This window comes from Passer domesticus, chromosome 18 (assembly GCF_036417665.1).
Source record: "Passer domesticus isolate bPasDom1 chromosome 18, bPasDom1.hap1, whole genome shotgun sequence".
Lineage (NCBI taxonomy): Eukaryota > Metazoa > Chordata > Aves > Passeriformes > Passeridae > Passer > Passer domesticus.
In genome coordinates this window covers 2,815,476-3,096,364 of record NC_087491.1, presented here as the reverse complement: position 1 = coordinate 3,096,364, position 280,889 = coordinate 2,815,476, and the positions used below count along the sequence as shown (strand labels likewise).

The window sequence follows — 280,889 nt, the reverse complement described above, 5'->3', positions numbered from 1 at the left end:
GGAAAAATCACACATAGTGTACCCATTGTTTTGTACTCCTTTTCCTTTATTTCATATGAAAAAGAGAAAAAAGATTGATTGAGCTGAAATTTGAAGCCAATCTCAGGGGATTAGTTTCATATTCACTTAGTTTCCTGTAAAGCTTCTGCATTTATAGTTATTTTTAAAGAAAAACTAAACTGAAGGTTGAAAGCCATTAGCAATAACTCACTTGGATTTTAACTCATTCTGATGTTTACTTATTTTGATTTTAATGCACTCTGATATTCTTATGCCATTTGCTGGCACATTTCCATGTATTCAAGGAGCTGAATTGTTCTGATTTGCCAGTCTGGAGCAGGAAGGAATTCAGAGCACCAGACCCACTGAGGAGCCAAATTCCTTAAGATTGAATTGAATTTATTATCTATTGATAAAGGTTTGGTTTAACCCCTTCAGGAGGATTGCCTTCATCCAACCTGGCCAAAATGCCTCCAAATTCACCCCAGAGCTTCTTGATGGCCATAAAATCTGAGGCATGACGAGCAGGGATATTTTTCAATAGCCTGGAGGTGCTGAGCAGGTTCCACCCCGCAGGTGCTGATGCCCTGCGTGATGGGGGCTGTGTGTGACCATCTCTGCTTCTCCCCTGTCCAGGAGCTGCTTTCTAGAGCCTGCAGATCCATTTGGAGAGCAAAGTCTCCAGAGGTGCTGTCTCCAGCAGGGATGCTCGGAACAAGGGATAATTATAATAATAATAAAAATAATAAGAGTGTGGCTAATTCAGGCTGTGGGGGCTCAGCAGCTCCAGCAGGAGCAGGGAGGGTGGGTTTTGTCCAGCACCACCACCCCAGAGCACACAGAGCCAGAGGGATTCCTGGAAGTGCAAGCCCTGAGCACAGGGAAGCCGTGGGGATGAGGGAACAGCCGTGGGCTCTTCCCTCCCCTACACAAAACACACCAGGAAGCTCCTGGAGCATCCCCATCCAAAATCCCCTGATTTCCTGACAGAGAGGGTTAAACTCAAGCCTTAAAGGCAGCCAGGCTTCCCTGGACACATCCTCATTTTCTCCTTGCAATGTCCTTTAATCTTCATGCCTGTGGAAGTTACTCTTCTCCTGTAACCAAATAAAAACCTCTCACCAAAAGCTGTGAGTGCACTTCTGGCAGGGAGCAGCTTCCTCCAGGCTGGGCTTCCCCTCACAGGAATGGCACTGGCAGCAGATTCCCCAGGAGAATGGCCAGGTTTGACCCTCAGCAGCATTTCTCTCAGAATTCACGGGCTGGCTCTGGGGTGCTCTTGTGACATCCCCTGTGAGTCACAGATCCTCAGATGGCAGGGGAGGAGTGGCAGCACGTGAGAGAACCCAGGAAGGAACAGCAAAGGTGATGAGAGCTTGGAAATCATGACGTCTGAAGAGATGTTCAAAGAATGGGGTTCCTGTAGTCTAAAAAAGTAGAAAATCAGCTGTTTCTCATGGCTGCTTTGGAATGATTTTTAGGAAAAAAACACTGCACTGTCTTTAGGATATCAGGATGGTTTGGGGTTGGGCTGGATCCTGCGGAGGAGCTGTAAAATCTCTTTTACTGAAATATCAGGGCATGGGGGAGCAGTGCACAGCAATTCTCAGGGCACAGCAGGGCACCCTTATCAAAACTTGCTGAGAGGAGACCAGAATGCAACACCCAACATCAATCAGGAATGAACAGCAGGGCTGTTAAAACACAAATTCTGCCAATCTAACTTGATGGGTTTTATTTTGCTGTGTGGCTGAATTATTTCAGTTCCATGGCTTTTTGCTGGGAAAATGAATATTTTCTAAGAATTTTATAGTGTGGGCCAGAACACAAAATGTTCAAGATAAGGTTTCTCTGCTGTGGAATAACATGATAAACTGAGGAAGAGTGACAAAGCCCAGCTTTGGAGGGATTTGCTCCTGCAGGAGGAGTGAAAGCACCAATTGCAGTGGAACACTTTAAGGAATGCAGCAGTTCCACGGGGCAGATTCTGCCCCCAAATGTGACTCCAAGCACGAGCAGTGAAGTCAGTTGCACAGTCAGAGTTTTGCAGCTCTGCATCATCAGCCTCCCACAGACAGGAGAGAATGGGAGTGAGAACTGCTCTCCTAAAATATTGTTTAAATGATCTGCTGTGAAATTCTGCTCTCAGGCTTTGGCAGCAGACCTGGACCTGGATGTGGCACTGGTGACATCACCAATGTCACCAATGGGGACATCCCAGCTGGAAAAGACAGTCAGGGTCCCTGGGGTGCAAGATTCACAAGAGATACCAGGTACTGCAGGCAGGAGATGCTTGAAATGTTTAATTTCTGACTCCTTCCTGCCCCTTGCAGGGTCAGGATGTCACAGCCTCTGTCACACCTACTGCTGCTGCTGGTTTTGCAAAACTGCATTCAAGAGCTGTGTTGGACTGTGCGGGCTGAAGACAAACCACAAGCTTTCAACCAGCCTGCAGATTTTCCAGCCCTGCTCTATTGAATTGAGTCTGTCTAAAAAGGGATGTAAGTTGTCCTCCTCCAGGCAGCAGCAGCTCAGGACACACAGGAACCCTCTGGAGGTATGGGGGTATCTCCCAGGGTTTGGTCTGAGATAATTTCTGCAGTCAGAGGCTCCAGCAGGTGAAACTTGAAAGGTTTGCACTTTTGTGTGGACATCATCCTCAGTTTCACCTTGCTCTGTCCCTTTGGCACAAGTAACAGATGTTCAGATTATCGTGAGGGAGGCTGAAGCTCATTGGAGAGTCTGTACCAATCCCATCAACTTAACTAAAACCATAAAACGGTGCCTTTTGAGGCAGGGTCAAGTCAGGATACAACAAAGCCCACTGAGAGCAGGGGTTACCCTGTGCTGGGCACAGACAAGGTGCTTTACCTCGGAGATGGGAGCTTCATTCACCTGGAACAACACTGGGTGAGCCCTGCTGCAGCCTTCTGCTGGCACAGAGGGCAAACCCTGCCTGCCTCTGTCTCAGAGCCCTCCTGCTCCTGCTCTCAACACAAAACACTTGACATTGCCACTTCACAGGAGAAACCTGAGTAATCTGGAATAGCTCCAGTTCAGAGCATGAGCATCCAACCTCAGACCAGCTGGGAGTTCTGGCCAGATGGGTGGAGGAGCTCCTGAGGGTCCTGTTCAGCCTGAGAGCAGAACCACAGAGGTGGAGCCAAGGGAAAGACACAATTACTGAGAGTAATTAATTTTGGGGACACTGAGGGTGTTCCCTGCTGCTGGGGAGGACACCTGCCATCAGATATCCCAGCTGTGGTGCCAGTGTCTGGCTGCATGGCTGAGCAGGTCAGAAAGGGAAATTCCTGCCCTGCCCCGTGACCAGCCCTGCCTGTCACCTTTTAATTCAAGGCAGTTTTGCCCTTCAGTCCCTTTAAGATCCATGGAAAATGTGCAGTGGTTGATGATTAGGAACTTGCTCCAATGCAGTGTTTGTACCATGGATTTGTGTCAATGGCTTAAAGAACTGCACCTGTGCCTAGCACCTGCTGTGAACTTCAGGTGGGTATGTTGGATGGACCTTGGTCTAATCCATTCATGTTTGAAATTATCCATCCTCACCTTTTCCCTGCTGCCATCCCATTTTTCTGCCTGTAATGGGCCTTCAGTCCATAAGATTCCTCTCAGGGCTGAAGATGAAGAATTATCAGCAAACATTTTGTTCTTTCTATCTAAAATTTCCCTTTTAGAGATGATCACCTTCATCATAATTGTAGTAGGGTGTAATGCCAAACAAAATGAAATGGAGTTGGAAGAACCTCTGGTGCCTCTGACCTGCATGAGCTGTGGAAAGCAAGGTCACAGTGGCCTTCAGGTGGACAGAGACACCAGAAGGGCTTTTTGGAGCATCTCCAGCCCATCTGAGCAATCCCTGTGTTTGAGCCCAGCAGAGCTCAGGACTCTGCTCTGGCTGAGCCTCCTTTAGGAGGAGTTGGAGCACCTGGAGATGGTAAATCCTCTGTCCTTCCACCAAAATGTTCAGCAGCAGCCCCTGCAGAGCACTGGGCTGGCACAGGACTTGGGGATGGTTCAGATTTCTCCCAGCCTTGCTGGGAGCTGTGCCCCAGCAGGATCCCTGTCACAGGGTCTGGATAATCCAGCAGGAATGTGGGCAGAGCTCAGGCCTGATGCCAGCCCCGAGCTGGCACTGCCCAGGTGGCACTGCCCACACAGCCCAGGGAATGCTGCTCACCCTGAAACTCACTGAGAGCAAAGCTCTTCTTTTACTGAATTGGCAACATTAGGGAAAAATCCCAAATATTTCATTAACCTCATGGCAGTAACAAAGAATAAGCCATGAAGATCCTGCAGCTGCACCCCATTACCTTCAACCTCCCTCACCCTGGGCCCTGGGGAAGATTTGATCATTTCATGGGCACTGTGGCTCATCCTTATCAGCATCACAAACTCCCTCTTATCACTGATCCCGTGTGAGCAGACCCTGCCCTGCTCCCTGCACACCCCACAGTGCCCCTCTAGCACACAGCCAGATTTGTTGCCAACCCAAAGAACTGAAGTGTGCAGAATAAAGTGCAAACTGCAGAGCCAGGCAGAGCAGTGGTGGCTGCAAGGGTGGCTGAGTGCTTTTCTTCTCCTCTGAAGTGCTGTCAGTTCAAATCCAGGCTGGAATCTCAAATAAAACAAACTTGTTTTTCCTGCCTGGAAACTTCCCAGGACTTCCAAGTGATCTAGTGTCACACTGCCAGCAGAACTGGGCAAAGGATTTATCTCACAACTTTTGTTTCTTCTTTTTTTTTCCCTCTTGCAATATCTGTGGGTAGTTCAGGATATTGTTTGATCTGATTTCTTTGATGAGATGATGGCAGGGCTTTTTTCCACTTCATGATCACTCCACCAGGAAAATCAGACTTTTCCTCACTGGGGGCTGTGGTGCAGCTTCTGTTCCTGTGCAGTTTCTTGTCACCCTTCCAGGCTGCACGAGGAGCCCCCAGAAGTTCCCCAGGTACCTCTGTGCAGGGAAAGATGTGCAGAACTCCAGGTGCTCAAAGCAGAAGAAGCAATTGCTTGGCTGAGCCAGCTCCATCCCATTTTCTCTGCAGGATGGTGTGTCCCTAAGCCAGAGGAGGGGGCTGGTGGATGTGTGTAAGCTCCAGGGCTGGGGTGATGTCCCAGAGAAATGTTGTTTGCCAGCCTGGAGTGTGAGTCCCTCCCTCAGGCTGGGAGAGGCTGAATCCACAGCTCAAGGTGCCCCAAGAGCCACCCCCAGTGTGAAACACCAGGGCTGAAATCTTCTCATGCTCCAGATTTGTACAGTCCCACTGAAATATCTCACAGAATCCCAGAAAGAGTCATGCCTTGAATTGGGAGTGACCTTAAAGATCATCCAACTCCTTCAAACTCATCCAGGATATCTTCCAGAAGAAGGTTTGAGGAACTGAGATCAGCTTGATGGCCTTGGAATAGGTATTCCAGAGACCTGGGAGTGGCCACAACTCCAGAAGAGCTGATGTGTGGAATCAAAAGACACCTGAGGACTTTAAGTGTACATGAACATCAAATTCACCTACAAGGAGGGGGCAAACAGTGCAGCAGCTGGAGCTTGAGTCCTGCTCAGAAAGGGTCAGGCTTTAGAAAAAAACAGAGAGAAAGAAATATTAAAGGTGTGGTGGGAAACGGGATTCTGTGCAATAAGGAAGTTGCCTTACAAATAATTCAATCTGCTCTTTAAATGCTTGGTGTATCAGGCAGCAAGATGCAGCAGAATGTTTGAGAAATAGATTGCATTGAGGAAAAAATCCTATAGTGCTGATAAGTGGCAGACAGCTCAAGAAAATTCACTAAACAAAGCCAGGCAAGTGGGCCAGCAATAAATGTAATCCAGGTGAGCAGGCTGGAGGTAGAAAGCAACAATAACTGCAGGCAGCCATGCCTAAATGTGCTGACAGTTCCCATTATGAGACTCAGTTCTCACTTTTTGATAACTTTGCTACTTTAATTCACTTGGGCTGCAGCGCTCCCAGCCAAGGGCTGCTCCAGACTGGGTTTGAAAAATTGCTGCTGTGGATCAGAGCTGGGGGTAAAGTCTCTTGGAATTTATTAGATAAGAATGACTCCACATCCTTTTTCTCCACAATGCTTTAAAAATCAGGAAATTCATTGACACTATGCTAAAAGGGAAGTGAGGCTCTGAAGGGAAGCACCAGAGGATGTGGAAGTGGCAGCAGGGAGCTTGTCCTGCTCTGTTGATGCTTTGGCTGGAAAACCCCAGTGTTCCAGCCAGGCAGAGCCCTGCTGTGGTGTCACTGCCATGAGTGGAGACTTCACAATGCCACACAGCACCAGATTTTCCATTTTAGCCTGGGAGACAGAAGATCTGTATAAATATGCCTCTCCCAGTACATCTTCATTTGCAATATTTATTGCTCTTTGTGCAAAGGCTCAGCAGTGGGGACAATCTCCTGATTCAGGTTTGTTATGGCTCCTTCAGCTGCATCCACAAATGGGTTTTGGTACCTAAATATCTCTTAAGTTGTTGAAATTAAACCCACAGGTTCCCCTGACATTTCTTAATGCTCCATTTAGAGTCATCTTCTCTTGGAGGGACCTGGACCTTCTGTGCTTTATGGACTGACCCTTCCCAAGTCCTGGCCTTACAGGGCTCTTCCTCTCTCTGCTCCCACACCTGAGTGGGATCTGCTCCTGCCCTAAACCTGAGTTCAACTCTCTGGGTCAGATCCAGAGGCTCAGACCTTTCCCAGCTCTGCCAAGAGATGACCAGGAGACCCTGGACGCAAGAGGAGAGAGAAACAGAGTTTTTTGTGCCTGGAAGGTGCCCTGATGAGGACAGGCCAGTGTGGACTGCACAAGACACTCACTGGGCAGCAAGAAAAGAGCCTGAGGTGCTTTGGCTCCAGCTCCACGGCTTTGGCCCCTGCCAGGGATCAGGGACAGCCCAGGCAGGAGGGGGAAGCTCCCTTCCTGCTCTGGCAGGGCTGGGTGGTCTGCAGAGCTCCTTTCAGCCTCAGGGACTGAGGCACCTCACAATGCTCTCATACTCTTGTTCTCTGGAGACCCCTTGTTCTCTGCCCCTCACCCAGGAGTGAAGGATGAGATCCTGTATTTCACACAGGAAATCCTGAAGCCTCAAAATCTGACTTGCTATGAAAAGTGCATGCTGGTGTTAGATGATAGGATTCTGGGCTAATATGAGCCAGATTTGACTTTGGGTGAGTCCTTGGAGCAGAATTCTGTGATGCTCAGAAAGACTTAAATCCCAGGCTGCCCTTGCTGGGATTTTCAGCTTCTCCTTTTCACACAGTCCCACAGTGCAGGGCTGGGTGGGGGTAATGGAGAAGACTTTTATTTCCCCCAGTTTGTCCAATATTTGGGCATTATTTGTGACAGGATGTGACTCTTTAGAACCCTGTTGAGCTGCCTGCCAGTGCTCTCAGCTGCAGAAAAGCTCCAGCCCTGCTGCTCCATGGAGATCACCTTAACCTGGTGTGTATCCTCAGCTGAAGTTTCAGTGCACAATTCTCTCAAACAAGTTCAGTCTGTTTTTCTGAAGGCTCCTGACCTCCAAAGGCAGGTGAGACACTTCCCAAGCAGTGATGTCCATTAGAAAGGAGAAATTGCCCTGCTAAAATTAAGATGCTGATTTCCCTCTGCAAGCAGGCTAAAGCCATGTTCCTATATCCACGTGTCCCTGAATTCCTGGGAATTTGCAGCAGCAGTGCTGAGGTTCCTTCTGACTTGGTGGTGCAGCTGAGACACTTCCCAAGCTGTGATGCCCATTAGAAGAGCATCAGGCTGGTCCCTGGAGTTGGAGCTGGGCTGCAAAGCAGCCCCCCAGTCACACCAGCAGTGCCTGAGAGCTGCTTCTCCCTCCAAGGGTGCTCTCAGTCAGAAGGAACCTCAGCAGTGCTGCTGCAAATTCCCAGGAATTCAGGGACACATGTGGATGTAGGCACATGGCTTTGGCCTGCTTGCAGAGGGAAATCAGCACCTTAATTCTAGCAGGGCAATTATCCTCCCACAGGTTCCACGGCTCACACGAGCACTTGTTTGCAGCACGGTTTCTGTTTTATCTCCCGCTGCATTTCTGGAAAAGCAGGGACACTAAAAAGCTTCCGTAGGCAGGGATGTGAGTGGGAGCTGTACTGGTAAAATTATACCGGTGGTGTAATTATCCTGATCAATTTTCCATATAAAAGAGACTTCAGAAGAACTCATTTGTTTAACTATGTAAGCCTCAGCCTTTACTCCAGTGGCATCTCTGTTCACCAATCAACATAATGAACATAGGCAATTAAGGTGCACCAGAAACCTGGTTACATTTCCTAAAGGCATTTCCCAATGTCCAAATGCTTGATTTGCAAAATTAATGAGCTGCTGAAGTCCCATGGTATAAATCAGCACATCTCGACTGACTTCAGATGAGATCCCCTCATCCAGCTGAAGGTTGGGTCCTTTGTTAGCCATGGGCTGCTCTGGGAAGCAGAATGATGGTTATTTTCAATATTTGCAGTTTGATCCTGGAAGTTAATTTGGACAGTGTACCCAGTGATTTAATTAAATAGCAGCCTGGGCACGAGCACTCATACAAAGGGGAAAAAAAGGCTTTTTCCTGTGGGCTGAGTTGTGCCTAGTGAGGTGCCCCACTGTGATGGGCAGACTTGCAGCCCCTCATTCCATCCAGGCAAATTTCTTCCCAGCAAAGTGGGTACAAAGTGATGTGCCCCCCCACCCCAGACGCCGGGGAGCAGCAGAGCCCCTGTGAGCAGTGGGATTCTGTGGCTGTGGCACCTTTGCCATTTGCTGGGTGAGTCCCATGGAAGCGCAGCAAAGATTCTGCTCCTCGATTGCTCAGCAGCAGAAAGTGAAGGGATGTCAGGTCCTCTGCTCACAACTGTGTTGGCTGATGCTGCCCTCAGGGGGTGAGACTCCTCCTCAAACCTCTCAAGTGTTTGTGGCTGATTTGAGTGGAAGTGATTTGCTCTAAACCCTCTCTGTATTTAGTGGGTTCTGCATCAAAGGACTGGCCCTGCTCCTCCAAGGGACCTGATTTCCATTCTCTTATCAGCGTTTGAGGCCAGAAAATTGTCAGGAGGAGAAGTGCAAGGGCAGTGCCAGGGGCATCCTGAGTCCCCACAGCTCCATCACTCTGCCCTCAGGGACCCGTCCTTACCCCCACACTCAGATCTGGGAGCAGCAGGAATTTGTAGGGAAAGAGAGGAGTTTGGGATCTGAATCTGTCCACAGCTGCTGGCTGCATCCTCCCCCAGGACTGTGGCATCACTCAGACTCATGTTGAGGCCAGGGCAGGTTTATGTGGGATATTAGGAAATATTTTTTCATGGAAATGATGGTCAGGCTGCCCAGGGAAGGGTGGAGTCACCATCCCTGGAGGGATTAAAAAGAGATGGATGTGGCACCTGGGGACATGTGGTGGCCTTGGCAGTGCTGGGGGAATGGTTGGACCTTTGAGACCTCTTCCAGCCTGAATGATTCCATGATTCTGTGATTTTTGGCTGCCTCTTTCCTTGCTTGCTTATCCTCATGGACAAGGCTCCAGGTTACCCTGCACTGATCAAACATGAAAAGCAGGGCCTGAGACAAAACTTGCTGAATTTTTGAGGCAGGAGTTTTGGTCAATTAAAGCAGCTGTACAGAAATGCTAAAGGAGATGTGTCATTTTAAATGGATGAGGAATTCTGGCCTTGCCATGGCCCTGACTCTGGGTAACTGCTGAGGTGTTGGGCCTGGGCCTTATCAGAAAGGGGATCCCAGTTCTGCCTGAGCTCCTGCCCTGGAATGGAATGGAATGGAATGGAATGGAATGGAATGGAATGGAATAGAATAGAATAGAATAGAATAGAATAGAATAGAATAGAATAGAATAGAATAGAATAGAATAGAATAGAATAGAATAGAACAGAACAGCTGCTGGATGTGGACCAGCAACCCTGAGGTTCTTGCTAGAGCTGGATCCATCTAGGCTTGAGCTCTGCACTTCAGGAAAAACACGGGGCCGTTGGCAGTGAGTGCTGGAGGTGAGTGCAAGCCAAGAGAGCTGTGGGTTGTTTAAGATACAGTAGAGAAATTGGCGCTGAGAGCAACCTCAGAGAGGTCTTGTGCAGCCTCTGGGGCAGGCAGGATGAGAAATGGGGCTGGGTTTGCCTCAGGGATGTTTGGATTGGGTGCTGGGAAAGCCTCCCCAAGCATCACCAAGCACACCAGCTGCTTGAGAGAGGCTGATCAGCACCTTTGTCCTACAGAAATAAAAAAACTGAGTTTCACACAGACCTGGCCAGAGGAGAGAGGTGGATGAGGTGGGTCTGGGAGGACACAGTGACCTTCTGGCTGGAACTGGGAAGCTCTTGGTTGTTTGCCACAGCACTTTGACAGGAATTCTGTGTTCCTTCTCTGTGCAGAATCACTGACACATTTTCATGTCTTGACATGAGGAGAGTAAATGGCCTCAAGTTATGCCAGGGGAGGTTTAGATTGGATTTTAGGAAAAATTTCTTCATGGAAAAAGTTGGCACAGGCTGCCAGGGCAGTGGAGGAGTCACCATCCCTGCAAGTGGTCAAAGAACGTGGAGATGTGGCACTTGAGGATGTGGTTAGTGGTGAACTTGGTGGTGCTGATGGTTGCACTCGATCATCCTGAAAGTCTTCCCCAACCTTAATTATCCTGTGTGGCTCAAGTTCAGCTCTCTATGGTCTCCACCAGCAGAAAAAATCTGGGAGATCACCTCAGAGCTCTGTCCAGCAGCAGAAATGAAAGTAAAGCCCAGAAAATTGGCAGCACTTTCACAGCAGGGGCTGTAAAGAAGGGCAGGAATAATGCAAGGAGTAAGGGCACAGCTGTTGGCCCACGGTGAAAATACATCTGAGTGACTCCAGGAGACACTGAACCACAGCTTGGCAGAAACACAGAGATTATTGTAGAATTCTACACATTTCCAGAGAAAGTTGCATCTTTTGCAGAGCATAGGCAGACCAAGCAGAATATCCTTCACAGCACAAGGACATGGGAGTATTTCAGATGCAGAACCTGAAGCATTTTTGATGACCCATTCTTTACTCACATTCATTATTTAGGTCTGACTGCTTCAGAAACCTGATGGTTTCTCCTTATTTTTAAAGACAGATGCTGATGCTGAGCTGCAAGTTTTTAATCTGCTCTTTACATTGAGCTGCCCTCTGTCTCTCCTCCTAAAGGGAGCTCTGAAATACAGTGAGACAAATGCAGAGCCCTTGTTCTGGTTCTGTTCCGAGGGCTGCAGAGGCAAAAGGGCTTCATCACTGATGAACTGGTGCATGAGTCCTGTCTTTATCTCACATCTGAACCAGGCTTATCTTTGTATCACCACTGCTCTGAGGAAAGGGAACTGCTGGAATGATCCATCTCAGCACTGGATAACCCAAAAACCGAGCTGGTGCTGCCCTGCTGGGAGGGGTCACCTCCCATCTCGGGGGGTTCCAGCTGCTGCTGCCCCTGTGTCCCCATCTGTGCAGAGCAGGCTGGAAACAGCTCGGAGAGTCCCCTCCTCTGCCCCCGCCCCACTCCCTCTCTCCAGAGCCAACCCCATCCTCTCTCCTCAAACTGCATCATCAAATGTCTCGAGTGTGAAATGCCATCGTGCCTGACATCGCACATTCCTCACATTCCTGGCTTCTCCTTGCTTGAATTTCCCTTTGTAGCCCTGCTACACTGAAAGCAATGCTGGTTCTAATTCACTTTTAAATACCTCCACGCCATCCCATCCATCTGTGTCCCTTGAATCCTACTGTACTGTTTGCCCTGGGCTGCCAAAATGCCCTTTTGAACTCAAAGGCAGAGAAAAGAGGGACATTGGATTTTGGAGCCACTTCCTTGCCAGTTCCAGCAAGTCAGAATAAAACAGAGCAGCAGAGCAGCCACTGAGGACAAAAGCCTTTGATATGATTTTATCAGAAATACTTGTGCCAATGAGGAGAGGAAAGGGGCAGAAACTTCAAGGTGAGAATCAGTATCAGCAGGGTCTGAGCTTCCTTTGAGGCCTTTCCGTTTGCCACATGAAAGCTTCTCCCTCTCCCATCCTTCCTGGGCTCCCTGGGACATTTCAGTCTGGCTGCAGGTGATGGTCTCAGAGCAAAGTTTCTCTTTCTGGAGAGGCTGCTGTTGAAATCTCCTGAACTGCCTCCTCTGCCCACTCAGTGCCCTTCAATTCAGCTTCAAAAGTAATTTCCCTCCTCAGCATTTTTCCTTATATATAGAAATCTTTACCCAAATGTTAAAAATGCGTTTGCTGTGGCTCAGGAGATGTGCCTGGCACTGAGGGCTCTCCGGACAAAGACACTGTAATGAGGACCTAATTAAGTGAAAGCTGCCATGGGAAATCAGGGTGGACAGGAATTTTCTGCTGGATGTCAGACTCTAGCAGCTCTGAGTGAATTGGGCAGGAGGGCAGAGCTGGAGGAAAAGGTGGCACTCCAGAAACAAAGGGATTTGTGATCACCCATAAGCAGAAATTCTGAGAAACCTGCAGAGCAGGGGTTGTTGGAGGGGACTCCTCTCCTGGTGTGAGGCAAACCAAGAAATGCTAAGGCTGGCACCACAACCCTCACCAAACCTGGCCCAGGGCTGTGGAGCTTTCCCAGATTTGTTGTTTCTGTGTGTGGCACTTTGTGCTTGGATTCCACATCTGCTCCTTCCCTGGGAGTGGAGATCTCCGACCTGTGGAGAGCAGGAGATTGTTGGACTTCACCAAAAGAGGTCCCAGCCCCCAGGTCCAGAGAGGCCCAGCCCAGGTTCCTGTGGTGTGGATCCAGAGGTGAAGGTGGCTCCACTGCATTCTCACACAGCTCAGGGACATTGTCCTACCCATTCCCACACCTTTCATTTTCCAAAGCCTGAAGGGGCTCCAGGAGAGCTGGAGAGGGACTGGGGACAAGGCATGGAGGGACAGGACACAGGGAATGGCTCCCACTGCCAGAGGGCAGGGATGGATGGGATATTGGGAATTAGGAATTGTTCCCTGGGAGGGTGGGCAGGCCCTGGCACAGGGTGCCCAGAGCAGCTGTGGCTGCCCCTGGATCCCTGGCAGTGCCCAAGGCCAGGCTGGACAGGGCTGGGAGCAGCCTGGGACAGTGGAAGGTGTCCCATGGCAGGGCATGAAATGAGATGGGCTTTAATGTCCCTTCCAGCCCAAGCCAGTCTGGGATTCTGTAACTGAGAAGGAGCAGAGTGCAAGGATTTGTTTATTATTTAAAGGGATTTCAGTATATGAAGTCCATCTTCTATTTTCCTCTTTATTTTTGGTGTATTTCTTCAAGATAAATCATTACAGATGTGGGGTTTTTTTCCTTAGCATTTCACAGGAGAGCCTGCAATGATTTTGAGTGAAGTAGCTTCAGCCCCAGCTTGGACTTAGATTTGAAACAGGGCCCTCAGGTCCTTCCCCCAGGGGTCACGGGGGCTCAGGTCTGTGGCTTTGTTGGGAGAATTAAAATTAAGAAGTGACAGCAGTGGTTGTGTCTTGTTCTGAACTTTGCTTCTGGAGACTTCAGTCTCCTTTAAAGGCAGTGGTTTCTGTTATCAGGGAGGTCCTGGAGTCCTTGATCCTGCAGTTTGGAATTTAGGGAGCACACAGAGGAGCCACCTGGCCTCGCACCTGCACAGAGCCTGACCCCAGTGTGCCCAGCACAAACTGTCTCCCTTTGCCATGAATGGAGGAATGTTTCTCCACCTTTTAATCATGAAGAACAATCTAGATTGAGAAAAAAGACAATAAATTATCCACAGAGAATTTTCTGCAGCGTGTCCACATGATTTTAATTTTCAACCAAACCAATGTGAAGTGTTTAATGCTCACTTCCAGTTTTTATTTTCTTGTAGGGTTTTTCTCCTTCACTTGCCAAGTCTGGGATTCACAGGGCTTTTCCCTACACCCTTTTCACAAGAACTTTGCAGAATATTGTCCATAAATTCTCAGAGCTGTGAAATTTTCAAAGCCTGAAAGAAATAGCATTGGCCACTTTGACCCACATAAAAAGAAATGTTTAGTGACAGAGAGACTGGCTGGGGGGAAGAACAGCTGATTTTTTTTTTCTTTTTACAAAAATAACATTTCCTCTTGTTCTATCTGAAGGTTTAGTGCCCAGCTGAATTTATTTACACACAGAACAACATTTTCAGCATTGCTCTCTCTTTGTGAGCACTCCTCTTCCATTCCCTGGCTGTCTCACCTATTGAGCTGCTTCTAAATGGCCCAGAGGATATTTGTGGTTGCACAGGACTTGACTTTTTAATATAAAATTGAAATAGAGGCAGCAGAAAAAGCAAAACCAAAGCACTACCAAAAAAATTCAACAAATTTATTTCAGCAGATTTATTTCCCTTTGCACCTTTCAATGGCCAAGGAGTTGTTGTGTGAATGCCACCCTACAGGATATATCCCTATTTTCTATTGGGGTTTTCAGGAATAGAACTACAGGAATACCCCTGGAGCTAGATCATGCCTTAGAAACAGGTTTTGGTTTGGTTTTTTTTTTTTTTTTTAATATTTTCTCCTGACTAGGTAACAGCAATTCTGAACATTTTGAATTGAAGTGAGGCAGAGCCTGTCAGCTTCCCAAAAGGAACATGAGTATTTCTAAAGAGCTTCTAAAGGAGGTTGCAGGATGTTAATTGCCTATGGAAACTGTAAAATGAGAACTAAAATACCAAAGGTTGCCAGGTCCCCTTCAGTCATTTTTTTCCCCAGAATTCAGGCTGCAGCTCAGACTTGTTCTAAAGGTAAAAGGCTTTTTCTTCCATACCTGCAGATGCAGGATGAGACTTGTCCCTGTCTTTTGCTCGCAGACAGGTCAGCAAACACCATCTCCATCTCCAGAATCTGGGTGAGACTGACATTCTCCTGCACTCATTTCTGACGTGCAACCTTTACAGGCTTCAGCAGGGCAAGAAATTAGAATGAACACATTAAAACCTGTGAAATAAGAAGCATGAGCTAAATCAGTGGAAATCTGAGCATTCCCTTCTATCTGCCTACTCCAGCCAGCATCTGAGAGACCAAGTCCTGCCCCACTGGAACCATTCCAACCCCCTTGGTAGTAGAGGTGTAATTCATCCCTGCCTCTTGAGCTTCTGCTGCAGGAAATTGGGAGATTGATGATGATTATTTGTGTCAGCACTGGGATGGTCACACCAACCACGGCACAACGATGTCCCCAGCTGGGCTGGGTGCCTCCATTCATCCCTCACCATGAGGCACCTTGGAGAACACAAACCATCAGCCTCTGCTGGCCCTGAGCTGTGCAGACACTCCCAGGTGTGCAGGAGCACAGAGCTGCTCCCAGCCCCTCTGCCCCTTCTGCATTTGGCCCCTCCAGAGCTTTGGTGTGCCCTGAGTTTCTCCAAGAGCCGGGGCCATGTGGGACTCCTGGGGTGCCCACTGAGGAGCAGCACAGCATCATTTAGAGCTGCTCTTGCTGTGTCAGAAGTAGCTGGGTGTGAGATGAGCCCTAAGGATGCCGCAGGGCAGGAGCAGAGTGGGGTCTGAGGGGTGGGATGACACTGAAGGTCCCTCCGACCCAAACCAGTCTGGAATTCTGTGAACCCCCAAACCAGGAGCTGTCACCCCATGGCCACTTTCCCTCTGCTGCTGGCATGGCTGAAGATGCCCAAAGCCCCCAGATTTTGTGATTAATTGTTGCCCCACAGGAATCAGCCGTGGCTGGCCTGTCCTGCCAACCCCAAATGCTCTTTGCCCTCCCGTTTGCCTCTTTCCCATCTGAGTCCTCAGCAGCTGTGCTGTCTAATTCTTACCACTCTTGGAAAATAGATTAATACACAAAATAACATCATGAGCAGCAGGGATCTGATAAACTCAATTGGCTCAATGACTGCTGGCAGTGTTTTCCCTAAATCAGAAATCATTCTGGGAGGGACGGGATGAAAGGAAGAGTGCAGCTCAGTGTGTGAGGCCTGTGTGTGTGCAAATGTGTGTGTGTGTGTGTATAAGCACTTGCGGGTGTTTTTTTAAATCAGCTCAGCATGCAAATATATATTTCTGCTGAAATGTTGTTCAAACAGCCAAAGCAGAAACAGATGTATTGAAAATATAAATACAGGGCTTAATAAATATTTTATCATCAAATATTTCAAAAATGTCATCTTTAAAAACATGAAAATTCAGCCTCAGGAGGACCAAAATATTTAATCACTCTCAAGAAATTCTTAAATCTCTTTCCATCAGATTCCATCTAAAGAGAAGAATGAATTTCCAGGTGCTGTGAGCTATATTTATTTTAATCAAAATCACTCAGTTAAAGGAGATAAAATAATCAGTGAGGTCATTATTAAGTGAGATAACAACTTCTGAATGAATGCTCTCATTAATCTAATTATAAAATGGAATGGTATCTTGCTAATCAGGCTGTTAACTGCACCCCTGGAAGTGTGAGGCTGTAATCACAGTTGTGTGAGCAGGACAGGGCTGCAGGGAATGAGGAGGAATCACAGCCCAGACCCTCCTGGCACAGCTGAGGCAGGGACCTGACAGGGAATGGGTCCTGCAGCTCATCCCCATGGTGCTGAGGGCATTAAATACTGTCTGAATGGTCCCTCTGCTTCACCTGTGCTGTTCCCTGCCCTTGGACACTGTCTTAGGCTGGAAATGGGGCTGTGTATTCCATTGCCATCTGTCAGAGCTGGGGCAGTTCTCCTCTGCTCATGGGGCAGTTTTTTCTTTCTCTCTCCCACAGCCAATCCTCCCTCCAGCAGATCTCTGCTGTCCATGGCCACTGAGTGTCCCTGCAGGGCTGATCAAATTCCAGCATCCCATGGGGAGATGCTCCGCCCAGGCCAGGAGCCAAGCATTCCTACCTGGATACAATCTGAGCCTGGAACAGCACAGCAGCCTTTGCCCACTGCATTCCCAGAGGAGCAGCTTTCTCCTGCCCTGCATTCCCAGAGGGAGAGCAGGCCCATCTCCAGCAGCCCTGGAGCGCCAGAGGAAAACTCCCCCCTTGTGCAGGATCCCTGCTCCAGCAGAAGCACAGCTGGCACTGCAGGAGGGCTGAGCCCCCATGGGATGGGACTGTGCCACCACCCTGACCCACAGGGTTCTGACTCTGGCAGTATTGTTTTGTTTGTATTACTGCCTTTTAATTTAAATTTTCCTAGTGAAGAACTGTTATTCCTACTCCCATATCTTTGCCTGAGAGCCCTTTAATTTCAAAATTATAATAATTCAGAGGGAGGGGGTTTGCATTTTCTATTGTAAGGGAGGCTCCTTCCTTCCTTAGCAGACACCTGTCTGTTCAAACCCACACAGACACGAAGCAGGACTCCCTGAGCATTCCCAAACAGCTCCAGCAAGGTTCATTCTGCTCTGCAGCAAGGGGTTTAGAGCTGAGGGTGTTGAGAAAGGCGCTGAGTTTTGGAGGAAGGATGTTCAGCTGGGCACAGGGCTGAGGAGGATCTGAGAGGGCTCTTGGGCTGCATTTTTCAAAACCTGCTCTGGGATTCACAGCCAGGGATCTTGTCAGCCCAACTGAACCTGGATACACCTTTAGGGTCAGAAATACCTGGGCTGACATAATGAATTCAAAGACACATCTGGAGAGAGTGCAGAGGAGGCCACAGTGATGCTCCAGGGCTGGAGCCCCTCTGCTCTGGAGCCAGGCTGGCAGAGCTGGGGGTGCTCACCTGGAGAGGAGAAGGCTCCAGGGAGAGCTCAGAGCCCCTGCCAGGGCCTGAAGGGGCTCCAGGAGAGCTGGAGAGGGACTGGGGACAAGAGATGGAGGGACAGGACACAGGGAATGGCTCCCATTGCCACATGGCAGGGATGGATGGGATATTGGGAATTAGGAATTGTTCCCTGGGAGGGTGGGCAGGCCCTGGCACAGGGTGCCCAGAGCAGCTGTGGCTGCCCCTGGATCCCTGGCAGTGCCCAAGGCCAGGCTGGACAGGGCTTGGAGCAGCCTGGGACATTGGGAGGTGTCCCTGCCATGGCAGGGGGGGCACTGGATGGGCTTTAAGGTCCCCTCTAACCCAAACCAGGCTGTGATTCTCTGAGCACCCTGGGCCTGCTCAGATCCTCCATTACCCCAACACCCCCTGATTTCATTTTATGGCATCTTCCTATTTCCTGTGTATGTTCTGCATTGATTTCTCTTTGTGGGGAGTTCCATCATCCAGGTGATCTCTCACCTTGACCTGTCTTCACCAGGGGTATCCAGACCCCCCCTCCCAGGTCTGAGCCAGATCCTCCTTTTCTGTCACTGAGCAAACAGCCCAAGGGGCCTGGGCAGCTCCTGGCAGCAGCAGCTTCCTCAGCTGCTCTGAGCTGTGTCCTGCAGGTCTCACCCCATTTCCTGCACCATTTTCTTCCCTCAGCTGGTGGTTGCTGGTGATTTACCAATGTCAGTGTTCCTGCTCCGTGGAACAGCAGGAGAGGATGGGCCCTGAGCTGTGGTGCCTCTGAGGCTGCTCTGAGTGAGGAAAGAATTCTCCCTCTCTAAGTGATGCCAGGTGAACGAGGAATGCCTGCCTGGTTTAAAATGTGTACTAACAAATCCATGCATGGCAGCTTGATGAAAAGCTAAAATGACACATCCCTGAGTGAGCTTTCCAAACAGCGTCACGGGATTTTAAATATTTGAGTAGAAAGATAACGTTGCACAAATTGTATAAAATGTGGCTGTACCACTGCACCAGCTCTTCAAGGGGGAGCAAAGGTCTATTTCACACTCAGGTGTTTTCATAAACCCCACACAGACCTTTCTGCATTTTTAGTTCCTAAATTCCTCTGCATAGTGACATAGTAATTTATTTCCTTAAAGGGGGGGGGAAAAAAGAGAAAAAATATTTTTCTCCTACTTATTAACACCTGGTAAGAATTTTCACAGCTATTAATAAACCCAGAGTACTTTATTTCACTTGAGCAGATCCAGGAGCCAAGTGATGTCCTACCAGACATGTTTTGAAATTTCCAGTAAATGCACTAAAAATATTTTGCCACAAATAATAAGGAAACTGCAGTTCATTGCAACACTCAATTTCCTGTTGTCTGTATAAATGTTCTACAGGCAGGAGCATTCAGATTTTGAAATATGGAATAAATTTAAGTTTAAATGAAGTAAGAATAGTTACTGTTGGAGAAAAAACCCTTCTTCCACAAAATTTCAGGTCAGCTCCCCTGGATTATGTAAAGACAGTTCTCAGAAAAGTGAAGCATGCTTTTGTGTTTATTTTAGGGCAAACTTCTCTAGAGGGTGGTGCAATGAAGGATGGATTTGCTGAGTGACTTGGAGAATTCTGGTGAGCATTTGGGTGTCCCATGGCTGAGTGAACAGAGCAAGCAGCCAGTGTTGCCCTCAGTGGCAGTGCCCTGGTGCACACCCCTCTCTGATACTGGAGCCACTGTGCCCCAGGCAGGTTCAGAGACATCAAAGCTGCACTTGAGGAACACTGGGTGCATTTGAACATTGAAATTCAAGATACCACACCCTGGACTGGGAGCAGTGGCTGAGGTATAAACCTGATTGCCCAAATCAGTGCTGATATAGAGAATGTTAAGTGCAGGTTTGTCTCACCAAAATGTGCCCCAGGCCTTGCTGAAAGCTTGAATGGAGGTCCAAAATCCAAACTGATTTCATCTGGCCTGTTGAGGGAATAGACTTGCAGGTGGTGTGGATTCTTATTTAGAATATCTGGAGATGGTTTTACTCTCACTGCAGTCATCTGCTCCTGGGGAACTGGGTCCATTTGTGTCTTAGTGCAGAACACAACAACCAAGGGTGGAATTGTCCTCACCTTGAACGAGCTGGGCCATCTCACTCAAAGCAACCTGACACAAATTACCCCAAGATGCCACACAAATGTGATGCTGAGGCTGAACACGTCACACACGAGTCCAAGAGGCCTCAGAAGGAGTTGCATAGGCTTGGTGGGCTCCTCATCATCCTTTAGCCAGTGTTTGTGTGACTGCTGGAGTGACCCAAGAGCACCTGCAGTGGCACAGCTTCCCCTCCCTGACACAGACAGGATGGTTTTGGTGCATTTTTCATCACATCCCTTGAGTTCCTCTACATTGCAGCACTTGTTTGAAGGAAACCACGGATTTGGGATAAAGCAGACTCCTTCAGGAGCCAACTCAGCCTCCCCAGATGTTTCATTGAGGTCTAAACTGAGGAAGGCAAAATCCAAAGCTGTTTCAATGGTGAGGGGGGAGCATCTTGTGGAGGAGCAGCCAGCACGAGGCCTCCCTGCACCATGGCACCCAGCTCCATGAGCAGAGGAGCAGCAGGGATGTGAACCCCTGGGCACCAAGGAACCAGCTCTACTCACCCGTGACACCACAAAAAAGTGCCACTTCCCTGTGCAAGGTGGTGACAGCCCCTGGTGCCCATGTGCCAGACCCTGAACTGGGTTGTCCAGGGGCAGGGAGTGTCCCCAGTGAAACCCCATCCTCCACCCTGGCTTATCCCCTTCCCCACACCCCTGTCCTGCCCAAAACACCTGCTCTGGTGGATCCCAGCCCCCTCAGTGCTCCTGGACTCCCCTGCCCCATGTCCAGTGCAGCCCCCTTGCCCCAGGCCCCAGGAGATGTCCCCTGCCTGTCCTGCCCTCCCAGAGCACCGGCAGCAGTCCCTGGGACCCGCATCATCCTCATCCTCATCCTCATCCTCATCCTCATCCTCATCCTCATCCTCATCCCATCCCAGCTCTGGCCCTGCTCTCTGGAGAGAACTGGGCTGTGCTGCAGGGACTGGGGACACTGGGCTGGGGCAGAGATGCAGTCAGCAATGGGCAGGCTCTGGAATGCTCTCCATGGGAGGAATTCTGCCCTGGAAAGGCACCAAGGGCAAATCCTGGGGGTGTGTGCTGCCCTCAGCCCGGCTGCCTCTCTGCACTGGGGGTGTGCCTGCTACATGAAGGGGGAAGCCCTTAAGATAAAGAAGCAAATCCACCATTATTAAACATTCCCTTCCACCCTTTACCAAATCACATAATACCGATACTCCCCCTATTTCGCCTCGGGAAAGGCACGATGGGTTAAAATTAACAGCAATTCTGTATTCATTGCAAGCTCCTAATTAACCAGGCTGGGCCGTGCTGCTCCAGCCAGATAATTCCCCAATATTTAGCCATTAGTTCTCTCCAATTTGGCCTGCTGCTGCTGCTGCTGCTGGCAAGTTGTGCCTCATAAACAATTACGCTGAGTGCCAGCTGTCCCCACAGAGCGCGGCTGCCGCCGCCTCGTCAGGCCCGCTCCGCCCGAGCCGGGGAGACAGTTTGACATTTGACATCCCGGTGTGGATAAAGGGGAGGGTCAGCCACAATCCCACTGAGGAGTTTTAATTGCAGCAGCCTCGTGGGCTGAGCCCCAGCACAGCTTTTCCCTGACAAGCCGCTGTTTGCTGCTCCAAGGAGACCCATCCAGGCCCTGCCAGCCTCTGCTTCCACTGGATTTGCACAGGAGGAGCCTTTGGAGGCTGTGGTCTGGACAGAGACAGGGAAGAGGATCAGTGTAAAGTTGGTATTTTACACTGTGGAGAAAAAAAATAAAATTAAAATGCTGCAAGCAGGGCCTGGGCAGCCTTTCCAGCCATCCTGCGTGCCAGAGCGCTGGAGGAGCTGCTGGGGTTTGTCCTGCAGGACCATCAGAGGGGCATTTCATGGGCAGGATTTGTGCCCCAGGGTGGGATGTCCCCAGCCAGCCCCACGGGCACTGGGGCTGCAAGCAGAGTCTGGAGCCCCCTGTGTGGAGCTGCCCAGTGAGGCCCAGCAGGGATGGATGATCCCAGTCCAATTCCAGCAGCACCATGGACAGGTGGATTGTGCTGGGAGCCTGGGACTTGTCCCACAGCCAGCTCAGCCCAGGCTGGGATGCAAAGAAGTGCTGGGGTGGGTGGGATCCTCCCCTGTGCCCTCCCTCCTCTGGGACTGGGATCTCCATCAGCTCAGGATGCTGTGCTCAGGCACATTTCCCAGCCTGGGTGTGCAGTTGCAGATTGTGGGCGAGGTGGGCCAAGGAACTGCTTTCCTGTTTATTTTAAGGCAAACTTCACTCAAGGGTTGTGTATTACCAGAAGAAACTTTTATAGTTGAAAAGGTTTGATTCACATTAATGCAGAAGAAAGCAGTTGCCAGATGAAATTCGCTGGAAGAGAGTCTCATGGGATTCAGAAAAGAAGCAAAGAAATGTGCATGTTAATATAATATTCTTTCAGATTCCCACATAAAGCCTTGCATGTTTTTATGCTCGGTGCAGCAGCTTACTTTTATTTTAAAATAAACAAGTGCAGGTTTAATGGAAGAGCACTTGTTGACAGACACATTAATTTCTCATTGGAGAAACAGAGGAAAAGCACAGGTAAATTCCTGAGACAGGTGGGTTTCCAGATAAAAAGCTAATGATGCTCCTTGCTCCTCAGTTGCTGGTGTAAGGAGCTGAGAGGCAGCAGTTGAGGGGGTCCAAGCTGGCTCCAGGGCAAGCAGTGAGGTGGCACCAGTGGGTTCCAGATGTGGGGACACTGTGGGGGCACACAGGAAAAACCAACTCTGCCAGGTGGGGTTTGGCTGGGGCACTTTGCTGGGATTTTTAAGCAAGTTGAGAAGCAGAGGAACTTTTCTGCTCTGTTGGCACTGCTGAAATACTCCCCCACTGTCCACCCGCGTCCAAGGTCATCCTTCCAGCAAACACAAGTCAGGAACACTTGCCCCTAATCACCTTGCAATTTAGCCACTGTCACCAGGAAAAGTTGATAACATTATTTATTGTCCCATCTCAAATTTTCACAGAAGTTGGAGCTGAGGAGTCACCTGGGATGGAAAATAAAACTCCCCAAAAATTCTATTTCCAAATCTGTCAGGTTCAGCCTCTGGGCACCAGTGTTGCAAATATTTTGACATCTAAATATCACTTTGGTTAGCTGGGCTGGCTGCAGGGCAGTCCACAGCCTCATCCCTTGATAAAAGCTGGGGTTTTGGGGTTTTTAAGATGGGCAGAATCTCCCAAGGGGTCACTGACCATCACTTGATGCCACGGCCCTGAGGTCCTTCTGGTGGAATTCTTGGGGAACACCTCACCCAAAATGCTGCTCTGGACCATTAATTTCTGCAAAGGGGTGAGTTAATAGAACCCCTAGACAGCCTTGTGTCCAATAATTCAACATTTTCACCAGGAACCCTGAGTGCTTGCAAGATTTTGAAAAACAGTCAGGAAAAAAAAAAAAAAAGAAAAAGAAAAGAAAAAAAGAAAAAAAAAGAAAAAAACACCATTATTGGGGGGTTATCTGTGGGTTATTTTTTTACCCTGAGATTGTTTTCTCGCAGGCCCTCTGACACCCCTTACCCAATTCAGGAGCACTTTCACAGCTCCTGAGCAGGAGCAGTTCCTTCAGGCAGCAGGAGGATCAAGGAGAAGGAACTTGGAGAAAAGCATCAGATTCCAAGGGCTCAGGAGCCCAGGGCAGCTCCTGGCAATGAGGAGCAGCACTGCAGTGAACCAGCCACAGGATCTATCTGTGCCCTGTTTGTCTCTGTGAATATTATCTCCTTATTAAAAGAGGGAAAAATAATTAATTAACCAATTAATTAAACTTTCCTTGCTTTTTATTCCAGTCCAGCTTGCAATTTAAAACTGGCCTAGCAGTTAAGATAACAGTAATTAGGAAGGCAGCCAGGTGTACACTGGGATTTCCAGACGAACTTGGTGACTTGGAGAGGGAAAACATTAAACCAGAGACCCTGGGCTGCTTTATCTGAGCTATTCCATTCTCCTCAGGGCTCAAGCAGCTTTAAAGTAGCTGGGTCACTGCAGGAGGAGAGCAGAGAGGGGCCCACATCTGCAGGGACTCAGCAGAGCAGGAAACTCAGCTGAAAAATCCCCAGGTTCCAGGTGTGTCCCTCAATCCCAGGTGAGGGAATCCCCGGGAGATTTGTGCATCACCTGCACCCTCTTGGCCCCGACTGAGGTTCCCCCTCATGTCAGCTGCACAAGGGTGAATTTGACCCAGAACACTTTTCTTCTACACCTTGACCTTGGTCTGCAGCTGGAAAAATGAAGGATCCCTGTCCCCTCTCCCTCCCTGCCCATCGACAGTTCCAGAGTAGGTGAGAGCTCCAGCCGTGTCTGGTGATAATGATCCTGTGTCTCTCACAGCTCCACTGTGCTCAGAGCCTCCTCACTGATTAATGTCAAAATAACAATTTCTGGGCTTTTTGCATGCTTGGGAACTTTTCAGCATCACCCTACCATCAGGAGTTATTTTTTTACCCTTATATTTATGCACCATATTATGGTGACTTTAAAATTAAATGAAGATGGAGTTTAGGACATTGGACATTGCATAATATATTCACTCATCTGCATATTAGAGTTCAGAAAGCAACAAATGGTCATTTATTTTTATTACAGGAGGAGTTGACAGAACTGCTTTACGCTTCAGGTTCCTGACAGCTCCTTTTTAAAACATTGCTCTGAATCACTTAAAACCTTGCCAAGCCTTGAGCATTTTGTCAGAAACTTTCTGAGTTGAGTTGCTGCTTCAGATGGATGCTTTTATATCCACTTTTTGGAAACTGACTCTCAAATAGGCCTATCATTCCTTTGGATGCAGTTAAGGGAGATATATTGCTAAGCTAATGTTAAAAAGCTCTTAAAGTTCTTTTTGTTGAGTAGCTCTGATCCCTTCCCAGTTGGGAGCAGCAGTGGAAAGAGGGGAGGGCTGGCAGTGTGTGTGGGATATTGTTCCTGTGGACAACAGCCAGGCTTAAATGTCCTAAGGACCACAGGAAAAACCAATTCTGATTTATTGGAAGTTCATGAAGATGCAGCCGAACTGTTTGAAAGCCCAGCTGTGCTGTGGGTGCTGTCACAGGGCTGGGGTGGGGTCTTGTCCCTGTCCCCAAGGGCAGGGAATGGTGTGGGGCTGAGGATGGGCATCATTTCCCCACATCCCATCAGAAGGTGGGACCAGCAGGACCAGGGCAGCAGGGACACAGCTGGGCTGGGATTTTTCTGGGAGGATCAGTGTAGGGCTCTGCTGTGCAGGCTTGGTGTTCCTGGCACACCCAGGGCAGGAAAGACAGAAGTTTCCACTTGTGCTGCTTCCAAACACCCTTTCCCAAGGATGTTGGAGTAGGGACACGATTCTGCAGTCCCTGGTATCAGCAGGGCTCTGCTCCAGGCAGAAAATAGAGCCTGAAGCTGTCCCTGCTCACTGTAGGGGATTTGGGCCAGATGCCCTTTGATGGTCCCTTCCAACCCAAACTCTCCCATGATTCCATGATTTCTGTTGGAAGCTGCTGGTTCTGCTGAGTCTTCCCTGGTGGGTTGGAGTTGGGCTGGGCCATCCACTGCTCTTCCTCCAGCTTTGGGAATGAGGAAAGAGAAGCAAACCCCTGGAGGGTGCAGCCAGTGGCTTGTCACCCACTGCTGTCCTGCTGTCACCTTCCAAGATGGGCTGGATCCCCCCTGACCCCTGGGCTCAAAAGGAAAACATTTCCATGCAATGCCAAGGGGATGGAAGCAGCAAAGGGCTCCCTCAGAGTGAGGAGGCTCAAAAGGGGATGGTCTGGCTGGGTTGTGGGGGGCGTGGGAATCACTGGGATTGCTGCTAGAAGGTGATTTTGTCCTGCCAGGATCTCAGGGAATCAGGGAGCTGCTGGCAGGGCAGGGATGGGGACAGTGCTGGGATGGTGGCTGGACACCCAAACCATGCCTGCATGGCTCTGCTGGGGATGCTCTGCCCATGTTTCCTGCAGCCACGTACCTTTTTTATTTAAAAATGACAAAACCATTAATTAGAATTTTCTCTCTGAATTTGGCTCTGGAAAAAAAAATTAAAAATGTATAAGGCCCTGTGTAGTGCATATGTATATTTTATTGCTGCATAATTGGGATCTTCATTAGTTCCCTGGGTGGTGGAGTGACAGGCTTTTCATGTGCTGCAGACACTAATGCAGGGTGATACGGCTCTCTTTTCTTTTTTATTCTGAGATGCTCCTGCCCAAGCACACTCCAGGCTTCCTCAGAAGGACTCGTGTACCTTTTTGGGGAGCACTCTGGGCTGCAGCGTCACCAAAGCCGAGGCTCTGATTGCAGCAGGAGCCAGGGCGGGGGGGCCGTTTGGAGATGGAGAAAGTATTAATTATGTTAATCCCAAACCCCAGGGTATCACTGCTGCTGCTCTCAAACAAAATGTTACTTTTATCGAAATGACTAAAGTGGGAAAAGCACAATCCAATGTAGTTTAGCGCCGGAGAAGCCGAGCAGGGCAGGGCAGGGCCGGGCACAGGCGCTGCTCCCTGGCTCAGGGCCCGGGGATTTTCCCCTTCCCGGGGCGGCTGACCTGGGGCAGAGGGAGAGAGGACGGTGGAGGAACACCGGCAGCCCCACCCAGGCAGGCCCAGCCTTTCCCCCTTTTCTGCCAGAGCTCAAGACCCCGTTTTGTGATGAACCTGCCCAAGGGTTTCCCTGCAAGCTGCTGAGAGCTCTCAGGTTTCACACTGGGCCCTCTTGTCTTTCAGAGGTTGGCCACTGATAATTTCCCTGTTTCGAGGCAAAGAAAAATTCTTTGTGGCCCAGAAGTGCAGACGTTGGTGAAAAATTCACATCAGCCCCATGGGCATGTTGAATCATAGACTCACAGAAGGGTTTGGGTGGGAAGGGACATTAAGGCTCATCTTATCCCACCCCCACACCTCCCACTATCCCTGGTTGCTCCAAGCCCTTCCAGCCTGGTCCTGACAAAGCCAGCTTCCTAAGGCTGTCCAGCCTGGACTTTGAGCATCAAATCCTTGCGTGCAGCAGCATCTCCCTGCTTATCTGAGCATCTGCAGCTCTTCCTTCTCCCTTCTCACCAGTCTGCCTTGCCTCTGGCCCGGGCTCTGATCAGCTCAAATCTCTACAGAGCTCAGTTCTCACCTCCAAGCATAAAAATCATGATGGGTTTTGCAGCTGGGGAGGCCCAGGTGTGACATTCAGTGGGGTAAGGGCATTGTGAGAGGGTCTGGGCAGAGCCATGGCCTGTGAAGGGCACAGCTCTGCTCGTGTCCCATGTGTAGGGTCACCCCTACAGCTGAGGAGCTTCACCCAGCCCAGGCCAACAGGCACCTGAGAACCTCACAGACCATTCTCTGGGACAGGTTTAGTTGGCTCCAAGAGCCACAGATCACTAATTGCCGTGCAAGACTCTGACCCTTCATTATTTCAAGTGGGTTTGGGTTTGGTGGGTTCTGTGTCCTAATAAATCACATTTTTTAAAATTCTTTGTGACAAACTCTTAACATTAAAGTTACAATGGGTTTATGCAAGACAAAGTGTTCTCCTGAGCAGCCCTGACTGCTCCAGGGTCAAACAGCCTGGTAGGAGGAACTTCTGATGCAACAAACAGAGGGAGGAGTTAGGGGCAAAGCCAAGGGACTGCAGAACTGTCAGGGGCTGCTCCTGTCCTCAGAGCATGTGGCAGTGATGCTTGATCAGTGACTCCTGATCAGCTCATCAGAACATGGAGATACTGGGAACCCCCCTCCGCCATCCCATGGAATAAATTCATGTCACTGCTGAATCAGAGGTGGCACCAGCATGCATTTTAAAAAGTGCATTTTTTAATGCTAAAAAATTGTTGACAAATACGTGTCCCAGTTTTTGAAAAGGCTGATCATATTTTTAGTTCTTTGAACAGAATAAAGATGAGCTTTGCCTTTGCTGTGAGAGCTCCTAATCGACCACTGTCCACTACTGCAATTGGTACTTCTGTGAAACATCCAGCTGAGAATCCCTGCACTGGAGCAGTCACCAAACTCTCCTCAGGATGTGATAAGAATGGAAGAAGGGACCTCCTGAGCCACCCCCTCATCCCCTGTTCCTGCCAATGGTCACTGTGTGATGCCCAGAAGAAACAGGATGACCCTGGAGTGTCTTTTCCCTGAGGAGTCTCCCAGCTTCCAACAAAGTCTGGCTCCAGGATTTTTTGCTGAACAGTCCTCTACATTGCTGTGTTTCACACAAAATCATTCTCTTTTATAAACTGGTTTCCCTGCTTTTGGAACCCGTTTGTCCTTTTGGGCTCCATGACCTGCTCAGCCCCTGTGTTATGAAGGGTAATTGTGCATTCTCAGGGATCTTCCCTTTGCTGGCTTTAAACTTCTTGCCTTTTGATTTGAGATGTTCATTGCAGTGGTTTGTGTTTGGGAAAATAGGGAATAACTGCTCTCTACTCACTCCTCCTCTGTCACTCATGATTTTGTAGCTCTTTGTCCACCACAATCTTTCTGTTCCCTATGCAACCATCCAAGCTGAGGTGTGGAAGTTATTCCAAAGTTGTTTTAAATCCTTGGTTACCCTTCCTGCCCATCGCTAAAGCTCTTCTAGTTTGCAGATTTTTTTTTGTGGCAGTTTCAATAGGAATATATGTCAAGAATGTGCATGACACCCAAAATATGGTCATTCCATGGAGTTATAGATGCAGAAAGTTGTCTCCTGTTTGCTCCTGTTGTTTCTTTTTTTCCGACCCTTACCTTGGGCACTTCCAGGAGTTGTACTGACGTTCCCAAGAACTCTCCAGAACGAGGAAATCTTTCTACATCTCCATTTTATTGCTTTGTGCATCTTGAGATCATTCTTGGCATGGCAGGGCACAATTCCATGTATCATATGGACTCTTCCCAGTCCTCCAGAAAGGGCTGGACACACCCACAGCGACCAGCAGGAATCTCCCAGGTGCTGGGGAATCCATCACTGTGGTGGGACCTGGCTGGGAAAAGACAAAGCAGGAAAAGAGCAAGCCAGGATAACGCTGGAATTAGTGAATTCCTGAATTCCACCATCCAGAGAGGTTCCCTGGCACTGTTCAAACTTCTCTGGCTCCAGCATTACTCTTGAAACACAGAGGTTTTACTCCTGGAAATGTCCATGCCATGGAAGTGGCCATTACACCACACAAGGGACTTTCTTGTTATCTCATGACTGGGAAAACTTTATTTGAAAGCTTTTTTTGGATATCTAAATACTCAAAGCTACATCTTTTCTCCAGGATGTAGAATTGCTCTGTTGGTCAATTTTTGGTGAGATAACACCTTGTTCTGCCTTAGCCCTGCTGATTTTGTTCTTTATTATGGTGTCTCCCAGCTTTCCTTCTAAAAACCCAGGGTTCCCATTTCACAGCTTTCTGTATTTTTCCTTCAAGTCCTTTTAATAAATTGGCAAGAAATTCTCAACCTTCTAATTTCTCATGCATAGGTGATGTGACAGATTTCCCAGTGCAGTTAATAGACTGGAATTTCATTTTTTCATTCCTTTGCTGCTCTTTGGAAAATACCATCTGGTCTTGATGAATTTTTATTATTCAATTTTTAATTTCAAGCCTAAAATATAAAACAGTTCCTCATACTTATCCGTGGTAATGAAAATTCCCCATGTGGGAACATGACTAAATTCCTGTGTTTATTTAAATTTCCTGCTGTGCCCTTTCACAGTTCTCCCACTGAATCCTGATATTCCATAAGCTGTACCATGGCACAGAGTTACCTTCTAGTGCTTGGAAAAAAAAAAGGTTATCATTACTTTTAATATCTTTAGCAAGTTCTTTCTCAAGCACAATTTTGGCCCTTGGTAATGTGGGGTTACATTAACTTGCCAGAGTTATCCTTTGAGTTCGAGTTGCTTCTTTTATCCTTCTTTATAGCCATGGCCAGAATGACTTTTGCCCATTTAAAGCCTTCTAATAATGTTCCAGAACTTCTAATACAGTTTATTTCAAAAGTATCCCAACCACTTTCAATCATTTTACCCTTCTAGCCATTCCCTTTCAATTCCCTTTTAAGTTGTCTCCTTTTTTATTTTTTCTTTTTTTTTTTTGTAGTTTCCCTTTAAACTTTATCAGAGTGGTTTCTGCTCCCCCCACCACCTTTCCTGTGAGTATTGAACTTCAGTCTATTATGGTCACTCTTCTGTGGGGATGGGTTTTGAGGGTTCCCCTTGAACCAGGATTCCTGGACTGCTGCACACTAAATCAAAAGTAGCTTCTCCTCCTCCCTGCACTGGAAGCAGCAGCACTTTTGCTGTGTGAAAATGGAGTCCTGGCCCCTCAGCCCTTTGTAGCAGTCACCAATCACCCCGGGGGGAATCAGAGGCTACTTTTATTTTTGTGGTTTCAGCCCAGGGACCAACTAACACTGCTGAGTCTTTGCTGCCTCTGTCACCATCGTGGAGCTGTCCCTACCATGGGCCACGACACAGCCACCAGGCCTTTTCTTCCCTGAGAGGAAGGGGATGGAATCCATGAGATTTCCATCCACAGGAGCTAATGCTCACTGGCACAGTGAACTTCTTCACCCTGCTGACCTCTGGGATCTCCCGAGTGTCTCATCTCAGCTGCTGGCAGCTGCTCTGCTGTTACCACTGAATTCCACCCGGTGTAGGTGAGGGAGCTGGGAGACCAGCCCCAGCTGAGAGGGGTCCGCAGCTGTCCCTGAGTGTCCCTGGGTGTCCCCGTCTGTCCCTGAGTGTCCGTGGGTGTCCCTGTCTGTCCCTGTCTATCCCTGTCTGTCCCTGGGTGTCTCTGTGTGTCCCTGTCTGTCTGTCCCTGTCTATCCCTGTGTGTCCCTGGGTGTCTCTGTGTGTCCCTGTCTATCCTTGTCTGTCCCTGAGTGTCCCTGGGTGTCCCAGTCTGTCCCTGTCTGTCTGTCCCTGTCTGTCCCTGGGTGTCCCAGTCTGTCTCTGTCTGTCTGTCCCTGTCTATCCCTGTCTGTTCTCATCTGTCCCTGTCTGTCCCTGTCTGTCCCTGTCTGTCTGTCCCTGTCTGTCCTTGTCTGTCCCTGTCTGTCTGTCCCTGTCTATCCCTGTCTGTCCCTGGGTGTCCCTGGGTGTCCTTGTGTCTCTGTCTGTCTGTCCCTGTCTATCCCTGTCTGTTCTCATCTGTCCCTGTCTGTCCCTGTCTGTCTGTCCCAGTCTGTCCCTGTGTGCAGAGGTCAGGGCAGGCCCAGGCTCTGCCCCAGGCCCAGCCATGGCCCCAGAGCCACGGGCAGGGCTGAGCCCAGCAATTCCCCTGCCCGGGAGGCAGAACTGCTGCCCTGGGCAATGCCAGCCCTGAGCAGAGCCCAGGGAGGCTGTGGGCTCTCCTCCCTGGGGCCATTGCAGAGCTGTGAGCACACCCTGCTGTGCCCTGAGCTCTGGGATGGCCCTGCTGGAGCAGGGAGGTGACACCAGTGACCCGCTGTGGGCCCTTCCAACACAAACCCTGCTGTGGCTCTGTGATTCCCTGAAGTGATTCTGTCACTAATTCTGTGATTCTGTGACTGATTCTGTGATTCTGCAACTCTGTGATTCTGTGTCTGTGATTCTGTGACTGATTCTGTGATTCTGCAACTCTGTGATTCTGCAACTCTGTGATTCTGTGATTCTGTGACTGATTCTGTGATTCTGCAGCTCTGTGATTGTGTCTGTGATTCCGTGACTGACTCTGCAATTCTCCGCTTCTATGACTGATTCTGCAACTGATTCTGCAGCTCTGCAACTCTGATTCTGTGTCTGTGATTCTGTGACTCTGACTCTGTAATTCTCTGCTTCTGTGACTGTGATTCTGTGACCCTGATTCTGCAGCTCTGCAAGTCTGTGACTCTGTGGCTGTGGTTCTGTGACTCTGTGGCTGTGATTCTGTGATTCTGTGACTGTGACTCTGATTCTCTCTGCGTGTCCCACTGATTCCTGTCTCTGCCAGGTACCAACAAGACCTGTTCAGTCAATACTTTCTGTTAGAGTTGAGTCTACAGTTCAACTGTCTTAATTTTAAAATTATAAATTATAAATTCCAATAGCTACATGAAGTATTTGGTGTAGGATCAGCTATTTGGGGGATTTTAGGACATTCTTAAACAGCAAAGGTCTGTTTTGGCCCTCTGGGAACCTCTCATGGGCATGTTCCACCAATGGCAAATATTTACTCCATTCAGGTCCAAATCCTGATCCCACACACAGTTTTCTCTAATAAGTGCTTGGAGACTTCTACTTCAGCTGCATCACTTTGGAAGTTGTGCTGTTGAGATCTTACTACATCCCACCCTCGTTAGCAAATTAAGCTGTGTGTAAAACTCCTCTCCTGGTCCTCCTTGGGCCTTTGGTGCTCACTCAGACCATCCCCACTGACTTCACTCAGCACCAGGAGCCACCTTCTGAGTGTGAGAACAGAGCAGAAATCCAAATCTTACTGGAAAACAAAAAATTATTCTGCTTGGGTTGGATTTGTTAAAAACTCTTAGGAAAGAATGTGATGAATCAGAAATAATCCCCCCAGGTAAGTGGTGTAGCTTTCTCAAAGATTGCTTGAGAATTTGGGTGGCTTGCCAATATGTTTTTTCCAGCAAAAGAAAATTTAAAAATTGAGCCAAATCACTATAAAAAATTCTGCAGTGAACTATTTCTAACCATTTTGTGAGGATCAGAACCCTAACCAGCTTCACTAGGGAGAACACTATTCTAGTACCTCTACTTTTATATTTTTAACATCGGGAAATGGAATTTTGGCTTACCTGTATTAAATTCCCAAGGAATAGAAGGGATTAACCCTGGAGACCAAGTACCAGACATGAGTCTGTTCACAGGTGATCTGCTCCTGGTGCTGGAACCACGGGAGAATCAGATGCAGTGGAGAGGATGGAGGAACAGTATTCCCAGGGAAGTGGAGAATCTGGAAATAATGCCCTTGAAGTGATAAAGCACTAAATGTAAATGGAATATTTTTATCAGTGAAGATATATACAACAAAAAATGGTTTTAAACTTCCAAAGGGCAGGGTTAGATGGGATGCTGGGGAGAAATTCTTCCCTGTGAGAGGATGGGGAGGCCCTGACACAGGTTGCCCAGAGAAGCTGTGGGAGGGGATATATTTGTTCATCTTGTGAAGTTCAGGGAGAAATCCCAGTGAGAGGATCACCAAACATTGCTGGGTGGGAGAGCAGGAACCTCCCTGTGGGCCCTGACAGCAACATCTGCCAGTGCAGGGGAAGGTCTGAGCTGGAGAAGGGATGGAAAATGAGGGCAAAGGCATGGGAGAGCCCCTGTGCTCTGTGAGGGTGAACTGCATCACTCCAACTGAGGGCCTGGGCTGGCAGCTCCTCAGCCTCTCCAAGAAGCCCAAATGTGGTAATAAAATACCTTTCACTGGAAGAGGTCCCTTGACCCTTGGAACATTCAGGTGGGAAGGCAATTCTCCAGGGCAGTTTTCATCCAGGAGGAGCCATCAGTTTGTGGGGACCCATTCCTCACTCTGAGAAAGGGCTTTGCCCCTGCAAAAAGGCAAATCCTGGATGTTTGGTGTCCTCCAAAAGAGAAGCCTGGCCTGAACAGAAGCTCTCAGGAGACAGGGGACACTCAATTCCCTCAGGACTTGGTGTCAGGGTTTCATCACCTCCATTGTTAAAATCTTGGGGGTCATTTAGTCTGAATTTCTCCAGCTTCAGCTCCCAGCCATTAGTTCTTATTATGTCTTTCTCCATTACATCAAAGAGCCCTTTAGTACCTGGTATTTTCTTCCTGTGCAGGTACTTACAGCCTACTCAAGCCACCTCTCACTCTTCCTTTCCACAATCTAAACAGATTGTGCTTTTCAAAATCATTCACTTTAGGGCAATTTCTTCTGGCCTCAGATTATTTTTGGGGCTCTTTTCTGAACCTTCTGCTGTTCCTGTTCCCTTTTGCAAGCACAAACATCAGGCTGGCATCTCCTAATCCAGGTTTGATGTGAGCATTTCCATGTGGAGGGAAGAAATCTTCCTCTGCCTGTCCCTGTGTTAACAGAGCATTAACTCTTGGTGCACTGGCAGCTCACATTTGTTCACTTGCCCACAGTGGGCTTTAATCCATTTTAGCCCCACTGTTTTGCAGGAGGTCCTTTTTGCCTTTGGATGGATAAGCTTCACTTGGCTTCACGTCCATACCTGTGATCCCAGACTCAATTTGCTGCCTGGTCAGGGGCATTGCAAACACCTGCTGCTTCCCAAACCCACTGCCAGCTCCAGCACAAGGGGAAATCAGAATTGTTGGACAGCATCTAATTGCTGTGAAACCACATGGACCAACATCTGTTGGTTTTCTAGGTGTTCAGTCTGTGGTGGAACCATTACTTTGCACAGGACTATGCCAGACTCAGTCAGAAATAACTGATGTTAGCCCAGTACCCCAGCTTGAACATCAACAAGGATTAAAAGTTCACAACAGAGTATAAGAAATCTCCTCAGTCTTGTTTTAGGAGGCTGAAATATGATGTTAAAATTTTTTAGGAGGCTGAAATATGATGTCAAAATTTTTGGATCTCACAGATGTTGCTTAATATTTTCCTGCCATAACTAAGCACAGGAAAAAAATATATCTGTATGCCTTGACAAGCATTGGCACAGTGCCCTCTCGTGCTCTCCAGGTGCCCTTTTGCCATTCAAATGCACATTTGGTTTGGGTGTCTGCAAAGAAGAGCAGCCAACTGGAGACTTTCTGTGTGTATTTTATTAATTCCTTATTAATAAACCATGGCTGACAGGGCTGAGTGTGTGACAGAGTAAGGGTCATATGGGCAGGTGGTAGGGCTGAAACTATGAAATGTTCTGCTGGTTTTGTTCAATATTATAACAAATGGAGTAGATGGACAGGGTTTGGAGCAACCTGGGACAGTGGAAGGTGTCCCTGATCATGGCAGGGGTGGGACAGGATGAACTTTAAGGTTCCTTCCCACCCAAACCAGTCTGGGATTCCTGATTCTCAAGCCCTGGAACAGAAGATTTTCATGCAGTGCTGCCAGCTCAGAATCTGTTCAGGATTCTCTCTCTCTCTTAAAAAAAGAAGCGTCTGTATGAAAAGCATTTGTAATTATCATAGAGTGCAGAGTATTAGCACAGCTACAGCTACAGCTGTGTCACTTTGTAGTGCTAATGGTGCATGGTTGGGGTTGTGTTTGCCTGCAGTGACAGCACTAAGGAGCTCTGATACCTGGCAGCCCAGGTGCCAAGATCCAGCAGTATTTTACTACAAATATGGGGGAAACGAAACAGATTTGTGGCATGTAAATGTACACTGGTGGATTGGAGCACAACACAGTCCTTCCTCCTCGTGCCAGGAGTTGGGCCATGGGAGGAAATGGTGATTCCACATAGAACAGATCCAAATCACTGCAAAATAACACAGAATAACACAGCAGAGTGAGGAGTGTACTGACCATGATTACAAAAAAAGTGTGAATTATGCAGCAACACTGACATGAAACACCCACAGAAGTGGCTGAAGAAGAGAAGTATTCTCAGGAGGAGAATTGGATTGGAGGAGGAAAACAGACCCAGACTGACAAACTCTCAGCCCCAGGTGCCAAGCAATCCCACCAGCTCTGTGCTCCCCTTGGGTCAGGAGGGTGTGGGGACACCCCAATTCCCTTTTCCTGTTACTCTGCCTTCCCTCCACTTCTTCTCCCTCTTTGTCCTCCCACAGTGCTGTGCTGGGTCATCAGTCAGACCATGGAGAGGAGCCCACTGCTCACCTGGACACTGAGCTGGACTCTGACGAGTTCCTCAGGGATCTTCCATGGGATGCTGAGCTCCCATCCCACTGCTGGAAAGCTCTTAGAGTGGGATCTTCACAGGATGGTGACAGCAATTCTCCAGGGCAGTTTTCATCCAGGAGGAGCCATCAGCTTGTTGAGACCCATTCCTCACTCTGAGAAAGGGCTTTGCCCCTGCAAAAAGGCAAATCCTGAGGCAGATCTCTATGCCTCACTCCTGCTCTCCTGACAGAGCCTCAGGGGAAGGAGAAGAGGCTCCAAGGAACTCTGTGGAAGCTGCAGTAACTCAGCCTTTCCTGGTGACCTGCTGTGCCCAGGGATTTATCCAGCAATCAGTACTGGGATTCATCTTTCCATGTGCACCAAGCACCCTTGGGACTGACAGTTATGGGCTGAAGTAGAAAATTCAAACATTGCCCTAAGTGGGAGAGAGGCCACCAGCAAACAGGAGCTGCTGGACAGAGCTGGGGAGAATCAGCAGCTCCAGCTTGTCCCAGTCCCAGGCTGGGCAAACCCCCCCTAGGGCAGCTCAGGTGGCAGAAACCCCACGAGAACAGCCTGCAAGGAAATCTTGCTTGCATTTTTTGAGACTTCCTTTGCTTCTTTTAGCAACAAGGTAAAATCCTGGCAGCCCTGAGGGAGCTCCTCACACCCACCCCCGACCAGGCTGTGGCTGCTCTACCCCACCCATCCACTCTGCCAATAAGTGAGAAACATCAACCATGTCTTTTACAAGAGATTGGAGAGACTTGCTGGGACTTCGGCTGGATGTGACACAATTTTTCCACAACTTACAGACTTTCAGCCCAGCATTCAACTTGTTGCCACTTTCAGCCCATTTCTCCACTCCCAGCTGTGTGATGGGCAGGGAGTCACTATTTTCTCCTGGCACCCGATGCCACCCACCCTGTTTTTGTGGTGCTGTCTGAAACAACCCACCTGGAGGCAGAGACAGAGCCCAGGAAATATCAGTCCTGAAGACTTCCAGCTATGTGCAGGTACAAGGCTTGGAAACAGGTGTTGGAAGGGTCAGGGAGTGGAATCCTGATTGCACTCATGGGTGGTCCTACTTTTCCTGTTCTTTATGGACTCTAATATCAATATTTTGCTGATTTAGGGTGATAAAAAGCCACAATTTGTCCAAAAACAACAGAGAAAGGTGAAGAAAGCACCTGCTCTGGTCTGCTTTGTACTCTTTGGTGCCTCTAAGAAAACTCCCAAAAACACAACTGGGCATTTCCTCTGCACGTTTCCCTTCCCATCTCCCTGACAACTCCCTGGGCCATTGGCTGTGGCAAAGGAAGGGAGCACAGGACATTTGCCAATGATCTGGCTCTTTGATCCGAGGTGGTTCTGCCCTCTCATGCCCTCTGAGCCAGGGCCATCCCCCTGCACCTCACCTGCAAGGGCACCCTGAGCTCCTCTGCATTCCTGCTTCACGTGAGTTTTCCCTCCTTGAGCACAGGAAGGTGCTGAATGAAGATCCAGGTGAAAAGAGGTGGCCTGGCATTCTCTCCATCCTGCTGGAAAGGTTGTATTTTCAGTAGCAAATTAAGGAGACTGATTCATCTAATTCTTGTGGCATTTTCCAGCTGCTTTGTCACACAAGGTTACTCCTTTGGCACCCTCATGCTAAGCTTTTCTGAGACACTGCTGCCAGGAAATTCATTATTTAACGAGGGAGTTTCAAAGCAAGGGCCAGGGTTCCCTGTGCCATGGCCTCTGGAGGGTTTTCCAGCCAGCTGGTGACATTTTCCTCCTGCAGCTCCTGGGAAGAGCAGCAAAGGGAAGAACACCAGGCAGCTCTGCTGGGGTGGGCTGCCTGAACTGCCACAGCCTGCTCTGGGTTCCCAGATCCAGGGAGGACTGAAGGACTGGAGGTGCCCCATGGCAGCCTGGCATGGCCCATCCTCATGCTGGCACAGACCAGCAGCTCCTTGGAGCTCTCAGCTGGAGCCTGGTGGCCTCTGAATATGTTAAAGACAAACATCAAGCACAGGAGTCTCAAATATATCTTCTGAGGGGTCTAGAGAGGCTTGACCCTGCTCCAGGTCCCAGGGCAGGAGGAGGGGATGTGACACCATCCACACAATTTCCATTGCTGGAGGTGGGCACCTTGTCACATCTGAGGGTGTCCCAGACCCCGCAGTGTCCCCTCCTTGCTGATGGATTGTTTCAGGGGGCCCCCACTGACTCATTTGGCCTGTCTGTGGTCACACAAGTGACACCAGCACATCCTGTGGGAACTTCAAATGTGGCCAAACTCCCCTGGGACCCCCTGACCCACAGCCTGGTGGAGTCCCTGCAGGTTTTCCAAGCTTGCTGACCCCCATGTTCCATGACTCCTCAGCTTGTCCAGGGCACAGTGCAGCTGGGGCCAGCACCCCCCTCTCCTTTCTCCCTGAGCAGCCACAGCACCACAGTTCTGAGGGGCTGAGAAGGCCTTGTCCCCGTGGAACATCTGGATCCCAGTGGCAGCTGTTCGGTGCTGCCCACCAGGTGTCCCTGGAATTCTCCTGAAGAGAGGAGGCTGCTCAAGCTGAGCTGCTCCAGGCAGCTCCCCTTGGCCCTGCCCTGCTGTCTGCGTGTCACTGGACCCACACAGTGTCTGAGTGTTGTGCCATTGGGGGGTGGCCAGGGGGACACAGGCACCCGAGGTCAGGCCCTCACCCCCAAGTCCCATGGGGAATTTGGGGAGACAGAACACTGGAATCTGTGGAATGCATCTCCTCGCACCACAGACCTGGGCTTCAGCAGGAAGAAGCTAAAGCCCATTTGAAACAGGTGACTCTGACCACACCAAAAATGCCTTTGCCTTGGCCCAATTTATTCAGCTGCACCAGTTCAGCTCCCCATGGTGGCACCCACCTGAATCCTCCTAAGTGGGAATTTTTGTTCCTACAAATCCCAAAATCCCAGACTGGTTTGTGTTGGAAGGGACATTAAAGCCCATCCCACCCCCTGCCATGGGCAGGGACACCTCCCACTGTCCCAGGTTGCTCCAAGCCCCATCCAAGCTGGCCTTGGGCACTGCCAGGGATGCCCAGTGCTCCAGAGCAGAGGGAAATGAGGAAGGGCACACCCTCAGTGACCCTGAGGCAGCTGGGTGTCCTGTAAGTGCTCTGCAGTCGAAGACACTTTACCCTGAGCTGCAGAGTGCTGGTGTCACACATTGTGCTCTATAATTACAGTGTTTCCATTGCAAACTCAATTTTTAGGGGTTTATAACTTTTCTGAAGCGAGCGAGCAGCAATGACCTGTTTCTGCATTCCAAGCAGGTTTTAAGGTCATTATGTGAGCGTTAACTTTCTGCTACATTGTGTTGTAATGGAATGAGTCTTTCAGAGGAAAAGCATTCCACAGGATTGGCAAAAATGAGCATATTCATCTTAATTTTTGCATCTACTTAATTTCAGGAACTTTTATAATTAAATGTTTAGTTGCACTGGCAAATAGAAGAAGCAAATCTTTGCCATCATGAAAACAATTCCATTCCATCTGTGTGCTGTGTTGTGGAGGAATCAAAATAGCTTTACATGGAACTTGTCCTTAAAAAGCCAATTTTTCCATGCTGGAAGAGCAGATGGGTGTTATTTTTTCCATGTTCTTTCTCACAGGCTTTGGATCCTGCTCTCCAGCTGGTATCCACGGATCACTTGCTTGGGAACGTGCCCTTCCCCAGGGAATTGCACATTTTCCTGCACTGCTGCATGGAGTTCTGCGACAGCATCAGGAGTGGGATCTGCCACCCTGGAGTTCCAGCAGGGCTGTGGGAGGTGAGGCTGTGGGCAGTGCTGGCCAGGGGGACAAAGCAAAGCCCTGCTCCTCACAGGGACACCAGGATACGTGAAATCTTCTGCTTCCCACAGCTGAAGGACATGAGCCACCAAATGCATGACCCTTTCCCAGGCAACAAAATTGCCCAGGAGACCACAAACTGCACTGAGAAGGGTCTGGTTTACAGCCATTGCCTTTTTCCTAGAAGGAGACCATCACATTTTATAGGATTCCCACTGGGATCATTGCTCAGGTGCTTGGCTGCAGAGTAAATCAGAGTAAATCAGGGCAGTTGAGCTGAACTTGAGTTTCTCTCAGATATGTGATTCCACCTTGACTCACAGCCAGAATTTCCTTTAGGGAACCACCACTCTAGAGTGGGAAAAGTGGATTGTTCCCAGAGCTATGGATCTTGCAAGCTGCCTGCAACTGATGACCCTACAACTGGAAATAATTTCCTATTGGGAACATTTCCTATTCCTCTAGCAAAAATTTGAACAGGTGGGAGAGAAAGAGAATCGTTCAAAGGCTGGAAAACAGCATTATAATCCAAAACAGGCACTCAACCTTTTTTATCAGTCCAAAAGATGTAACTCGTGGATTTCAAGTTCTTCCATGGATTTCAACTTCTTTCATGGGCAGGGGAACTGGAATGGCAGGTGAGTCTTGGGCAGGCGTTTGTGTGCACTGAGGTCACAGTGGGGATTTGTAGGATGAGGGTTAGAGAATGGCTGGTGAGAATTAGGATTTTTTCAGTGGAAAGTTAGAGCAAAGCTATTTCTGAGCCCTTCAACCCACTGCCTCCCAGGCTTCATCCCCTGAGCACCTCTGCTTGTAGCAGTGGGACCTCGGGGTGTTATTGAACCAGGTGAGAAGTGATCTCCCCCCTGGAGAAGAGATCTCCTCACTCCTTGGGCAAATGGGAAAGGAGCAAAGAACTGACTTCAGGAGGCAGGGGCTGTGTCAGGCTGTCCTTCTGTAGAAGCTCCCTGGGAGCAGGGCAGAGCACAACCCCTCTTCAGACCTTTATCAGAGTTCACAGAGTTAACTGAAATACTCCTGCTCCTACAGCTTTAATTCATTCAGAGTTGCTCACAAGCTTCTGATAATAAGACCTAATTTATAATTAGGCTTTATCAGTAATCAGTTAATTTATAGAACCCTAATTCTCACGAAGGTATTTCAGAGGCTTTGCTTATTACAATGTGGAGTTAATGCCCATAGACAACCAAATCACAGTGATAGGAGGGAAACAAATTTCAAGGTAATCCTACTCTGTAACTGCTTGGGTTATTTACTTGGGGTTTCATGCAGTGGGTGGAACAGGCAGTAGCATTTCAGCCAGCAGCCAGGGACAAGGGGACTTCCTTCCCTCAGATGTGTCAGGGGTGGGGTGTCTGTTACAGGTAACCTCCCTGTGCACTGAGCCCGCTGTAATCTGCCAGGGATTCCCAGAGCTGGAGATGTGCTGGGAAATGAGTCCCACACGGGGGAAGGGGAGATGCCGATGGGGAGGGAGCCAGGGCTGAGTGGTGGGACTTCACCTCCAAGGCTGAATCAACAGCCACAGAGAAACCACAGAACACTCATCAGCCTCAGGTCTGACGGTTCCAACACTGCCAGTAAGAGTTCCCAAAAACTCCCAAACAGTGGGATATTTCTAGTGGAACTGAGTCCCTAAATGGATAGTCACTGTGCTCTTGTGCCTCCTTGGGATGCAAAGCCCGAACTGTTCCCCCTTTCCTGCAACCATGTCACCCTGCAAACCCATCTCCACCTTCCCACCACCTCTCCCTGCTTTCAGACCATTCCACAGTTCTGATTCCTGGTTTCTCACGCAGGCAGAACTTTGCTCTCCCATCGTTCCCTCCAAAGCCCAGAGGATAAATCCAGACAACTCCTCTCCATCCCCTTCTCTTCAAATCCTGTTACTGATAAGCAAGGCTTACTTGTAAGGGCAGCCTTGTGACATGGCTCTGGCCTGTTCCTTAGGCTAAGGAGAAGGGAACTGTGAGAGAGTGACTCAGCTAGGGGTACAGAGACATGAGAGATGTGAGACACGTGAGACATGTGAGACACGTGAGACATGTGAGACACGCTGTGACTGCTGCATGTGCACATTGTGGGGTATGGTGCTTGGTTGACCTGGGCTTGTGCCTTAGAACCATGTGAACAGGTAACCAGCTAACTGCTGAAAAAGGCTGGGTTTTTGGCAATGAGGAGCTCTCCTTTGCACTGCCTGGGGTCCCTGCATCGCTCGTTATTGCACCAAAATCCCATCGCTGTCCATTTCTTGTTTCTCTTCCAAAAGAAGCACAATCCACAAACACCCTTGCTGTGCCTGCTTTCAGAGAATTGGTAACTATTTTAAGCCTTAGCCCAGGCCCTGGTGAGCCTGGATTGCTGCCTTGCAGTGCAGAGCTCTCCTCGGTGGACTGTCATTCCTCCAGTCCTTAAGCCCTCAGAGAACTCCCAGTCAACCAGTTTCAATTAAATTTCAATTAACAGATCTGAGCAAAGTGTTCTCTGCCACGGCATCACCAGGAGGGCTGGATTAAAGCACAGAGACGAGCAGCTCACCCCAAGGCCCTTCACTTTGGGACTGTGAGGCCACGTGCAAAGCTCCAAAACCAGAGCTGTTCTGGTGCTGGCTGGGTCTGTGGCTGGCGTGAGGGCAGGGCTTTGGGAACAAGGAAGGAGTCCCCATCCCAACAGGGACCCCTGGCCTGCAGGAGTCCTGGGCCAGCAGCTGGGTGATGCTGTCCATAGGGCACAGCCCTGGGGCATGCAGAGCCATGGGCCAGATGTTCCAATCCATCCCTTCAGCTCCTGACTTCCCTTTGCTGTTGGATTGTGTGTCTCATTCACCATTTGTATTTGTTTTACCAAAACCTTGTGAAGGGAGCTTTGTTAAGTCCTTCCAGGTCCCAGCTGCAGCAGCTGTGTGTCACCACCCATTTCACCTCCCTTCCAAAGGCACCACTTTCCCCAATGTTCTCCCACCACATCGTCCCAGGGATGTTTCTGCTCTCTGCACATGCAGCAGCAGCTCAGATCTGTTCTCCAGCCCCTGCCTTTCCCTTGGAATTCCACCATCCTCACTCAGATCCCTCTCACTCCTCAGTCCACTCCTAGGATAGGTTTTCTTTGATCCCCAAACGTCTGAGCTGCCTTCTCCTGATGCCACATCAGCCAATTCTCCTTCCCTGTGATTGCAGAGGAGCTGCAGCCTGTTGTGCTTTAATTAAAGTGTATTAGCAGTGGTGTGTTATTGATTTACTGTACATTTGCATTAGCTGAGTACTTCACGCTCTTATCTGATGGGCAGAGCAGGGATACAGTGCATGGGGCCTCCCTGGTGAAACCTGAGCAGGAGAAGGAGCAGGCCCACCTGGGTGGATCTGCAAAGCTCTGGCTGCTTGGCAGTGGCTCCTGGAATTGCCAGATGCAAATCCAGATGATAAAGCATGAAACCTGAAAAGCAGTTTTATTCAGACTGGCAGAAATTCCCAACCCAAGTTTTTCACATTTTGTGTTTCTGTCTCTATTTCCTGGCTCACAGCACAGAAAGTGCTGTGGCCTGTGCCCCTTCTTTCAGGGTGGGAGCCACCCAGCTAGTAAAACACCCAGAAAATTGTGAGTTCATCCCGTCAGAGCAGGCTCATGGTGTGGGAGGTCAGACCTGGTGCTTCTGTGACCAGGGGAACACCCTTGAGGTGTGCAGGGAAACCTGGGGTTGTCCCCACCAAGGGAAAAAGGCAGTTCCTGTGCTCCAGTGGGTCCCTCCAGCAGCTCAGTGAGGCCAATCTTGGTACCACACCACAAAACAGAGCTCAGCACTCCCTCCTCCCACCCCACAGTCTTAGCAGTGGGGGGAACCTCAGGCAGTGTCTCCTCTTGCCTGGTAAAGGTGCCTCTCTCCTCCATCGTGTGCTGCACTCAGCAGGTTAAGGTTATGGGGCAAGGAGAGGACGGGGACACGGCAGAGAGAGGAAGGGGACAGGGCACATCTCAGAGAGCTCAGTGCAACACCCAGCATAGGTGGGACACGATGGACAAGAGAAAGTGGGGAAATGGCTCAGCCTGCTGCAGCTGCTGGTCACAGACAGGCAAGGGCATAGAGTCACAGAATCAGAATCATGGGATCATGGAGTCACGGAATTATAGAATCACAGTCATGGAATTATAGAATCAAAGAATCATAGAATCATGGAGTCATAGAACCATATAATCATAGAGACATAGACTCATAGAATCACAGAATCAAGGAATCATGGAATCACAGAGTTATGGAATTATAGAGTCACAGTCATGGAATCACAGAATCACAGAGTCATAGAACCATATAATTATAGAGACACAGAGTCATAGAATCACAGAATCAGAATCGTGGAATCAAGGAATCGTGGAATCATAGAGTCAGAGAGTCATGGAATTACAAAATCACAGAGTCATGGAATCAGAGAATCACAGAGACACAGAGAAATAGAATCGTAGAATCACAGAATCACAGTGTCATTAAGGTTGTAAAAGACCTCCCAGATCATTAAGTCTGAGCAAACACCCTCATCCCCAGTGGGGATCAGGGCACCAGGAGCCTGTGAAGGATCCCAGCTGACCAGATCCCAGTACCTGCACCAGGCTGCACTTCACAGCTTTTGCTTGGTGTTGTGACATCTGTCACACGAAGCCAGGCAGAAAGTCCTGACCCACACAGGATGAGTCTGGAGTGACTGCACAGCCGTGGCAGTGTGTGGTTGTGGCTGTTTGCCCAGCCCTGGGTGTTTGCACTGCCTGCCCCAATGGAGGAGCCCTGGCTGCTCCACAGGTCTGTGGCTCTGCTCTCCAGGGGTGGCTGGGCTGGACTCTACTCCTTGGGGGTCCATGCTGGGTTTCCAGTCCCACATGCCCTGAGCAGCTGCAGGGCTGAACCACCCTGTTCCCACTCTGCCTCAGCAGGGTCCCCTTGAGAGGAACAGCACAGTATCAGCTCCTGTGGGCCAGCTTCTCTGACTGGTATTGATGCAGCACCTGCACACAGAGATCTGAACTCTCCATCAGACCTGGTCCATCCCCTGGTGTCTTTTGGACACCTTGAGGATGGATGTGGCACCCCCAGGTGGCCCAGGGGCTGAGGCAGACACAGGGTTGCTGGTGCCACTTCACCCCAGCCCTGGGTCAGTGTTCCAGCCCAGATTTCAATGCCATTTCACCACGGCAGAGCCGAACAGAATCAGAGCTGGCGAAGCCCATTGCACTTCTACCAACAATATTTCACTGCTCATCAGTAGGTCAGGGAGAGCATTACTTCAAAATGCATCCCAGAAATAGCTGAGCCACCCACAGGACATAGCCCCACCTCCAGCAAGGCTGAACAAGACTTTTTGTGTCACAGGAGGGTTTGCACCTCCCAGCCCAGTGCCAGGGATGGACTGCTGGGGAAGGACCAGACTCATGGGCTGCAGTTTTAACAGCTCCTGAGGCTCTCCTGGAAGAGGAGCCAAACTCAGCCCATGTCTGCAGGAGTGCACAGCCCAGGGGCAGGGCTGAACCCCATGTCAGCCAAATGATGTCCTGTGCTGTGGTCCCAGCTGACTTTGAAAGTGAGGAAATGACCCTCCATTAAGCTCCTTACCCATGGCCATGATCCACATGTGCCTCAGCACAGGGAATTGGAGATCAGTCTCAAGGAAGGGTCCTAAAACCAGCCTGAGAACAGCCTCAGCTTGTCCATATTGAAGGTGTGGAGGGTTTATGGCAGTCAGACCCCAGGTAGATCCTCGGTGCACAGGTAGAGCCCAAGGTTTGGGCCAGCTTGGGCTGAGCACATCATTCCCCCACGGGAGAACTTGAATATCTGACAGCCTGAAATCTCCAGGGTTTCACACGCACCCTCTGCCTTGGGGGAACAATTTAGCAGCAGAAGTGAACCCCACCCTGCTGGAAAACCCCAGCACGCATTGGGAAGTCCCATAAACCAGGTTACCTGCAGCAAACCTGGTGGATCTGCCCCTGCAATGGCACCGTGGAGAGTCTGCTCTGCTCCCTCAGCTCCTGCCCACACACAGCCAGGGGCACACAGGAGGGTGGCCTCCAGCAGCATCCTGAGCTGCTGATTGCTCCTGGAGACATGGCTGAGGTCCTGGCCAGCTCTGTGCTCCCAGCAGGAAGGAGATGGGATGTGGGATTCAGCAAATACCTCTCCAGAGGCTGCCCAAGAAGCTGTGGCAGCCCCTGGATCCCTGGAAGTGTCCCAGACCAGGCTGGATGGGGCTTGGAGCACCCTGGGATAGTGGAAGGGGGTGGAGCTGGATGAGATTGAAGGTCCCTTCCAGCCTGCCACACAAATTCTGTGGGGCTAAACAAGCAGCAATCATCACCTTCCTGCCACCTCCAAAGCCACTCTGCTGCCCTCAGGCAGAATTTTGGAAATTGTAATATCTCCTGTGTTCCCAGCCAGGGCTTCCTCAGAGCTTGGGCATCCCATGCCTGTGGTCCCCTGATCGGTTTCTCCTCAAGCCAGGTCTTCTGAACTCTCAGAGAACTTATCGCATTTGAGATAGCCCAGCTACCCCAAATGGCATAAAATTAGCAGGATGGCTTCTGAGGCAGTGTTGGAAACAGAAAAAGGTTTAATAAAAGGCAAAAATAATACAGCTGTTACAGAGAAAAACTGAGCTAGGGGCAAGATGGTATTGCTCCTGTTAAAACACTCCACAAAAGTGATTATTTAGTTTTCTTCTTTTTCTAGTGAATTACCTAGGTGGGACCTCTTAGCCTCTGTCCAATCAGACAGCCTCAGGTCTGAGGTGAGGTCCAAAGGTCCTATGAGGTGTCTTTGTATCAAACTGGGAGAGAAACTTCTGGGCTTTTTGCCTTTTTAAGCAAAGAATAATTTAGTCACTCCATCAACAGGGGGCACATTCCTAGAGTCCCGTCTGTTTTCCTGCTCTCAGTTTTTGGCCTGTCAATGCAGTGTCCAGCCCTATGGTGTTTGCAGAGACACCAAGGGACTGCATTCAAATACTCAGACAGCTGTAAATAAACAGATCTTCAGGGTAATTCTAAAGAAAACTGAAACAAGACAGAGCTGCCCTATTTAATCTCAACGAGTTCTCAGCAAAAACGAATGTGAAGAGCACATTTCCATGTGGGGGTAGTTTCATCAGCTGACAGAGATGAGCTGAGTAACTCAGTCTGTTCTTCACTATGGATGTGGCAGCTATTTTAAATATTTGGGAGTTCAGAGTTATATGCTCCTGCACCATTGTTTAAATTGATTTGCAATGGTTCTTCATTGACCTTGCTGCAGGAAGCTCAAAGCAAATAAAAATGTCAGACCCTCATTAGAAGATCTAGAACAACATCAGCCAACCGTGAGCATCATCCACCCCAGCACCTGGAGCAAAGCTGGGTCTGCATCTACCTGAGATTGTCACTTCTCCTGTGTTCATTATTGGGGGTGTGGGGACATCACCACTCCCACACTGGAGTCCAGACTGCACCTCTTGTGCTTGCAGTGGACACAAACCCAGGACAAGCAGCCACTGTGGCACCCTGCTGGACCCTGGCTCTTCCCCTTCAGCCCACACTCATCGTTCTGTTTGTCACTGTGCTGTGAGAGCTCCACCCTGTGCTGCTTCATCCAGGGCTGATCTGCCCATGAATCCCTGCCTCAGCTGCCACCCTCCTTCCTCTGGCATTCCATCCAGAGATATTCCCGACCCGTTTTAAACCCTGCCTTTGTGGCCATGTGACACAAATGTTCCAGCTGAAGTGACTATTTCAGCCTCCACGAGAACACTCTGTCTTCACAAACTTGTACCTTTTCCCAAAATTCTCCTCTTGGAATGAATCTGCTCTATGGAAAGTTGGAGGGAAATCAATCTGGCCACATTTGCATTAGGAGAGAAGAGGAAAATCATACTATTTTCCTACCTTGGAAAAGCCCCCAAACCCCTACATTAGAGATCCTTTCCAACCTCAGTGCCTCTGGTTCTGTGACTCTTCACTCAATGCAAGGAGCTCCTCAATCCTGACACTCTGCATCCCATCCAACCCACTGCAGAGGAGCAGCAAAGGGGCAGTGATGGAGAGGAGGCAGAGCAGACGTGGGCTGAGCCTTGTGGCAGTGTTTGGTGGCCACCAAGGTGATCCACCACGAGAAGAAAAGAAACTGTTGAGCAGACAAACAAACCTTCACGGGCCCAGGTGGAGCAGCTTCCTTCCAGTTGCATATTCCCACAGCTGAACTCACCCACTGATCCTGGAATTGTCCAGAGGGTTCAAAGGACTAGAGGTTGTGCCTGGATGCACGCTAAGCATTTTCCCAGTAAACCAGATACAAACACAACAACCCCAGAGGTCAGAGGGGAGAAGCAGGGAGGGATTCAGAGCAGCTTCCAGTGATGGGCTGGGGTGTGTGGAGGTGGAGAGGGATTCAGAGGAACCCCCAAGGGAACAAAGCTCCAGCTGTCCCCCTCCATGGGTAACTTGGGATATAAACTATCACTGGTGTGCCCACACAACAGAGCTCATCTCTGAGTCTGTCACAGCAAAGTACAACTTTGCCCCAGCTAAAACCATTTCTAGTTGGCTAAAACCAAAGGAAACTTGGTCCCCTGTTTAATGAAAGGATCTGTTCAGAGGCTTTCATCACTCCCAGGGTTGTTGAGCCACGCAATGGTTTACGTGACTGGGTTTCATCAGCTCAACACAGTTCAAAACCTTCTGGGTTGGAAAAAAATGGTTCACAAAATGTGATGCTCCAGCAGAAGTAAACACAGACCTGCCAAATTACTGCAGCTTAATGAGTTCCCTCTCGTCAGCTGAGCTGGTCTTGTATATACCCTCTTTGAAGTCAAATGTACTCATGTAAGCACCCTAAGAGGCTTTAGGAAGGGATTCCTGTTTGGGCAAAGGTTCACAATGGCTGGTGCTTGCATTGTCAAGAATTAGGTGGTTGCTTTGCTAATATTTTCCTCCTGTCCTTGCCTCCAGTTGAGTCTCTGCTTCACTGCCTGGCTCCAAACAACATCCCTGAGCTTTTATCTGCAGGTGACAAACAGAGGCATACAAACTGGATTGGCAGGAACACAAAGAAAGCTTTCATCTCATCACTGCACGAGGCACTTACAGGAACTTCTCAAGGAAAAAAGAGATTATGCATCAACATTGTGAGCATAAAGACAATTTAAAAGGGATGTTAAGAAACTTCATGTCAGGAAAATATAGAACATCTGCAAACAGATGAGTATTCAGTAATAAGCTACGTCAATGATCTGGGAGGAAAGAGGCTGTTTTCTTGCAGTGACAAGCCCAGAGAACATCCCAAAGGGGATTTGAACAAGCTAAAGTGCTCCTTGTGGTCAGAAAACTCAGCTGGCTGCGTGCTGCATTGGGGTTGTTGGGCTGGGCCCTTTTCCCTCCTCCAAGCTCTTTGCTCCTGTCTCTGCCACATCTCACACCTGAGGCAGGTGTGCAGGTCTGACCCAAGGCTGGGACAGCGAATTGTCCTGGAAGGTTTCTGGACTTCTCACATACACAAACACACACACAATACTCAGTTTCATGGCAGTTTATGGTATTTTAGCTCCAGCTTTGGCAGGGGGTGACAGAAACAGCAGGACAGTTGCAGGCTGTCCTATGGTCCCTTCTAGGTGAGTGACTCTGTAGGAACACACAGAGCGACTGTGATTATTATAATAATCCAGAAGGACAGGAAAGACTCACCTACTAAAGAACAAGCTGGTTTAGCTGGTTATTAGTCCACTAATTAGTGGATAACTAATAGTAATGCATGTTTGCTCCCAGCTGTCAGCAAACACTGCCTGCACTTGGGCACTGAAGCCTCAGAGGTGCTGCATCCACCCGGGAAGCACTGAGCTGAATCCATGTGCCAGCACAAACACTGCCAGAGCTGCCAGGGTGACAGGGGCTCTGGGTTTCCCTGGCTGGCATCACCTTTCCAGGGTTCTGTGCTCTTGCCTCTGCCAGCTGGATGCAGCCTGGGAGCCAGCTGGATGCAGCATGGTGCCAGCTGGTGGGGCTGCTGCCTTCTCGGGATGTGGCTCCGACTGAGTTTGCTGCCTTTGGCACGAGCAGTTGGCAAAGAGATGGCTCAGAGGGTCACTGTGCTCCAGGGTGTCATCCCCTGGGGCATCCTGACACGAGCCATCCCCTCTGCCCAAGGCATTTTGCTGATATCTTCACTGAGCAAGTCCAAAAAGGCCTCCCTGGGGGACTCAGCCAACTGGCTGCTGCTTCTGCCATGTAATTTGTGATACACTTGTTCAAACACCTCCCTGCTCCTGCCCTGTGCCTGGATGCCAGCCTGGACAGGCTGTCCTGACCTTCTCCAGCTGCTGTCTCAACTCAGGGCAGCATCAGTGTCCTGACAAATGAGAACCTGGGCGGGCTGGTGGATTTGGACCTGTGCTGTGGGCAGTGTTCTACCTCTTGAGCTCAGTGCCAGCAGGTTGGCACTGGCACTGCTCCTCTGGGTTTAAGATGAAATCACTGAGGCCTCAGCACAATCTGGAGCCTGTACCACCAAATGTCCCTCTGCACTCCCAAGGAAGGCAATGAAGTCCAAGGAATGTACTCCTCTTTGAGAGTCCTGTTGGAAGTGGCAACTCAGGGCTCAGTCAGGTGCTCCTGCCAGGCACTGCCCCAGAGCTCTGCAGGGTGGACATCCACCACAGCACCCCAAAATCCACCCTGAAATCCAGGTGCTATTTCAAGCACTGCTTGTCATCAGGAGAGCTCTTGAGCAGTGCCTGCCCTGTTTCTGCAGTGACTCTGAGAGAAGGCCCTGCCACCTCCAGCCCTGTTTGTCTCTTCCACCGTGACACAGAGGGAAATGTGTTAGCTGGCTTTCCCTGCAGTGCATTTGGGAGTGATCCCAGTGCCCCTGCATCCAGCAGGGCTGGCTGATAAGCAGGAACAAGTAGCTGGGGAAGTGCCCGCATTTTTGCCTCTTTGGCCATTTGGAAATGGGCTTCCACTGTGCCAGGAGGACAGGGAGAGCTGCAGGAGCAGCGAGAGGGGGCCCCACAAACCAGCTGAGCACAGGCTGCTCCTGCACTCAGCAGAGTGCAATATTTCCACTGAAATGATTTAAACTTCAGTGGGCACGAAGGGTGTGAATTATCTGACTTGCAGCAGATGCCTGGTGCTGTTTTGAGCACCTGGATGTTTGGCAGGAGTTCCTCCCCAGCAACCCAACAGCAGCAAGGCTCCTCTGAGTGGCTGCATTTGGCACAGCCCGTGCAGGGACATGGACACAGTGTCTGCCACAGGCTGAGAGTCCCCTCCTCAGGCTGTCCCAGGCCCTGCTGGTGCTCCACCTGCCCACCACTGCCTGTCAAACCCAGCCATTTCCCCCCAGATCTGATTTTTATCTCAAGGGATGCCTTCCAACGAGGTCAGGTTACACAAAACCAATCTGCTCTGGGGCCAGGCTGGTTTGTGCCTTCCCAAGGCTCCCCAGGAAGGCAGGAGTTGTCCGTGTGTCCTGCCAGGGGTGGCTGTGGGGCACCAGATACCTGTCCCCACCCAGCTGAGATGGAGCTAGGTGCAGGGAGGAAGGGAAGGGTGCTCAGCACACAGTGATGGCAAAGCTGCACCTCCCTCCTCACATGGCACCTGTGCTGCTGGCCAGGGGTGAGCCCTGGGACACATCAAGATTCCTCTGGGGACCTAGGTAGGTAAAGGAGGAGGAGGAAGATATACAGAACACAGTACCCAGGAACATGTTTGTGCTGCATCTGTGAAGGGCTTTACTGACTCCTGCTCACCTGAGGAGCACCTTCTACAGGAGCACCTTCTACCTGCAAATCCCCTTGAAGCAAACTATTTATCTGTATGGGCACCCAGACAGCTGGAAAGCCTTTTATGGACCTGCTGGTCACTACCTCTGGACCACAGGCATCCAGTTTGGAAAAGTCATCTCTCTGCTTGGAGAAATTCCACCCCAAGATGGTTACACACACGTAGCACTGAATGCACACAGCTCTTTCCCCATGTTTATTCTTTGGGGCTCTTCCCGTCTAGCCTGAATGAGACAGGTAAATCACAGACTCATTTAGGTTGGAAGGGAGCTTTAAGGTCATCAAATCCAACTGTCAACCCAGCACTGCCATGGTCACACCTAACCCATGTCCCCAGGTGTCACATCCGCACATTTTCCAAACACATGCAGGGATGGTGACTCCAGCACTGCCCTGAGAAGCCTGTGCTAATACCTCAGCACCCATTAGTGAAGAAATTTTCCCTGATTTCCAACCTAAGCCTCCCCTGGTGCAACCTGAGGCCGTTTCCCCTTGTCCTGTCACTGGTTACTTGGAGAAGAGCCTGACTTCCCCTGACTGCCCCCTCCTGTCAGAGAGTGTGGGGAGTGAGAAAGTTCCCCTTTTATCCAGGCTGAGCCCCCCACCTCCTTCAGCTGTTCCTCATCAGTCTTAAGTACATGGTCCTTCCTGCCATCAACTGCCTTCGCCAGGTTTTGACTGAATTTCTCCTTAATGACCCCAGCTTTGTCATTTCGGGGATGTTCCGGCAATAAGATATGACAAGGTGTGAATTATAGGACAATAATTCATGCTTGGAGCAGTGTCAGGCACAAGGCTGGGAGCTGAGGGCTGTCCATGCAGTTCAGTGTGAATTATTGCACCATAATTCACGCCGTGAGGACACGCTAAGGGACTAACCAGAGACTATCTACACAAAAAATGGGTTAAAGCTCTTCATTTGATTCAGCTTGCTGGATTAGAGGGGACATTATACTCTCTGCGACATTCCTTTTGGTCCATCCCCACGTTTTGTCTGCTGGATTCAAATGAAAAAGAAAAGGCCCAGCTGGATGTGAAAAGGGTGAGGAGCATGGGGACTCCTCTCACTGGGAGCCACCAGCTGCAGACAGAGCAGTTGGCACCAACCTGCTCCTCCTCCCCCTTCCCTGCTTTAAACATCCCACATCTGATCCTAAAGCATCCAGGAACTCGGCACAAAGTAGGAATCCCTTTTCCTGCAGGGTGTCACACGAGGTGGCACCTGGGGCTGTCCCATGGAGCTGTGGGGAGCTTTGTCTGCTGCTGTGCCTGAGCACAACCTCCCCCTCCCACAGGCAGGGACACCCGACAGACTGAGCAAAGGGAAAAACGAGTTTCAGCAGCATAAGGGACAGCCCAAAACTGCCCCTGCCTGAGGTTGCTGGGCTGCTTCTGCCTTTTCACTGCCTTTAGTGGCCAGTCAGGTCCAGGGAAGAGCTCTGGAAAAGGCTTTGCCAAGCATTTTAAAGGCTGGGGTTGCAGTTTTCATGCAGGCGGTCCACAGAAAGTCACACTTGTGAAATCTTTAATATATTTTTTTTAATCTGAGAAAACAGCCCCCAGTGATAGTCATCCCTTCCTAGAAAGCTGCTACAGTTCAAAAATAAACCAGATGATTCTCCAGGGCTCTGTGGGAAGTGATCTGCCTCCAGGAGCCCCCCAAACGACTCTGTTTTGCAGTAAACATGATCCTGCCCCTGTTTTGGGGCTTCAAAGACAGATGCCCTAAAATCTCTTTCCAAGTTTTTTTTTTTTTTTTTTTGGTTGAACAAGGAGGCAAATCCTTACCCTGCATTAAGTACTTCTCTCCATGCAGGGGTGTCTCCAATGCCTTGTGTGTAGGGACAGACCTGGGAGAGCCCTGAGGAAGAGGAAGCTCCCTTCATCCCCACGCTGGCCAGGGACCAGGGCTGTGGGTGATTCAGGGGTGGCTGCTGACTGCAGTGAACCTAAGGCAAAAAATAATTTAAGGTTATCCAGAGCAAATTCCAAGTCATTATTCGGGCTTCAGTTGCTCAGTCAGTATAGATCTCATTTTGAAATGTCTCCAGGTTAATTGATTGCTGTTTCAGACAGCTATTGATTTTCAAATAATTATTCTAATTATTTGCCATCCAGCTAGTTTTCTCTCCCTCTCCTCAGGCAGTCTGAAAATATTTCCTTGCAGAGTCCCACACAAGAGCCTGATTTTTAGTGTTTCCATTGGAAGATGGGGAACTGAGGCAGCACAAGGCTGGAGGACACCCTGCCTCGTGCTCTGCCCCTGGGAGGGGCACGGGACCCTCCACAATGTCCAGCCCCTGCTGAGTTCAGGGCTGCCAGGGCACTCTGCAGACTGTCAGGGGTGACAGTTCATGGCAACCCTGCAGGATGGTCTCCACCAGCCTCGGGAGGAATCTGCTGGAATCTGGAGAGCCCAAAAGAGCTCAGCTGCTCCTCAGGGCTCCTGTGTCCTTGTCCACACTGACCCAGGAAGCTCCAGGTGAACCCCAGCCTTGAGGACTGCAGGAGGCACCAGCTCTGCTCCAGCCCTGCTGCTGACACCGAAGGACTCCCTGTGGAACTGAGCGCTACAGATTTATTCACCATTTCCCTTGCAATGCCATGTAAATGTGCCAAACAGGACCAGGAGCTCTTTCCCAGGATCTGCACAGATATAAGATGCCATCTGAAAAGACTGAATTCAGTCTATTTTCAGCCTAAAACCAACCAAGAGGAAATAAAATAGGGCAGAAATATAATGACAATGTTGATTTAAGAGTCAGTTGAATTCAATAAACTTGACTTTTTAAATCACCGGTTTTCATTACACTCCTCAAAATTCTGAATTACTCTAATTGATCAAAAATATTTCAAATATCTTTATAACTTAAAAAAAATGCATATGGGCTGGATGGGATTCCCAACATAATTCCAGTGGGGACACAATATCTGCTCACCTGGAATTGCACAGGCAGGGGAATGAATAAGCTGGACATCCTTAGGAAGAGCTGGAGGATGTTTGTAAAAATAAATTCAGGAGCTCATGAGTGTGTGAAGCAAGCTACAGAGGGACATAACGAGAAGGAATAGCTGGGATATCTCATCTGGCCATAAAGGACAGGACAGACATTGAGATGGAGGGCAGCCTGAGCAGGCTGGCAGGTAACACCAAGCTAAGGGTGCAGTGACACTCCTGAAGGATGGGACATCGCACAGAGGGACCTGGACAAGCTCAAGAGGTTTCCCATGGGAATGTTATGAGGTCTGATTAGACCAAGGGCAGGTGCTGCACCTGGCTCAGGGCAACCCCAGACATGAGCACAGCCAGAACTCCCTGGAAGCAGCTCTGGGAGCAGGACCTGGGGATTCCTGTGGGGGAAAGCTGGACCTGCTCTGGCTGTGTGTGCTGGCACCCAGAAGGCCAAACACATGCTGGGCTGATCCCCCAGATTCTGCCCCTGTGCTCAGGTGAGATCCCATCTGCAGAGCTGGGTCCCAGCACAGGAAGGACCTGGAGCTGCTGGAGAGATCCAGAGGAGGCACTAGAAATGCTCCAGGGGCTGGAGCCCCTCTGCTCTGGAGCCAGCCTGGGAGAGCTGAGGGTGTTCACCCGGAGAGGAGAAGGCTCCAGAGAGAGCTCAGAGCCCCTGCCAGGGCCTAAAGGGGGTTTGTGAAAAGGAGAGGGACTTTTTACATGAGCACATAGAAAATGGGGTGGCAGTTCTAAACAAAAATAGGAGAAACTTCGATGTTAAGGAGTAAACTTGTCCCTGTGAGGTGGGCAGGCCCTGGCCCTGTGGCCAAGGCCAGGCTGGATGAAACTTGGAGCAGCCTGGGCTGGTGGGAGTTGTTCCTGCCCATGGGATGAGAGGGAAGGGAAGGGAAGGGAAGGGAAGGGAAGGGAAGGGAAGGGAAGGGAAGGGAAGGGAAGGGAAGGGAAGGGAAGGGAAGGGAAGGGAAGGGAAGGGAAGGGAAGGGAAGGGAAGGGAAGGGAAGGGAAGGGAAGGGAAGGGAAGGGAAGGGAAGGGAAGGGAAGGGAAGGGAAGGGAAGGGAAGGGAAGGGAAGGGAAGGGAAGGGAAGGGAAGGGAAGGGAAGGGAAGGGAAGGGAAGGGAAGGGAAGGGAAGGGAAGGGAAGGGAAGGGAAGGGAAGGGAAGGGAAGGGAAGGGAAGGGAGCTTTCAGGTCCCTTCCATCCCATGAACAGAGATAAAGTGGCAATTCTCTCTATTTCCTGCATTTGTGCCACCACACCCTGAGCTGGGGGCACTGCCCATGGGGTGCCCAAAGAAACTCCTTTTCTGCAGGACATTGCTGTGGGAGGTGAATGCTGGAGACCTCCTGCAGGCAGTAATAAAACATCAGTGGCATCTCTAAAAATTATCTATGATAATTTTCTAACACAAAAGAGATGGCACCTAACGTGAGGTAATTCTATTTTAGATCTTATTATGATGGATAAAGATGAATTGATCACTGAACTAGAAATCGGTGGTTGCCTGGAGACCGGTGATCATGACCTGATTGCATTAATTATGGGATAATAAAAGACAGTCCCAACCAGTAACATATACCTGGTGCTTCTCCCTGGATCTGTGAGGCTGAATAAAGAGGTGAGGGAAACTCGCTGGGAAGAAAAATAAACATGTACATAAATGAGTGAAAAATAAAAAGTTCCCACTAAGAGTTCCCAACCTGGCTGAAAAGTTCTATTTGTGCCATAATTTTGGAAGAATGGTGTTTGATTTTGAGATCTCTCTAGGTGAAAATGAAAGCAGCAATTAGAAAAAGAAGCAGTGCATAAAGAATAGGTGGGGGGGAAAAGAGAAAAACTAGTAATCAGGATAATTTAACATTTCTGAGTGGTGGGAAATTGATAAGGGAAGCCAAATGCATTAAAGAAAAATCTGGCTGATGAGTTATAGGTACTAAGAGCTGTTATTATCAACAAGAAAAAGAACCCTAATTGTGGTCTCTGCTTTTACATGAAAAAGATGATAAAAATGATAAAATTAGATGGTAAAATTAATAACAGTGTCACCGACAGGATCCAAAAATGTCAGAGTGTCATTATCTTGGTCAAGCAGCTCATAAACTCCTCGGGGCATTGGAGGAAGCTTAAATTTAGAGAATCTACAAGAGACTTTTTCCTCTGAGGGCTTTGGGGCACTGCAGCAAATGGTCCATTGCATACTGCAAGGGCTTGCTGAAATGCAGCATTCCCCCCCTTCGGGCACGGGGCTGACCCAGGCCACAGACTGCCCTTGTTCTGAGCCTCTCCTCTGTCACTGCACTCGCAGTGTTTAAAAATAATGTCTTCAAAAATGATGGCCAATTGCCCTCCCTTACTCTGTGTAGATCTTATCTGGGGACAGCTGCTGGCTCACGGCCTGCTGCTGCTGCTGAACACTGGGGAAAAGCCATCAAAACCATGATTATTTTTAATCGAAACCTGAGATTATTTGTATAACCACCATTATGAGAAGAGTTGGACCCCTGGCAACCTCTGACACATTCATCCTTGCAGGCAGCAATGAAGGAGAGAACGGGATCAGCTCACGTGGTTGGAATGCAGGCTTTGTCTCCAAGTAGGATGGTCCCACTCCCAGTGATGCCACAGCTGTGTCACCAGCACCTCTGTGGCCATGTCCAAGTGTCACCTGAGCTTGGGAGGAGGTTTTGCACCCTGTACTTGCCCCCAGGATGCTGCAGCCATGGGCAGCAGCCTCGTCCCTGAGCTCCAAGCCCCAGGAGAGGACAGGTCAGCACCCAGGTGGGACAGTGACAGGGCTCAGAGCCTCTCCAGGTGATGGAATGCTGTTCCTACACAGACCTGGCACAACAGCCCCTGGAGCTTGCAAAGGCTTGTAATTATATTGTAAGCCCACAGCTGTGTCACTGTCCCACGATGGTGCTGCAAAATGGGTGAAGATGGATCCTGCAACCACAGCCAACCACAAAATCCCCTTTGAGTCAAAACTTTAGTTGTCTTACTTATTCATTTGCATTTTCACAGTATCAGGAGGTCCCCCTGGGGACCTTGGCACAAATTAGATGCTCCAGGTCTCAAAGAGCTGCTGGTGTCTCCAGCAAGTGGAAATGGAGGAAAGGCCCCTCTGCCCCAGCCTGGAGCCTTGCTCTGGGGCTGTCGTGATCCAAGTGCAGAACCTGGCATTTTGCCTTGTTGAACCTCTACAGTTGGTCTCATCCCATCCATCCAGCCTGTTCCGATCCTTCACAGCGTGGCAGGGGTGGGAAAGGCCCCATCCCTCAGGTGCTCTGGGCCCAGAGCCAAGGTGCCACACTCAGCATCCAGAGGGTGACCGAATCACAGAATCATGGAATGGTTTGGGTGACAAGGGACCTGAAAGACATCTTGTTCTACCGTCCTGCCATGGCAGGGACACCTCCCGCTGTTCCAGGGTGCTCCAAGCCCATCCAGCCTTGGAATCTTCCAGGGATCCAGGGACAGCCACAGCTGCTCTGGGCACCCTGTGCCAGGACCTGCCCACCCTCACAGAGAACAATTCCTAATTTCCAATACCCCATCCATCCCTGCCCACTGGCAGTGGGAGTCATTCCCTGTGTCCTGTCCCTGCATCCCTTGTCCCCAGTCCCTCTGCAGCTCTCCTGGAGCCCCTTTAAGCCCTGGCAGGGGCTCTGAGCCGTCTCCTCGGCCGGCGGAGCAGCCCAGGCAGGGTGAGCGGCTGGAGCCGAGCCGCAGCCCTCGATTCGTGCTGCAGCCCCTAGAGGGGGCCGGAGCCGCTCGGCGCTCGGGGGCTGCGGGCCCGGCCCGGCCCCGCCGGGGGCCGCGGGGGCTGAGGGGGCTGAGGAGCTGAGGGGGCTGAGAGGGCCGAGGGAGCAGCGAGGCTGAGGGGGCCGAGGGGGCTGAGGGGCCGCGGGGGCTGAGGGAGCTGAGGGGCTGAGGGGGCTGAGAGGGCCGAGGGAGCAGCAGGGCTGCGGGGCCGAGGGGCTGAGGGAGCAGCGAGGCCGAGGGGGCTGAGGGGCCGCGGAGCTGAGGGAGCATCGGGGCCGGGGCTCCGCGCTCCGCTCCGGCGAGGGCTTGCCTTGCTCTGGAATGCAAAATACAGCTTTCCAGAATGCCAGAAAGGTAATTTAAATGTTAAAACATTTGTGATTGCATAAATTGCACGTATTATTCCAATTGAATTGTAGTGGGATTAATCTGACCTTAATAGAATACTACTAATAATTTATATTATTATCTTTAATAATATTAATTCTACTTAATTTTTTTTCCATTTACTTTGTTCATTTAAGGGCAGCTCCACTGAGCTCTGGAGCATTTAGCTCGTGGTGTGCAGCAGTCACTTATCATTTGCACAAGTGGGGATTCCACCAGGCAATTTTCAGAGAAATAAAGATCATCTTTCAGTGAAAAGAACTTAAAAAAAATTACAGTATTAAATGAGTAGATATTAATGTGTCATATTTAGAATATAAAACAACCCATAATCTGTTCTGAAGTCTCTTCCACCTAAACATATACTTTTTTTTTTTCATTCTAGAGGGATCTTTTATTTTGCTGTTTAACTTATTAGGCACTACCATTCCAACTGTTAAAATAAAATTGTTAAGATCATAATGTCAGGGAAATAAAAACCTTGGCAGTATGATAGTGCCTTGTGAGCAAAGCATCACAGTTTGTCGGGGATGAATTGGAATTGCGCATTTCATTAGAATTTATATCACAAGCCAAGGAATGAAGCATTATTTCATTAAGTATCTTGAAATTTCACCAACCTAATGAAGCTGTCAAAATTCTATTAATAAAGCACTGGAAATATTTATTTGTTTGTTTGTAAGGATGCATTTGCTATTATTTAATGTTGTATTTGCAGTTTGTTAATTTATGAGCAGAGGCTCAGCGGCGCAGCGGGAGGAGAGTGCCGGGGGCTGCGAGAGGGGCTGGCAGCGAGGGGCTCCCGGTGGCCAAGGGGCTGCTCTGTCCCGGGGCCACCAGATCTGCTCCATGGGGAGAGAATGCGACACTCTTTACTGGAGCTCAGCACAGCTACACGCCACCACTCCATTTTAAAAGGCATTTTTAAATGTGCCCTTTCCGGCTTACTCAAATTTTACCTTTTTTTAATTCTCAGTTCATCTCTGAGGGGGTGCAAAGCTCAGTGAGAGCTGTGCTCTGCTGATGTTGAGTGAGAGCTCTGTTAGCTGCTGTTTGTAATTACCAGTGCCAGAGAAATCCCCAGTGTTACTGAGAGCCCTTCCGTGAGGATCCACGGTTTCCTGCCAGTTGCACAACTGGATTGGGCACAGCTCAAACCAACCCGAGGTGGGTCAGCAGCTGTGGCAGGATTACAAATGACAGCGTGTTACATTTTGGTCAGGCTCTTTGTCTTGCCTGAGCCCAGGGAAGTTTGCGGGGTAGTTTTGGGGTGATGCAGTCTGTGGTGGGGTGGCTCAAAGGGCTCTCCTGGCGTGTGTCTGGCAGGGACACATTACTCACACACAGGGAAGCTGGAAGTGCATGGTTTGTGAGTGCAAATAAAATTAATCACACCACTCAGTCATGTATTATTTAGGATATTCTGTTTGTGATGCTGACAAACAGCCAGGAAATCTTTCTCTTCTTCATCCTCCCGCCCCGTGGCCCACACGGGATGAACTAAAGGGGTTATAATGAATTTAAAAGACAAGTTTATGCTTGTTAGTCAACCCATGGCTTGTGGACCAGTTCTCCCATTTGTGTGGCTGCTTCCTGTTGCTCCAGAGCAGCTACAGCCCTCCCAAGCTCCTTGCTCCGTGAGGCTTCACCCCAGCAGAGCAGTGTGAGAGCCCCAGTGACACGGGACCATGAGGGCTGGAAGGGAGGCAAACCCTTATGGGAAACTGAAGGAAAACCCTGCAAACGAGCCTTGCTTAATAAACTTCCAGTTATGAAGTGTAATCTCGTAAGAGACCATTGTCAAATAAATTCTGCCAGTGAAATTTATATGTAAGATTTCCGTGAGTATTAATTACACAGGAAGGTTGCAGGGTCTGCATTACTCCGCTAATAGGATCTTCAGGAAAAAAAAAGACAGGTCTGCCACAATGTATTAGATTTGCTAAAGAACCAATTTTTAATTAGTTTGAACTGATAAGTTAATTAATGAATTTGCAAATACGTACCCAGGACATGTATTCCACACTCCACACTGGATGCTGGGATTTTGCAGGGAGTACTCTTTCACGAAGGGGTTGTGTGCCTGCCTGAAGTGCAGAATTCAGCAGAGCCATGCTATGGATCCCTAAATAGTGATTTCCATAATTACACAATTAAAGCAGAAAGACTCAATTTAAGGCATGCAAATATTCTTAATTCTGCTGTGCCATGCCACTGTAAAGAAGAGACAGATAAATCTGATTATGGGTCCAGAAAGCTACAATTCCTCTCTAATACTGAGCTGACAGTTGCCTGTTAAGGCAGAGCCGAGTCAAGATTTGCTCAGCAAACTGCCTGCACTTCTCCTAAGTACAACTTTAACTTCCCATTTCTTCCCTTTATACTGCTTAGCATGGGGATAACTGCAAATCACTTTAATCTAATTTACCCCAAAATAGTGATGATACATCTCTCAGTATAAACTACTTCTTAACATAACATCTCTCTAGGAGTATCAAAACCACATATGATTTTTCAATTAAAGCAGAAACTCAACCTTTTCTGTCTGAGGAATGCTTTGTTATCTTTTTCTAAGCTTACAGCACCTGATGTGTGGATAAAAAATCCGTCTTCTGGGGATTTTCAGCTAAATCTATTATTTAAATCCCATTTATTAAGGTTCTTTGCTTCTGTGTCGGAATTTTCTTGGACACCTTTTTCCTGGCAAACACAATTGTGGGCATGATGCACAGCCCGAGCTGTACCCAAGCACACAGCCCCGCCTCATGTGCCAGCCCAGAATGTCCCCGTGGCTTCTCAGCCAGGCTGGGACAGCACTCAGGGCCTTCTCCTCCCAGTGTTCTCCCTCAGTCCAGCGTGTATTCCTCAGATACATGAAAACAGAGCTGCCCAAGCTCTGCTAGCAGCTCCAGCATCCCAACATGTGCGGACCCTGGGAGGGCAGGGGAGCTCCGAGCATCCTCCTGCCATAAAGGCAGATGGCCCAACAAGTGCAGCTGGAACCCCCCCGGTGAACCCACAAGTGGGGATCTGCTGCCTTGCACCTCCAGGTAGAATCCCGGAATAGTTTGGCCTGGAAAGGACCTGAAAGCTCATCCTGTCCCACCCCTGCCACGGGCAGGGACAGTGGCTGCTCCAAGCCCTGTCAGCCTGGCCTTGGGCACTGCCAGGGATCCAGGGGCAGCCCCAGCTGCTCTGGGCACCCTGTGCCAGGGCCTGCCCACTTCCCACGGAACAATTCCTTCCCAATATCCCATCCATCCCTGCCCTCTGGCAGTGGGAAGCCATTCCCTATGTCCTGTCCCTCCATCCCTTGTCCCCAGTCCTTCTCTGGCTCTCCTGGGGCCCCTTTAGGCACTGGAAGATGCTCTAAGGTAAAGGCAGAGTAGATTCCAACACTGGGAGGTGGCCATTTCATTATTTGTTGGAGGTAGAAGGAAGCTCTTTGTTGTAGCAATAAATCTCTCCCTGTCAGCAGAAATGTGTTGTGTGGTCATTAAAGAGTGGGGAACAGGTATCTCATGGTTTGGGATTTTATTGCTTTGTAGTTTGCTCTGGACAGTGTCATGTTTATACAATCCTAATGCTTTTAAAACCGAAGTTTTCTTGTTTTATATAGGTAAAATACACACTCACATGCTTGTAAATTCTCCCACACCCTGGCATTTGCTCCTGAAATTCAGCTGCATCCTGAGCCCTGCACAGCTCCAGCCTCTTCACCAAGCACCCGGCTCAGGAGGAGCAAAGCCCCACCTGCATCCCAACTCACACCATCAGCTCCACAGTCAGAGACATGGGCTCTCCCTGGAATTTCCTCAGGACATGGCTTTATTGGCATCACCCAAACAACACCCATCCCAACGACTCAGCCACTGCAATTTCTGACAAGGCTTTGATGCAATAGAAGGACTTGTTAATCGGCATGCAGGGAGAAGCTTTGTATCTGAAACTGAGTGTTTTTGGAGCTCCTGTTGTCCACTGTTGGTTTTCAGAGCATTTAGTCCATTGCAGAGATCCCCAGTCCGTGCTGCAGCTCACACTGGTGCAGATCCTTTCAAGCTCTCAGGGTGCACACGGTCCCAGCAAACGAGGGGACGAAAGCAATCACAGCTGGAAAAGGAAGGAGCAGCTCAGTGCTGACAAGAACAAATACAATCCAACACTTCCTTTCTGTATAACCATTGGCAAACACTTCTGATGAGCTTTAATGCCTCAGAGCGAAGCAAACAGACGGTGACGGGGTCAGGAAGAGTGAAGTGGGGATTTATTTTTTTCTGCTGGTCTCACAAATATCTTTGCAGATAGCAGTGATTATAAATAGTCCTTTGGCCATTTCCTGACCGTGGTTTGCCGACTCTTTCTTATTTATAGCAGTGATGAGGAGTGTTCAGCGTTTTGCCCCAGCACGGGGTTCAACCTCAGTGTTTCAGGCACAGATTCCAAACTTCAGAGTGGGCACTGGAACAGAGGGTACCCCACATCCCTCAGGGATAACCTTTGGCCCAGATGACTGAATGCTGTGATGTATGAAGGAGATTGTGAGCTCTAGATTTACTTAGGAAGACTGCTACCAATAATTTCCTCCTCCAGACTACTGAGCACATATCCCACAGAGAGGCTCATCGCTGGAATCAGCACAAGTGCCTTATGCAGAATCCTCATCACCTCACTGGGCTTTACCTCCACTGTGTTGTATCTTTGTCCTCAGGTGAGCATTCAAAGAATCACGGAATCTCCTGAGCTGGAAGGGATCAAGGATCATCAATGCAACTCTTGTCCCTGCCCAGACCTCCCAACAACCCCACCCTGGGCATCCCTGGCAGCGCTGGCCAAAGGCTCCTGGAGCTCTGGCAGCCTCGGGGCCGTGCCCATTCCCTGGGGAGCCTGGGCAGTGCCAGCACCCTCTGGGGGAAGAGCCTTTTCCTAATACCCAACGTAAAGCTCCCCACTTTTCCAAAATGAAGTTAGCTGTGGACTGTAATGCCCTTCCAGGGGCTAAGTGACATCTCCCTCTGACTTGTTTGCCCAACAGCCTGTCCCTGCTACCACCATCCCTGACCCCACAGCTCGAGCAGAAGTCCAGGCTGCAGGAAGCAAACTCCAGGACACTCCATCACCTCGGGATGGATGCTGTGCAGGCTTTGACACTCACACAGAGTAGCAACTGTTAGTGCTGCCTGCCTCACAAACAACCCATGGGGAGTCCAGGAGAATACAGCACAGTAAAAGGTTCTCAAGCCTGCAGAACCAGCCCTTGTATGCATGTGCATTGTCATGATCTTTAATCATATTATCACTTAGGATTACTGCAGCCAGGACACCCTTACCAGCTCATGGGAGGTGGGTGTCCTACCAGGACAGCATTTCCAGTCTGAGATGACTACAGAGCTTGCCTGGGAAGGTGAAAGCATTGCTGCTGCTTCATCTTAAGGGTAGGAAAGGAGGGAGAAGTCACTGAGTTACCTCTGGCAAGCCCAGCGCCGTGCAGATACTGATGTTCCAGGAGGAATTCAACCTTTTCAGGCTGGGAATCCCACAGAGATGTGAGTACCACTGTCATCTCTGCCTGCGGACACCAGAAGCTGGAGTAAATGACTGACCTTTCTTGGAAAGTGTTCTGAAATGTGGTGTGGAGAGTTCCTGACTGCAATTGGCCTGTCATTAGCTGTTACCCAGGGAAGGTCTGAGGGTACTTCAAAATAAGGATGTGGGTTTTCAGGCTTTGGTCACTGATAATGAGGAAGTTTTGAGAGACAAAGCCAAAATTTGGTACCAGTCAGGACATAAGAGCCCATTGGATGCTACTGGAGTGGCAAGACTAAAACATCTGTCCCAAAGAGGTCTCCTCATCAGAAGGGACTTCAGCCTGAGTGACCTGATGGGTATCTCACTCTGCCAGGAATAAAACATGCTTGGAATTTCCCAGACCTAATCCATAGAAATTTCCTAATCAAGGATGTCTTGACTTGCAGAATTTCTGCACTGGACCTCACTCCATTGGAGGAGAGGGGGCTGTCCCTCAGGCAGGAGGGGTCACCAGTGATGGTGTTTTTTGTGTCTAAACAGCACAAAATCAGCAGCAGGAACACAGGCACATTCTAAGGGCCGGTTTCACAAAGTCAGGACCAACCAACAGCCAAATCCCTCAGGAGGGAGGCTTTGAACTCTGAGATCAGACCCAGAACTGGGAACTCTCCCCTGTGGACCCCAAACCCCTCCACTCAGAGCAATGTCTGTGCTTGCTGAGCAGACAAAGCAGACTGCAAAGCCATTGCAAAAACACGCATGACAGAGATCTGGTTGGGATCTCTGTGAGTTTCACAGGTGCCACCCCTTTTCTGCATCTATTCTGTCTCCATGACCAAAAGAAATGGGAGGTTTGGGCTGAGGAAGCTTGGAGAGCTCAAACATTGTCCTTCCAGAGGGAAGAGGGTCCGCAAAAGAAGGTGAAGGTATGATTTATTCACAGTTTGTGGAGGGCAGAAAGCTTTTCCATGTTACAAATGGATCAAATGGAAGCAAAACAGGGTCAGGCTCAAAGCGAGAAGGTGACGAATGGTTGGGCAATGGTTGGGCAATGGTTGGCCACACCATGAGCTGTGATGGGTTCTCCAGTGCTGAACATGCTTCAAAGCATCCAGGCATGGCTTGAAATGTGCCCTCAGCCATGAGCGACACAGTGGGGCAGGCAACTTTTACCTCCAGGCTGTGGCTTTTGGAGGGCTGCAAGCAGGTTTCCAAACACAAAGGTATGGTGAGAGTATATCCGAGCTTCTCCTCATTCTGCAAACTCCGTGTCAAAACCGCATTTTCCCCCAAACCCTCCTCAAACATTTGTCAAACACCAAATTCTGCTTTAGTCTGCTCCACGGGGGATTCCTTCTGGCTGCACTTCATGCCTGCGCTGGGGCTGAAACCTTGTGAGTGGTTTCTGCTTCTTGACTTCCCACATCCCTTCTAAGCTCACTCAGAAAACATCTTCCCTTGCCCAATGTCTCCACCAATTCCCCTGCCCCTTTGTTTTTATTTAGCTCTGTAATTACATTATCTGACCGTACAGTGATTTGGAATGAAATCTGCATAAAAGATATTAAGAAAAATAAATCTGTGTTTTGCAATATCTTTGAAGTTGTCTTTAGGCTGGGGAACAAGAGCAAAATCAGCATTTGGCTTCATACAAATCCTTGGTTTTGTGGAGCTCTTGGGAAAGAGAGTTTCATGGGCTGGGGCAGGAAAATTCACAAGTTCAGATTATTTTATTAATATTATTAATAACTATTTTTGGTACTGCTTCACAAGGAAGAAAACACCAGGTATGTATGAGATGTAATTATGTTTATAGTTAATGCTGTGTGCTTTCCAGGGGAAGAAAAGCACTGATTTTTTTTCCCTTTCTTTTTGGAGGAAATTAACAAAGTTTGCTGATGAAATTAACAAGGTTTGCTTGAGCAAACAAGAGCAGCGATGAGCGTTGTGAGCATATGGTGAGGAAAAGCTCTTGGTGGAGGGACAGGGTGTCAGGATGAGTTTTGTGTGGGGGTAGAGAAAGGCTTTCCCTGTTTTGTGTTGTGGCAAAACAACTCTCAAACACGTGGGGACCAAGAGCTGGGAGCTTCGAGGCTAAAAGGGCAAGGGGTGATTTCAGCCCTGGGTGTGCTGTGGGGGGAAGAAAGAGTTGGGGAAGAGGAGGCAGGCATGGTGTTGCCCAAGCTGTTCAGACAATCATGGAATCACAGACTTTCCTGACATGGAAGAAACCAACAAGGATCATTGAGTCCAGCCCCTGTCCCTGCCCAGACACCCCACCGACCCCAGCCTGGGCATCCCTGGCAGCGCTGTCCAAAGGCTCCTGGAGCTCTGGCAGCCTCGGGGCCGTGCCCATTCCCTGGGGAGCCTGGGCAGTGCCAGCACCCTCTGGGGGAAGAGCCTTTCCATGATCTCCAGCCTGACCCTGCCTGACACATCTCCAGCGGTTCCCTCGTGTCCCTTCTGGCGAGCCATCTGTCCCCTCTCACCCCGCGTCCCCTCGGATGCCGCTTCGTCCCTAGACCCTTCCCCACGTGCTCAGTGAGGGGTACGAGGCCTGGGGAAGCCGTGCGGGACCCGGGCTCTCCCCACAGCTCCCACCCGCCGGGCTCTCACCCCCTGCCCGGGCCGGGGCCACCGCGCAGCCCGGGGGCCTCTCCCCGAGCTGGGCCGGGGTCCGCAGCCCGCACCCCGCCACACACACACACCGCGGGACACCTCCCGGGGGGCGCCGCGGCGCGGAGCGGCCCCACGGCGCCGAGCGGTCCCGCTCGCGGCGGGCGGCGGGCGGCGGCCGGGCCGGGCCGGGCTGCGCGGTGCCCGGCGCGGGGGCGGAGGGCAGCGCGGGGCCGGCCGGGCGGGCGGCGGAGCTCCCGCGCCGGGCCAGACTCAGCCCCTTTCTCCCGGCGCCGCCGGCTGCGAGCGCGCTGCGGCTGGAGCTGCCCCCAGAGCGGCTCGTGATGGCGGCGGCGCGGGCTCGGCAGCGGGAGGCGCCCGCCCAGCCCTGCGCGCCGCGCCGCTAGCGGCAGCGCCCGTGCCCGCGGCGGCCGCCCCGGCCCATGCCCCGGGGGGAAGGGGGGCTGCAGCAGCCCGGCGAGCCGCCCACCCGCGCAGCGGGGGCATCGCCCCCACTCGCCGCTCCTGGGAGGGCGGAAAGGAGGCAGCGGCGGCGGCGGCGGCTTTGTGCGCGGCGGGCGGATCGCAGGCCGCGGCGGCGCGGGGCTCGCCTGCTCCCGCCCCAGCCCCATGAACCAGCCGGACGGCTCCGCTCCGGCGGCGGCGGCGGCAGCGCAGGTACGCGGCGGCCGGGCGGCGTGTCCCCGGGGGGAGGCGGAGGGAGCGGGGAGGAAGGGAACGGAAGGGAAGGGAAGGAGGGAGGGCGGCAGCCGCAGCCGCCCCGTCGCGGAGCCCCGGCGGCGCTTTGGCGCAGTGCGCGGGGGCAGCGCCGGCAGCGGCTCCTCCGACCCCGCGGTGCCGGAGCCCGCGGCCGCTCGGACCGGGCGGAAAACAAAGCGGAGCTCAGCAGCCATGTCGGGGACGAGCCGCCCCTCGGCCCGGCCCGGCCCCGCACCCCGGCCCGGCCCGGCCCGGCCCCGCCGCGCTCCGCGTCCCGCGCTCCTTCCCGCGCCTTTTTTTTATTCTTTTTATTTTCCTTTTATTTTCCTTTTTTTTCCCCCTTTTTTTTTCTTTTTTTCCTCCTTCTCTTAATTTTTCCTCCGGAACGTTTTGGTTTTTTTCCCCCCCATTTTTTTTTCCATTAAAACAACGCCACCTAGAGGAGACTATTTCGTAAATAAAAAAAAAAAATTAAAATTGAAAAAAAAAAAAAGGAAATATTCTGCTATTTCTAATTTTTTTCCCAGAAAGTTGGGGCGGGATCGCTTATGTTGGGGTTCCTCCGGCAGCCTCCCCAGATCCCCGCAAATTTCCTGTGTGTCCCTTTGGAGCCAAAGCCCAGCTCATGGAAATGAAAATTAAACAGGAATTTGAATGAATTCAGGTTTTTCTCCCCTCCACCCCCATTTTCTGGAGAAAAACGGAGCCTGGGAGCAGCAGTGTGCTGGGAAAGGAAAGTGAGTCAAGTTTTTGGTGGGCCCCCCCGGGTGAGCTGCAGGGAGGGATTAGTTTGGGAAAGTGGGAGAATTGCTGTTCCGGAGCAATTAGGAATTGGGCTTCATTGTAATTTTGAACTTGTGCAGCAAGCTCTGCCAAAACTCAAGGTTTATTTTTTTTCTTTTTGTTGCAGTGCTTAAAGTTATTTTGTTTGAAATTAGGAGATTTGCAGGAAAATGAAGAACCCAGAAAATTTGCTGTGGACACACCCAAAAATTTTTTTTTTTTTTTTTTTTGGTGATTTTGGATTTCATGCAAAACTGCTGTTAAACAATGAGGTTCTAAACACAGTCCAAGAAAACACAAGGACAAGCAAAATAAAGAGTAGAATGTCAGTTTTATTTTAGAATTTCTTGGCTTTTTGGATGGTTTCTCCTGGCATAATTAAAACAGTTTCCAGCATTTAATTTCCTACTTCTTTTGTAGAGAAGAAAATTTCCACAGTATGGTTTTTAGGTTTTTTTCCCCTGCTTTTTTTAAACACACTGTAATAACTCTATGTCCTATGGCTCACATAAATCTAATATTTACACAGGTTTATTATAAGGTCCGCCATGATATTATGAATATGCATAATTAACAATATTGTGAAAAAATAATTGCAGATTTTGTGATTTTCATTTTTTTTTCAAACTGAAGTGCTTTTAAAGGGCTCAGCCATGATATTTTTCACAATTTCAAAATCCTTTTTCTCCTTGACTGTTAAAGCCTTGCTGGAGTTTGAATTGAATTTTTTTTTTTCATTATTATTTTTGGTGGGGTTTTTCTTAATTGTTTTGTTTGTTTGTTTGTTTTAAATGCTGTCCTATCCCTATTATTTTGCTGTTACAGAGTGCCTGTGAGTTCTGGACTGTGCACACACTGGTTTATTATTGTAGGGTTGCCCTTGAATACTGGGGTCTTGGTATTGATCTTTTTAAAAATAAATAACAAAAGAGCACTGAAACATGCATTGTTTCAAGAAAAAAGCAATCTAGGAGAGCTACATGGCCTTTCCACCCAAAAGTGGGGGAGGGAGAGGAAGGGAAAGATTAGGTCAACATTGAGTTTTACCAACCTTGACACAGTATCCTCTCTAAAATGGGGACAAAATAGCAAGATGGCTGGCTCCACAGCTGCAGCAGTTTGGATTTTTTTTTTTCCTTTTTGGAAAAAAGCATTTTTAAATTTTAAATTCCAAAGTGAGTTTCTGGAGCTGCCAGGCACCCACCACCAAATGCTGAAATCTGGGTGCTGCACAAAATAAAATTAAATTTCAAACCAGAATAAATTTTTAATTTTGAATCTCAAATCCCTGAAAAGTTTTTTTTTTAAATTTTTTGTTTGTTTTGATTTTCTGTTCCCTGTAATTTGATATTTGCTGGAAATCAGAAAGGAGTGGCTGGTGAATTCAGGGTTTGGGGGCTGTTTTCACTTTTCTCCCCTTTATTTGTTTCATGTTTTGAGTTTTTCAAAGGGGGGGGAAATGGAAAAAATTTGCAAAGCAGCATAACTCTTGGGTGGAGGAAAAAATACTCCGAAATGTCAACTCCATATTTTTATTTTTGCATTTATTTGCCCCCAGCCCCCCCGAAAGGGACCCACCCTCTTCCTGAATCCCTTTTTTAGCAAATAATGGAGCGGGAGGCCGGTGCCAGCCCGGCAGTGGTGCAGTTAGAGCCGGGTGGCACATCTGGGTAAAAATTACACACAATGCTCCAAATTGGATTAAACAATCCTGGAGAATATTTTATTCATGGTTTCATCCAGGAAGCTGTAGCCTGGTGGCTTTGCCATATTCTTACCCTCCAAGAATTCCCTTCCTTGAGCTGCACCCCAGAACTTTTTCTACAATATCATTGTACCCCAAGAAACTGTTTAGCTGTAATTTTATTTTTTTTAAGGTTTCGTACATTTTTTTCTCATGTGAATCAGACCTTTTGATGCTGCTTTTCCTTTGCCCTGGCACACACCCGGAGATGTGGGGAGCATCCCTGTGGATTTGGGATTTGGGGGGGATGCACTGATGGGTGCTGCATTTTAATTAGGATTAATGACCAAGCCTCAGTTCTGGGGTCACAGTGCCAACTGTGGCAATGATGCCGTTCGAGTTTCTGCTGCAGCAGAGGGGTTGAAGCAGGGAGGCCTGGACTGGAGGTGTTCTCAGTGTGCTGGGGGTGCTGTGTGTGCTCTGCAGCGCTGGGGGCGAGGCCGTGTCCTCCTGCACGGGGATGCTGGGGGAGCTGCAACCTTTCCCATCTTTAACTCCCTGGGGAGCTGCAGCTTTCCAGCACCAGCTCCTGCTGCTGGGTTTGTAATGAGTCTGAATCTCACCTTTCTGCCTGTCCTTCCAGCACAAACCTGCTCCTGCCTGGAAAAGATTTCATAATTTTTCATTGCAGTCTGCCTTTAGGGGGATTTTTTTTTCCCTTTTTTTTTTTTTCTTCTGGAAAGTTGATCAATATTTTATCCTTTTCAAAATTGCTGTTGGCAGCCTGGAAGGGGAAGGGGAGGGAGGGAGCTCAGCTGAGTGATACCAACAGATTTCTTGTGACATAACTGAAATGTATTTTTAAAAAAGAAAAATTTCCAGGACCTCATTTTCAGTGACATATTTTCATCCCAGAATGAAAACAGACATAATATTATTAAAGTAGTAGATAATATTTATACAAATGCCATATAAAACCTTGGGAGGTTATTGCATGACTCCAGGATAATTTAAATATATATCTCTGCCATAATGCAATGCTGGGAATAGTTCAGTTCACGGGTGCAGTCACGTGGCCCCGGTGATGCACACTCAAGTTTGCAATTATGCAAGTGCAGGAGTGAAATTAGAGTGGAATTAGTGTTCTAAAAATTAGATTAATTTAATTTTAATTTTATTTTGCAGGGGAGAAGGTTGAAACCTGCTCTAAGAGTCATGCTGATACAGAGTCAGGATTTGTGCACAGTGTGCCCGGGCAGGCTCAGGCTGGAGCTCAGGGCAAGGCTCTTCCCCCAGAGGGTGCTGGCACTGCCCAGGCTCCCCAGGGAATGGGCACGGCCCCGAGGCTGCCAGAGCTCCAGGAGCCTTTGGCCAGCGCTGCCAGGGATGCCCAGGGTGGGGTTGTTGGGGGGTCTGGGCAGGGACAGGGCTGGGCTGGGTGATCCTGGTGGGTCCCTCCAGCTCAGGATATTCTGTAGATCAATAATTCTTTGGATGCTGTGCCTGGTCAAGGACTTCGACCTTCCCAGTGTGGCATGGCAGGACTCGGTCCGAGGTCCTGGATGCTTCTCCTGGTGCCCGTGGCACAGCCCCCGTGGCACAGCCCCATGGCACAGCCCCCGTGACACATCCCCGTGGCACAGCCCCCGTGGCACAGCCCCCATGGCACAGGTCCTGCAGGGCCACACTGGCTCCAGGTGCATGGCAATGTCAGGTGCCTGGCACTGCCCGTGGGGCCCCTGGTTGCCTCTGCCTGAGCATCCTCAGCTTGAGCATGGCTCACATTTCAGGAGTGGCCCAGGGGAGTGTGCCAGCCAGCCCAGGGTGCTGTGGGATGGGGCTGTGCAGGAAGTGTGGCACATCCCAAGGGTTTGCTGCATCCCCCATTCCCTGCAGGTGCTGCCCTGGGCTCTGTGCTTGCTCCAGTGCATGCTTGGATCCCTGCAGGCGGTATTTGTGTGCTGTAAAACAGACAAGGGTGGTCCTGCAGATGTGGGGAGCAACCCCAAAACATGAGTTTTGTCAGAGGTCTGCCAGACCAGGCACTATTTGTACATCATGTACCAAGTAGGGTGAGGGGAAGAGGTGCCTGGGCAGGGGCTGGCAGTGCTGCTGGAGGCTGTGCATATTCTTGGTAAGGGACATGGGAAATGGCCCCAGGAGATATTTATTTCTTGCAATTTCCACGTTTCTGTGCATCCAGCATTGTGCATATTTGGAATTTCACATTTACGGATTCCATTTGGCCATACCGTATTTTCTGGGGAAGAAGTTTCTAATTTTTAAAAGTCTTTTATGGATTAATTGCTAGTCATCTGCCTCCTTTTTGCTTTTGTTTGATTCTTTGAATGTCTCTTGATTATTTTGTACTATGTGATGCCAATTTAGTGGTTAACTAGTATGCAAACTACATCTGGACGTGTTGACTTTGCATTAACAATCATTGATTTGTCTGGAGCAAGGGAATAGAAATGAATGCTGCTGTTTACCATGGATAGTATATGAAAAATAACCATTTGCAATGTGCCTTTCATCAGGGGCATGGGGCTCTGGTGCAGCTTGTCACAGTGGCTCTGCCTCATCACGTGAGAGCTGAATTTTTAAACCATGGCACCAGGAAAAGGGACTGGGCAAGGCAGGGGCTCCTGCTGTGTGGGGAAGTTGCCCCGTGCATGGGAGTGCGGTAAAGTTGTAACAGAGAGGGAGTGGAAAAACATGAATAATAATAATAATAATGTGTAATACACAATATGTAACATATACACCACATGTATAGAGCTTTCCACTTGCGAACATAACCAAGAGGATGCAAAATTTAATAATCAGAAATAATAAGCAGAAGGTTGAGTTGATGGCGGCTTCAGCAACAGCTGAAGTTTCAGTTGATGGTGGCTTCAGCAAGAGTTTCTCCCCAAAAGCCGTGGCTGCAGCCATTTGGAGGGCTCTGGATGGAGCAGGGTTTGGTGCCTGGCTGTGGGGAAGCTGGGATGTGGCTGTGGCTGTTCAGGTGACCCTGGGACGTGGGAGGCATTGCTGCACACTCGTGTCTCCTCTGGAGGGGGAAAGGATGAGCAGATACTCTCTGCAGAAGAGATCTCTTCCCAAGATGCGCTGAAGACATCAGAGCTGCCTTGCACTCGCTCCTTGGTGTTCCAAGGCACAGTCACAGTGGTCCCTTGGTTGAGCTTTGATGTTCAGCCTTGAGTCCCTTGGATCCACTCATCCCTGGACCTTTTCTGCTGTCTCTTGCTGAGGGCTCTCACTGCTGCTGGGGTTGTGGTGGGATGTGATGCACAGTGTCAGTGTTGGTCACCCTGTGGGCTGGGCTCAGCAGTGAGTTTCTTTCCACACTAAAATTGCTTTGCTCATGCTGGAACATGCGTGTCAGACTCCAAATGGTGGACACAAGTCATCTCCTGAAATGTGGGGTTTGTACTCCAACACTACTGAGTGTGTAAATGCACAGGGAGATGCTGGGCAAGCTGCATGGTGGCCCTCTGAGTTACTTGGGTTTCACTTGTTGCATTCTCCCAAAGCAAGCAGTGGCAGAAAAAAGAGATTAAATGAAGAAAATTCTCCCCTGTGCTCACTGGAAGTGCAGAGAAGCTTTGTGCGTTTGGGCAAGGAGGCAGCACAGAGGGCATGAGCAGCGTGGCATTACACAGGTAGATTAGAATCCATCCCCTTAATTAAACCCCCTCTGTACCCATGGAGAAGAGTTCTTGTGGTGTGTGTTTTCCAGATTTTTGGCAGTTGAGTGGCAGTTAGCTCTGGTTCACTGACCGGGCTGCGAGGGCTTGTGCCAGCATGCTGGGAGCTCTTGCTCCAGCTGGGATGCTGCCCGGGGCAGCCTGGGGAGCAGAGGCAGGGTGGGGGGCACAGGGCATGTTCTGCTTGCCCTTGATGGGGTCAGACCAGCTGGACCCCCTGCCTGTGCCTCCCTCTGGGTGGCTGTCCCCGGGTGACTCTTGGCCGAGGCCAGGGCAGAGTCCCATCCTGCCAGGTGATGGAACTTGTGGTTTATGGAGCTGTGCTGCCTCTGGAGAAGCTGGAGGCCATGTGGCTCTTTTGGGGTGAAAGTACAGAGCCCTGGGTCAGCCTGGCATGGGGCTGTCCCCATGGGAAGGACCGAGGGTGACCAAACCTTGTGCTTTTTGGTGGTGGGAGCAGTGTTACCACACCAGTTCCTCTGCTAGAGCAGCTTTCCTTGGGAGTCCCTCCCTTCATTTCCCTCACCTGTATTTCCAAGGCACTCCAGTGTGTGTGCTTAGAAAGGTTTCTCTGCTGTGCTGTACCTGCAAAGATTTAATTATATAGGCAAGGCTTTCCTTGTTTGTGATTCCCAACACTCCTGCTTGTTTCATGTCTATATTTGGCTGGTGTAATGTGGAAAATAAGGCTGGAAGTGGAGAAGTAGAGACTGGAGAATTTGCCTGCACTGATAAGGGGCTGACAAAGGGAAACATGAATGTCAGAGTGTGGAGCAGAGAGGAGCTGCTGGAGCCTGGAGGAGCTGCCAGAGGTATTTGAGGGATCAATACCTGTGCTGTGTTTGTGCATGTGGATGTGCCTGGGACACTCCTGGATGCAGTGAGGTTCTCAGCTGGGTCTGGGATGCTGTGAGGGCTGTTGGGTCCATCCTGTGCCTGGGCCAGGAACACAGGAGCTCCATGGTGTTTTCTGCCCTGGTTTAGAGATCAGGGATGTTATCACACAAGGTTTGAAATCTCAGCAACTGACAGAGGTGAGAGCAGCCAGGTATGTCAGACCTCCCCACTGGCACTGAGCTGAGCCAGGCTGGATGGGCCAAATGTGCTCACATGCCAGTGCTAGGGTCCCAATGGCACCACTGTGTCTCCAGGCTCTTCAGGGTTTAATATTTGTTGTGATTTCATTTTACTAGATACACACAGGCAGCAGTAATCTTATGGAAGTTAATTTTTTGCTCTGCGTGGGTGTAGGTATCCCTTCCTGCCTGAAAATAGCAGCAGAAGTCAGTTTTCAGAAGTTGGGTGTGCTTGCGTTGAAGGGCCGTCATTTACTGCTTCCAGTGTGTTGAGAACAATTTTAGTGCAAGTATTTAATTGCTTTAGACCTATTTTTAGAAATATTAAACCTCAGTTTTCAGAACTGCAACCAAAGCCAGCAGCTCTGCTGGTGTGGGAGAGCCAGGAGGGGAACCTGGAGGAAAACCTGGAGCGACGTGGGCTGGCCCCACTGGGAGCAGGGCAGGGCGTGGGGTGCTGCAGAGCCTTTGGGGTGCACACTTGAAATCAAGTTGTCTCTATTTTGGTGAGATTTTTTTTTTTTTACTACTATTCTATTTACTTGGTTACACGAGGAGAGAATGAATGAATGAAACCCATTTCCAGCAGATCTGTACAATTTCTTGAGTTAAGTCTGCAGGCTGGTGGCTGTAGCTGGAGGCTGAGCTGGGAGCATCCAGAGAACAGTGTGCAGGCAGCCCCAGCAGGGCTCTGGCTCGAAACCCAAGAATAGCTCCTGCTTTTCTGGGTGTAAATCTGTCACTTGAGGTCTGATGTGCCTTACTCTGTGGGCTGCAAATCCTGAGCTTTCACTGGCGTTTGTGAGATATTTGTGATTTTGAGGGTGGGAAGAGAGTTGTAAGAAGGCAGGATAATTATTGGCTGGGAATAAAATACCTTTTTGAATTTGTGCATGCATTTTGGAAACCTCTGTGGGGAGGGACAGCTGGATTTGGATCAGGCTGATGGCAGAGGGGATCTGAAAATCCCCTTGGGAATTCAGCAGGACTTCTCTTTGCAGTCAGGGGATGCTGTTGAAGATGCTGAGGGGCAATGGCATGGACAGTGACACCAGGGGACAGGCTGGGACCTGGCCTTTGGTGGCCCTGGGCTTGGTGGGGGCTGGCAGGGCTGGAGTTGGACTTCACTGGGGAAGGTATCAATGAATGACCACCAGGAAGGTTGCCCTGGGGTGTGTCTTGATTTGGCTTCAGGGCATCTCTCTGCTCATGGTTAATACTACTGGGGTTACTACATATTAACTCCAAGAGAGGCATGGTTTTACTTTCTTATGTGCCTTTATTTTAGAGGCCTTTAAATTTGTCTGGTTGATGATAACAGTTGGAATTGGCATTTCTGCTCCATGGGGTTTGTTAGGACATGCCAGAGACACAGCCTGGCAGGGGACCTGCTGTGCCTGGAGCTGGGGAGGGCACTAGGTGAGAAATAAAAAATGTAAATGTACCCAGAGAGAGCATTCAGGTGGAGATACATCCAGAGAGCCCCACTGCATCCCGCGGGGTCTGGGAGCCCTGCTGCTGTGCTGCTCCTGGGGCTGCTGGCAAATGCCAGGGGATGTAGCAGAGTGCCCTGGAGCATTCACTGCAGAACAGCAGCCCAGAGGGTGCTGGCACTGCCCAGGCTCCCCAGGGAATGGGCACGGCCCCGAGGCTGCCAGAGCTCCAGGAGCCTTTGGCCAGCGCTGCCAGGGATGCCCAGGGTGGGGTTGGTGGGGGTCTGGGCAGGGACAGGGGCTGGACTCAATGATCCCTGTGGATTTTTTCCATCTGTGGGTATTCTCTGTGATCCACATGGATGGAATGGTGGTGTCCTTGGTAAATGAGGTCCCTTTTCCTGAAATCTTGCATGTATTTAAATTTTTGGTGGGGTTATTTTTGGTTTTTGGTTAGTCTTTTTTTTTTTTTCCCTGTGTAATCTGAGTTGGTTTAGTTGCCAGAAAGTAGATTTGCTGAGAGTGCTGAATTTGCTTTTGGTTCCTGATAAGGTGGAGGAGATAAGTCCCACGTTGTGGCTGTTTGTTTGTGTGAGTTTGGGAAATGTTTGTGCTTCCCTCCTTTGACAGGCAGCTCCTGGCCGTCCTCCTGCAGCATAAACACTGCTTGTGATTGGAGTTCATTATGTGAGATTTAAAATGTATAAAATGAAATGTTCCTGTCTGCTTTAAGCAGACATATGTCTACAGTTTGCAAATTAACCTAATTAAATATATATGTAGAAATTTATGATATTCAGCTCCTAGCACAAGGTATGCAATTAGCATCCTTGCCAGCAAGGAATTTTCCATTTCTGTCTTGAGTTTTCCTCATAGGAGATGTGGTTTGGGGTTTTTAAATTTTTTTTTATTTTTAATCTTCAATCTCTAATTTTTGTTCTGCTTTGGAATTCACTTAGGGACGAGTCCTGTGGGGATTTAGGCTTGTGGTTAAATTTCCCTACAAGCAGCTTTTTCTGAAGTCAGTGAAACATTCTCTAATTCCTGGGCTCCAGCCTGTCCCTTTGCCTCTGCAGGACAGGAGGAGTTTGTTTTGTTAGGAGAATATCATGAGCAAAATAGCATTCTGGAGGAAAAAATTGCATTTGAATATTTACATTTTTCAAGGCTCTTCCTTCCTCCCACCCAAAAATAGCAAAAAAAAAAAATTATCTGTCTCCCCTTGATTTATGGAATTTTCAAGTGTTTGGCCAATGTTGTTTCCAAAACACCCCATCCCTCTACCTGAGCTGTCTCTATGGCAGGAGGGCTCTCACACAAGAAGTACAAATCCATTAATACAACCTCTCAATTAGCAATATTCTGGCACCAGGAATACTACTTTTAGTTCCTTTTCTGCCAAAGTATTGGGTTGTTTTTTTTAATATTTAAAGTTTGATCACATTAGAATACTTTTCTATATAAATAATAATTTGGTCTATTTTGCATATCAATAGTTGACTCCATTTTCTTCACAAAAAGCCTTTTTTTCCCCATAAACATCCCCACTGTTCCAGCCCAGAAGGTACTCTTTATTAGCCAAACCAACCAAGTCATGACGTTCCCAGCTCAGCTATTTTAATGATCCCACAAACCCAAAAAAGCAGTAGGAAATTTTTCAGAAGCAAACTGCAGAAACTTTTTTTTTTTTGGGGGACATCATAAGTTTTCAACTTTCTGTCCAATTATTTTTGTTACATTTTTCCAAGCTTCACGCTGTAAACTCAAAGAATTTGGAATTGTTCTTTCTTCCTGGAGATTATTTAGGGGTGTCAGAGATGGCCCAGCGCTGTGTGGAAGAGCTGAGGGCTCAGCAAACGTGCTGCCTTCATTCCTAATTCCTGTGTAAGATCTATTGATAATTCTGCATGGGCAAGGTGAGATGTTGGATCATACCCATTTCCCCTCCTTGGGCACCTCCTGTATTTTCCTTTGTCTTTGCTGCTCTGCTGTGTTTCCCATCTCTCTGTTTCAAGGCAGAGGGAACTTTACTCTCATCTCTGTCCCTTTGCAGGAGCTCTCTGCTCTCCCACGTTGAGCTCCTTGGTGTCGCTGGCCCTCCCTGGCTGTTTTTGTGCCCTCTCCATTGCAGTGATCCTTTTCAAAGGCCATCAGTAGCTCTGATTCCCAGTTCTCCATCACCAGCTGTTGTGGGGTGACCAACTCCATGAATTAGAAGAGGATGCTGATGCAGGCTGGTTTGGGGGTTTCCTTGTGAGCCTGCAGCCTGGCCAGCTGTCCCATGCTCAGGTCCTTTGTGGCTCCAGCTGTGGGACACATGATTTACTGTCAGAGCTGCATTTTCCACTGCTTCAGGTGTTTCTTGCTCACCTCAGTGCTGTGCCCACTTTGGAGGCTCCTCAGATCTTGTCCCAGGATGTGCTGCAGCCCCTTGGGATGTGGATTTTCTGTAGCCTGGCATTACCCACCACCAAGGCAATCATTTGGATAATTGCAGCATCTGCAATTTATTTAGGCAAATAGGGGACTGAAAAATATTTGCTTTTGCTTGCTTGTGGGATTTATTTTTAGGGTTTAGCTTTGTGCTTTGGGAAGCAAAGCCGAGCCGTCCTGATGTCCCTTTTCCCTGAGGTGCTCTTTGGGGCTGTTCTGGCCACCCTGTCCATGGCACAGGAGTTTGCCTGGCTGGATCACCCTTCTTGCCCTTGTGTGCTCCCTGGTTTTGTTTTGCAGTCTGTGCAGGTGGATCACCAGGGGCTGTGGGTGAAGCTTTATGCACGGGCACATTTCTGTCCCCACACCCATAATGAGTCGCTGGTTCCATCAGAGGCTCTCAGCTGCTGCAGAGGTGCCCCTGTGCCTCCTGCCTGGCCTTGCTGGATGCTGATGGCTCATTTGGGCACCTCGGCGTGTGCAGGGGCTGCTTTCCCTGCGCTGTTCCCTCCCCAAGCCCCGCCCGGCGCTCGGAGCAGATGGCTGCGGGACCCCACTGTGATAATGAACTATTCCTGCCCTTTATTTTCCCTCTCTTAATCAGTGGTTAATCAATGAGGTGACTTCTTACTTCATCCTGTGCATGTGAAAGTGCTGTGAGTGCACTTGCCACAAGAGCTTTCGCAGAGCAAACTCTTCTGGAGGCCTTTGGAAGTTGGGGTGCACCACGCCCTGTTCTACCTGCAGCTGCCTCTGCCAGCAGGGCTCAGAACCCAGTGACTTATGGCTGCAGGACCCAGAGTGACTCCTGGTGTTCCTTTCTAATCCATGGGAACATTGACTTTTAGTTGTTCTGTTTTGGATTTTTTTAAATTACTATTTATAGTAATTTTTCTGCCACAAAAATGAAGAGTTCTGCAGTTCCTTGGAACCCTTTGAAAGAGTGGGGTCACATTCAGTGCTAGCTGGTTCATAGGTGGACAGCAGTGATTTTGGGGGTGCTGGGTGATTTTAATAGCTTAATGCCTTTCAGACTTTTGGCTGGATGCTGTTGGGCCCTGGAGATTTTTAGTTTTTTGCTGTTAATTTTGCTAGGCAGGACTGCAGCTTTTCTGGTGACCCCACAGTTTGAGGCAGATGCTCTGCTCATTCCTCATGAAGGAAGAGTCCAGGAAAGGAAGTGCTGAGCTCTGTCACAAGTGAGCTCCGGTGCAAAGAAGTTGAATTTTTATCCTGTGGTTTTATTTTCCTTTGGTGCTTGATTTATACCAGAATCTGGTAGATTTTTGGTGCTTGTGTGTTTGATTGTTAATTTAATTATGACTAATGGCCTTTTCCACTCTGCTGTTAAGCTGTGATTTTTGTTTAATAAACCCCCTTTGGTAGGTGATAATCATCTCCAAGTTTTCCACCTCACCTGCAAGGCCTTTTAGCTGCTCCATTAACACTCTTAACAAATTTTCCTGTTTATGGAATCACAGAATGGTTCCTCCTGTGAGGAAAAGCTGAGAGAATTGGGATTGTTCAGCCTGGAAAAGAGAAGGCTTTGGGGTGACATCGCTGTGCCCTTCCAGGGAGCCTGCAAGAAACATGAAGAGAGATTCTTTACAAGCCATGGAGGGACAGGCCACAGGGAATGGCCTCCACTGCCAGAGGGCAGGGATGGATGGGATATTGGGAATTAGGAATTGTTCCCTGGCAGGGTGGGCAGGCCCTGGCACAGGGTGCCCAGAGCAGCTGTGGCTGCCCCTGGATCCCTGGCAGTGCCCAAGGCCAGGTTGGAAAGGGTGGGAACAGCCTGGGACAGTGGAAGGTGTCCCTGGAATGGCAGGGGTGGCACTGGATGGGCTTTAGGGTCCCTCCCAAACCAGACCAGTCTGGGATTCCATGGTGTGCCATGTCTGGGGACACAGTGTGGGGACAGGAGTCCTGTGTGTGGGACCTTGAGCACCATTTCTGCATCAAACTGCCTTTCACATTTGCACATTCTCTATGGGATTATCTGAATTCTCCTCTGACTGAAATTGTGTTTCCTGCCTTGGCAGAGGCCTGCAGCCTCTCTGGTGTTCCTTGGCATTTTGAGCATCCCTCTGTGCTCTGCTTTTCTGGGATGGGCTCCCAGTCCATCAGGGTTCTCTGCTACCTTCTGTCATAATAATCTTGTTTCATTTATTGGGCTGCACTTTGGTTCTCTGTCAACACAGCTCCATCATTCCCATGTAATTTGGATATGGATTGCAATGTCTTGAGTCTTTTGTCTCCTACCTGAAATTTTATGAAGCTCTTCAGGGATACAGTACATTTATGACCTCATCAATAGAAAATGCTTCACTTACAATGATGTTCCTGTAACTTTGATTTTCTCAGGCTTTAGTTTAAATAGGTTTTATATGCTGGCATCTGTTTTCACTTTGGTTTTGACGGTGTCTGGCTTACTCAGAGGGGCTCCCTTTGGCTCAGGCCCTCCTCAGCTCCCACCCTGCAGCCTGGTTACAGGTGAGGCCTGATGAGATTTCGCAGAAAGGTCCTGAGTTTCACTTTCTGAGGCTCTGCTGTCCTCTGTGCCGTTTGCAGGCGTTTTTAGCAAAGTCTGGTCTCTGCCATGAAGAGAGAGCCATAGTCTGGGCTTAAAATTGGTCTCCATGTGGGGTGCAGCTGGTGTAGGGCAGGACCCTGAGCCCCCCTCTCCTGCCTCCCCTCCCTCTCTTGCAGCTTGAGCTCCTGTGAGCAGGGCAGCACCATGCTGGTGAGAATTAAAACAGAATAAAAGGGAAAAAAAGGAATATTAAGAGGAAGAGATGACAGTTATCCTTGAGTTAGAAGTTATCAAGTGCAGAAAATGGATAAAGGAAGTTAAAAACACAAGGGAAAAAAAAATCTGTGACTGTCAGTGCAAGGAACAGTAAGAAAGTATTTGTATTAGGAACAAAAGAAATTCTAATAATGGTTTGTGTAGACTTATCACGGCTGAGGAGAGGTAAAATGCATAATAAAGCAGAAAAACTAGACATGTTTAATAAATATTGCTGTTCCCTATTTGTAAGGAGGAGGAATGATCCACTCTCAGCCCATGTGCACAGGGGCTGCCAGGGCCAGCCCCAGCGGGGGCTGAGCAGGGCAGGGGTTTGGGGTTCCCAGCTGCTCCTTGGGGTGATGTTCCCTGGGCACCTCTGCTGGTCTGCCCCTTGGGCTCCTGCAGGATTTGGATACAGAGAAGATTGCAGAGCATTTGGTGGTGCTGCTTGTGCTGCCTCGGCCTGGCCAGGTGGGGACAGGAGCACAGGGGAGGAGTCCGTGGGAATGTCAGGCTGGGTTTGTCCTCCAGCAGAAGGGATGGAGGGAGTGTGTCCTGAGCTGGCCAAACGGCCGAGTTTGTGTCATTCCCAAAGAGCTGGAGTCAGTCAGGCTGCAGACAGGGTCTGGCATGGCCACAGGCATTGACAGTGGTGGTGCTGAGGAAGGAGGGACTGCAGCTGCCCACAGGGATTTGAGTCATGGAGTCATCTTCATGGGGTGAACTTTGATTTGGGGTTGGGCACCTAGAGGGATGGGGCTGCATCTGCTTTTGGTGTGGGGAGACAGGAGCAGAAGTGCCAAATCAGGCTTTGGGGTGGGAAAGGGACAAATGCTGGAGGGTGGCACTGGGCAGTGGCACTGAGTCTGGGAGTGGGGGAATGCCAACCACGGTTGTCAGAGCGAGGGGGCCGTGTGTGAACAGCTCTTCTCTCACCTGTGCTTTAATACATCACCCCCATTTTCAGTTCCCTCATTTCCTTCAGAGATGTTGAAAAGTTGGAGAAGACACAGAACATGTGAGTGGAGCGAAGCAGTTTGAGGATTTGAAGAAAATACTCATTCGTGTTTGTTGTTAAACATTTGGGGACGTGCACTGTATTTTGGGAAACTCTCTGCCAAAAAAAACCTCACTCGTTGATTTTTATCTTCATGGAGCCAGTTCTCCATGCGTTTAAAAAGCAGAAAATTAAAAAAGCAGGTAACAGACCCCTTGGTTTTAGCAAAGAAACAATACCTGGAAGCAGGATCCAAACACTGAGATGACAAAATGAAGACGCAAAAAACATTTCTAAAAGTAGGAGGTGGAAATTTTGAGCAGCAGGGCAGATTGGCTGTTAGAACAAACTGCCAAGGGGAGCTGTGGGTGCAGCATGCTGGGTGCTGGTGCTTGCTCTCTGTCTGTGCAATAAGTGCTTCAGGGTTCAGAGCAGTGAGCCAGGGCAGAGCTGTGCTATGGTGTAAAGAATGGCCATTCTGTGGCTTCACAAAAGATCCCACTTTCTGCCTCTGTTTTGGTGTCCTGTTTCCCAGTGTCTGAAAGCAGATGGTTGGGGAAGGATTGTAAGTAACAGAGGAAATATTGAGTCAGCTTCCCTTTAATTTACTCTCTAGGTTCCACCAAATGGACCCTAAATTATTCTCACTTCCAAACCCTACAGGATGCTCCAAACCCTCCAGACCATCACCCACACCCTGGTGCAAGTCCTTGCATGAAGTCAAAGTATTTCCAGGTGGCTTTCCCCCCCACTCAGAAGAGATATAACTGAAGAAATTAATATGTAATCTCCTGTGACATTGAGCACAAAAGGATATTTGTTTACTTTTTGAGGCAGGAAATGATAATGAATAAGGTAGTTAGGGAACACATGGGGCTCAGTCATTAAACAGTCTGCTTTATATTCCTAATGCAAAAGCAATGGGCTAAGCAGCAGAGAGAAGAGTGCTTAGAGCAATATAGAAGAATATGGATTTTTATGGAAGCACTTGTGGTCTAGAGGAGACTCCATTCCCTCTCCCGAGAGAAAACCTGCTGTTGAAAAGAGAACCTATTGTAGAAAACCTCTTGTAGACAAAATGGGAGATATTTACAAACTGCTGCAGAGATCAGAGAGGAAATTTCCCCTGGTTGACTCTGAAATCAGGCAAAAAAAAAGCAGCAACTGAGCTGAGGTGGCTGAGTGAAGATGTAAACAGTATTAGGAGCAGTAAGCAGTAGGCTTTTAAAAAGTATAAACAGTCTGGTAAGGAGGAGGATAGGAAGATCTATTAAAATAAGCAGAAGGCAGTTAAAAGGATAATTAGGAAGGCAAAAAGAAGTAGAGAAGATCTAATTGCTAAGAATATTTTGACTTCAAAGAGTTCTTTAGATACATTCAGAGCAGACAGAAGCTAGCAGAGGAAACTTGTCCACTGAAGGAATGCCAGGGATTGGAGGAGGAGATCTGGGAAGAGTGTTTGTGAATAAGCTGTTGGGTGCCTCTGGCTGGGGCTGTGGTCCAGGACCCAGCTTGTGTCCTGTGCTGGGAGCCCTGATCAGCAAAGGGAGCTGCAGAACCCTGGGGCACCTTCACGTTCTGGGGATGCTGGTTTTAAGCTAAGGTTTGTGCAGCTCACTGGGAGCCTTGAAGTCTTCGGTTGCATGGCAAAAAAGCCTTGTGCTGCACTCACCTGTGGGTGTTGGGGTGACCCTGTGCCACAGCCAGGCCTGAAGATTTTTCTGAGGACCTTCATGACTGCCAGGTTGGATAATAGCTCTCAGATGAAGATATCTTTTCCAGAAGAAGGTCTTTGATCAGTCACCACTTTTTTAACCAGAGCAGAGCATTGAGTGCTATGTCCAGTCATTTCTTGAACCTCCAGGGATGGGGACTCTACCACTTGCCTGGGCTGCCCATTCCTATGCTTGGCCACCCTTTCCATGATGGCATTTGTTCTGATGTCCATCCTGAGCCTCCCCTGGTGGAGCCTGAGCTGTTCCCTCTCCTTCTGTCCCTGTTCCCTGGAGCAGAGCTCGATCCCCCCGGCTGTCCCCTCCTGTCAGGAGCTGTGCAGAACCACAAGGTCCCCCCAGAGCCTCCTTTTCTCCAGGCTGAGCCCCTTCCCAGCTCCCTCAGCCTCTCCTGGGGCTCCAGCCCCTTCCCCAGCTCTGTTCCTTTCCCTGGACATGCTCCAGCCCCTCCATGTCCTTTTTGATGTGAGGAACCCAGAACTGGACACAGGACCTGTGGTGTGGCCTCAAGTGCAGAACACAGAGGGGCAAATCCCTCTCTGTGTTCAGCAGGAGCTAAATCAGAAGGAAGGATAATGCCACAACTAAAACACATTCTGGCTGGAAGTTCATGAGTCTTGTGCATAAAAACCTGGGGACAATTTATGCAGTTTCTCGCTAACCTCACCCGATTTAGATTTTCCTGCTTTGATCAGAGTTGCTTTTCTCAGCAAGCTGCCCTTGCAGAGAGCTGGAGTGTTAGGGACTCCTTTGTATATGTAATTAAAAGCAGTCTTGTATCTTGATATCCCACTGTGGTTAATGTTTCCTTTAGAAAAATGGGTTGACTTTAACAGGCTGGGAAAACTGGGGATTCTTCGGCTGGCTGATGCAGGGGCAGATGGGCTCCTCTCCACCTGCTTACCCTGGTTTAGAGAGTAGGATCAGCAATGCCAGCAGATCTTGTTTTGTTCTGGTTTTTGTGTTTGTACGGTTGGATTCTGTGTGTTCCCACGCCTGATCAGTTGTCACAGCCTGGAGCAGGGAGGTTTTCCCAGCAGTGGACACTTCTTGGTTCCACCAACATGCCTCATCGCTGTCTGCTCACAGACATTTCTGGAGCTTGCATCCCTCCCTGCTCTTCACCCAGCCACCACCACAGTGTGGATTTCAACAAGTTTGGGAGGAAATGAGCAGTGACCCAGCTGCTGCAGCGTGTGGCTGTGCAGGGCTGCTCCTGGGGAGCTGTGGTTGCACGGGCAGTGCCTCGCCAACGGGCCGGGTTCCGTGTCAGCGAGCGCCGCGTGCCTGCTGTCACATCCTCACTGGAAGCTGCAATTCCCCTGGCCGGGAATGCGACCAGACCCATTGTTCCTAGATTAGGACTTGTCCCTTGAAGCATCACACCAGTTGCACGGAGCGTTTCAGACCCACAGCCCTGCCTGTGTGTTCAGCTGGGGGCTGCCAGCTCCATCGGCTTGAATGAGGTGTCCAGCTGTGCCCAGCGTTGGTGCCACTCTCTGCACAGCCCCACACTCCGTGTCCTTATCTCAGAGAGGGCCTCCTGGTTGTTCATGCACAGCCCTTCCTTTTTTTGCAGGTAGTGAACTAGCAAGACCCTTCCTTGGCATGAAAGAGATTGTAGGGTGGGAGAGCAGCAGCCCCTGGATTCACACCTTGGGGCTCAGGCTCTGGTTAGCCTGGTTCCATGATGGCAGCAGGATGGTCTTTAAGCTGTTATGTTTCTGAGGCAGTAGAGAAATGTCTTAATTATTGAATACTTAAGTTTTCAAATGGGATTTGAGAGGTTTCGTACTGAATGTCATTAGCCCAGATAAGGAGTTACAGTCTTAGGAGTGAAAAAGCTCCTTGTATAGAGAAGGAGCTTGGAAGTGACATTGGGCAAGTTCCAACAGGTCCAGGTGGATGTTTTCCATGTGCCCATGCTGTTTTTATATTAAACCTCTTTATTTTCACCTGCATCAAGTGCTAATGAGAGCAGGGTGTCTGTGGGGCTGAATGGGAGGTAAAGCAAGACAAGTACACCCCATCTGTTGTTGTGCTTTGCTTTCCTCTTCCCTCAAATCTGATGTCCTCCAACTTTATATCTCATCCAACCAAATTATGATCAGAGGAAAATGGTAATTTGATTCAAGGGGAGAAAAGTTAAATTAAAGTCCAAAACCAGTGTGTGGGAGATATTTGTGCAAAAGTTGTGTAGATCTTGAGGAGAAGCTTTTGTCCTTCAGCAGGTTTAATTGGCAGCAAAAGAAGTTTTGTCTTGTACTAGAAAAGAAAAAGAAGTCTATGGAGTCCTGGAGCCACCAGTCCAGACAAAGAGGAGATAAAAGCAGGAAGTCCTGGTGGAGGGAGGGATTTGCTGCTGAGGTGCTCCTGCACTGGGCTGTGCTGGTGCTGGAGCTGCTCTCAAATCCCAGCTTCTCTCTCCCCCTCCGCTGTGGTTGGGTGGCATCAGCTCAAATGTAAGTGAAGGGAAGGAAAGGGGTGGCTGAATTGCATCTCTTAATGAGCCTTTGGGACCATGGCAGGTGGGAACGGGATGCAGGACACTCTTGGGACTCATGACACTCAGGAGTCCTTGCTCTGGGACAGTGTGTCCCTGGAGCTCAGGTCCTGGCAGAGAGGTAGTTGTGCAGACCTGCTGCCTGCAGAAGTAGTGGTGGATGAGACCAGGATGTTCCCTAAGGTGTCCTCCATGAATTGTTCTGTCACTCCTCTGTTTTGTTGGAGAGAAATTTTCCAACAGTCCTGTCCTTCAGATTTAGTTTGTGGTGTTGCTGGTTTTGATTTGTCTCAGTTGCAGGATTTGTAGTGAAATGTTATTTCCAAAAATAAATTCTGTCCTTTGAACTTTGAGAAATTAATCCTTTTTCTTCACTTCCTTGAAAGGATCATTTGGAGTCTTTAAAGGCTGAGTAATGCAGTTTACAGTAAAATTCTCACTCCAGTGAGCCATCTCTGGTTGACCTGGTTGCATCAACTCTGACGAAAGCAAGAGCCACACCTGCGCTCAGGTGCGCTGCTGGACGTGATGTGCGCGGGTGCAACCGCCGCCAGCGCCACGCTGTGCCTGGCAGGGAGTGCTGACCGCCACCAGCAGCTGCTGCATCCCCCGAGATCCTCCTGCCATGCTCCTGGCCACGCTCTTGTGTCTCTTGGCACCCACCGGCAGCACCGTGGCTTTGGCCGGCGCTGCAGCCCCGTTCCGCGCTTGGCCGCGGCCGCCGGAGCACTGCAGATGTGGTGTCAGACTACCAGATCCAGCCCAGAGACTCCTTGGCTTGGCGTATACCTTTGTGGCTGCCTGCTGCCTGCACGTTCAGAGGCATCCAGGATTTCCTTTAAAAATAGCTGTGTGCTTTTTATGAGGAGGATTTTCCAAGCACAGTCTGGAGGCAGAGCTGCACGTTACAGTCTCGGGTTTGCCGGCAGCGTTACTGAATAACTGGAGGTGTGAACTCCCTCAGCCCTCGTTTGTTGGATGTTAACGACACTGCGAGTCATCCTGGGGAAGGGAGGAGTGGGTGGCAAGCAGAGCCTGAAAGATGGGAAAGGGAGCCTGGCCAAGAACATGCTGTTGCCAAAAGACCAAAGTGCTGGTGCTCTGCCTTCTGTCTGTGGTCATCTGCTGCCGATCTTACGGGCTCGTGTTTGCTGGAGCCTTCTCGGGGTTGATTTATGTCCCTAACCTTGGAAAAGCACATTAAAAAAATAAAAAAGGAGGGCTTTGTGCCAGGTTGGTGAGTAACTTGGCTTGTGGAGGGGAGCAGTGAGTGGGGAGCAGGAAGCAGAACGAGGAGCTGGATGGGTATGAGGAGGAAGGCAGCACACGGTACCATCAGACCACTGCAGCCACTCAGGGGCTCACCTCTCTTGTGGTGTAAGGGGATGGGGACTGTGGCATTAAAACCAGAGCACTGGAGTTCAGCAATGGTGTGGATGTGAAGGGAGAAGTTTCTTCAGCAGCTCTCCCTGCAGTGTGGTCAGCAGCTCATGTGGACATGGTTGAACTGCAGTAGGGCAGCTCGTGGGGTTGTCGTGACCTGGGGATGTTGCTGCAGCATCAGCTCCGTTCAGGGCTCAGCTCTGCTCCTCTCGTGCTCTAAGGCATGGTGTGATTCAAGCTCAGCACCAAATCTGGAGCTGTCATCCCTCTGTGCTCACATTAGCATCTGACTGTGCTTTCTGGCACAACTTGATGGCAGTGGCTCGTTGGCTTGTGTAGCATCAGCTCTTCAGCACTGCTGGCTGAGGTTGGGTCTGGTGGAGCTGGGCACTGTGAGTCACAGTGTCTAGCTTGGTTACAACCAGTTGAAGAATAAACCGTTCCCAGGGCTGCCAGAGCCATGGACAGGAGCAGGAGCTGGGTTCTGAGCCCTGGAGCAGAGCCACATCCCCCCAGCCATGCCCTGCCTCCACTGGGCTGGGACCAGACCCCACAGCAGCTCCCATCGTGGCTCTGAGCCCTGGAACAGAAACATCCCCGAGCAGTGCTCTCACCCTTCCAGCTGCTGCCAGGCCTCCCCTGAATTTTTGTATCTCAATAACTGTATTTAATGTCTGAAGACTTGGGGAGCTTCTGCCTTGCAGCTGGAGCCATACAGTGGCCATTGGAGCCCTTGCTTTCCAAGAAGCAGGTGGACCTTCCTCTTAGGAGGAAGCCAAATGGAGAATTCTGTTTTAGGATGTGCTACATAAAAGTATTTGTGTCCCATCTTACTGCTTCCCCCTACAGTGTGTGCAGGGGTCTTGTGCGAGGTCTGAGCTCCAGGGCAGTGCTAGAAGGCTCCTGAGAAGACACCTGGAAACCCTCAGGCTCGCTCCCTTTGCCCTTTCCAGCCTTCTGCCCTCTCCAGGAGCCTTTGCACCCTTTGGATGTTGGCTCTGAGTGATTGTTTGCTCACAGCTGTGGTTCTTGAGCAGCTCCCTCAGTGCCCAGCCAGTCTGGCTCACACGGAGCTGTGGGGTCCAGCAGGGGCTCGTGTTGGGCAGCCTGACCCCACAGGCAGGATCCCGGCACCCCTGCCTGGAGTGCCAGCACTGATCCAGAGCCTGTGGCATGAGGGGGCAGTGGTGTCTGTGGTCTGACCTGTCCTGTCCCAAGGGGCTGGAACAAGGGATGCACTGGGCAGCTCCCCCTCTTACGCTCCATTTCTTCAAAATGTGCAGAGGTTTCCCAAGGTGCGGCTCACAGGGGGTACAAAGGGTTGGTGACAGGAGATGGGGTGAAAGCAGCTCTCTGTTCCCAGTGGGGCAGGAGGCAGCTGTGCTGGAACGTGCCTTTGGTCAGCACACCACCTCAGGAAAAAGGGTAAAATCCCAGAATTAGGCAAATGTGCAGCTTCCCTGTGATACTCCTTTTCTTTATGTGAAACTTCTTGATCAGCAGTGACAATGGAGGGCAGCACCTAATTTCACCAGGGACCACCATCATTTCTGAGCAAACTCTGCTCTGTTTGCCGTGGTACTGTGGGGATGGCTGTGAATGAACCAGCTGGATTTTCTTTTACAGTGGGAATTTATGACAATGTGTTCTTAGCCTGGCAGAGTCTGGTCTGCCTTTCCTTCTCCCTGTTCATGGGACAGGGACTGCTGGCCCTGAGCACTGGATGCTTGAATTCTGAAATAAAGCACACTTGAATTTGATATCTCAGGGGTTTTTTTCTCATAAAATGTTGGTGGCCAGAGCTTCATGTGGCTGCTCCATTGCTATTGTATCTGATAGTTTATCGAGACAATTTGGGCCATTTAAATTTGCATGAGGAGTTTACCCTGTTACTGGGATTCTTTGGAGCTCAACTGAAAAATAAGTAAGTTGATATTAGTGGCTTAAAGTGCTACTATGTAAAAAATTGAATTGCCTTTTTGAAAGTAATTTCTTAAAAAGTTAAATAATTAAAAAAGTTAAAGAAACAATATGAATATTTAAGAAAACACATTTGGTACCTCTGTACCCCATTTCCCAAATAACAGTTACTTTAAGTTTCTGCCTGAAATGCCACTGCCATGTACTCCCCTGCCTCTGCCCCAGTCCTGGCACAAATCTTGGCACCAGGTCTGGTGGTGCTGGAATGAAGGAGTAGTGAAATGAAACTGGTGGATTTCCATCCTTCCTCACTACTCCCAGAGTAGTTTTGGGACAGGATGGCCAAGCCTGAAGGCTGTGGTAGGAACGGGTTCATGGCACAATTGTGGTTTCTGCTTATTTTGCCTTTTTAAACAATTCCTTCCCTTCCCTTTTTTCTGCTGCTGGTAACTTGCACTGAGCTGATGTTTTTCCTGTACGTAAAGGCCAGCTGAGATCAGGTTCGACCCCTTCCTGACACAGAGCGTGGATCTATTGGCTCGTTTTTATAATTCTACTCTGATTGGAGTGGTTTGCTTGATTTGAGTGGTTTCTGCCCATTCTCCCCCTCGGTGCTGCACATTTCCCCCTGCAGAGCTGTGAGAAGCTCCTTGGGAGGGGTTGCACCCACCCAGCCCCTCCTCCGAGCGTGGTCAGCACAGGGCATCCTCACCCATTTCAGCTTTGCTTTCTCTGGGAGGTTTAGTTTGGTCCCAGCTGCTCTTGGAAGTTTTTTACTGCTCGGTTTGTCCAAGTCACTGAAATTCAGCTGTTTTGCAAAGATCTGTGATGGTGTTTTCATGGTTGATAGTTTCATAGTGTGCGGGTGTGAGGGGGCAGAGGAGGGATGAGCCAGGGGAGCACGAGCCCCAGAGAGCCCCAGACCATCACTTCCCAGGGAGGTTTGGAGCCTGCTTTTTAGTTCTGCCCAGGAGAGGTTTGGCTCCCAGCCCCTGAAGATGGCCAAGTGTGTGTGGGAAGGAAGCGTTTCACACCTTTTAATGCAGTAATTAAAATGCCTTTGGGAGGGCTGAAGTGTCCATCCACAGTGTCAGGGCTCGGAGCAGCTCTGGGTGCCCCATGTCCCTGCCAGCTGGGAGAGCAAGAGCTGTGTGCATGTCCAGGGTGGTGCTGGAGGTCCTGCTGCTCCTGCAGCCGTGTCTGGGCTCAGGGAAGGTCACCTGAGGAGCTGGAGCCCGTCCCATCACTGAGCTCTTGGTGGTTCTGGGCTGGCCATGAGCAGGTCAGGCAGAATGTGTGGCTGCACATGCTGGCAGGTACTTCAGTAGCTAAAGCATTTTTTGGGGGGACATTACAGGTCCTCCTGCAGTGAGAAGAGTCTGAGAAACCCCCTGCCTGTATTTGCTCCTGCTCAACCCTGCATACACAGCAAGCTTGAGCTGGCTTTCACAGCTGGCCACTCTGCTTTAAGATGAGGATCCTGTATGAACACATCAGGCCTGGGGGCACCCGGTGGGATTTTCTGTGGACAAAAGGACCTTCAGCTTGTTGAATCCAGTGTGGGGCCTGGAGTTCTTACTTGGATTTTTTAATAAGTGTTCCTCTCTGGGCAAGCAGGAGGTGGTGTTGGTGTCCTGCTGCCTGAGCACCCATTCCATGGGTTCCCTGCTTGCCTGTTTCCATCTTTGGCACCACTTGAGGGATTTTGGGGCCGTGTCTCCCATAGGGTGGGGAATGCAAGCTGCCTTTGGCTGTTGTCTTCGCTGCTGGAGCCATGGAGAGTGTGGATGGACATGTCTTTGGAAGCAGCACTGCTGGTGGAGGAGCTTCCTTCATTTCATTTGTGCCAAGTCCCCCAGGTCAGCGTTGGGGTTTGATCGCTCTGTCAGCAGTTGCACTTGGTTTCCCTGGAGCGGTGCTGTGTGCTGCTGTGGCTGTGCTCAGGGCAGTGTGACAGGGCCCCCTGTGCTGTGTGTGCCTTGGGGACCTTCGGAAGGCCCTCCTGGAGGGGGACACTGTGTGTGTCATGTAGGGCCGAGCTGGTGTTGGTGCGGTGGGAGCAGGAGCTGCTGGATTCTCCTGTGTGAAAGGGCAGGGAGTATCCAGAGAGAGAGCTCCCCCAGGCCATCAAACTGCTTCCCTCAGAAACCCATGGGCCTCCTCCGTGCTGGGGGGAGGCAGCCCCAGTGCATCCCTGTGCTGCACCAGGACGGTCCCACTGCAGCCTCCAGCCCTGCTGGCCCAGGCTGGCTGTGACCCTGCCTGCCCATGAGGCATTAACAGCCTTGCCCCCAGCTGCGTGGGTGATGGCTGAGGCTGTTCCCGTGTTCTGGAGGAGCCTGTGCCTGCTCCTGCACTGCTGTGCTCGTGCTGCTGCTCTTGGGCTCCTGTTTGCCAGGCCTGGGGTGCAACTCATGCCTTTTGTAGCTAATCCACCTCTGGTTGTGCTCTTCTGCTCTCTCACAGGGGAGAAAGGGGCTCTTCTGATCTCAGACAGTCTCATCAAAGGGAATGATGCTCTCCTGTAGGCCAGCATTGGATGTTTTACTCTATCCAGGAGCACAGCTCACTGTGTGAGCCCCACAGAACCCTCATTTGAGGCCCTGGAGTCTCAGCTCTGGGCCTGCAGAGGCTGCAGGAATGGTGGTGGCACTTTCCTGGTGGGAATCAGGCTCTCATCCTCAATTAGTGCATGCCCTTTGTGTGCATCCTTTAGCCATCAACATGCAGAAGGATTTTTCCCATCTCCTCCTTGTGCTCAGGGCTGATAAATGAGAAGCTGGGAAAAGAAGCTTGTTTGGTTGATAAGGTGGACATCAGTCAAAGGACTTGGACTTGATTTTGGAGATCTCTTCCCACCTAAAAGATTCTGTGATCCTGTGCAGGGTGTGGTGGCTGTCCATGGGAACTGGCCTGGACAGCACCTGAACAGTGCCCAGTGGGGCAGGGGGTGCAGGCAGGGATGTGATGCAGACAGGGAATGTGATGCAGGCAGGACAGGAGGCATCCAGCTCCGAGCAGCTGCTGTTTATTTGGGAAAGGAAATCCTCCAGCTCGGGTCGTGCTCTTTAGGAGTGTGTCCTGTATGACTGGGGGAAACTGATGGAGAGGTTGGGCTTTTGTGGGCTGTGCCGTGAGTGGTTTGAAGCTGCACTTGAAGTTTTATTTGACTGGAAAGCATTTAGGAAGTGATTTTGAATCCATTTGGTTGATTCACTGCTATTCCTGCAGTAGGATGCAGAGCAGTGATTCTGTAATTAATTTAATTACATGCTTATTCAATCTTTCCTAAACTAGTAAAATTTCAGAATGCTTTTGAATTCAATGAAATGTGATTTTTCAGGGCCAGGAGGAAGGGAAGGCGGGGAAATTTCAAGTTCTGCTTTCTCCCTTGGTTGGTGTTCCAGCACTCTCTCCCCACCACTGTAGCGTTGGCGTTGGGCACCCCCAGCCTTATTTTGGTTATTTACCAAATTCCTGCCTCTGCTTGGTGCTTCCCTGCTGAAACGGAACCTTTGAAAGAAGGTTCACGAATAAAATCATAAAAAGCCTTTTCTTGTTCTTTCTCCCACCTCCTCTATCTTTGCTGGTACCTAATGTTCATTTCTCTCTGCTTTTATTGCCTTTGAATTTGGCCAAAACAATCTATTATGTAATTGGGCTAATGAGTTCCAACCCACTCTCCATCTTTCCCTCACAGCACAGCGAGCAGCTAATCTCTTCCCAGTTTACCTTTCTCCCCTTTTCAGTTGTTAATTTAAAAGTGTCATTTCCAAATATGCCACTCCTCCTCGCTAAGGCTCATTTTTATTTATTTTTAAACTCTGTAGAAGGCCTTGAATGAGTAACCGAATATCTCCTGGGCTCTGGAATTTAACAGTCTTTGCCCTTTGTTCAGCTGGGTCAATGCATGAATTCACAAGTTACTAAATTAAAAAGGAGAAAAAAAAGGAAAATGTCTGATTGCGGATTGGATTTAGATTTTTTTTCTCCCTGAAGAAATGAAATACAAAGAGGAACTAGTGTTTGCAAATAGTTTAGAAAGTAGCGATTTATTTTAAAATCTTGTACCAAGGCCAGTTTTTAAAACAGAGCCAAGCACTGAACTGTTTTGTTGTTTTTTTTTTTTCCCCAAAGGGAAAGTGGCCAAATACAACTTTTAATGAGCTCGAAAAGGTAAATCTCCTTACAGCATAAACACAGGTAGAGTGAACAAAGGCTTGATGGGCAGAGGTTATCGTTGGAGCACAAAATTACCACAATGTCAAGATGGTTTCCTCAATTTTTCATGTCTGAAGAAGATCCTGTCAGGCTGCTGCATTAGCAGTCAGTGTGAGGTGGCAGAGCCTGAGTGCACACAGGTCCTGTTCGTGGCAGCAGGAGCACCCTCCTGCCTGAACAGACCTGCTTGCAATTTTTTATCAGTGTGTCTTTATAAAAAATGTTGAAAAGAGTGAAGTTTCCATCAAAAAAAGAATGGAAGGCAGCAGTGCTGGCTGGTGGGGATGGGGCTGGTTGAGAGCAGCTGAGGGTTCATCTCTGCCTTGGGAGCCATTCCCTGGTGATGGGGTGATGGTGGTCAGGGCAGGAAAGCAGGTGCTGGGATTGCTCTGTCTCCTTGCTGCTCCTCACAAACCTCGGAATGCTTTTCCATGCCTTGGGATGCAGAGCTGCTGAGCAGAGCTTCCCTGGGAGGCAGGGAAGGAGCTTGAGCCCTGCCATTGCACAGGGTGGGCTCTGCAGTGCTGGGGATCTCCCCAGTGACTTATTTCCAAAGAACACTCCTGAAGCTCGGCAAGGGGCTCACAGCATTTGCATTTGGGATTTTGGGCAGGGGTCTCTTGACTGTGGCTTTTTTCTGGTCCTGCCGTGGCAGAGCTTTGTGCTGGGGCTTCCCGAGGGCTGGGGAGCCCCAGCAGGGCCTTCCTGCGCTGGGTCCTGCTCTGCAGCTTGGCAATATTTTCCAAATTCATGGCAGACACCTCCCACCCTCCTCCCCACGACCTTTGAGTCAGTTCTGAAGCATTCCTTCCTCTGCTCCAGCTGCTTCAGGAGATGACTTCCATGCTGCTGCCTCGTCCTCCTCCTCTTCCTCCTCATCCTCCTCCTCATCTTTCAGTGTTTTCAGGCTCTGAGGGGTGTGAGCAGGCTGCTGGTGGCAAGGGAACCTGCTGGCCTTAGTGCCTGGTGATGGTGTGAGTCCAGTGTGACTTGAGGACAAATGGGTTTGCCATGAGAGATGGTTCCACCTCAAATTTTAGCTTCTTTCTGTCTTGTGAAGCAATGGCAGTTGGTGTCTGGCAGTATGTGGCAAGAAGAGACTTAAAGTCTGGGTTCTTCTTAATTCTTCTTTGAGATGCATTTTAGTGTTTTAAAATTGGCAGCTGTTCCAAATGTGGGTGACTTTGGCCATTGTCTCCCTCAGCTTTGCCTTTGATAACTTTTTTGCATTCTAAATGATAAATGCAACTGGAGACCTTAAATGACCTTAATTTCCCCAAATTGGATGCTTCGTGCCCAGTGTGACAGACTCAGAGTTAAAATTAATATAAATTTTGTAAATCAGTAGACTGACCTTTTGGTGAACTGGAAAGAAATGTCAAATTTCTGTTTCCTCCCCCCCTCCTGTAATCAGCAGTCTGTAATGAATGAATTATTCCTAATTTCAAGATTGTAGCTCAAAAGGGCACTCAAATGGCTGAAATCCCACAAGAAAGACTGACCTTTTGGTTGTCTCTGATGAAAATTCAAGATTTTTCCTGAATTTAGCAGTCTGTAATGGACTGCATGAGATGTTACTGCAGCTCACAGGAGCAACTCCTCATTTATTTCCTTAATATATTTATATTAACACTGCATGATCCCCCAGAGCACCTTCAGTGCCTCGTAGGAGCATTCAAGGTGTAGTTAAGATGCGGTGCCAAGACTTCTCTACAGGTAACAAAGCAGCTATGAAATAAATAATTCCCCTCCTGCTCCAGGGGGAATTGATTATTTGTCATCCCCTGCATTTCCCTGGCTGCTCCAAGGCCCTGCTGCAGCTTTGGTGATGATGGAACAGGCAGGAAGGTCCACAGGACTTGGAGGTGTACAAGGAGCAATAAATGTGTTCCCCACAAGATACTGCCAATGACTGTGGATCTGATTTTGCTCAGGAGCTGCTGGACAGAGTTCTGGGTTTGGAAAAGCTGATTATCTGATGTGGATTAGCTCAGGGCCAGCACAGAATGGTTTAAATGCTTCTTGTTATGAGATTTTTTCATGGAATCATAGAATTATTGTGCCTCCAGCTCTGGGGTCCTCAGCACAAGACCTGGAGCTGCTGGAGCAAGTCCAGAGGAGGCCACAGGGATGCACCGGGGCTGGAGCCCTCTGCTCTGGAGCCAGGCTGGGAGAGCTGGGGGTGCTCACCTGGAGAGGAGAAGGCTCCAGGGAGAGCTCAGAGCCCCTGCCAGGGCCTGAAGGGGGCTTGTAAAAAGGAGGGAGAGGGACTTTTCATATGGACAGAACACGGGGGAATATTTTTAAACTGCCAGAGGGCAGGGATGGATGGTATATTGGGAATTAGGAATTGTTCCCTGGCAGGGTGGGCAGGCCCTGGCACAGGGTTCCCAGAGCAGCTGTGGCTGCCCCTGGATCCCTGGCAGTGCCCAAGGCCAGGCTGGACATTGGGGTTTGGAGCAGCCTGGGACAGTGGGAGGTGTCCCTGCCCATGGCAGGGATGGCACTGGATGGGCTTTGAGGTCCCTTGTCACCCAGTCCAGCCTGGGGTTCCATGGTGAACAGACAAGGAATCGCACGTGCTTGGCATCCTTAGCTTGTTCCTGTGCCTATGCCCCTAAAGGGGCTTCCTTTTAGATACAGGAACATGTTTTGTAATAGATAATGAGTGGACAAATTCTGGAGAGAAGTTTCATAAAAGTCCCTGGTGTTGTGAAAGGCTCAGCCCTGCTGGGCCCCTGCATTTCAGCCCCTGCAGGGCTGGCTGGCAGCGCTGGGTGCCCTGGGCCACCCGAGCCCTCCAGGCTGCAGGGAGCAGCTGGAATGTGCGCCAGGGACAGTCATGGTTGGCCATCACCCACCCTTTTAGAGATGCAGTTTTATTTGGGGAAAAGCCAACACTCAAGTGCTCTGGACTCCTTCCTTACCTTGCTGGCAGAGACGGAGGTTCCTAAAACCAAATGATACAACACATCTATCCTATAAATGTCTCACTTGTGGCTCTTTCACAAATGAAACCAGGGTGAGATCACTTCTCCTTTTCATTGTCTGGTTCTCCTCCACACTGCAGCACAGTAAAATTTTGGAGGCTGCAATGTGAAAGCAATACTTAAACTTATACCCAGTTTTCCTTTTAATTTTATTAAATCATGACAGTATTTCTAGGAGAAATAGATTTTGAAATAGATTTTGCATATTGCACTGCCAGCTACTTTAAAATAATAAATGTCCAGTGTTAAACTCTTTGGCACTCTTTCTGAAGTGCCCAAATGCTGGATAGGGGTTAAACCCTGCTCTCCTGTTGGTGTGTTCAGCTCTTCTCTCAGACAATCAGGTCATGAGATGTTGAGCAAATGTTTTGCTCAGTGCAGTGCTATCACATTGGGCTTAAAAAAAAAAAGTAAATAAATAAAGGGCAGAAAGTTTCATGTCATTAAGTTGGTATTGTTAATTTAAAATGAAAAAAAAAATTAAAATTCCTAATTTTTGGCTTTTGGAGCCTACTGTAAGTTGTGGTACTTAATAGCACACTCCAGGGCTGAGGCTGCTCCACACCTTGGCTTGTGCTGGTGGCTCCCATCCAGCTGGGAATGGTCTCTGGAAGCTGAACGTTTGGTTCAGAAACATTGCTCAGCACGCTTCCCACACGTCCCCAGGATCTGGGAACAGTCAAGGGCGCCACAAAGTTTTGGGTTTGTTTTTCAAAATCCGTGCCCCTCTCACGGGGCCCACTGAGGAATCCCCCAGCTGTGCAGGGAGGTGGCAGAGCTGTGCAGGAGGCAGGGGGAGGATGTGCCTTCAGCCTGGTTCTGGGCTGAGGGTGACTTCAGCAGGCAGGGAGAGGCTGCACATCATCCCTGCAGCAGCACTGCCCAGCAGGGCTGCTCACCCACAGCCACTCAAGGGGCCTCATTGTGCTGCTGCTGAGAATCAGCTCATGCTCCTCATGATGCCCCCAGCCTGGTTGGGTGTGGGCAGGATTTATCATTTGTGTGCTCAGAAAGGTGTTTTGCTGGCTGTGCCCCGAGATCTACTTTGTGGTAGGGTTAGTGGGAATGGTGGTGTGTCTTGGTTTGACAAGACAGGTGTCTGCTGAGGAAGGCAGGAGCCTCCCTTGCAACAGAAAATGTAAACCCTCTCCCTCTGAATTATTATAATTTTGAAATTAAGGGGCTCTCAGGCAAAGGTATGGGAATAGGAATAACAGTTCTTTACTAGGAAAATTAAAAATATAAATGCAATAGTACAAATAAAGAAAACAACCCACTGCCAGAGTCAGAACATGCCCTGACCCCCTGTGTGTCAGGGTGGTGGCACAGTCCCATCCCATGGGGGCTCAGCCCTCCTGCAGTGCCAGCTGTGCTTCTGCTGGAGCAGGGATCCTGCACAAGGCTGGAGTTTTCCTCTGCAGCTCCAGGGCTGCTGGAGATGGGCCTGCTCTCCCTCTGGGAATGCAGGGCAGGAGAAAGCTGCTCCTCTGGGAATGCAGTGGGCAAAGGCTGCTGTGCTGTTCCAGGCTCAGATTGTATCCAGGTAGGAATGCTTGGCTCCTGCCCTGGGCGGAGCATCTCCCCATGGGATGCTGGAATTTGATCAGCCCTGCAGGGACACTCAGTGGCCATGGACAGCAGAGATCTGCTGGAGGGAGGATTGGCTGTGGGAGAGAGAAAGAAAAAACTGCCCCATGAACAGAGGAGAACTGCCCAGCTCTGACAGATGGTGACAGAACACACACCCAGCTACACCTTGCATCCTGAGACGTGGTGTTTGGTTGAAGGCTGGACTGGATGATTTTGGAGGTCTTTCCCAACCTTGATTCTGTGACTCCATGAATCTGGTTCTGTGCTCTCTCCAAGTTGCCTTCCAGTAGCTGCTCTGTTTGTTTTTGTGTGTGATGTGAGACACTTCAGCATTTGGCATGGGTTTGGTAGGAATGCTTGGAGTGTCTTCCATCCTGGCTGGTGTGAGAGCCTGGTCTTATCTTTTATGTTTATAGAATAGTAAAAAAGCACAACTGGAAAAATTAATGAAAGAAATTTCTGCCAACAGCAACAAAGCACAAAGACCTCTCTCCTGTGAACCTCCTTGGTGGCTCAGTGGAGGATGGGAGATGATTCTGAGGTGTTGCACTTAGGATGATGATGTTGCACTTTGGCTTTTCCTGGTTTTATACATTTTTCTAACCCTTCTATGGACCCATAGTCTGAGCCTGCTCCGCTTTCCTCATGTAGGCACTCTCAGACAGGACTGGACCAGCTGCTTTCCATTTTTGCAAGGGCTTGATCCTGCATGAGGCTGAGTGATAAACACAGGATTCAGGAGCCAGAGCATTTCACACTCAGTGGGTGAGGACTGATGGGTCTGGAGGCAGGCCAGGACTGCTGCCAGACAGCCTGAACCAGGCTTCTACCTGTGCCATGGAACAGTGATGGTGCTCCCTGTTCAGAGAAGGGCTCTTTTCTTCCAAGAACTGCTGGAACAGCCAGGGAGGTGTTCTTCATTCCACTGTGCTGGGCTGTGCAGCTCCTCGTGCCTTCCCTTGCTCTGCTCACAGCCCCTGGAGAGCATTGCTGGGGTCAGTTGAAGAGCCCAAGTCTCCTCTGTGTCCAGGAGGAGTAACAGGGGCTGATGTTGTGTCCACAGCTGGACCCAGCAGCTTTCATTCTGCACAGGATGTCTCCAGTCACCTCAGTCATGAGAGAAGGGTTGCTTATGGATTCAGTCATAGAATCCTAGATGGGTATGGGTTGGAAGAGACCTTAAAGCTCATCTCATTCCATTCCTCTGCCATGGACAGGGACACCTTTTATTATCCCAGGTGATCTTACAGGTCCAACCTTGCTGATTGTGTTCTATATTTTAACTTAAATACACAAAAATGCAACATGGAGTAAGTGCTTGACTCTGAAAATCAGTTTGTGGCCAAGATGTTGAAGAGTGAAGGTCTTGGGGCATTTTTAGTTGCCCTTCGAATTAGTTTTTTCCATTTGGTGTGTTCTACACTTCATTAAAAACCAAGTCAGTGCTCATTCAGACTGACCTAAACAAGTGACTGCCAGAATTGTAGCCCCTCAAAATTGTATTTAGCCATAGAGAATGGGAACTGTTAAGAGACTTCAGCAATGCCCATTTGGCTCAAAGCTGTGGAAGATGGCTGCAGGAAAGTAAATCTTGTATCCACCAAGCACAGGGGCATTGAGATTTAAGCTGTGCCCAGGTTTTATGGTTCCCCCACACTGCTTGAGGAGGGCAGTAGTTGCACTGGCTTTGCAAGGACATAGATTGGAGCCTCCAGAGCAGAAGCAGATCTGGCAGTTCAGAGGCCAGGCTGTGTGTGGTGTCCAGCACTGGAGCCTGGCACGTGCTGGGCTACCCAGCCACCTCTGCAAGTGCCACTGCCTGCTGGTGCTGCCAGGGCCTGGCACTGCTGCCCACAAGGGCTCGGAGCTGCTTTGTGTGGCTGGGCTGGAGCTGGGGAATCCCTGGAGTGCCTGCACAGCAAACCCACCTGACTGACTGCTGGAGTGGGCTGGGAACTGTCACTGCTGTCCCCAGAGGCTGCTGTGCCAGGGCTGGCAGTGGCATGGAGCCTGTGTGGGGCTGTTTGCAGAGCAGACCTCGGAGGGGAGCACAGGGGTGGGCTGGGGGACAGAGTCAGGTCTGGCAGAGAGGCCAGAAGAGGCTGCTGGGTCTTGGGTGTTGGGGTATTTTTGCCAAATCCCCTTCGGCAGGAGTAGGCAGCTGTGGCAGCTTTCTGATGGAGGGTTTGTTGTTGAATCTGTGTTTCTGCTCCCAGCAGATCCGTGTCCCAATGTGTCCCCTGCCCATGGGAACACTGCCATGTTCCCATGGGCAGGGGACACGCTGGGACATGCTGGGAATTGCAGCGTTTTCTGGGACAACACTCTGAATAGACCCCAGAGAGCAGTCCCTGGTTATTTGTTGCAGTCACACGTGTGTCAGTCTGTATAAACACTCCCTGGATAGTGGGAGCTCACTGCCTGGATCCCTCCATCCTGGAATAACCTTCTTAGCTTTGAAAAGCAATCAAATGACCCTGTTTTCCTTTAATCATAAGTGCACTGGCAATAAGTGGTTTGGAGAGCCCTTAACATTGTTCCTTTCACTGGCCAGGTTGTCTCTATCTGCTTTTTTATGTTTTGACTATCAGAAGAGTCTGGGGATGACCCTTGGTACTTAGATACCCTCTCCAAAACAAAGGAATGATTTTGTGAATAAAAAGCAATACTGAAATTCAAGACATAAGTGTCTGGTTCTCACAAAATCTTCATCTGTGGCTCTGAGCAGGTTATATGATCTGTCTTAGATTTTCCAGCTGAAGAAATGAAGAGAAATTACTTATCAGCTCGCAGGAAAATTGTCAGTATTAACTGGTTTGGGAGACAGCGTGATGTTTTAGACATTTTGGTTGGTGTTTCTCATAGCTTTGAGTGCTTACAGTGACTGAGGGGGGTTTACTTGAGCCTCTGGAGCCGTCTTGCCATAGAAGCTCTCATCCATTGCCTTGTCCTTCTCCCCTTTAGAGACAGAAAAACATCACCGTGTCAGCTTCAGGGTGGCTTTGTCCTGGTACACCTGAGTGGGGTTTTGTGCTGGAGATAAACAGTGGAGCATCAGGCAGTGCCCTTAGCAGAGTGCCAGGGGTTTTATGTGCCCAGAGATCACTTGCTGTGTCATTATAAAGGTGGCTGTTTCCAGGTCAGAGCTCAGGTACCCTGCAATAAACTCTCAACACCTGGAGTATTTTATCCCCAGTCTGTGGGTGAACTCCTTTGATGCTGCCAGGCTGCCATCTTTCTCAGATGGTGAATTCTCTTCCAAACTAGCAAAAAATTATGCTAACAGTAATAATAAAAAGTTGCTTCTCTTTTATGTTTTGAGCACTGACAATAGGCTTTGGAAAAGTCCGGTGTTCCTTGCCGAGGGGGTCGCCATGGCTACTGTCCATGCTGGGTTTAACAGCCCTGCTGGCTAATGCAGCACAAACAGATTTGGCTTTTCCTTCTGCCTGTAATGAATAGCAAACTGCTGTGTATTCATTAAGGGAAGCAACTTGCAGAGGTTAAGTGTTTGATTTCTGGAGCTGCTGTCGAGGGCAGTCATCAAAAATAAATTGGGCAGCCAAGGAGGAAAAGGGGTTTATAAGACATAAAGTGGGAAGAAAATAATTGCTGCCTCATTCCTTCTTTCTTTTCTTGGGTTTTGCAGCTGTAAATCAGGATCTCTGGGTCCAAGCTATGCAGATTTTTGTCAGATGTGATCAGATTTGCTGAAGAGTGAGCTTTGTTTTTTGACAGGAACCCATCTGACTAATTCAGCAAAAATAAACAGGCTCTTGGAGTGCAGTCACCCAGGCCAGGCAGCCCGGAGGAAATTGGGGCTGACCTCAGAGCCTGAGCAGCACCAGGGAGTCCTGACCATGCTCTGTCCACCTGTCCAGCCTGGAAGGGCTCCTCGTCATGCAGACCTGTCACAGCCTGTGAGGAGGGGTGGGCACGTGGCACATTTCTGCTCTGGGACGTGAGGAGCCTCTTCCTTTCGCATCCCGGGTGAATTTGTTGCACATAAAATGGAAACAGCACAAAATAAAGATGTCACTGGTGATTTCAGCACACTGAACAGCCTCCTCATCCTCAGGGATCACCTCTGGGCTCCTCTGTGGCCTCTCAGGGGCAGCAGGAGTGCCCCTCCTAGGTGTCACAAGTGCCTTCCAGCCCTTTCTCCAGGATAATGTCCTTCTGCTACTCGTTAGTTTGGGCTTTGGTTATTTCCTACTTACACAGTTTGGCTGCTTAAAAATGCATCCTGTTTAAATGAATGCAGCACACCCATCGATCCAGATGGCATTGTATTAGTGACCTGTCCTCTTTAATTATGTGCAACTAATTTTTAATTTTATGTTCTCTACAAACATGACTGTGAATGATTTTCTAGCTGCTTGTAAATCAGTGATAGATATTGAATCCTTTCAGGGACTGCTTTCTCTTGGAAGAAATTAGGATTCTCTCATTACAGTTGGTTTTCAAAATTTATCAGATAGCTGTTTTTTAATCCACTTACTATGTGTTTACATTGATTTCTGTTTTAGGGCTGTTTTTTTTTTTAGATTTATTTTTTTGACTCAACATCTTGTGCAATACTAAACCGTGCAAAAATCTAAGTCTCATGCTAAAGCAGTTATCTTTCTCAACCAAACCCATAAATCTTATCAGGAAGTAACTCAAAGTCTGTTTGACAAGGCTGGTTTTCTTTCTTCTCTCCCATATAAAGCCATCCAGGTTGAATTTCTTGCCGCACCATTTTCATCCAGGTTTGCATAGGTGTTCCCACCTGCAGAAAAATTCATTTGAATTTCTCTGTGTGAGGTGGGTGGCTGTATGTGCCATGAGCATGGGAGTTTCTCTCTTTTGTCTGACGGTGTCCCACAGTCAGTGTCATTTCTTCATAGCTGTATTTTTTGTTAGGGAGAACAATGTCACGTGGTGCTGGCAGAGACAGCCAGGAGGTGTTGGGGAGCTCTGTTAAAAATCATTTTACTGCTCCCTTGGCCTGAGCTGCTGACACCCAGGGGGGCAGGACACAGCCGGGGTGTTTGTCCAAAGCCCGGTCCTTGTTTGGGAGTCTCACAGGGACTGGGGCCGGGACCTGGGATAGTTCAGGGGCACTGGAGGGACGGGGTCCCCCAGGTGCTCAGTGCTGTGGCTGTTTTATGGACGGATCGGCCCTGCTGCTCCATGCCCATGGAACGCTCATGTGATGGTGTCACTGCAGTGTCACTGCGGTGTCACTGTGGTGTCACTGTGGTGTCACCATGGTGTCACTGCAGTGTCACTGCGGTGTCACTGTGGTGTCACTGTGATGTCACTGAGGTGTTACTGCAATGTTACTGTGGTGTCACCATGGTGTCGCTGTGGTGTCACTGAGGTGACACTGCAGTGTCACTGCGATGTCACCTTGGTGTCACCGTGACGCCACTGTGGTGTCACCATTGTGTCACTGTGATGTCACCCTGGTGTCACTGCGGTGTCACTGCGGTGTCACTGCGGTGTCACTGTGATGTCACCATGGTGTCACTGCGGTGTCACTGAGGTGTTACTGCAGTGTTACTGTGGTGTCACCATGGTGTCGCTGTGGTGTCACTGAGGTGTCACTGTGATGTCACCTTGGTGTCACCGTGACGCCACTGTGGTGTCACCATTGTGTCACTGTGATGTCACCCTGGTGTCACTGCGGTGTCACTGCGGTGTCACTGCGGTGTCACCATGGTGTCTCTGTGGTGTCACTGTGGTGTCACTGTGGCATCACTGTGATGTCACTGTGATGTCACTGTAGTGTCACTGCGATGTCATCACGATGTCCCTGTGAGTCACTGCGATATCATTGTGATGTCACTGTGATGTCACTGTGACGTCACTGTTGTGTCACTGCGGTGTCACCGTGGCATCACTGTGGTGTCACTATGGTGTCACTGTGGCGTCACTGTGGTGTCACCCTGGTGTCACTGTGATGTTCCTGTGGTGTCACTGTGACGTCATGGTGATGTCTCTGCGGTGTCACTGTGATGTCTCTGCGGTGTCACTGTGGTGTCACTGTGGTGTTACTGTGGCATCTCTGTGGTGCCACTATGGCGTCACTGTGATATCACCATGGCGTCACTGTGGTGTCACCATGGTGTCACTGAGGTGTCACTGTGGTGTCACTATAATGTTACCACGGTGTCACTGCGGTGTCACTGCAGTGTCACTGTGGTGTCACTGTGATGTAACTGTGGTGTCATTGCGGTGTGTCTGTGATGTCACCATGGTGTCACTGCGGTGTCATCGTGATGTCATCATGGTGTCACTGTGATGTCACTGCGGTGTCACCATGGTGTCTCTCTGGTGTCACTGTGGCATCACTGTGATGTCACCATGGTGTCACTGAGGTGTTACTGCAGTGTCACTGCTGTGTCACTGCGATGTCACTGTCATGTCACTGAGGTGACACTGTAGTGTCACTGTGATGTCACCTTGGTGTCACTGTGACGCCACTGTGGTGTCACCATTGTGTCACTGTTATGTCACTATGGTGTCACTGTGGTGTCACCATGGTGTCTCTGTGGTGTCACTGTGATGTTACTGTGGTGTCACTGTGGTGTCATGGTGATGTCACTGTGGTGTCACTGTGATGTCACTGCAGTGTCACTGAGGTGTCACTGAGGTGTCACTGCGGTGTGACTGTGGTGTCACCATGATGTCACTGTGATGTCACTGTGGTGTCACTGTGGTGTCACTGTGGTGTCACTGTGGTGTCACCATGTGTCACTGCAGTGTCACCGCAGTGTGTCGGGATGGGGTTTGGATGCCCAGGAATGAGGCACCACCTGCAGCCGTGCTGGCAGTGCCCATCCGTGGGATGGCTGACAGTCGTGGCTCGTCCCTCCACGATGCATCTCTCCTTCTGGCTCTGGCATTCAGGAGTCAGCTGCCTCTCTTGGCAGCCCTTGCAGTGTTTCCTGGGGAGAAGGACGTGTCAGAGCTGGTGGGTGATGTCTGACCCAAGCAGGGACAGTCCCACATCCCCTGGGGTGTCGCTGGCCCCAGGCATCCTGTGGTCACACCAGTAGATGTCACAAATGGTTCTTTTAGCCCAGAGCTGCCTCTGCCTTGGGGCATCCTTAGGGGGCTCAGGAGCCTTCTCCAAAGACCACTGAAGTCAAATGGAAAACTTGATAAGCTGAAAAGACTCAAGATGAGATTTAGGAGGGAATAGGAGACTCTGAGTGTGTCTGAATGGCTTTGGGGGTCAGGGAGTGCTGGAGGTAGAGACACTGTGTGTGCCCTGAGCTCTGGGGCAGGAGGAGGAGAGGATGGGCAGGGGAGACCCCATGGTTATGGTTATGAGGAACATGAGAAGCTGTAGGAGAGTGGAGGGACCATATCTCATCAGGCTTCTCATTTAGCCTGTCTGGTGATGCCCTGAGGATATTTTGGGCTTGTCCTGTCTGTGTTTGCTGCCCGTGGCAAATACTGAGCCATGGTGGGGCTGGAGGCTGGGTCTGCTGGGTGCTGGGGAGTGAGATGTGACAGTTCCTGTGCTGGGGTGCAGGTCCTGCAGGGGGATGTGTGTGTGTCCTTGTAGGTCCATGGCGAGCAGCTGCCCCTAAGCCAGGCTGTAAATGTGCCAGGAGTCAGTCCAGGGCCTGATTCTAGATTTCAGTCAGACCCTAAGGCACCAAAGAGCTTGGCAGTGAGGGGCCAGGCTGAAGTAGAAGCCAGTGTGTGTGAGGGTCTGTGAATAAGTATTTGTTTTCCATGCATTGGGCTGAAATCTTTTGTTGCCTTTATGGGTAAAATGAAACTTGGTGAATCAGCCCCTTTAAAATCACATACAGTGCTGTAGATCTGGAGCCTGCTGCTAGAGATCAGTGATGGTAAGAGCATCAGAAATTTAAAACATCTTTATTTGGATGCTGAAAGCCTCCGTGGTTAATAGAGCTCGGGTAGAAGGTTTTTATTAGAGAGAAACCCCTGTAGTTTAGGGGAAAAGCCAGGCCCCAGCTGATCAAATTAAGCAGAAGCATCCTCACGCACGGGATGGGCTGTAATTGCTCACTTCAGAATTTCTCTGCCTCTCTCTGCCTTTCAGCTGAGGACAGCACTGCCACAGTCAGGGCATCATCTCTGCTGCTGCCAGGTGTCCCCCTTGTCCCTCTGTGCCCAGGGGACAAAGTCTCACGAGTGGATTCTGGTGATGCTTTAAAGGAGAAGATCATTAGCTTGTGGGCTGGAGAGACAGAACCAAGGGGGGATGTTTGGGGCTGCAGAGGAGCAGCAGTGCTGGGTGTGAGAAGAGGCACTTCAGGCACCCAGAGTGAGCACACACAAAATGCTCCCTGGGCAGAACTGGGGTGTGGCTCTCGAGGAGCAGCGGGTCAGAGCTCAGATCCGTGTCCAGCAGCACAGTCTGTGTTGGAGTTACTGTCAGGCTCCTTGGGACATTGCCAGGAGGATGGGATAGGTGATGAGGAGCTTGGAAAGGCTTTAAAACCAGACTTTGAGCATTTTTTGGATGAATCAGAGGGAGAAATGCAGAAGAATTCAGGAAAAGGAGAGTTGCAACATCAGTGTGGTGTGGTGTGACACAGGAGAGCGCAGGGGCCTCTCGTGGGAGCTGCTCAGGAAGGTGCTGGTGCTCTGGGATTCCCAGACTCTGGAAGGAGCTTGACACCAACGATGGAGGAGCCCAGGGGAGATCTGAGCTGCCCATTCCCTCCAGTGCTGATGGAGATCAGCACAGATGCTGGGTCTGGTGATCTTACCTGAGTCGTGAACAATACTTTGCCCTATTCAATTTTTACTTTACTAAAATGAATATCATGGACTTCTTAATAGTCATAGGAGCATAAAAATCTCAGTGTATCACAATTCATCATCCTTTAAAAATTGAATTTCTGTTGAATTATGTCTTGCTGCTGTAGTGCTGGGGAAAAGCTCTTATTATTCATAACTATAAATACAGTGATGTCGAGATTTAACTGGTGCCTGAAGGCTTTATGCTGCACTTTCATACTGACAAAGCAAACACTCTTATGGATTGCTTTGAGTTTATGGGGCCAGGGGCAGCTGAGCCCTTCCCCACTGCTGGGAGCAGAATCCAGCAATGCTCCTCTCTAGTCCCCATCTCTCAGTAGGCAGGAGGACTTGGGGTCACTTTTGCCTTTTGGGATGGAGGTAAAAGACACCAAAAAAAGGAAATGAAAGAAAGACATAAATACCCAGTTGGGTGGGTGAGGAAATCCCACCTGGTTTGGTCAGGGTGCTGGAGGACACGTTTCAGGAGCAGCACCAGCCTGGAGGGAGTGCTTGGGTTTGGAGAGCAGCTTCCATGGAGTGAAGGACAAGGCACGAGAGGTGGGGAATGAGATGAATCCTCCAGAAAGTGCCTGAATGGTCTGGGCCTGCAATGGAACTAAATTAAAGAGACTATTTCCTTTTTGTAGTAAGGTTCTCACATCCTCCTCTTTGTAGGCATCAATGAACACTTGGATGTTCCTCCTTGTCCCAGCTGAACAGTTAAATGGACTTTGGCTCCATCGTGCAGTGGCTGATGGGGACAGCCCTGGCTGGGTAGGAGTTTGCTTAGGTTTATGTTTTGCTTTTTGAGCATCTATTTTGTGCCTGAAACATGGAAAAATCCCATAATTTGGTGCTCAGCTAAGGCTGAACTTGAGGCCTTCATATGGATTTGACACAAAAGAGAAAGGAGTTAATATTTTACAGGAAATAATTAACATATGGAAACAATTCTTAAAAGCGGGATTGGGTAAATCCGGTCTCTAGGGACAAGGTGGGAAAGATTCTGACTAGATTTGGAAGGAATTTTTTTTGTGTGTGGTTATAATTAGAAATTTACACATAGCAAAAGAAGTCTTGCTGTTGAATGTTGGTTATCATGGCCTGTAGGTTGTTTGGAGTTTTGTTTGGTTTATGAACTCTTTTCTTTAAATAGCACTTGAGCCTTGCAGAAGTTTGGCAGTGGCATGTTTAACTTTTGACTTTGTTTGGATGTTCAAGATTTTCATTACAAAATAACTCATACATTTTTATGTTTAATAACAAAAATTAATAATCTCTTGGGAACTGAAATTCTGTATTTGAGAAATTGCAAAGCCTCCATTATGGGCTTTGTTCCACTGAAAGCAAGACAACAAAATTGGTGATTTCATGGTAGTTTTATTTTCCACTGCATTTCAAAACTGGTTTCTGTGCAGGCGTGCAGAGTGATGATGAAAAGTTCTAAAAATGAGATACCTGAGTGCAGGGCTGGAGCCAGGCTGGGAGAGCTGGGGGTGCTCACCTGGAGAGGAGAAGGCTCCAGGGAGAGCTCAGAGCCCCTGCCAGGGCCTGAAGGGGCTCCAGGAGAGCTGGAGAGGGACTGGGGACAAGGCATGGAGGGACAGGACACAGGGAATGGCTCCCACTGCCACATGGCAGGGATGGATGGGATATGGGGCATTAGGAATTGTTCTCCATGGAGGGTGGGCAGGCCCTGGCACAGGGTGCCCAGAGCAGCTGTGGCTGCCCCTGGATCCCTGGCAGTGCCCAAGGCCAGGCTGGACAGGGCTTGGAGCAGCCTGGGACAGTGGGAGGTGTCCCTGCCATGGCAGGGGTGGCACTGGATGATGTTTAATGTCCCTTCCAAACCAAAGCAGTCTGTGATTCCATGGTTTTTTCTTTAGTAAAAGAAAAAAGGTTTCTGACCTTCCAATCTTGGAGGACTCTGGAGCCGTGGGGTGCAAATACCAGTGCAGAGGAAGGATGGGTTGATGAAAGGGGAGATGCAGCTTTGTGCCCAGGAACCCATGGCTGGGGAATGCTCTGCTCCTTGTGGGTGGGCCATGGCACAGGGACAGTCAGCAGGGCAGGGTGGCACAGGGACACTCAGCAGTGGCACAGGGACAGTCAGTAGAGAATGGTGGCACAGGGACAGTCACCAGGGCAGCAGTGGCACAGGGACAGTCAGCAGGGCAGGGTGGCACAGGGATAGTCAGCAGAGAATGGTGGCACAGGGACAGTCAGCAGAGAATGGTGGCACAGGGACAGTCACCAGGGCAGCAGTGGCACAGGGACAGTCAGCAGGGCAAGGTGGCACAGGACAGTCAGCAGGGCAGCAGTGGCACAGGGACAGTCAGCAGGGCAGCAGCCCAGGCTGTGGCAGCTCTCACCTCTTGCCTCCAGCACATCTTTTAAATTCAGGAGCAGGCAGTGTTTGTGCTCCCGTTTTTCCATGGGAATGGGCCCTTTATCAGTAAATCAGAGCCTCTCTGGGCCGGTGAGCGGTGCAGGCTCCTCAAGGGTGTTCTTTCACCTGATTTTGGCGAGGCAGGTGGGTGCTGGTTAATGATTGCCTGGGACTGCTCCTGGCTGGGCTCAGTGGATGCCTGAGTGAGCACAGGGCTGAGCCTGGGCGAGGGACCCTGTCCTGGAGCTCATCCCACATCCCAGCACGGGACCAGCGCTGGGGCAGCAGCAGGCCTGGGGCTGACCCACCTTGCTCCCAAAACCAGCAGGGTGGGCCCTGCTCCTCTGGGCAGATTCACAGAGTCTGAATGGGGCAGGAATTGGAGGAACTGGGGAGCTGAGCCCAGCTGGTGGCACCTGGGCTGGCACAGAAGCAGGTGGATGCAGGGCAAGGCCTGGATGCCTTCACTTGTAGGATTTCATTTAAAGCCAGGCTTAGCTCCTTGCACATCTGCTTTTCACAAGGGAGAGAAACCCCAGCTCAGAGGCCCAGGCCTCCAAGCAGATGGTTTTTATTTATTAAATAAATCAGTCATTGCTAAAAGATGCTTATAATTATTTATTTTTTATATATCTATGTCCTCCTGACACTCTTGGATGGTGCAGGAAGCTGAGGTGGGGACCCAGGGCAGCTCGGCCACCTTCCCGTGCAGGAGCCCACCCCTGGGGCACCCACCCAGCAGTGCCTTCAGCTGACACCCCAAAGGCCCTTTTATTTTTATTTTTATCGATTTGCCAACAAGGTAGTTATTCCAGCAATGCCTGGCTGCTGCTCCTGGCCCTTCCTGCTGCCCAGCCGGCTCCGTGTCGCGTGGTTTAATGATTGCAGATTTAGTGCTGGTTAAATAGTGCTCAACAAGGAAACGGGGGAAAACCACACTGGGATAATCTAAGAAAAACAAGGATTATAAAAATGGCTCGGAGGTGCTGGCTGCTGGAAGCAAAACCTATTTTGTGGGTTTGTTGCTGCACCTTTGCTTGGAAAAAAAAAGAAAAATTGGAGCAGTTGTTGCACTCGTTTTCTCAGCAGATGGGCTGCTCCATCGGCGGCAGTTCACCCGGCAGTTCACCCGTCTGGAAAGCAATTATGTTGCTTGGCCCAGTCTTGATTTGCACTTCTATTAGCACGGGCTTAACTATTGCTGCCTTGGGAGGGAGGCTCCATGGATTAGTTCCTCTTGAAAACAAAAAAAAAACCAAAACAAAATCAAGCCCATGATGCACCACGAAAATATTTTGTGGGAAAAAAAAAAAGGAAAACAATTTTGATGCCATTTCAGTGCCATTTTGATTCAAAAACTGCTGGAAGGTCACCTTAATATTCAGGTTATTGGTGGCAATGCAAGAAGAAATTTAAAATAATGATAAGTAGTGCTGGCTCCACAGCCTTTTTTACAGCATTGTCTGCCATGGGGAGTTCTCCTTGTGTAGGTCAAGAAATTCACTGTTAAAATTTTATGTTGAATTCTTTCATTATAAGGAAGGACATGATTCATGACATTGGCATTCCTGTGGTGCTGGCAAGAGCTGCTGGAAAACAATCCACTCTTGGCATGCTCAGGGGTCCCCAAAGCTGGCCTGGACCTGGATGGGGACAAGGCAGGGCCCTGGGCAGGGACAGAGCCCTCTTCTCTCCCATCAGGCAGAGCAGGAGCTCTCCCTCAAGCAGCCCTGCACTTCTGCCTCAGGTGTCAGTCAGGGAATCCACATGTGGATGGATATTCCACAGAGCTGCAGCACCCGGTCACTTATTTTTGTGTATTTGCTAAAACATTAATAGGAGATACCCAAAAAAAGCCCTAAAGGAGTTCCTAAGTGTTTTCTTTAACATTTTTATTTTTTAAATTTTTTTAGTGCAAGTCTTTATGAGCATGAGGTATTAAAGTCCTTCCCAAAATTCAAATGTGCTGGCCTTGGGGTGGATTTGGGCAGCACCTGTGTGGTGGCTGCCTGGGAGTGGAGCTTGCTGGGACATGGGTTAGACTGGGGCTGGTTGTTAAAATTTTTCCCAACTTCCTCATTGTCCCAAAGCCTTTGTTTTCTGTCCTGCTGACAGCAGTGTTGAGAAGGACATGGCTTAGTGCTGCTTTATATTTATTTCCTAGTTGTGTTTGAAAATAGATGAGTGGGACTTGCTGTGATTCCACAAGGCCACCAGGCACATGATATGGCCAGGACTCATTGATGTTATTTCTTCATTTCATCAAAAAAGGATGAAAGTTTCTATGAACAGCAGGGTAAAGGCCCGTTTGGAGTTGGTTTGTGCCATCCGTGCCAGCTGTGCCACCCTCAGCAGCTCAGCTGGGATTAACCCCTCACCTGTGCAGCCCCGGGCTGGCGTTGGCTGAAGGCAGGGCTGGGGCAGGAGATGGGGGCAGGGGTCTGCCCAGTGCTGGGGGCTGCTGCACTGCTGGGTGCCCCCTCTGTGCTGGGGTCCTGCTCCAGGGCTCAGGGATGTGCCAGCCCTGGGTTCCTGTGCCAGCCCTGGGTGCCCTCTCCAGCCCTGGGTTCCTTCTTGGTGAGGCTGCAGAGAGCCCTGGGCTGGCTGTGCTGGGAGGCCCTGCTCTATTTTTGTGGATAATAAAGCTCCTGGTGTGTTCCCACCCCAAGCAGGAGCTGACAGCCATTTTACTCGTCATTAATAGCACAACTTAATGTCCCAACAAGACTTTTCCTGTGATATTGCTGTAAAACAAAGCAAAACAAAACAACCTTTCTTCCTTCAGTATCTCCATTGCACCACCCCCTCCCAAACAAAGGCAAAAAAATCCCCATTCCTCCTCTCCTCTGACGAACAATGACTCATTCAGATGGGGTTTTTTCCTATTTTTTACTGTTTTTAAAATTTATTTTCATTTTGGCCTGTGCCTCAGTGGGGTGGTGCTGGCAGCAGCACCACTGGTGAGAATTGTCTAGCTCCAACCAGCCCCTGCCTCTGACTCTTTCTAACTCTGCCAAAACTTTTTTAAGTGTTTGGACTGAAATTTTCCAAGCCAGGTGTCTGCCTAAGGGAGAAATTTGTTTGAAGAAGCCACAGCAAAAACTCTCACTGGTCTTGCTGCTGAATGGGCTCAGAGGAAGGAGGGTTTGCCCACGGTGAGCCCAAAAATTGATGGGGATGGGGAAGAACCCAGCTTTTCTGAGCCCTTAGAGGGGATTTCCTCCATTTTCCTGATCTTTAGGAATTGTTGTGGGTGTGAGTCCTTCCCTCCTAAATGTGGTTAAATGTCCCAGGGGTTTGGGACTGGGAAGGAGGAGAACCATGGTTGGTGTCAGGTGGGAAAATGGGAGAACTTTTTATATTTCAGGGATGTGGCACTGAGGAAAAATACCCTGATCCAGCTGAGTTACTCACCTCTGGAAGTACCTGAGGTGTGAATGCTCATCTGAGCCTCAGGAGGTGTTGGCTGAGGGGCTGAGCAGAGCATCCCTGCCCAAACCCAGGGAGCAAGGAAAGTACAAATGTGGGAGGGGGAAAAAACCCAACCAGAAAAAAAAGAGAAAATACCAATCATTTATAGAAAATATTCTAAAAATTCTAACTCTAAGTAAAAAAAAAAACAAACCAAAACTGACCTGTCAGAGCCCTGCCAAGTCAGTCTGGCTGCTAGAAATTTTAATTTTTTCCTCCTTATTTTAATTTTTATCAGATGAAATGCTTGATGCATTTAGAGTCCCATGGAAGGAGTGATGTGTGTTCACTGCCTCAGGGTCAGAGCATGGGGCAGCCTGGTGGCCTGCAGGGTTGGTGGCATCTCAGGGCTGGTGGCATGTCACACAGGGTACATTCCACCCAAATTTGTTGTCAGTTAGTCACTTTCTGATTTTGCAACAGTGTTATTTTTTCAGTGTTGGTTTTAATGTAAACCCTGCATAAGGTTCTGTCTCCATTAATCCTGGAATTACCTGCTGGTGCTGACCACAGTCCATCAGACTCCCTGGGATTTACGAGCTGTGGGTTGATGCCTTCCCTTGTTTACTTTCTCTCACTTTATCTGCTAATTTCCAGATTCTTTCACGTTTTTCCTTTCAACCTAATGCCTTAATTCTGGTGCTTTATTAATCTATCTAATTATGTTGAGTTCAAGTTGTTTGAAATCCACTTATATTGGTATAGGAAGTACTTACTGTATTAATCAAACTATCCAAGGTGGCTTCTCCTCTGAAGTCCTTAATTTGTGCTATACATATTCCTGCTAATAACATCCAACTTTGTAACAATGCACGTTTCCTCTATGTTTCCAAGGAGACCCTGAAATACATTAATTCTCTGATTTTTTTCAAGTACACCAATAATTTATCTGGGATTGTGAGATGTTCCCTTGTGTGGACACATCAAACACCAGCAGCCTCCGAAATCCCAGCCATGGTCTTTGTGCAAGGCTGGCAAAAGGGCTGGAGGCAAACAGTGCTTATCACAGGAACTAGTTCTCTTAAAGATTTCAAATACATATATTTAATAGAAATTATTTTATTATATGTGTTATATATTATATAATACAATACATAATGTATTTGAAATATCACATGGGATATTTAATATTTGGATTATATAATAAATACAGGAAAAATTCTTAGAGATTTAAAATTTTATTTAAATCAGGTTTTAGGAAGCAGGTAAGGGAGAGGACCCTGGGAGGGCTCTTGTTTTGGGTGAGAAGCATCTTGTTTGTGATCAGCATTTTGTTTCTTCTCCTGGAGAAACAGGGCCTTGGTGGTGCTGGGTTTTGCTGCATGGGTATATTGGAGCAAATGCTGTGGATGAAGCTTTGCTGCATCTCTGCAGGAGCAGAACAGTGTTTCCCACCTGTATTTATTGGATTTTTGTGACTGTTTTCCTTTGCTGGGTCATATGGGCAGCGAAACCTTGGAAAGGGCTGATAGTGGGCGTTTCCCCCAAATTTTGTGTCCCCTGTACACCCCAGCTCCACGGTGAACACTGGACAGGGGCAAGGTCATCAAAAACCTGCAGAAAGCAAGTTTGTGAGTCAAACTGGAGGTCCCAGGTGTGGGCTGTAGCTCTGGCTGGATCTGTACATGATTCAGAGCAGCAGAACCAGGGCCAGGAAGGTGGCACTGAGTTAATTCCAAGTCTGACATGGCCTGTTGCTGCTGAGGTTAAATCTCTAATTTAGTTAGAGGAGACCAAAGGTGCTCAAGGAGCAGCATCTCTGTTGCTGGGACATCAGAGACAGCAGCAGCCACAGTGACTCTGTGGGAATACAGGAGAAGCTGCAGAAGTTGGAGGCATTTAGGGCACCAAACAGACTTTGGCTGATGCCTCCAGTCTCTCCACATCCAGAGTCGTGCAGTGCCATTGGGAACAGCAGGGAAGTGGTGGCACCTCTGACAACATGGGGCTGGTGCTCCAGCCTCTGAGAGGCTCTGCAGGCTTTGCCCTGTGCTTGTTTCTGGTATAAAAGCTGTGGTTTGTGCACAGATCCAAAAGCAGGGCTGTGCAGGAGCCGTGGCACGGGGTTGGCTCATAGGGACGATGAGCATCCCTATGGACACCGATGGCTTTTCCAGACAGCAGTTACCTCCATAAATATTGGGCACTAATTGTTTTCTGCCATCCTGTGCTCCTCTGCCTGTGGAAGGCAAACAGGTTGTTTGTCTGCTGGGTGATTTGGGAGCAAGAGTTCTCCCAGATGGGCTGGTCCTTCAGTGTCACTTCCAGATGCCAGCCTCTGTCCTGGCCTTAAGTGTGTCACTCCAAGAATAGCATTAAGGTTTCAAACTGAAGGAGGGATACTTTTTTTTGTGGGTGGTGGTTAATGATTAATTAGGTCAAATTCTCCAAAATTAGACTGCTGGGGAAGGAATGGGCAAGCAATTTGCATTTTGACAAAACCTTATGGCAGAAACTGATGGGGCCTGATTCCACCTCCTCCCTCCACACGCTCTGTCCCATGCCCCAAACTCACTTTTCCCCAGAAGAGGTTCCTTTTAAAAATTGTATCCATTAATATCCCAATTTCCTTTTTCCCCCCGTTTTCAAATCTTGCATTAAACCCCTGTAGATTCTGCTTTAAGTAGGCAATTAAGCTAACAACATAATTATATCCCTTAATGCTCATTTTAACCGGTTTAGAGAAGAAACAAAAGGAGAAAGCAGCTTCAAATATATGGAAATAAAAGCTCTGTTGTAAAGATATTTTTGATACTTGTGATAATTTGTGCAGAGTGCAGAGTTGGCCCATTAGAGGCTGCGGGGAAGCCTGGAGGTCACATTTAAGAGCCTCACGGGCACTGTGGGGTTTTACCTTCTGAATGTCCTTTTTCTGAACTCTACAAATTTTGGGGCATCCCAGGAGACTCCAGTGTGTCCACTTCATATTAGGCTGCGTAGCTGTGGCCTGATAGGGTTTTCTCTTTTTTATTACCTCTGCAATTACTCACCAGAGGCCAACTGTGAGGCTGCGTGCAAGCGGGAGAGTGAGTGCTGGGAAGGGGCACTGATGGGAATTACTGCAGTGGGGCTGTGCCAAGGCTGGCAGGCTCCTCCAGGAGCCCAAGGGTGGCTGTGCCCTTGTGGCAGCGAGCAGGAGAACTGCTGTGGAGCAGGAAAACTGCTGTGGGGATGGATAACTGCTGTGGGGATGGATAAATGCTGTGGTTTTGTGCAGAGTACACAACATCCACAAAAATCTGTCTGCAAGGCACAAAGTTTTGTGAAGCCCCTCAGCTTGGAGCCAAGGAGCTGCTTTGGCATCTTGCTGGGGCAGCCAAGTGCTTGGCTGGAGCCTGATCTGAGGTGAGCTGCTGAAAGGCTGAGGATGCAGCACAGGCCCAAAGAGCTGTGGACTCTGCTGTCCTTTGTGGAATAGAATAGAATAGAATAGAATAGAATAGAATAGAATAGAATAGAATAGAATAGAATAGAATAGAATAGAATAGAATAGAATAGAATAGAATAGTTTGGGAAGGGACCTTTAAAACCCATCTTGTTCCAGCCCCACTGCAGTGAGCAGGGGCACTTTCCACTGTCCCAGGCTGCTCCAAGCCATGTCCAGCCTGCCCTTGGACACTTCCAGGGATCCAGGGGCAGCCACAGCTTCTCTGGGCAGCCTCTACCAGTGTTTTTACCACCCACATTGTAACAAACATCTCCCTTATATCTAATCTAAATCTCCATTCTTTTAGTTTAAAACCATCTCTTCTTGTTCTAGCGCTACTGCACTGCTAAAAACTCCGTTCCCATTTTTCCTTATAAACCCCCATTAAATACTGAAAAGCTATAATAAGATCTCTCTGGAGCCTTCTCTTCTCCAGGTGAGCACCCCCAGCTCCCCCCGTGTGGCTCCAGAGCAGAGGGGCTCAGCTCTTGGAGCAGCTCCTCTGGATCTCTGCAGCAGCTCCAGCTCCTCCCTGTGCTGGGCCCAGGGCTGGGGCAGCTCTGCAGGTGGGGTCCCACTTGAGCACCAGGGCACAGGGCAAGAATCCCCCCTGCCCTGCTGCCCACAGTGCCGGGGGATCAGTCCAGGGTGTGTTTGGCTTCTGGGCTGTGTGTTCACCTTCCTTGTCCTTCATTCGCACGCAGTGAAGGAGCCTCCAAGCAGCCTGGCCTGTGTTTGGGGCTCCTGGGACAGGGGGCTTGGAGCTGGGGGTTCCTGTCTCCTGTGACAGAGCTCATCTGGCTCTGGTGAGAAGTACCTGTATGATCATGGTCCCTCCCAGCAATGGGTTTTGAGGGTTTCAGTTGGCAGAAGAATCCCATGTGATTCATCCATGTGATGGATGAATGGATGGATGATGGATGGATGGATGAGGGATGGATGGATGGATGGATGGATGTTGCTCTTGTTTGAGCAGCATCTATTTAATGTCTGCTTTATCTATAGAAGGACTGCTGGATAAGGAAGTGAAGGAATTGGATGGATGGATGGATGGATGGATGGATGGATGGATGGATGGATGGATGATGGATGGATGGATAGATGGATGATGGATGGATGGAGGATGGATGGATGGATGATGGATGGATGATGGATGGATGGATGGATGGATGGATGATGGATGGATGATGGATGGATGATGGATGGATGGATGGATGGATGGATGGATGGATGGATGGATGGATGGATGGATGGATGAGGGATGGATGGATGGAGGATGGATGGATGATGGATGGATGGAGGATGGATGGATGGATGGATGGATGAGGGATGGATGATGGATGGATGGATGGATGGATGGATGGATGGATGGATGGATGGATGGATGGATGGATGGATGGATGGATGTTGCTCTTGTTTGAGCAGCATCTATTTAATGTCTGCTAATCACCAGAGAACCATGGAATCATTTTGGTTGGAAAAGCCCTCTATGGACCAAGCACTGCCCAGCCAGCACTGCCCCACGATGGGAGAGCAGGCACTGTTTCCAGTGTCACACCCTGAGTTATACCCCGTCCCAGCTCAGTCACGGTCCTGGCAGGTGTTCAGTGTGTCCTGGCAGGGCAAAGCTTGTCCATGGGACGCTCCTGGGCTCTTGAGCCTGTGCCCAAATAGGCTGGAGCAATCTGACCTGTGCAACCCTCTGAGCCTGGTTCTGGGTTTCCTGCTTCTTCCCTCTCCTCCAAAGCCCAGTACTGTGGTGCTTTGCCAGGACCTCAGAGCAGCTCTAAATGCTGTCCTGGCTCCAGCCTGGCTCCAGCTCACCCCACAGAGATGTGGCAGTGGGTGAGGTGAAGTATGGCATTTGTGAGGAGCTGGAGATGCCCCAGTTCAGTTTTCATTTTAACACATGCAGATGCTCTGGAGGGTTTGCAGTGGTGCAGCTCTCCCAGGCTCCCCATCCTCCCTGGGCCTGGGGCTTTGCTCCAGGCTCCCTCCACAGGCTTTCCCCTAAACTCAAGAACATCCTGTGCCCTCCTTTGTGTTTAGGACCATGTGGAGGCAAAGTGTATCAAAGCAGAGGTCCCTTACCCAGGGTGGAATTTGGGGATGGGAGAACAGTCCCCAGTATTCCCCTATTTTATACAAATGCTTTGAACTGTCACAGCTTCCCATACATTGAATCCACACTTGGAGTGTTACATGCAGAAAAAAATTCTTAGGTGAATTTCTCAGATGTTTGAGTAATTCAGTGGAGATGCTGTGCTCTCAGCCAGTCCCAAAATCAGTGACACACCATGGTCCTTGGGTACAAACATGCATCTGGAAAATATCCATGGCTGCTGGCCTTATCCATGAGCTGGGTGGCAGATAAAGCACCAAGGTGTCTGTAGTGAAATGTAGGTGAGCATCAGTTTTTCTTTTCTGAGAAGAGCCTGTGGAATGTGGCACACATTTATTTTTTGCCAGCCCAGCATCTGCTGCAGTTGGTGCTCCCAGGGCACTGGAGCAGGCTGGTGTCCAGAGGCTCTCTGGGGGCATCTGGAGGAGGAAACAGCTCTTGGCCTGATATTTGTTCATCCAAAGGGTCACAAATCTATGGGTTCATTGCTCCTTTCTCAGCTTGGAAACCCAACCAGCCCTGTCCAGCTCTGGCAGCACCAGCCTGTGCTGCCTAACCCCAGATTCCATTTGAGAATTGGGCATTAATGGTGGGCTTGGGGATTTCTCTGTCATCCTTTGACATGACCCTGGGCTGCACCAGAATTCTGGGGAGCCAACTGCACTTTCTGGCTTTTCTTCCTCAGGGTTTGCAGCAGCTGCTGGCCTGCAGATGGGCAGAGGGCTCATGGTGCTTCCTGCAAAATTCAACCCGAAAAGGGATCCTGTAGGAACATTTGTATCTTTTTTTGCATCACATTGGAGGTTTTCCAAGACAAATCTGTCCACTCTGCAGGGCTGTGCAAATAATTGATATTCTTGGTTTTCCTGAAGCTCTGAAAAATTGAAAAATTCTTTTTCAGATTGAGCCGGAAGAAAAAATAGATTGATTTGAATTTTTTTCATTGCCCAGGAAATAAGGAATATCTATTTAGGTTTCATAGGCTCAAGTCAAACAGAATCTGGGGCTTGTAAATGCTTCATTTAGATTTTGAGCACATCTTACAGTTCTTGCTTTAAAAATACATATAGGATGTATTTTGCGTGTATGAATCAGAAAATTTTAAATGTCAGGGACTGTGTCACTCCCAGTTTTTGAAAATCAGTCTCTTACTCTGCTGTGTGAATGGTGCAGCAGAAATGATACCAACCCATGCCATGATCTCACTGCAGCTCCACTTTGGGCTGGAAATAATTTCCCAGCAGCTCTGTGCCCTCATTTGTTTCAGCTCCAGGAACGATGGAGAGTGGAAAATCACCCTGGTTGGTCCCATTGATGTTTGTCCCCCACAAACTGCTTGAAAAACCCTTTCCTTAGCCCAAACAATTGCTCAGAGGTGGAGATTGGGAGTGGGAGAGTGCAGGTCGATGGTCCCTGGTGATCTCCCACTCTTCCCAGTGCCATGCCTGGGTGGAGGGTTCTGGGGGAGGGCTGAGGGTCCCATCTCTCCCCTGCCCTGGGCAGTGTTTGGGGTGTCTGGGCACAGGGAGATGATGCTGCAGCTTTCACAGCTCAAATGGACCAGGAAACATTGTTTTCCCTCTTTACTTTCCAAACCACCATCGTTCTTGGGAAGCCAGCAAAGCCACCCTCCCCTGGGGACACCAGCTTGGCCTTACTGGGGTTTTTGGTAGGTTTTATTTAGATTTCTTTTTTTTTTTCCAAACTTTTTTTAAATCTTGGAGGTTTGCTTGTTTATTTGTTGATTTAGATCTGCTCGGGAAGTCAATCTGGTGATATTTATAGGATTTGTGGTTGGCTGATGGGAGTATTTTGCAAGCAGAATTTCTAAGAATTCTACTTTCAGCCTGCTTTTTCTCCAACTTAATTTCCTCCCCTTTCTTCTCTTTTTACTATTTTTTACTATTTTTACTTGGGTTTTTTCTTATTTTTTTGGTTTTTGAGGGAGCCAGGCAGACGAAACTCTTTCTGAATTTCCCCCCTGTAATTACTGCTCTTTTTTAAGTTTGAAGAAATTACCCAGCTTTGTGTGCCTTCCCCCTTTCTTCCTTTTAGACCGATGTGGTTTGACTTTTTTTCCCTTTCCAAAGTAAAATTACCACCATTTCATACTATTTAAACAAACCAATCATACAAAACTAGGAGAGAAGGTGAAGTCCCACAGTTACCCATCCAGTGGAGAATGTTTTCATTTCAACCTCACAGCCTGTCTATAAATGCTATGTGGAATTTTTTTAAAATTAGGATAAAATTTATATTTTACAAAGATAGAATTTATGTTTTGCAAATGCAAAGCCTTTCCCATAAGCATTGGAAGGAGATCTTGTGTGCCAGCCTTGGAGGGGATCCATGGCTGAGGCTGGACCTCCTCACGGTGCTGTTCCTGACACCTTCTCACTACAATATTTATCAAATTATGCATTTCTTTTTCTATTCTACATCAAATTTTCTGCCTTGAATTGTAATTTTCAAGTGTTAAAATTTTCATTGCTTATCTCAGATTGAAGCTGAACATTTGCAGCATGTTGCATCTCTGCAGTGCTGTTTGCTACAGAGGGACCTAAAACGTTCTTCCAAATTGACCAAAAAAAGATATAAAACCAACCTCAAAAGGTACAATTGTGCCCATGGGTGCCATGACTCCCAGTGACCCAAAGGGCTGAGCCGGGAGCTGGAGCAGCTCTCTGGGGACACTCCCCAGCCTCTGCAGGTTTGAAGGGCAGAGTCTCAGCCTCATCAAAGCTTCTCCCCAGAAGCGCTTCCCCAGCAGCCCCTCGTGGCTCTGAGATCCACCACGGGCATGTGCCCCGTGCCTGCCCTGAGCATGAGCGTGGCACCAGCTGGGGCTGGGGTTCAGCTTTCCTGGTGCTGGGTCTTCTCCCAGAGATCCATCTGTGTGTCTGTGCTGCTGGGAGCACCAGCCGCACAGACACACAGACACACCAGACACACAGACACACAGACACACCAGGCCAGCCGCACTCTGAGCTTCCCTGGGCAGAGCGGGAGCCTCTGGATTTTCCTCTACACACAGCCTTGGCTGGCTTTTTCTCAGGATCCTTTGTAAGGCTCAGGGAGAGGGATTGGAGCCTCTGCAGGAGCTCAAGGTCCAGCTGGGCCCGGCTCTGCTGGGCCCGGCTCTGCTGGGCCCGGCTCAGCTGGGCCATGCTGCTGTCCTGCTCGTCCTGCTCCTGGGTGTGTGGGCTGCTGAGGGCATGGCTGCTCGGGGTTGTGTCCTCTTTGCCTCTGTGCTGGGGTTTGGCCACCCCTCTGTGAGGCTCTGCTGGCTGGGCTGTACCTCAGGCAGAGCCCCTGAGCTCCAGGGCTGCCACCTCCCTGCCAGCCCTGCCCGTGCGGGGCTGCACAGACTCACTTTGGGTGGATGGAGCTGGTCATGAAAGAGAAGGGGCTTCCTTGGCCTGCCTCCCCTCAGCTGAGCTGTGCTGAGAGGGTAATTGAATCCCAGAGTGCTTTGGATTGGGAGAGACCTTAGAGATCAGCTCCTTCCCATCTCCTGCAGGGACACCTTCCACTGTCCAGTCACAGCTGCTCTGGGCACCCTGTGCCACGGCCTGCCCACCCTCCCAGGGAACAATTCCTAATTCCCAATATCCCATCCATCCCTGCCCTCTGGCAGTGGGATCCATTCCCTGTGGCCTGTCCCTCCATGCCTTGTCCCCAGTCCCTCTCCAGCTCTCCTGGAGCCCCTTCAGGCCCTGGCAGGGGCTCTGAGCTCTCCCTGGAGCCTTCTCCTCTCCAGGTGAGCACCCCCAGCTGTGCCAGCCTGGCTCCAGAGCTGAGGGCTCCAGCCCTGGAGCAGCTCCATGGCCTCCTCTGGGCTGGATTCAGGACTTCCCTGTGGCAGGAACTCCAGAGATGGGCTCCAGGTGGGGTCTCAGGAGGGTGAGAGGAAAGAGGAGAATCCCTGCCTTGGCCACGTTGCTGGGGTGAGCCCAGGAGAGCAGAACCTGTGCCTGTGCTCCCAGTCCACTCTGCTTGGGATGTGGCTCCCCCAGACCCCAAGTTCCAGCTCTTTCCCACCCATCCCTTCAGCCTGGGGCTGGGAAGGGCTGGAGCTGCCAGGGGAAGGTTCCTGGCAGTCCCTGTGTGCAGTGGAGCCCTCACAGCCCTGTCAGATGTTCCATGGCAGAGGCCAGAGGTGCAGAACTCCCAAACAAAATGTGTTGAACAAGACTGGGATTCCCTGGATAAATAAGTCCTATTTTAATTTTTTTTTCCTTTGTGCATTCATAGCTTACTAGATATGTTTGTTTTATCAGCTTGGAAAAGTGCCCGGGATTTTTTAAAAAATTGATTTCCTGAGAGTTTCCTGTGAAATTGGAAGCCTGGAAATACGGGTGGATTTCTGAAATGCTATCTCATGGCTCCTTCGCCCCTTTTTTCTCCCCCCAAGTAAAAAACAACAATACCTTCCTCCCCCCTAAGGTTTCATTCCATATACATTTATTCTTTAAAAATATTTCCAGCTGTTTCTTTTGCTGGGAAACTCATACCATCTGTAAACAACTGCTCAATGCACATAATTCTGTTGTTTTGCCCGGTCACTCTTATTTTCCAGCTTTTATAATATGAGAGTTCAGAGTAATCAGTAATGCCTTTTCTCCTCTTCACCCTCAATTTGATTATTTTTCTCATAAAGAACTGAGTAAGGAGAGCACAGAGCAACAGGAGATGGAAAAAATATTTTGATTACTTTTCAGTTGCTTATAATCAAGGAGTAACTCTTTAAATCCAGACCAATTTGCTGCATTGATTTATTCATAATTTTAATTTCATGACTGTTTCAGGGAAAAACAAAAGTACACAAGGTTGAAGACTGGTTTAAACATTTGTAGTTTTAGGTTAAAATTTATTTAATGTTCCATGTCTTCAGTTACTTCTGTTGGCATGCGCTGCTTGAATCTCCCTGGGTTGCCAGGGGAGAAAAACCGAAATTCAAAGCACAAATTCTGCCAGTACTTTCAACAAGTTCATAAAATTACTCATATGAATATTCCCTTGACTCAGAGGCAACTGCTCACAGCCCTTAAACCTTTCTGGAGTTACCGGGAGTGTGGGCGTGGGTGACAGGGACACCTGGGTCCTCCGGGGCAGGATTGTGCCATTTCCTGGGACTCAGCACCTGCCCAGGCTGGCCCGTCCTTCGGGGATTCTTCCCTGCCTTGCTGATTTTGGTGTTTCCCCCTAAGTTTCAGCCCCATGTGTGCCTTTTCCAGTAGAAATTTGACCTTTTCTGCTTAAAACTCTCCAGAAGAACTTTTAATTCTGGGTTACAGAGGTGGCTCAGAAATGAGGTGGATGCAGTCAGCACACCCAGGGTAGGAAATGAAGGTTATAAAATGGGGAGATAATAAACAGTAGACAAGAAGTAAATCCAGTGAAATTGAATGAGAAGAATTTCTAGACTTTGTGATTTTTTTATTAGTATTGTTTGCCTACCTATAGTTTTAACCTCCAGGGTGCAACGTGTTCTGTCCCAGACCAGAATCTGGGGAAAAGCCTGAGGGAACCCAGTTTGCAAGACCAAACAAAAAAAAAAACCCAAACAACCAAAACAAAACCCAAAACAAAAACAGAAAACCAAAACAAAACAAAAAGAAAAATTTAAAAGAAAAATAATTCTCCTGCCAATACAAATAGAATTGAAGTCAGCAGAGTGAGGGCCCCCGGGCTGAGTCTGAAGTGTCACAGCCAGAGCAGAGGGGATCATTCCCATCTTGGTTTCCCCAGCTGGACCCTGTGCTCACAGCTGATCTTTGTGTTGGGCTGATCCACCCCCTCTCTGGGTTTGTCATTAGTGTTTCTTATTAATTAGTAATTGGCACCTTGTGGCTTCAGGACCGTTGGCAGCTGTTAATGATCCCCAGGGATGGCAGCAGAGCAGGGGCAGTCCTTTCCCCAGGTGGAACTGGGGCCAGCCCTGCCTCCTCCTGGGGTGGCTGGACAGGGCTGGAGCCAGGACTCTAGGGAAAGGTGCTGGGTGGTCCTGCCCCAGTGCTGACCCCACAGTGCTGGAGCCCTGTGGTGCTCCCTGGCTTCTTGTCCCCCTGGACACATGTCCTCCTCAGGGTGGAAGGGGATGTGGCAGGGCTCTGGCCAGGCTGGGGTGATGCTGTGGCCCCATCCAGAAACTGCTCTGGTTTGTTTTAGGCTCAGCCACCATCTCCAGCAGCTGTTTATTTGCACGTGGTGGAGGTGCTCATAAGGCTGAGGTGGATGCTCAGTAACCTCAATCCAAACCTGGATTTCGGTCTGCTCAGACGGTCCCCAGACATGAAATGGCAGAGGCGCCACGTGGGAAGTGCTGGGCTCCCTGTGTCCCCAGGCTCCAGCATTGGGATGTTCTGTGTGTCACCACTCGTGTGCTGGGGACAGATTGTGTCCCTGTAGGTCACAGTCACCTTGGTGCCTTCCCGTGGATGGACTTGCCTGGAAGTCTCAACATTAAAGCACCTCTTCCTGAAGCTTGGCCTAAGTGATGGGTAAGGCCAGGAGTACTGAGCACCTTCCTCTGGCACTGGAGACCTTCCTGGAGCTGTGCTGGAGCCAGGAGTGAGCACCAGTCACACAGGGATGGTCCCTGGGTGTTTGGGACTATCCTATCCCAGATGTCCCCTGGCTGTGGCAGCAGAGCCTCTGTGCCTGCCATAGGAGTCTCTGCCTTTGCCTTCTGCTGCCCTCAAACAGCAAACCCTCCATGGGCTCATCTCAGAGGGGTCAAAACTCTCAGATGTTGCTGTTTACTGCTGGGCTCTCCCTGTTGGAACGGGGAACAAGCACTGGCTTTTCCCAGGACGAGGCTTCAGCCGAGCACAAGGGTGAGATTCCCCTGGTGGCTCCCAAGGAATTCTCACACTGAAGCTGCCACCAGCATCCCCACCCCAGCATTGGGGAGGGGCTTACAGACCCCACAGTGGATTTTGGGGGTTGGAGAACCCTCATTCCAGGGCTTGGCTCAGCTGTGGGATTGGGCAGATGCCTCAGGGAGAGCTCCCATTTCCTCCTTGCAGATATGTTTTTTATTATTGTTATTTTGGGTGTATCTTGAGGAGAAGCTGCAGCTGAGGAAATAGGCAGCACATTCCTCCAGCCCCAGGAACTGTCTTGTTCCCAAGTGGAAAATTCATCCCTTTTGGAGGCTGCTCTGATGGATTGGCAAAGGCAAAGGATGAGGACAGGATGAACCACAGCAGCCTAAGACAGTGGAGATCTTCGTCCTTCATGCCAGGGATGCCCTGGCTCTGGGAACCAGAAGAAACAGCCTTAAATTGCACATGGGGAGGTGTAGGTTTGATGTTAGGAAAAATATCCTCTTGAAAAGGGTGGTCAGGCATGGGAACAGCTGCGTGGGGCAGTGGTGGAGTCACCATCCCTGGAAATGTTCCAGTGTGGATGTGGCACGTGGGGACAGGGAAATGCTCCAGTGTGAATGTGGCACGTGGGGACAGGGAAATGTTCCAGTGTGGATGTGGCACGTGGGGACAGGGAAATGTTCCAGTGTGGATGCGGCACGTGGGGACAGGGGTTAGTGCTGGCCTTGGCAGTGCTGGGGAATAGTTGGACTCTGATCTCAGAGGGCTTTTCCAACCTCAAGGATTCCATGGTTGTGTGGAGCACAGCTCTGCTTGGATCAGCCGTGGGCTCAGCGTTGTTTCCTTCTTTGGAAATCCGGGGCTTGGGGTTCTCAGCATCCTCTGTGCTGGCAGGAGGAAGCAGAAATCCAGATTAAAAAGGGGCACGGGCACATTTATGGGTCCTTGTGCTCTGCAGATGTTTTGGTGTGATGTGGAGCTGCTCTGCTGTTTTTCTCCCTCCTATTTAATAAAAATTAAATAGGAAACTGCCGGTGTCTTGCCCTTTGTTTAAAGAAGAGAAAAAAGAAAAAAAAAAAGGCACTTCCTGCATTTTCTGTGGCTCTGAAGTTAATAACCCCAGACAGCACAGGTAGCAGGCCTGCAGTTATTTTTATGGCACATTCCTGTGTCAGACCTGTTTTCAGTTGCTTCTCCCTTTACCAAATTTTAATTATTTGGGGCGAAATTTTCCATGCTGGGTGCTGCTGGCTCCTTCCAAAATTGAATGTGTGGTTTGTGTTTGGACAAAAATTACTCAGCTCTCTCTGGAAAGGCGTTTGAGGGAAGCAGGGTAGGGATTTTAGTATTTTTCCTTTTTTTTCCTCAGGTAAACAAACAACTCTGCCCTTTTTCCTCTGCAGAGGGAGAGGAGCTGGGGCAAGCGGGGTCTGCTACTCCTGTGACCCCCAGGCAGAATTAGGGACCTCTCCCTTTGGGATGGGGTTCAGAGGCAAATCATAGCTGTGTCTGAATAAATAAATAAATACATGGATTGAACCCCTTTTCCCCCTGGGAGGGCTGTGGCAGTGCTTTAGGAGTGTCCCTGGTGCCCTCATCCCATCCGTGGGAGCTGATCTGAGCATGGACGCAAATCCAAGTGATTTGAATAATTGTTTCTAATCATAATGTAAGTGATCAGGCAGAAGGCCTGTGCTTAAATCTTCTGAAATCTCATTTTACATTTTTATTGCTTTAAGTTATTTTTCTGTTTTGCTGTAACTGTTAAAATGTTGGGGTTTTTTTCCCAATATAGTGTAGCACTCTCAATAAACATGGATTTCTCAGGTCAGTTTTACATCTGCTTGGACTCCTATTTTTTGACACGTTATCCTGTTAGGAGATGTTGACTGATACATTTCTTAATTATCACATGATTTACTTTTTGCTTACAACTCTAGTTGAGGAGCATATGGCCTGAAACCACATTCTGCTTGTGTGCATTTTCATTTAAAGGATATTTATTAGCATTAGTTAAACAAAACTACCCTAAATCCAATATGTAGAAAAGCAACTTCAGGGAATAACATTTTGAATTGTAAATGATTTTATGGGGCAGATTGTGTGACATTCTCCAGCCTGTTCCAGCACCCCACATCGGCCTCCCTGCTCATGAGCAGATGCAAATTCTGCTCCTCTCCTTTTTCAGTCAGAAATTAGGAAATCACCAAAATCAGTTATTTGGGTAAATGGGAGTGCAGGAGATCCTAAATGAGCACAGGAGATTTCTGTTCCCCTCCACAAATGTGTTACTTTGTTGGGGGGTGCTCTGACCTGTTTTGGCACATTCTGGTTAAACAGTGATTCCCAGCCTTTCACCCTTCCACTTCCTCGTGGTATTTTAGTCCTCAAATGCCACTTTTTAGAATTTAGATGGAATGTTATAGTTTAAATGGATTTTATTTTTGAAGGAACAGGCTGGGAGAGCTGGGGGTGCTCACCTGGAGAGGAGAAGGCTCCAGGGAGAGCTCAGAGCCCCTGCCAGGGCCTGAAGGGGCTCCAGGAGAGCTGGAGAGGGACTGGGGACAAGGCATGGAGGGACAGGACACAGGGAATGGCTCCCACTGCCAGAGGGCAGGGATGGGTGGGATATTGGGAATTAGGAATTGTTCCTGGGAGGGTGGGCAGGCCCTGGCAGAGGGTGCCCAGAGCAGCTGTGGCTGCCCCTGGGTCCGTGGCAGTGCCCAAGGCCAGGCTGGACAGGGCTGGGAGCAGCCTGGGACAGTGGGAGGTGTCCCTGGGATGATCTTTAATGTCCCTCCCACCCCAAACCTGTCTGGGATTCTGTGGATTTATTTCAGCATTCAGAAACATTTAAGGCAGCTTGATCTGATCTGAGCCTTACCTTGGTGGTTTTGTCTAATGGATCATCTCGAGGAGCACCCTGGCTGTGTGAAACCAGCGAGATCAGAGCCCTTACCTGGTGTGGTTCCCTTTTTTTCTCATTTTTTTCTTTCAAAATAAGGAAACTCCCCAGCACTAGGGATTGTTGGAGTGTCTGTGCAGGGCCAGGGGCTGGGTTCCAGCATTCTCATGGGTCAGAATATCCCTCCAGCTCAGGATATTCCATGGTTCCACAGTTCAGCAGGTGGTTTTCCTGTGGAATTCTCATGGCAGGAGCTTCAAAAGGTCCCTGTGATCCAAGATGTGGCTCTGGGGTTGAGTGAGCTTGGGTTGTGCACAAAACCCTTTGTACAGGCAGGAATTGTGAGGTGTCCATCTCTGGGATCCCCAGCACCCCAACAAGGTTTCTGCCCTGGCTCTATATTAAGTCTCCTTTTTCCCCTTTCCCCCCTTTCTTTGTACACAGATCTAATCTTCTAGAAAATGCCCCAAAGGTTTGAGCAATCTACCAGTTGCAGGAACCCATAAAGCTTTTTTTTTTCCTTTTTTTTCCATTGTGTAAGCATGACAAATCATTAATTTTTGATTGATTGCTTTGAATTATGGGTGCTCTGACATCCTTTCTGTAGCTGAACAGCTGTATAACAAATGAACATATCAGTGCTCACAAAAGATTGGAGATCTAACAGAAGCAATTACATTGTCAGCTCCTCCCTTCTGGCTTTTCCCAGGCAATGGAGAGAAGAAATTTTTTAACAGAAATTCCTCAAGTGGCTCACAATAATAATAATAATAATCATCATCATCATTATAACAAAATACCTTTTTGTAATTGAATTAGATTTTTATCTTTTCAATTCCAGTGGATTTCATATCCCTTCAGAAGCCAGGTTGTGTTTGTGCTTTGAGTAACTTGGACAATCCCTTTGAAGAAAATTTTACATGAAGAATTAAAAAAAATAAAATAAAATTGCAATTTTTTTTTGGTTGCTATTCCTTTAAGATTTCAGAATTGCACCAGTGCACTAAATGTGACCTCCATAACTTTTAAATTAAGAATTTATGCTGGCTTGAAATTTATGAAATATTTCAGCATGAAAGAAAGCCTTTTTCCCTCAGGAAAATTGAGCAATAAATCACAGCACTCTCGATTTACTGCCCTACAGCCAGCCAAAGATAGGATTTTTTTCCTTCCCCCCTTCGTTCTGAAAAAAAAAAAAAAAAAAAGAAAAAAAATGTAATCATATAAGACAGCTTAGCTGCTATCCTCCCACTCTCTAGAATTTTTAATTTCAGCTGTTTCTGCTTGGATTTATTTCCAATATTCCTGCTCGGCTTTTCAATTTCCTCAGTTATTAAATTTTAATTCAGTGCATTAGCATTTAAATTAAAAAAGGGTTTATTTTATCGAAATCGTTGGCTGGCCCCCATCCTGCTGCACATGAATTGCCTGTTTCTGCCATTTGCACAAAATGTGAAATGCAGCTAATATCTTTTAACTTGTATTTGCACAAATTCAGAAATAAAATTTCTGGGATTGGAATAATATTGTCTTTCCAAGGAAGGCTCTCATCAGCGAGCTGGGGAAGGAGGCGAGAGGAGACCCTGGGCCCTCCCTGCCCAGCCCTGCCAGGGCCTGCAGGGGCTAATTGGGGCACGGGGTAATGAGGGGAGGTGTTGGGCCTGGAGGGGCCATTCCTGCGTGGACATTTGGACAATTTGGCCATTCCTGATTTCCCACCTGGCACTGGTGTGACTCTGCATGCCAGGGATCCCTGCTTGAGACCCGGGTGGGGATGGGCTGGGGAGGCTCAGACCCTGCCCAGCCCCGACACCCGGGCTCAGGGCTGAGCACAGGGCAGCTCTGGGGAACCCCGAGTTTGGGGGCAGGAGAGCACCTCGTCCTTCTGAACCTAACCAGCTCTTCTGTTTTGATCTCCTAGGCCGAGGAGAGCAACAGCAGCGGGCGGAGGAGCTCTTCCAGCAGGTAGGGCTGGGCTGTGCTGGGTGGGTCAGCTCTGCTCAGCTGTCTCTTCATCCTGGACATGGGGTGGCCAAGGTGGGATGGGTGTCTGAGCTGAGTGTCCATGCAGCCCTCTTTGGATATGGCTGGAAAGATGGATGTGGGAGGCTGGCCTCATCCTGGCACTGGGGACTGAAAGCAGAGGTGCTTTGTGTGTGGTGTGGGGAGTTCCAGCTGAGTGCCCCCAGGGTGAGGCTCTTGGATGGAGACCTTGGGCTGTGCAGACCCTTCTGTCCTTCAGAAGGAGAGGACAGAGGTGTCCCACCACCCCATTCTCCTGTGATCCCACTGAGAGGTGTCTCTGCTGCTCCCACTCTGGAGAGGGACATGCTGAGGTGGGTCTGCCCTGGGCTGTGGCCTCACAGAATTCACAGAGTCACCAGGTTGCAAGAGACCTTCAAGATCATCAAGTCCAACCCATTTTCTGACACCTCAACTGAACCCTGGCACCCAGTGCCACATCCAGACTTTTTTTAAACACATCCAGGGATGGTGACTCCTCCTGTCCCCTCCAGGGCCTTGAAAGCACTGTGAAAGTTTTATTCCTTAGATAAAACTCATCCTGCTGTGTAAAACCACATCAGTGAGGTCTGGGAACTGCTGTGGTGCTGATGCCCTCCCTGCGTGCTGACTGGTCCCTGCCCAGTGCCCCAGCTCTGCCATGGCATTTCAGGACAGAATCCCCTCATTCCTGGCAGCTTTTTGTCCAGTTGGCCCTGCTTGGCACTGAACATGTCTGCGGTGCCCCTGAGCTGGGCAGAGAGGAGCACTGGGTGTCTGTCACGGGGGAGACTTCTCTGGCTCACTCTGGGTGTGGCTCACCTGTGGCCCAGCAGTGCTGGCTCACTGGGAATTAGCCTGAAGGAAGTCTGGGAAAGAAAGTACAGGCTGAGGAGCAAGGGGAGAGCAGCCAGGCATCACTTCCTTCTGGATTCTTTATTCCAACCTTTAATTCAGTTTTGCAGCTCTCACTGGAGGGTTTCCCACAGCAGGTGGGAAACACATTCTCCATGTGGGAGCTGGCCTTTTGAGTGTCCATCTGACCTTTGGAGTGTCACCTTTGGGGTGTCCATCTCACCTTTGGGCTGTGCATGTCACCTTTGGGGTATCCAGGTCACCTTTGGGGTGTCCATCTCATCTTTGGGGTGTCCATCTCATCTTTGGGGTGTCCATCTCATCTTTGGAGGGCCCATCTCACCTTCGAAGTATCCATCTCCCCTTTGGAGGGCCCATGTCACCTTTGGGGTGTTCCTCTCACCTTTGGAGGGCCCATGTCACCTTTGGGGTGTCCATCTCCCCTGCCTGGGCTGCCCTTGGGGTGAGCATCCTCCCAGGAGTGAGCAATTGCCCTTTCCAGGGCAGGGATGGAGCTCCAGGTGAGGTGGGAGAACTTCCCACCCTGTTCCTTTTTATGTCCAGAGGAGTGTGAGGCTGGCCACTGCTTTTTTCCTTGTAGAAAAGGGGAAACAAAACCCACTTTATCATCTCTCTGACTGAACAAAATGTGGTCAAAGAAAGGAGAATGACCAAGTCCATTTAAAAATAATAAAACAGAATCAAAATGTAATATTCCAAGAAAACTCTGTCAGTGATTGAAGGTGGAAATGTGGCTCTGACTGAATCTGTGAGGTCATCAGTGGATGGAAACACAAGATGGATGTTTCTCAAAGTCATTGCTGCTTGAAACCCTCACTAATTGCAAACTATCGAGGAAGCTTTTAACAATTAATTTATATCAGTAAAAATAGAAGCAAAAATAGTACTTATAATAGAATATAGTATAATGTAATTAATATAATATAATATAATATAATATAATATAATATAATATAATATAATATAATATAATATAATATAATATAATATAATATAAGTTGCCTGGATTTTATCTTCCTGCAATATTTTTTTTTTTCACAGTATCAGGCTTGGTCTAAGGTAATGACAGTAGTATTGGGTCAATCCTATTTTTCGTTTTTTACTGCAGTGAATTGATTTGACTCTGTTTTAAGCAAACCCTGAAAGCTCTGAAGGCCCGGGGGTTTGTGCTCCCACCACCCCCAGCTCCAGGCCTGTTGCTGCCTTTGGAAGAACAGGGGTCAGGGTTGCAGCTGGCAGCTCCTGGTGGCGGAGAGCACTCGCTGTTCTCCTCCCCCAGTGGCTCCTGTGTGGTTGTTGCACCTCAGTGAGTGCTTAGCAATGGGAGATTTTAAAAGGTGAAGAGAATTCTTAGGAGCACAAAAAGCCCTCTTCCTTGAAGGCAGGCAGAAGAGAGATGGCTGCTTGCTTGGGGAAGATGACAACTAAGAGACAACCTGACAAAGCTGTGCATGTTTTTGAACACTCCAGAAAAGGTAGATCAGAGGCTTCTTTCTTCCTTTTGCAAGGAAAAAAGAGACAGTCAACAAAATTAAAAAGCAGCAAATTAAAAGCCAGTAAAAGGCAGGATGTTTTCCTGCATGATGAGCAGAGATGTGATGGGAGTGTGATGCCAGGAGCTGCTCAGAGGGGCTGGGAGGGGACTCAGCAGGAACACGGTGACAGGGGTGACATGGGCTGGGTTCACAGAATCCCACACTGCCTTTGGTTAGGAGGGACCTTAGGATCATCCATGCCATGGCAGGGACACCTCCCACTGTCCCAGGCTGCTCCCAGCCCTGTCCAGCCTGGCCTTGGGCACTGCCAGGGATCCAGGGGCAGCCACAGCTGCTCTGGGCACCCTGTGCCAGGGCCTGCCCACCCTCCGGGGGAACAATTCCTAATTCCCAATATCCCATCCAGCCCTGCCCTCTGGCAGTGGGAGCCATTCCCTGTGTCCTGTCCCTCCATGCCTTGTCCCCAGTCCCTCTCCAGCTCTCCTGGAGCCCCTTCAGGCCCTGCAAGGGGCTCTGAGCTCTCCCTGGAGCCTTCTCCTCTCCAGGTGAGCACCCCCAGCTGTGCCAGCCTGGCTCCAGAGCAGAGGGCTCCAGCCCTGGAGCAGCTCCGTGGCCTTCTCTGGACTCACTCCAGCAGCTCCAGGTCTTGTGTTGGAAGCCCAGTGCTAGACATGGTCTGGTCCTGTGGGTGAGCACATGGCAGGGGATCAGTTCCTTGCTGATGTCCACTGGAGACTTGCTCTAAGCTTCTTCTGAAGCCCCTTCTGCATGTGGTGGCCCAGGCTGGGTGTCCCTGCGTGGTGTGTGACAGTCCCAGGGGTTGGTGGGATGAGAGGGCAGTGTGGGAGCAGCACTGGGAGCTCTGCGCCTCAGGGTGAGCACTGGGAGTCTCCATAAGACTACTGGAGCACTAACAACTTCCCAATAATTAATGTCAGTGTTCAGATGGTGGGCTCTGGATCCTGACAAGAAATAATTGAAAAACCAAATGTGCAATTATGTCTGACAAGCAGCGTGTGCTTTTCTTGGTCACCAGAGCCTTGTGTAGTCATGTGTTAGACACGGTTTTATATAATTATTATTGTTTATGTGGCGGGTGTCAGAGGAAGGAGGAATTTCAGTTTGGAGTCCTCTGTTGGCTATTTATTTTAAAGTCATTAGATTTGTTTTCAGACTTAACTACACTTAATGTGTGAGACTCCTGCTGAATAAATCAGCCCCTGCTCCAGGAGCTGCATCTGTTTGCGGAGGGAACGGAGCCAGCTGGAAGCTCAGCGCGGCGGCAGCGGGGCTCCCACCAGCCGGAGCCCGCCCGCAGCACAGATGTAGCTGTGCAGGAGCTGCTCCTGGGGCTGGGGGAATCCTGGAGCTGCTGCCCAGGGCACGGCTGGCTCTCCTTTAGTGCAGGGTAACAGAAAGGGCTCAGGGAGGTGCAGGCCAGGGAAGGGCTCTGGGTGCTGGCCCAGCTGGGAGCAGGGCAGGAGTTCCCAGGGAGCTTTGGGCTGGGCCTGGAGGTTTCCCAGCTCTGACATGGTGCGGTTTTCTCAGGTACTCCAGACCAAGCTGTGGTGTCTCAGGGGTCTGAATGTTTCAGTCTGTGCCAGAGAAGATGTGACCTCCATGGAATCACAGAAACCCTGAGCTGGAAGGATTCACCAGGATCACTGAGCCCAGCTCCTGCCCCTGCACAGACACCCCAACAACCCACCCTGGCCATTCCCAGGAGCAGTGTCCAAATGCTTCTGGAGCTCTTGGGGTTGGGACTGTGCCCTGGGGAGCCCTGGGAGGAGAAGCTGTTGAGAAAGGGTTGCACCTTCTTTGCTCCTTCTCAGTTCACCTTTCTCCAGCCTCCCTGTTGGCACCTTCCCCTCTCTTCCCTGCATTCCTTGCTCTGTCCTGTGTGAACACGTCCTCCCCAGCAGCTCCTGTCACCCCAGGGAGTACCCTGGGATGGCACCAACTCTTCTTCAGGCTCCTCTTCCAGCTCACCAGGTCCCCAGCACTGGGGAAGGACAGTTTCTGAGGTTGTAGTCTCTGAAGCTCAGGAGAGGGCTCCACACCCTGTGGAGGGCCTGGGGCTGGGTATTTCCAGGAATTTTTTCCAAAGAAAATTGTTTGAATTGTCTCCCCTTTCTTTAAGAGGCAACCTGTGGGATTTTCAGTCCCAGAGTACCAAGAAGTTTCCAACTCATCCTGCATCAGAAAAAGAGATAGCTCTTAGTAATTAGGCAAGGAATTTAATAGGCCTTGGTGCCTGCCAAAGGGCTCTCACCAGCCATCTTCAAAAAGAAACAAACCAACCAACCAGCACAAAACCCCTCAAAAGTGCCCTCTGGCCAGTTTTAGAGCCGTGGATAGTTCAGTTCTATGTGACAACCAGGACAGAAGCTGTGGGGAACCTGGGCAGGTTTCCTTGAAATCCAAAAGGAGGTGACGTACAAGGAGATGACAGTACTCAGACACATCCCAACTCCCAGGGACAGGAGTATTTCTGTGAAACCACACCAGTTTGCCTGGTGCCAAAGTCCTGGACAGCTTTGTGTGGCGTGTGGTGGAGAAATGTCCCTTTCTGGAGCCATAAAGTACCAAGATGTGGCAGTTCTAAAGCCTTCAGGAGAGCTGAGCCACCAGGAAATCCTTGGGTCAGCCCCCCCACTCCTCATGGCCTGTTGGAGACCTGTGGCCATTTCAGTTCTCACCCCCTCAGTCATTTCTTAGTCAAGGAACACAGAGCTCTTTCACTGATATAAATAAATCCTTAATCTATTCTCTTTGTTTTTCCCCGAATTTTTTGTCTCTGTTGACATTTCCACGCTTGAAAATTTAAAGACGCTGGCAGCTATTCCATTATCATCTTAAATTCAGTTTTTAACCTGCATCATTTGTGTGTCGCGTTTTTTATCTGACTGAATTCTTTTGCTTTTGGCAAAGAGTGCATGGTTGTTTTTTGTTGGATAAGCCAAATTTTTTTTTATATTTGGTTAGACTTTCCTCTTCAAACCATCCTCAAGATATTCCTAATAAGGACTGAAGGGAATTTGTTTTGCTAATACCTTAGGAATTCTTTGTGGCTCTTGACTATTGTTCTGGTTTGTATTTTAATGTTTAATTTCCAGAGGAGAGGCAGGCTGATTGGTCCTGGAGTTTACCTTCTCTGAAGGATTCGGAGCTGCCGAGTGTCCCTTGAGGAATGAACGCACGATTAAATTCCTCTTGGACTTCCTGAAGCAGAGTTTGCTGTCAGGAAAGGTTGTGTGCTTTACTAGACCCAGGGAGCTGGAAAAATTAAGTATTCTGCTTTGTTTGTTTGTTTTCCCTAGATTTTAGCACTGACACCACACACACCACTGAGTGCTGCATTATGTATTTCGGGGTTTTTGAAAGCTGTTACCTCTGTTTTCAAGAGCTGGCTGCCCTCAGAGGCAGGGGGTGAACTTCCCTGAAGCATCTCTCTTCTACAAAACCTTCATGTCCTTTAAATTTATGAACTCCTTAATAATATTGGTATTTGTTGAGCAAATTTCTCCCAGGAAATCCTGAATGGCAGCTGCTGTCACACTTCTGCCTGCAGAAGAATGTGGCCTCCTGTTCTGATTTCAGTTCATTTTGGAGGGAGAAAGCAGAGGATGTAAATATGTCCCAGATAGGGGCAGGGTTTGGGCTGCTTTCTCCTGCCCCAGGGATTTTCTTTTTGTGTCCAGTTAGTTTGATGTCCCCAGGTGCAACTGACTTGGAGCAAAGGTGTCAGGGCCTCCAGGAGCTGCAGCTTCATCCTTGGTCAGGGTAGGAGGGAGCAGCTTGTTCAGGGTCGTGGATGCCAAGAGGGGACCCAGCAGCCTCGTGAAGAAACCCAGCCAAGCACCAGGAAGCAGCTGCTGGGCCATGGACAGAACCAGCACAGAGACCACAGGAGCACGTGTGACCTCACAGGGACCTTGGAGTCTTTGAATCCTGAGGTTCACAAGGGCAGGTTGCATGTGGAAAATGCCCAGAAGCTCTGACCAGCTTTTGCTTTTTTTCTGTTCTTCAGCAAGTCCTCTCTTCTGTACTGCAGATGGGGGAGGGACTTCCCATCCCCTAAAATAACATCAGGACAAGAGGGAGCAGGTTTTTCCTGTAACCTTTCAGAAGTTAAATGCACACTTTGGGAATTCACAATGGCATTGAGGAAAATTGTGAAGAGAATTGAAACCTCCTGGTGGAACACGGATGACCATGAACCCCTCTGCGACCCCGTGAAAATTTGGATTTTAGGAATATCAGCCAGCACATGCTGCCTTCATGTGTGTGCTGGCTCATATTCCTGAAGTGTGCTGGTGGCACACTTGGGTGTCCTGCTTGGGTATCTATGCTCTGGCATGTGGACAGGCTCCCAAATGGAAAGAGTCAAGGATCAGAAGGGATATCTTGGTGTGCACACAGTGTACATTAAAAAGTGTTTCCTTTGCTTCATTCAAGAGACAGCAGAGAGGGTTTTCTCCTGTGGAGGACAGGTTCACAGAAAGAGAATCTCCTTTCCAGCAAATGCCCAATGACCAGAGGCAGCAATCCACACTGCAAGTACAGTGCCTGTTCCAGCAAATAATCCCTCAGAGGAGGAATCCAGGATGGGATGGTTGTTGCAGCACTTCACACATCAGCAGCAGGAGGACATCCTCTCTGAAGGATTCGGGCTCAGGCTGCAGAGGGGCTTTGGCAGAGGCTCTGGGAGCTGTGGCAGGGAGGGGGGTTGAGTCCCTGGAGAAGAGCAGTTCTGGACACTGTGACACAGGAGCTTGGGGTGGTGTCTTTGCCCTTCAGGGTGTGAGGGAACATCTGAAGCTGGGGCTGGAGCCTGGAGCCAGAAGCTCAATTGTAACACTGGGAAAACAGTGTTTTTCTCTCTTTTAACCCTGGACTTGAAAATCTTGTTGTCTGGTGATGTCTGCAGGAGATGTCCCCAGTGAAGGACACCAGGCAGTTCCTCTGCTTCCTGATCTTCTCCACCTCCTCCTGGTGTAAGTCATGGGGCCCAACCCCTGGGCTGCCCCAGGAAGAAGATGAGAGCCATGGGGAGGGGTGAGAAGGCCACCACAGCTAATTCATCAGACAAGCAGATTTTCAACTTACATCCTTCTTTTTCTTGTCTCTGCTTTCATCATCTCCATGTAAAATGAGAGTTCATTTACATCTGTTCTGTCTATTCCACTTCCCATAGCTCCAGTCATGACAGGAACCTTCTGGTTCTTGTAAAACCATGGCAGACATCTGTAAATTGAGCCCAGTTTCAGCCTCCCCCATTTTTTGCTTCCCTTGCTTTCTGACAGCTGAGGCCTTTTGATTTAGCCTTGGATGAGCCAACTGCATGTTGGTTTCCAGAAGACAAGTTGGGACATCCCAGTGGTGCTGGTGTCCTGCTGGCTTCTGCAAAGGTGCCCATTGCTTGGTCCCCATGAGTGTTTTTGGGTCCTTGCTGAACCTCTTTGGTGCTGCAGACAAGAAGAGCCTTCCAAGGAGAGCCCAAAATGTGTTTCAGTTTAACTTGGCACACCCTGTCCTCTGCCCAGGGGTGTCACCACGGAGTCACAGAATGGGTTGGGTTGAAGACCCATCCTGTTCCATCCCCTGCCATGAGCAGGGACAGCTTCCACCAGAGCAATGTGTGCAGAGCCCTGTGCAGCTTGGCCATCATTGATATCATCAAGGCACTAACGATCTCTGGGTTTTGCATCTTGAGTGTTGTTTAAAAAAACCCCCAAAAGTTGCTCCACATTCGCTGCTGGGGCAGGAGAGCTGTTCATAGGTGTTGGTTCAGAGTGGTACATCCTCCTCCACATATGTTTCCTTTTCCTCTCCTTTTGAGGAGCTGATGTTGAAGACTGATACTTCACTGATCTCACTCTGCCCCTCCCCAAAAACTCAGCAGGATGTGTTCTGTAAAAATAGCCTCATTAGAAGCCATCTGAGTACATATGCAATCACAGATGACTCAAAGGGAGCACGGAGCACGCATGTTTCTGTTGCTGTCTTCAGAGAATTACATGACAAATTATTCCTAGCTGGAAGAAATGTCCTTTTATAATTGGGGTTTTTTTCTCATTCTTTCAGAAGGGAGGAGTGTGTGTTTTTTAAGTAGCTTTTAGTCACTTTCATTATTTATGAGGATGCTACTCCAGATCAGAAACAGCAAACTGCAAGTGCGAGTTTCTTGTGGCTGCAGCAGCTGATGGGCCCCGTTTGCTTTCACTCATTGCTGTTCTGCTCATCACAGCCTGGGAGATCCTGCAGGGACCAGAGCAGCTCCACACTGCAGCCTTCAGCCCCTTCTCCCTGCTCCTGCCACAGGACATCAGCTGGAAGGGGCTGCTGGATCTGTGGGTGGTGTCACCGTGCAGAGGGGACCAGTGTCAGCACCCAGCCTTTCCTTTCTGTCCTTCCCTTGAGAAGAGCTTCTGGCATTGCCCTCGTGTTGCTCCCTGCATTGGTGCTGCTGAGGCTTCACACACAGAACTGTTCTGGCCCAAATTGTCGTGCTGCATCATCGAGCTCTGCCAAAGCCTGAGGCCTTCACGAGCTGCCACAGGAACCTATACCCAAATGGGTCCAGGAACCCACTTTTACCCCTGTCTTTCCAGTTCCTCATGCTGAGGCTTCATTAAGGCCTTCTGAAATCTCTTCTGCCTTCACACACTTGTGTCTGACATGAAAGTGGCCGTAACGTCATCGGAAGATGAAAGTCTGATGATCAAAGCAGGCAGCAATGTTGAAATGAGCATTGTGAGATGGCAGAGCTGGTATTACAGTAATTGGCTGTGTGGCCTACTTAGTGAGAGCAGTGATACATGCAAGTGCAATGTCTGTTTGCCTCTTTCATGTTGGAAATCACAGAGTCTGTTCTGGGAAGTGAAACAGGACCTCACCTGTAGGAGCCACCAGGCATGGAGTGGGCACTGTGGCATCCCAAGGCTTCTGCCTCCTCTCCTCAGCATGGAATAGCCTCTTGGATTGCCAGGGCCCACAGCTCAGTAAAAACAAGGCACAGAACAGTGAAGGAGGATTTCCCAGGAAGGGGCAAAGCCATGGAGAAGAAATTAGATCCCCCCTGTGGAAGGAGAAAGGGTTTAAGCCAGCTGTGCCTGGGCACTCTGCTCCTCTGTGGCCTGATGGCTCCAAGCAGTTTTTGTCCTGTGCAAGCAGTGCTGTGTTTGGAGAACAGGAATATCCTCTTCCCAGGGAACATCAGCCCATGGATGATGTTAGGTTGGACCTGCAGAGAGAGGTGCAGCTGACCCCTGGAAGGCCACACTGAACACTAAACCTGCATTGTGCAGAAGGGTGGTGACATGAGGCTGGAGACGGAGCTCAGAGCCACCAGGAGAGGGTGGCTGTGGGACCCGGTGGTGGGAGGTGACTCTGGCAGGTTCTCCCTTGGCTCCTGTGCGCTGCTGTCTCCACCAAGTGGAGGCTCTGGCCATCACTGGTCCCAGTGTGGCCCCAGCAGTGCCCCTGCAGGGATCTGGCAGCTGGGACAGGTCTCTGTGGGCACGAGGGACGTGGGCACTGCCTGGGTCACACTGGAGAGTCCTTCTGCCCCCAGGACTGATACCGAACTTACCTGACACCCCAAAAGCTTTGAGTCCTTTTCTTTCTGTGTCCTCACCCAAACCCGTGGCACCTGTTTGGAGCCTTGGGAGCTGCAGAACTGAAAATTCACTCCTGTTGTTGCTCATCCTCTTTCTGAGCCTTTCCAGCAGTCGTGCCTCAGCTCCAGAAGAGCTGCCATGGGACAGGAGTGGCAGAACCAGGCCTGGCCACAGTGGTGCTGAGGCCTGATGTCTTCCCTCCCCCAGGCAGGATGTTCCCTGTCCCTCCCTGTGTCTCTCAGGGAACTTCTGGAGTATGAGAATGTTCCAGATCTGCTGCTTTATCCTCATCTCCAAGTGGAGGTTCTTTGTGCTGCTCAGTAACAAGGGAGGTAAAATTCAGCACAACACTGAGCAAGTGCAGCATCATGGGCTTGCAAGGACCAAAGTACTGGGAATGAAATAAAGCTCTCTGGGTCACCTCCCTGGCTCAGTGCATGTGTGGGTTGGTGCTGTGCATGGTGGAGGCTGTGATGGCTCCTGTCTTCCAAGGAAAACTGGTTCTGCTGGGGCTGTGCACATCCCCCTTTCCATCCTGCTTGAAGCTTTCCAGTGTCAGTAGCTTCCTTTTCCTTCCTACTTTGCTCAGGGATGTTGGTACTCTTTCCCCAGTCTAACCAGGAGGCTTCAACCTCAACCTGCTGTGCCATGAGGGTCATTCCCTGAGCCCAGCTCTCCCCTGGACCCTTGGGAAGATTTATATCCCATTCAGCAACTGAGCTGACTGGTCCTGGTTCTGCTCTAGCTGCAGAAGCATGACCTGGATTTCACAGGGGACCACAGGAAAGTGATGCTCGCTCCTGCTGGGAGAGCTGGATTCCACCACTGCTGCCTCCTCTTCCTCCAAAGTTGTGCAGCCCCAGCTAAGGCACTGAGTGGCTTTTGGAGAGCTCAGCCCTGCTCCCAGGAGTGTCAGTGCTGCCCTCTTTATGGTTTTACTTGTTTTTGAGGGGAGCAGCAGGCTCCTTTCAGGGCTTGTGAGCCATGAAATTATGTAGAAGAAAGATGCTGAAGTATTTGGGGCTGTGTCCTTCTGCACATCAGGGACCTGCTCAGAGTTAGAACATATGGGGCAATGAATTGCTTTCAGTTAATATTTGCAGGGTTAAGTCCCACCTAGGAGCAGACATTCCAGCTGGGAAATTCTTTTCTTGGCAGAGCTGGATCCACAAAGTCGGTGTGCATGAGGGGAGAAAGTTCTGAGGGTCCATTGGTCTGCTCTAATAATTTATATATTCTTCAGCTCCAGGCCACCAAATGTGGCCAGTATACATCTGTACTGAGCCCAGGGACCTGGGGCCAGCCAGACACACAGCTCTGGGTTTGAAAACTCAAAGGGATCTGTTCTCCCTGAGCACATCCTTTGGAAATGGCTGTTCCAGTGGTCCACCATCTGTGCTAATGTTTTGTGCCTCATTTCAGCTGGTTCCAGCTTCCAGCAATGAGCTTGTACTCGACTCTTCCCTGCCAAGTTAAGGCAAGACAGCATTTTCTCCCCATGAAGATGATGATCTGCTGCAATCAAATCATCTTCTAGTCTTCCTTCTGGCATGAGAACCAGACTGGAGCAGTTTGGTCTCACAGAGTCATAAAGTGTCTTTTCCCAGTCTTGAACCATTTCAGTGCTGCATTTTAGAACCATCTTCAGCTTTTCTGATCACCTCTGAAACCTGAAGCTGCTCGCTATGGCTGCAGCACATGGGGAGTGGCTTCACCACAGCTTGAGACAGGGAGAAAATGATCTCCTTCTTCCATCTTGGGCACCTGAACCAAAAATTTGGTCAGTCCTTCAGCTCAGAGCGTGGCTCTCTGTGGTTGCAGTACCATGTGGGTGCATCCACAGTCCTGGGCTGACTGTGCTGCAGCCACTTGTCTTGGGCAGAGCCAGCTACAGAGAGAGATCCACTGGTGGAGTGTCCCATTCACAGCCTTTGCTCTCCACCCCTCCATGGCTCCACCCATAATTTTTAGCAACAGTGGTGTTTAATTTAATTCCAGAGCATGAATAAATCTGTCCCACATCAACAATTTCAGGAGTCCTGTGGAAATGGCTCTCTGTGCAGGAGCAATGCACAGGGAGAACAGCTTTGCCTTGCAGCACAGGGCCTGTTGCTGATTTGGTTTGTGTTTGAATGTGGCCGATGCAAAGCTGGCGTCATCAGAAAGTCATTGTATTCTTGCCCCTTTTATAATCTCCTCAGAAGACTCTAGCCTCAGTCTCATTGCCACTGGTATCAGCTTCTAATCCCAGATCACTTGGCTCATGCCTGGATTTTCCTGTTGCTTTGCCCAGGACTGGCAGGTCCAGGTTGCTGTGCCATGGATAACTGAGCTCTCACTGCCTCTCCCACCTCCAGCCTCGCGTGGGAACTGCCCTGCCTGGCTTTGATCTTCCTCCACAGCCCTTGCTGAGGAAGGAAAGATTTTCCTATCAACCCTATTGTTGCCTTTATCAGTGTTTTGCATTTCACACCCTCTGGGTTTGATTGATCTGGGTTTGATTGCTCTGCAATCAATCCCACTCTTTTCTGATCCCTGAGTATTCTGTGCTCACTGCCTTCCCTTGGAAGGATGCTGGGCCACACCGTGGTGGCTGAGATGGATGGGCCTGTGGCACACCTAATAATATTACCATAAAGACTGTCTGGTTCTCAACCACATCTTCTCTGTCTCAATCCATCTTTCTCACTTGTAAGAGCCCTGTATGATTTTGGGAGCACTGCAGGGGGGAGTATGTGTGAGAAGGCAGGAAATGAGTGGGAAGGCAGGTCAAGGCTAATTCTCTCTGTTTGGGGCTATTAATTGTACATTTCATTCCATAATGAGAATGAAGGGATGAATAATATAGTCTCTGGCAATAGGATGTTCCTGACCCAGTTTGAAATAGTGACTCCATGTCTATGTGGGAGGTTGGGCAGTAATTACTGGAGGATTGTTCTCTCTGTTGCTCTGCTTCCCTCATCCCTGTCCTCCCAGGAGCTCCACACTTTCACTTCCAGTTGCACCATCCAGGTTCCTCTGCAAGCTCCATAACCTGTGTCAGAGCCCACTGCAGGTGTTGGTTCTCTAACATTGTAATTCGTGCTTTGTCCTGACAAACTTTATGATGTTCCAAGCAATGGAATTTTTTTTCTTTGTCACTGTTGCACAATCTAATGATCATCCATAAGTTCAGCCTAATTTTCATTTTATTTTGTTACTTCAGCCTAAAATGTTTTTAAATACCTTTGGCTGTTTGCAGTGTTTACATTACTCTAAATATGTCACAGTGGTTTCTGTTTCTGGGTAGTCTGAGCCATTTTATATTTAGTTCTGATTTCTGCACAAACTGAACCAGCAATTATTTAATCTTTGTATTGCATGGTGGAGTGTATTAAAAACCAGTATGAAAAATTGGGGGTCCATAATGAGTGGTGCTAAAGGAGCTCCACTCATTTCCCCACTCATTTTCCCACTCATATTTCCACATCCTTGACTGGTGGGCTCACACCCCCCTTTGCCTTTTACCACCACACCACCATTGATGTTGTTTTACAGCTTTGAGGTGTCCAGTTTCCTTTTCTTAAAAGGTTTTGAATATTTGTTTAGATTGTTTTCTCCCACAGATTCCCAGCTTTTCTTTCCCAGATGCTATTTAACCTGTTTCTGAGCACAGTGGACCCCCTCTGCCTTTCTCCCTCTATTAGGCTTTCCCTGTCATCCCAAACAGTTGTATCAGTCCATAACGTGGTAGTCTCCCCAAATATCCTCATCTTCCAGATGATCCCCTTTGATCAGCACTGTGTATGTTCAATAAAGCCTCTGAATACCAGGGGATGTCAGGTTGCTTGAAGGGATAAAAGAGAGGATGCAATGGAGGGTGGAGACAGCTCCTAATTAAAAATGTCAGGGAATCATAGAATCGTTTAGGTTGGAAAAGATCTTGAAGATCATCAAGTCTAACTGAATTCAGCAATGCCAGGTCCACCAGCGACCCATGTCCCCAAGTGCCACAGGAGAATATGGCTTTGTCTGTATGGACTAGTGTTGGCAAAATGCCTTCAGGCAGAACGGCTGAAGCTGTGCCCATGGCCTGCTGGCAACCTTGGCAAGTTCTGTGCTCTTTTTTAGGGATCCAGTGTGTTTATGAGTGCTACTGTTGTTTGTGATGATTAAGGTTATTTTCATTACTAGCAAATAATTTTATTGCTTTTGTCTAGTTAAATTTTAATTACTTATCATTACACACATTAATATGCTTCTTTTAAATAACCTGCATAAACCACAGTACCTTGAATTAGGCCCTGGTGAATACAAAAAGAGCACTTGGCATTGAGGATTCACATTCTCTCCTCTCTTTCCCCCTTCAGGGAGTGTTTGAAGAGGAGCCCGCAGAGCCCGAAAGCTGAGGGCTCCGACTCGGTGACATCTCAGTCCTCCCCCAGTGAAGAGGCTGGAATGATGACTGAGGTGAAAGTGAAGACAGAGGTACCAGATGACTACATCGAGGAGGTGATCTGGCAGGATGACACCAAAGATTCCAAGAAGAACATCAAGGATGGGCCGGGGGATGTGCCTGCGGAGATCTGCGTGGTCATCGGCGGCGTGCGCAACCAGCAGACGCTCGGTGAGGCACGGGGCACCATCCCTCAGGGCTGTGGGGACTGGGTGAGGCTCTGGAGAGCTGTGCCTGGACACTCAGCTCTGCTGGAGGTCCCAGAGCCAGGGCGAACACCAATCTTGGGGTGCTGGCTCAGGATTATTGACCTTCTGTGTCTGGTTGCCCCTAAAGGCTCAACCAGGATCTGAAAGAAAAAGCTCCTTATCTTCTTTTGGCATGTTCAGGGACTTGCCCATCAGTCACCTGCAGCACCTGGTGAGCCCAGGGCTGGGGGTGTGTTTGACACATGAGGAACTTGGAAAGGAAAACCTGAGAAACAGCTGAGATGTTTTGAGGGAAGTTGCTCTGAGGAATGTGGATGCTTTCTGTAAATGAGCCTGAGCTCAAGAGCAGGTTTTACAGGTTGCTGTTTGTTTGTTTTCCTGATCACTCCTCAGTTGTGGGAATACTTTTGACTCAGGGCTGGCTATGGTGTGCCCTGTTCAAAACAGTGCTTCCTCTCCCCACCCCACCTCCTGCTGTGATGAGAAGAAGCTTTTTCTTTTTTCTGTGAACATCAAACTGTCCTCTCCTCCTGCTCCAGGGAAGGGGCTTCCTGTGGGAACCTGGCAAGGCACCACTCCTGCACTGTCTCTGTTGTCCCCAGCCTGGAGCAGGTCCCTGCAGTGCCTCTGAGATCCAAAGGCACTTGCTAATAAAAAGAAAGAAGAGCAGTTGGACCAGGTTTCCTTTAAGGGACTCAGGAGAAGGCTGATTTGAGCTGCCCAGCATTGCACTTGGGGTTGGTTTGTCCTCCAGGGGGAGAGAAAAGAGGAATCGATGTTGCATTTTCTCCTGGGTTTTGCTGATCATTATCCATACTGCTGGAAAGAAACCCAGAAGATGTCCTTAGCTGGTGATTGTCCCAGAAGCATCGTTGTCCTCCTTTTCACCACAGGACAGCCACTAAGAACAGCAGGGCAGGAGGTCAGTGCTATCTGTGCAGGTCTAGAGAAAGCCTAAGAAGTCCAAAACTATTTCTGATATAAAGATTTTACAATATGGAAGAAATACTCTGTGTATTTTCAGAGTTTTTGTGCCTCTGCAACTCTTGATCATTACATGGGCACAGCTGAAAAGCATCCCTGCTGCCCTGGGAGGGAGAGGTGGAGCTGTGACTGATGGGCAGCAATGGGAGCTTCTCCTCCAGCCACGGCCACCAGCTCTTGGTGAAAGCATCTGCAGGTTGGCTGTTTGTCCCACAGGACCCTCTTCTTGCCACAGCTCCTGACTGGGCAGCAGCAGCTGCTCTGCAGTCGGTGTCCTCTGGCAATGCTGCTTGCCAGCTGAGTTTGGCTGCATTGCTGTGCAGTGGGGAGGGGGCTTTTGCTCTTGGCTGACTTGGATGGACTGGAGGGGAGGCCAGTAAGGAGCTGCTGAGGGCTGAGATTGTTCAGCTGCAGCAGAGCAGACTGAGGGGAGAGCTCACCAGGGATTGCAGCTCCTTGCAAGGGACAGCTCCCATCTCTGCTCTGGGACAGGGACAGGAGCCAGGGCACGGCTGGGGCTGGGCCAGGGCAGCTCAGGCTGGAGCTCAGGGCAAGGCTCTTCCCCCAGAGGGTGCTGGCACTGCCCAGGCTCCCCAGGGAATGGGCACGGCCCCGAGGCTGCCAGAGCTCCAGGAGCCTTTGGCCAGCGCTGCCAGGGATGCCCAGGGTGGGGTTGGTGGGGGGGGCTGGGCAGGGACAGGGCTGGGCTGGGTGATCCTGGTGGGTCCCTTCAGCTGGGGCTGTTCCATGGTTCTGTGATTCTGTGTTGTCCCTGCTGAGAGCATTGGGGACAGAGTGGTGTGAGGGGGACACTCACAATGTATGGTCACTGTGGGGAGAGGGACAGATTCATTGACCAGTTACAAATGGTGGCTGAAAGTCATATAAACTGGAGACTTGTCTGGAAGGGTCTTTTCCAGTGAAACACACCTTGTATTGGTCATTGTAAAACCTGGGCTTCTTTAAAGGCAGTTTGGTCTGGAGGTGATGGGGTTGGTGCCAATTCCTTTGTGAACAGAGTCTGAAGTGCCTCTGTCTGCCATTCACATGACCTCGTTTTTGGGGAGGTGGCTCTGAATAACTCCTGTTTGGCCATCAGGTCCTGTGCTGTGTGCACAGCCCGTGGTGCCCAGCTCCTTGTGTTTGCGGAGCTTTGGCACCTGTCCCCCCATGGAAATCACACACGGGCACTGTGCCCATCTCTGCACACACCAGGGTACCTCTCACCAGGAATGTGCCCCATGTGCCACTGCTCCACTAGCCATTCCAGCTGCTGCACTGGCCATTTCACTTCTTCACTGGCCATTCCAGCTGCTGCACTGGAGCAGCCCAGAAGTGTGACCTGCTGATGCTGCTGGTGCCTCCTGCCTTTGGAGCAAAGGCTTTGTGACTCTGCTGCTGCTCCCAGCACTTCCAGGAGCTTTCCTTGCCCTGGGATCTGGGAGCCCTGTGTCTGAATCCCCTCCTGCATGCAGACAGGCGAGCCCTTGGTAGGATTTTGTTCACCTTCATAGGGAAGCTGAGATTGGAGGTGTTGAAAATGGTTATTTTAATAGCATATCCTGATGAAGTGGTGACTCAGGAGTGAATGAACCCCTCTCCTGTGTGGAATTGCTGACCCGCAGCCTGTCTCCTTTCAGGGGGTGCTGGGGACAGTTGGTTATATGGGGGATGTGTTTGAGCTGGGACCATGGTGCTGAAGGGCACATGTGGCTCCAAGTGACAGCTTTCCTGCAGGGCTCAGCCTTGGGATGTGGCTGAAATGCACATTACGAGATTTATGTCTCTTTTCTGAGTCACACATCTGCTCTATTTATATTTTAGTTGTCACTTGGAGCAATTTATAAAAGGGATTCCCAGCTCAGTTGCTGCTATTCCCTTGCAGTGTTTACATCAAACCAGGCCTTGTGTTTTTTGCCTCCTGTTTGCACCAGCTCCTGTCTCTCCTGGCACTCCAGACTCTGCCTCCATCCATGTGGAGCATCCCAAACCCCATGGGGGCTGGAAGGGGCTGTACTGGGTGGGATGGTTGGGGGCAGTGGCCACAGTCCCCAACCAAAGAGCTGTTCATGGGTTTGGACCGTTTTCCTTTCAGCTGCTTTTCCACAGAAGTCTTTCAGTCCTGTAGGATCCCCCTCAGGGGAAGCCAGTGGAGAGGTTGGCTCTCAGCTGGCTCCTGTCAGCTGCAGCTGCTGTGGATCCCCTGCTCCCCCCTGCACCCCCCTGGACCCCCACGGTACGCTGGCTGTCCCAGCCCTGCGGTGGGGGTTCCTGCCCTGCACAGCTCAGGGGTGCCACATTTCCTGTTCTCTTCTTTCTTCTGGCAAGATTCACGTGCTGACCTCAGGCCAGGGGCACTTGAAGAGCCATAGCACGTGGATACTTCTCAGGGCAGGGAAGTCAGGGCAGAGAAGCACAGAAGCCCCATGGAGCTGTCTGGAGAGGAGAGGAAAAGCAAAGGGCACCTGTGTTGTAACTGGGGAGAAAGAGGGGGAGACTGTTTATCAGATGTAGATCATTTCCTCCTGTTGGGACTAGCATCAGATCAGTATTTGTGTCCTGGAAGATCGAGTTATCTGCGAGCTGATCAGGAGAAGTTTGATACAGGAATCCTTAAGCTCTCAATCTGCTCTCCCAATCTGGTGCTTTACAAGGAACATTTTGGAGAGGACTTTTCCAGTAATGCATTAAATCAGAAATGTTTCTGAGAAAGAGTGAAGAGAGAATCCTTCTGCTCTGAGCCTCTCTGTCCACCTCCCAGGCACACATTGGGTTCATGCCATGGTGCTGATATTTCACTTGCTGAGCTGCTCAGCATATGAAATTCAAGAGCACTTTGTATTCTCCCTGGTGAGGTAAAATAGTACTGCAGAAGCCTTAAGAAATTCTGTGAGACCTCTGACATCTTGTCAGGAAGCCACAGGGACAGATGGGTCTTGGAAGTTTTTAATAGGATTCAGCCATCATTATTCCTTGGAAATGCATCCACTTTAAGGGCTTTTTTCTGATTTCTTTTTGCACAATTTAGATGGAAAAGCAGTGGAACGTGACTCTTCCGTTGGATATACACGAAATCGATATTCAGGGACCTGGATTTTTGACCATGCATTGAGATACACGTCCGGTATGTGATGGAAGGGTGTGAAAGTCTAACCAGGGCTCAGGGAGCAAAGGAAGCTCTGGAAGCAATGGGTGCATTGCCCAGATTCCAGCTGCAAGGCTCAGGAAAAGCCTGGCCCAACTGAGTGCACCAACTAACCCCAAACCTTCCCCACCTCCCCTCCTGCTACCACTGACCTGCATGACACACCTGAGGGGACAAGGACCTCGCTGCGGGTGTCCAAGGCCATGTGGGCATGTTCTCTGCAAGGCCTTAACACACAGTGATGTCCTTCTTCCTCCTCTTCACCTTTCCTCCCCTCTAACAACACATTTTTAGTGGCAAGTCACCCCTCCTTTCTCTAACGTGAGGGCCTGTGGTGAGCTGAGCACACAGCTGTGGCTGCTGAGCTGTGTCTCTGCCTCAGGTCTGGAACAAACCTCCCTCACAACCTCCCCAACTCCCTGTGCTCCTGGGCCACTGCTCTACCACAGAGCAGAGGGTGAGTGCAGGTGTCCCCCTCAAGGTTGACTCCAACCTTCCCTGGGTTGCACTTGAGGCCTGGGAGCTCCAGGACACCTGCACAAAAGCCCTGGCCTGGGACACGTGGTCCCTCAGCTCCTCAGCTCCTGCCCCTGGTGTCCAGCACAGCCCCTGCATGAGGGCTGCAGCCCCTGCTCGGCTTCACAGTGCAGAAGGAAGGCACTGCACAGTTACCTGCACAGCTGACCTTCCTGGAGCACTTCTGCACAGCCAGTGCATTTATGTGCCATAGACTGTCTCCAGAGGAAGTAGGGAATACAATAAAAATGGGGCAAAAAAATCAGCCTAGAGCTCCTCATTGTGTTTGACCTGTTTGCACCAACTCGCAGAATCACAAAATGCTTTGGGCTGGAAGGGACCTGCCATGGCAGGGACACCTCCCACTGTCCCAGGCTGCTCCAAGCCCTGTACAGCCTGCCCTTGGGCACTGCCAGGGATCCAGGGGCAGCCACAGCTGCTCTGGGCACCCTGTGCCAGGGCCTGCCCACCCTCCCAGGGAACAACTCCTAATTCCCAATATCCCATCCATCCCTGCCCTCTGGCAGTGGGAGCCATTCCCTGTGTCCTGTCCCTCCATGCCTTGTCCCCAGTCCCTCTCCAGCTCTCCTGGTGTCCCTTTAGGCCCTGGAAGAGGCTCTGAGTCTTCCAGCCCTGTGATTAACTCAGTGGCCTCCTCTGGAGCCATTCCAACTCTTCCTAGTGCTCCATGTGCAGCCAGCACTGTTGGGATGTGGGTGGGCATCAGTCTCATCCTGCTGTTGGTTCAGCTGAACCTCAGCTGTGCTCGGGGCTCCTGTTTGCAGGGCCCAGGGCATGGTGAGTGCTCTCCTCTGCTGCTTTGGGGCTCTAGCTCCAAGAGTTTTCAGAATAGAATTTTGGAGGTTGGTGGTGAAATAATCAGTCCCTGAGCACAGGAAGTGAGGGCTGGCAAACGCTGCTGACGTGCTGATAGCCCAGGTTTCACTCAGGCAGCCTGTGAAGAGTGACCACAGGTGGTGACTGTCCCACAGATGTATATCTATATAAAATACAGTGAGCTGTGATCATAAAAATGCTCTGGAGCAGATCAGATACAGCCAAGTGCCTGTGCTATCAGAATATGGAGTATTTTTTCAGCTGGGTGCTCTGGTGTATCGGACTGTGGCAAATAGCCTCTTTCAGCACCAGTGACAACTGAGCCTCCCCAGCTCAGGTGTGCTGTCTGTGATGGACAGGGAGTTCAGGGCTCTGACACTCTAAGGGGGGTGTTTTCTTCCCAAGCTGTGAGAATGGGACAGGGGAATGCTGTTCAGAGAGCACCCTGGGTTTGTTCCTGGCTAGAGCTCACTTTGAGTAGCTCCAGGTGAGTATTGCTGTGAAATGCTGTTTTGGGAATGTTTATCTGGATGTGTGTCAATGTTTTTGTTCTTGTTTGTGGCTCCTCCCTGAGTTTTGCTGTTTGGCATGGTCAGAAAAAGATTTTTTCAAGGTTGTGTGAGGAAAGGTGCATGGAAATGAAATTCTGCATTCAAATTAATTCAGCCCTTTTTTCTCCCACCTCCTCTTCAGTCAAGTGATGCTCTCACCCTCTCCAAAGAGCACCAAGGGGATCCCAGTTCCACAGCTCTGGTGGACAGTTAAGAAATGCAGTGCATTCTGAGCAAATAAGAGCCTGGAAAATGACTTTATAGCCTGTGCAACAAAGTCAAGTAGGAAAAAAAGAGATTGAATCAACTCAAGTAACAAATCTAAGGAAATTTCTGTCTGCCTGTTCAATAACAGAAGAGTCTAAATTCATGGCATAACTTCATCATTACAAATGGTTCTCCCAGCTCTTTTCCTCTGGTTTCATTTCAAATGACTGTTTGCAGATGTGTGTTTTCTGGAATTAGAGACACAAATTGAGAAGAGGGACTACTGTGGTCATGTGCTTTTCCTTAAAAAGGGCAAAAGTTCTATTTGTATCTATTTGGTTTCCTCTGGGTGGATATTTACCAAATCTCTGTGGGTTTCTTGGGAAATTTGTACATTGTGCATTTCTTGAGAAATTTTGAAAACTCCAGGCCTCAAGATAACATATTGCCTTCTTTTTTCAGTTGAAAAGGATTTTTTCCCAGCTACTAGGAACTTACTGAAAAGTAATTCAAGGTTATTTCTGTCCATAGGAAACATTAGTCATTATTATAAAATTATAAGTCAGGCTATTTTGAGAGTGGCCCTTTCACGTTAGCAAAGTTAAAAAGATACACTGAAAATGTAAGTTCAGGGTAATATGCCAAGGGATCTTAAATAAGGCTGACAGACAGAATAGTGTCTGGGATAGTGATTTCCTGCATTTATCTCCATGAACCTTCCAAAAATTACTTTGCTGTCAGGTGCACCCTTTTGCTCGCAGTTTTTGGACCAGTGTGCAGGGAGGCTGTTTTCCTGGTCTCTCATAGTGATGTGTGCTTCTCTCTCTTGTTTTTCAGGGTCTTACGAGTGTGGAATATGTGGGAAGAAATACAAGTATTACAACTGTTTCCAGACCCATGTGCGAGCACACAGAGGTATCTCAGTCCTGCTGCAATCTCGGGAATCCTGGGATAACGCAGATTCAGGGCAGCTCAGGCTGGAGCTCAGGGCAAGGCTCTTCCCCAGAGGGTGCTGGCACTGCCCAGGCTCCCCAGGGAATGGGCACGGCCCCGAGGCTGCCAGAGCTCCAGGAGCCTTTGGCCAGCGCTGCCAGGGATGCCCAGGGTGGGGTTGTTGGGGTGTCTGGGCAGGGACAGAAGTTTCACACCTGGATGATCCTGGTGGGTCCCTTCCAGGATATTCTGTGATTTTAGGTCTATTTTCAGGAAGGTCTTGAAGCTCTGCTGCTTCCCTGGTCACCAGTAATTCTTCTCTGGGCTTTCCTACTGAAAGGGGCCCAGTGATAAACTTTGGGGCTGTCTCAGCTTTGTGGCTCTTTACTCCAGCAAAATTTCTCCCCAGGTCAGGAGCAGCTCCTGTGTTCAGGGCAGTATTTGATGCCCAGGGCTGTTGAGGGCATCCCTGTGTGCAGGGGGAGCTCAGATCTCAGAGTTTCTCCTGGCATGTCCCATTGCCAGCAGTGTGGTGGCATCTCCCTGAGGTGCTCTGCACTTCTGCCCAGCTGGGAGTTCCATCCACCCCTGAGAAGTCAGCCTGGGAGGATAGAAATCAGAAATGGGCATCGTGACTGCTGTATTTTTATGTTCAAATCAAAATGCTCCTTGAGCTGCCCCTGTGCCCGTGCTGTCAGCTGAGGTCACTTCCCAAATGCACTGTGTGTGTGAAAAGTCTCACGCTTGGTCAGGAGTGGCTTGATCTGGGTTTTCTCTAAGACTGAACAACCCAATGTTGCTTAATTGCAGAAATGTGAAAGTTTGAGGTGGTGTATTCAATCAAAGTGTAGTTTGCAGGATTTGTAGCTCTGAAATACCAGAACAGCAGGGACTGCAAACCAGCTCCTCCTGAGCCTTTCTCTGGGTTTGTCTCCTGTCCCTGAGGTGAACTGTGCCAGGCTGGCAGGAGCATCTTCTTCAGCTCCTCAGGTGTAACCAGTGGTTGAAAATCCAGGAGTAATGAAGGCTGATACTAAGTTTTAAATGCTCAAACTCTCAAAAGTCAGCACATGCACAGCTGAGAAGTGTTCATCCTTAACTGCTCAGAGTTTGTCATGGTCTCATAACACATCCTTAACTGCATGGTTGCATATTCCTTGTGTGCTGTTTAATATCACAGAGCTGCCTCTGTATTTCTGGATACACAGAATTGTTTTTCCATGCTGGTATTTCTTTTCTAAATACCAACGAAATTCCTTAAAGTCCTTTAAATGTAGCTTCAAGTAGCTTCACTCTGCGGCTTAAGGAAAAAAATCCTAAAATAACAGGGATAGGCTTTACCATTACATCACAGCATTGCAATAATTTTGCAATAATAATTGGAGTATTTAAATGTGGGACAAGGATTGCTTTTATTTTACTTCTCTTCCCCAAGCACCATGGGATCTTTAATTCAGCTGGAATTTTAGGATCTGTTAGTATGATGTCATCTCCGAGTGTGTGATCTAATTAATTCGTATTCATTTATATTTTGATAATAAAATTAAGCAATATATTAAATTTTATGGGTGCATCAACATAGACCTGTACATTTGATATCCATAGTTTTGGCATTAACTCAGCGGAGACATGACTTTACCTTTTGCTTCCAAGGTCTTTGTCATGTGTAGTTGCAGAAGATGAAAATTTTCAAAATTCTGAATGTGGAAATTTATCACTAATTCTCACATCAGTGATGGAGTAACAGAATTTATATCTGTGATACTTAGAAAGTGTTGGTTTATGTTACTGTAACTGGATTCATGTAGTAGTAACATTCAAAGTGCATCCAAATTGCTTTAAGACAATAAAAATACAAATGAGTTATTTATTCATCTACACTCTGCAGCAAGAAATGAAACTGCAAACATGATGCAGCTCTGGTAGTGGGATTTTCCCAGGGAGCTGAGGCACTGGGCAGAGTGTGCCTGGCTGCAGAGGAATAACCTGCAGTGAAAGGTTAAGGATGGGCAGGAAAAAAGAAGGAAGGATTCTTTGGAGGAAAGCCCTGTGTGATAATATCCACTGTGAGTTGTGCACAGACTGGACCAGGAATGGTGCTGGGATGGCAGAACACTGCAGGAGTGAAGGGGATTTTTGTGAAAGATGCTTTTATTGTCCCAAGGCTTCACGGAGGAGAAGGACAAACGTGGGATAATGTGGTGGGATTGCTGCCCTGAGGGTGTACCCTGCACGTTCCTGCTCTCCCTGTGATCTCCAGTCCGTGTCTCACATCCAGTGCCAGGGCACTGGCAGCCAGCTCTCCCAGGGCTGCTTTGCTGGAAGCACTGCAATGTGAGCTCCCTTGGCCCAGCCCGTGCAGTTCTCAGCTGCCAGAAACTCCAGTCCTGAATCTTTCAGTCGTTTCTTTCTGGCTGGGCAAGGGAGGAGAGGACTGCAATGGCAGAACCTGGATTCTCTCTTTGCAGGATGGTGCCAGCCATGGTTTTCCCAAAGGTCTGGCCACCCATCAGTCACATAACACCTGCCTTTCCCAAAGCTGGACTGATCCTGGGAGACTCCCCAGCTCAGCATCAGAGGAGCTAGAACAAACTGAGGCCCTTTTCTTCTCTTTAGGTTTTTTGGCCATTCCAGCAGCAATAGCTGCTGTTTGTGATTTGCTGAAGGATACACTCCATCCCAGGCCTCTGCTTTCTGCTTGTCTGTGTCACTAATAGGCTTTGGGATGGTGCTGCAGGTGACAGAGCAGGAGACAGAAAAGGCTCAGGCCAGGAGAGAGCAGAGAAATTGGTGTTGATCTGCTTTGGACCTTTGTGGCATCTGTGTCACCAGCCTGTCTGTCACTATTCAGTGACACATAATGCAAGGTTTGGGGGCCTCAAGTTGTCCTTGCTTTCACCTGAGGTTATTTCTGAGCTGGTTTTTGTGTCCAGGGGCCCACCTGAGCCTTACAGCAGCAGGAACGTCTGTCACCCTCTCTGTTTGTGCAGCCGATCTGTGCTTATCCACTGCTTGTTTTGCCCTGTGCAGAACTTACTGTCTTCTCATCCTTTGAGCTGTTGAGCTCCATATGAAGAGTTTTGCCCTGGCAAGATCAAAGATTTTTCTTTGCAATGAGCATTTTTTGGAGAAATTTCATGGATTTTTTTATAGCTGTACCTGCCTCCACTCCAGCTCTCTGTGGCAGAGAAGCTGTGTTGGAGGTGACCCATGTTCTTGAGGCTGATTTCTTTTCTTGTCTGCCTTCAGGAGCAGGGGAGTTTATATTATAAAACAGGGCATTTTCTTTGTTTATTGAGCCTTCCCTGTGGTGCTGAGCATTGGCTGGAGAATTTCAGGCAGTGACTGCTTTGGCAGTTTGCAGAAGGGCTGAGGCAGCTCTGCTTCAGGACGTGCTGCCTCACAGGGACAAGTTCCCATTCTGCTTTCCCCCGAAAGCCGAGATCCAGGCACGGAAATCCCCGTGTAAGGGTTCTGCAAAGAACCAGAAACGTAGGTAAGAAATTTCTCCACTGTGTTTCATTGAGGAAGAAAGGAAAAGGTCGTGTTCCTTCCCCTTTGCCTCCCCAAAACTCACAAATAAAGAAGAAACCCAACAAAAAAGTTATGTTGTGGAGCTGAAAGGCTCCTTTGTGAGCTGCTCTGAGCCCTGCAGGATCCCATCTCCTTCCTCCTGCTGGAGTTCAGCTGGAGTGGAGGGGCTGCACATTCCCAGTGCCGATGGAAGGCTCTGTCCCAAATGTTACTGCTTCGCCTACACGCAACCCAGGGCTTAAAAATGTTTTGCTTACGGTGCTTTTATTTTAGCTGTATGGGGTTTTTCAGGTCATTAAAAGGTTTGGATTGCCTTCAGGAGTTAGTCAGCTAGAAAGTTCTGCTTTGTACGGTTGGGTCGTGTTTAAGCAACATGAGCAGCAAAGCATCTGCATGTTTTGAGTCAGAAAAATTATTTCACTTTTAGATAACTCAAAAAAAAAAAAAAGGCTGAAATTGCTTTATTAGACTTTCAAACAGCAAATTTATAAACCTTTGGGCTGAGGCCAAGCAAGGGAGATTTGTACCCAAAGGAGAATTCTTCCAAAAGAAAAGAAAGAAAATAGCAAGGCTCAAGTTTAACCCTCGCAGGATATATTGCCTCTAGCCCAAGAATTGGTGGAAGTTCTCTGTTTCCAGATAAGCTTTTCTGGGCTGACTGATGATTTTGCTCAGGTTGTTTTTCATTATTATTTATTTACATTATAAGTTGTTGCATTGCCTCCCTCCAAGCCCCTCAGCTCTGCATGTCCTCCCCACAGGGCTGTGCCAGCCGAGGGCTGAGCTGCCCTCACCAGAACAGATCCTGGATGCTCTGAGTGGGGCTGGATTCTTCAGGCCAAGTTTTGAGTTTCACCAGTTGTTAAAAAACTTCTCAAAGCTTTTCAAGTTTCAGATTAATGTTTTCCAAGAATGGGTTCTGCTCAATTCAAAAAATATGAAAAGGAAGATGACTCATTCAAATGGTGAATATGGAAAAATGCTTTTTTCCAAAGTGCACATTTTTTGGAGTCTGAGTTAAAGTGGTTCTGTCACTGAAAGGATTTTGAGGTGAGGAGTACAAAACTAGTAGAGGAATAACCATCCCTGAGGAGAGACAGTGTTCTTGAGCCATAGAAAGTTGGGGTTCATTTGTTTATTTGTTACTGAAAATTCCAGATGATTTTGGGGAAGTTCTTTGCCCTCTGCCCTGCATCCCAAGATCCATTTTTCCCGTGCACATTTACCAGTCTGCAGCAGATACTCGTATGAGATGCAGAAAGTTTCTTGGGACAGAAGAGTTAACTGGCCCATTTTCTAGCTTCCCTGCCCACCTCCCTATTCTTACTGACTTTTGCAACTTTCTCAGAAATTTTTCTTTTGTTTCACAACTGGAATTACTTGGTGTGACCTCAAAGGTAATATAGAGTGGGCTGTAAGGGGATTTTTAGTTGGTAATTTTTAAATTCATGAATACTTTAGTCTATCTATGACTAAGGGTAACAACATTTCTTGACGCAGTTCAGGAATGGCTGTTCCTCAAATTTTGTGTGTTGCCTGATTCTTGTTAAATTTGACTAAAGTACTTTTAAAAGCTATTTAAATACTGCATATATTTTATGATTTGTTCATGCTGTTGCTTGTGACCACCAGGACAGCAATTTGCATAAATCTATTGTGCCATAGCTGCTTTTCCTTGAATGATGGGTGAGAATTGAAACAAGTAGCAGCTGTGGAAAAACCCTGGGCTTTGCTGTCGAGGTTCTGCATCTGATACTGAGGGTTTCTAATCTGCCCGAGTTTATGACGTTGTGCCAAATTAATACCGTTGCCTAGAAGAATGATCTAATCAGGCAGGTTAATCAAGTAGAAATGTACAAATTCACAAACCCACAATCATTTGTTTTTATTATTTTTAAGAAATAAGGAAATTAAATTCAAACAGTGCTCATTACTTAAGGTTGAAAATTTTAAATTCAAAAACGCTGTGCCATTCTGCAGCTGTGGTTTCCAGCGCAGTGCAAGCATCATTCCAACAGACATATGGAATATTTTGCCACGCAGTTACATTATTAGATAATGTGACATACAGTATATGTAATTTAGGATGAATATGAAACACTTCAAACTGGCTTGGAAATCCTAATCGTTTATGATACTTGACTTGTAACTTTGGGGTTTGTTTTCCAGCTCACAGCTTTGCCTGTTGCATTCATTTAGGGCTTGAACATGATTTTTGCTGTCTGCTTTTGCAGTCCCACACACTACAGTGGAGGGAGCTTTCTCTCCCTTCTTTCCACATCTGCCTTCAGTAAGACCAGGATAGAATCACCCTGGGGGAATTCTTGTGGCCCATCTCTTGTGGAGGCTTTGCCATCACTGCCTGTGAGGCAGGCACGGTGGTAGAGCCGGCTGTGCCAAATCCCACAGGAGCAGAGCCGGGTGCGCTGTTCACTGCTCCCTCTCCTGGGTTGACAGCACTTACCTCTTGCCTGTTAAAAAATCGTGTCCAGAGGAGGCCACGGAGCTGCTCTGAGGACTGGAGCCCTCTGCTCTGGAGCCAGGCTGGAGAGCTGGGGGTGCTCACCTGGAGAGGAGAAGCTCCATGGAGACCTCAGAGCCCCTTGCAGGGCCTGGAAGGGCTCCAGGAGAGCTGGAGAGGGACTGGGGACAAGGCATGGAGGGACAGGACACAGGGAATGGCTCCCACTGCCAGAGGGCAGGGATGGATGGGATATTGGGAATTAGGAATTGTTCCCTGGGAGGGTGGGCAGGCCCTGGCACAGGGTGCCCAGAGCAGCTGTGGCTGCCCCTGGATCCCTGGCAGTGCCCAGGCCAGGCTGGACAGGGCTGGGAGCAGCCTGGGACAGTGGGAAGTGTCACTGCCCATGGCAGGGGTGGAACGAAATGGGCTTTAATGTCCCTTCCAGCCCAGACCATTATATGACCGTGGGCAGCTGCGCTTTAATCACGAGCCCTTGTTGGCCATGTCTGCCCTCTCAGCCCCTCAGGGTCCGCTCCGTCCCGCGAGGAGCCGGGCGGGCCGGGCAGAGCGGCGGAGAGGAGAGCGAGCGAGTGAGCGAGGGGGGGCGCTGGGGGCCGGGGCAGAGCAGCGGCGGATCTAAGCGCTGCTCTTTCTCTTTGCAGACACTGAAGCTGCCTCAGGGGAAGGAGCCTCACAAGGCAGTAAGTACGGCGGGGCGCGAGGGGCCGGATGCGGCGGGGTCCCGCTCCCCGAGGGCCCCGCGGGGCCGTACCGCAGGCGGCCGGCAGGGGGCGGCCCCGCCGCGGAGATTGCGGCGGCGCCGGGCGGCGGGGCAGAGCGGGCGGGCACGGCGGGGCCGCGGGCACGGCTCGGGGTCTCTCACGGCACGGCGGGGCCGCTGCTCACGGCCTGGGGGGTCTCTCCTCACGGCTTTGGGGGTCTCTCGGGCACGGGGGCGCGCCCCTCACGGCCCAGCAGCTCGGAGGGTTGTCGCTTTCTCCCCCGCGAAGGGGACGCGGTGTCCCGGGAGCTGCCCGGTGAGCGCTATGAGGGCACCACGAGCGGAGCTCCCCCTGCCTCCTTTGCCGGGGAGGGGCAGGGCACTGCCAGCCTCTAGCGGCGTCCAGCCCTGTGTGATTTTTAAACCCTAAACCTGCAGTCTGGGGTGTGTGCCCCAGCCCCGGGGAGGGAGAGCCAGAGCCGGCCCAAGGCTGAGAGAGGGCCGGGGCAGAGGTGGCGCCCGAGGGAGCTCGGGGCACACTCATGGCCGCTGTGAGGGTGGGTGGGAAGGTGGGGCCAGGCAGTTGCTGGTGTCGGGAGAACTGAGAGATAATGGGCATGAAGCGGAGAGAAGAGAGGTTGAGGCTGTTTAGGAGACCAGCCTGGGTAAAGTCCCAAGTAACCAGGACTGAGCTTGGAGCAGACTCAGCTTTGAGCAGGAGGTCAGAGCAGAGATCTCCTGAGGGCTCTGTCCACCTGGGTTATCTCTGTCTTAGGTGAGAGCCATGATTCCCCCTGGAAAGGTGAGTTCCCAATATTGGTGGTTGCAGACAGCAGTTTGGAAGCACCAGACTTACCCTGTGTGGGTTTAGAAATGTTAGATAATAGTAAGAAAAATAAAAAGTACAACCAGACTACCTTTTCTGAACTCTTTCTTCACTGTGCTCTGTGATAGGTGCATAATTGGCATTAGCATGGGGGGGTCTTGGCTTTCTGTCTGCAAAAGGAAGCAGGACTGACTTCACTGCAGGTGGGGAATGGAGGTCCTCAGCCCTGAGCTGAAACATCTCAGTAGCTAGCAGCCATCTCACATCTGTGTACACACAGTGTACTGCTCACAGGGGAGGCTGGGCTCTGCAGCTGAGCCTTTCCCTTGACAGAGTCCAGCTCTGCGCAGGGCACGGAAACTCCTTCCCAGCCTCCTGTCACCTCCTTTGGTGTCTCTCTTTCAGCCATTGCTCAGCTGCCTGTTGGTGTTTTACATACTTTGAGGCTTTCCAGGCTCATCTCCTGGCTCCCTTGCTCTGAATTTTGCTGGCAGGCATGGCTATGTTCCGGGCTAGGCTGTGTGCATCCTGGGCTTGCTGTTTGGGTATTGGGTACTTTTGCCAGAGCTTGGGAACCACCTTGTGCAAAGAAAGATTTGGGTTTTCTCCATAAGTCGGCTTCTCCCTTTCCAACCTGTTGTGGGAAGTTTTTTGGCTGGAAAAGATAGGGCAGAGTGAGGTGTGAAGCGAGAAAAAGACATGAGGGCTCACACCTTTGCTGTGTGGGCAGGCTCGATGTTGTTCGAGCTATAGAAGGATTTCTGTGGATGTAAATGCCTCTTCTGTGGTGTCTGAGTCCTGGAGAGGGGGAGAAGGGAACATCATGGGCAGAAGTCTGGGAGAGAACAACGAGAAGCAGCTGCTCCCTACACCTGCCTCCCGAGGAGTTGCTTTGGTGGCACTGGAGATGGAGCAGGGAGCAGTAGGAGGGGCAGGAACTGCTTCCATCTTCATGCAGGGTCCAACCCCATTCCCTGTGCAGGAATTACTTTTTACCTTCCACACTCATATCCCAAAATCGTCTCATCTAGCTGAAAGAGATGGAAGTCACCAGAACTGGGAGATGGGGAATGGTGGGGGAGCAGAAGCAGAAGAAGGATCCACCATGGCCATGCCCTGCTGGAGGGACAGCCTGGACATGTCACCTGTCCTGCAGAGTGGATGTGAGACTGCTGGGTGGTGCTGCTGTGCCTAAGTGCACATGGTTGTAATTTCCTGACAGAACCATCTTCCTTTTCCCTCTTCATGCTGCAGTGAAACAACTCAGCTCTCTTCTTTCCTCCCTGTGCCTTCCTCTCTGAGGCTGGATTAAATCCCTGGCCTACCTTCATTGCTTCTGCATGTCTTTTCTCATTTTTCCACTCAATGGCTCTCTTGTTTCCTTGTCAGTCTGTTTGCTCCTCATTATATTTTAGGAATTTTTTATTTATCTTTCCTTTCCTGCTATTTTTGCTTTGCCCGCTGCTGCACTGCTGTTTCTCTGTGACCCAGTCTGCCTGTTTACACACTCTCTCTTACAGATGTCTGCATTGTTCCAGTCTTCCTCTGCTATTTCTATCTCATTGGGAACTGCTGCATTCATGGTCTCTGCAGGCATGGTTTGCTGCCCTCTCCCAAAATTTCTCAGTATTTAAGGGATACAGGAAAGTGTTTTCTCTCCTGTGCTTCTCTGTGGGGCATGGATTGCATCCATCCTGAACCTGTGAGTGAGGAGTCCCTGGACCAGCAGTGGGGCCCTGGATTGGTTCATAATAACTGCACAATAACTACATTATATGACATTACAAAACATGACACACATTTGTGATGTGTGTTCACATCACAAACTGCAGGCTTGGAAAAGCTGATCAGATTTTCTCCATGGTCACTTGCTGGAGCCAGCTGATACTCACAGCCACCAGTGGTCACCCAAGGAGTGTTGGTGAAGGCAGCCTTGTGTGCCAGGTGACATCTCAGCTGCTGCCTGTGCAGAGCACCTGGGCTGTGCTCTGTTCCTGGGCTGCCCTGGAACAGCAGCTCTGTGGTGGGAGGCAAAGTCTGGGTGTGCAAGCCTGGGCTGTGGAAGCATGAGGGACTGACTTGGGGGTGAGGCCCAGTGTGCCCTTGCCTTCAGGTCTGAGGGGCTGTGATCAGGGGGGCTGTTGGGGAAGGCCCATCCTGGCCATTTTTCTTCCTGGGAGGAAGGGAGCTGGGGGGCCAGCTGGGACTCAGCTGAGAGCTGTTGTTTGTTCTCTGCCTGAAGAGGAGACAGTGGTGTTTCGACTTTCCAGTTGTGAAAGAACTTTGAAGACTCACTTGAGGAAAAACTGTTGCATTTAGTTGGTTATTTTCAGTCTTTGGGGTTTATAGTCAATAGATGGTGTCTCTGGGACTCCCTTTATTTTTTTGGATGCATTCTTGCAGAGCCACAGCTCTGTGGTGGTGAGGAGGGGATGTGCTCACAGGGACACGTCTGCATGGCTTTGGGAGCTCCTTTTTGAGCCTTGGCTCATGGTCCAAGACCACAATTCCCACATGAGAGAGAAGAAAACAATGCAACCCACAGTGCTAATGTGTTAAAGAGACTTGTCTGACTGCTACCAACTTTAACTGGCAGGGATGAGGAAAAGAAGAGGGGATTGTGAAAAAACTGTCTATTTAATATCTTTTTCTAGACAGGTGTGGCTAGTTTGACACCTGGTCACTGACTGTTCCCATATAAGAGTCTGGAGGTCTTTTCTGAGATGCTCATACGCCTGTGTGGTTTGCTCCAGACTCTGGGAAGTCCTCAGGGAAAGTGTTTGGGTTGGGTCTGTGCTCTCCTTCTCCATAGGAATTCCAGTCATGTTTAGGGGAGTTACCAACTGGAACAAACAGTCTCCCTCCTGCTGCTCACATTCCATTAGACATTCTTGGCACCAGGACAGGTTGATGAATAAACCCAGGGGCAAGAGGGGGTCCAGGGCCCTGTGGGGGCAGGGACACTGCTGAGGCTGATCTGGTGTTTGCACTGTTCCAGGCTGTGGGGTGGGCTGTGTGCACTGGGTGCTGTCCAGTGGGTTGTGTTCAGTGCACATGTCCCAGGTTGGGGACACAGCTACAGAATCACAGAGGGCAGGGTTGGATGGAATATTGGGAAGCGATTGTTCCCTGGGAGGGTGGGGAGGCCCTGGCATGGGCAGGCCGTGGCACAGGGTGCCCAGAGCAGCTGTGGCTGCCCCTGGATCCCTGGCAGTGCCCAAGGCCAGGCTGGACACTGGGGCTTGGAGCAGCCTGGGACAGTGGGAGGTGTCCCTGCCCATGACAGGGGGTGGAACAAGGTGATCTTTAGACGTCCCTTCCACTGGGATTCTGATTCTGGCTGGAACATTCAGCCTGTTGAAGTGTGGTGCCATCCTTTTCTGTGTAGGAAAGAGGAGCTTATATACAGGAGCATCTTCAGAGTAACCATAACTGGCTTGCAGAACTTGAAGGGGAACTGAGTTTTAGGGCTGCCCATGAAGTTCACCTGAGAGTGTGTAGGCACCAGGGCTTTGCTCTGCCTGCTCACTGCTGCTCTTTCTCACAGTGCTTTATCTCTTCAGACCAGCCCAGGGCAGAACTCAGGTTGCTCTGGCAAATGTTAATATGACACGTGCCTCATTTCACCTCAGCAATGGCCTTTCAATGCCAAAATACCAAATGTTAACAGATACAGCAGGTAGTGCTCCCAGTCCATAGTAGTTCTAAGCCCTTTGCCTGGCTGAGCCTGGGATCACTTCCCAGAGGAGTTTGGAATTCTGTAGGCAGGCAGGAAGCAGCAGGATAGAAAGAAAGTGACTTGCCAGAGGCAACAAAGGGGTGAGTGTCATTGGAATAAAGTGCAGGTCCCTGGGCTTGCAGCCCAGTTAGTGCTGGGCACAATGCTTGGATTGCAGTTCTGTGCCCTGGGAAAGAAACCAGAAAATGCACAGGGAAGTGGGCAGGAAGGATTGCTAAAAGCTGAAGGTATCTCAGAGTACAGCTGATGCATTAACATCAGGTATAGTCAGTCTGGTTAGTGGCCTGTGACTTCATGAGTGTTCTTCCAGGGGAGAATTCCCGAATCTGGGGGAGCAGTGCTGATTGATATTCTAGGGAAGAATCCTGTCATTACTGGGTTCTTTAAATAAAGCACTGTTAAAAGTGGGAAGAATCAGGATGTGGTGCTTTCGGGAGCCTTGATCTCCAGCGTGTCAGTCAGGCTGGCTGAATCAGGACAGCTTGCTGACAGTGGGGGTTGAGTGTGAGTTCTCCCTGGTGACACTTTTTTTGAGGGCCATCACAAGCAAGCTGCAGTTTAAAGCAGGCTGTGCTCCCAGGCTGTACTGTGACACCATCTGGGGGATGGGCAGGAAAACAACGTGGAAAAAGAGCTTCCCTACAAGCCACTTCTACTGCTCTGCTTGCTTCCATGCCTCGGCTGTTGCAGTTGTTCCTAAGACATTTCAGGGACATTTGCTGGAGGCTGGGAGACACTCATGGTTGTTTGGTGGTAGATCCCAGCCCTTCTGTCTCCATTTCCTGCTTCTGTGTACCTGCAGTTCTGTTCAAGAGGCACAGCTGGATTTTGTGCTGTTCCTCACAAGCAGATCCCAGTGCTGATCCTGCCAGCAGGTTAATCCTGCACAGCTCTCCAGTCACCTCCCCGTTTTGGGAGATGCTTCAGAGCCCAGCGTACAGATCCTGTCTGTAAGCCCAGAGCATCCCTGCCAGCCTCCCTCTTTCGTGCCTGAAATCCTGGCATAAACAGGGGCAGCTGTCAGAGAATATTAATGCTCACTGTGACCAGCCCCACAGACTGGAAACTCCTGGGCTACACCCCACAAAATCCCACCTGATCTCAAATAACACAACCTGATTTTTCTTTGTGTCTCTTGGCTTTTCTGTTGTGTTGAGCCCCCTTTTCTTGCTTGACAGTAATTTTTGAAAATCACAAATATCATCTCACAGGTGAGGATATATTTGGGTGTTTCAGACCACCCTCAGGCTGCAGGAGAAGCAAAATGTGGTCATTGGAATTTGTCACACAATGCCACCACACAGCCTGATGAGCAGCTCAGGAGCAAATCCCAAGGAAGGCAGGGATGCACAGCACCTGCTGCAGTGTCACAGGGTTAAAAAGAACTGCTTTTAAGGATAAATAGGGTGGCAGGAGGTGCCAAAATTATCTTCAGAATAAGTACTTTGAAAATTTAATAAAATATATGTATTTAATATAAAGACATCCTGAATTTACTTTCTTCTTCCCCATTTGTAGCTGCTCATACCTATTGTGTGTACCTGGGTGCTGGGCTAAGACAGGACAGTTGGTGGGAGGGGGTCACTAATGTTCACTGGATCTAAGGATTTTGTAGGCAGCAAACAGAACATTTTCCTTTCCAGTTTCTCAGCCAGATGCCCTCAAACTCACCACCTGGGCACAGGTATACACCTATGTGTGTCTCCACTGCACTTACAGTGAGCAAAAAAAGAAAGTGGAATTTTTTTTTCCCCAAGACCGAATATGCAGTAAATATTTCAGAATCCCATAAATAAAAAAGATTGATCTGATCTTTTAAAAACATATTCCCCTTTGGGTTCTGACTAAGTGTGAGAAAGTTCAGCCTAAGAAAGAATTTATTTGGAAAAGCAGTGAAAGGTTAGAAGCAGGGATGTGGGCTGGAATACGCCTTGCAAATGTTAACTGTGGAGGCACAGTGCTAACGCCTCGCATGTGCAAAAACATTTGGAGGGTTGTGAATTTAAACCATGAAATTAATATAGTCAAAATTAAGGTTTTCTTGCCCACACCTTACTCATACAGGATATGGTGTTTGTAAAGTTCTGACAGGGATAGGAAGATGCGGAGGTGGTTTGCTGGTGTTAATTTATGGTTGAGGAAGAACATTTAGCATCTCTGTTTCTTGATTAATCTGCAACATAAATGTTTCCTTAAAGTAAATGTAACTTTTGATTTCTTTTACTTTCTGGGGGGTAGCAGAGCAAAGCCCAGGAAGTTGCTTTGTTGTGCTCACTGACACTTCCCCAGTGAAAAGTGTAATACAGTGTGTGCTCTGTGTGTGCACACCCACGTGCAGCCACCATGGTGACCCATGAATCATTTACAACTGCCTGATTCATTTTCCCAGTGCTCTTATTTAATAATTCTCCTGCTCCTCGGGGAGAACTGTAAAAATGGATTTTATTTTCCTAATGTGTTTGCATTTTAAGTAGGCAAAGTCTCTTTAGATTCCCATTTGCCAAACAAGATCTGCACGTGTAAGTGACCAATGGGCTAAGACCAAGGATGAAAAATTTCAGTGCAAGAGGAAGAATTAAGAAAATAATAAGAAACTTAGTTCAGGGATTTGCAGTGGGAAGAAATTTTGAGTTTAAAACCCGAGCTATTGGAGGTACTTATCCCCAGATGGGGATGGTCAGGCTGGAGCTCAGGGCAAGGCTCTTCCCCCAGAGGGTGCTGGCACTGCCCAGGCTCCCCAGGGAATGGGCACGGCCCCGAGGCTGCCAGAGCTCCAGGAGCCTTTGGCCAGCGCTGCCAGGGATGCCCAGGGTGGGGTTGTTGGGGGTCTGGGCAGGGACAGGGGCTGGGCTGGGTGATCCCTGTGGGTCCCTTGAAACCCACAATATTTTGTAATTCTGTGACCTGTCCTCTATCTGAGGTGGGTGAAATTTGGAACAGTTCCTGGATATCCAGTGTCCTAAAGATGTACTCAGGAACAGGACACACACTGGAGGGTTTGATGTGCTGCAAGTCCTGCAGTTCCGTAGCTCTGGAGAGGAGCAGTGTCTCTCTGGGTAGTTTTAATCAGAGATTTTAGAAGAGGAGCTTTTCAAGTTGTCTAAAATTCTGTGAACTTCAGATGATCTTATATAGAAAATTGCTAATATGCAATTCTTTCTCAGATGCTGCACAAATAGACCATGTTTACAGAAATCTGGATGTTGATATTTAGAAACAAATCTCTTACAAAGTTCCTAGGCAGGAAAATTATAGAGAAATATATTTATTTCAATAAAAAGAGGATAAGATTTTTAGTAATACCAGACTGTTCTGGTCATCCCTCAGTTTGTCCTCAGATTCCATGAGAGTTTTAGTGAAGGCAGAAATACATCTCTGGTATATCCAGTGCAGGATGCACTTTCCATCCTCCAATGTGGGTTGGAATTTAGCGATAGAAGAGGTGTACAACAGCCATACCAGGGATTATTCCAAATTCTTCTTTCAGCCTGATCTTTTTCTGTTCAGCTGCTTGTTGGCATCTCAGCAATGTTGAACCTGAATAGCAAATAAACCCATACACCTTCAGTATTTTAAGTATTTGAATTCTCAGTAGCTTCCCTCCTAAGGATCTTCCTAACCAGAAAGGCAGAGGAATACAGGGATCACCTTCCCCACACCTTCTGCTTTCAGCCTAAGTAGGGTTGGTGTTCTTGATTGCCTCAAGATTGTGGGTAGGAGGATCCTGCATCCTCCTGGCTTAATTTAATTTCATTTTGTTCATTAAGAGGTTTTATGGAGTCAGGATCTCTTCTTCAATGCTGCTCAGTCATTTAACTAACACTTCTTCTTTCCACTTTGGAAACCAGGCAGTGATAATCCACATGAATTCCCATCTGGAAATCACAGTATGAATAAAATTTCTAGTCCTGGACAAATTAATAGGAAAAAGTCAGGCGAGGTTTGCTTTTCTTTTATGAAACTCTCAGTGCTACATCATTTAATCCAAGCAGTTGTGAGACAGATGAATGGTGTGTTCCCAGCCAAACCATTTTTACTCCAGAAGGGGCTTTAAAATCAAATTGTGTTTATTGTGTGTTATGCAGAACTCCACAGTGTGGACTGAATGGACTTCTTCACTTGAGATGGAACTTCAGATCCTTATTGATAGAAAGATAAATCTTTCCTCATTTACAGGTTATGTAGGTTCAAGTACAGCTGTTTTTTTAATTGTGCAAATTGAGGTAGTCATTGTCAGATTGCTGGGAGTAACACCTTAAGACACTGATTAGACCATTCTTTACCTTATCCTTATTTACACTTTGAATTTACACAAAAAGAACCCTGCCCTGCCCTGAAGTGACACCAGAATGAGGCAGCATGAGACAGGATCTGCTCATGTTGTTATGTTGTCTCGTGTGTCTGAATTCTATCATGGAGCCTCAATATCCGGCTCCATTATGCTGATTTGGGGGATAATTGCAAAATATTAATATTTTTGCTTTAAATGGCTGATATTTGCTGTCGTTTGGAATCAACCTGAGTATACTTTTAACTGAGGGAGAAGGAAATTCTTTGACGTGTAACATCCTGAGAATGTCTCTCAGCATCCAGTAAGTAGTGTCCAAAACACCTTTTCCCCAAAACATTTTTAAAAAAAGTAATAGAGTTTCTGACCATCAGACTATTCTGAACAAGGGTTCATTCTCTCAAAAATTAAACCAGGATATTCCCCTCTGCAGGGAAATTCCTGGTAGTCTGGCATCAAGTTTCCAAACCTGGTAGGATTACATCCAGGCCTGGATGGTGTGCAGTGAAATCTCCGTTGTGATACATTCAGCTGACACGTGGTTTCAATAAAATATCACAGAATTTATAGATTCCTCTGGCCACCGACTTGAAAGCTTAAAAACTGCTGTGGGTAATTCAACCCTGTAGCTCCTGACTGCACCTGTAGCAGCTCAGGAGCTGGAATGGCCCTGGAATCCTTCATGGAGAAGGCAAGCACGAGCCTGTGGCTCCGTGCCCTCTCACCTGCCATTTAGCCCTTGCCACCTGGAAGGTGAGCCAGCACCTTGCACCAATTTTTGGGTCATTTCAGGGGATTTGACCCCTCCCTGTGAGGGTTTGGGATTATTCTTGGCTTGGCAGTTTGCACCCCAAGGATGCCCTTGTATGAAGCATGGGAAGCACAGTGTTAATCCAGTGTGTTCCTTGATGTCTCCTGTGTTCCTGAGTGTTTCTGACAGAGGCCAAATGTTTGTGGGAAAGAAATAAATTATTGTGAACGGAGTAATCTTGGAATAGTTTGCCCGCAGGGAAAATTTTTTTCCTTACCCCCATTTAGGATCTGGCTTGTGCCTTTGTGTGAGAGGGTTTCTGTCCTTTCCAGAATTCTGGATTTTATTGTTATTTAATCCTTACTAATGTAACTCTGGGTACTTTAATCCTCTTAAGGGTTTGCTGCTGACTTTGGGCTCAGTCCTGCTCCCTTTTCAAGGAATTTTGCCATTAGACACCTTTAAGCAGAGTTCTGATGTAAATTGAAGCTGATTTTACTGGCAGCTCTGTCCCTGGCTGTGTATGCCTCTGTGAAGCTGTAACCTGTGTGCAAGGCACAGTTCCAGCGGGGAGGAGAGGGGGGTCTGTGCTCCTGGCTCCAGCCCTGACTCTGCCTCTCCTCACTGCCAGTCTGGAAGGAATCCTCAAAAGATGCCAAAGGCTCAGGTCAAAGGAATTGTCTGTGAGCCTGCGCGGGGAATGTTCTGCCAGCTTAGGAAGCCATAAATGTGTTCCTTTCCATCTAGGTGCCCCTCTGGCTGCGGAAAGGGAGAAGAAGCCTCTCTCCAGAGCTGTCTTTGTGCTGCCCTGGGTGGAATCCACAGAAACAAGTGAGGGTCCCAGATGTTTTGTTTTTTCCCTGATGTATTGTAAGGAAGCATTAGCTGCACTTTGGGTCTTCCAGGGAGGCTGCTCAGGTAGAGTGTGCCCTGGACACAGCTTGGAGAGGTGTTTGCCAGTGGGAAGCATGCAGCATGTTCCTCAGAAAATGCCATCCTTTCCTGTTTCTTTGCACAGGTGGATTAGTAATGGGGGCTGGCTCTTCCTGAAGAGTGCTGGTGTTGCTCATGGTTCCTTCCTGTGAGGCAGGTATCCCAGGAAAGGTGATGCTTTTTCCAGGTACTGCCACAGAGCCATTCCCCAGCTCCAGCCCTCTGGGTTTGTCACAGCAGGACTTGAGCATCTGCCAGCAGATTTTCAGGAAACAAGGAATGTGAAACCAAGGATCAGAGCAGGTCATCAACTGTCCTGTGATCCCCTGGCCAAAGCTGGAGGGGTGATGCTGATCCCTTGTGGTCACTTAAACGCCACTCAGAAAACCTTTCTGGGGCCAGAAACATCACAGCCTCAAATAGAGAGGTGACATAAATGTATTGCAGCTGTAAGGAGTCCAGTGCCCCACTCATGCTCCTGGAGTTTATGTTTGGGAAACCTCATTTGCCAAGGTGAATGAGTTATGTGGAATTGTCATAGAATGTAGGATTTAGAGTAGAATTCCTTATGTTGGGTGCTTCCTTTGCCATTCCCAAACCTGCTGGTGCAAAGGAGCCACCCTGATCATGGAGCAGGACAAGCAGTGCTGTCCAGACTGCTCTCTTGTAATCTTCCTGCTTTTATCCTGACAGGGACCTGCAGCACTTCTGGATGTTAGGAAGAATTCAGAAGACTGTTGTGATCTGTTTGCATTCAGCAGTTTTGCCCTTCCACATGTGGAGACTGTCCCTGCTAGACAGCTGCTCCTGTAGTGCTCTGCCAGAGTAGGATCAATAGGATTCCAGGGTGTCTGCTGAGTGCCAGTAGCTGAGAGCTCCTCTATCAAGTACCTTTTATGGCTTCTGCCTTTTGAAAGCTCAGTGTGAATTCTGGGCCAGGTGAAAATTGTTCTTCACCTTGGACAGGTCCTTGAGGAGCTCCTGAAGCTGCTGTGGGGAAAGCCCATGGTTTGGGACTCTTTGTGGGCTGTGCTGGCAGCACTGCAGGGATGTCAGCTGGATGGGGCTGTTTCCAGTCTGGGTTTCTGGGATGCTGTGCAGAGCTCTTGGAGCCCAGTGGGAATCAGTTTGTACCCAGCTTTTGTACAGGTATTCCTGCACTTAGGAGGGAGGGTTAGGTGATCTGTATTTCTAGCTGTGTTTTTAGTGATGCAGAGCTCCTGACCTTTCAACACATTTCTGATTGCTTTTATTCCTTTCCTGGGTTTCTAAAGCAAAATCCACTGAGGCCAAGTGTCCTAAGGAAAGAAGTGTCTCATTTTGGCTGCCAGTGCTGGGCATGTGTTCTCTGCCTTCTCTTTCCTGCCAAAATGAAATATGTGCTTCCTTCTCTGGGGAATATGTGAATCAAACCAACAAAAATTCTCCAAATCTTGAATGCAGGATCTGGGAAGAGAGCTGAGCTCAGCCCTGGGGCAGGAGGTTCAGCCAGTCTCAGTGAGTGCTGGACACGCCACTGGAGCCAGCTGGCAGCAGCTCCTGGAGATGGGAAGGAAGAGCAGCTCATTCTCTCTCCTTTATTGGGATCCACTTGCAAGCAGAGTGGTCAAAACTTCCTTCGGGCCCCATGGAGTTATTTCTTGGGGTACTTGAAAAACCTGCTGATTTGCCAACTGAGTGTGCCAGTCCTTCATAGCTGAGGAGCTGCCTTGTAACGAGGCTGTGCCTTGCCTTTTCTACTACTAGCAAGATAAGGTGCTCTATTAAGGTTTATTAAGGTGCCTGTGTGTTAAAGATGAATTGTGACCTGACTAAGTAAGTACAGCTGGTACTCACTAGACCTCTCTCTGGAATCCCTGCTCCTGTTGGAAAGGCTCCTGAGCGTGAAGGACAAAGAGGAGTCTGGAGTTTGAGCAGATGTCTTTGGAGCATTTGAAGGTCTGTGTTTGCAGCAGGGTCATTGCTCAGCTGGCAGCAAGGATGTGAATCCCAGTAAGGGCCAGCACTGACCCCATGTGCTGGGGGGCTGAGCAGTGTCCTGCCCTGCCCTGTTAGTGCCTGCTGCTGTGGTTGTGCTTTGGGTGGAGCCTTAAGGTGCAGCCCCTGATGACAGCAGAGACTGCATCTGAGCAAACTTGCCTAGGTAGTGTTAGCTGTCTGGATCCTCTGCAGAGGTTTAGGGATGGTTTCAGTGTGGATTTGCAGCCACACCTGAGTGCCTGGAGTCCCTTGCAGCTCTTCTCATGGCAGTGTTACAGGTACTGATACTGTGCCCCAGCTGGATACCTTGGGGTAGGAGTTATAACACACAGCAGAAAAACTTCCCTAGGACAGGTTCCCTGTGGGCACAGCCTGACAGAGCTCAAGAAGCGTTTGGACAATGCTCTGAGATTGTTGGGGTGTCTGATCCTTGTGGGTCCCTTCCAGCCCAGGAGATTCTGTGATTCTAAGTGGTACTGCAGGGCTGCTTCTGCCCAGGGAGATTCTTGCTGAGAAAGCAGTGTCTGCTGGGGTCAGTGCTGGGTGTGTTGGAAAGCCATCAGCAGAAATGGCTGTACTGGCTGAGGAGGGGGGATCTGACTCTTGGGAGCAGTCTCAGCAGGGACTGCTGTTCAGAGAGGTAAAGCTTGGCTGCACATGGACAGCCCTTTGTGAATTCTCTGTAAAGCTCCTGTCTCTGAGGCTGGCCACTCCTTGCTGGGTGTTCTCTCCTACAGAGCCCAGGAGATCAGTGCCAAGCTGGACCAGCTGGAACAAATTCTTACTTCTCTGTAATCCTGGACATCCTTTGCCTGTGGGGACAGTCCCCTAACAACCCAGCAAACCCCTGTTCTCTGAGGCTGTGCTGTTACACTTGTTACATGTTCCGTGCTCTCTGCACTGCCGAGGGAAGAAGTGCCCACACCCAGCATGGGCTGTGCTGGGGACATTAAGATCCCCCTGTGTGACAGGGACCACAGGTAGCCGTGCCTGGCCCTGTGAGATGGTGTGTTAGTTAGTTTTCTTCTATTCTAACAAGTCTTATTATTTACTGAGCTCTTTTCTTCCAAACTAAGGCCATAATAGTTTGTTCTCTCAACATGAAAGTGCCTGGTCTTTGGGACTGCTTTGAAGAGTTAATCTTCAGTTGGTCCTGTAGAGCTCATTCCACTTCAAAAAGGAGGTTGGTTCCTTGGTTTGGGGACACCCATCGAGGTGGGACTGATGCCAAGTTAGGAGTCTCTGCTACTTGACTTGCTGATTGACTGTGCTAGTTGTCGGGGTGGGGGTTTGCAACAGCTACACAGATACTCAGCAGCAATCATTGATCCTCTTCATTGTGGGAGAGGGAGGCCCTCACCACTGTTTTGTGGCCACAGAAGGAGCCTGCTCAAGATCACATAATGGAACAAACACAGTTCAAAGTGACTTGCCAGTGCTTCTGCCCCAGAATGTTCTTACAGGTGTGTTCTGCTGCTCCTCCTCCTCTCCCTCAAGCCATTCACTGTCTGCGCAGAGTCCCTTTCTCCTTCTTGTCCAGCCTAGACTTCTAAAAACCCCTTAACTCCAGTTTAGCCCTGCTGTGCTCTGATTAAGATACAAATATTTTTTTAGTGACAGAAGTAAAGTTCCAGTGCCCAGCTGTTTAACACTGTTTAGATTTGGCAGTTTGCTCTGCTAGATCATCATAGCTTCTACAGTCACTCTGAATAAAGGGTGACAGTGATCCTTTATTTAGTGCTGAGCCCCATGTGCTGCTGGACTGAGCAGTGAACCCAAGTGAGTGATTACACTGTACCAATATATCATAGCTTAAAATAGGGAGTAATTTTAAAAGTAAAGTGATGGAGAAGTAAAATGAAAGCTTTATTAATGTGCACAGTCTGGTGTGTTTGAACACAGCATGGAAGAGGTAAAAACAAAGCTTTAACTTTGCTGATAGTAGGGATACATGGATACAGCTACACTGCTGCAGGGCAGCTCCCTGAATGGTGGGTCCTCTGTGGAGCCCTGGGAGCTGCTGCCTGCACTCCTTGCTCCTGCTGGGAAGGAAACACGCTGGTTTCAGATCCTTTGTGGCTGTACAACTGATGTGTTTCACTGTGTTTGCCCTGGACTTTATAATGTTTGCCACTTTGCTGTGGGCTCATAGCACCAAGCCATTGGCCTGGGGTTGTCTGACAGGTGGGGTGACTGCTCAGGAAATGAGCCCCAGGGTGTGTCAGGCAGCAAAGGGGGAAGCACCCCACCAAGCTGACCAGGGAATCCTCCTCATGCATTGATGTGATAGCTGAGCTAAAGACACGGATCCCCATTCAGAACAAACCAGATCTGTAAAGACTTGGAGATGTTTTACATCTGTCTGCCCCACTCAGCTGTGGTGAAGGGTTGATTGATGCTGGGATGAAGTGATGGATATGAAATGAAGCTTCATCAGCCCTCCCTTCACTGAGCACCTTACTGTCCTGAGTGCCTTGGGTTGTTGGGTCTCCTGGGTTTGCTGGTTCTGACAGATCCTGGGTGCTGATGGGACTCAGTAAACAGCAGCAGTGAGAAGCAGGACTGTGCTCACATCCAGCCTATGTTAAAGTTGGTGTATTAAGGCTTTGGTTTCTATCAGCTCATATCAGCTCCGTGCTTAGTTCTGCCCCTTTGTCCCCATCCTGACCAACAGCTGCTTGTCCCTGAACTTGCTGAGCCCTGAACTTCCAAAGGAGATGCCATCAGGGCTTGCTGCCCTGCATCCTCATTGCTGTGAGGTCTGTGGGGTCTGCCCTGGAGAGCAGAGCTCTCTGAAGAGGAAATAAATCAGAATATGCCCCAAGCCATAGAGTGTGGGGCAGGGGGAACAGTGTTGCAGTGGTTGTTTGTGTGCCTTAGAGACCTGACAGAGCACGTGGGATGTGTCAGTGCATGGGGGTGACCAGTGTAGTTGCAGTGCTTGCTTTTCACCTCAGAGTTTCTAAACTGGTCTGTTTTCTTCTTCCTACAGACAATTTTAGGTACACGTGTGACATTTGTGGAAAAAAATATAAATACTATAGCTGCTTCCAAGAGCACAGAGACCTACATGCCGTGGATGGTGAGTAATGTTTTGACACTCAGACACCTGAACTAGGCTGAGAAGTCTTTGGGGAAGCAAAATGTGGCTCTGCAGGAGCGTGTGGCCTGTGCTGTGCAGGACATGGCACTGCATGGGTCACCTCTGTGCCATGGAGGTACAGTCTACAGGCACTGCAGGAAGGAGTTTGCTGTGCCTGATTCTCTCTGTGTACATACAAACAACACCTGTGCTGGGACCACGGGACCTTGCAGTGTGTCTGCAGTGAGGTTCATGGTTAGGATGGAGATCCTGGGACTGAGTACCTCAAGGTAAATGGTCAGCCTGATTATTTGCTGGGAAGAAGTTGGTTGCTTTTTGGTTTCTGAATTTACAGGTTTGTTCCCAACATACTTCTCTGTGAAATATTTCAGATTTCAGAGTTGGGAACTTTCATTTTTCTTAATGACTGTGATGAAGTTGTCAGTGGCCCTTAAAGGGTGACTGTACATACGGCCTATGCTAGTGACATTTGGATAGAAGCAGTGTTTCTTTATTCTTCATTGGGGAAAATGAAATACCAACATGCTGGCTTACACCCTGCTTACTGAGTATCTAAAGCTCCTCAGCTGGGAGCCCACAGATACTCCAGACCTTCCCTGTGTGTGCTGCAAGCCTGACAGTACTGCTCCTCACTTGGCAAAGAAGAGTTCTAGAAAGAGGCTGCTTGCAGAGCAGCAGGTTTTGAATGGCTGGGCTGTCTCAGAAAAGCAAGTGTTTTTTCACATGGCTGTCCAAAAAAATGGTTGTGTTTACCTGGAATGTGTGGACATCTGAACGTGCTCTAGGGACAGCCAGTGTTCTCTTGTAGGGCACCACTGCCAGTTCCCTTCCTCCTTCGGGGAGCCAGAAGAAAATTAGTGGCACTGACAGTCACTGTGAGGGGAATGTGGCTGCCTCAGTGAGAAATATCTCAGGGAGCTCTACTGAGGGCCACAAGAGGGCTTGGAAAAGGCTCCATGTGTGTGCAGGGAGTGTCCCAGCTCCTCCCTGGGGCTGCTGTGTTCCAGCACATGCAGGGGTGAGGCAGCTGTGCACCTGAACTCCACCTGGGGCCGTGTCAGGGTCAGAACAAAGGCCTTGAGCATCTGTGTGTATTAGGGCTGGGCATGCTCAACCAGGTCCTGTGAGGATGCTGCTGGGAAGAGGAGGGACTGGGGCACAAAGCCTGGTTTGTTCAGTGGGGCTGAAATGTGCTGCAGCAGTATGTGAAATGCAGGAGGAAAACAAGACCATTTGAGAGGATTTAATTTCTGTTCTGTTTCTTCCCCTCCTTCTTCTATTCTGTGTTAGTTTTTAGTGTGGAAGGGGCCCCAGAAAACCGGGCAGGTAAGCCGAGCTCCTTTGTGTGCTTTATTTCACAAACCTTTTCAAGCATTCAGTAGTTCAGACACAGCAGGTCGATTCTGAACTTGTAAGAGTCAAAGGAGTTTTGTCAGGGATTGCAGTGTGACAGGGAGCATCCTCTCTCCCTCCCCAGTGTCTACAGTAGGTTGATGCCCAGCCCTAGCAGATACCAGGCTTTTGTTGCACATACACTTGGTCAGGCTTCAGACAATCAAAGAAGCAGGTGTTTCATGTCTGTGGTGATCTTGTAAATTGTTCAAGGCATGCACCAAATTCTTCTCTAAAGTGGGTTGGGTTGTGATTTGTTGCTAGCTGTGCTGTTAGCTGGTAGAAATCCCAGGTTGGTATTTGATAGGTGATGTGCCTGCAGACTGCATTGCCGTGCCCACTGTTAGCCAGTTCAGCAGCATTAGAGGGGAGACTCCCTGGAAGAAAATCAGGAAATATGGATCAGACTTTGCCATGTGTTCATTCAGTTTTTCTCTGCATTCTTTAAACATGAATTCCCACAAGGCCTGTTAGTGGGCTGGGAGCAGGGGTAATCCTGGGGCACCTGAGGAAGAGGAGGAGGGAGAAGTCAGACAGAGGGATCACTGGTTTATCATTCCTGTTTTCCAGTCCTGTTACAGATGGAAATGTGATTACAGGTGCAGGAGCATTCAGTGCCCATGCAGCTGTAGAAGGCAAAGCTGAGGTGTTGTCAGCTGTCCTCTGGTTCTGTTCTCTTGCAGACCCCTATGACCAGGCCGTCATCGCCGCCGATGAGGTGAAGGAGGAGGAGCCTGAACCCTTCCAGAAGATTGGGCCAAGTAAGAGTTATTTTTGTTTGAGATAAAAAGGGAAGCTCAGGGGTTCACTGCCTTTGGTTGCAGTACCTCTAGAGAAAGCAGGAAGCATTGTTACACAGCAGGGCTGGGGTTTGGGTACTCACAGGTATGTTCAGGCTCAAAGGAGCATCAAACACCAACAGCCCTGGCCCTAAGAACTGCAGCTTTGTGATGTGTTCTGCTCAAGAGCTCTGCAAAGAGAAGGGGAGGGGAGTTCAGGGAAAAGCAATCTGGCAGGGATGAGAGAGGGCTTGAAGGTGCACTGAGAGCTGGCAGGTGATTCATTCACACTGCCTTTGTGGTGGGTCCTCAAACAGAGCGGAGGGAAACAGAGAGAACACCAGATTTTGCCAAAGCATTTCCCTGAATTTTCCATTTTGGAATAATTTGATTATCCATGGATTTTCCTTCATCTCACAGCTTGCTGCCAGTTCTGTACTCCCAGCACTGGCAAGAGGAGGAGGTGCCAGTGTGTGGTTACACTCCATTATTTCCATTATCCCCAAAGCAGGAATGAACATAGTTCCTCCAAGCCCCTTCTCCTGCAAGAGAACTCCACAATCCCAAATAAAAGTTCTCTAATACTTGAATGTGACTGCTTGTTTCCTGGTTTGACTGTTCCTGTTGTCCATCCCAGACCTGTAACCAGAGGACAGATCTGTGTCACCTGTAATACAGACTTTAGAACTGGATTCTCTCCCTTGTTTTGCATACTTCTTGTAATTTTGGGGTAATCTTGTGAAGCTTGTTCAGTTCTGCTGGACTTCTTATGCATGATCCATCCCTCTGTTTTGCACTGTTTTCCTTTCTTGGGAAAAGGATGTGTGGATTACAGGGCAGGCAAGTTCCCCATGCATGAGGAATGTTTGTGTGACCTGACCAGCTTCTCTGCAAAAAGGAGCTGGGGGTTGTGTAAGAGGGCTGGCCTCCTGCCTGACCTTTGTCCTTGTTCATTTCACAGAAACTGGCAATTACACCTGTGAGTTCTGTGGCAAGCAGTACAAGTACTACACTCCCTACCAAGAGCACGTGGCTCTGCACGCCCCCATCAGTGAGTATTGCTGCAGGGCTGCCCTCTGCAGCCTGGCACCTCCAGGGCTCCGGGGAGCACCAGGCTGCCAGGACACACTTCCCTCCTGGGGATCCTTCCCTTGGAGCTGTGGGATTACAGTGGGCAGGACACAGATCATGTAGAGCTGAGCTGGGATCCCTTCTCACAGTTCACTGTCAGGTCTGGAATGTCTCTGAGCTCCTACCTCAGCCCATGGAATTCTACACATGTTCCTTGTGGGGTTGATGGTTTAGGCTCTTGTTTAACTGAGGAGATGCACAACATTTTTATACTCCCCTAAATAATAATTGAACATACATGTTAGAGAAGAAGCATCTTTCTATGAGCTTCTGGGGAATTATTTCAAGCAGTGAGTTAAAACTGGTTTCAAAATAATTTAAGTGATCTCAGCAGCTCGCTACTGAATCACACTCAATAAATTATTTATTTCAGGGAGCTCAGGACAAGGCAGTTGTCAACAAACTGCACAGCACTGTGGTCTGCACTCCCCACACAGAGGGGAGGAGGCTTTAACAAGCAGTTCAGTGGAATTCAGTGCAAAATTTTACTAAACACATTGAGAGAAATCTTTGCCATCTGCTGGATTTGAATACTTTCAAAGTCTGCAGAGAAGTTCTTTACAGCTGAACTTCCTGCTCCCTTCCCAGCTCTGCCCTGAGCTTTGCTGGGTGCCCGGGGAGTGCTGCTCCAGGGTTTGGTGTGATGGAGAGGAGGATGAGGGATGGGATGAGGGACGAGCCGAGCTCATCAGCCTGCAGCTGCAGCCGCCAGGGGGCGCGTCCACCCCAAAATCCCCGGGAATCGGGTTTTTAAGGGATTGTAGTGAGGCACCCGTGGGTTTATGGGAACATGGTCCACCAGAGTGTCACTTTTAAGGTTTGGTGGCTCTTGATAGGTGCCATGCAGGTTCTCTGAAGCTTGGATATAGACCATGGTAGAAGGTGCAGGGCATAAAATACGTGTCCAACATCAGCCTCACAAAGCTAATTCTGTTACCTGCCATCTGCTGAAGGACCTGCCCCAGTGCTTGTGATTGCACACACTGCAGTTATTCTTGTGCTTACCTGCCCATGGAAGCTCCACCTCTTCACTGAGGTGTTTTCAGCCCTCAGGCTGAAAACATTGGTGACAGCAGTTGGTCCATCTCCTGCCACAGAGGGGCCCTTGGACAGCAGGGCTCTGGGGTCTCTGCTCCCCCTGCAGAGAGCTCAGGAGCAGAGTGCAGTGAGCACTGAGCTTTGCTTAGCTCTAGCTAATTTTTGCCTTCCCAGTGCTTCCCATTTCAAGGTGATTTATTGCCACTGATGTCTTCCACCTTCCCAACCACTTGTAGAAATAGCTGAGCTGCTGGTTCTGGTCCAGGCTGTCCAGCAGGAAAGAAACCCCAGCTCTGTGAGGAGTGTGCCTGCAGTGGGCCCTGCAGTTCCAGTGGCCCCCCCAGGCCCTGCCCCAGTTCTGCAGGAGGAGACATGTTCTGAGTGCTGGGCCTGAAGCCATCCTTGCACCATCATTTCTGCAGCAAAAGAAAAGAAGCTGCCCCTGCTGCAGGTTGGATCAGAAGGCCCTGAGCTGGGCAGATGGGTTTCCAGTCCTTTCAAGTATCTTTAACTATGAGGACACTCAAGATCAGATCAAGAAAATATTTTCATAAGGTTTAACCCCCTCCCCATAAACTTTTCTTTTTCCTTTTTTTTTTAACCTCTTTTTTCCTCTCCTAGTTCCCATGACCTAAGATTTCTGATTTACAATGACAAGCCACTAACCCTGCTGAGGATATGGGAGAGGGCATGATGAGCTCCCAAGGCAGGCTGGCCAGTACATCCTCACACCTTTCTGCTGCTCAGACTCTGCTCTTCCCAAAATCCAAGGTCCTGTGAGGCAGCTGTTTGAAAAGCATAGCTGGCTTTTCTTTGGTCCTTGCAGTCAGAAGAAGTAAAGCTGAGACTGTGTCTTTATCCTGGTCTCATTCTTCTGGTTATAAGGCAAATGCTGAAAATTCAGTCACCAGTTCAGCTGTGTAGGTCTCTGCTGGAGTGCAAGCTTCCCTTCCAGAGCCTGTGTTTCTGGTTTTCTGTCATAATGAATGAAAAGTCATTGAAAATGGGTAAAACAAGGAATGATATCCTGCAGCTTCAATAGCATCTTGCAGGATAATTTCTGGTCTGAGCTGCTGGATAGCTGCTGTCTGGAAAAGAGCTCTGCTGTGGGCTTCCCTGGAATTGTTAATGCCAAATGTCTCCTTCCAAAGTTCCCTTTTCTGAATGAGGAGTAGGGGCTTTTTCATAAAATTAGAGCTGGGCTATGACTCTTAAAAATAATATTGTTATGCTGTTTCTGTCAACATATTCACTCTTTTGAAGAAGGCTGTCAGAGGCCGTTTCCAAAAAATAAAAGTGGATAGCAGGCACATTCATTGTCCCAGTTTTAGAAACATTTCTGAGTGAAGTTTCCTGGGGGGGGCGGTTCTGAGATATTCCTGTCCTCCTTCAGGCTCTGGCTGCTCTGTAAGATGGAGCTGATTGAACCACGTTTGCTGGGGCTGGGCATTGTTTAGGATGGAGAGAGAATGTTCAGGGCATGAAGTGACAGAACAGAGGGAATGGCTTCACACTCTTAGAGGGTGGGGTTAGATGGGATTTTGGGAAGAAATTCTGAGTATCCAGTGAGGAATTGGGTGGTGAGGCCCTGGCACAGGGTGCCCAGAGCAGCTGTGGCTGCCCCTGGATCCCTGGCAGTGCCCAAGGCCAGGCTGGACAGGACTTGGAGCAGCCTGGGTCCCTGCCCACAGCAGGGGGGTTGACAAGATAATCTTTTAGGTTCATTCCAACCCAAAGCAATCTGGCATTCTGTGACTCTGTGCTGAGTTTACAGTGCAGAGAAGACCTGGGGCACCTGGGATGTGACCTGGTTATGAATGCACCAGGAGTGGGATTGAGCTTGGTGAGTGAGGCTCAGGAGTGTGCATTCACCTCTGCATGGTACCTGCAGATAGAGCCTCAGACTCCTGGGTCATGGAAGTGTGGGGAGAGAGCCCTAAAACCAGCACAACCCTCCATGGCTCTGCTTTCAGGATTGAAATCTAAAGTCATTTCACGGCTCTGAGAGTACGCAGAGCTCTGAAAGGCCCTGAGCAGCCCCACATGGGGCTGTGCCCACAGCCACACTCCCGCCCCAGCCCTGCTCTGAGCCACACACCTGCCTGAGCTGCTCTGTAGGATGTTGGTCTCAGGTCAGTTGTGGACGTGCCCATGCCTGGCTGTGGGTCCCATGGGTTTGTGCCCCAACCCACAACTGAATTCCCACCTTGATGTCAGTCAGCCGTGCCTGGACACCCTGGATCTCGCTGAGGATCACTGGTCCTGGTTGACCTCACCAGAGCTGATCCTGCTGCTGACCTGTGGATTGACTTGCCAGCCTGGCCACACACCTCTCTCATTGCCATGAACTTCCCTATGGCCTTCGTGATGGAAGCTGGCTGTCACCTCTGGGCCTTGCTCCCTTCTCTCAGGCTCTGTGGGATGGGCCTTTCCATCCCTGGGATCATTTTTGGCTCTCCAGGGGACAGACAGACCCACCCTGACACCTGAGATGCTCAAGGAAGTTCATCAAGGCTTGCTGCTCAGTTCCTTTCTGTATTGGATGCACACTGGATACAATTTATTCATCCAAAGTGCTTAAATGCAGTGTTTCATTGAGGCAGCTGCCATTTTGGTAGTACAGCTGGTTTCCACACAGACACTGCCTAGCCAGGAAAAAACAACTCCAGATTCCAGTTGGATGGTGTATCTTTGTTTCCCAGTTCAGTGAGAGAAATCTGTGAGTTCAGGTGCTTTTCCCAGTCTGATCCCACAGTGTTTTAACAACAGGCGCCACCTGTTTGTGTGTACAAAGATACACATTAAAAATTTGATAGGTTTGAGCAGAGGGGTTTTCCTGTGGAAAGACCTGTTTGCCATAGCCAAGGTGTCTGCTCAGAGTATGGAATTCCAGGCCATTGTTAAGGAATAATTTTCCAACACGTTCAGTGAAGACAGTTTTTTCTCCATAGGTGATGGTATCATTCCATCTGAATCTTCAAAATGGTTCCCTGCCCATCCTGACTATATCTTTCTAAAAGAATACTATACACAAATTATTAACCAGAATTTTTACCTGGAAAGAGTAATGTTGCTGAGACAATGTGGTCCCTGTTGTGGTGGTGCATTGTGGTAGTGTGTGGATTTGTGTGCCAGATTTTCTCCTTGCTGCCACAGCTTGTCAATCACAGTACTTTAAGATCTTCCCAAATCCAGAAAAGTCAGGAGGGGCCGCTGTGATCTCTGGACTGCCTGGAGAAACACATTCTGTAGGATTGCCATTATTTAATTGCACACAGATCTGCTTTAGAGAGACATCTAATCCTGCTTTTGAGTGACAGAAAATGCAGCAATCACATAAGGTAATTATTTTGATGAATTATTGCCTCCACTAAATTAAGACTAAAATTAGCCAGCTGTAGCTTTGAGCGCTGGGTCCTTTTTATAACCTTGTGTGAAGGAAGACTAAGTTACTGAGTTTCTGTCCTTTCTAGACCTGGCCTAGCCTGCTCTCCAGGCCCCGGTTAAATCACAGGAGTGATTTGTGTTTCCATTGTAAGCTCTGCTGTTCTTGGCCCTTGGTTATCCTCTTGTCTCCTCCTCTGAGTGTTCTCCAGTCTGTTCTCCACTGTGGGCAGGGCAGGCACCAGCAGTGTCAGGGTCAGGAAGGATCTGAGAGCTGGCACTGCCTTCCTGATCCTTGTGGGAATTCCTGATTGCTCCCCAAGGAGCACCTCAGCCTCTTCAGCTGCAGAGTCCCCCTGGGAGCTCCTCTGCAGCCAAGCCCAGCAGTGCCAAGCTTTTCCTGCTGTCAGGCTGGAGCCCCTCTGTTCCCAGCATCTCCTGCCTCAAGTGTGTCCTTCAGCACACCCTGGGCCATGCTGCAGGGCTGCAGCACAAAGCCCTGAGCTGACTGACTGCAGACCCTGCAGTGAGAATCACCCTCCACATCCCTGCAGCTTCCGCTGGGACGGGTCTGTGCTGCCTTCTGAGAGGGTTTGAACAGCTCCACAGTGCCAGTTATGAGGTCAGCTGCCCATGGTGCTCTCTCCAGTCTTGCTGCAGATTTTGAGGCAGGAGGTTTTTTGTGGCCATTCAGCAATTCAGGATTTTCATTTTTAGAAACATCTTGGCCTTTTCATCAGCTTGAGGCTGCAAGTTTCACAGTGAAAGTGACTTTTGCAGAGTAGAGCAGAGGAGCTGTGTGATGCTCTCTACCTGTGTTGCTCAGCCTTCAGAAGGAATTTGGCATCTGATGAACTACAGACTGAACATTTTTTTTCCCAGTGAACTGTTAGCTTCCTCCAGACTGCTTGAACTGATGTTCCTTTGTCTGTCTTGCACTGCTGCTGAAAACTCTCTCTGCCTAGTGTCAGCTGGAGTAGTCTTCTCTGTGGGTTCTCAGTTTGAAGACATACTGTTTGTTTCATTTGGGAGGAAGAAGAAGAAATTTTGGAGGTCATCATAGCATTGAGACTTCTGTCTTCAGGTCCCAAAGCAGTATCTGGGCTGCAGAGGATGTGCAGTGATGCTGTCTGTGTCTGGCACTGAAGAGTTGCTGATGGCTGTTTCTCATGGCATTGGTGGGGAATAAAGCAGACATTGGTGGGAATGATCCTCATGGAAAGCAGACAATCCACAAGCTGGAAAATTTCATATCTGACTACATTTTTGCTGGCAGTTTGGCAGCAGCTGGAGGAGGATTATCCATGGAGATTGAAAGGAAGCATAGAGAGCAAAACAAGCCTCCTGCCTATTTATCTGGCTGGAAACCAAGCAGAGAAGTATCCTGACTAAAATATGAGAAAACCAGTGCATAATTTCCTGCAGAACTACACTGACATGTAGGAAATGTCAGCTTGGGGCTGTGTGTCAGAGCAAGTGAATCAAAACCCCTGGAAATTGCAATGTGAATTTTGTGAATGTACACATTCCCAGTCCCCAGTGCTGCTGATGAAGGTGAGAGCCAGTCACAGCCAAGGTCTGTAAAGTCTCCTGGGATTTTGGGAATGAGCATCCTGTCCCAGCCTAGGGGACTTCTCCCCTGTTTCAGAGTTAGGCTGTGGTGCTGCCATGGCATTCCCCTGAGAGCTGCTCAGTGTGGATGAGTGTTTCTCACTCACACTGTGTGGGATGTGCAGGTGCTGCTGTTGTTCCTCCATCTTTAGGCATCCCACAGTATCACTGTAGAAATCACTGGGTTGGTTGAACCCACAGTCTTTGGTCCTTTGTTAGTGATTTTTCATGACAGGTGGTTGGAGTGGGGCTAGGGCTTCCGGACCCATGTCCAAATTTCCATAAAGAGTCTTCTTAGGAGTGAAGGGGGTTCTTAGACAGTTTCTCCATTTTTGTAATGGTTTATTTAATCCCTGTGGCCCAGACGAAGGGCTGTCCTCCTGAAGGTGTTTCAGATGACTTTTGGTATTGACAATTCCTGGTGATCCTCACTGTTTGCTGCAGAGACTAAAATATAGATGCATTCAAAGAGCATATCCCAGTAATATTCAGAATTTCTCCATATGTCACCAGTCTGGAGATGGGAGCAAAAGCCTTTACTCACTCTGCCTCCTAATTAATTTCCATTCCATTCCCAACAGTGCCCTTTCCTTTGTATTTGGTCAAAGAGACAAGGATTGTAGCTGGAGATCACTAGGATTTATTCAAGGCTCAAGAAAAAAAGATGTTAACTTCTCTCTACTCAGACATCTGAGTAGTTTAGAAACCTGTTCCCAGTCCACAGAAATGGAGGCCAGAGCTGCAGATGCCGCCAGGCAGGCCATGGCAATCACACAGTGCTCCTGGGTGGATGGGGTGATTCCTGCAGGAGCAGGGATGGGTTGGTTGTGTGGCAGTTAGAGGTGTGGAAGGGAGCTAAGGAGCTTCACCAGTGTCCCCTTGGGCGAGGGGGGAGCCCAGCTCCCTGCCAGGGGCTCGGTGGGTCAGCAGCTCCAGCAGGCCCCGCTCTCGGAGCTCCCTGGCTGTGCAGGCACTAGTTCTGAGTGTTCATATCCAGAGTTCTCTCGATCTCCACTCTTCGTGGCAGTGAAGACACAGGCGAGCCAGTCCAGCAAAAAGTCCCCGGCGTCCCTAAACCGCTGCTCCAGCCTGCTGCACCGCGCGCCCTCCGGCGTCCCGCCCGCCTCGCAGCCCCAGATGTTCCGCGCTCCCAATTCCGCGTCCCCAGGAAGCAAGGCCATCACAGGTACCAACTGCCTTTCAGCTTGCTGAGCTGCTCAGAGTCCTGTCCTGCCCTGGATAGGCTTTTCACCCTTCCTAACATCAGTCTGCTCCATCCACGGCTGTCCCAGAGAAGCCGCTCCCAGAAGCAGCTGAGGGGGTTTGATCCTTTGTAATCCCTTCCCAGTGACAAGTTGTTTTTGTTAAACATCGTGGTAACCACAAGGTGCAAAATACCCTGTTTCAAATCCTGGTGTCACAAGCTGAGAAGAGCTTCCTGACAAGGATTGGTGTAATGGCTTGTCAGAAATGGGGATTTTTGCCTGGTTTTCAGCACTGTTTGGCATTTAGTGTTTGTTTCTCTCAAGATGATGTTCTCAGGGCTAGGCCTGTGCCTTTGGAAGTGAAATGGAGTACAGGTGTTTTCACATGCTCCATTCCCCACAGGAACCTCCGAGAGATAAACAGAAAAATCAGTATTACAGAACCATTAGTGAGGAGTTAGAAAAAGCGAGTTAGGATTGATCATCCCATTGTCTCAGTTTCCTCCTGAAAAAGATCAAGCCTAAAAAAAAATTTAGAAGAAAGAAAGCAAAGACTACTGAAAAATAACTGTTAATAAATAGGGTGTAAAACATAGTGTGCCATGTGCAGTCCACTGGGAAGCATCCTCTTAAGTCTGTGGGATTGATGGATAGAGATTCCATCCCGGTGCAGAAGAAGGGCTGGTCAATCAGTTGATGGTTAAACACTCCTAGAATGTCTGGCATGAACAGAAGTTGAGTATGAGAGGTGGCTGTGGTGGGAGAGGCCATGGATGCTGAACAAGGATGGGTTTTGTTGGGTAACACATACCCACAGCTGCCAAGGACTTGGTCCATATAGAGAATTTTACTTCACATTCTAAAGGTTCTAATACAAGGAGAGAAAACAGAGTGAGCTGCCCTCTCAGTGTGGGAAGGGCACAGTAAGACTAAGCAGGTGCATTAAACCAGATTTTTCTTACTGCCTGACTTGGGGGAGGTTTTGGGGAGGGAAGCTAAGGGATGAAGGCAAAACCACCATGCAAATTCTTTATACAGGTCTTTGGACACCTCCATCTCACTTCCACTTGTGACATAAGCCAGGACTTGAATGTGGGTCTCTTGGGAGGGATGGGTTGACCCAAACCATTTTGTCACTGTCTGATTTTCCTGTTATTTAAGGCCTCTTGTTTCTATTATTTATCTGTCAAGTGGCCTAGGTAGATAATGTTTCCAGTTCCTTTTCAGCCCTGTTTGATGTGTTTCTGTTTCAGTTGATTTGGTTACCAAGTTTGCTTGTTCTCCTGAATTTTAGGAGTCAGGAGTGTAGTTGATTGAGAGTTTGAGAAGCCTGCTCAGGACTTGGAAGGGTCCACTGAGCCAAAATCCACAGGCTGGGCTCTTCCTTCAGCTGAGGTCTCTGGTAGCCCCAAAGCCCACGTGTGTGAGCCACGCTGCAGCTCTGGGAGCCTGCAGGGACCCAGGGCATCTGCCAAGTCCTGACAGTAGTTGTGACCACTCCAGTGGTCTGCAGGAATAAAATCATGGTCTGGCACCACTTTTCAGGAGTCCCCATCACTCCTGAATGAAAGACTTGTGTCCCCAGCCCTGCCCAGTCTGCAGCTGGGCCCAGCAGAGCCAGGCCAGGCCGTGTCCACATGAAGCCATGGGTGACAGTGGGCTCCAGAATGAGAGTGCAGAGCAAGGGCCTGTCCAGAACAGGCCACACTCATTGCTTTGGCCAGTTTAGTTTATTTAATCTCTAGTTTATCCTTTCAGCCACCACAGTAAATCCATTTGCCTGGATATTGCAGAGCCAGTGAAGTGAGACAGGACCTCCTTGCACTGTTGAGCTGAGGGACAGCAGCTTGAGCAGGGTGGGAGGCCCCGAGCTGTGCAGGGATGCTTCAGGGATGCTTCAGGACTCTGTGGCCACTGCCAGGGGCAGGAAGCACCTGGAGGAGCCTCCCAGTGCAGTCACTGGGAACTGCCCTGTGCTGTGGCTGGAGTGGGCCCTGCCAGGAGCAGGACCTGGGGGCTCAGGAACAAGGGCACTGTTGGGAAGCACAGAGCCAGAGGATCTTCCACAGCTTTTCCAGACGTGGTGGGCAGGCCCTGAGACAACCCTTCAGGCCTCTGCTTCAACACTTCCAGGAGGGTGTTTAAAAAGGGAGTGCAGGTGACTGGGAAGCACAAGGAAAGATGGCACAGTGCTTCTGTAGGTGACACTTTGGTGTGGTGCTGAGCCCCCAAGCTCAGTCTCAGACTGGTCACCTGTGCTCACAGGAATTAAGGGCTGCTTGTTGCCTTAAGGACAAGTAAGGTAAGGGTTGGGGTTTTTTGCAGGGGAGGAAGACATGACCTTTCTGGTTCAGTCAGGACTGGTGTTCACAGGCTCCCTAAGAGCCAATCCAGGCCACCCCAGCCAGCAGGCATTCAAGAAAAATACCCATCTGTTGTCCCTTCACTGAATCTGGCCCATTTGCCTCCAAAATGAGGTATTTGACCTTTCTGCTGTACTCAGGGTCTGTGATTATGTGGCACAGGAGCATGTCTTGCCTCCTGTCTGCCTGATTCTGCATCCAGTGTTGACCAGTCACCATTCCTGCTTTGTTCTCCACCCAGCAGAAAGTGCTTTCAGCAGAAGAGTGGAAGGCAAAGTGCAAAACAACTTTGAAGAAACAAACAGCAATTCCCAGAACTCCAGTGGTAAGTGTGGTCACCCTTTCCTGCTGCTTCCATATTCCTCTCCAAGCAGGATCCAGCTGTGCTCAGGGAATGTTGATGTATTATGGGGTACCTTGTTTAAGCTCACAGGCAGCCGGCCCTCCTGGGGTAGTGCCTTGTTCTCCCTCCTCCCCAGGCTCCTGGCACCCCAGCCCTGTCAAACAGGCCATGAGGGATTCCTGCTGCCAAGGACCAGGTACTTGAGCATAGATTTTTCAGAGGGGAGCCAAGATGTGGAGAAAGGATGGATGGAGATCAGTGCAGTCCTGGTGGAGCAAAGACATTTGAAAGCAGCAGAAGTTTGAGGACTGTGGGTAGAAGAGCAGTTTGCAGATTACAGTGATGCTGAGCATGACAGTTTATTTAAATGTCACTGTAACCAGTGTCCAGCTGTTTGTGCAGTCACTGCGTGGGGGTCACAGTCAATCAGATGTGAGCTCAAAATCCATGTGCTAGAAGGAATGAAAATCCCCTCCACTTGTGCAGTTTCCTTTCAGTGTTAAAGGAAACTGAACATAACCAGTGGCCTAGACAATTTTGTTCAGGTCTAGCAGCTATAGAGTTTTCTGTGCAAGGTTTTTATCCTGCCTGTGTACTGCCTGGCCTTCCAGTGGGCCACTACCATTCTCCATGCTCCCTAATTGGAGCAAAAATGACAGAGCAGGTGAAATGGAAATTTGGCATCTTGCTGCAGAGATAAATAACATGCCAGCAGAAAAGCCTGGCCTCCCTCCATTCCCCATCCAAGAGAAGCAGAATATGTGTTGTTGGCAATGCCCCTGACTGGAATGGGCAGGTAAGGGGTGGGATGTCTCCCTGGAGCAGGTTACACAGTGTCTGTGGGTGTTTTATCTGCCTCAGAAGCAAGTAAGGGGCTTTCTGGAACCATATTGAAAAGCAGGGATGTGGTGTTGGAAAACCCATGTGTGGTAGCAGAGTGGGTGATGGGAAATGGGCAAAAAAGTTATTTGTTGCTAAAATACTGTGTGTTGTGTTTTGGGGAAAATCCTGTACTAATCCATCATTCACAATTGCAGCTGGTCATTCGGGGACAGAAAAACCTAAAGAAAAGAGGTGTAAGCAGAACCCATCAGGTGAGCTTGTCTCTGTTTCAGGCCATTAGTCCTGTTCCTGCTGGACAGTCAGGACTCCTTGGGGCTGCCCAGACCCTGGTCAGTAAGCCCAGCCTGGCTGTCAGACATGACTCAAGGCAGTGTAATCACTGAGTTCAGCCTGGCTGCAGCTCTGGGCATGGCCCTGGCCTCTCAGCAGCTCGTGTCTTGTCTTCTGGGGTTACTGTCAGTGTTTTGAAGGGTTTCAAAGCCTTTAAGTGCAATCTGTAAATGCCAACTTGGGGCCCTGACTCCTCTGGAGCCCTTGGAAAGTAGCAGCCTGAGATTGTACCTATTTTATTCCTGTCAAATCTTGTACAGCCAACAAAGGAAGGGCAAAAATATCTTCCTTCCTATCAGACAGCTCATTCCTGAAGGCAAGAGAGCTGCATTGGAAACCTGTGGCTGCTCTTGTCAAGTTTTGCAGGAGGAGAGATGAACCTGTAGCATGGACCTGTCCAGGAATCACTGACAAGAAACACAAACAGTGGCTTACTGAGCAGTACAAGCCTTCAGTTCTTCCTGAACTATTAAATACTGACCCTCTGTGGCTGTGACACATCTCCCAGACTCTTCCTGCCATCTCCCTGTACCAGCTCACATCACACTCATCCTCCTCAATCTGTTTCTTTCTGGACTGCAACGTTTAAAGCACATGAGTGAAAGTTCACAGCAAGAACCAAAACAAAACCAGAAATTCTTACAAGCTGAGTAGCAAGTTTCATGTGATTTGTTTCTCTTGTTTCCCTGTAAGGAGTGTTTCTTTCTGCACCATGTGCAGTGTCAGTTTATTTTAGTGGCTCAGTTGAGGGTCTGGCAGGCTGCAGGAGTTGCAAGGTACTCACCTGGACCATTGACTGAGCCAGGAAACCTGAGGAACTCAAGTGAGCTGCCCAGGACTGGTCTGAGGGGAGTTGGGGTCAGGTGAAAGTAGTTGCTTTCTGCATTAAGCAGCTGACATGCTCCTGAAAGCCAGGCTGGTGCATGGGGGTGTATAAACTGCTTCCCTTTTTCCTTCCTTTATCTATCCTGCATCCTCTTTCCTTCCCCAGCCCTGTTTTTCCCCTTTGGCTCTGTTTTTGTGCTGCTTCCCACAAGTCCCATTCAGTGCTCTTTTCCAGCCCTTGCACCAAGCCATTTCTCCTCTTATTCCTTCCAGTTCTCAGGAGTCCCAGTGGCCTCATTGCCAGCAGCCTGGGTGAGCATCACCAGTCAGCATGTGCCACTGGTGGTCAGAGAGGCCTGGAGAGCTCTGTGTGCTCAGCTGGCCAGGCAGAGCTCTCTGCAGCTGCCTTTTGGAAGAGCTGACATGTCCTTGGCTCCTCCTTTTCCTTCTTTCCATGGCTGTGTCTCAGTGGGTGGGACAAACACCATGTGGCTCAGTGTCACATGTGGGATGGAACTCTGGGGTGATTCTGGCACCATTGGCTTGTCCTCTCTTGTGCTCCAGCCAGCAGATTTCCCCCAGGCAGGGAAGCAGGTGGTGGTAATGTGGTGGGCAATGACAGAAGGATGGACACTTCTGTCCTCCCACTCCCATCTGCTGTTTGCTTGTCACCAAACTGCTGCTGTAAGGAACAGTCACCAGGTTTGGGAGGTAAATGTGGGTCCCAGCTGAGCAGCCAAGAGCTGCGTGGCTTGGCCTTGTTAAATGCCTGATGGCTCTTGTTCTCTGTGGGTGTGAGCTTTGTGTCACAGACTTGGATACAGAGATACCAGAGAGCAGCAGGAGATTTTTAGGCCACCCAGATGGGGACATTCTGCTTTTCCCCATGTCACCATCCTGACTGCAGTGGCACAGACTTCTTGGTGTCTAGAGTAAGAGACAGGATGAGCAGAACAGGGAAGTCAGTAACTAAAATCACCTAAAATACACAGGGGTGCAATGGGAGGGAGTCCTGAGTGGGAAGAATGGAACTAGAATGGAAGATATTGGATGTCTCTTCCCTATGCACACAACCCCAGTCCTTGTCACAGTGAGTGCAGGTACCTGGCATCCTTCTCTGTGTGCCCTGGCATGTGGCTGCCCACAAGCCAGAGCTCTGTGCTGCGTGGCAAACACTGCTTTGGGCCTGATGTGAGTCCAGCTTTGTCTCCCAGCAGGATGGGCTGGAGACAGGGAGTGGGTGAAGGTCTCGAGCTGTCATCCACATTGTGATTTCAGAGTGCTCTTTGTACTCATGGAAAAGGGTCTCCACAGCCGCTTGAACTTGCTTTTTGATGAAACCTGGAAGTTCCACAGTGCTTTAAAAATAGCATCCTTCTAAAATGTTCCAGTTGCTCCCTTCTGCTGCCTTGGGAGCACAGACAGGAGAGGTCCCAAGTCACACAGAGCTTCTGTTCATCCATTGCTGAGCTAAGGGAGGTGCAGAAAGCAATGCCATGACCTGATCCTGAAGCATGCAATTGGCTCACTGGGATGAACAGCAGAAGCTGTTATTCCTTAGGGTGCCATAAAGTTGCTTTCAAGGGAACCCTCCCTGGTGGGGGCCATTCTGCCAACTCTTGACACATGCTGAGGTTTTAAATTCTCAAGAGGCCAAACAATATTTCAAGGCCAGCTTGTGCAATGTAAAAGGCAGTGATGATCAGCCTGGGCATGGGTAGGGAAATCCCTTGAAAGGGGTTGAGCTGAATGTTTTGTGCTGTAGTGAAGGTCACTGCCTTCCTTTTCATCCATGTGTGGGTGGGGAGGAGCCTTTGGCTGGGGCTGGGCCCTGCTCTGTGCCCTCTGTCACCACAGGGCTCCCAGGCTTTGGGATCTCCCGGGGTCTCCCTTCCTCTGACTCCAACAGGGACAGTGACCTTCCTCAGGGACAAGAACCATCTCTAACTCAAGTGTTTACAGCTAATGCAACTTGAGCCCTTGTTTTGGGCACTGTGGATAACTCCTTTGTGAAATGAAGGCCGAGAGGGATTAAGGGAATTGTGAGAATCCAAGAAGTAAAAGAAAAGCAAAAAAGGAGAATAAAAGCTCTTTAGTTTCAACACCTTCAAATACAGCTATCAAAGGGGAAATCTAATTGGAATTGTCAGTGTTTGTTGAAGTCTGAATTTGCTCAGTGTTGTGGGTGTGAAAGAGAACAGTTAAAATTATGTAGGGAATTGGGAAATATTTTGAACTTTCAAGGTTGATTTAAGCTGTATAAATATGTCTCAATTACATCTGCTGCTTTAGGGAACTACTGCTGTAAGAACTTCCAGTGCAACAAATTTTAGCATTTAGAGTTTTTAAAATGTCAACACTTTTTGTTCCTATTTACACAGGGAAGCTTTGCTTTCCAGCACTGTTTATTCCAGACTGGGGAGAGGGTCAATGTAAATGTCTTCTTTTTTCAAATCAGTTTGTGCCAAGCTGAGATGAGATTGAGAACAAAAAAACTGGATTTTCTACATTTGATATAGGTAAAAATTCTTGGAAAAGCCTGAGAATTTCCTGTGTCAGGATTTAAAGGACACAGGACTAGATTTTAAACATGGGTTTTCAGAAAGCACAAGCTTTCTTCCCTGGTGTGGCCATACATCCCCTTCTGCTCACCCTCTGTAGTCCAGCCATCACACAGCCCATCTGTGGGGGGGTTCTGCTGGAAAGACAGCACTTTTGGGATAGCGTTTTTGGTGGGTGAGTGCAGCTTTAATGTTTGGGGCATAATAATTCTTGATTAGTGATTGCAGTGTGACATTAGCACAGCCAGCCCCCGTGCCTCTGCCTCCTGAGGTGCACCCAGCTGCCTCTCACGCACTGTCAGCACAAATACAACTTCCATTTACATTCATCTGGTAATTCTCTTTCTCATCTGTGGTTGGTTTGTGACTGCTGCCTGTCTCCATGGAGCTGGGAGAGCCAATGGCCAAATTTGAGGAGTGAGGAAAAGGGGAAGGGGAGTTGTTCTGTGAGCTCCCACTCTGTGCACAGCACAGGGAGTGCTGCTGATGGGGTGACAAAATTGCACAAATAGACAGAACTGCATTTCAAAGCAGCCTGAAGTGCTGTGCCCAGGAGGGTCAGCAGCTGAGTGCAGTTCCCACCAGGAGAATGAGAGTCACACAGGGAGAGTTCAGTTCAGAAAGTGTCACTTTGCTTGGTTGAATAAATAAGTCACTGTGTCTACTGGGCATTTGTGTGGAATTGAGGTTTCTAGGAATGAACTGTTTATTTCTGGTGCCACATTCATTTAAGCTGTTCCAGACTTCTCATGTTCAACAGGCAACTTGCAGACAGGAAGAAATATATCTGGGTTAAAATAACCACTCAGCAGCCAGTCTCTGTGGGTGATATCCTGCCAATTGCTCCAGAGCCTTGGGACATGGGGAAGAACTGAGGCAATCCATATGAAAGCACTGAGGCAAGGAGCACTCAGCAGAACTGTGACACAGCCAGGGACAGGGCTGAGGATTGCAGTCTGCAAGCACAGATGGGGCTGGGCAGGGCATGGCCAGGACAGTCCCTGAGAGAGCAAAGTGTGAACTCTCATTTTGCCTGGAAAATCTGTGGAGGGAAAGATTACAGAAGCCCAGTGCAAGGTGATTTATCATTGACCAGTCACACTCTGGCATTTCTATGATTCTTGCCTGGATAGGTAGCTTTAGTGGAAATGACTGAGTTGTAGCAGGTACCTGACAATGCATGGATTAAAAAATTGTCCAATTATAAATATGAAGACCAGAAAGATCCTAAGAGTCTTCCTTCACATAAACCAGTGTTGTATTGAGTACCTGAACTGCTGTTTCATACTGACAGGGCTTTCCATATGAGTAGGAAGCCAAGCAGAACGAGGACACTGTCAGCAGTTCTGGCTGGAGAGCAGCCCGAGGTGGTGCTGAGAATTCCTTGGGCTGCTTTGAGTGCTCTGTGCCACTGCTGGGCTCTGTGCCTGCTCCTCTTTTGCGGGGACAGTGAAGTTGGGGTTTGCCCCTCAAAAGCTGAGGTGCAGCTGGGCTGCTGCAGGAGCCCTGCAATGCTTGGAGCAGTGCCATGGGCACACGTGTTCCCTGAGGCACTTCCCAGAGCAGGGACCCAGCACACAGAGAGGAGGGTGCCTGGAGGAGCCTGCCCTGCTCAGCAGGGCCAGGTTAGGGACCTGTTTCAGTGAAGATCTTGCCCCAGGTACAGCTGGGCAGCTGCAGCAGCAGCTGGAGCACTTTGGCTGATCACAGTGTGTGAAGTGATCAGCAGCATTCCCTATGAGCTGGTGTCTCCCATGTATCCCCTTTCCACAGCGCTGTCCAGTCATGTCTTTGCCCAGCATCATCCATGCCTCCATCTCCATTCCTTACAGGCTGGCCCTGCCATCTGGAGCCCTTCTCAGCAGCTCAGGTCCTTGGCACGGGGATGTTTAGCAGGAAGGATCACTGTGCTTGACCCATGCAGTTCCTGAGGGTGGTTTTCCTTCCAAGGAAACCAGGCCAAGTCTGGCAGAGAGCCCTGAGAGCCTCAGTCAGGGAAGTGCCAGCTCACAGCCTTGGACTGGGAGCCTTCTGGAAGTGCTCTGACTGAATATTTGATATTAATAATTAATGATTTCTGCCCCTCTGCAGGGGTCTGTCCCTAAAGGACCTCACCTGGGGACTGTAGGAAGCCACACATGGTCTGAGGTGCTGGGATCACTGCTTCTGCTCCAGGGCACTACCCAAGGGGCAGCCAGCACCCAGTTTTCAGTCACACCTTACAGAAAGGCAACCTGCAAGGTGTGCTGAGTAGGAAATGTGCATTCTCAGCCTGAAGTAAGTGCACTGCTTAGGAGCTCTCTCCTTTGGCGTCCAGGGAGAGTGAGCCAACCTGGTTTTCCCTCCCAGCTTTAGTTTAAAGAAGCTGCATGGTGAAACTGGGAATTTGCATCTGGAGCACCAAAGAAAGCCCTTGTAAACCTTTCTTGCCCCATGGCTTTTCTTTGCTGGCCTCCCCCGTTGTTTCTGTTGCTGTAGTTTTGGGTGTGTGTTAAAATCTCTGGACATTTTAAATTGGACAGGAAAGATGCAGAACCCTGGCCATGAGAAATTGAGCAAGGGAGAAAAAATGGACGTGTTGGACATGTTGGATTTTGTGTTAAATGGAGCTCCCATCCTGCCCTGCCCTGGATAACTCTGGAAGTGTGGAGTAGGGATAAGGAGCAGGGAGCAGATAGGCAGAGCTGTGTAGAATGCAGCGAGGTCTCTGCCAATCTCAATATTTAAATCTCTTTCTTTTTTGCAGAAACCGCAAGTCCCCTGATTTCAAATCCTTTCCCGCTTTTACAAAGTAAGTGTGATGGATGTCTGTGGTGCAAAAGGCAGGGACTGCCCTCCTGCAGCCCTGCTGCCCTGCCCTCTGGGCAATTTTCATCAATAAATGCTTTTTTATTATGAGTCCAAGTGTCAAGGAATAAAATGTCTCTCTTCTGTGGCTCTGGTGTCAGATTTAAATGCAACAGAAATCCTCCAGGGCGTTTCCATGCAGTCTGGGGCTGCTAAATCACTTCATATTCAGTCTACAGGGAGTTTTTTGTGAGCGTGTTTTGAGACCCAGATTTGAAAATGAACCCATATTTAAGTTAGATTTGCACACAGAAAAACTCGTGATCAGGGCTCAGCTCAGGAAACATCTGCACAGAGGCAGTTCCTGTGGCCTGGGACTGGAAACTGGGAGCAAGCAGGGCTGGGATAGTGGGCAGGTGGTCTCTGCTGCAGATTCTGCCCTGTGGCCTTGAGGTTTTGGCAGGTGGAGCTTCTTCCTTTGCCTTGCAGTGTGTTTGGTTCCTGGCACTGGGGTTTGGGGTGCTTTGTGCCAGCCCTGAGCGCCACACCCTGAGCGTGGCCATGGCAGGGAGGAGGACAGGTGTTCTTCCTCCTCTTACAAACCTGAGGGGGAAGCAAGGGCTTTATTCAGAACACGATTATTGCAGGAAGAGAAATCCAATTAATGCCAAGACATTTGATAAGGGTGGTGAATTTGGGACTCCCCTTTTCCAAACATACTCCAGAGCACCTTGTTACCTCTCACTGTTTGAGCTGGCTGGAAATGACAGAAGTTCTGTTTTCAAGAAACTTTCACTGATTTTGGGGTGTGCTGGTATTTTTGTAGGAGCCTGCTGCTGATTCTCCTGCCTTGTCTCATGGGTTTGTGTCAAAGGGAAGGTGCAATGATGCTGTTAGTAAAGCTAAAGCCAATGGAAACATTGGGTGGAAATGCTGAGAAGTTTCCTCACAGTTGTTCTGCATTTGTTTTTCACCAAGATGTGGACAGAAGTGTTGAAATGTGGGTCTTTCCTGCTGAGGAAAGAGCAGCCTGGGGGGCTGTCCCTGCTGAGCCATGGTGACACCCTGCTGGGTGTCTGTCACTGCACAAGCACCTCAGAGCACTTGCTGAAACTTTCTGTTAAAGCTCTCAACTCCTGTTCACTCCTGGCTTCAGACCAGGCTCTGCTATTTTCCCTGGCTTAGATGTGGCAATGAGAGTTAACATGGGAATTAGAGTGATTTATTTAAGCTAAGCACAGGCACTGGTTTTCCTCTGCCTTGCCTCTCACAGCTGCTGCCTTGCTCTGGGGCCTCACTCACTGGGTAAAGCTCTGCTAAAAGGGTCTAATTATAGCCTTGGGGAAAGATGGTTTAAATTGTGCAACCAGATGTGAGTTCTCTGTGGCTCAGGACACTGAAGAGCTGCTGGTTGAAATCTGCTCTCAGAAAACACCTCCACCAGCACAGGGGCTCATGTGGGCAGCACAAGCTTCCCTTGTACCGCCAGCAGCTGGGAGCAGGAGGACAGAGAGCAAAAGGGGAGACCTGGGGGCCCTCTGCTGAGCTCAGCCCACCTGAAGGAGAACAGATCCCTAAGGCTGAGTAAGGAAGAGCTGAAATTCCCGGGGGAAGAACAAGCAGAGGTCCAGCAGTGGTGGGAGAGAAGGAGAATGGGGCACAGGTTGGCTCAGATGGGTGTGCAGAGCAGTTCTGACAACTTTTCCAGTTCATGGTAAGAGAAATCAAAGGGAGGAGGATTTACTGGATTACCAGCCCAGGTGAACAGACTTTTCCCTGGTTTGGGATACAGATTGCCTCTTTCTTCTCTCCACCTTCCAGATCCCTCTTCCTCTTTAGCCCTGGCACATCCCACCCTCCCTCCAGCCAGCCTGACTGTTCCCAGCTCTGCACTCTGGAGCATGAGGGGCTCAGGAGCTGAAAGCTCAGAAGGATGAGGGTTGAGAGAGCTCTGGGAAGTGAAGTGAGTTCATTCATTCCCGTGGGGATTCTGTACATCCTCCCAAGCATCCCTTCCCCTGGTCCCAAGAAATACTTTGGAACTGTTGGGTGAATTTAAGTTTTATGCTTATTTTTAATGTGGCTCAGATTTATTTGTGGTAAACTTAGACTTCTGTATGTCTTTGTGCCAGAATTATTTAGAAGATGTTTTGGCATTTTCAGAACATGAAATTAGCTTTTGAAATAGGTGGTGATTTTGTTTCCAAATTTGGACATTTCTGGAGTAGAACAGAAGGGGTATCTTTTGGAATTGAGATGAAAATCAGCACAATTTTTCTGAGAAGAATCACAAATGAGAGATTTTACCAGTTCACTGAGTGCACTGAACATCCAGAGATTTGTGGTGCCAAAGGGAGGAGTTTGAGATGACAGCTGTGGAGACCTTGGTGGTCACAGCCTGCTGGATGCAGATGAGAGAACCCAAAAGAAACTGGGCAGGGGTGAGGGGGTGGTCGGGCAAGGAGAGAGCTAGAAAAATAGCACAGGTTTGTGCTGATAAAATAGCTGAGAATACAGGAGGAAGGAGGTGAAGCAGCTCAGGAGACAAAGTGAGCTGAGACACAAATGTGAGTGAAACAGGAGAGCAAAATGAGTGTGGGAGATGTACAGCTTGGAGAGTGCTGGCTGATGAGGGGGGTTTCCCTGCTGCTGAGGCTGGAACTGAGCTGGGGAAGAGCTGTGCTGTGCTGGAATCCTGCTCCAGGGCAGCTGGGGGCTCGTGTGGGGGCAGAGAAGGGCCCTGGCACTGCGGTGGTGAGCAGCCTTCCCCCCCTGCCTCCTCCTCTGCACTGCAGGCAGGGCTGGCAGAAGGTGGGCAGGTGTCTGCTGAGCTGTGAGTGGCACACGAGAGCTGCCAGTGTCCAGGGACTGCGGTGGCACCTGCAGCTGGCAGCCTTGCTGCAGCACTGACAGGTACAGCAGGGTCTGTTCTCCTCTTGCTGGGGGCAGGGGCTCCAGCAGAGCAGAGGGGCAGAGAGGGAGGGTCCCACAGCTCTTCTGAGCTGCCAGGGGCCTGTCAGCAGCAGTCAGCAGGCTCTCAGAAGTGTGAGTGCTTTCATTAGAATATTCACACATTAATTTTGACCCTTGAAGGGGCAGTCAGACCCCTCAGTGTGAGGTGTTTCCATCTGAGCAGTCTGGACTCCATGGGTGGCAGAGGCACAGGTGTGTCTGTAACACAGGTCTTTGGCATTGAAATACAAGCCCAAGAGGGAAGAGGGATGGTTTGCACCCACAGGGAGCCTTCTCCTCTCTGACAATTAAAAATAAGTCTAAATGCAATCTAAATTGGATTGCATTGTACCTCTTGTGCATTGTACCACAACTACCTCACTAGTGATGATTTCAGCAGTCACAGCCAGTCCCTGCTAATTCCCAAGGACTAAAATCCCTGTGTGCCACTCAGCTGTCCAAGTCTTCTCTTTTTTTCCACAAGCACAGTTACTTAAGTACCAAATTTCCAAACTTCCATGCTGCAACAAGCCCAGGGGCAGCATCACAAGCAGACACAGTGTGTTAAAGCATGTTGTGTTAAAGCATTGAGCACAACTCCGGGCAGAGCTGCCTCCATCATTCCAGAGGCTCTAGGTTCTGTGGGAAAGGTTTGACCTCACAGCATAAAAGTACAGCTTATACAGACTTGCTCATGCTCTCTTTTATGTTTTTCCTCACTGATTCCTGTAGCCTTGAGGTGGATTCTGGGGTTTGCTCCCTGAGACAGACTTCTCACAAGGTATAGGCAGCCTTGTGCTTCCCTGGGGTTTGGTTGTTCTGTCCTGCGTGCTGGTGCTTCTGCTTATTCATTGATACCAGAATATGTTTTTCTCTTGGAACTCAGGTCTAGATTCTGAAATATTGTAGCAATAGACCCTGCTCCGTGTGTGTGCCAGGCATTTGTATCCACAATTGTTCATATGCCACATGTTTGTGCATTCTGCTGCTCCAGGACAAAATGCCCCAGTGAGAGGTGGCAGTGCTGGTGTGGCTGCAGGGACAGAGGCAAGCTGCAGTGTTCCCAAATTTCAGCAATGTAGTTCGAGATCACATCTGTCAACCAATGCACTCTACTGATACTGTTTAGACAGGCAACTGCAAACATTTGCTTTTAGGTTAATTCAGTGGAAGAAATGCACTTTCAACATAGAACAGGGTTAAATGTATCTTTCAGCTCACGAGGGAGCTCTGCACCCAGCTCTTTCCTCACTCCAGCTCGTCCATATAGCTCTGGCACATGGCTCTCCTGCTCTGCTCTCAGCCTTCAGGCACAGGTCTGGTTCCTGTGCTTCCTGCCCTCCATCTCTGCTTCCCTGGCATCCTGCTGCCACCCAGCCCCGTGACACCCACCAGTCCCTGGTCTCAGCACTTGGTGACAGCCACAAAGCCCCAGCTGAGTTCCCCATGGCACTGCTCCACCCCCAGCCTCTGACCACAGCATTTGTCACAACCCAGTGCTCCTTGTCTCACTCAGGAAAGGCAGCAGACACTGGAATTGGACAGACCTGGATGGAAGATGAGCCCACCAGGTTTTACTCACAGGCACAAAACCAGCAGGGACGTGCTCAAGGCAGGCTGCAGCAGCCTGGGCCAGCAGACCCTGGCCAGTGGGCAGCCTCCAGGAGAAACCCTTGTGCAGATGCCTGAGATGCCCACCCACAGCAGCAGCTGCTTCCCGTAGTGCTCTGCCTGTCCCCTGGCAGTGAAGTGCAGCAGGAGGAGGTGCCCAGCCCAGGGGCAGAGCCGTGCCCAGGCCCTGCCCCGCTCGCTGTGCCCACAGCTTACACACTGAGCTATGCACCTGTGCTGCTTCCCTGCAGACCCTGTGTAATTCTTCTGAACTGATTTCTCCCAAACAGAGCCTTACACCTGTGGAGCTTGTGGAATCCAGTTCCAGTTTTATAACAATCTCCTGGAGCACATGCAGTCCCACGCAGGTAAGCTGGGCGCTTTGACTCACTGCAAGCAGAGAATTAAATTCTGTGCTGCTGCCTGGTGCTGACCCCAATGTGTGTCTGTAGGGTTCTCAGTGCTCCCCATTCCCACAGCCCCAGTCATTTCACCTGCAACAAACACAGTCATCCCTCAAAGGCTGGAGCACAGAGGCTCAGGGTGTGTTGTAAACCCTGCTCCTTTCCATAGGGAGAGAGGGAATGTGCCGTGCTGGCTCAGAGTCCATCACACTGCCCGGGACTGTCCATCATTGCCTTTATCCAGAGCTAGCCAGAGCATCCTCATTGCATAAGCTCCTCCAGCAGGTTAAATCCCCCTCGTGCCAAAGGGGTGGCTCTCATGGAGCAGGGCAGCAGAGCCTTTGCCCACACAAGTCCTGTCCTGTGCCTGTGCATCCTGGAGTTCTACAAAGGACTGAAATGTGTTCTCAGAAGAAGAATTTGCCATTTCAGCAGCTGTGTTCAGTTCCCTCTCAGCTACCTACCAATGAGAATTCTTAAGAGTCATTCCAGTGCTTTGTTTCTAAGTCACTGTTTTTGTTTCCTGTCTTGATACATAAGAGACAATTTTAAAATTTCAAAGCCAAACCTGTTTCAAAGACAGCACTCAGCATATTCAAAAATACAGAAACAGAATTCATTTTGGCAGATTTTTTTTCTTTTTTTTCCTCTTGAATAAAAATTCAAGTGGACCAACACAGTTTTAAGAACAATTAAATCCCCTTTGACAGACCTGTGTTCAACAGACAGCTGCTCTGTTGAGATGCAGGTGCAGATGCAGTGCAGGCCCTAAGGAAAGTGGCATGGGAGGACAAGAGGCTTGAGGAAAAGCATATTTTCCTTTCTGTAATAATGTTAATCAAAGTTCTTATCTTGCTCTTTATTTTAGTTTTAGTCCTAATTTTAGTAGTGTCACTCGAGTTCTTCATCCATGAGGTTCCTCTATTGCATTCCAGTTCCTGCTGGCAAATCTTAGTGCAGGTTTGTGTGCTGTTCAGCAGCTGCTTTATTTATTGTCTGTATGATGTTACAGAGACTTTGAGAGTGCTTTGTTAGCAGAAGGTGAGAGTTTGTGTTTCTGGTAGAGCACTGGGGTTCTGTGCAGTAATGGGACTGTGCTACACCGAGGAGCAGTGGACTCTGCTCAGGGCAGGGCTGCCCTCACTCCCTGGCCTTGGCTCTGTCCTTCTGGCTGTCCATGGCAGTTCTGCTGCCTCCACGCTGTGTCCTGACCATCCTGTTCTTGCTCTGGGCTCTGCTACTGAAGTGCAGCATTTGGAGTTACAGCTCCTGGTGACCGAGCACAGGAGCTGAGGGGACAGGGGCAGCTCACTGAGGTTGAGCTGGTGCACGTTTTAAGCAGTGCTACCTGCAGCTTCCTCCTTGTTTCTTCTTTACAGATGACCCATGGGGGTGGTGATGAGGGCTGCCTGTGAGGGTGGGGAGGGCCTGGCACAGGGTGCCCAGAGCAGCTGTGGTGCCCCTGGATCCCTGGAAGTGTTCCAGGCCAGGCTGGGCAGAGCTTAGAGCACTCTGGGACAGTGGAGGTGTCCCTGCCCATGGCAGGGGTGGAATGGATGGGCTTTAAGGTCCCTTCCCACCCAAACCAGTCTGTGGTCCTGTGGTTGTTCACCTGGGTTACTCTGGCCACAGAACAGGGTGGAGGGAGCAGTATCTGTGACTGGGCTCCTGTCACATCTGTGAATCTGCCCAGTGCAGGATTCTCTTGGTAAACTCTGTTTTCTCCTCGCTCCCTGCTTTGTGTGCAAGTCCCATCTTCTGCCTGGCTGCCTCCTGCTGAAGTCTTACTGGTGCAGTGACAGTGAAGGTGTCTGTGTCTTCTTCAGCTGCTTTCTGCAGTGCCACCAAGGCTGTGTTCCGTGTGAGGCACTGTCCCCTCCTGTGGCCTCTGGGCTGTGGTGCCTGGCAGCCCTGTGCTCACACCTCTCCCCTCCCTCCCTGTGCAGCTGTGGGATGAGGGCAAAGCCAAAACAGAGGCAGGACCACTGCAGCCAGCATTGGTGGGTGTCCAGCTCTGGGTGTGCTGTGGCAGCAGATAGCACTGAGGGCACACAGGGCCTGCAGTTGTCCTGGCAGCACTTTGTTGCCTTCAGGCTGACAGGAGGTTGTAGTGAGCTGAGGGTCAGTCTCTTTTCCCAGGGAACAACTGACAAGGGCAAGAGGAAACGGCCTCACGTTGTTCCAGGGGAGCTTTAGATTAGAAGGGTTCTCAAGCACGCTGAGCCCAGGGCAGGGGTGGAGTCCCCATCCCTGGAAGTGCTCAGAGAACACGTGGATGTGGCACTTGGGGACATGGCTCAGTAGTGAATGTGGTGCTGGCCTGGGCTGATGGCTGGACTGGATAATCTTAGAGGTCTTTTCCAGCCTAAACAAGTCTGGGATTCTGGGATTTCCATATCCAAGAAGCAGTATTGCCCCAACATCTCTGAAGTGTGGGAGTGCAGGGACCTTGCAGTGGTCAGCAGGACTGGTGGCACAGGATACTGGGACTGGGGACTCAGGCATGGCAAGGGTTTGTCCCTGGTCAGGGAATGTTTCATTTCGGGATGCAGAGAGCCAAGAGGCCAGAATGGGTCAAATGCTCCCTCAGTTCATGTGTTCAGCAGCCCAGTTTGGTTTGTCCTGTCTAATGCAAAGGGCTGATCTCTTCCAGTGGCTGTGCTGCCTCCCCTGGACCCTTCTGACGAGGGACAGAAGCCAGGGAACGTGCTGCTGGCCTCCAGAAGCAAAATCAGGGACATACTGGCTCTTGAGTCATTCAGAGGGCTGAGCCCGGAGGCTGGAAGGTAATAAGGAGAGATTATAGCTTCATAAAGCAGCTACACAGTGAGGAGAAGCAATTAGAATGTAAATTGGGTGCTGAAAGGCAAAAATAGAACAGCAGAACACCAGGCAGAGGAATTTGTTCTGTAATTACACTGAACAATATACAGCTTTGACTCCCTTTAGAGTACTTTGTTCAGGTCGAGTGCTGCCATATAATGCCCTTCCTACAATCTAGGCCTAAAAAAACAAAAGGAGGACTAGGCTGAACCTGGATTAAAGGATTGGAGGCATGAGGAAAAATTAAGAACCGTGATCTGTGTAGTTCACAGACTGCCTGATAAGGAAGATGAGGCTGAAATGTACAAATCTCATTAATGCCACACTGAATGCCAGCAGATATTTGTATATAATAAATCCCCTATTATTAGGAAGTAGATAAAAGAGTTATGGTGAGGAAATGCAGAGGGTTTCTCCCCCTACCCATCCCTCACCAAGACAAGCAGGGCCTGAACCATGGGCAAAGTTAGTAACAACATCCAGCATTTTCCTTTGCCCACCCACAGATGTTTGGAGTTGAGGACACTGGTGACATTGGCTCAAGAGCAGTTAGTCTGGCAGATGCTGGGGGAAGGGTGATGTGTCCCAGCTGTGGCACCTCGTGCCCTTCACATCTCTGCACACCTGCAAAGGCCAGCCTGTGGCTGAGCTGAGCATGGCAGCACTCCCTGGGTACCCAGCATGGCCAGGGAGCTCCCCAGGCACACACAGGGCCCAGGCAGTACCAGAGGCTGTCCTGGGTCATGTCCTGGATTGCTCTGAGGGATTGCCCCAGCCTGTGCCAGTGCAGAGCCCACAGGTGGCTGAGCAGCCTGTGCCTTTGATGGGCAGGTCTGGAGTGCCTGGCAGTGAAGGGCAGAGCTGCTCACACTGGAGAGGACTTGTAAGGAGGAGATCACAGCCCTGCTGGTCTCCCTGCTCTCCCAGGTTGCTGGCACGCATGGAGGAGAGCAAGAGCAGCTCTGCCCTGTCCTGTGTGTCCTGCTGCCCCCCTGAGCAGCCTGGCAGAGCTGTGGGTGCCTCAAGGCACTGCTCCAACTCGTGTTTCTCTGCCCAGAGCACCAGGCAGAGTCACTGCACTCTGTGCTTGTGTCCCCAGGCTGCAGGGATTTCCACCTGAGCTGGGCAGTCTGCACTCCCTGTAAAAGCACTGGAGAGTCAGTGACTCCAGGTGAGTTCAGGTGGTTCTCACCACGGTGGTTCTCACTCTGGGAGAGGATCCAGTTCTGCCTCAGTGAATGAGTGGCCCCCCTGAGTGTAAAAGGAGCCCTAATGGGCCACCTCAGAGAAAGGTGTGTCTGGCAGGTGTCCAGAATTAGGCGTGATGAGTCCAGCCGTGAGGAGCAAATGGCCTGTTCTGTTTCCCTTGGTTTTATTTCCATCTTCTGCTCAGCCTGGTCATCAATCTCCATCTTTCTGCTTCCTCTTCCAGCCCATTTCATTGTGCACTGTTCCTTCACAGCACCATTTTGTACTGAAGCACACTAAGAACTAGAAAATTTCCTCTGGAGGGTGGGGAGAAATTCTTGGGGCACAGGAGAGGAAAACATGGATACAATACAGACTTTACTGATCTTGCTTGCATTTTCTTGTAAGATCTCATCAGACTGGCAGCCAAAATGTTTAGCCCAGTTACTACACAGAAATGGGAGTACAACACAAAGACTTTGGGGACACTTGGTGTCTGCAGCCTCAGGGTGGGATGGTCTTTGGTCCACACTCCAGAGACTTTGGCTTTGTGTTTGCAGCCTGAGCAGCAGTGAGAGCCCCAGAGGAGAGGGCCCCTTGCTCTTCACGGGGAAGAAACCAGACCTGAAGTTTTCAGTGAGATCCTTAGATCCAGAGAAGCTGAGCACAGCTTGAAAACCAAAGTGTTTCCCAGAGAGAACAGGGCAGCCACCTGCAGTGCAGGAAGAGGCAGGGAGGGCACAGAAGGATCAGTGTCTGTTCCACCTCATTTTGGAAGCAGATGAATGGCCCAAGTCAGGCTGAGCTTCCATTCCTCCTGGTGTGCAGCTTCAGCTCCTGAGGAGACATTCCTCAGGGTGTGCTGATGGCATCAACATCCCTGGTGCACAGGAAGACATGTGGCACATTTCAGCCACCTTTTGGGAAGTGATAGGTTGTGAGTCCAAAGACCGTTTCAAGGTCCCTGAGGGTGATTGCGAGCCTGCTGAAAGCTATGGTGGGTTGTTGTTCCCTTAGTTAGAGGAGCTCTACATACATGCTGAGCAGCTGAGTAGATTCTGCTTCCTTGTGCTGTAGGCATTATATTTTGTGCTTTTAACCCCTCTCTGTCTCTTGCCTCGTAGCTGACAATGAGAACAACATTGCCTCCAGCCAGCAGCCCAGGTCACCTCTCCCCGTGGTTGAAGAAAAGTGGAAACCACAGCTCCAAAGAAATAACGCCAACAACAGTATGTAGCAGCTTCTCACTCTGTCTCTGTCCAACAGGGGTGCCAGGGGTGCAGCAGTGATGGACACTGCACAAGGCCCTTGTCCTCACCAAACTGTACTTAATTTCACCTTAATTCATGTCCTACCTGGCAGAGCAGAGCACCCCTTCCCACCACAGGAGTGCAAGAAAGAACCCTGAGGTGGTTGGAAAGGTTTGTGAGGAAGATGCATTTAGTAGGTCCTGGAAGAAGATAACTTCTGATCCAAGGTCAGATTTTCTGGCCTGGAGTTAAAAAACTAATCCAGTCATCATGGTGTGACATAGGCACAGGTGCCCATAGAAGCTGTGCTGCCCCTGGATCCCTGGAAGTGTCCAAGGCCAGGTTGGACAGGGCTTGGAGCAGCCTGGGATACTGGAAGGTGTCTGCCCATGGCAGGGGGTGGCACTGGATGGGTTTTAATGTCCCTTCCAACCAAAACCAGTCTGGGAATCTGTGATTTGATGTCCATCTTTCCATCTGGGCTGAGTTGTGACTATCTCTGTACCAGGGACAGGATGCAGATCTGCTCCCTGCTGCTGTGACAAGAGCAGAGCCTGTCTCTGGAGGTTCCTCAGTCCAGAAACCTTGGGGGAACAAATCCAAGGCTGGAGTTGTCTCTTCCATCATCTGGGCATGTTCCACCTCTCTGGGGGTCTCTGAGAATTGTTTTGTGCCTTGTGCTCTCTGCTGCTGCTGTGATGCTGACCGCTCCCTTCTGTGCCCGCTCGTGTTTCCCTGCAGCGCCGGCGAGCGGCTCGGTGGGGAACAGCGCCATCCCCGAGAAGGAGCGGCAGAACATCGCCGAGAGGCTGCTGCGGGTCATGTGCACCGACCTGGGCGCGCTCAGCGTGCTCAGCGGCAAGGAGTTCATCAAGCTGGCGCAGACACTGGTGGACAGCGGGGCTCGCTACGGTGCCTTCTCTGTCACCGAGATCCTGGGCAACTTCAACACCCTGGCTCTGAAGCACCTGCCTCGGATGTACAACCAGGTGAAGGTGAAAGTCACCTGCGCCCTGGGCAGCAACGCCTGCCTCGGCATCGGGGTCACCTGCCACTCGCAGAGCGTCGGCCCCGACTCCTGCTACATCCTCACCGCCTACCAGGTGGAAGGCAACCACATCAAGAGCTACGTCCTGGGCATTAAGGGCGTAGACCTTCGAGACAATGGTGACTTCATCCACCACTGGGTGCAGAACGTGCTGTCGGAGTTTGTGATGTCAGAGATCAGGACGGTGTACGTGACAGACTGCAAGGTCAACTCCTCGGCGTTCTCCAAGGCGGGCATGTGCCTGCGCTGCTCGGCCTGTGCCTTGAACTCGGTGGTACAGAGCGTGCTCAACAAGAGAACACTACAGGCTCGCAACATGCACGAGGTGATCGAGCTCCTGAATGTCTGTGAAGACCTGGCGGGGTCCACGGGCCTCTCAAAGGAGACCTTTGGCTCCCTGGAAGAGACCTCCCCGCCACCCTGCTGGAACTCGGTCACCGACTCCCTGCTGCTCGTCCACGAGCGCTACGAGCAGATCTGTGAGTTCTACAGCAGGGCCAAGAAGATGAACCTCATCCAAAACCTGAACAAACACCTGCTCAGCAACCTGGCAGCCATCCTGGCGCCGGTGAAACAGGCCGTGATCGAGCTGAGCAACGAGAGCCGGCCCACGCTGCAGCTGGTGCTGCCCACCTATGTCAAACTGGAGAAACTGTTCACTTCCAAAGCCAATGATGCTGGCGTGGTCAGCAAACTCTGTCACCTCTTCTTGGAGGCGCTGAAGGAGAACTTCAAAGTTCACTCGGCACACAAGGTAGCCATGATCTTGGACCCTCAGCAGAAGCTGCGGCCCGTCCCGCCCTACCAGCACGAAGAGATCATTGGCAAGGTCTGTGAGCTGATCAATGAGGTAAAAGAGTCCTGGGCAGAAGAAGCAGAATTTGAACCTTCAACCAAGAAGCCTCGTGCAGCAGGGGAGGCCACAGCAGCTCAGGAAGAAGATTGGTTTGGGAAAAGTGAAGTCTATGATTATTTGCAAGAACCTCTCTTCCAGGCCACCCCTGACCTGTTTCAGTACTGGTCGTGTGTTACCCAAAAGCATACAAAACTAGCCAAGCTGGCCTTTTGGCTCTTAGCAGTGCCTGCTGTGGGTGCCAGGAGCGAATGTGTAAATATGTGTGAGCAGGCGCTCTTGATCAAAAGGAGGCGGCTACTCAGTCCAGAAGACATGAACAAACTCATGTTTTTGAAGTCCAACATGCTTTAAGACTTTCTTTTAATTAAAACAAAACTTTAAAACACTGTTCCAAACAAAGAAAAAGAAATTTAAGTTCTAAACACTGTGGACCTCATTATGAATGCCCCTGGAAACCAAGTGCTTTTTTATATATATATAAAAATATAAATATATATAAAATTAAGTTTGAAAGGAAAGCTGAGCACAGGAGAGAGACAGCCCTCTGCCAGGAATGTGCTCCTTTCCATAGATAGTGTGTGGACTTGACAGACTTTAATGTTTTCAAGTGGGCAGACGAATGGGAGGCTGATGTTCTAAAGTCTTCAGGCAGCTGAGATCTAAAGTGACTTGAAGTTTCTTTTGTTTCTCCTCCACCCCACCTTTCCTCTTGTCCCTTGGGCCATCTTGCCATGGATAATCAGACTCCATTGACCAAACCAGTTCTGCACTGGACTTTGCTCCTTTGAATAACTGTACACCTTGAGGGCACTTGGCTGCAGCCTTCTGGGCATGGTGCGTGAATCAGGGCAGCTGTGTTCCATCAACACTGGTATCTTTAGAAATCAGGAAGGGAGGCTTTAAGGTTTTTGATTCTTAATTTTATTTTTAACCTTCCCATATCCTTTTTTTTTCCCAAAAAACAGAAGTTACTCCTCTGTCTCTTCTCCCAGTTTTGAGTTTAACATGGCAGCAAGTGATTATAAGTTTGATTTCAAACTAAGAAAAATGGTTCATGGCAGAAACTGTCAGTACTTGTTATGTTTCTTGGCTTTATATTTTCTTCTTTTCTGAACTCCCGGTGTTAATTATCTTTTCTGTGAATTTTGTACATCAGGTGTTCTCAGACTTGTTCTAGAGTAGCCCATTTGCAATTAAATAGTGTTCTTATGGGAACCACAGCAGTTGTTTATGTGGCAAAGCCTAGAAACCAGGAAAAGCAAATGGTGACAGCACAGGTGGCTGTGGGCCACCAGTGAGCTTGCCAGGTCTGCCAGAGAACCCTTGTACCTAAAGATTTTTGTTTAAAAGTGTCTCAGTGACATACAAACCGCCCTTCCCAAGGCCAAGGACAAACCAAGGTGTATGAGTTTTCAGGGGAACAAAGCTCACCAGTTTTGTCAAACTGGGGTTTGAAGGAAGCTTAGAGAAGTGCATGGGCTCAAAGATCCTTCTGAATGTAAGTGCTCCTGATTGAGTGCAAAGAATATCTTCCCCTTTTTGTTTGGAATGGTTTCCTCTAGTGGCACGAATGTCTTTTTGATACCTACAGTGCATTACACTACTTGTTCTGTTGCTGACCTGTTCTGGCCAGGAAGGCCACGGGCCCCGAAACGTTCACATGTAACTGGCTCACCCCAAATGCAATTAGAGATCCCCATAACCCCAAACCATCTCAGTCACTCTGCTGTCCCCAAGGCCAGAGCTCCTGCAGGCACAGCTCCTGGGCTGCTGGACAGGCTCTGTCAGGTTTGGTGCCTCTTGGACAGTTCCCAACCTCTGGTGCCAAACTGTGCATTTTTCACCACTGGGACTTGTCTCCTGGAGGAAAACTGAAACAAATTCTTCTTTTTTCTGCAGTCTCTCCTGCTTCCAGGAGCTCTGGAGCTGCGGTCCCAGTGGCGTGGGAGGGTCAGGAGCAGGGACTGGCCCTGCTGAGAGCAGGCTGGAGCCCTTCACAGCACGGGGAGTTTGCTGCTGGCTGGCAATGCAGGGGGAAACTGGAGACCCTCTCTCTGCAGTGCTGCCGTTGAGCAGATGTTAAACCAGGATCCCACCTGCCCAGCTCTGGCTGTAAAAGAAGTTGCAAGTTCCAAGACGTGAGAAATAGCAAACCCAATCTCTCAGGCTTTGTGTGCAGATGCCTTGAACCTCACAGGCACTCCCTGACACTGCACTGCCACAGGACTCAGGGGCACAGTTTGCACGCTGGACCCTTCCCCACGCCAGGCTCACGAGGACAGACCTTGGCACCAGCTGTCTTGCCCTTTCCAGCCCTTTCAGCCTTCCATTGCCTTGAGGCTGGTGTTTGGGTTGACCTCTCAGCACTGTTACTGCCATCAGACCAAAACCATTGTCTCCTAAAATGTTACATTTTTGCCTAAAGCACACAGCCTGCCACATGAACAGGGGCTGCCAAGGCAGACGCTCTTGGCCTCCTGATTTCCCTCTCAGTGGCTGATGGAGGGGTTGCTTGTAGGGCCAGCTTTCCTTCTTGCTGGTTTTGTTTTCTCCTGTACAAATCCTGCATGTCCAGCCACCAGTGGTAGCACAGCAGTTTGCAGGGCAGGAGAAACCTGTAGCAGACAAAAATGAACCCTGAGTGAGTGAGATGTGTCCCAGGCCCACTGGTACCTGACAGCAGGTAAACTTGGCCTGTGCATGTCCCCAAACAGGATTAGCTGTGGGCACAGAGCGTACCGCGCAGCTCAGCTGATGGCACAGGGATCAGGATTGGCAGCTCCTTCTCCTAATGGCAGGAGCTTTTTTTGTGGCTCACCTGAGACCCTGATAGCTTTTTGATGCTCAGGGAAACATGCAAAGCCCTTGCATTCCTTTGGGAAGACAGCTCCAGCCCCCAGCCCTCCTTTGCTAAGGGACACGTAGATGATTTCTGTGGAGAGTGTGAACTCGGGCTCGTGTTGTCTGTGAGAGGCATCAAGGGTGGGAAGTGGGCAAACAGAGTTAGCACAGCTGTCAGTCCCTGGAACTGAGAATTGGGCAAACTGCAGGGATTTGTGCCCAGCAGTGGTGCAGACTGAGGGCATGCATGCAGGAAGGCCACAGCCACCCCTACCTCCCGTCCACCTCCCCTTTCCTTTCTCACACTGTGGGTTTGGCACCAGAGCTGGAGTTTTCTGGTGGTGCTGACCAAAGAGAGGGATGGACTGGCCCTCTCCCCCATCCCAAAAACTGCCCCTCTGAGGCAACTTCGGTTGTAGGTGTACTAATGATGGATGTTAAGCAGTGATGTCAGGCAGATGAGATTCTCCCAAAGACTTAAAAACTCAACAGCTGCAAAAGCAAGAGAAAACCTAAAGGCCTAAAATGGAGCATTCTCAGAGGTGGTGAGGGCTTGGGCAGCCCCTTCTCCAGAGACTCAGTGGAGGCAGGTGCAGCTTTTCCTGACTCTTGCATATGGCTGCAGGGTGCCCAGCTCAGAGGAGCTGTTTGTGCTGGGCCGCTCCAGGCTCTCTCTGGGTCACTTAGGCCTCAGCAAAAGCAGGGAAGCACATCTGTAGCACATGCAATGACCTTAAACGCCAAGCTTTTGCTCCTCATCCTTCTTCCTTCTTCCAGTCTTGAATTTGCATTCTAGGGAGCAAAAATACTTTACCAAGGTCTGAAATTTGGAAGCTCTTATTTGCCAGGTTGCTCCAACTCGAGCTGCTCAGTTCCTCCTCTGTGGTGCCTCAGAGGCGCAGAGCAGCCAGGGTATTTAGGGAGCACTGCTGGTCCTGGGCTGGGACACTGCTCAGGAAAGGCTCTGAGTTTGGCCAGGGCTGTTGTGAGGTTCTGCTCCCTTTGAGCTGGGAGGAAAAGTCCTCAGAACTGGGATCATCCTCTGTTGGGTCATGTTGGCAACTTGCCTTCTGCTTGTTTGTTTCCTTTAATCTCCCTTGTGTCAGGGTGCAGGAATGGGGTGTGGCCTCCAGGCATCTACCTGTTCCTGCTGCTGACTGTGCCTGACCTTGCAGACTTCTCTTCCTGGCTTCACAGTTTGCTTTGGGAGTGTTCTGACCTTCAGGTGGGCAACAAGCACCACCAGGTGAACTGCAAGAGGGAAGGGCCTGTCTAAACATCCTTGTTACTGAAGAAGGTAGGATAGAGGCAGAGCTCTTGAGGAGGTTGTTTCTGTGTGGATGCAGCAGCCAGGAGGTCAGGAAGGAGCTGTCCCCTGTCTCTCTGTAGGCAGTGGTTGTGTTTGGTTTGCAGGATGGACTTGGTGTCTTGCATCTGGATCAAGTTGAGATGGAGGTGAACTTCCCTTTCTATCCAAGCTCTCTGTCTGTGCTGAGGAAACTGCTGTGGGTGGGTTTGAACTGGTGCAATCTGCAAAACTTTCTGTGAAAGCTGACTGTGGGCTCAGGTTTTGTCTAACTCAGTTGTTCCTTCATTGCTGGTTAAGCTGGTTTAACTTTGAGCTGAACTGGTTTAAGTGTCCACACAAACCACCTGCACTGGTTTATCTGTGCTTGCTGGGCACTCATGATGTCCAGCAGCAGCTCAGGGAGTCATGACCCTTATGTGAATTTTGCAAATGAATTTGCAGCAGATGCTCTCAGAACTTGGGAATGACTGAAAATGGAGGGGAGACACCTCTGGAAATTACTTGAGCTCTAAATGGTGGCACTGGAGCGTCCAGTGAGATGGCTGAGGTGGGTTGGGTGGTATTTCTCCAACTATCTGCAATAACCCAGAAGGTTTAGCATGGGAAGGGATTACCAAAAATGTTTGTGTTGGTGGCTGAGTCTGCTCAGAGGGTCCAGTTCTACTCTGGCTGTGGTGAGCACAGGACAGGGGACTGGAACCTCCTGCCATAGTGCCGTGAGCATTTCTAGGCAGCACCATGTTACTGGTGAATCAAAAGACATTAAAAGAGAAGCCAGGAAGGTGCTCCAAGGCTGGGAGTGCTGCTCTGTGCTGAGGATCTCTGATTGCACCTCTTGGCTGAGGGAGAGGCAGGAGCTCCTGTGAGCATTCACGCAGGAAAGGACAAGCTGTTCCCTGTGGAGTAATTAGGAGTAATGGGAGAAAAATAAAAAAGATACTAAGGGCAGATTCTGGGAAATCTCTTCAGGGAGGAGAACTCTGTTCCTCTGGGAGGAGTCTGTGAGGGGAATGTGTTTTGAGCCCTGTCATTGAAGAAAAGGCTGCAGAGTGGAGCTCGCTCCATGAAACACATGGCTGGACCTTGCCAAGAGAAAAGGAACTGGGTGTAGGGGTGGGAAGTGCCAGGTTCCTGCCCAGACCCCTCCAGGAGGGTTCACAGAGCCTTTTCCTCCCCATCCTCCCACTCATCTCCAGCACCAGGCCCTTGCCAGCACTCAGTGCATCCCTCAGCCAGGTTCCTTCAGGGAGGGAGGCGGCCGAGGGGAAGCTGCCAGTCAAGGAGCAAATGTCCTGTCAGATCAGCGTGGGGAGGGTGTTCACTGTCTGCTTCTGCTGAGCTTTTCTGTGCTACACCATGACCTCAGATCCCTGGGATCCCCTGGGAATGCCCAGAAGCACGGCTGAGCCCCGTGTCAGACCTGACGCTGTTGCTCTGTAGCAATAAGAACTCCCTGTGTGTGGGACCTGTCCCCTCACTGCTCTGTCACCTCCTGGGGCTTCTGGAAGTGTCCCTGAGCAAAGCCTGAGGCCCAGCTGAGCTCTGTGGGACAGTTTGCTTACGCTAGGCCAGAAATGGTGAACCAATGAGAGTGGGTTGCCCTGAAATTTAATTTTATCTATTGAATGTTTGTGGGATTTCTGTTTAATTTCAGGTTTAGTTTGGATGCTTAGTTGAGGTTTTTCCTCTTACGAGCCCTTTGTACCTCAACAGGAGAATTTTGCTCGCATAGACAACGGTGTGTCCATAGACCCTGAGGGGTTCCTCAGCCGTAGGCAGCTGAGTTGGAACTTTTGGCTCCTGAAACAAGGAATGATGACTGACAGGATTTTCTGTAGCATCCCTGACAGTGGGACCCAGATGAGCAGCTCAGGCTTAATGATGGGATATTGTAGGAATATTGTTGATGAGCACAGACATGTCCAAGCCTCGCTTTTTACAACCAAAGCTCCTAAAAAAGGCACTTCCAGCCTCACTGGCCTCAAATCCTTGTTCTCACATCCCAGGGGTTCTCTTGGCAGTCTCTGCAGTGTCTGTGGATAGGCTGGGATTGTTTTTTCGAGTGGGCTGGGGGTGTGGGATAACTTTTTCCCTTGCTGTGTAGAAGGACCTTCCCCCTCAAGGAAGGAGATGTGTTCTGGAAGGAGCAGCAGATTTAGGAGCTGTTTTCCATGGTCCCTTGAAGCTTACTGGTACTTTAATACTCCTTTTTTGGAATTCTTTGAAGGAAAGCCGGTAGTGGATGACCTGCACAGTGGTGGCAGGTGGCAGCCCAGGCTGTCAGCGGGGGGAACACTCTGCCCAGGCCGTGAGGACTGTGGTCCACGCCATAGCCAGACAGTGTCATGGTGACAACCAAACATCAGGAGATCCTTGTTTGCAGCCAGTCTGAAAAGAGAAGCTGTTCCTCACTCGTACGTTCCATTTCCCAAACCTCCTCCTGGGAGCTGAATTCTTGTTTCATCAAGCAAAGGATTTCATGTTCTCCTGCCCCTCCTGGCCCTCCCTGCCCTCAGTAACTCGTGTGCATTTCCTTCCTTTCTGTAGATGCAGATGTTCTAGGCAATACCACAGAGCACCCGCACTGCGAGTGCGACCATGTCATCTTAAAAAATACAAAAAAAAAATACAAAAAATATACAAAAAATATCTTTTTTAGGCCAGAGTTTTCTACAGGTATTAATGAATATTTTTCTTAATCCTTATAAGTTTTATGTGTTTAATATTTCTTAATACCGGTAGCATTAATTTATACTTTTGTAGCAACACAATATTTTTATAAACCGCCACCGCTGGCTTTGTCTTCATAACGGGAAACGTGCGGGCAGCTGGCCCCGCGCTGTACCATGTACTGTATTTAAAAGGTTATCTAATGTCACACTTGCTGTGTTAATAAACAAAACAAAACCTGTTTGAAGTCTCATGTATTGTTGGTGTGGATCAAATGACTCACTAGAGAGCAATATTGCACGGGGTTGAGTTGCTGATTTTCATTGTGATATGCGAATGCTTGAGGCCAACTCAAGTTCTGAGGTTTTTTTTTTTCTTTTTAGGATTTTGTTTTGTTTTTGTTTTGTTTTGGGTTTTTTTCAGCTAAATAAATTCAGTGCTGTTTGAAACTTAGACTGACGTCAAATGAAAAGGATTATTAAAGAAAAAAAAAATCAAGGTGTTTAAATGTTGCTGTTTTTACAAGTCTGTTGCTGTCTGAATGGAAATATTCCACAAGAGAGGAGGAATAGTTCCACTTAGTTTCCAAAGGGGCCGAGCGCTCCAGGCCAGAGCTCGGTTATTTGGAAATACCTTAGAGACATGTTTCTGCAACATTCTTTTCAGAATTGATGCCAAGGCAGAAGACAAACTGTAACTGTAAGAAAGCATCCGTTGCTTGAGGATTTTCATGTCAGTGTTGTATTTATGGTTTTACAATAAAACAACCTTTAGGGAAAAAAAAAAAAAGTGTCTGGGGTTTTCTGTATTTCAAGCTTGTGACTAGGACATCCTCAGTGCATCCATGGAAGTGACCTGGATACCAGCAGGGGTGTCTGATGGATCCCACAGAATCATGGAGTGGTTTGGGTTGGAAGGGACATCCATTCCACCCCCTGCCATGGCAGGGACACCTCCCACTGTCCCAGGCTGCTCCCAGCACTGTCCACTTGGCCTTGGGCACTGCCAGGGATCCAGGGGCAGCCACAGCTGCTCTGGGCACCCTGTGCCAGGGCCTGCCCACCCTCACAGGGAACAATTCCTAATTCCCAATATCCCATCCAGCCCTGCCCTCTGGCAGTTCCCAGCCATATGACAGCTCCACATCCCATTTCCCTGGGGCTCTCAGAGCCCCCCAGAACATTTCCCAGAACATTTCCCAGAGCATCCTGTGTCCCGCAGTCAGTTGCCAGGGCTATGAACTGCTCCTGTCTCTCTGGAGAGATGTTTTTGTGGAGCACAAAGGCCCCAAGTCCCTCGGTGTGGGGCTGTCCCTTGGGGTTGGGGTCCCCCCCCCCCAGGAGGTTCAGCCCAGCTCAGGGTGTTTGTGCCAGCAGCCTCAATTCCAGCGCCAGGTTCTGCTCAGGGATTCCACCTGTGCCAGCAGATCCAGCTGGGATTGGTTTCTCTGGGGGAACAGGGGCTTTGGGGGCGGGGTGGGCACTGGGTGCCTGTGGTGAGACCCCAAAGGGGCACCGGGAGCTGGGCTCGGGGTCTGACTGCACCAGGGGTCACAGGGATGTGCTGTGAGGGGGCACTGACAGCTGGGACTGGGACTTGCTGATGCTCTCTGAAGCTCCAGGACCCACCTCCCAATCAACCAGAGACCACCAGGAATTGTCCTAAGGGAAACAAGTACAGAGACCAGGGTGCTAAGCATGAGGCCAGGCCTCACACTGGAAAATCCCATTGTCCATCACCCTCCATGTGTCCTTTTCTTTGACCTGCTTTGATGTCCTTTGGGATTTTCTAACCTTGCACCCACTCTTCACTCACCAAAAAAACCAAGCAAAAATAGCTTTGCTAGAGAATTAGCGAATTCGTAGTAAATTTGTGCCCTGGGAAAAAGCAAAAGCCAAAGACATGGAATGACAATGGGTCTGGCCACTGGATAACCTCTTGGCCTGTGGTAAAGTGTGAAGATAAACCAAAATAAGAACCACAGCTATCAGTATCTAGTGGTGAGAATGGCTGAGACTCTGCTGGGGATTTGCAGAAGAGGTTTCAGTCAGCAGATCAGATGCCCTCAGGTGGTACTAGATAAGAGTTAGGATTTGTTTGAAGATCTGAATGTGTAAAGTGGATAATTTAAAGCCAACAGGCCCAGAAGATAGGATCCCTGGCATGCCAGCAGCTCCCAGCACTCAGCTGTCTCTTCTGCTGGAGCCATTTACAAGGATAAGTAAGATTGCTAATGGGAGTGGAAGAGGCTTAAGCTAATCCTGCTGTGTTTCCTGATTCCCTGATTTCTGCCCGAACAGGACAAAACTCCTTTAGCTTTAGCAATAAAGGAACTGGTAGCTCTGAATTCAGGCTGTGCTCGAGGTACCCCGGGTTTTCTCTCACCTCAGGGGATGGGTGTTTGTTCATCCCCAGGGGCTGTGTGGGACCAGAGCGGGAGGCAGGGAGCGGCAGCCGGGTGTGTGCCAAGGCCCCGTTGTGTTTGTGGCTCTGGGGTTGGGGTGGCCCTTGAATTTGGGTGAGCAGTGCCCCATGGCCCACCCACAGCAGGGAACAGCTCTGCCCTGGAGCTGCCTCTGCTGTTTGTCCATGCCCCATCCCTGCCAAGAAGCGTCCTGAGGGCTGAGAGGGCCCCGCCGCCACCGGGATGGGCCGGGCAGGCCCCGGGCCAGGCTCAGCCTGAAGTCAGATCCCTGGGCCAGCTCATGGGCATGGGGCAGGGCTGAGCTCCTGAGGGAATCGATCTGCAGCTCAGAGGGGAGCCAGGGTCGGACACAGCCCAGCAGCTGCTGGGCAGCTCCGTGGATGGGGCAGGGGAGCTCCAGCTGGGCAGAGGCAGAGCCCGGGGGAACAGCACAGGGGCTGAGGGCCAGAGCTGCGCTGAAATGGGCTGCAGGAGTGGGCAGTGCCCAGGTGAGGCTGGTCGGGGCCATTAACACCCGACAGAGCTCTCGGGTGCCTGAGAGGCTCAGCGGAGCCCGGCAGTGCTCCTGCTGCAAGCTCCTGCTCCCAGCTCCTCCCTGGAGGTTCCCCGTGGCTCCTGAAGAAAGAGGGTGTGGGCCAGTTCCAGGATCCCTTCTCCTGGCAAAAACACCTCACAAAACAACGAAGAAGAACAAACAGGGAATGAGATTAGTTTTAAAAGACATTTAATAGTGAAATATTGACAGGACAGAACAGACCAGTGTGAAGTGGTTTGCACTGGAAAACAGGCAATCAATCCCCCAGATTCTCACAGCTCCTCTGCACACTCCCAGAGCTGCATCTCCTGTGCTTTTGTGTCTTCTAATAATTCTATTCCTCCTTCTCCCCCTCTCCTCCATTGGGATGCAGTCAGGCAGGTGGTGCCTTTGGATTAAGAGTCTTTTTTGCCCAGGAATTTTGCAGCCACAAGTGTCTGCTCAGCACCAAGCACAGACAAATCTGCCAAGGACCTGCAGGACCACCCACTTCCAAACCTGCTGGTGCCTCCCATTGCTTTCCTGGAGGAGCCCCTGCCCGTGGCTGCCCCTGTCACCCCAGGGCCATGGCCAAGCTCCCTCCTGCCTGGTGCCACAAAACAGGTCCCGGATTCATTTCCAGAGAGGTGATGGAGGCAGCAGTTGTTCACTCTCCGTGGCACATTTGTCAGCCTGTGATGTGGATATGAAGATTAACAGCAGAATAACTGCACATTTCCCCTGGGGTGATGGATGAGCTGAGAGCTCCTGATGCTGAGTGCTGCAGCTCTCGGGGAAGCTGTTTTTAAATTGCACCGGTTGTAAGTCACAGCAAATTAACAGGTTCTTTTTAAGTACCCAGAACATCTGTTCTCAAGGAGAGACGCTCTGTGTTGGGGGAGCAGGTGCTGTGTGCTCGCTGTGAGACACAGGGGTGCTCCTGGGTCAGAGCTGTGCCAGCAGCACTGGGGACACTGCTGGGACTGGGTGAACTGGGGGGAAATGGCACTGAATGAGTTAACTGGGGGGGAAATGGCTCTGAATGAGTTAATGGGGAAGGGGGGGAGTGGGGAAATGGCCCTGAGCTGGGTTGCAGGAGAGCACCCAGGTGTGGATGTGCCCCAGTGGAGGGAAGCTCCCAGTTTGCTCATTCAGAGCTCTGTTTGCCCACAGGACACCCACTCCTGGTGGGCTGGCACTGCTGGGCACTGCCCACGAGGGGAGGGACCCCCTATGTAGTGGTACCAGAGCAGAGCACCCCATTCACCCCCGGATGGCCAAGGGCAGGGGGAACCCTTTAAAAGAAGCAGCTCCAAGGGTGACACGGGCACCAAGGGTCACTTTGTCCTCAAGGGTCACCTCATCCTGAACCATCCTCGTGGGAGAGATTCCTGTGGCACAGACACGTGGTGGCACTTTTCCAGCTTTCAGAGTGCTGAAGGACAGCAGCTACAAAGGGCACAGCAGAGAGTTTGTTCCAATCAGATTTATTTCAGTCAGGTACCTTGTGGGAGTTTTGTGTGGCTTGGCTGCTCTGATGCCTCTTTAACCTTCAAGCAGCTGAATGGCTGCTGCACCAGTGGATCCTCCTCCACGTTCAGTGAGCTAAAAGGAGCTGCTTTTAGTTCTAGATGGGAGAGCAAGATCCATCACTGCCTTTCAAGTTCAAGTCATTCTCTGTGCTGCTCATTCTTTCCAGAGAAATTAATTTTGGCATTTATATTTACAGTGTCAGAAAATGCAGCTCCTACAGGATTGGAAGGCTGTTGCCTTCAATCACTTTTCTTTTCCTAATGTGGAAACGAGCACCAAGGAGAGCGATTTGTTCCTGCCCAGCCTCCCGCTGCTGGGTGGGAGGTGGGAGATGGGAGAAGTGAAGTTCCTCCTTCAGTCAATGAACACCTGAGGGGGCAGGAGGAGCCCATCCTGCCATCCCTGAGGCCTGGGCCTTCGGGGGGGATGAATTTCAAAGAGGGCTCCCTGTGCCCCACACAGACAGGGAATGTCAGAGTCCCTCAGGCAGGAGCAGACCTTTAAAGCCACTGCCCCCTGTCCCCAGGTGCTGCATCCACCTGACTTTTAAATTCTCCCTGGGGTAGGGACCCCCCTGTCCTGGGCAGCTGTGCCAGGCTATGGTCAATCTCCCAGTGGAGAAATTTTCCCCAGTGTCCTCCCTAAGCCCGCCCTGAGGCTGTTCCCTCCCCTCCTGTCCCTGTTCCTGACCCCCCCGGCTGTCCCCTCCTGTCAGTAGTTGTGCAGAGTCACAAGGTCCCCCCTGAGCCTCCTTTTCTCCAGGCTGAGCTCCCTCAGCCCCTCCCCAGTTCCCTCCAGCCCCACGCTGGGCTCTGGGTCCCTGCACAGCCCTGCTGGAGGTGCCGCTCATCCCAGCTGCCCACAGATCCCTCTCCAACAAAAAGCATTTGTTGCTCTTTTTAAAGGCTTTTAAATCACCCTGGCCCCTTTGGGTGGGTGGGACTAGGGCAGGTGGCTGCAGTTTTTTTCTTTTAATACCTCTGGATAGCAAGGACTCTGAATTCAGCCGATTCAGATAAAATCCCACATTTTGGCAAGTGCTTGCATATGTCCAGAATATTCTCTCTCATTTTCTGGTAAGACATCATTGTTCAGTACTTGAACCAAATTTTCATTTGAATGCAGTTCCTGACTATGGGGAAGAAATACAGTAATAATACTTTTTTCTGAAAATAACACAGTGAGAGAAAAAGAAAATTGCAGTTTGATGAGACCTATAAATTGTTTTTCTTACCCATAAAGATGGAATGTTTCTTTTACTTTGGGAGAAACAGATTGTTCAGTACAAAGACTGACTTGTGCTGCCAATCAATGAATGTTTCATTGATGTCCCATTGATCCAAATCCACTGGAGTTGAACTTCCCAGGTCAATAATTAAGAAACACAAGCCAAAGCAAAACTCGAGGTAAATGGTTGGTGATTTAAGCTCATTAGTGCAGCCACGCCAAGTAATTAATTGCTCCATGTGAAGTTTTGGGTGTTCTCCTACACAGTCAATGCAAACCCTCTCTAAACAGTGGGGAAGTGTGAGGAGCTTTCCTGAATTCCAACCAAAAGTTCCCTTCCAGCCTTAAAAGGACAATAAAATTCCCATTGAGAAACTGCCCTGTGGGTGAGACCCATTTCAGGGCTGGTGTGCTGCAGCTGTCTCTGCAGAGCACAGAACCATTTCTGGAGCTCCTGGGGATCCACCCTGAGGGATGCAGGGGGGGGCTCAGAGTGAAAAATCTGCTTTTGCAGAGTGCAGGGGGTGTGGGACTGCCAGAAATGAGAGGAGCCATTAACACAACAGAACAGGGCTCAGTGAGAATATTTTTCTCCTTTTAAGGCTCGAAGGGAACTTTTGGTTGGGATTCAGGAAAGCTCCTCACATACACCCCCTATTTGGATAGCTGCAGTCCCAGTTAACATCTGACACAGAAAAGGGCACTGGAGCCCTGGGTTCCAGCTCCTGTGGAACACTGGCACCTGGAAACCCAGGACAAAAATCTGGGTTCTGCATGAAACAGGGGAGGGGGTGGAGGGAGATTATTATAGGACAACTTTCCCTTTATGAAGTCATTTTTAATGGGGACACACAGGGCCCTCCCCTTTCTGCAGATGTTCTCCGTGGATCTGGGGGATGTTCACCTTTCCCAGTGCATGAAATGTTGCTGCATTTTCCACCCCCTGCTCGGAGCTGTCCTGGAGGGCGGTGCTGGCCTTGTGAGGGCAGGAGGGTCCAGCTGGGAGCAAAGCACAGCAAGATGTTCTCCTGGGAACGGGAGATGTTCTCCTCCTGGGAGCGGGGGATGTTCTCCTGGGAGCGGGAGATGTTCTCCTCCTGGAAACAGGAGATGTTCTCCTCCTGGGAACGGGAGATGTTCTCCTCCTGGGAATGGGAGATGTTCTCCTCCTGGGAATGGGAGATGTTCTCCTCCTGGGAGCAGGACATGTTCTCCTGGGAGCGGGGGATGTTCTCCTGGGAGCGGGAGATGTTCTCCTCCTGGAAACAGGAGATGTTCTCCTGGGAGCGGGAGCTGGAGCGGGTGCGAAAGCAGCACCCCCGGGCAGGAGGGCCGGGAAGGGCACTCAGTGCTCGGCCTCTTCTGGATGGACAGCACTGCCTGGAAGGACCCGGGAAATCCGCTGGAAGTCGGTCGGGAGCGGTTCCTTCCTCTCCAGGGGACAGGAGGCAGGACTGGAACAGGGATTTAACCACGAGATGGCACCAGGCGGCTGCCAGAGCCGGCGGGGACAGCGGGCAGCGGTTCCCTGGCAGGCTGTGGGCAGGAGGTGTTCACTGACTGCAGAAAGGACCACACAAATCCGGGCTGGCGCTGCTGAAGGTGCCCGGGCTGTGCTGGCCACCGAATCAGCTTCAGAAGCCATCCCGGAGCAGACCCGGCCCGAGGCGTGTCACACCCCGTGTGTCACCCCGGGTCCCACAGAGGCTGCTGGAGCACAGAAACATCCGAGGCATCACCTCGGTGCAGGCAGGGGGAGAATAATTTCTCACTATCATCTCCAAACCACTGAGGTTTTCAGCCCCGGGTTTTGAGCTCCTGGATCCTGTTTTGGCTGCAGGATAAAAGGCACCTTCACAAAAATGTTTAAAGGTTTAGGATGCTTCCCCTGCTTAGGGAGAGAGTCTCCCTAAATCTCTCTTAGAGAGAAGAGCAATTAGAGAAATCTCCATTTCTTCCCCAAGCCCGGCGGGGCAGAGGAAAGCCACGGGCTCCCACAGCCCAGGAACCTCTGGGAAGGGGAGCCCGAAGGAGAAGCCCTTTCTCCCTTTGCCCTTGAGCCCCAAGAGCCACTCAGGCTGTAACTCAGCAGCAAATCCCTGCCTCGGGCAGGGCCAGCCAGGGGCTGGGAGCCAGAGCAGCGATGCTCCTTGGCAAAAAGCAGCTTTCTGGGGAGGGGAAGGGAAGCCCCCAGCTCCAGAATGGATTGCTTTTCCCCATTGCTGGGCCTGATTCCTGGTACTCCCTGGAGGAATGTGAGGTTTGCCCCACTGGGATCTGTCCCTGTTGGTTCTGGGACCCTCCTGTTCCACCCCAGGGCAGCTCCACCTTGGCTGAGCACTGACCTGGGCAGCAGCACCTGGGCCACAGCCGTGGCAGTGCACGGCTCTGTGCAGCCAGCTGTGCTCCTGCCACATCTGGATGGCTGCCACAGCCTTCCCTCAACCCGTGCTCCTCCTGAGGGGCTGCACTGTGCACAGGCGCCCCTGGGGGCTGCTCACAGCTGTGGCCACTGAGGCAAGGCCAGGTTGTCCCTTCCACTCTTCAGGTGATGCACATTGGCACTCTGAGCTCATTCCCTGTGAGCTCTGCTTCTTGCAGGGGCTGCTGTCCCTTGCAGCTCAGGCAGTGAGAAATAGGAGACACCAAACTCTCGGAGCTGAGCTCAGCACACATTTCCAGGCAGCCACGCTGGGGACAAGGAACACCATGTGAGCTCTCCCTCCCAAAACCATTTCCCTTGATTGGAGTGGTCTGGGCCAAGAAAAGGAACCCCTGGAAACCATCCCAGCCTTCAAGCCTAGGAAGGATCATTTCAGAAATGAGCTGTTGTTCCCCAGTGCCTGGAGATCCCTCCAGAACTCTGGCACTGGTGTCCCTCAGCCTTTCTGGAAGGCTCTCCCACATCTGCTGGCAGCAGTGGAGGCACCAGGGACCACCTGCCCCTGCCCAGGTGACAGGGGCCCACTCTGAAGCATCAGCATTTTCTTGTGCCTCTGACCCAGCCCTGCGCCTGAGCTGAGTTTCAGGACAAAAGGGGGGAGGCAGGGAGCAGGACTCTGTGTGTGGGAGGTGCTGTGGGCTCAGCAGGAGCAGTGAGAACACAGAGGAGCAGCCCTGGGGGTCCCACCCATGTGTCCCAGGAACAGCCCTGCCAGTTTAAGGTGCTTTTACTCCAAGAAGGTCCCACCTCTAGAGCTTCCCTTCATAAATGAGCCTGGAGCTCTTCTGCCTTGAAGACTGGAAGCTGTGCCTGGGGCCAAACCCTTGCTGGGCTGCCCAAAAATCTCACCCAGGACTCCTGAGTGGTGCTTTTGCCTCCAGCCTTTGCACCCTGGAGCCACCAGAGCCAGAGGTTGGTCTTTTCTCTGATTTTGCACCATACCTGATGTCTGTCTCTCCACTTGGGAGGACAGTATTCTGCCCTAGGAAATACTGAGAAATGTTGCAGGTGAGTATCAGAGCACTAACAGGCACAGATTTTTTTCATTTTAATTTTTATTTCTAATTTTCCCATTTAATTAGTTTATTTCTTTTATGGAGAACAAGTAACAATAGTAGTGAGTAAAGCACAGGGGACTTAAAGAGCCCCAGGGTCACAGGGCAGTTCTGGGCACTTGTGGGGGCACAGAGTCTGTGAACCCCTGCAGAAGGAGCCCTGCAAACCTCTGAGTGCCTGTCAGGCCCACGGGAGAGCCCTGGCTGTTAATTTGTGCTTGGAAAGAGATCTGAGCCTTCCTCCACTTGTTCTGTGGCTGCATCTGCTCACTGTTCCACCAGACGAATGCATGTTAGGAATAATTAGCATTAATGCTTTTGTAGGCATGATTTAAGGGAATAAAAAAGCAAGGCCCGTGGAGAACAATAATAATTTCTATTAGATGAGCTGATACAGCTGGAAAAAAGTGGATGAGCTTTCAGGTATAATAGCCCTCCTTCAAGAATAATTAGGAATGTAATTTGGAACAGCAGAAAAACACAGAATCCTAAAATAGTTGGGGTTGAGAAGGAGTTTTAAAGCCCATCTAGTCCAACCCTCTGCCATGAACAGGAGCATCTTCAGCTGAACCAGGTTGCTCAGACCTGCACAGCTGGTCCCTGCGAGGTGGGGGTGATGGTGACCCCCTCACCCTGCAGGGAGCAGAGAGGGGCACAAAGGGCAGGGGGGGATCAGAATCCAGGAGTGGCACAAGCAGAGCAGACCTGAAGTGCTGACATCCAGGAGGTGACTTCACCCATCATTGCTGCTCCCTAAACCTCTACCTGGCCAGGCTGTGTCTCAATCTAGCACGTTCCTTTTAAGCTCATATCTGACCCCTTTTCCAAGTTGGGTGGAATTTATGAGTGGGCAGAGCTCAGTCAGGCAGGAGGGAAGACACAAGGACTGATGGGAGACAAGGGGAGCCCTGAGGTGTTGCTGCATAAACCCAGCAGCTGCAGCAGCTTCCATGGCATGGAGTCCAAGGATTGGCTGCCAGAGTCTTTATGAGCCTCACCCTTTTGTTCTGCCCTTTTCCCTGAGATATCTTCAACATCTTTCTCCTAGGATGTTCAAAATATCTTTCACACTTCTTGTACATTTACAGGGGCAAGCAGGAGGGCCAGGGCACCCTCAGCCTCGCTGGTGCAGCACCCCAGCAGCAGGGAAGCATTGAAGGTTGTTCCGGGCATGATAGAGGGGTCTGTGGGCACCTCTGCCTCCCCAGGGCTGGGCTGGGGCAGGGAGCAGGACTCTGAGAGCCCTGGATGTGTGAATGCTGCCCAGCAGCCCTGGAGCTGAGACAGAGGCAGACACAGGTGGGTGTAACGTGCCAGGACAGGGTGCTGAGGGTCCCCAAGGGTCACAGGAGCACCAGGACCTTGCTGAACAAGGCAGGACCTCCCCAGGCACTCAGGGATGTGGCTCTGCCCTGCGTGCCCCTGCTCTCTGGGGTGGCCCCAGGATGGGGAATGCTGGCATGAAGCTCATCCCAGGCAAGTGGGGAAAATCAGGTGCAATGAAGAGATTTCCTTCTCATTCCAACTTCCCAGGAGTGCTGGGCAATGACCTGCAGGGGACTGTCCCAAGGCAGCTGGGACACAGGAAAGGAGGCTGGGACATAAATGTTTCTGTAAATTCTGTGAACTGAGCACAGCGAGGTGTTGGTGAGGGAATTGTGTCTACTTTTGAGACACTGAGAGTCTCTAGAGCAGCACACAGCAACCTCAGCAGCACAAAAGCATCTGTCTGGAGCTGGGAGTGGTGCCTTTGGTGACACATGGCCATCACCTTGCAGCAGGGACAAACCCCAGCTGCAGAACTGAGCCCCTGAGGCTGGAATGCTCCCCCCTCCTGGGCTAACACACACAGGAGCAGTGCTCGTGGCAGAGGATTCACCTTCATTTCAAAATGCTGAAAGCATTTGAAATCTCTGGAAAAACAAATAAAGAAGAAATATGTTTCAATGATAGTAGAAATCCTTCAAATGTCAGGGATTTTCCAGCACATCTCTGCATTAGATCAGGGCTGGGATTTGACCTGGGGACTGAAATGGGAAGTGAAGAGCAATTCCCAGGGTGGCACAAGGAGGATGAAGCCTTGAAGGACTGGGTTGTTAGACACAAAGACCACACATGAAAAGGACATTAAGGTAGAGAGAGCATCCAAAGGAGGGCCTTGAGGGTGGGGAAGGGGCAGGAAGAGAAGCCTGATGAGGGAGGAGCAGCTGAGGCCACTTGGTTTGTTCAGCCAAGGAGAAGGGGAGATTGAGATCAGACCTCACTGGGATCTTCATCATCCTCACAAGGGGCAGAACAGGGGCAGCTCCCATCTCTGCTCTGGGACAGGGACAGGAGCCAGGGCACGGCTGGGGCTGGGCCAGGGCAGCTCAGGCTGGAGCTCAGGGCAAGGCTCTTCCCCCAGAGGGTGCTGGCACTGCCCAGGCTCCCCAGGGAATGGGCACGGCCCCAAGGCTGCCAGAGCTCCAGGAGCCTTTGGCCAGCGCTGCCAGGGATGCCCAGGGTGGGGTTGTCTGGGCTGGGTGATCCCTTTGGGTCCCTCCCAGCTCAGCGGATTCTGTGATACCCTGATCCCATGGCACTTTGCACCAGGCAGCCCCACCTGTGTGTTTGCTCTCTAGGAAGCCCCCTGTGAGACTGTGCTTTCTGTAAGTGCATTGCAGGACCCTTCAGGGAAGGAGATGAGATTAAAGCAGTGTTTTTTCCAAAACCAGTGCTGCCTCATCATGTTTTTACTTGTTTTTTTTTTTTTTTAGGCTGGTTTCATAATAGAACTTGTGTAATCAATCTTTCTTTCTGTCCTCAGCAATGAGATTTTGATCTCCTATCAAGCATCAGTCACACAGGACAGGAGAGCACGGCTCTCTGGGGGCAGGTTTGTCACCATATTCCTGTGCTTTGGGTGGTCTTGAGCTGTCACCCACCACTGATCTGTTCTGGTGGCACTGGACCCCAACCAGGCTCCCCCTCCTGGGGTGAAGGCATCCAGTGCAGCACAGAGCCTGCTGCTCCTGCCCCTAAATGCCACATTGGCACCACTGGGCCAGCCTGAGCTTGGGCTCTCTTGCTCAGCTCCTCCCAAGGCCATGCACATCTCACTTACCACGTTTGGTGTTTTTGAAATCCACATCTGGCAGATTGGGATGCCACTCTCAGTTTCCTGCCCTCCTAAGGTCAGGAGTATTCCTTGGGGGCTGCACAGACTGGAGAGCCCCTGGAGCTCCCGAAGCTTTGCAAAGACAGGAACATTCCCAGCAGCAGGATGAGGGGCTGAGCACTGAGATGCCCCAGGCATCACCCCCGGCAAGGGGACAGAGCCACGTGTGGCTGGGCCAGGGCTGGGACACCAGGGATGCTCTGGGCACCGTGGTGGCTCCTGTGAGGGCACAGGAGGCTGGGGCACGCAGACACAGGAGACATCTGCTGCCTCTCCCCAAGGGTGGGTCTCAGAGATGGGAACTCCTGCGTGTTTCTGCACCCATCACTGTGAAAACAATGTCCTGGTGTTCTCTCTGGAAGGGTTGCAAACTCCAGAGCACCTCATTTGTCATTGACCCCTTTTTCCTTCCTCTGTTTCAGCCTCGCTGCTGCTCCAAGAGGTTGGAAATGCCCAGAGATCTCCCTCTCCCCTTGCCAGGGCACAGCCATGGCACCTGTGCCCAGCAGTGGCACCTGTGCCCAGCAGTGGTGCCTGTCACATCTGGGCACTGCTGGGGACAGACAGACACCTGGAGAAGTTCCTGTGGCCCCTTTCCCAGGGAGTTTGGCCCCTCCAAACAGTGGGATGGTTTCTGCTTGAGCAGGTGCTGCACAGGCACCAACCACAATCCTGGCAGTGGACAGGATGGAGATGCTGCTGTGCCCCAGGGTCCCCAGAGAGTCCCTGGAGAGGGAGGGTGACATTGCTGGTGTCAGCCCTGCTGTGGGAGGCAGACAGCCCCATCCCACTGGGGAGCTTTCCCAGGGACACCCTGAGCGTGGTGGGGGCACCAAGGGCTGCAGGGGGCTGATGCTCCCCACGTGCTCCATCTCCATCACCCCATCACCTGGCCAGGCTCCAGCCTCCTCTGAGGTGAGGAAGGGCAGGAGGTCCCCAAGCAGTGACCAGTCTCTCTGAAGTGCTTTCCAGCCCCTGCTGTGTGGCAGTTCCAGGGCACTGGAAGTCCCTGAGGACAAGCTGTCCAATCTCCTGGGACATGATGTGCAGGAAGCTGAAGCCCAGCTTCTGGCTGGCTTTCCAGCAGAAAATTGGAATGTTATCAAAATGAAATTTTCCCTACAGTGCATTTCAAACATGCAAATCCTGATTTTCCCTCAGAAAATGTTCGCAGTTGAACTTCCCACCCCTCCTACTGCACATCTGACTGTTTCTGCACCTCCAGCTCCCTCTGGTTGCACAGGAGGTATTTTGGGGTTTCTCACCATCTCTGCCTCCAGCCATTGACGCTCCATGTCCCATCCTCTTACCTCTGACCCAAGATCCCCCTGCCTGCCCAGGAGCACCTTGGTGTTCCAGGCTGACTGCTTGCCCCTTGTTTGAGCTCCCCATCCCTGGGTGTGCCCAGCTCCTGGGTGGAGGCAGAGCTCTGCTGGATGCTGGGAATGTCTGCACAGGGTGATGCAGGGAGAGACACCTCCATTCTCATCAGCTGCTGGAGGGTGGTGCTGCAGTCCTGTCTGACAGCAGAGGTTCCAGATGTGCCAAACACTCTGCTCAGGAGGTGGCAAAGGCCTTGGGGGCCTGCAGCTCCTTCCTGTGGGGAGACCTGGGCAAAGGCAACACGGACACCCATGGACACCTAGAGCAGGGAGCTGTGCTGCCTGGGGACTCCAGCAGCCACTTCTGAACTGCAGACTAGGCTGGCTCAGTCTCTCTCAGCTGGGAAAGCATTCAGGAAGAGCACAGGGACTTAGGGACTGCTGTCCATCCTGGATGTTGCCTGGAAAAGAACTGGAGACAGGGCTTGAACACACAAAAGCAACCACGGGGCTGCTCAGACACTCCCACCTTGGTTTCCACCCCACTGCTCCCTGCAGCTCCCCACCAGGAACAGAGCCCTCGGGCACCTTCCCCTGCAGACTCCAGCCTCTGCCTGTCTGGGTGGCTGATCCTGTGACAAGGACATCCTGCTGTGTCCCAGCTGCTCACACAAACCACAGTCCCCAGAGCACTGGCAGTGAGGACACACTGTGCCAGCCTCCAGGAGGGTTGTGAGGAGCTGCTGGAGCCCTGCACCCCCTCCCTTGTCCCCTGTCCCTGCCCAGACCTCAGGCTGGGGTTTGGTGCTGATCTCTGTCCCTGTACTGGAAGGCAGCACACTCTGACTGCACCCACTCTCCCCTCTGCTGGAGCAGCTCACGGGGAGCTTTTCCTCCAAGCCTTCCTCTGAAGGATGGTTTCTCTGTTTTTTCAGCCTCTTTGTAAAGAATGTCACCCCCAGATCTGCAGGCAGCTTTCCTGTGCAGGGTTCCCAGTGCTTCCTGCAGAGGCTCAAGTCATTGCCAGCTGCTGCTCTGACTCCTCAGGGTGACTCCAAGGACAACAATTCCACCTTTCTGTTTGGGAATTCATGATCTCTGACCCCCAGGTCAGTATTAGAGGCCACATTTACAGTCCATGTCTCCACTGGATCTGCAGTCCTGTCCGAAGAGCAGGACTAACAATACTTGCTTCTGCTTTCATGGCTCTGCACTGGCTGTCCTAAAATACATTCCAGTTCTGTGCTTATCAAAGAATCCAAGTGATTTGGCATCATTATTTGCTGTCTCACAGATTTTATCACCAGTGATTGCTTCCAGAGCAAAGGCAGGAATACTGAAGTGGCAACTGCATTGCAAATCCTTTCATCCCTGTAGGAGCACCCCCATCCCATGGCAGCTCTTCAGTACCAGGCCTTGGAGCCTTGCCATGGGCACTCTGCGTGTGCTTTGCTCGATTTTACACCTCAGATTAACCTTGCAGCTGCACACAGGAAGCATTTCCACAGCCTGGGTTGCAGTTACTGCTGTCAAATCCATTTTAGCTTTCTCAAAAGAAGAATTGTTTGGTAGCTCCACAAAGACTGGTGCAAATTGCACATTCCTAATACTTAATTTTGTCTTCTATGAAATTCCCTACTGCCTTTTCTACCACCGGGACTGATGCCTTACCCCGAGGCAGGTGAAGTTTCCAGCTGGGTTCAGTGCTGCTCCTTTGAGGTCTCCAGGTTTGCACTGAGTCACTCTGGCCTTGGGAGGAATCGCAGCACTCACTGGTGAGGGGACACCTCACCCACAGCCCTCCCACGCTCGTGTCCAACCCCTGCCTCCAGGAGGTGCCACATGAAGAGCAGCATCACAGTGCACTAATTGCTCACAGGCAACCCAGGCCAGAGCTTGCCCTCGGCCATGGCCAAGGAGGTGGCCCCATGTGCCAGGAGGCAGCGACAGGGAAAGCAGAGAGCACCCCCGGCTGCCAGGAGCAGCTGGTGGGTGTGGCTGTGCTCCCCACGTACAGCTCCTACCTGGGAAAGCCCTGCACACTCCTCTGCCTTCAGAGGATCAAAGAGCCCGAGGACACAGCGAGAGGGAGGCTCGTGTGGTGACAACATCTGTGCTGGCTGAGCCTGGCTGCGGGGCATTGTCATCCGGGCTGCTCCTGCTGCCAGCACACCCATGGGGAGCATGACCTGAGAGGGAAGCAGGTGTTTTTCAGATCTCCACAACTGTGCCAGAAACAAGAGTCTCTGGAGGCAGAAAATGAATGGAGGCACAGAGGGAAGAGCCTGCCAGCATGGCAGGCTCCATCCTAAGCATGGCCATCCCTCACTCCTGGGGAACGCAGGAGGGACTCAATAGCTGCACTCCTTCTCCCTGCAGGGAGCTCCAGGTAATGAGAGGGAAGGAGCTCTTGCACTCCAAATAACGTTTCAAAGCCTGCCTTTTTCCTTTGTCTTCTCTGCCAAGCCACCCGCTGTGGCCAGGTCTTGACTTTGTTATTCCACTGCCATCGCACCCACCAGGATCCAGGTCTGTACAGCCCACTCAAGAACAGTTTCTTCCCACACAACCTACGGCAGGTGCAGCTGGTAGGCAGAGGAAGGAAGGAAGGAATGAACTCAGCTCTGTGCAGACTGAGGGTAGGGATGCAACCCTCTTTGGCTTTCACCCTTTGTCCCTTCAAGACAAACCCACACCATGTGAATCCAGCCAGGCTCTCAGCTCCATGCGTGGAGGAGTGGCAATGACACGGTGACACTGAAAAGGGTTAAGCTTTCCTGGAAGTCTCTTCCAAGAGCACAGCAGGGTTGGTGTGGAACTCCATGCCAAGCACTGCAAGAGTTAAGCGAGGTGGGGCCATTTTCCTTCTCTCACAGAGCTCATCACGACCTCCATGGCTTTCATTGCTTCCCCAAGCCATGGTCTGCAGCTTCCTGAGAGGGTCTCCCAGTTGGGAGAGGCTGCAGAGCCCCCCGAGCCCGGCACGCTGAGCCCTGCAGCGTTACACAACGGCCATTTTGCTCCTGCAGCTCCTTCCAAGTGCATGTGGGCAATGTGGGACACAGGCAAAATGGTTTCCATGGCAACTCGCACTTCAGAGATGCCAGTGAGAAAATTTGCGTTGGGGGAAAATATTCTGCTTCAACTCACGTTGCAAAGGAAGGACAGAGGTGGGCTGCAGCAGCACCCCAGAAATGGCAGTGTAAAAATATCCCTGGTGGTTTTGGTTGTGCAGTGCATGGACCATTCCCTGCCCGGGTTGGCTGTGGCGTTTGTCCCATGCAGTGACAAAGCAACACACTCTCACTGCCTGAAACCCGCTGTTTTTCTCTGAAAAGGCCAAAGTGGCAGGTCTGGGGATCAATGTGCTGTCCTGGCCACCTCACCCCTCTGGCCCTGGAACAGATGCAGTCCAGGAGGGAAACTCAGTCTCTTTCTGCCATGGAGCTGAACTGCCCTCCAGATGTTGGCCACTGGCTGCTGTGCCTCCATTTCCTTAAGGGAGGCTAATGGTAGCCCAACAACAGGTAATTGATGAGAACCCCAAGAAATCTCCTCAGCAGAGAAATCTTAAGGTTATATCCCAGAGAAATTTGGTGAATTTAATAGAGGGAAGTGGCTGGTTGCCCTGTGAGCTAATGTCTGGAAGAGTGGTGGCTCTGTCTGGAGGGACAGAGTGAAGCGAAGGAACAAGGCTGAGCATCAGCTGAACATCTCTGCCCAGGAGCTCTGCTGGTCAAGGGAAGGCTCCCCAGCCCTGGAGAGAGCACAGACCATGACAGAGTCCATGTCACACACAGCTGTCCCAGGCACAGCTGCGGAAGCGTGCAGAGGTGCTGCATAACTGGGAATATTGGTGTGGAGAACAAACCCACGGACCATGTTTTACCCCCAGTCCCTGCTTTGCTGAATGCCCGGTGTGTCCGTGCCTTCCGAGACACCGGGAATGCCCTGATCCCGAAAGGGCACTGCAGGTGAAAAGGGCGGAGCGGGACCCCCAGAGCTCTGCCCCGCACCTCCCGCACAAGCGACTCTCGCAGGACGCGCGGGACGCACCGGCACCCCGCAGCCCGGCACGGGGACAGCGGGACCCGCGCCCTGCCAGGTGCCACCGACCCCGCAGCACCCCGCGGGAGGGGGGCTGTGCCGCAGCGCCGGGGCGGGTGGGGGTCCCGGGGGCGGGCGCGGGGCGGGCGCTGCGGCAGCGCGGGGCGGGGCGGAGCGGCGGCAGCGGCGCGGGCGCTTCAGCACCGGGGAGAGCGCCCGGCAGCGCCCGCAGCGCCCGCAGCGCCCGCGCCGAGCGCCGGGCACGGCCCGGGGGCCGAGCCCGATGGGGCCGCGCTGAGCCGGGCGGGCGGCCCGCGGGGCGGGCGGGCGGGGGGCGCGGGGGGCCCGGCGGGCTCCGGGCCGCCCGTGGATGAGCACCATGCGGCTGCTGCTGCTCGCTCTCCTCTTCTCCTCGTCCTTCGCCCGCGCCGGCTGCGACCCTAAGATCGTCAATATCGGCGCGGTGCTGAGCACCAAGAAGCACGAGCAGATCTTCCGCGAGGCGGTGAACCAGGCCAACAAGCGGCACGGCACCTGGAAGCTTCAGCTCAACGCCACCTCCGTCACCCACAAGCCCAACGCCATCCAGATGGCCCTGTCCGTCTGCGAGGACCTCATCTCCAGCCAGGTACCCCGGGACGGCGACACCCCCTCCCCGCCCCGTCCCCGGCGGGACCCGAGCCGCCGCCCCCGCGGCCACCCCGCCCCGGCCCCGCGGTGCCCCCCGGCCGAGCCGCGGCGTGCGGGGTCCTGCCGGGCCCGGGGCGCACTGCCCGCATTGCAGCCTTTATGTAAGCGCGGCAGGCTGCGCGCTCCGTGCACCCCCGGGCACACCCGGGCACCCGCACGCAGCCCGGGCACGCACGGGCACCCACTGACACCCTGGGGCATGCACAGGCACCCACTGACACCCCCGGGCACATCCGGGTACCCACTGACACCCTGGGGTATGCACGGGCACCCACTGACACCCTGGGGCACGCACAGGCACCCACTGACACCCCCGGGCACATCCGGGCACCCACTGACACCCTGGGGTATGCACGGGCACCCACTGACACCCTGGGGCACGCACAGGCACCCACTGACACCCTGGGGCACACACTGGCACCTGCACAGCCCCCCGGCACATATGGGCTCACGCACACCGCCCAGGGCACGCATGGCCACCTGCAACGCCCACCCGGGTCACACATGGGTTCACACACACGCCTCAGAGCACACAGGAGCTCACACACACACCCCAGGGTGCACACGGGCTCACACCAGCAGCCTGGGGCACACAAGGGCACCCCCACATCCCTGGGGCACACGCAGGCACACACACACACCCCTCAGGGCACACAGGGATCACACGCACACTCTGGGGTGCACACAAGCACCCACACACATAGCAGGGCACACATGGGCTCACACACAAAGCCCAGGCAGGCACAGACTCACAGACGAAGCCTAAGCACATATAGACTAACACAGACACAGCCCTTGAGCACACACAGACACACACACACCTGGGTGCACACAGGCTCACATACAAAGCTCAGACACACACAGACTCACACATACTCCCTGGGCACACACAGATTCACACACGAACCCTAGGCATGCAGAGATTCACATATACCAGGACACACACAGGCTCACTCACACAGCCCCTGTGCACACACAGGCTCACACACACACTGGGCACACACAGGCTCACAGACACATACCAGGGCACACACAGGCCCCCATGTCCTGAGCTGTGCACATACATGCCCACCCAATGCTGTGCATGCACAGCAACATGCACATACACCTACACCACACACAGGCACACACAGAGCTAGGTGTGAGCACACACGGGCAACCCAAACTGGGGGGACATGTGGGCACAGGGAACACCACGCATGCACGCAGACTGTGCCCTCACACACATAGGAATGCCCACGGGCTGCACTCCATGTGTACACACTCCATGTGCACACACACATTCCATGTGCACACACACTCCATGTGCACACACACACTCCATGTGCACACGCATTCCATGTGCACACACACTCCATGTGCACACACACACTCCATGTGCACACACACTCCATGTGCACACACTCCATGTGCACACACACACTCCATGTGCACACGCATTCCATGTGCACACACACTCCATGTGCACACACTCCATGTGCACACACTCCATGTGCACACACACACACTCCATGTGCACACACACTCCATGTGCACACACTCCATGTGCACACACACACTCCATGTGCACACACACTCCATGTGCACACACTCCATGTGCACACACACACACTCCATGTGCACACACACACTCCATGTGCACACACACACTCCATGTGCGCACACACTCCATGTGCACACACTCCATGTGCACACACACACACTCCATGTGCACACACACACTCCATGTGCACACACACACTCCATGTGCGCACACACTCCATGTGCACACACTCCATGTGCACACACACACACTCCATGTGCACACACACTCCATATGCACACACTCCATGTGCACACGCACATTCCATGTGCACACATTCCATGCACACACATGCATTCCATGTGCACACACACACACACACACACACACACACACATGCCATGTGCACACGTGCACTGCTGTGCAAACATGGGCTCACACACAAGTCTGCATTTGTGCCAGAGTGCACAGCTGCTGTGACACACACATCTGTGTGAGGGACCTGGCACACCCACTGCCACACACACATGGGACATGGGCACACACAGCTGGGGGTGCAGACACGCCGGCACGGCATGCACAGACACATGGACACACAGACACACGGACCCAGGGTGCACACCTGCACAGACACACAGACACACAGACCGAGGGTGCTCACGCACACAGACTCGGTGTGCGCTGTGTATGACTGTGCACACGAGCACAGAATGATCCTCCCTGCTGTGCCCACGGGTCACTCTCAGCGCCCCGGAGGGTGCAGCCCGAGCCCTCAGTGCTGCGGTGCAGCCCGGGGTGGCCTCTCCAGCTCCCCTGCGTGTGCCCTGGGTGCAGAGCCCGGCCAGCCACCCCAGGCCGTCAGTGGGGGCCGTCGGGGCGGGCAGGCAGGCACAGACCCACCCCTCGTCCAGCACACTCCGCACTCGGAAGGCCCGCGGGGGCCCGTGCGCAGATGGGAACGCGCCCCGAATTGCATGAGCGCCCCCGGCACGGAGCCTCACCGCCCCAAGGCGCAGAGAAATGCGTGTGCGCAGCCGGGCACGCACAGCCAGCGAGGGCAGGGGGCTGGAGGGGCCGCGTGGGGCACAGCCGACGACTTTGCAGCCCAGCTTCCCGCTGTGGAGGTGGAGGGTAGCTGGGGACAGCCGTGGCGAGGCGGCCGTGCCGGGCAGCGCGGGCTCTCGCCGGCCCCCGCTGTCCCCTGGCAGCAGGGGAGGCTCAGCGGGTCCCGCTCCGAGCCCAGGCTCCCTCCAGCGCTGCCGGCCGATGGATGCCCGTGGCCGTGCCGCCTCCACGCCTCGTCCCCGCGCAGCGCCCGCGGAGCGCCGGCCCGGTGCGGGCACAGCCGTGCGGGAGGCAGCGCGGCCGCGGCTGCTGGGGCTGCGGGGGGCGCTGGGCTCGGGGTGCCCGCTCTGTCCGACACGCTGGGGGCTGTCCCGGCCGCTGTGCCCCGCTCGGTCCCCGCTCGCTGGCGCCGTGCCCGAGCGGGGGCTGCGAGGCACAGGAGGGGCCCGCGCACGCAAAATGGCTCCTGCCGGCGGCTGCCGTGCGCCACAGCACTAACCCAGCCCCGCACGGCCCCGCCGCTGCCCCGAGCCCGCTCCTGCCCCAGCGCCCTGCCCCGCCCTGCTGGCTGCGGGTCCTCACCCCCCGTGTCAGCACCGGGCACCTCTGCCCAGGGCATCCCCTCCTCCTGCATCCCCAGGACCTTCCCAAGCTCTTCTCTAGCAATTAATCCCTACTCCCACGTAGGGTCTCCAGCCCCTGCCCCAGCTCCCTCTGCGCCCTCACTTTACTCCCTCCCAATGCTAAGCAGGATCCTCCCTCTTCCTCCAGACCGCAGGGGCCCTTCCCCAGGCAGGCTCCGTCCTCCTCTCCTGTCCTGGCAATCTGTCCCTCCAGCCCGGGTGCTGGGCACCTCCTGGGGCTTGGGCAGATGCTTGGAAAAGGAGGAGTTATTTCCTCCAGACATCAAAGTCCTTGCACTGATTCGCCCTAGCTGGAGACCTGTCAGCAGCTGGGGACATTCCTTGTGCTGCGAAAGGACATTGGTGTAATAAAGGATCCCCAGGGAGTACCCAGCTCCTTCCTCTGCCTTTGACACAAAGCAGGATCCTGCTGGAAACCAAAATCCCAGTTCTGCCGTAACAGCGGAATTTTCCCGAGATCCTCCTTCCCCATTTTGGTATAGCCCAGATCCCTGGCCGGGGACAGATCCCGGCTGCTGCCCCCGCCCTGCGCGCTCTGCCATTCCCGTGTGCCCAGGGCCAGATGGCTGATTCGCTCCCTGGCTCCGCGCTCCCGCTCCCGCCACAGTCCCAGCTGACCACTTTGTTCCTAATAGTCCTCAGAGGGGAATTACAACCGAGTATTAAATGTGCGGTTAAAGAAATCGCATTACACAGTGTGACTGGAAGGGAGATGCTTCCCTTTAATCCGTGGAAGTTATTAGTTTAGCGAGAGGAGCGGCTGGGCACGGCATTCCATTAGGGCGTAACCCTGAGCAGAGCCATCCCCTCCAGCCGTGGCACAGCACCCCTGGCTCCCAGCACCGCCCCTGCTTCCCCACTCCGAGCCATTGCAGTGCCATTATCATGTTAACATGGGGCTGTTTAGCATTGCAGAAAAGAAAAGGGAAAAACAAATCGCGCTCGATGGCCGTTGCGCTCCCGTGAAATAATGTTTGTGTCGTGTATCCTGTCCTACAGGTCTATGCAATATTAGTTAGTCACCCTCCTGCTCCCAACGATCACCTAACACCAACACCTGTATCATACACAGCTGGCTTCTACAGGATCCCTGTCATTGGTCTGACAACACGCATGTCTATATATTCTGATAAGGTAACTGATGCATGCTTTGCTCTGATACCTCATACATGTGCTGTAAATCAAGAGTCCCGGCAGGAGGGTTCATGATGTCTGCACTCTCTGTGTCTGTCCGTCCACCCTCTCCAGCCCAGCCTGCATCCCTCCCTCTCTCTCTCTCTGTCTCTCTCTCTCTCTCTCTCTGTCTCTCTCTCTCTCTCTCTCCCCTGCATTCCAGGGTACATAATTTTTTTGCAGCTGCCAGTGCTGACCTACATAGTGCCGGATGATTTCTGCAGCGCTGCTGTGCAGGCTGCCGGGCTCGCTGCTCTCCAGCCACGGCAAAGGCACGAGCTGGCTCCTGCCCTGCTCACTGCTGCCAGCCAGGGGGTCCTGGGGGCTCAGGCAGAGGATCCTGTTAGAGCCTCTACATCTCTCTAGGGCTGGGAGGTTGTTTCGTTGCATTCACTTCTCTGGGTTTCTGGGTATTGGTAGGGGAGATAACAGAATATCCTGAGGCTTCACATGACACTGAGGCTGGTCAGCACTCAAGACAGAGGTTCAGATTCCAGTGTCTCAGCTGTCCCTGTGGGAACTCAGAGACTTCCAGACTGGATGAGGTCCTGCCATGTGCAAGCAGTGCCTGGGCAATGAGGTGCTGCCCTGGCCCTCAGCTCACAGCCCCTTTGGCAAACACCTAAAGCTTTAGGAAAGGCAAAAGGATGAGCTGAGCAGAGCCAGGCCTTCCAAATGCCGTTGCAGGATTTCATCCAGGCACACGAGTTCAGTGGGTGAGATCGAGCCTGCTTCAAAGCACGAATCAGCCTTTGCTTGGAAAATGTGAATATTCACAAATGTAAATGTTCAGTGCAAAAATAGTCACTCCACCTACACGGTAAATAAAGTCAAATTTCAGGAGGAGGAGCAGAAGCTCCCAGAGAGGCACCAGCAGCACTGCTTGGCTGAAGCAGCAGCAGATTTTGGCATCTCCCACCAGGGAAGCCATGGCAGGGTGGTCAGCAAGCCATGACCACGGCAGTGCTGGTGATGGTGGCTGGCAGGGCTGGGGACCTGCACATCCTGTCAGGGTCTCACCAGGCATGGTTAGATGGAAAGGGATGGCAGCAGAGCTGGCAGAGCAGGCAGGAAGTGTTCAGGGGGGATTTGCTTCTTGCTGCTTTAGGGAGGAGATAGATCTGACAGAAATGTCACTGAGAGGGTCCTTGTCACAGGGCCCACGATGGCAGCAAGAGGGGACCCTGCACCTCCTCTTGCTCCATCTCTGCAGGGCTGTGCCCAGTAAAGCTGCCCACCTGTGCTGTCCAGCCTCGTGCTGGCCTGGAGTGCTCACCCCTAGGGGCTGACTCTGTCCTCTCCTTCTGCCAGTCTTTTCCTTTTTAAAACATGTTTTCTGCAGAGCAGCCTCATAACCCCCCCCCAGCTCCCTTCAGGGCTGGGGAGAGACCCACGGCCACAGTGGTGACCCAGTGTGCTGGCAGGGAGGTGCTGTCCATGGAATACTGGGGGTGTTGAACAGGTCCAGGGGTACACTTGCCTGGCAGAGCTGGGCAGGGAGCCCAGGATGCCCACCCCAACACCCCTCAGAGTGCCCCTGCCTGGCTGGCATCGTGCTCAGCCTCCTGCCCACCAAGGCTTGGAGCTCTCTGAAGAGCAGGGAGCTGCAGACAGGAGATGGAGCAAAGGCAGGGACTGTGTAGAGGAACAAAGGATGTTTGGACAGTGTAGGGGACAGCAAAGGTGGGAGTGGGGGACAGAGGGGTGTGGAGCTGTGGGACAGGACAGTGGAAGGTTCTGCACACCCCATGCAGGACAGGCTGGCTCGTGACACAGGGACATTCAGCTGTTCCCTTTTTGGTTTCCAGTGATCAGCTTGCTTTCTTTTTTGTTTTAATTCAGGAAATTACATCTTTCAGCTTAGTTTCTATGGAAACAAGCTTGTAGGATCACTTTTTATGTACGCCCCTAATTGGTTTTGGAGGCATCAGACAATTTTAGCTGAATTTCACAGGGGGCTGAAGTTGGGTTAATTTTGATCCTCTTAAGGCTACCAGGAGAGGAAAGGTGTGGGCCTCAGCATGGAAGGTTTGCCCAGAATATTTTGGTGCTCTCAGAGCATCTCCAGTGAAGCACAGTGGCCCATGAGCTGTACCAGTCTTTCAGCAAAGATACCCGAGGGAGGTGAGTTTTACTGTTCCAGTAACCAAACATTTGTTCTAGAAATAATATTGCAGTTAGCAGGCAGAGCACTCTGTCTTGGCCTCCTTATACACCTCATGAAATCATGAGCTGTTCCTTTACTGAGACCCCCGCAGCACCCAGCACAGTCCCGCGTGCTGGGGAGGAGTCTCTGGATCCCTCACCTCTGAGAGAGGTCAGCAGGGGACTGGGGCAGAGAGGGACTCTCAAGGTGAAGGCAGCAGAGTGGTTCCATCACTGTGTGTCCATGGCTATGGAAAGCTCTCCAGGGAGATCTCATGGGCTGAGCATTGCAAAAATCCCCCTCTGGCTTTCCCTCAGTGCTCCCGTCCCCCACAGGCCACTGCGGGTGTTTCTATCTGCTCTGCATCTCAGCTGAAACAAACGAGATGACACTGACATCCTGGCACCATGAAAAATGTGAGCTGACACCGAGTGTGAGAGCAGAGCCCGGGGATGCACAGCTCAGGAAGGTCTGTGCTCTTCAACACCACCACGAGGGACCTGTGGGGCTGGAGGGACACCCTGGCTGCTGAGCCGCTCTCCACCCCACAGCAGGTCATTGCAGCAGAGGAACAGGGAGATAGAATAATAAATTAATAAATTAATAAATTAATAAATTAATAATAAATTAATAAATTAAGAGGCCTGCTCTGCTGCTGGAAGAGTTGGAAAGTGGAGTTTAGACATGCTGCAATTGGAGAGCTTCTTCAGCTCCAGCACCTTGCCCCGGTAGTTAAGTGAGGTCTGTCTCTGTCTCCAGTCAGGGGATGGATTTTCTCTCTGGAACCATTTCTGTCTGGTTCCGCTCTCCCTGGAACCATTCCAAGCCCTCACAAGGCTTGTCCACTGCAAAGGGTTTGCTGCTTATTACTGTCTCACAGGCAGCCCGTGCTCAGAGGGAGCCCTGTTAGGGCTGGGAAGGTGCAGGTGGGGACAAAAGTGGCTCTTGTTGACCAAGGTCAGGGTCAGAACCCCTCCACTGGCACCCACAGGTGATGGCTGCAGAGGCTGCTGGGTGCAGCACAGAGATGTTTGTCCTGGGAGTGGGGAGCACAACCCTCAGCAGGGCAGGAGAGGCCTCAGCAGGGCAGGAGAAACCTCAGCAGGGCAGCACAGCCCTCAGCAGGGCAGCACAGCCCTCAGCAGGGCAGGAGAGGCCTCAGCAGGGCAGGAGAGGCCTCAGCAGGGCAGGAGAAACCTCAGCAGGGCAGGAGAGCCCTCAGCAGGGCAGGAGAGCCCTCAGCAGGGCAGCACAGCCCTCAGCAGGGCAGGAGAGCCCTCAGCAGGGCAGGAGAAGCCTCAGCAGGGCAGGAGAGGCCTCAGCAGGGCAGGAGAGGCCTCAGCAGGGCAGGAGAGGCCTCAGCAGGGCAGCCTGGAATGTGCAAGGGCCGGCCCGGGTAGTGGAGAAATAGCCTGATGGAACTCCCACATGGCAGCAGATCCCCACAGCCTTTCAGATTCCAACTGGGAGCAGGACAGGGCAGCCCCACCACCCCACAGTGGCCTTGCCCCATCCCTTCCTCCATGCACTGCAGGGAAAGGCAGAGAATGCACTTCAGTCTGAGTTCTGCCCCCAAAATCCCTCCCTGCACTCTCTGAGCTATCTCAGAGCTGTCTCAGCTCCCTCCCACCCCACAGCTGTCGTGTGGGACAGTGGGCAGGTTCCCTCCATGGAAACACTGGCCAACACTTCTTTCTCATGCCCAGCTGGTGAATTTTACCAAATTTTCAGGAGCTCTACAGATTGGGATCTCTGTCAATCTCTCTGAAATCCCCCAGGCAGCTCAGCTGGGGAGTGCATTGACCCCAGTGCCACAGGTAATGAAGCACATTGCTCCCTTCAGCCTGCAGGAAAAATCCCTCCCCCAGCCTGGGCCCTGGCTGGGGTGAGCCCCTGGGCACACAGGGGACAAACCCTTCACTCATGGTGCTCTGCAAGGCCCTGATGGGACACACAGGCACTGCCTGCTGGCCCCCAGCCATGCCCTTTTCCCTGTGGGTAAATCCCCATGCCAAGGCACCCCCAGTGCTCTCTCCCAGCTCAGAGCCTGCTGCAGGCTGTGCACAGGATTGCAGCACTCAGGCAGGGGTGGATGCACTCCTGTGCTTTCTGCAGGTGCAGGCTCACAGCTGTGCATGTACAGTCTGTGTTTTCACACACACACACACACACACACACACACACACACACACACACACACACACACACAGACGTACACACAGACACACACATTCATCTGCTCAAACAGCTCCTCTTTGTATGGGCTTGCATCAGATATTTGCAGATGTCATGTCCTGACCCCACACAGAATCATCACAGAATCCCAGACTGGTTTGGGATGGGAGGGACATTAAAGCCCACCTAGTGCCACCCCTGTCATGGGCAGGGACACCTCCCACTATCCCAGGCTGCTCCAAGCCCTGTCCAGCCTGCCCTTGGGCACTGCCAGGGACCCAGGGGCAGCCACAGCTGCTCTGGGCACCCTGTGCCAGGGTCTGCCTACTTCACAGGAAACATCCCCAGCCTCCAACCCTGCTCATTCTGGTGTTTTTTGGCTCCAACCCTTGGGTTCCTGCTGAGCTTGGGCCCCTGGATTTCACCCCAGCCTGTATTTGCTGCCCTTTTGCAGAACCAGAATGAAGTGGGGGAGCACAGGGCTGTGCACTGAGGGGTGGGTGGGCTGCAGGGAGGTTTGGGGTTGCTGTGAGCCATTGCCATGGTCCCACTCCAGCACTGGCTGGCACCAGGCACACTCAGAGCAGAGCAAGGGGTGAGGATCCTACAAACCACCCCACAAGGCCAGTGTGGATTTGTAGTGGGGAGCAGTTTTTGCTGAGTGCCTGATCCGAGGGGAGGGAGTGAGGACAGCCCCGAGTTCAAGTGCTGGAGCAGCACAGCAGGAGCACAGCTGGTGCAGCTGAGTGAGCCCATGACCTGTGCCCCTGTCTCACAGGGGCTCTGCTAAAAACCACTGGTCTTTTTTAACAGTTATTTGCCAATAAATGAGCTAATCAGGGTGTATAAATCACTGCCTCCCCTTCCTCTGCAGGGCAGCCCATGTGCCCATGCCCAGCAGAGCTCTGTGCTGAGTTCCAGAGGGGTGTGACAGGGACCTGGGGGATGTCACTGCGTGTGCTGGGATGGGGGAGGTATCAAATCACACCAAGCTGGATCCTCAGCTGCCTCTGCACAGCACAAGCTGGCCATGTGAACCTCTGGGGGACTCTGTTCATTTTTCTGCCATTCTTTGGCCCTTGCAAAGATGCTCAGGAGTCCCAGGTGCTTCAAGAGCTGTGCCAGACCCTGAGTGCTCATCCTGAGATCTCAGCTCAGCACTCAATATTAATTTTTCTTCATTATCCTATTTGAAAACCACAGTTCAGGGATCCAGGAGCTGAGATACCACCAGAGTCTGTCCATGACCCATTTGACACCACCTCAGAAAACAAATTTGCCTGGACTGTTAAACCAAGTGGACCCCCAACAACTTTGCAGTAATTTTTCCTCTGAACCCAGTGTTATGTATTTATAATTCTTAAGAAAGCCATGATTGGTTAAACACCATTTTTGCAAGCTGGTTGGGAAGCTAGAAAGTAATTCGATGCAATATACAGAAATTTCAAAGGGGTTTTTTTCATTTGAAAAAGGGATTGAAAAATTTTTTATAGATGTTTTAACCTGTGTTTCTCTGATTTCATTTTTTAATATTGGCTTTTCTGTTATTTTTTCAGCTCTTTGCTCTCTTCTGATATTTTTCCCCATTTCCAGTTTCACTTTCCCTGGATTTCCTTAAAGCAATTAAAAATGCTGAGGGGTTGAAAATTATAAATGCTTAGACCCAGGTGGTGTGCCCCTGGCCCAGGCTGTGCAGCAGGACCTGGAAATTTCTGGGCATCTCTGCTGACCTCAGAGAGATCTTGCACACTGAGTTAGTGTGGACACCATGCTTGTCTTTCCATTGTTTGTCCCTGTGGGGCTTTTTCCCAATCCCGTGGGTCTGTGGGGTGAGCTGCTTTTCCTGTAACTGTACTGTTTGTATCAGTCATACTCTGAGAGTCTTGTTGGGGCTCTCCTGGTTTGTTTCCTCCTCTGGTTAAACACCCACCCTTCTCCTCAGAGTCTGAGTTCAGGAAATGTTCCTGGTGCTGTGGTGGCTCTGCTGCTCCCCCATTCCCATGTGCTGGGCTGGGGCAGGAGCAGGGACCTGCTGACCCTGGGCAGGGAGCCCCGAGCACAGCAGGGAGTTTGCATTTTTCCACACGTTTCATGGTCTGGTTTGACATTATCACTGTGTAGAGTGTGAGGAAGAGGATTTATCTGGTGTGTCTGTTCCTCCTGTGTGTGTCCATGGGGAACATGACACCTTTTCCTTCCCAGTGTGTGTTACTTTGGCCCATTCAGGACATTTCTGACTCATTCTGCGTCTGGTCACTGGATGAGCAGGTCTGGACAAGCCCTGTTCGGTTCAGACAACCATATCAGCCTTAGAGAAAGAAATGTTATGGTGCTTTATTTTTGTCCTCTCCAGTTCTGGCTCCTGCCTCCCTCCAGCACGTAGCTGGGCTGTCAAGTAGGGTCCATGCTGAGTATGAGCACTTTCACTTCCTAATATTTGACTCTAGGGCTTTTTGGACAAGCTGCATTTGTTTAAAAGCTCTCTGTCAGCTCCAGCTTTTGGTCTGATTGCTCCCCTAAGAGCACTGTACTTAATTAGGCTGGAATTGCTGTTGCACAATCACCCAACCATAACGATGTCTCTAACCCAACCAGAGAGCTTTGCTGGGGCACGGGTCCAGAGCTGCCTCCTCTGCCTGCTGCTGCAGAACAGGCTGACCTAGAAACAGCCAGGGACCATGTTATAAAACTGCCTTTCTGAACTTCTGCCATGGACACAATGAACACACAGCTGCCTGTACCTGTCTCTGGCCTTCTGAAGGGAATTCTTCTGCTTTTTGATGTCCATTGTCTGGTCATTATTTAAAAGGTCAAGAGGCAAGGCTATATTTGCACTGAACACTGCTGGTCATTCATGGATTGATAGGCCTTTCTTCTCTGTGCATTTATGGACCACAAAGCAGAAACTCCCCTTTGCCGTCCCCTGGTTTAACCACAGAGAGGTACAAAGTCATATCCAGGGTTTGCTCCCCAGCCAGAAGGAAGGATGCAGGTCCCAGACGTTAGCTCAAGATGTGCATCCCAGAATGGATCCCTGTCCCTGTCCCTGTCCCTGTCCCTGTCCCTGTCCCTGTCCCTGTCCCTGCAGACGTGGCTGACACCCCCACAGTCTGTGTTCAGCTCTTGTTCTTCCTTGCAGAGCATCCACCTGTCCTTTTTGCGCACGGTCCCACCTTACTCTCACCAGGCCAACGTCTGGTTTGAGATGATGAGAGTCTTCAACTGGAACCACGTCATTCTGATAGTCAGTGACGACCACGAGGGTCGTGCTGCACAGAAGAAGCTGGAGACCCTCCTGGAGGAGAAAGAGTCCAAGGTCAGTTCCTGAACATTGTCTTGTAGCTTTGTTTAAGCAACAACAACGAAACTAGAAGTCTTGGGCTGTTGTATGTATGTAGATTTCTGTATGTAAAACACCTTTTCTTTCCATTGTAACATGGCTAACATGCTTAAAGCATCAACAGTGTCTGACTAGTACCTGACAGAACTTTGTACTTTATTCATTTCACTTGCTTTGCCATGGTCAAAATCTCCTACATGTAAATCGACTACAAAATGAAGGGAAGGATAACCTGGAGCTCTGCAAATGCCTTGCCCGAGTTTCCCACCCAAGGAGAGGACCAGTTTAGGGAAGCACCTGCCCCACTGCAGCCACCCCGGGGCCAGGCAGACCCAGCAGTGCCAAACCCACCCCGAAAAGCAGCTTCTGAATTGGCCATCGGGGCTCAGCTCAGTGCCTGGGCGGGGCAGGGCAGCGGGGCTCTGATGATCCTCTCGGTAGCGCTGTCGGCCCGTTCCCATCTCCATCGAAGCACATGCCAAACGCTGCTTTCCTGACACCCCATGCATGGCAGGGCCGGGTGTGGGACCTCGCTCCTGCTCTCAGGGCCAGCAGCAGCAGGGAGGGAGCAAGGCAGGGCCCCGAGGAGCGGGGACAAAGCGCAGAGCCACGGCCTGGAGGGAAGGGACTGGACAAGTGTTCAAGGCAAGCAGAGAAGAGCACAGGGAGAGGCATGGCTGCAATCTGGAAGGCGACGAAACACCTCCTGTCTCAGCGTGTCCTCTCTCCTGGGGCAGGGTGAGATCCTCTTCGGATGGGCAGAGCCTGAGTTCATCCAAGTCTCCAGCAGCATCAGGGCAGGCACCCATTCGGGGATGTTCCCTCCCCAGCCTGCTCCTTGCAGTCCCACCTGCAGACCTTTGGCAGTCTCTCGGCTGTTGAGATGTGGCCATGGGTGCTTCTTGTGGTTGGAGTTGGTGGCTGAGCTGAGATGGGATCCTGTGACTGCTCTGCATCATCTCCCTGGAGGAACAGCTGCTGCAGGGGTGCAGGCAGGCACAAGCCAGACTGACCAGACTCCTGATTATGGAGGTGGTTTTCAAGAAGTTTCATCCTTGCTGCACTCCAGGCTGTCACAAGGCCCTGATGTTTCACCAGCCACAGAGGGATCCTCCTGCCTCCAAAGGCAGCTTCCCGCTGGGTGACAGCAGGACAGTGTTTTTCTCCAAAGTCTCTTCCCAACACAGTGCCCTTCATACAGGGAGAGCCATTGTCAGTCTCTCTCCCTCCTCTTGCATCTTTTGAATTCCACTTTCTGTTTTCCTGTAGTTCCTGTGCATCCCATTTTCTGTTCCCTCTCATGCCTCCACTCCTATTTGCCCCCCTCATGTGGTGCTTCCACACACAGGGTGCATTTCTACTTCAGCCTTCCCACCCTGCAGGAAAGCCTTTGAGAGCTTGAAAGATGGGGAGGGAGGGTCTGTCCTCAGACCCTCCCCATTTTGCACTGCATCTACCATGTCTTTTTGTCCTCTGGCAGCCCCTGGGCTGCTGCAGATGCTCGAGCCACTCTCCAGCCGGGGGCACCTGCTCTGTCCTAGTAGGTCACCTTGTCTTCTCTTTGGGGTGTGCCACTACATCTTGTTTCTTTTTCCTTTGACAAAAGGTCAGGCAGACTGGTCTGACTGGTCTTGCAGGTGGCAGATACCCCGTTGGGTCTTTCCTGTCTTCCTCCACCTCTTCTCTCCAATCTCTCTTCTGATCACTGATGTGCTGGCTCTTTTCATGCCATGAAGTTGTACCATGGGCCCTCCCCAGCCTCTCCAAGGGCAGCCCAGGCCCTGGGGAGGGAGCAGGCAGGAGACATGATCTCGACCTCTTCAAGGCTTAGACCACAGTCCCTGAGGACATGGAGGACCTGCTCAGGGTCAGAGACTCACCTGCCATCTGGGCTCTTGGTTTGGAGCATGGCTTTGCCCCCAGGGTCCATGCCAGCCCCATGTGCCATCCAGGCACCACTGTGTGGGTTCTGCACCTCCAGCAGCACCCTGAGCCCAGCACCCAGGCCGTGCTGGCCAGCCTGGAGTGCCCCATGTGCTACTGGCCTTATCCTGGGGCTGTCTGCAGCAGCTCCCAGCCTGGAGCTGCTCCACCCAGCACAGCTCTGCTCGTTCATGGGGCTCCTGGGGCGCGGAAGGGAGTGCTGGACATTGAAACCAGAGCTCTGGGTCAGAGGTGGCAGGTCCTTGCTGAGCTGCCTGCCTTTCTCTGGGACAGTGCCCTCCATGAAAGTGGCAAATCTTTGAGTGATTGCAGGAGCACGTGTTGGAAAGGGAACTTCTGATTCGTCAGTCCCTGTGTGAAACGTGAAGATCAGAGAAGGGCTGCAGGACCACATGGGAAAAAGGGAAAAGGAGGATTACTAGTGTAATTCTGGAAACAGGGCTAGTGAAAGGGAGAGGTGACCTGGGGCCAGCCTTGTTGTACTGAAGACTCTGCTGACCAGCCTGGGTCGAGGTGCCAGCACATCCCAGGAATTTCTGGTTGGTGGCTGCAGCATGGATGACCAAGTTTTTGGCTACATTGACTGTGCCTGGGGAGAAGTGAGCAGCGTTGCCTGACTGGAGAACATTCCTGCTTGTCTTGCTGCATCTCTGGTGTCCTTGCAGTCATTACTCCAGGACTCACTGCAGGCCCAGCAGCAGCCACTAAGAAGCCACTGCAGAAATCCTCACTGTGGGAGTCATCAGAAATGAAGGCAGACCTGAGCTCCAAGCAGATTTGGCTTCTTCACATACTTTTCCTTGCCAGGGCCCAATTTTTTTAATGAAAGGCAATGAAAAACCTGTCAGGCTGTCTCCAAGGGGAAGAAAGGAAAGGTCACACAGCTGCATGGAAAGGACACCTGACAAGATGTCCTGCCAAAGACTGGCCTGAATGCTCTGGAAAAGGCAAGCTAATTAGTTTGGAAAGCAAGATGAAGAGCAATCTGTCTGTCTGAGGAGCAGCCTTGGAGCATGGATCCCTGTGCCAGGGGTGCAAAGGGTCGGGCTCCTGGCAGGGATCCATTGCCATCAGGCTCTGGAAAAATGGACAAGAGAGTATAGAGCTGTGTCCCACACCCCATGTATGCAGATCAGGGACACTCAGCTGGGGCGGGGTCAAGGAGAAGATGTCACACTATGTCCCACCAAAAACTGCCAAGCCCTCTCCTGCGGGCACCATCAGGTTGCTGTGACTGGCCTGGCCACAGGGGCTGCTCCCGAGAGGTCCCAGGGCTCTCTGCAGCCTGCTGCAGGGTCAGGGCTCTGAGCAGAGGCTGTGGGCCCTCAGCACGCTGCCTGCCCAAGAGGAAACCTCCAGCAGTGGCTGCCCTGCCCTGGGCTCCTCTGGGGCCAGGCAGCACCAGCGGCTGGGGCAGCAGAGCAGGGAGGAGCAGGATCTGTGCTCCAGCCCAGTCTCACTGGGGTCAGCCCCAAGCCCTGCTGGCATGCTCCAGGCAGCAGCATGGAGACCCCCAAGCAGTGAGCCCCACTAGCCATGCTCAGGGCCAGCTTAGGGGGCCCTGGGCTCAGGCAGCTGCACCTCCCAGGGCCACCCGTGTGCTGCAGAGCCATGAGGTGCCCCAGGCTCAGACAGTGCCCTTTTACCCAGGGACCAGGTAAAAGCTGCAATGCCATCCCATGTTCACCATTGCTTCATATCGCCACGCTTTGAGCCAACACGGGACCTAGAGAACTTTATCTTTTTCTTTTGGATGTCAACAGAGCTCAGGAAGCTGCTCCCTCCTTTCAGGGGGTGAGAGGTTCAGCTGAGACACCTCACTTTGTGTGGACTCTCTGAGGGTGGACAGGACTGTAATGCTGATAGTGATGCTAGTAATGCTAATACTCTTAACTGTAACAGTTTGCCTTTATCCAGCACTTTCCGTACACAACATTTTGTCCTTTACTTCCACAGTAATTCCATGGAAACCCCACCACTTAGGCCCTTAGATTGTTTCCGAGCTTAAGATAAAAATTCCTTGCTGAAGAATCCCCCAGTCCCTCAAGGGAAAATGCAACTGCATCGCACCAGCTGTGCCACTCAGGCTTTGCTCTCAGATTGCTCCGTGACGCTCCCGTGAGAGCTGAGGCACAATCTCTCCTGATAGTGGTTTTTGCGAGCTCCAGCGTTATAGAGACCCTTTAGCAAACAGTGGAGGAGGAGGTGGATGTTGGATTGCTTTACTACACGTCATTTTCAACTGTTTATAATATTCTTCTGTGTCTACATATTTTCTCTGTGCACATTATTCATCAGAGTAAAAAAAGGAACTATGAAAACCTCGACCAACTTTCCTATGACAACAAGCGAGGACCCAAGGTATATATGCATGGAAATGCACGCCGCCCACCAACCTAACTAGCAAATGAAAAATAGCCACAGCCAACAGAAAAATTAAAAATTAAAAAAAAAAAAGAAAAAAAGAGAAAGAGAAAAAAAAAGAAAAGAAAAGAAAGAAAAAAAATATCCATGACTATGTTCCTTGGTAGCACGTTTTTATGTTGAGATAGTTTGGTTTGGACTTGAGAATGGAAACGTAGCCAGCTGACCCTGGAAGGATTTCTTTTTGAAACATGCATGTGAACCAGTAATTAACTTGCAAGTTCTTTTTTTTTTTTTTTGAAAAGTTGAACCAACCCCTTTCCTCCCTAAAGGAAACAGTTCCTTGGTGTAAGTTGCTCACTTTGATTCCCAAAGGTTAACCCTGTGCAATATGTTTTTTTCATTTCCCATGTTTTTGAAAAACAACACTCGTTTGAGTTTTCAATTGCATTTCAAAGCCTTTTTCTCTTTCCTGTACAATGCACGCCTCTTTTTGGGTCTTGATTGACTTCAGTTTGCATGCACAGTGCAAAAAAAAAAAATTAATAAAAACAACCAAAAAGCCAAAATCTTAAAAGAGAAAGGAAGGAAGGAAGGAAAGAAAGAAAAGAAAGAAAGGAAAGAAAAAGAAAAAAATAACTATAACCAATCTTATTTAGCGGACTTTTGTGCAGTTTAATGAATTCTCTTGACCCTTTTCTAGATAGCATGGCTCTCACCACCAGCCCTGGGGCTCACTCACTAACCAGCTTTGCTCACACTCATCACAGGCTGAGAAAGTGCTTCAGTTTGACCCTGGGACCAAAAATGTGACAGCGCTGCTGCTGGAGGCGAAGGAGCTGGAGGCCAGGGTCATCATCCTCTCCGCCAGGTGAGGCCGTGCCGCCCCTTCCCCTCCCTGCTCTGATCTCCTCTCTCCCACGCTGCCCGGCGCTGGAGTCAGTGTGGATTTGGGGTTTGGCAGCCTGGAGAAGCCCCCGGCAGCCCCTGTCCCGGCAGCCGGAACGTGCCCAGGCGCTGCTGGCCGGGCGGTGACAGTCCCCTGCCAGCCTGGCCGCGCTGCAGAGGCAGCCTGCTCGCCGATGGAGCGCGCTGGCCCAGCCGGGACCGAGGGCAGCCTGATGGCCCCAGGCCCGCAGCCCTTTGGGCAGACGTGCAAGTGCCCAGCAGCGCCGGGAGCTGCGGCATCGGGCGAAGCTGAGAGAAGGGTCCCGTTGCATGGAGGGTTTATTCTTACCGGTAGTCAGAGTCACCGGGGGCGGCGTGTTCCCCGGCACTGCCGCACCCTCGGCCTGGCCGCCCCGTAGCTGGAGCCCCATCGCCGTTCCCTTCGTGTCGTTGCAGCGAGGATGACGCGGCCACGGTGTACCGATCAGCAGCCATGCTCAACATGACGGGCTCGGGCTACGTGTGGCTGGTGGGCGAGCGGGAGATCTCGGGCAATGCCCTGCGCTACGCCCCGGACGGTAGGCACCTCCGGAGCGCCGTGCCGCTGCAGGGGGCTCGGAGGAGCCCGGGGCAGCCGGGATGAGCGGCCCTGCCCTCCCCGGGACCCCTGGGGCTGGGGGAGCCGTGCTGGCCCCGCACTCCGCCCTCCGTCCCCTCCGCCTGCCTGGAGACCCAGCCTTGGCCACCCTGGGGCTGCCGCGCCCCGAATCCGTGCCTGTCACCGGGAAGGCTCGGGCAGGGCAGGGCCTGGGGTGTCAGGGTGTCAGCCCGGCCCCGCTGCCTCTGCCTGCTCCTGCCTGAAGCTCAGGCACCTACCCGCTGCATCCGAGGGATGCTCCCCCCGTAGCCATGTGCTCGCTGTCCCAAGAGCTGGGCGTGGTAGTGACGCTGGAGCAGCCAGGGGTCCCAGGGATGCTGACCCGCCTCCCCTTCTGCCGCGGCAGGAGTGATCGGTTTGCAGCTCATCAACGGCAAGAACGAGTCAGCCCACATCAGTGACGCTGTCGCCGTGGTGGCCCAGGCCGTGCACGACTTGTTTGAGAAGGAGAATATCACAGACCCACCGCGGGGCTGCGTGGGCAACACCAACATCTGGAAGACAGGACCCCTTTTTAAGAGGTATTGGGGAAAGCGTCCTGCTGGAGGGAGCAGAGGACCTGGTGGGGAAGAGCTGGAAAAGGTGGGAGCATGTGGAAAAGGTGCAGGAGGACATGGTGGCTTTGTTTAGGGCCACTAAAGCTTTGGAGCATGTGGCACAGGGCTGCCTGGACTGTCCTGCATGGTTTGGATGTGAGGGCTACATCTCTATCTCTCCTAGAAAACTCTCCCAGACACAGGCTCAGGCAATGGCACCCAGTTTTCCAGGCTCTTTAGACATCATCCTGGTGCCTGGCACCAATTCAGTCCATGTCAACCCATGCTACCCTGGGCAGTGCATAGACAGCTGGGATGTGTGGGCAGGGAATGACTCTAGGAGGAGAAGACTGGGGACCATGGCCTCCTCCAGTCTGGAGTTTAATTCCATGGGTGGAAGTGGGAGAGAGGGGGGGTTCTGCCCATTCAGGGTAGGGGGATATTTCTGTCCCATTTTACCTCAGTGCTGCTGACATGTTTCCTGCTGAGCATTCCAAGGGCTGTGGCATGTGTCCAGTGCTGCAAGCAGGGTTTGGTGGCAGGAGCTGTCCATGCATGGGACAGGTTGTCCTTGGCTGTAGCAAACCCTGGTGCTGTGGATGTGGAGGCTGGAGTGTCACAGATGGGAGCATGTGCCTGTGGGGTGCTGCTGCCAGGGCAGGGGGATCGGCAGGTCCTGCATGCGCTTCCAGACCCCAATCCCTGCATCACTGCAGCTGCTGGGGCCACAGGGGCTGGGCCTTGGCGCAGCAGCCACTCCCTGCAGACGTGGGTTCTGTTGAGCATGAGACCTGCAAGGCCTGGAGATGGTTTTAGAGGCATTTCTGGCATCCCCTGCAGTGACAGTCTTTGGCATGAGTGAGTCAAAGCTGCTCGTCACAAAAGGCTCAGCTAATCCCTGTGAGTCTCTACTATCACCTTTCCAGGGTTTGGGGGCTGGTTCTCTCCTTGGTGGTGTTTGTGTGTGCCTCTAGCCAGGCTGGGATGGGCAGGTGCCAGGCACAGTACCAAAGCTGTAGCAATGGGCACATCTCCCAAGGAACCCCAGAGGAAAGTGGCCTTGGGTGCTGTGGGACAGATCATTCCAAAGGGAAATGGGACTGATCTGGTGGAGAACAAGGGGCAATGGCAGCAGATTTGGCAGAGAACATTTGGGAAACTGATCCTATCCACCAGGAGGGGATGACCACAGGTCTATGAACAGACCATGGGTAGCCTTGGCTGGACTTGTACAGGTAGTGAGCTTATGGCAGGTAACTGAGAGGAAGCATTTGCCTTTCTGTTGCCTTGTGGGCATGTCAACAGCACAGCGGGTGTTCTAGGTTGTCCCAGCTGTGTTTCTCTCCCCAGGGTGTTGATGTCCTCCAAGTATTCAGAGGGTGTCACTGGCCGGGTGGAGTTCAACGAGGACGGGGACAGGAAGTTTGCCAACTACAGCATCATGAACCTGCAGAACCGGAAACTGGTCCAAGTTGGGATTTACAATGGCAGCAATGTATGTGCAGGCCTGGCTGGGGTGGGGAGGGGTTGGCACTGGGGTGTCCACCTTGGCCTCATGTCCATCTGCCTCCTCTGGGATCCATCTCAGGTCCTGACCAACGACAGGAAGATCATCTGGCCAGGAGGGGAAACTGAGAAACCTCAAGGCTACCAGATGTCAACCAAGTTGAAGGTAAGAGCAAATGGCATTAGGAGCAGAGTTTCTCTGATCTCTGCATGCCAGGCAGTGACTTCATCTGCCTCTTACCTCCATGCAGCTGGCAGCGGCATTTGCAAGGCCAGAAGAGGATATGGGAGAGAAATAGAGAAGATACTGGAGTGTGTTCAGGGCACAACGTTCAGCTGGAGTCAATCTAGATAGGGCAGCAGGCATCCTTGGGTTTGGAAAGAGACAGGTGGGAAGGGGATATGAGAGAAAACAGCATGGAAAGGTGGAGGAACAAGGTGCTCACCATTTCTCATGGGAGCCAGAGGACACCTGTCAGAGATTTGCAAGAAATACAAGGACGGGCTCCTTTGGCCAAGGCATGGTTCAGCTCCGTTAGACAGTGCAGAGACCAGGGGGAAAGATTCAAAAGGAGATTAAAACCTCTTGTGGAGGGTGGGCAGATTGGTGGCTGCAAGGCTGAACTCAGGAAATCCCTGAGGAGCTGGTGGCCAGAAGCTGGAGGTAACACTGGCAGAAGGTCCCTCCAGACTTGCTTTGCTTCTCTTGCTTTTCCTCTAAGTGTCACTCAGCAGGCCCTTTAGTGACTGGATCCCACTTTAGTGACTGGACCCTGGCCAGGCTGATCTTACCAGTTTGACCATTCATTTGTTGTACAGCTCCTTTGTCCAGCAAGGGAAATCCCATTCCCACTGGCAGCGTTGTCCCCACAGAGGTGCTGTGGGTGTGTTGTGATTGCTGCTTTACTGAAAGTCTAGGGCAGGACTGAAACACCTGCATGAACTTGGGGCACTGCCTAGAACCCCTTTCCAGGCACTAGTCCTGGCTGTGTCTCCCGTCAGTCTCCTGCTAGGGAAACAGATTTTGAGGCTCAGCTGAAAGTGCCACATGAAGGAGGACACTCCTCACCTTGGGTGCAGGGAAAGCAGATATTCTTGGTGTTCTTCTTGGCACTGCTGTGTTGACAGTTGGATTTCATGATCTTAAAGGTCTTTTCCAGCCTAGAGGATTCTCTGATTCCACATGCCAAATCCAGGCCCTGCTGCTGGGCTGAGATGGCAGCTGGGGAGGGCACCACAGCTTGTGTGGGGAGGGCAGCCCAGCTCCCACCACGAGAATGTAGCTCTGAAGGAAAACACAGACCAGAGGGTGTTTGTGCTTCACCTCACAGATTGTGACCATCCACCAAGAGCCCTTTGTGTATGTGAAGCCCACTCAGGCAGATGGGACGTGCAGGGAGGAATTCACCATCAATGGAGATCCTGTCAAAAAGGTCTTCTGCACTGGACCCAATGAGACCATCCCAGGTAACACAGTCTGGGGGGTGGGGACTGCCATTCCAAAAAGGGGTTCCAGGGAGGGTGCTCAGACACACAGGAGGCCCAGAGGATGAGGCACAGAGAGATGACAGCACAGCTGGCCCTCAGACATGCCCTCCATCAGCTCAGCCTCACAGCAGTACTGTGCACGAGTTGGACCCTGGGATCCAGGGATTTGAGCCCAACAGATTCTTGCCCACTGTCTCTCTTCTGGATGGGTGCCAGGGCTGCTTTGAGGGATTGCATCCTGAATTTCTGTCTCCTGACATGTTCCAGTTCTCTCTGCCTTGATCTCCAGCAGCAGCAAGGACCCTGAGGCACATTAGCACATGCTGCACTGACACAGCACCAGTTTCAAACTGTCACAGAAACTGTGTCAGGATCAGCACCTGGTGTAGGGTGGGAGCTGCTCAGCAATACCAGACTTGCCCAAATCCACCTGAAGGGCATCCCCTTGGCTCATCACACATTCCTGTGCACAACGTCCCCCCAGAGTTGTGTCCTGGGCTGTGTTCAGCCTGCTGGGCTCATGTCAGGACTCCTCCAGCACATGCACTGAGCCCTCTCCTTGGCCCGCAGTGGGTGGGCAGCACCCCCTCTCAGCCCCCCTCCCTGGGACGTGGCAAAGGAACGGGACCCCTTTGTCCCCAGCCTGCCCACTGCCACAGGGCTGGAGGCAGTGTGAGAGGGCGGCCAGACAGATGGCCCTGAAGGATAACCTGGTCACATCCCACTGCAGCCAGAGCCGTGGGGTGGCTGCTCTCCCTGGGGACAGGCACGGGTGCTGCGCGGGGTCCCTGGCTGGGGCTGTCCCCCCTCATGCTGTCCCTCCCCCAGGCCGTCCCACCGTGGCACTGTGCTGCTACGGCTTCTGCATCGACCTGCTCATCCGCCTGGCAGGCGTGATGAACTTCACCTACGAGGTCCACCTGGTGGCTGATGGTAAATTTGGTACCCAAGAGCGGGTGAGTTTGGGCAGCCTGTGATCTTCCTTTGCCTGTATTGTGTGTTGAAACACCCCCACACCCTTCTCCTGAGCAGGGTGGGGTGGAAGGGCAATGCACGATTCCTAAAAAGTGCAGGGTCCTGGCTGGTGGGGGATGTGTGTCAGGGCAGGGGTCTGACCCAGCCTTGGTTTCCTGGCAGGTGAACAACAGCAACAAGAAGGAGTGGAACGGGATGATGGGGGAGCTGCTGAGCGGCCAGGCTGACATGATTGTGGCTCCCCTCACCATCAACAACGAGCGGGCTCAGTACATTGAGTTCTCCAAGCCCTTCAAGTACCAGGGCCTCACCATCCTCGTGAAGAAGGTATGGTCTGGGTGGGAGGTTTTGTAGAACATGGGAGGTTCCCGTTCCCCAGACTGCAGTGCTTAGTGCAGCCCCTGCAAATTCCAGGCTCCAGGCTGCTGGTTTTAATGCAGGCTCTTGTCTGACCTGACCCTTCCTGAGCAGCAGGAGCTTGGGACAGGGCAGGACCCCTGTGGGTCCCTCCAGGCAGGCAGGGTGCAGGGGGGGTGCCAGCGCTGTTCCCCTCTCTCCTGTGTGCAGGAAATCCCCCGCAGCACCCTGGACTCATTCATGCAGCCCTTCCAGAGCACGCTCTGGCTGCTGGTGGGGCTGTCTGTGCATGTGGTGGCAGTGATGTTGTACCTCTTAGACCGATTCAGGTGAGTGTACTTTGGGCCACTTGGGATTTGGAGGGGACAGGGAGGTGCTCCTGGGAACTGTCCCCTGGGTTCCTTGCTTGGGCAAGCCCTTTGGGGGCTCTCACAGGGACTTAACCCCCTGCTCTGCCCCACCAGCCCTGGGCTGAGGCTCCTGGCCCCTCTGGCTGCCTAAGCTAAGGGATATGGATATGTGGGAACACACCTGTCAGACCAGGTGATGGAGAAATACCTGACCAAGGGCACTGTCAGCTTCTGGGCTCCGAGAATTTCCTCTTGGCCTTCCTCGGCCCTGTGACAGCTCCTCTAAGGGCACCTGTCCCTGCCTCAGCCCTGTGTCCTGAGGCTTTGATGGCCAATCTGCAGGGATCTCTCTGTGCTGCAGTGGGAGAGGCTTGAGCTGGCCAGGGTCAGATGATCTTTCTGGTTGGAGATTGTGATGGGACCAGTACCAGTGTGAGCCAGGCAGGGCTGCAGGTCAGCACGGGGGATGTGCCAGGCAGTGGGACAGAACAGGGAAAGCTGTCTGGGACCAGGCACAGTACAGGAATGGGTGACACAGGGCTGCACCAGGACACGTAAGGCACAGTGGGGAGCCCTGGGAATCAGGGTGATGGGAATGAGAAGGGTTCTTCATTTTGTTTTCCAGCCCATTTGGCCGGTTCAAAGTAAACAGTGAGGAGGAGGAGGAAGATGCCCTGACTCTCTCCTCAGCCATGTGGTTCTCCTGGGGGGTCCTGCTGAACTCTGGCATTGGAGAAGGTGAGTCACAGCTCACAGCAGGACTGCTCTGCCCTGCAGCCCAGGCTCTGAGCCGGGCAGGCTGGGGGGAAGCCCCTGCCCTCTTCCACAGCCTCCCCCTCTCACATGGTCCCTGTGGGACCTCGTTCCCTGAGCCCTTCCCGGAGCAGGCTGGTAGGAGCTTTGGTGGTGCTGAGTGTTGCACATTTGTGGCAGCTGTCAGGGCTTCCTGCTAGCCCCAGCACAGGATGGGAAACATGGCAGGGAAACTTGGGCTGGATCCCCTGCCCAGGGTTACCCACCCTCTCAGGGTGGCACACAGCATGCCCTGTGTGCATGGAAGGAGCTGGAGGTTTTTTTGGTTCGGGCAGTGCAGAGGGTCCTTGCACAGCTGCTGGCAGAGCACATAGATGGTGCACATCTGCAGCTGCCATTGGGCTCATGTGCATCAACACAACTTTGGCAACCAAGCCAAGCCCTCGTGGTGCTGCTCTGATCTCTCCTCTCTCCCTACAGGTGCTCCCCGGAGTTTCTCTGCCCGTATCCTTGGCATGGTGTGGGCTGGCTTTGCTATGATCATTGTGGCTTCATACACTGCCAACCTGGCAGCCTTCCTGGTGTTAGACCGACCTGAGGAGAGGATCACAGGCATTAACGACCCCCGGGTAACGACCCCTTGCTTGCTTTCCCCTTTCCTGGAGCATATATCATGGCTTGTGGTTCCCAGAGCCCTGATTCACCATGGCTGTGATCTGTGCTGGGACCCAGACCCAGGGAGCTCTGCCTGGGCTGGTGCTGATGAGTCTGAGCCCTTGCCCTGGGTGGGAATGGACAGACGTGGGCAGGGATCAGCAGGAAAACCTGTCCAGAAATAGCCTGTCTGCAGTCAAAGTGCCTGCCAGTTCCTGGAGAGCCTCCTCTGACCACCGAGGAAGCAATTCATTATGGATGAGTTATAACTAATGAAATCGTCCCTGCGGTGCAGTCAATACTCCCCACATGCCTCAAATCCATTTCCTGCTCTGGCAAGGGCACAGCTCATCAGCCCAGGCATGCAGGAATGTGCCCTGCAGCAGCACAAACCCACAGCATCCCACACCCTGCTGCGTGCCCTGCCCACAGCATCCATAGCCTCCTGCACCCTCAGGGCCACCCTGTCCCCGTCCCATAGCACCCCTGCCCCAGCACCATGGTCCCAGAGCATTCACTGCCCTGTGGCATCCTCTGAGGAGATCAAGGTCTTCTGTAGGGAACAGGCCCTGAAGGAGATGGGAGATTGGAAACAGCTTTGGGGTGAGGAAGTTTTGCTGGTGAAGGACAGAAAACATTGGAGCCCCACCTTGCCTTTCAGCTGCGCAACCCCTCGGATAAATTCATCTACGCCACAGTGAAGCAGAGCTCTGTGGACATCTACTTCCGACGGCAGGTGGAGCTGAGCACCATGTACAGGCACATGGAGAAGCACAACTACGAGAGCGCTGCCGAAGCCATCCAGGCAGTGAGGGACAAGTGAGTAGGGCCAGCACCCTGCCCGGCCACGCTGGGAAGGGCCTCCGGGAGCTGCAGCCAGGTGGAGCGAGCAGGGCAAAGCTGGGGGAGCTGCAGCCAAGGCATGGCTGATGGGACCTCCCAGCTGGGGCTGGGTGGGATCTGCCCAGTGCTGATCCATCCCAGGTCTCGGTGGGGAGCACAAGGTCTGTGTGAGGGTGGCACAGTGAGAGCCCTGGACATGGCTGCCATTTCTGGCCTCTTTTCTTCTTTCAGTGCAAGGCTGGGTGGCTTCAGTGTTTAAGTCAGGGCTGGGAGCGCCCTCGCTGCTCCCACGGGGGCTGCAGACAAGCTGGGCTGCCCAGCCTGACCTGTCCATCCTCCTCTGTGTCCAGCAAGCTGCACGCCTTCATCTGGGACTCGGCGGTGCTGGAGTTCGAGGCCTCCCAGAAGTGTGACCTGGTGACCACGGGGGAGCTCTTCTTCCGCTCCGGCTTCGGGATCGGGATGCGCAAGGACAGCCCCTGGAAGCAGAACGTCTCCCTGGCCATCCTCAAGTCTGTACATGGCTCTTGGCGTGGGGCTTGCCTCAAATGCTGCTCGTGCCAGGCACTGCCAGGCACCCTCCAGACCTCTGCAGGGACAAGGGCGCTGGGGGCCGCCCTTGCATCCTGACAAAGGGACATTGAGTGACTGGGGTGGGCACCCACAGCCTCAGGTCCGGCTCGCAGGGCTGGGGAAGCAGCAGGGAGCTGGAGGGAGGCAGAGCAGGGCAGGGAGCAGAGTCATGGCCAGCCAGGGGTGTAGGCAACACGGGCAGAGAGCAGGGGGCCGTCCAGCACAGGTCTGTGTGAGCAGGGTGTGGGTGCTGCCATCGCCCCGCTCCTCCCTCAGGGCCCAGCCTGTCCAACAGCATTGCACTGCCCTGGCTTGGTTGTGCAGGGCTTTTTTCTTTCAACTCTGGCTACTTCTGTTAGACAGGGATATGTCTGAGTCCAAGGCTTTTACACCAGCACTAACCTGCAGTGTGGGGTGTCACAGTCAGCCTGGTGTTATGGGTGAAAAGGGATTTCCTGGTATTACTTTGGCAATGCCACACTTGTTGCTGACAGAGAAAAGTCATGATGGAAAAACAGGAAGCAGGGAAGGAACAAGTGAAGGGAGGGAGTCCTGGGAGATTTATTTTAGGAGAGACAGGGTCAAGAGTCACTAGGGTCCTGCCCAAGATGCAGAGATGAAAGGCCTAAGGGAGAATGGTCAGGATGTGGAAGATGGGCAAGACCCAGGGAGCCATGGACCCTGTCTGTGGGATGATCTTAACATGGTGATGGGTGGCAGCAGGAGAGATGGGATTTGAGACCACCATTTGAGAAGCCTGAAGAGGCCACAGGAGTCCTCAGTATCCTCCTGGGAGAGGGTGGGAAAGCCCAGGGCTACAGATGGCCCAGGAAGGTGGTGAGGGTGTACCAGGAACAAGAGGGAGGAAAGTGCAGGGAGCCTGTGGTGGGATGTGTGCTCTGTGCCCACTCCATCCCCACGAGCTGTTCAGGCAGGTACTGTGAGGACACAGCTTGTGTTCTCCCAGCTGTGACACTGAGCTGTGACACCGAGCTGCTGGGGTGTCCCAGCCCTCACTGTGCACTGCAGGAGCTGCCAGGCAGCAGCGCCCTGACCTAGAGGGTGCTGGGGGTCACCAGAAAGGACTGGGGTCCATCACTGCCTGGGCTCCAAGTGGCCCTGGCAGGCAGAAGAACCGTGCAGGAGGGAACTGGTAGATGTGGTTCATGTCCACTCCCTGCAGCCTTCTCCAAGAGCTCTTGGAGCACTGACAGCTCCATCCTTCCTTGGGAGCACGCCTTCCCCATGGCTGGCACGTGGCTCTTTTGGCAGCAGGCACTGCCCCAGAGCTGCTGCAGGGGCAGGGGTAGTGGGGAGCTGTGGGTGCCTGCTCAGAGCACTGCACTGTGCTGCGTGTGCCCATGCAGTGCTGGCAGCCCCTGCAGACAGCCCACACACATTCTGTGCAAAGGCCACGTGGGCACAGGTGTGCACACACACACAGCCAGCACATCCCTGCTTCCTGTGCCAGGAGGCTGCAGGCAAGCACAGAGCCCTAGGATGGAGGGCACGGAGGCACAAAGAGTGTGTGCCCCAGCTGCCTGTGGCTGGTCCCCAGTGACTACCCTGTCCTGTCTCCTTGTGCTTCCAGGTCCCACGAGAACGGCTTCATGGAGGATTTGGACAAGACTTGGGTGAGGTATCAAGAGTGTGATTCCCGTAGCAATGCCCCAGCAACACTCACCTTTGAAAATATGGCAGGTTTGTTCTGCAAACCTCTTTCTCCCCCTTCGCTGGGTAGCTGCTTTTGCTCAAGACATCCTCCCCGGGGCTCTCCTTTCAGGCCAAATCTCTGCTGCTTCTGGATTTGTGCTTTCCTAGTGCTGGGAGGCTGCTGAGATGGGCTCCATTCCCACCTTGCTCAGAACAGTTCCACAAAGCTTCCCCCACCTTCCCTGGGTGTCCTTCTTGCCAGTGGGGCTGTGGTGTGAGCATGGCTGCCCTCCCTCTGCCCTGGCCCAACCGTGGCTGTCACAGTGCCATCAGAGCTGGCACCAGTGCAGAGAGGAGAGCAGCACCTCGGCAGAGGCGAGAGAGAACCCTGCTGCAGGAGGGGGCTGGAGGCAAGGGGCAGCCCCCCAGTCCTGAGGAGCCCTGGGCAGGGCCAGAACAAGGATAATTGATATAGAGGGGTTTCATCTTGCAAAGACTGTGAGAAGCCTGAGACAGGCACTCCCTTTGCACTGAGGTGGTGCTGCTGGTCCTACAGCCAGACAATGCAGTGATGAGGGGTGAGGGGTGTGGGATGGGACCCCGTCCTCACCAGCACTGCTGGCCAGTTACAGGCAATGGAGAAAAGGGGTATTTTGCTCCATCTCTTCAGACACTGCTCCAGAAATATCAGCCCCAAGGGCTCCAGGCATCCAAGGACAGCACAGAGCTCTGTGCATGGCTGTGCTTCCTGATGAGCTGGGTTCCAGTGCAAATAGCCCCATGGTCCTGGGGATGGGGTCTGCTCTGGGGCTTGCCCTGCCTGTCCCCAGCATCGCTGCAGCTCAGTGCCCTGTGCCCCCCAGAGCTGGCACTGACACCCCTCAGGTGCCAGGCTGTGTTCCCCTCCAGCCCTCCAGGACTGCGGGGAGATGGTGGGGGGACCCCGGGTTGGCAGATGCTCCCATCGCTGAGCATGATGCAGAAGAAATGAGGGGTCGTGTTGCAATTCCACTGCCCCCTGTAACTTTCCTGCTTATTTCAGGTGTGTTTATGCTGGTGGCTGGAGGTATTGTTGCCGGGATATTTTTAATATTCATAGAGATAGCTTACAAAAGGCATAAGGACGCGCGGAGGAAGCAGATGCAGCTGGCGTTTGCGGCCGTTAATGTGTGGAGGAAAAACCTGCAGGTAGGACAAACCGTTTTTAGAGCAAATCTCCACCAGGTGCGTTTTCCATTCCTTCACCAAATCAGTGAATGCAGAGCTGTGGATTAGCATGGGGCCCTCTGTCCCCCATCCCCCGTAGCTCCAGCTGGGTTCACTCGGTGCCTGTTAAGCTGTAGGGGAATGTCCCTGCCTCTTCCCCGGGAGCTGCCCCTGCCTGATGCAGTCTCTCCCAGAAAAGCTCTAACAGGGCAGAGGCCTGGCCCAAACACCCCTAGTAGATCTTGGAATTGTGACTTTGCCCTGCTGGGGACCACGTGCCAGAGCCACACCTTGTCCTGGCTGAGCAGGCAGTGCCAACATGGCTCCTTGCAGGTTCTGCCCTACTGCCCGGCTCCAGCCATGCTCACCAGCAGATGGGAAGGTCAGCCTGCTGCCTCTGACCATCCCTGCCCAGTGCTCAGGTGGAGGAATGTTCCAGGGATAGTTTCCATCACCTCCCCTTCCCTGCCTGCTCTGCAGCAGTGTGATAGCCCTTGCCACACCCAGGACCAACTCCAAAAAGAGGTGGTGCGTGCTCTTGTCCCTTGGAGACAAGGACATCTCCCCACACAGGAGCCAGCAGTGCTGGTCCCTGTCAGTGCCAAGCCTCCTTGGTCTCCTTTTATGGGGCTGTTTCTCTCCCAGGCTTCTCCTGCTCCTGGAACATCTCTGTGCCACTCAGGCAGGGAAGCCCAGGAGGGTCAGAGGTGCCTGGCAGTGACACTGAGCCACGGGCACATCCGTGGGCCACCAGCCTCACAATTCCCTTCCCCTGCTGCTTTTGGGGCTGAGCCCCACAGTGCCCCTGACCCCAGTGTAGGGCAGCTGGAGGCTCTGTCTGAGTTGCCCGGGCTGGTTTTTCCCTTGGGGAAGCACAGCGGAGTTCAAAGAGCAAGAGCTCCTTTAGGTGGCTAAAGGGCACTGCTCGGAGCAGAGCCAGCAAGGCAAAGAGAGAGGAGGAGGCTCGGGGAGCCCGCGAGGAGCCCGGCGGGGCCCGGGGAGCAGCGCTGGCTGGGGCTGCGGGGGGGCTGCCCGAGAGCAGCGAGGGGAGAACGAGGCCGGGCTGCTGCATCCTGAGAGCTCGATGGGTTCAGTTCACCGGAAAGAGTCTCGGAAAAGCCATTTCTCAATTTTTTTTCTCCTTTTTTTCCTTTTTTTTTTCCTTTGCTTCCAAAAAGCAGCAGCACCGAGGGGGTTAAGGCTGCTGGGACAGAGCACACTAGTCGCACTGCCATTTTTCACTTGCCAACCTTCTAGAAAATACTGCACTGGGTCCTTGGGCAGAGTCTGTGGGACTGTGAGCAAAGCATGCTGCCCTGTGGGGGTAAACAGCCTCATGGTAAAGAGCCGTTTGACATTGTAAGACTTTTCCACAGGAGGAAACGTCAGAGCACTAGTATCTGGTACATTGCTAGAAGGTAGGCAAGTGGAAAGATTTATTTGTTAAAACAAACAAACAAAAATAATGGTTTTTGGGATCACAGTTTTGCCATGGCTATTTCCTGAGATGCCATGGAAGAAAAAGACATTTCATTCCATTCATCTTGCTTTCCTTTCCGTTTGTGCATGTCCGCAAAAGAGAGAACTGAGAAGGAGGAGCAAATGTATCCCCGAGCATGCTCTACGCACCAGCGGGATACATTTTGGTTACCCCCGTGCGGTAGCAGAGCCAGACCTGGTCACTCCGTCCCCCGTCGGAAAGGTCACACTCATTGGCACGAAAGCAATTGGGGAGGACTCGTTGCCAGCGCCCGGCGCCGAGCGCGGCCGGGCCCCCCGGCCCGCGGCCCCCGCACCATGGCGGCTGGTGCTCCCAGCCTGCGCCAACCAGGTCCGACTCGCTAACTCCAACGCCTACATTTTTCAGTTCTGTTTCTCTTTGAGTTCATCCCGACCCGACGACATCATGGCACTAACGCTTTGCTTCCTCCCTTTCTTTTCCTTTGTATTTTTTTTTTATCTTTTCTTTTTCTTCCAGTTTCCTTTTTGTTTTTTAGCCTGTTTTACTTTGGAAAACAAACCAAACCACCACCAACAACCACGTTCGGCTTTGCACAACTGCATCATTTGAATTTTTGAACACTTTTTTTTTACAGAATATTCATACAATGACTTCTCTTTCAATGCAGTCCTCTCTCTCTCTTGTGGCACTAGGATTCAGCCTCAGAAAAGGCCCTGAGCATTTTTTTTTTTAGTGGTAGGTGCAGCATCTCACGTCTCGGTCCAGCCAGACTAGCGGTGGAAGCGAGGGGCAGGGCGCCAGGCAGAGCATCCCCAGGAAGCGAGGTCAGCTGTGCCGGCCTGGCTGCAGACACCAGGAGAGCGGGGCTACCTCCCAGAGAGGTTCCCAGCACTCCAGATGCGAGGCCGGCCCCCCGTAGCTGTAGCAGTGTGGTGGCTGTGCCAGAGCTCTGGGTCACGGAGGCCCTTGGAGGACTGGGAGTGGCAGAACACCTCCAGTAGCTTTCTCACCTAAATGAAGGCCATGACACGGGGCAGTATTCAAATAGATTTAGAGTTTCCAACAACACACTAGAGATCTAATTACTTATACATATTCATTTTAGGATAGAAAAAGTGGTAGAGCAGAACCTGACCCTAAAAAGAAAGCCACTTTTAGGTCCATCACCTCCACCCTGGCCTCCAGCTTCAAGAGACGTAGGTCCTCCAAGGATACGGTAAGAGGAAGAAGAACAATTCTGCCCTCTCTCTTTCTCTCTCTTTCTCTCTTCTGCCATCCCATCGACTGCCACACACCCATCCCGAAGCTGCCAGTGTACATGCATAGCTCATGTTCGTCACCAGTCAGTCAGTCAGTCAGTGAGTCAGTCATCCCGTGTACCTGAAAGGATGCTGGGATCCTGGAGGGCAGGCAGGAGGTGGCTTGGAGTCCTGTGATGAGTTGGGAGATGCAACCGAGTTTTTGTTTTGTTTTTTTGTTTTCTTTTTGCCTGGATGATTTCTGATGTTCCTCTCTGTGCTTCGCTCACCTTACCGGTGCTGACCTCTTGAAACTGATGACATTTTTTCTTTTTTTCTTTTTTTTTTTTTCTGTTCCTAAGTGTTCCTGTACCTGTTTGTCATTGTATGCCTAAAAACAATCACCCCGATTTAATTTGGGCACCGTGTCACCTCACCAAGAGCCATGCGTGTCACACTCTCTACATGTGATTTTTGTTTGTGACAATTAGCATTCGGAATAGTCCTCGCACAGGAGTGACAGCTGTCTCTGGTTATCATCAGCAGTAATGCAGCTCTAGAAAAGAGATGAAAAGGCTCCAAAGAGGAGGTTGTTAAAGACCCAGCCTTGGTTCAAGCTCATGTTTTCCGCTGCTCTCACATAACCAGAGAAAATTTCCAAATTGCTGCCTCTAAAGCCAGCTGTTTCCAAATGTGCAAATGTGTCTGCTCGTGCTGGAGCTTCAGACACTTCAGCGTCAGGTTGGGCTGTTGGTCTGTCGGACTGAGCCGTGTCCCTCTGCATGTCGCCGTCTGTTGTATGACACTCTGCACTGTGGCTACTCTGTTGTCTCGTTTTGCTGCCCGACCTCCTGGCACAACGGGCTTGCCAAAATCCCCTCCCCGGGGCGACCGGCGGGTTTGTGCCCGGGGTTGCTCAGAGCAGGTTCCCGCCAGGCTGCCCGAGGCGCAGCGGGGACGGGGGGACGGTGGCAGCGCGGGGAGATGTGGCCCCCGTGGCAGGGTGGCCCGTCCCCAGCCCAGGCTTGGGCGCCTCGGGGACAGCATGTGGTATCGCAGGGGGTCTCGGGGCCACGGCTCTGTATGAGAGATGGAGGAGGCTGCTTTTGACACCAGCGCAGGCTCCGTACCAAGAAGCTCCTGGAGCACCCCTGGAACGTGGCCCTGGGGACAGCTGAGCCCTCGGCTGGGCTCGACTGCCACCATCTCACACAAAGTGCTCCTCTCACTGTCACCTCGAAGCCTGGAAGTCATTGGGGGAACACCCACACTCTTCCCACTCATCATCTGTACCCCCAGGGAAGATGGGCATCCCTGTCATCTCCTGTGCTGGTTCTGTGCTCCCTGGGTGGCACCTTGTCCCAGTAATGTCCCCATGTTGGGTCCCCTCTCCCACTGCTGCACCCCCTGGGCAACTCTGCAGGGAGATCACAGGGTGTGTCTTTGTGGCCTGAGCCACGAGCGGGGCAGAGGAGACAGAGATGGGGTGGGTGGTGCAGGGGGTGGTGCAAGAGTGAGGAGGAGGAGGAGGAGGAGGAGGAGGAGGAGGAGGAGGAGGAGGAGGAGGAGGAGGAGGAGGAGGAGGAGAAGAAGAAGGGACAAGTAGAATGCAGATAAAGTAGAGGGGAGAAAAATTGGCAGAAAGATCTGCACGTGCTGAGTAGACTCCCATGTTCTGTTGTGTTTGAACTACTCTACAATTAGGAAACCAAGGAGTCCTGCCCTGGGAGAGCAGCATCATGATGGTGCCCTGGGCATCTGGGGGAACCAGTGCCACCGGTGAGCAGAGGAGAGGGGAAGAACCCAGGAAAAATGGGGCAGCTGGAGTGTGGCCCCCCCCTGGTAACCCTCACATTGCTCCTTCTTCAGGGAATCATCCTGGTCCTGATCCTGCTCCATGGCATCCATCCTACACCAACCGGCCCACAGCCCTCTCTGCCCCTGTGCCCTGAGCTGACCAGGCCCAGTGCCCACCTGCACCACAGGTCCCATGGATGGGCAATGGAGCTGTTCTCTCCCCTTCCTTGGGGTCCAGCACAACACAGGGCTCCCCATGTTTGGGTCCCAGTCATGCTCTTCTTGGTACATTGTTCCTGGGCAAATTGTGGAGGGAGATGACCCCACTCATCCCAGAAGATGGTCCCCACTTTGGGGCAGCTGCACAGTCAATTATTCCCCACTGCTCTGAAGCCTGTCACAATGCTCTGCCTGCCATGGGGTGCCATGGCCAGGGTCCCAGGACACGTTCCCCAGGGCTAGCTGGGTCAAGAACAGGCCAATGGGGTGAACATCCAAGCCAACATGGCCAACTTGGAGGCTAGCAGCTATGGCAGGAGGTCCGTGGTGGAGCGAGCTTTGTGGTGATGTTGGGCAGACCTGCTGGTTGCTCTGCAGGGTGAGCAGCCAGCGAGAGCGGAGTGCTGCCACCAGCTCACGTCACAGCCTGTGCTTGGTGACCTCCACCTCCATGCAGCAGCCCTGGCTCAGAGACCCCAACGCCCTCCTGCTGGAAGGCCCCATGAGTCCGTAGCATGCTGGGGCACGTTGCCTGGGGTCCTTGTAAAGATGAGAAAGCAGCGAGGTGCTCTCTCTCCTTCATGATGCTCAGCAGAGCTGCGGGCCCCCACCAGGTCTTAGGTGGGCAAGGCTGGAGAGCCCTCGGGGCTGGAAGGCCAGGCTGACCCCAGCCCCGCGGGCTCTCCTGGCTAGCGAGCGAAAGACGCAGACCTGGCAGCCTTGCTTCTTTCCTTTCCGTTGTCGGGAGTTTTAAAAATGGATTCTGCTCTGCAGCCCTGCAGAATGGTCCCTCAGGAGTGCCAGAGAGACAGGCTGGCACCATGGAGCCAAGACAGCCCTGGGAAGCTTCCATCCCACTCTGAACGTCCTAGCGCCCACCATCACCCGAGCTGCACAGCCTCTCCGCGGCACATCATCCCCACCGCCCCAGGAGGAGATGCATGTGTTCCCCATAGGCAGCTCCTGCAACTCGAGTAGCACTGGCAGAGCTGACGTGTCCATCCATCGCAGCCACCCACGATACTGCAACCCCACAGACGCCATGTGAGACGCATAAACCACACAGACACCTCCGAGCCGGCACATTGCGTACAGACACGATCGAGGTGCACAGGTCCCTTAGCCCCCCGCATCGCCAGCCCCTGCAGAGCCACACTGCCAGCCCCAGCCCCAGTGACACACGGCCCGCGGCACCGCCCCGCCGGGGCAGCCGCTGGCCCCGCGGCCCTGGGGACGGTGCCAGAGCTGGGCAACAACCGAGGGGCTTCCTGGAAAAGGTCACCTTTTCAGTGAAGGATCAGCTGTCCCAAAGCCAAACGCTTCTTGGCTGAGAAAGAGCCTAGTTTTTGGCCCAAAAGAACCAAAAGTAGGTCAAAGACAACTTTTTTTTTTTTTTTCCTAAAGGGAACTTGATATTTTCTACAGCAAGATCGCATTTAGCTGGAATCCTAATTTTTAATGGAAAAAATACAAATACAACAACAAACTAAAATTCTTCCAGAAAATCTTCCACCAGCCAGGGACTACCATATGAGCCCAGTTAGGTTGAAGTCATTTTTAAAGACATTAAGTTCTTGTCTATATTTTCTTCCTGGTTGTCATTTAAAGTTTTTGGTGCCTTCACTTCACTTCCATACCTTAACATGTTTGAGTCTCTTCTACGGTTAATATTGATTAATTTCTTGGCTTTATAATGTTTTGTTTGGGGATTATTGCACCATCCCTGTAACATAATTTACCTTAAATATGTGCTTCTAGCATTAGCCTACTTTAACATAGTTTTGATATGACCGTTTTCTTGCTTTTTTTTTCTTTTCTTTTTTTTTATTTTAATTTTAATTTTTATTATTAAAAATTGCATGCATGAACTTTACACACAAAAAAAAAAAGTAAATGAGAATGTTACCCTGTGATAACTCTGTGATTGGAGGAGATATGCTTTCAAATCAAAAGCCATGCTCTTGTATTTTAATTTTTCTGGCCAGATTGCCCATTTCGCTTGGTTGTTTTAGCATTTCCCACCCCCAGAGCTGTGCAGAGAGGCCAGAAGGCCCCAGCCTGCCCTGCTACACCACCACAGCAGCCACATGCACATGTGCACTGAGGCACACACACTCACACAGGCACACTTCGCTTCTTCCACCCCGCTCACATCAGGCAGGATGTTTAACAAAGGACCTTTCTTCTACCCATTCATTTTTGTATCTCCAGTTCCTCCTCCTCCTCCACCAGTGAGTCACAGCCTCTCCCCTTTCCCAGTCACCTCCTCCCTGCTGGAGTCAGGCCCCATCCCACAAGCACACACCTCCCGGCAGCTCTGCCATGGAAACACTGCGTTTACCTGGAATCCAAATTTTTCACGAGGAGGGGGTGGCTGCACCCAATTTTGGGAGAGAGGGGTGTTTTTTGGTGGGCTGCTGAATAGCCACAAAAAGCTCCCCCCAGGGCAGCAGAGTAACATCAGGATGGCCCCGGCCGCTCCCTCTGTGCCGATGGGCGATGGCCGAGCTGTTGCCCCTTAGCAAGGCAAGGCCATGGCCAGCAATTCCCAGAGGCTCCATTGGAATCTTAGCCAGTGCCCTAAGTGGCAGGGTGGTCCCCTGAGAGGTGGCAGGTGATCCCCTGAGAAGCTCCCTGGGTGTCAGCGTGTCCCAGCACAGCACCAGAGACAAAGTGCGCTGGCTCCCGGCCCTGCCCCAGCTGCTCCCACTGAGGGGTCCCGGGATCACAAATCCAGGCTGGACAGGGCAGCCCCAAGGACCCCATGCAAGGCTCGGGGGGTGGCACGAGGCAGGGTGTGCAGCACACAGGGTAGCCACAGTGCCAGAGCTGCCGGCAGCGCCGCGAAGGCCACGGCCACCATCGACCAAAGCAGTGCAGGTGAAATCCATCACCGAGGAGCCCCCCCGGAGCCCCTCAAAACATCAGCCCTCCTGGGCAGGGTGGTGCAAGGGCTGGGAAAATGTCACTGGAGAGGGTCTGTGCTGCAGCACATGAGACCCACAGAGACCCTTTCCTGCTCTGGCACCAGATTAGGACCCCAGAGAGCAGCACAGGATGCTCCAGCCCACAGCAGGGCTGGACAGAGCTTCCAGGTCAGTGTTTGGAGTTTGGAGAGCGAAGGTGGAAGAGGAAGGGAGTTTGGAAGGAGGAAGGGAGGAAATAACTGCCCCGCTATAAATTCCTGCCTGGGGAGGAAGGACGTTTCTTCTTGCCCATTGATGGGTATTTCTGCTCGTCCCCCCACTTGCTGATGGGACTGAAGCAGGGGAGGGCTCTCCCATGCCAAGCCCCCCCATCTGCAAGGAGCTCAGAACCCCAAATCCAGACCACATCCCCAGCACAGGACATATTTTCACATTAGCAATCAACGCCACACTTTATCACAAGTCAACCACACCACACATCTCACCTGCATGAAAGGATAGTCACGGCAGGGTCATTCAAGCAAGGAGGTGAAATGCCCTGGCCTCAAAGCACAGCTTGATCTGGCACCAGAGAGGTGCCAAAACCCAGCCAGACCCTCCAAACACAGGTACAGGCGTGGGCTGGGCTGATGAGTCACAGGCTTTGTTTTGTAGCCCTCCCAGAGCAGAGAGGGCCTGGCTCAGCGGGTGACGTGGCAGCCACGCTCTGCAGAAGCTGCACCACGCTCCTGGGTGTCCCGTCTGCCCAGCTCCAGGGTGCATGGAGAGAGTCTGCAATGACCTCTGCACAAGCGTGGATGGCACTGGGAAGGGGACCCCAGCCAGCAGCAGCTTTCAGGGTGTTGCTTCACCCCCAAGAGATATCGTGTAGGGACGCATGGGATAGAAGTGGCAGCGGGGACAAGTGCCAGAACTGCCTAACACTCCTTTCTCTTTGTCTGTCTATTTGTGTGTTGCAGCAGTATCACCCCACCGACATCACCGGCCAGCTCAACCTCTCCGACCCCTCAGTCAGCACTGTGGTGTGACCTTCTCCCCGAGGGCCATCAGTCCTTGCCCAACACAGTAGGAAGGCACAGCCAGGACTGCCTTTCAAGGGACACTGATGGGTTCTTCCGGGTGAGATGGGAGGAAAGCATCCTTCATCCATACACAGTGACTCCATTGTATATCTCCCTCCCTTCCTAGGCCTGCTGCCATGCTCGTGCCCCAGGAAGCACGGCAGGACCAGGACAAGGTTTGGACTTCACTGTACAGAGATAATCGCTTCCAAACAGTGCCACAATAATCAGAATTGCCACTGACTGGCTCCGTGCAAGGGGAAAGGACTGCAGAAGGCACACGGTGCCTGCTCTCCCACGGTAGCAGGGAAGAGCTGGTGCCAAACCACAAACACGTGCTTAACCTCAGAGGCTGCAGCCTTCTGAGCACACACAGCCCCTCAGAGGTGTGCTCCACATCTCCCACCACCTGGAGGGCTCCACGGTCCTGAGCAGCTGGAGCAGCCAGCTCCCGGTGCTGCGGGCTTGGCACATGTTCCTGCTGTGCCAAGTGACCCTCACGTCTGCCGCAGGGGCTGGAAGGTGTGTGCTCTGCTCCTTGCAGGGGTTGGACCCTCTTCCCTTCCTTCCCATCGTCCCGTGACTGTGACTCCTGTGACTCGGTTCGTGTCCGTGGTCTGGCAGCAGCAGGAGAGCTCCCGCCCTGCAGCCCTCGCCCCCGAGCTAATCGCGGTACTCCGGAGCCCGCGGTGTGCCGCCAGGCAAGACCCCGGCTCCCACCTCTCCTGCACAGAAGACATCCCCAGGACCTGGCCACGGCCAGCATGTAGCACTCACACAGCAGCTCTCCTGGCCAGGAATTCTCCACGGGAAATGGCTCTGGATGGTTGCACTGACCTCTACCCCAGCTCCACACTGCCTCAGCACCAGCAATGCAAGGAGAGATGCTGCTGGCTGCCACCCAGCCCGTCTGCACGGCCGGGGCACCGCGGCCAGCGCTGGCGGCTCCCGTGCCCCCCTCACCTGCAGCCCAAGCTTGCCAGCAGCTCCCGCGGCAGCCCTGAAGCCCCAGCTCACGGCGCTCCATCTGCCTGCACCCGGAGACGCGGCAAGCAGAGCGAGGGTCGGGAGAAGGAGCCGAACGGGCCGGGCTGACGCCGTCCCTCCCTGCACCGTCCTCCCCGGGCTGCCCCGAGCACCCTCCCCGAGGGCAGCGGGCGGAGGCAGCGGCCCCGGGGGTGAGCAGCGGCTCCTGCCCGCACGGAACACCCGCTGCAAGGTGGAGCCCGGCCCCAGCGGCACGGACTGCCTGCCCCGCGGGCAGCAAGACTTCACATGGCAGCTGAGGTCTGTGAGCATCGTCCCACCGACTGCTGTGGCTCCATCAAGTTCATCTAGCTCCAGCTGAGAAATCGGACCCATTGTACTTTATACGTCAATGTTACATGAATACCAAGTTTTTGCAAGAGCTCAGTAAAGTCTAGACTGGATCATGAAGTGGTTTATTCCAGAGCTGTGTGCCTCTTTCTGTCTCTGACTTCTGGCAAAGCTGGCAGGGAGCCCTGGGGTGAATCAGAGCCCCACCCAGCCCTGTGGCAGGGTCTGCAAACAGTGGAGGGACAGGAAGAGATGGAGGAAGCATGAGAGAGAAAGTCCAGGGGCTATAGAGGAGACTGAAAGGGCATCCCCATCCTGGGATACTCAGGTGACAGAGAGCCAGAGTGGTGCACAGGCCCTGCAGTGAGGGGATGAGGACAGCACGGAGCTGTACAAACACCAGCACCATGGCAGCTGGCCCTGTCCCACCTCCATCCTGGGGAAAACTGTCCCCTGCCACTGCTGGGCTCCGTCTCCTGGGAGCCAGTGTGGGGCCTGGCCAGTGGAGCCAGCCTTTGGGAACAGGGGATGGACTGCAGGGATGAGGGCATTGGGGAAGTCCCCACACATCAGCCCATCCATAGGGAGGTCCATCAGGGGATCTTCAAAATAAGAAGGTCCCCCAAGGCTGAACTGAAGGAACATCACCTATGTACAACATCTTCCCCTTGTGCTGAGACCTCCAGCCCAGCCTCCGTGGGGGCTGAGCCTCAGCATGGTCTGAGGGAAGGAGCAGGGTGTGCAGCATGACAAACAAGGTCCTACCTCCAAATGGGAAGCCCAGGCCTTCTTGGGAATAACTGAACCCTCTCTAGAGAGGGTCTGGGAGAGCTGGGATTGCTCCTGGGACAGGCAGGATGATGATCCTGGCAGAGGTTCTGCAGCCCTCCCAGGCGCAGGGCTGGCAGCACTGGAGCAGATGCAGCTCCTGCCAACGCCTGCCCCACAGCGGAGGAGGAGCAGGGATCTGGCCATGTGGCAGCACATGGGGCTGGCTTCTCTTAAAAATGAAAATGGGAGCAGACCACTCCTGAGGTGACAGCTGGTTTATTTATGTGTGATTCACGGAACCCTTGCCAAGAGCCTGCTGAAGGATGCACTGACTCCTGCCACAGCCCTGGCAGGTCCCAGCTCTTGCGTGGGAAGGAGATGAAGTGAACAAGGCTGGTGGTCACAGCATCTCATTGTGGCTCTGATCATCTTGCAGTGGCTAAGAGGTCAGGGCAAAAAGGGCTCTTGTTTCTCCTTGAAAGGTGTTTTTGTCACCCCAGCTTGAGGCTTTCTCCTGGAGCTCAGCTCTAGATCCTTCCAGGCCATCTCCCAGCATGCTCACTAAGCATTTCCAGCAGCATTTCCACAGGAAAAAGAAGGAGGGAACAGGGCAGGGAGGTGCAGGGGCAGCCCCAGCCCCAATTTGTGGGTGATGGGAGGTGAGGCAGCAGCCAGGACTGCTGTAAAGGGCTCCTGTAAAGGGCTTGTTTGTCCCCACTCCCAGCATTGGGCTAACCCCATACGTTGGCTGGGGATGAGCTGTAGCCTAGGGAAAAGCTACTGAGGGAGAAACCACTGTAGCCTCACCCATCCTTTGGCAGCTGCTCTGCCAAACCACATCAGTGGCAGCTCAAGGCTCTTCCTGGCCCTCACCCTCAACTTCAGCCTCACCCTAGACCTTGGTTGTTGGCTGAGCCATCTCAGCACCAGCATTCCTGACTCAATGGAAAAAAACTATCAAAAGGAGCTTTTTGCAACCAGCCCTGTCCTTGGGCAGCACACTGACAGGCCTGGGATGGTCTGACAGTCCCACGGAGGCTCTGGAATGCTCCAAACCACCCAGAGATCTTCAGGTGCGCCAAAAGGCGCCCAGAGAGCTCTGAGGTACCCTAAAAGGAAAACAGTGCCTGCCAGGACACAGGAGCCAAACATGGCATTTAGGTGCAGGAAACACCAACTCAAGGAGTCCTGAGGGCACAGAAAAAAAGCACTGAGGCTGCTGGGGTCACTGAAGGCAGTCAGAGAGTGCAGGGGGCATCGAAAGGCCCAAGGAGAAAACTGAAAGGCACACAGAGGCTCCTGGGCTGCTCCAAAAGGCAAATGGTGACTCCTGGGTGGGCCTGAAAGGCACCAAGAGGAATGTGGTGTATCCTGGGATGCACACAGGGACTCCCCGGCTGCACCTAAAGGCACAGTGAGGCATATGGGGCATCCTAAACACACCCTGAGGGACTGGGCAGCACAGGGGGCAGGACAAGGGGAGAAGGATCACCTGGATGCCCCCAGGAGGGGGATATGCAGATCTCAGGGTGGCCTTGGGGAGCCCCCCAAAACACTGAGAGCATTTTGGGTCAGCCCGTGCCCTGCAGGGAGCTGAGCTGGAGGCTTCTCTCCCCTGGCAGAGGCAGCTTGGCACCATCTTGGGGGACCCTGAGAGAACCCAGAGCGATTCCAGGAACAGAACTTCCTCTCGCTGCTCCACAGGGATGAGTTTGCAACAGGTGGGTGCAGGCAGCCGGAGAGGGGCGTGGATGGAGGCCAGCCTGGCCAGGGCAGAGCCCGGCTGAGCCCCTCAGTGCACCCTGCAGACGCGGGGTCTCCTCCAGCAGTGGGACTCCCGGCGCAGGCTGTGGTAGAACACGACCAGGGAGCCCAGGAAGGTGCAGAAGAAGATGCTGGCGATGAAGGAGAAGGGTCCGATGATGAAGAAGGCGATGTAGTGCTGGGGGGACAGTGAGGTCTCCTGGCACTGCCTGAAGGACTCGTCCCCAAAGGCCATGATTGGATACTTGTTCAGCTGCTCTGGGACTCTGCAGAGGAGGAAACTCTTCTCTGGAAGAGAGAAGCAGTGCTGGAGGGCACACTGGGCAGCTGGGAAAGGCAGGGGACAAGGACAGGGGGATGGCAGGTCTGCATGGGACAGATGGCACCAGGGCAGGAGGACAGGGGCCAGCATCACCAACATCACCCGTGTCAGGGCACAAAGAAGGGGAACAGTGAGGTTCAGGAGTCATCTGTGTGGGATGGGATGGGATGGGATGGGATGGGATGGGATGGGATGGGATGGGATGGGATGGGATGGGATGGGATGGGATCCATGGGATGGGATGGGAGGTGGGCACAGTGCTGGAAGGGGCATAGGAAAATGGTTTGGGGCAGAAGGGCAGGCAGGGCATGCAAAGGGGAGGGACTGGCTCCCAGAAGACAGATACAGGGAGCAGTGAGCACTCAGCCTGGAGATGCCACAGAAGGTCCCAGCCAGAACAAGAGGAGTCACACATCTGAGCTGGAAGTAAGCAGAAGGGGGCAGCAGTGGTGGGAGAGACTTTGCTGGCAGAGCTGTCTTTCACTGGGGCTCACAGGGGAACAAATGCAGGATCAGAAGCAGGGGGATGAAGGCTTTGGGGAAGGGGCTGAAATCACTGCATCCTGGCTGAGCTAGCAGTGGCATGCACCCTGACACACAGACTCCACTTGCCCCCCCCTGCCATGTGGCAGGACTGGTGGCACTGTTGGGGCCAGCACTGGTGCCTGTCAGTGGGATGCTGCACAGCCCTCCTTTCCAGGCAATCCCTGCTGCTGACCAGAACCAAAGTGTGGGCACCAACAGAGACCCAGGGGTGTATCCTCCCAAGCACACACGGGAGCTGGCCTGACCTAAGGACAGCTTCTGGGGAACCTCACTCCAAGGGTGCTGACCATCCAAGCCCTCAGCCAGCTGGCAGCCAGGGTGCTGGGTCTGCCTCAGCCCTGGCAGGGTGACCAGCCAGCATGGAGTGGGCGGGGGGCTTGGGGACACAGCCCTCTGGGCACTCACCTTGCACTTTTTCCCTGTTGTGGCTGAGCCAGCGCCAGAGGGGCAGGATGCTGCAGCTGCACACCCAGGGGTTGTCCTGCAGCAGAAGCGCCCGGAGCTGGGGCAAGGCGCCCGGCACCCCGGGTGCCAGCTCCCCCAGCCTATTGCTGCCCAGGTTGAGCGTGGCCAGGCTGGTGAGGGGCAGGAAGGTCTCGGGGGTGAGCACGCTGAGGTGGTTGTGGCTGAGGTCCAGCTCCTGCAGCGCCCCGAGCCCCAGCAGCGCCCGGCTGTGGATCAGCTCCAGGCGGTTGTGGGCCAGGCTGAGCAGCCGCAGCCCCGGCAGCGGAGGGAAGGAGCGCGGTCCCAGCACGGTGATGAAGTTGTAGCCGAGCCACAGGGCGCTGGTGTTGGTCGAGAGGCTCCAGGGCACCTGGCGGAGGCCCCGCTCGCTGCAGTCCGCCTCTCCCGGGGAGCAGCGGCAGGCGGCCGGGCAGGCTGGCAGGCACGGCGGGCACAGGAGCAGCAGCAGGGCCAGCACGGGCCCGGGGAGCCTGCAGCAGCCCATGGCTGCCCCCCGGGCACACAGGGCTCCCTGCCCCCACGGACAGGTTCCCTAGAGCCCCACGCCTTGCCCAGCCCCTCGGCCCTGCCCGGTGCCCTCGGCTGAGCCCGGCAATGCTGGCTGGCAGTGACGGGCAGTGCTCGGCTCCCTGCAGCCACTCGCATTCATTCCCCTGCTCAGCTGGCTGCAAACCTGGACGGGGCTCTGCTCCCGGACCCGGTTTTCCTCGGGGTGGAGCTGCACTTTTTTCAGCAAATATTTTTGCAATGATGCTTGCCCTGCAAGGTGTGGAACCGTGCCCATGTCCCTCCCTCCACCAGGCACCGCTCCAGCCAGGTAAGCAGCCAGCTCTGCGTGGCCTGGGATTAACTGCTTGTGTGTGCTGCTGGCTGGAGAGCTGGAAATCAGCAAATCCAGATCCATCTCTAAGCCTCCATCCTCCCCAGGGGCATCCCCCACAGGCATGCTGCCTTAACAGCCAGGTGTAGAGGGGTGTATGGGCCCAGGATGCCCATAACTGACTGAGTTACCAGGAAAAAACATAAGTGGGACAAAATTGTATCATTTTCAGGTCTTAACCCATCTTATGTGCTGTCCTACCATGCCCAGGTGCCCTCAGTGGGCAGTTGTGCTGGGAACCATGGCCCACCCTGCTGAGCCCAGCCCTTGCCCAAGCCCTGTCTGCCCTGCAGGAGACCCCCAGCCATGCCAGAGCGAGGAGGGCTGGGATTGCATCCCCTGGGCCACCTTCCTCCTTCCCAGAAGGGGAACACATCCGTGTGCACATGGAGGGTGACGCAGGAGCCCCCGATGAGAAGCTTGGCAAAGGTGACCTTGCTGGGCTGCAGCCACCCAAAACTGGTTTGTCCTCCCCCTGGCATGGCAGTGCCAGTTCCATAGGGCTCAAAGTCTGCCTCCACCCTGTTTACACCCACTCCACTCCAAAGCCACCCAAAGCCTGGCTGCTGAGGGCAGGGCTGGTGTCACCTCCCAGTGCCACTGCCCCTGGCAGAGCTCGGTGGGGACTGGGTCCCCAAGGGACATGGCTGGCAGCACCTCGTCCCACTTACAGCCAGAGGGGACCCAGAGTAGGGACACTGTCCCCACTCACACCCATCAGGACCCAGTGGCCATGGTCCCAGAGGAATCCCTGTCCCTCTGCCCACGGCCAAGGGGCTGGATGGGCAGCAAGGCAGGGCACAGCTGCACCCCAGGCCAAGGCCAGGATGTTCCCAGATCTGGGACAGAAGCAGCAGGCAGAGGGTTTATTAATAGCATCCCGAGGAGCTTTGGTTTGTTTGTCTATCCTGCAGCAAACTCGCTTTGCTGCATTAATCCCCATCTGGAAATAATTCAGAGGAATCCTCCAGCCCAGCCCAGCCCCAGGGCAAGGGCACAAACCCACTGCCATGTGAAGCTGCAGCCACAGCTCATCCCATCGCAGCCACAGACTATGTGGAGACCTGGATTTTGAGGGAGTCCTGTCCCAAAATGCTCTTCCTCCCCAGGACCTTCATTGCCCACTCCCCTCATCCATCTGGAATCAGGTGAGAAGTGCAACATTCATGCCAAAAATAACTCAAACCACTATTAAAAGCAAGGTCATTTTCAGCTTTTGTGCACAAGGAGCCCAGGAGGCTGAAAAGCCTGACAACTCAGCTCCTCTGGAAGCCCCTTGCTGTCACCCTGGTGGCATGTGCAGGAGAGCTGTCCCTGCCAGGGACATGGCCAGACATCATCCCACGCTCCTGCCTGGCCCCACTCCTGTTCCCCATCCACCGGCTGCATCCCGCTGCCATGGCAGGGAACACGGGGGCTCCTGTACCCCAGCAGTGCCACCACTGCCCTCTTTCACCCACTGCCAGTGCTGGGGTCCCTGGCACTGCCCCTTCCCTGGGCAGGAGGAGCCTCAGGTCCCTGCCCCAGGCAGAGCAGTGCCCACCAGTGCCCTGCTCCCCTCCATGGCCCCTCCTGAGGTTCTGGGCTGCATTTGGAACGGGGCAGGACAGGCTGCTCCGAGCAGCTGCTCTGCCAGGACAGCTCAGGGGTCTGTGCCAGGGGAGGAGCCCCCAGGGCACAGCGCTCAGCACTGGCCCTGCTGTGCCCGAGGTGCCAAGGCAGGGCGTGCAGCCAGCGTGCCAAAAGCATTCCCAGAGCGATGGAAGGGATGATCCCCTCCTTCAGGACTGGCTGGGAGCAGGGGGACATCCACGGTGCAACAAAGCAAGAGCCAAGCCCCCCAGAGTGGTGCTGGGGGAAGGACATGGGGTGTGGGACAGACAGACATGGGTTTGGGCACCCAGCACTGCAGGACCCAAAGGTGCTGGGCTGGGCACAGAGCTGCTGGCACCTCTGCAGGGAGGGATGGGCCCTTCCTACACTCTTCCCAGCACCCACTGTTGAGTTTTTGGGGAGAAATGGGAGATAGAGGGGAAGGTGCATTAGACTCAGTGATAGCTCTTATCCATTCCTTGAAGCCTTTAATTTCTCACACATTCCCAGGTAATTAAAGGTCCAAGGCAGGACTCACATGGAATTTCTGAACCATGCCATACCTCTGTCTGCCCTGGGGCACCCCAGATTGGGAACGTCTCAGCTGGGACTGTTTATGGCAGGTGACACCAAGTGGCAGAATTGTGCATGAGCTCTGTGCAGGAGTGGGTGCTGTCCATGGCTGATGGAATCCTCTGGTTGCAGCCCTGGCCCCAGCACCGGGAATATCCAAGCACCAGGACTGCCCAGGAGACACAAGGTCCCTGCCAGCCCCAGGGAGAAACAGGCTGGGGTCCCCTGCTGAGCCCTGAGGGGGTTTCTGGTGTTGCAAGGGCTCATAAATCACATGGAAAACAAATGCAGAAAATGGGCCCTGAGGAAGAACTGCAAGAGCTGCTCATTCAACACCAAGCCCTGGCCAAGAGCTGCTTCAGTATCACCCTATGCAGCCCAGTGCTTCCAGTTTGGTCCCTGTTAACCAGACCAGCTACCTGGGCTCTTGTCCTTGCACCCTGGTGTGGAGTCAGGCAGGGAAAGCAGGGAAAGGCACGCAGGCAGCAGGGCACAACTGGAAAAACAGCAGCAGGGTTTGTGTGTGCCTGCGTGTGAGGAAAAGGTCAGGCAGGAAAAGCCAAACCTGGCATGAGCCACAGAGCACGAGGCCAAGCAGGAGCTTCTTGAGCTCAGCTCTCCTCCCATACCGGAGCAATGTAGCTGCAGCAACACCAGAGGTTTCCTAACAACTCTGTCATCCTCAATTTCATCCGTCCTACTATCCCAATGCCAAAATTTTTCATGCAGATGGCCAGCAGAGCAAACACTCCCAGCACAGCAACCCAGCAGGGCAGGTCACTTCTGCCTCCCCCCGCCCCGCCACAGGCAGGGCTTGCCCGGGGGCAGGATTGCCAGCAAACATGGGCAGGATGTGCAGCCCAGCGGGACTGAAGTGTCTTTAACAGACCTGGAGCTCTCAGGGTGCTGGGCACACCCACGGCATCGCTGTGCCAGGCCCCTGGGGATGGCTCGGTGCCACTGTCCTTGCTGCAGAGCCACATGCACGGGGGAATGGACCACGAGCCAGGCTGTGCTCAGGGACCAGGGAACCACTGTGATGGCTGCACCAGCTTTCTGAATCATCAGCAGAGCACACTGGTAGCATGAGGGGGTGATCCCCTCATCCTGATCCCCCGCTGCTGCACCCCAAATCCAGACAGGATGGACAGGAAAGTCCTGCCCAGGCTGGAGCCCTTCCTAGGCCGCCAGCACAACCGCACCGCTGCGGGGCACAGCGGCTCTGGGTACGGCAAAGGCCCCACCGCTGCGGAGCACAGCGGCTCTGGGGCAAAGGCCCCACCGCTGCGGGGCACAGCGGCTCTGGGGCAAAGCCCCACCGCTGCGGGGCACAGCGGCTCTGGGCACAGCCAAGGCCACATCGCTGCAGGGCACAGCGGCTCTGGGCACGGCCAAGGCCCCACCGCTGTGGGGCACAGCGGCTCCGGGCACGGCCAAGGCCCCACCGCTGCGGGGCACAGCGGCTCCGGGCACGGCCAAGGCCCCAGCGGCAGCGGCAGGCCGGGCCCCGGCGCTCAGCCCTCGAAGGCCGCGCTGACGCCGCAGCACAGGCACAGGCGGCAGCAGCCGCGCCGGGCCCGCAGCGCCGCGGGCAGCGGCTCCGGGCCCAGCCCCGCCGGCTGCTGGGTCACCGCCGGCTCCTTGCTCGGGCCCTTGGCGGGCAGCGCGGCCGGGCCCCTGCCGGCGCCCCGCGGCTGCTCCTTGTCAGCCTTGACGGCCAGGAAGGTGGCCAGGTCGAGGTCCAGCATGGTGACCCCGCCGCGCGGCGTGGGCGTGTTCTGGCGGCACTGCGGGCACGGGATCCAGCGCTGCTCGTTGCTGACCGCGTCCAGGCGCTTCAGGCACGCCTGGCAGAACGTGTGGCCGCAGTACAGGCGGCGCGGCAGCCGCACGCCCAGGTCGTAGCAGGAGTAGCAGATGATGCACTCGAGGCGCTGGCTGCCCCGGCTCGGGGTGCGCGAGTGCGCCCCGACACGCAGAGCCTCCTCCGCCCGGGGGCTGCCGCCGGCCTGCGACATGCTGGGGAGGGGGGAGAGGAGCTGTCAGGGCACGGCTGGGGAGGGGGCACAGCGGTGGGATGTCACCCCCGAGTGCCCCCGTCCGGGCAGGATCCCCGCCCAACAGCCCTGCCCGCTGCCTGCCATCCCCGGCCAGCCCTGCTGGAACACCACTGCAGTGGCACTGCCACTCCATCCATGGGGATGCTGTGTCCCAGTGCCACGGCGGGAGCTCTGCAGGGAACACGGGTTGGCCAGATGTCAGCAGTCCCCCGGGGCTGGGGAGCAGGGGTGAGCAGGAGTGAGGTGGCTGGGGGAGCTGGGGAGCATCACTTGGAGACCAGGCAGTGGCACAGCCCCACCCTCCCCAGCCCCGCGCTGTGCTGGCACAGGGGGTGGCACAAAGGCTCCTGGGGAGGGGTCTGAGGGGATCCAGCCTCATCTCAGGTGGGGTCTGGTACACACCAGTATATTTGCAAACTTCTAGAGGCCACCAAGACTCTGTTCCTTCTCAGGTGACCTCGAGTGTTTTGGTGCGCACGGGTACCCCTCTCTCCCCTCCTCCCCGTTCCCCCATCCCTACCTGTCCTGAGCTGCCTCCCAGGGCCTCGGGGTTGGTGGCAGAAGGGCTGTGCTGTCTTGGGTGCTGTGGCAGTCCTGTGGGGAGCATCGGGGGGCTGAGCTGCCAGCCAGGTCCCTGTGGCTGCCGGTGGCCGTGGTAGTGGGCAGGGGCTCACCTTTCAGGGACAGGCGCTATTGG

The 280,889-nt window shown here is 51.3% G+C and overlaps 4 protein-coding genes and 4 long non-coding RNA genes across 48 annotated transcripts; 4 read left to right on the top strand and 4 right to left on the bottom strand.

The window, feature by feature from the left end:
* Positions 1 to 6,167: 6,167 nt before the first annotated feature.
* Positions 6,168 to 23,547, top strand: LOC135283247 (uncharacterized). 3 transcript variants are annotated; one of them, XR_010349093.1, is made up of 7 exons: positions 6,168 to 6,434; positions 6,550 to 7,193; positions 7,387 to 7,555; positions 8,006 to 10,019; positions 18,359 to 18,493; positions 19,219 to 19,282; positions 23,303 to 23,547. It is a non-coding gene; the product is annotated as an uncharacterized LOC135283247 (long non-coding RNA). The 3 variants fall into 3 exon arrangements; XR_010349092.1 differs by having other exon boundaries at positions 7,372 to 7,555; XR_010349091.1 differs by lacking the exons at positions 6,550 to 7,193; positions 7,387 to 7,555; positions 8,006 to 10,019 and having other exon boundaries at positions 6,285 to 6,434.
* A 7,874-nt stretch (positions 23,548 to 31,421) lies between these two features.
* LOC135283185 (uncharacterized) lies at positions 31,422 to 32,705 on the top strand. The gene is made up of 2 exons (XR_010349042.1): positions 31,422 to 32,265; positions 32,573 to 32,705. It is a non-coding gene; the product is annotated as an uncharacterized LOC135283185 (long non-coding RNA).
* Positions 32,706 to 34,503: 1,798 nt separating this feature from the next.
* LOC135283255 (uncharacterized) lies at positions 34,504 to 44,193 on the bottom strand. 2 transcript variants are annotated; one of them, XR_010349102.1, is made up of 4 exons: positions 43,921 to 44,193; positions 36,451 to 37,031; positions 35,491 to 35,685; positions 34,504 to 35,128 (listed from the first exon to the last, which is right to left on the bottom strand). It is a non-coding gene; the product is annotated as an uncharacterized LOC135283255 (long non-coding RNA). The 2 variants fall into 2 exon arrangements; XR_010349101.1 differs by lacking the exon at positions 43,921 to 44,193 and adding an exon at positions 39,856 to 42,062.
* An 18,022-nt stretch (positions 44,194 to 62,215) lies between these two features.
* LOC135283283 (uncharacterized) lies at positions 62,216 to 66,381 on the bottom strand. The gene is made up of 3 exons (XR_010349127.1): positions 63,706 to 66,381; positions 62,923 to 62,983; positions 62,216 to 62,352 (listed from the first exon to the last, which is right to left on the bottom strand). It is a non-coding gene; the product is annotated as an uncharacterized LOC135283283 (long non-coding RNA).
* A 265-nt stretch (positions 66,382 to 66,646) lies between these two features.
* ZNF618 (zinc finger protein 618) lies at positions 66,647 to 214,761 on the top strand. 12 transcript variants are annotated; one of them, XM_064393918.1, is made up of 17 exons: positions 66,647 to 67,062; positions 130,198 to 130,241; positions 144,621 to 144,877; positions 148,928 to 149,023; positions 151,993 to 152,070; positions 158,749 to 158,787; positions 169,159 to 169,242; positions 174,317 to 174,406; positions 175,718 to 175,753; positions 176,503 to 176,580; positions 177,560 to 177,649; positions 184,790 to 184,948; positions 187,572 to 187,655; positions 188,711 to 188,767; positions 199,873 to 199,950; positions 205,122 to 205,226; positions 205,989 to 214,761. In XM_064393918.1, exons 1-17 carry the CDS (start codon positions 67,015 to 67,017, stop codon positions 207,500 to 207,502), a joined length of 2,937 nt encoding a protein of 978 aa, XP_064249988.1. In that variant the 5' UTR covers positions 66,647 to 67,014; the 3' UTR covers positions 207,503 to 214,761. The 12 variants fall into 12 exon arrangements, with proteins under 12 accessions (XP_064249988.1, XP_064249997.1, XP_064249996.1 ...); XM_064393917.1 differs by having other exon boundaries at positions 66,648 to 67,062; positions 184,760 to 184,948; positions 187,575 to 187,655; XM_064393916.1 differs by having other exon boundaries at positions 66,648 to 67,062; positions 184,760 to 184,948.
* Positions 214,762 to 231,889: 17,128 nt separating this feature from the next.
* GRIN1 (glutamate ionotropic receptor NMDA type subunit 1) lies at positions 231,890 to 271,353 on the top strand. 27 transcript variants are annotated; one of them, XR_010349111.1, is made up of 23 exons: positions 231,890 to 232,322; positions 236,615 to 236,749; positions 244,249 to 244,425; positions 248,692 to 248,754; positions 249,528 to 249,628; positions 250,102 to 250,223; positions 250,650 to 250,824; positions 252,190 to 252,334; positions 252,428 to 252,511; positions 253,677 to 253,812; positions 254,662 to 254,789; positions 254,971 to 255,135; positions 255,376 to 255,494; positions 256,141 to 256,253; positions 256,749 to 256,897; positions 257,584 to 257,741; positions 258,116 to 258,277; positions 259,930 to 260,039; positions 261,034 to 261,179; positions 262,777 to 263,028; positions 263,765 to 263,875; positions 266,688 to 267,279; positions 269,803 to 271,353. XR_010349111.1 is itself a non-coding variant. In XM_064393845.1 (23 exons), the coding sequence occupies exons 1-22, from the start codon at positions 232,065 to 232,067 to the stop codon at positions 265,638 to 265,640; spliced, it is 3,048 nt and encodes a 1,015-aa protein (XP_064249915.1). In that variant the 5' UTR covers positions 231,890 to 232,064; the 3' UTR covers positions 265,641 to 265,676; positions 265,767 to 266,681. The 27 variants fall into 27 exon arrangements, 23 of the variants coding, with proteins under 23 accessions (XP_064249915.1, XP_064249913.1, XP_064249912.1 ...); XR_010349110.1 differs by having other exon boundaries at positions 269,800 to 271,353; XM_064393845.1 differs by lacking the exons at positions 266,688 to 267,279; positions 269,803 to 271,353 and adding exons at positions 265,602 to 265,676; positions 265,767 to 266,681.
* Positions 271,354 to 272,187: 834 nt separating this feature from the next.
* Positions 272,188 to 275,570, bottom strand: LRRC26 (leucine rich repeat containing 26). The gene is made up of 2 exons (XM_064393703.1): positions 275,027 to 275,570; positions 272,188 to 274,041 (listed from the first exon to the last, which is right to left on the bottom strand). The coding sequence occupies exons 1-2, from the start codon at positions 275,568 to 275,570 to the stop codon at positions 273,782 to 273,784; spliced, it is 804 nt and encodes a 267-aa protein (XP_064249773.1). The 3' UTR covers positions 272,188 to 273,781.
* A 4,076-nt stretch (positions 275,571 to 279,646) lies between these two features.
* LOC135283354 (RING finger protein 224-like) lies at positions 279,647 to 280,150 on the bottom strand. The gene has a single exon (XM_064394065.1). The coding sequence runs from the start codon at positions 280,148 to 280,150 to the stop codon at positions 279,647 to 279,649; it is 504 nt and encodes a 167-aa protein (XP_064250135.1).
* Between the last annotated feature and the right edge of the window lie 739 nt (positions 280,151 to 280,889).

Bases quoted from the DNA above. Each gene is read 5' to 3' on its own strand.
- ZNF618 (XM_064393916.1), top strand. From the start codon at position 67,015: ATGAACCAGCCGGACGGCTCCGCTCCGGCGGCGGCGGCGGCAGCGCAG. The intron at 169,243-174,316 runs GTGAGGGTCCCA...TTCTTCCTACAG, and splicing joins GGTGGAATCCACAGAAACAA to ACAATTTTAGGTACACGTGT. The intron at 176,581-177,559 runs GTAAGAGTTATT...TTCATTTCACAG, and splicing joins CTTCCAGAAGATTGGGCCAA to AAACTGGCAATTACACCTGT.
- LRRC26 (XM_064393703.1), bottom strand. From the start codon at position 275,570: ATGGGCTGCTGCAGGCTCCCCGGGCCCGTGCTGGCCCTGCTGCTGCTC. The intron at 274,042-275,026 runs GTGAGTGCCCAG...TCTCTCTTCCAG, and splicing joins CAACAGGGAAAAAGTGCAAG to AGAAGAGTTTCCTCCTCTGC.
- LOC135283354 (XM_064394065.1), bottom strand. From the start codon at position 280,150: ATGTCGCAGGCCGGCGGCAGCCCCCGGGCGGAGGAGGCTCTGCGTGTC.
- GRIN1 (XM_064393839.1), top strand. From the start codon at position 232,065: ATGAGCACCATGCGGCTGCTGCTGCTCGCTCTCCTCTTCTCCTCGTCC. The intron at 252,512-253,676 runs GTAAGAGCAAAT...TTCACCTCACAG, and splicing joins AGATGTCAACCAAGTTGAAG to ATTGTGACCATCCACCAAGA. The intron at 256,898-257,583 runs GTAACGACCCCT...CTTGCCTTTCAG, and splicing joins CAGGCATTAACGACCCCCGG to CTGCGCAACCCCTCGGATAA.